Raw genomic sequence first — 288,358 nt, 5'->3', positions numbered from 1 at the left:
TAGAATGTAGGTTTAACTCTTCCAGCAAAGAAGAAACATGTGATCATAGTATACAACCCACAAAAGAGATAGCTGGCAATACAGTGGTCGTAATCCTTAATGACACAGAGAGTGAGCAGTGCCCTCCCCTCTTGTCTAGTGGCTAGCGCGTGCGACTTTGGTGTCTGGTGTCCCGGGTTCGATTCCCGGCGGGAGAGCATCTATGATTTTTAACTGTTCCTTATGTTTCTGTGTTCGTGTCTCTGTCGTTATAAGTTATTAGAAAAAGCAAGTTAAACGAGTGAAGCAAGTAAAATTAGCGATAAGTAAGTTACTGAAACACGTTCGGTGAGTCAGTTAAAAAAAAAAGTGGACAAAGCACTGACTTTTCACGCCGTCCATGCGAGTTCGAATCTATCTCGGCTTGGATTTTTATCCATTTGAGAGAAAGTATTGTTTCTTTTTGCTACAGCTAATCACTCTTTTCGTATTTTTCGCTGTCGTTCACAGTTAAAGTAACTGACTACTCTTATTCTTTCTACGAATGATGGATTTTCTCTTTGGCTTCATGTCAAACATGCACACGTAATGAAAAGACGCTGTCGATAATAATAATAATAATAATAATAATAATGATAATATGAAATATTACTAGCTAACTCGTGTGTGTATTTCGACAATATAATTTTATATTATTATGTGGAAATAAGTAAGGCTGGCTGGCGCCCCCCCCCCACTAATTTCGATGCGCCTTATGGGTCCACAGTGTCCAACGCTGCCATATTGTAACAAAATTCTGTAACTTTGGCGGAGCAGTTTTGCGAAAAAGAGGCGTAAAGTTTTCATCTGAAAATGTGATCTGTATCGTGTAGAACCAGTGTATCTTGACTTTGGAAACACGTGATTACATGTAATGTTACGTAAATGCATGTTGTGTGATTAAATTTGGTGAAAATTGATTGCTTGACCATTATTGACCAGTTACTCTTCTTCTACACGATACAGATCACATTTTCGGATGAAAACTTTACGGCTCATTTTCGCAAAACTGCTCCGCCAAAGTTACAGCGTTTTGTCATGACACGGCAGAACGTTGGTCCATCTCACTATCACCTCCTGTTCTCTCGATATAAGTTATCGACATTTTGCCTAAAGAGGGCTTTGCCGTGGCTCCATGACTACCCATGACAATGACTGTTCGTTTATTTTGCATTGAAATCGCTTATTTTTCTGATTACTATGAGTGCATACTGTCCAACGTTGCTCCCATCACTCTACAATTTCCCGTTCTCTCGATATAAATTGCTAATATTTTGTTTGTAAGGGAGATATGGCGTTACAATTATTACGTTTGAAGAAGAATTGAGGAAGATATTGCCTTGCCACAAACAACACCTATTATTATTATTATTATTGTTAATAATAATAATAATAATAATAATAATAATAATAATAATAATAATAATAATAATTCTATTTTACTTACCACTAATGTTGCCTACCTTTATTTGCAATGCAATGTGTTACTAAAAAGCAAATCAACTAACACTCCTCGCCATTCACGCTCCCGAACTCGAAATGCATGATTTACAGTCCTCTGTGTTAGGGGAAAGCATATTTATTATATTATTCTTTCAAATAACACGTTTCACAAGTTACTTCACTTTCAATGTGTAATTTCATATCATCACTAACAATCATCTTGTTCCGATACGAAAATAACTCCCTCCTGAAAAAAAAGCCTGACCGTAGCGAAAGAGCGTGAACCTTCTTTATGCGATTAATCGGGTCCAATATTTCAGTAAGTCCCTGCACACAAATATCTCAGTAAAAGAGGAAAAGTTATTCAAACTTTCTGAATACCTATTTATGGGCGAAATTTGGTTCCCTTGGAAGTTTTTAAGAGTTTGAAGGGCCGCCATTTTGAACATTTTCATCTGATTATTCTGGTTAACGAACTCATCAAGATATTTCAACAATTAATGTTTGTGCCAAGTTTCGTCTCAATCCGCTGAAAATTACGGTGGTTATGGCATTCACAAATAGCGTTATATATATATACAGATAGATAGATAAATAGACACACAGAGGGAGAGAGAAAAGGTGTTTTGCTCCCTGCTCGCACCTGTGGTGCGTCAGAGCTAAACCGGGCCCCTTTGCGAAACGTATTGACCAGCCTAATCTAAACACAAACCTCTTAATTGCTAACGTAGAAACGTGGTCGGGAGGTGTAAAGCATGTAGAAATTGTATTTTTAATAACCATGAGTATGGATTCGAACACTCCACTTCCATGTTTTTCTTTTTACTTTTTGCAGTTACATCGGAACGTTCAATTTTTATTCTTTACTAATTGCAAATGGCGTTTACATTCAAAATATGAGGAATTTTGGTAGCATTTGTTCGGATATTCTTCTCTTTCAAAATTAAGAAGAGAATATAAGCAATACGCAAAGACAAAAAGTATTATCAGTATTAAACATTACCAATAATAATTGCTACGAAAGACTAAATACGACCTCTTTTACCATCTCTCATGAGCTGTATGTATTATTAACAAAATTTTTAAAAAACGTCCTTGATGGGGATTCGAACTGGCGTCCTTGGCATTTGTAAGCCAGCACCTTAACCACTACACCAAGATCATGACGTGGAGAACGTTTAGTTGTCGGCGTATTTGTTGTATTTGAGTTTTATGTTCCCACTTCGACAATTTTTACTCTTTTTTCTAAGTTTAACAGCTGTTTCTGGCTTTCTCTTTCGGTGTCATCCTTTATTTACACTATGCACTATTCGTATTCACAGCTTGTGCTCCTCTACAATGTCTTATTCAGATTAAACTTTTCTTTTTGCCCCTCAGTAAACATTTGATTGATTTAATTCTCATACTCTCCACGGATGGAGCGCAGGAATGCCAGATTCGAAAAATAGGTGTACATTTTCTTTCCTGACAGATAATACAACAAAATATTGTTTTCAAACTATTTTGCTTAATTTCGGCGTTAAGGGAATATGGTTGTTTGGTTGATTAATTTGGAGTATAGGGATCAATTCAGTAGCGAGGCTATGTGACACGTGTACCTACTGCTTAACGTGGAATACGAACCTCATTAGCCTTCACTGAGTGTCCCTCGCTGAAGGCTTGTACGCTAACAATACAATATAAACACGAGTTAGTTCGTTTCTCATATGAATTCAGCGTCTCAAGAACACATTCCTTCTCCGAACTTATATCTCTATTGCAAACAGAAATCATAGAATCCAGCACTTTCGGTTTCAGTATTGATCCCTATAGTTTGAAGGTCTGTTGTACTTTCACATTGTGAAGGGAAACTTATGTATTTTAATTCACACACGTTGCCTATACATATCCATAGTAAATTTTATTTTCAGATTAACGTCCCACAACTATGCATCGAGGCTAAGGAAGACGGTAATAATTAGATGGGTTGTAATGGTGCAATTAAGAAAGTGAGAGAAGCCCGAGAAAACCTACACGGTTTGTCCACCAAAATATCCCACATGGCGGAGTTGGGATCGAACCAGGGACCTCACGCGCCGGCGGTAAGTGCTATACATTAGAGCCTCTGTGGCCTCTTAAATTTCATTTTAACTTATAATATTGTTCTTACTTTTAGTTTGAAAACATTGTCCTGAGACATACTTGTTTTAGAAGTAAATTTAACTTGAATGTAGATACCTTTTTAATATCACATTTATAATACCATGATGTTTTACGAATCAACCTAGTACCCTTTCTGAAAATTTGGCCTTCATTTAATCAAATAGCCGAAGTTATGTACTGATTCACTAAAAGCACACCATTTATGCTTCTTACCTTACTGTTTCCTTTAGAAGGCAGGTTGTTTCCGGTAGTTTCAACATAGTCACTTAACATTTTCTGCTGAGCCACGTAACTATATATTCTCTTTTCTACATCTATAAGGGCTTGTTTCTTTATCTCATTTGCTACATCATTTACAAAATTCCTCACCAGCACAGCTTCCCTTAAATTAGTACAACGTCGCTGGTCTCTTTGTTTAATGACGGAAGTTTTCCATAGTATATCAAGGGGAGACATCATCTTGAAGATGAAATACTACAAACAGATTCCTGTTAAGTAAATAAATTTTTCTTCTATTATGTTGAGTTTTACGTAACAAAAATTAAATAACATACTTTGATTAGTAGTATTAAAATTATTTGTGAACACAAATACATGGTCACTTTTTAATAATATCATACAGCAATGACGTACAGTCTATTCAAGTAAATGAAATATGCTTTTGCACTACGTGATTAAAATAAATTAAGCAATTTTCACTTCACAACTCTATGCTTATAAGAATCACATTATATAAACCCACAATTAAACTTTCTTTTTACTTAGTCATGAAATTCTGAAATATTTCTAAGTCTGCTTTGCATCACACGATCGACGACCACGTATCTCTCTCTGCTGTGGCAAGCCGGCTGCAGTCCACCAAAGTTTTATGCAGTGCTGAAAGGATGTTGACAAGACAACTAACTTCAACATGGCTTCTAACAAATTAGAGAAACCTCGAAAACTTAGTCTCTGTATTAACCAAGTAATCAGTTGCCTGATGGGCTGCCTCTGCCGTGTGGTGTGTGCTATAGTTGTACTGTTTCTGTTTCTCTCGTGTAAGTACAACAAACGGTTTTGAACGTGTCTTATGATATTATAGCAGATTTGGTAGAAATGCAGTTTTCCAGAAGAGCATTCAAAGAAAAGAGAAAATTGAGTTCTAGAGGAAGACCAATGTCTGCATTGGTAAACTTAATCCAGCGAGAAAAGAATATTTCTCGCGACTATCAGAATACGAATTACAAAATATGCGATTTGCCAAAGTGTTAAGTAAAACGGACTGTTTGATTGTTTTCTGTTTAGCTGTGACAGAAACTCTACTGTGACAGGATACAGAAACGAAATAATTTAATTAAAGCAACACGGGATCATGATGTTTCTTTTGAACATATTCGTACTTCAATCGCACTCGCGACTTTTGTAACTGTGTGTATTGAAACTCAGCTAAGTGAGCAAATATTCAAAGTATTATTCTACATAATAAAAAGGTAAGCACAATAGAGACATTTTGAAAAACTTTATGAAAGCCGTTTGTTTACTTGTAACACTGTAACTTCTATTTAGAGGAGACGATGAAATAAAAATGTGCAACAATCGCCGTGATTATTTAGAACGTCTGAATTACACTGTCCAGTGTGACAGTCTTCTAAAATTAGTTTAGAGACTTTCACAATATTCATAGATATATCAATTCGTTGCTATTGGATTGATGAAAATTATATCAGAAAGAGTTCTTGATGTAAAGGAAGAGTTGTGCTTGTGCTTCATCGACTGGCGAAAAGCTTTCGACCGGGTCAATTGGAAGAAACTTCTGAAAATACTTAAAGAAATCGGAGTCAACTGGATGAGATCGAAGACTCATTGAAAATCTGTACATAGGGCAACGAGTGAAGATGCGCTTGAGTGAAGGATAAATCAATAGTGTGGAGATTGTAAGAGGAGTGAGACAAGGATGTAGTATGTCGCCCTAACATCCACAGTGAATGTTTAATGTAGGAAGTATTAATGGGAATTGAAGATTTCAAATTTGGAGGACAGATCACTAACAAGATCAGGTACGGCTATATTAGGTAAAACCGAAGGAGGACTACAGGGGATGATTGACAAAATAGTTGATACTGGAAAACTATATGGAATGGAGATCAATATCGAAAAGTCGAAAGTCATGAGAATATCCCATGGAAACACACCCTTACGGATCAGAGTAGAACAAAGAGAATTTGAAGAAGTCCATAATTTCAAGTATCTGGGAAGTATTTTAACGAGAAATGTTTACTGAATCAAAGAGATCAGGTCAAAAATTGCCATAGCTAAACAAGCATTCAACAAGAAAAGATCACTCTTAATTAGCAGGCTCAATATCGGACTTAAGAGGAAATTGGTCAAGTTGGACTGTATGGTTCATTGGAGCATTGGACTGTATGGATCAGAGACTTGGACATTACGGAAGTTAGAGAAGAAATATTTGGAGAGCTTCGAAAGTGGTGTTGGAGGAAAATGGAGAGGATAAAATTGACAGAAAGAGTAACAAAGGAAGATGTTTTACAACGGATAGGAAAGACGAGGACACTTCTATCCAGGATCCTTCGTAGAAAGGCCAATTGGATTGGACACATCTTGCGAAGAAATTGTCTTCTTCGCACTGACATAGAAGGAAAGATGAAAGGGAAGCAAGTAATAGGAAGAAGGAAAACACAGGTGATCGATAATTTGAGAGATAGAAGAAAATATTGGGAGTTCAAAGAGGAAGCTAAAGATCGCGAAACGTGGAAGAAACATTTCCAGGCCCAAATTTAAAATTGAAAAAAAAATCCTGTTTAATCCCAGGACCTGCGGAAAGGATGAATACTTAATAATAATAATAACGATAATAATAATAATAATAATAATAATAATAATAATAATAATAATAATAATAATAATAATAATAATAATAATAATAATAATAATAATAATAATATCAAATTGTATTCAAAAGGATTTAATTGAATCCATTGCCGGTGCACTTCTAACCCCTTTAATGGAGCTTGTCTCTCCTGCTTTGAACAATGTCTCTCCTGCTTGTCTCTCCTTGCAGAGGTAAAAGCAATTCCTACACGGAAGAACTATTCCAGGCATAAACCCAGAAGACTGCATCTCTAGACAGACTTCCCGAGGACGGAGTAATATTTTCTTACTTAGTGCGTCTGTAAACGTTCTCTCCAATTCATCGTCGTCTTCTATCCCATCTAAAGACGGGCTAAACGTTAACTCGGTTAATAAGGTAACTCGAAAAATCTGATCATTTTCTATATATATTAATTTATGAGACAAATGACGTTCCGAACAAATCACAATTTACTCTTCTTTATTGATGTATGATTGAAAGAATGGTTGCAGGAAGATATGTGTATTTGCAAGATGTAAATCAGAACAAGACAGTGGCAGAAGTTTCTAACATTGTTTTTAGGCATATCAAGATTTCAAATTGGAGTGAAAAACTCGTCCCATGGCTTACAGAGTGATGACCTCTTCATTACATAACGTAGAAGATAATATTGAGGTGGCTTTTCAACAAGCTCTCTTTGTTCTCTGCTATTAAATACTATTTAAATTTAAGACTATCCCAACGTGTTCCTGAAAGTTATGTATTTTTTGCTACTCTTATTGCACATGCATCATTTCACTTCAAGTAGCTAAAGCACATAGAATTTCTAGGTTACCGATTACCACATGTGTACCCAACAAGATGAAATTAGTAGTTACGACTTATCGATACTACTTACTAAAAACGCTCAGCTTCACCTAGTTTTTTTTTTTTTTTTTTTTTTTTACCATTTTGGGAAATCCGTCAAAAGTGAAACGTTCATACAAGGACATTTATCAAACTTACAAAACTGAATTCCACAGTATATATTTTCTTTTACTGGTGTTTTGTTCAGTGTTCTTCAAAAAAAAAAAAAAAATCTTCATTACGCATTCCTTACCTGAAAAGAAGGACAATAAAGACGCGAAATACTGTGAAGTTTGTTAGAAACTGTTTTTAAGAGATATAGGCCTATGAGGAAACAGTTTATGATGCTTGACTGAAAGGAAAACGAAACAGTTTTTTTTATAGGCATTATAAATAAATACAGAAAATTATATTTTGAAATTTTTGATAATAACGAATAACAAACCAATGTAAGATTTTAGGATTATTGAAAGCTTACATTTTTGTGCTTACTAGATTCTTCTAAGTATAGTTATCCCATTCTCACTTTTCCAACTAATGGTTTTCCATAGATGTTCTGACCAGCTGGTAGCAGTTCTGATGCATGATACCGCGAGCAGTCTACTAAACACACAGGAGGAGTTCTTCTGGTGCAGTGCTGGTTTCGGCTGTTTTGCAACCGGTTTCTGGGATGGTAACCAATGATGACGGCGATGCTGAGCTTCGTGCAGGACTCACTTCTCATCACATGTCAACACCCTGTTCAGAAATGGCTCCTTCTTCAGACGAGACAGCAAAGAAACACAAGTGTCTGCTCGCGTTGCCTTGTGGCCCAGAGTCAAATCATGAGGGACCCATCGACTCAACTTGTAGTGCTTCCCAAGTTGATGGAGGTGCTACCGAATGATTTCTCCATTCACACTGAATTGTAGTCCCAGTTACTCACATATCTGGCTACTGTTCGCCTCAATTGCTGCCTGAAGATCTTCATTTTGTACATATGTTGTTCTTCCAGCACGTGGTGCGTCTTCGAGTGTTACCTTCCTTAAACTTGCACTGTCCGCGTAGTTACGACACCCTCACCAAGGGCCTGGCATATCTTCCGCTCTGCTACAACAGCGTTTGACCCCAGTTTGAACTCATACAGTATACACGCCCTTATGACCGTTCTGTGGAGGTCCCATGTTCACTCTCTCCATACGCAAGTTTACGGTGTAACTGAACTGCCACAATCAGGTACTATGTTGGATAAACCCACACCAGCTACTGACCTGAACACAGACCTCCACAAAAAGCGACAGAATTTTCTTGGTTACCTTACGTTATATGAGTCCCATGTACTTGTGATAAGACTAAACTTATGGTAATAAGACTATTTAGTAATATTTACAGTAATATTTTAGGGAGTAGTTCCAGTAATTTTATAGATTTTTGTTAAATATTCGTACTAATATTCTTCTATAATTAGTAATGTTATGTGTTATCAGAAATAAGGAGCAAGAAGGGAAAAAAATGATTACACGTGTACTTGGGTAATCTGTTGGATCACTGGAAGTTCCTGGCAACCAGTAATACGCGAGAAATATTCAAAGGAGAAGATATGGGAATTTATTATTTCCAAATCTTTTGATTTTCATGATCTGTCATTCTTGTTATATTTTGAGTAAAATCCAGTCAAAATTTCCCTTGCCATAGTGAGGTAGTATACTGTTCTTTATCACTTCCAAAAATGAATGCGTTCCTAAAATAAATTAAAAAATTATTATATTTTCAGGAAATAATTTTACGCCCTAAGATAATTTTACATCCAAATGATGAAATATTTTGTTCATAGTTCATCGTGAATTACGATTTTGTATTAAAGTACACTTTTAAATGATTTTTATTTACAAAATAGTGACGCCATTGCATTGTCACTATATCGGTAATGGCTGCCGAATTGATCAAGTTGTTGAAACATTTAATTATGTTTAGCTTAACAAAAATTATCTTCGTATTGCGTATGATTGCTGAGTTACAGAGATTTTAACTTATCCGTTACCGTTTTGTACCCACAAAGTGATTACAAAGTCTTGTTACCCCCTATGTATTACTTAGGTGTTAATGAATTGTTGTTTCTTATTTTTTCAGGTGCTAAGATACATCTAAGTCATGGCCGATGAGTTCACTTACACCATGGAAGAACGTATCATGATGAGCACATGGGATCATGAACGCCTCATACAGGAAAATCAATGAAAGACATTCAGCATAATTTCATTATAATGTTTCAGAAACCTTCCCCTCCAAAACCAACAGTTTTGCGATGGTAGAAAAAGCTCTTTGCAACTGGCTGTATAAAAGATAAGCCCCATCAGGACGACCAAGTGGAAACATGTGTGGAGAATGATTTACAGTTAAAGGCATTTAAACCTTCGTTTGTAAATGACCTGAGTGATAGTGACATGCGAAAACGTCAGCACGCTTGTAGGCGAATGCTCAATGTCTTTACAACTTTTCCTTCAAGGAGGAAAATGTTTTTCTTGGACGTGTGTGCAAGATATCGCAGTGCAAAAGCTAGAAACCTTGATTTCTGGAATAAAGAAAACCCACATTTTCATGAAGAACTTGAACACAATCCACCACATGTCATGATCTGGGCTGCAATATCTGCAACCCACTTGGTAGATCCACATTTCTTTGACATTGCCGTGAATTACAATGAGTGTCTCACCATGGTTCATGATTGGTTTATTCAATATCTGCAAGATAGGGGACTGTTCGGTCGTGTATGGTTAATAAGGTATTTCTTGATAAATGGATTGGACGTGGTTCTGTCCATTTGCCTGTACCTTTGGAGAGCCCACCCCGAAGTCCTGATCTGTCATTTTACGACAATGACTGGTGCACCATTGGTGTACACAAACGACGGTGTACACACAAGCACTCTGGAATAAATAGGAAAGAATAGCCACACTACCTTAAACTTGTCCTCTGCCATGATCCAACATTAATACAATGTTGCCATCTAAGATTATCTGACAAGCGAAAGGGGGTAACGGGACTATGTGATCACTCTGTAGATTAGAAAGGTGAAATAATGATGTCATACATGATTTCACACTGAAAATTGTCCTAAAAAAATAAAGATGGCATCACTCGGAATCTGAAAGAGAACATTCCATTTTATAATAAAAAGTAAGGAAAAGATTGTTATACCTTACGTTACGATATAGTGAATTTTACCATTGCTTTCTTCTGGACTAATAAGCATAAACAAAATATTAAGTATTTGGTTTTGTTTAGTTTGTTAATTGTTTCTAGAATGCTCTAAGACTGCAATAGAAATCTCTTTCACCTGTTGTTTTCGTCGTCCCTCGCATTATATATTATTTTACGTAACTCGGGAGCCTCATTTCCTATTCGTTTTCGCAAAAGGGCATAACCGGATAACGGGGTGAAAAGTACCCTTACACAGATGGTTATGATATCTATACCAAAGGTACCTCATATTCACAGATAACTTTGATCAGAGAACCAACTTGAAATTCCTTCGAATTTCGAAGTTATTGTTGAAAATTCGAACATCAAAAATTGTTCATATCTGGGAAATGGCTTGAGTTACGAGATTGAAAGAAAATATGAATATACTTTGCTTGAAGGCGTGGGGTAGTGACGCCCACACTTCTCTGTATTATATGTATTAAGTGCATTATACTGTAGTTAGAAGAGATATTTGGTAAACCATGGAACAGCGCTTTCCATACTTCATTTTTCTGTCCTTTTTTCACGTGTTCCTTTTTTTCTTTCTTTGCTCGTCGATCATCGGTATATATGTATGTGTATATTTGGTTACTTTTTTGAATTGTGAGATCTGGTGCCATAAGCTATTGGTAAGAAATCCCGTGATCGCAGTTCTGCATTCTGATTGGTTAATAACTCTTCTCGCAGCGATGTATAGGGAACAAGTGAAAGAGCCCATCACTTGTCCTGTTCAGCGGTATGTAAAACATGTAACTTTTACTTGTGTAAAAAAAAAAAAAGTGTATTTTTTGTTAGTGATGTTAACACTCGTTGTATTACTGTATGCGAGTATATTTAATGTAGAATAGTTAATCATTCAATATGTTGGAAAATTTCCGAGTGAGACTTGTTTAAAAAATAGTATTTTTTGAACATTATCCTAAGTTGTTTCTCCGATTTATAATTAAGGCAGTAGCCATATTGATACAATTTCGAGTTAGAACATGTGGTGTACTATAATGGCATGGGAAAATCATGTATATACATGAAACCGATAATCAAAGATAATTTAAGATTCGTATATGTTTTATTCTACGTACCAATTGTAGACGTATATTCTTGTTTTTGAAAGTCTTTTTTAATTTTTTTTTTGTTTTGTTAATAAAATTCTGTTATGTTAATTTCAAGGTGTTGTTTGTTAAGTCAAATATTTACTCAATCCTGAAACCAATGAAGGCTGGATATTTAAGTGTGCTTAATAATTTTCATTTCCAGCTATATTCTCTCTTTTACGTGCGCTAAGCGACGTTGTAAAATACATAACTGCTGGGCATACTTGTCTCAGGAAGGCTAACTTTCGATTTTACGAAAGAGGAAAATATCGTGTTGATACTGGCGAATCCTTCTTTTTTTATTTAGTCTTTGCGAAAGTTGGACTTTTTGTGAGGAGGCTGTTAATGGATACATTGCCCACCCACAACAACGGTACAAAGGGCCTTACAGAAAACACGAAACAATGTACTTCGCCTTTCAATTTTCTAGCAAAAAGCACGTCGAAAATATTCGAATTCAAATATTTTTGCCTTATGTTTAAGTAACCACCTTCTATTTTCCACCATAGGAGCAGCACTAACCCACCTATAATATATTTTGACCATGGTTTGATATCTTTGGTACAACTTCGTGTAAAATGAGGAAAAACAAAGTCGGGAAATTGAATTGTCGCCTACAAAATAGGCTACCCACGTTACGCCATAAACGTTTTGGCCAGCACGAATACTGTCAGACGTCAAAGATGGAGATGGTCGATTTTAAGTTTCCAACTCTTCATGAATGGTTCCACATGTTTCTACATGCCAAATAGCTCTTATAATAGTACCTCTTCCAGAAACCGTGTGAGAGCGCTAGTGCCGCTAATTTTCAGTCTGGGTTAGTAGGATACCATACCAATAGTTTAAATTGTGATTTACATAAAACAACGTCCTTGGTTATCCCTATATATAATGTATACCCATATATCATGTACTGCATGTCATAATAGGTGAAGGTAATAAAAAATATGTAAAATGTGTTTATAGCATAGTCTTTCCTGAATTAGAATGCATTACATTTAACATGAAGGACACGGTATGCGACACATCCGCAGCCTGAATCGACTGTGGGACTTATGGTCTAGGTCTAATTTGCAATTTCACCCACCAGCCTCTGAAAGTGTGTACAGGGAATAATCCTGGTCGGGAAGGCTACTCAAATTGACAGGGAACAATGGTGCCCTGACCACATGGCCCCCGGAAAAGCCACGTAACAGGCTGCAGATTCAGATGCTACATTTCTACTTTTCCGCCTCAGAGTTATTTTGTTACGAGTAGTGTAATTTATTTTGGCCTTTGGGCACCTAATGCTCACGCCAGGATAGCGGAGGAGCAAGGACGTGGAAAGACAGCAGTCCCGGCCTTACAGAGGGTATTATCCCCGCATTCTCCTGGTAGGACTGAAATTTGTTGTAATAAACATTGTCGCCCATGTAAATTATTAGTATCACCAACATAAACATTAAAATAAATGTTTGTAAGAGAATCATATATTGAAATCATCTTTTTTGCAAAAATGTTAGTAACGAAATAAATATTTGATATGAATACTTACAACGCTAAATATGAAGCCAGATTTTTAACCAGGATAGTCACTCTTGCAGGCGGGTGTGTCAAATGTCGTGTCCTTCATCTTTCTTGTAATGTTCACTAATTCAGAAAGACATTGCAATAACATATTTTTCATATCTTTGCATTATCATCATCTTGTGAATGCATTATAACATGTAGTGCATTATACAGGGTGTCACAAAAAGATCGGGACTGTGGAATATTTAGAGAAATACACGTCGTATCATGAAATACAAAACACGTGGCAAATATCTTTTTTAATTCTTTTTCAGGGTGGAACAATGAATTCATCCGGGTGTCCCCTAAAGGGGGCAGAGGGGGTAACTTGAAAAGTTTAAATGGGGCCCCCAAGTTTTTAGTGCAGATTAAAATGCTACATACAAAAATACGTAACTTTTACTAGAAACATTTTTGTATGTTCTTGACAGATGGCACTGTAATCGTGTAAAATCTGTTTTATTGAGTCACACAGCAGAAACATCGGGACAGGAAAATATACCTGAGAAATACACTTCCGAGCATGAAAAAGCAAAATACGTGTCAAATATTTGTTCGGTTTCTATTTAACTATGTGCAAATCAATACTCCTTGGCGCCCTCTAAAGGGGGCAGAGGGGGCAACTTGAAAAGTTTAAATGGGGCCCCCCAGTTGTTAGTGCAGATTCAGATGCTACATACAAAAATACGTAATTTTAATCTGCAACATATTTGTTTGTTTACTCGATAGATGGCACTGTAATCGTAAAATCTCAGTTTTATCGAGCAACGCAACAGAAATGTCGGGACAGTGGAATATCTCGAGAAATACGGATCTGGGCATGAAATTAAACACAAATATATATGGGCCTAATATTTTTGATCCCTCACGTGTGTGTACAAATGAATGAACTTGATCAACATCTAGAGCGGGTGGGCGGAGGGGGCACTTGGAAATGTGACATGGGAACCTCCAATTGTTACTGTAGTTTCAGATGCTGTACACAAAATCGACGTAACTTTTACAAAATCGACGAAAAGTTGTTTTGGTTGTTTTGTGTTCTTGACAGATAACAATGTAAGATCAAAAAGCTGTTTTATCGAGTAACGCATGAAATATACTTTCGAGCAAGAGATACAAATACTGTATTCATGCCTGTCGTTTATTTGAATTGTTTTATTGTAGTTACCAATACTGCAAGCTGTAATCGTGTAATCATGAGCGTTGACAAATTGGGAATTATGGGGCATTTGCTCCTTCTGGAATTTAAATTGCCCCTGATTTTGTTAAATTATTCCTACATGTGAAGGGTAAGGGGAAAAAAGAAGGAATGTCACAAAACTACATTTTCGAGAAAACGGCACTTTAATATTGAAAAGCTGTATAAAATGAATAGGGATAGTCAAATCTTTTCTCCGTTTTACATGTACATTTCTACATCTACGCATGCATGCATATACAGTCAAATAGTACCAACAGTCACCAACAGATAGGACAAAGCACCCGTTAAAGCGCAGGCATGGACATTCCTTGTTTTTTCCCCTTACCCTTCATGTGAGGACTCATTGTGCGCAATTACCTTTTTAATGGTAGTTTCGCCCCCTCTGCCCCCGTCTTCTGAAACAGCGTGATTCCCTCTCCTTGGAAAAAGCCTGCGGGAGCTCATATCTGTAATCGCAAAAACTAAAATATTTATTTCAAAGTGCACAGCAATGTTGAAGTTTAAAAAGCTCGCAATATTTCAAATTGAACGTTGTGCTTCCAAGATAGAGGACAGCATTAGGCTAAAATAGTTCTCCGCGAAACGGAGGCATTAAAATCAAATCAAACAAACATGAAACTACCCTAATTACCAAAAGAGTTGCTTTTGCATCGAAGCAACGTTGGTCATCGACGTGTATGTCAAATAAGTCATCGAAATAGAGCTCGTAATTGTGTTTGTTTCTAGTTGCTTTTTAGTTCCTTGCGGAGTATCCTCGGCATGCCTGCTTCGAGTTACTTTTGCATGGAAGACACTGCACAACAGTTTTCATCAGTGCAAAATTAGTGATTTACTCCGTAGTGGCCTGTTACGGCTGAGAAACAGTAGCGAGTAGTGTGGAATGAATGAGAATCGAAATCTTGCCAGAGACTTCCTTATCACGATTTCTTATTGTGAATACAATCCAAAGTATTCATTGTGAGTGAATGTCTTGTAAATTAAGTGTACATTAGGGGCGAAGGTAAAGTCAAATTATGGTGATCTCGAAGTGCTGGACAGATATTAACTACTTGACGACATGGCCACACTTTCTGAGCACAATTAATAATTAATTTGATGGTGCGCGGATGGGGTGATCGCCAAAGATCGTATGCTGAAGTTAGGGCGTTATTTAACCAAACGTTTCGCTGTCCAAACAATCTCATTTCAAAGTCGACTGTCGAGCACACCGTGCGGCGCTTCCATGGAACGGAAAGTGTAAAGAATCGTCGAATTCCTGGGTGACCAAAGTAATCGACTATGGACGAAGAACAGCTTGACGTTGCATTATCCATCGTTGAAAATCATTACCTGAACACCTGTAAAGATGCTCAACAACATGATATCAGTCGCATGGATGTCCACAGAACTTTGAAGGAATTTAGTTCCACCCGTACAAAATGCATCTGATACATGAGTTAAATGAAAATGACTGCGACCGTCGTATGGAATTTTGTGAACAGATGATGAGGCACATTGATGACGATCCTAACTTTCTCACTAGAATTGTTTTTTCAGACGAAGCCACTTTCGAATTAACCGTCACGTTAACAGACATAACTGTAGATTTTGGGCTGGCAGCGATTCTCATTGGTCGGTTGAAGCACATACCCAATACCCTCAAAAATTGAACGTCTGGGAGGCAGTGATGAACACCTCCATAGTTGGACCATTTTTCATTGACGGGAATTTGAATGCTGGGAAGTATGAAGATATGCTGCGGATAACGTACTTCCAGCAATTAGAGACATTGTAGCGAACAACTTAGCCGAAACGTGGTTCCAGCCCGCACTATGGTGTAAATGATTTCTGAATGAGCAATTCTTCCAAAGGTGGATTGGCAGAAGAGGTGAAATTGAGTGGCTAGCTCGTTCTCATGACTTGTCGCCACTGGACTATTTTCTCTGGGGACATTTGAAGAATCGTGTGTATGAAAGGAAGCCTACCAACTTATATAACCTTCGGCAAAGCATTATTGACGAAATTGCACTCATTGAACCCAATGTCATTAGGGCTGGTGTAGATGGATTCTATCATCGAATAGAACATTGTCAAATCGACCAAGGTACGCAATTTGAGCACTTACTATAACACACTGGTTATTGGCGAATATCGTAGGCACCAACAAGCACCCGACGGTGTGAGGCGATGTGATGCACCGGCAGAATAGACCCAGGAGGGAATATACAGCTACTCAAGTACGTTCACGTAGCTGTTCGTATGTAGCACTACAAGTAGCTAATTTATCATCTGTTGCTATATCTTATTTACACATTAGGCCTTTCCACTTCAACATGAATGTTTAATTTTAAACGTTAGTTATTTCTCTGATTATTTCCTGCTAAGGTGACTAGAATAAAATATTTTCGATAACAATTCGGCATGTCTTTTTGTATCTTTTGATCGGAAGCGCATTTCGTGCATTACAGCGATAAAACATAGTTTTGCCACTACCGTGTCATCCCTCAAGAACACAAAAGAACTTTTCAGATAAAAGTTGTATATTTGTTTGCTTTCCATCTGAATCTGCAATCACAACTGCGGGGTCCTATTTCAAATTTCCAAATTGCCCCCTCTGTCTCATTAAGGTGTATCCAGGTGTTTTCATTTGCACACACACAATTTAGGGATCAAACATATTAGACCCATATGTTTTTGTATAATTTCATGCCCAGATGCGTATTTCTCAAGATATTCCACTGTCCCGACAGTTCTGTTGCGTTGTTCAATAAAACAGAGATTTTGCGATAACAGTGCCATCTATCGAGCAAACAAACAAATATGTTGCAGATAAAAGATACGTATTTTTGTATGTAGCATGTGAATCTGCACCAACAACTGGGGGATCCCATTTAAACTTTTCAATTTTCCTCCCTCTGGCCCGCTTAGGGGGCGCCAAGGAGTATTGATTTGCACATAGTTAAATAGAAATCGAACAAATATTTGACACGTATTTTGCTTTTTCATGGTCGAAAATGTATTTCTCGAGATATTTTCCTGTCCCGATCTTTCTGCTGCGTTACCCAATAAAACAGATTTTTCGCGATTACAGTGCCATGTGTCAATAATACACAAAAATGTTTCCAGTAAAAGTTACGTATTTTTGTGTGTAGCATTTTCATCTACACTAAAAACTGGGGGTTCCATTTAAACTTTTCAAGTTGCCCCCTGTGCCCCCTTAGGGGGCACCCGTGTGAATTCTTTGTTCCACCCTGAAAAATAATTTTAAAATATATTTGCCATGTGTTTTTGTATTTCATGATACGACGTGTATTTCTCGATATATTCCACCATCCCGATCTTTTTGTGACACCCTGAATATGGGTATACATTATATATAGAGAGAGTTAAAAACATTGTTTTCTGTAATTCACGATTTCAACTATTGATATGGTATCCTACTAACGCAGATTGGAAATTAGTGGCATTGGCGCTCCCACGTAGTTTCTGGAAGAGGTACAATTATGAGAGTTATTTGCCACGTAGAACCATTCATGACGAGTCAGAAACTCAAAGTCCATCATTTTCGACTTCTGACAGTACTCGTGCCAGCCAAAAAGGTTTATGGTGTAACGTGGGTTGCATATCTTGTAGGCGACAATTCAATTTCCCGGCTTTGGTTTTTCTCATCTTACACCAAGTTGCACCGAAGGTATCAAACCATGGTCAAAATATATTGTACTTGGGTTTTTACTGCTTCTATAGTGAAGACGAGAAGGTGGTTACTCAAACGTAAAGCAAAAATATTTGAATTCGCATATTTTTGACTTGCTTTTCACTAAAAAATTGGAAGACGAAAGACATTTTTTAGTGTTTCATGGAAGGCTCTTTGGGCAAAGTATATTCATATTTTCTTCCAACCTTATAATTCAAGTCCTTTCAGTGATATCAAAAATTTTTGATTTTCAAATTTTCAACGATAACTTTGAAACTCAAAGGAATTTGAAGTTGATTTTCTGGTCAAATTTATATTTGAATAGGAGGTACCTTTGGAAGAAAAATCAAATCAATACGTGTAAGGCCAATTTTCACCGCCTTATCCGGCTATACCCTTTGTGAATTGCAATGCGAATCAACGATAAAAATGGAAAAGGAGTTACAGCCGTTCAGGCGACTTTCGCAAAATAAAACGAAAATTTTGAATTTTGTTTACGCAAACAGCTACGAAATGAGGTCTCTGATGAGTGATTGCATTTATTATACCTTAACTTCCAAAAAGTAACGCTGCAGTTGCACACGTTTCATTTTTGCTTCTTTTTTTAACATTCTAGCCCAGACTGACATTATATATGGCTGCCGTATTATCTACAATTTTACTCTGAATTTAATACAGAGGGTTTCAATATGTCGCCTCCGATGTATACTTCTCAACCTGTTTCATTTCTATTTAGTGCTCTGTTACGCTGCTGTACTGAAATTACATTATCAATGAAATGTGTCTTGACTCCTATGTTTCTTTCGAGCATCTCAATAGTAATTTTGCTCTTATCATGTTTCAACTCCTCTTCTCCCACTCTACATACATCAGCCGCTATAACTTAGCTCAGATTCATTTCTTTAAATATTATATCAAACGCACGATCTCTCATTTCGCAATTCGATTACTTCACTCGGAGCCTTTACTTGTAGGATAATTTCCGAAAGAACGACTACCGGAACTAGATCTGTTAACTAATGAAAAACTGTGTTCAATTTTGCAAACCCATATTAATTTTATGGAACCCCCTTAGAAACGAAAGTTTTAATCTAGCTCCTTCTAAGTTATTGTGCATAGAATTTAACATACGGTCTTACATAATTAAAATCAAACAACATTGAAACTGTGGTATATAAAAGGGCATTGCTTTGTTTTTTTTATAACAACTTTTGTAGATTCGACTAGAACTTCTGAAAAAAAAAACGATAACGAAACAATGACACATAGTGAAGCATTAAATTCCAGTCATACCAAGTACGAAAAGGTTTAGCATTCCAATGATATCTAATGACTGACATTCTTATTGTCAACAACAATAGACAATAGGGACTGATTCATCCGAGGACATAAATAAAATAAGAATTCATCACGGTTGACTAACGTAGACAACATCGGGATATACTTAAAAAAAGTAACACTGAAGTATTTCCGTATATGGTTAGGATGAAAATAGTATTGTCCATATCAAGGTATGCTGTAAAAACTCAATTAAACCAACCACAATTATTAAACTTTCTTAGAAAAATAATGACTTCAACAAAAAGTACGATAAAATAAAATTTTAGGCCTATAAACCTTCTATAGTGGTCCCCATTTCTTAGGGTTGTATTCGATGACCGTTATGGAAAAATATACAATTTTCCTAAATGAGGAATAATAATAATAATAATAATAATAATAATAATAATAATAATAATAATAATAATAATAATAATAATAATAATGTCAATGCATTTACTAACCTACAGACAATTTGGAGATCTAAAACTATTGTGACGATTAAATTGTAACTTAAAAATTGTATTGTGCCAATTTAATTATTTCAAGATAGCACAAGAGCCGTAGCCATAATTAGATTTGAACATGAATATTTGTGGAACTCATGTTGGTTAGTGGGCATTTTTTTTTTTAAAAAAAAAAGTTAAATGTAAAGAATTAAAGTTTTTAATTAAACATGATTTTAACCAGTAGTGTACAGCGGGCCGAAGGCTCTTGCAGAAAATAAAATAATAATAATAATCTTCACGTTCCATGGATGAAAACATAATACAAAAGCACTTTTTATTTGAGACAGTTATTACAAACTCAATGGGGAGGTAATTGGTTTTAAGAAAACTTCTAAACATGTGAAAATAGTTTTCATGAAATTGGATTTGATGATTTCAACACATCTTGACTAAGTCTTAATTTTGCAGACGTTTGATGATTCCTTCATTCTCTCATTTTTCTTCTTTCTTGAGAGTTTTTTCCCGTATATAATTCTACACTTACTGTCATTTCTTCCATCAAATTAACAAATCTTCCTTGTTGATACTTGTAACTAACAAGTTGAATCATAGCTAATGCCAGAAGTGCACACTTTCTTTCCTTCTTCTCTTTTGCACACAACGCAAAGAGATGAATGAGAGTATGTGTATGTGGGAATGTTTTTCTTCTTTCTGTTTTGATGACAGTCTCCTTACAAGTATTTTGTAACACTACTACGGATCCTCATCTACTGGAAATGTTTCAGCCGCAGTCCCTATAGGTGTATCAGAAATTGAATGAAATTTTTAGTTTAACGTCCCACGGTTATGCATCAAGGCTGAGGGAGACAATGATAATGATTTAATGAATAAAATTGTGGAATGAAGAAAGTAGGAGGAAACGAGAGAACCTCGAGCAAACCAGTATTTGTCTACCACAAGCAAAGTTCACTCGGCGCAAGCTGGAATTGAACCAGGAATCCCACGTAGGAGAATTTAGCGCTCTACTACTGAGATACTGCAGTAATTGTATTAAATAATTATGAAAAACTGTTTTACATACGTTAAAACAGAAGGATATCGTCTTTCAGAAAATGAAAATATGGTATCAGGAGGGCCTCGATGGCTAAGTGGTTGTAATGGGTGTAGTCGCTCGGTCTGAAGCGTTAGGCTGATAATCGTGAGGCGAAACCCAATGGGGGTTTGAGTCCCTCTGTAGTAGCAAGAGTGGAATTTTAACCGTCCTCAATGTTTCTGTATTCGCGTCCCTGTCGTGTCTAGTAGTCCTGAAAAGTAGTTGAAGTAGAAAATAAGACAGGAAGTTAAAAACAAGGCTGTAGAGCGTTCACTTCTGGTGCATGAGGTCCTTGGTCCGATCTCATCTCGCGTCGAGTAAGTATTGTGGTGGACAAACGTCGTTTTCGTGGGATTTCTTAGTGTTCTTCTGTTTCCTTCCACTTTCTTTCTTTTCTCATTCCACCATTTCAGTCATTTCTCATCTTCACCGTCTCCTTTAGCCTAGCCAGCAATACCGTAGGACGTAAAACTTAAACTAGGAACAAGGTTTTTCGTTCACAAACGAATATTACCAACAATTAAACTGGTTGAATTTATTACGGACAGACTTTCTTTTATTACCCTTAAGGGACGGTGGTGTGATATTATTGTTCTAAATGTACATGTTCCAACTAAAGATAAGCATGACGGTATAAAAGACAGTTTTTAAGAAGAAATGGAAAGGATATTTGATCAAATCCCGCGATACCATATGAAAACTTTATTAGGGGGTTTCAATACGAAGGTAGGACGAGAGGATATTTTCAAACCGATTATAGGGAACGAAAGTCTGCATAAGGAAAGTAATGACAACGGTGTTATACTAGTGAACTTTGTAACGTCCAAAAACCTAATCGTGAAGAGTACAAAATTCCCACATCGCGACGTTCATAAATACACTTGGACATCACCACCACTTCATGTGGAAAGACACATAATCAAATTGATTACGTTTTAGTAGGTAGAAGAAGGCAATCTAGTATAATTGATGTCCGGTCGTTTAGAGGGGCTGATTGTGACACTGATCACTACCTGGTAGCAGTGATAATTTATTTATTTATCAACACAACAGGCATTACTGCCCAATTACAGTGTCTACATATGAACTTAAATACATAATGTTACAGTATAACATAAAACTTGAATACCAATATATATATATAAATAATGAACCTGATGCTTGAACACATAATACTAAATTAAAACAATACATTTTACCTTTTTCTTTACAAAACACTCAATACTAGTTTTTTGAACGATTTTTCTGAACAATGAAATATGTCTACATCTTCGTAATCTTTAATGATTTTATTGTACGTTGGCAAACACAGTGCGCGTGGGTTTTCTCGGGGTTCTCCCGTTTCCTCCCACTTTCTTCATTCCACCATTTCATTCATTACTCATCATCACCGTCTCCTTTAGCCTAACCGGCATAACCGTGGGACGTAAAACTCAAAGATTTCATTTCATTTCATTTTATTGTACGTTGCACAAATTCTCCATGTAGGTGACATATTCAGTGCATTTGTACGTGCCTTTCTGCAGTAGAATAGGCCACTATTTCCCTTGCGTGTTTTGATGGATGGAACCTGTATCATTATTTTTGTACTTATGTCTATACAGTCTATTTTGTTGTGCAAAAGTCTGTGTAAGAAAAGGAGATCGTTCAACGTCCGTCTTTGTTCAAGTGTCTGAAGTGTAAAGTTATCAAGTAAATTATCATACGGTTCGTATTTTGGGTAAAGTCCTGTCCTCTTGTACGTGAGAAAACGTATGAATTTGCTTTGTATTTGCTCTACTTTTTGGCTACGTGTTTTCACAGAAGTGTTCCAAATAAGTGAAGCATATTCAATTTTTGATCTTACGTAAGAAAAATAAAGCAATTTTAAAGTGTTACCATTTATAAATTCTTTGGTCGTTCTGATAAGAAACCCAAGATTTCTATATTTATCTTTGGTAATATTTGCCACATGATGCGCAAAGGTTAATTTTTTGTCAAATATCACACCTAAATCTTTAATTGTATCTAATTTTTCTAAATTTATTCCATTTATCGAATAAGTAAAGTCATACGTTTTTTCACGTCTACTGTATGTCATGGTTTTTCACTTATTAATATTTACTTCAAGTCTATTGGTAGTACACCAGTTTAGTATATTAGTCAGGTCCTGTTGCAGAAGTAGACAGTCATCTATAGATTTCACATTTGCAAATATTTTTAAATCATCTGCAAAGAGTAATTTGTGAGAGTTATGGATATAAAATGGCAGATCATTAATAAATAATAAAAACAAAAGAGGCCCAAGATTAGATCCTTGGGGGACTCCGAAATTTACACAAAAGCTTTTAGTTTTAAATTCTTTATATAGAACGGATTGTCTCCGTTCACTCAAGTACGAATTGAAAAAAGTTATCATAGAGGGACTAAAATTGAAAGTGGCAAGTTTCTGAATTAGTATGTCATGATCCACAGTGTCAAATGCTTTATGAAAATCGGTATATATTACATCTACCTGTCCATTATTATCGAAGGATGAAGTTATGAAATCTGAAATGATGGTGAGATTAGTTATCGTGGATCTCTTCTGTAGGAAGCCATGCTGATATATTCAGATTGAAGATTTAACAAGATGCATGACCTGATCATAAATGACACTTTCAAATACCTTTGCAATTGTTGGTAATATAGCTACTGGACGATAGTTTTCTATGCTATTTTTATTACCGGGTTTTGGGACTGGGCATATTATTGACTCTTTCCATATGTCCAAAAAAACATTTGTTCTTATTGAGAGGTTAAATAAAGTATATAGCGGATATTTCAAAATATTACTACAACCCTTCACAATATAAGGTGGTATATTATCAGACCCAATTGCCTTATTCGGTTTCAGTTTCTTTATTGCATTCTCAATATCTCTTAAACTAATCTCCATTATATGAAATAAGTTCTGATATTCCCCATGTAGGTACTTTTTCTCATGTGAGTCGATACTATTTTTAGTTGAGAAGGAGGATTTATTGTAAATGGACTGGAAGTGTTGAGCGAAAGCTTCCGCAATTTCATCATTTTTAGTCAAATTCCGTCCGTCATAGGTCATAGACTCAGAAGAAAGATGTCGGGATTACTTTTAATGTAGGTCCAGAAGTGTTGTGGGTCTTCGGTTATATTATTTTCAGCATGAGAGATAAAATCATTATGTGCTCTTGCTATTTCACGCTTCACTTCTCTACATAGTCTGCAGTACTCGTTATAATGATATTGGTGATTAGTCGTTCCCCTCCCCTTAAGCCATTTTATGCGATGTTGCCATTTAAGTTTTATTTTTTGTATTATACTGTTACTAAACCAGCAAGGGTACCTTTTTTGCGTCGGCCTTTTCATGGGAATGCACTTCTGAAATATGTCATAAATTACTTTATAGAATTCTTCTACTGCTTTATTTGGATCCGTATATTCGTTTAGATATTGCCAATCTATTCTCGCTAACTCATTATAGAGATTATCATAATTTCCTTTCTTAAAATTGAAACCAAATATGTTTCTTTTGTTTTTTATTCTAGATGATTTAACATGCGGAAAGCTTATACAAATAGATGGGTGGTAATTATCTTCTTTAATTAATGGGTGTGGTTCTCTTATTACTGTTACATTGGAAAGATTACTTATTACTAAATCTAGTGTTCTCCCTAAGCTATTTTTAACATTATTGAGTGATTCCATGTCATGATATAACATTAAAATGATAGAGACTTTGGGATTTACTCGTTGACGGTAGAAAATCAAAGTTTGTTCCAGTTATTTCAGGCAAATTCATATCACCTACAAGGAGAATAGTGCTACCTATTGTACAGTTACTTTCGATAAAATGAAAAAAATATTCGTATAATGATAGATCTGAGTTTGGTTCAAAATACACAACACAGATATAAAGCGGTTTGTAATTAACCATAGTTTTCACTAGAATGCCTTCTGGGCTCTGGTCAGTAACAGCCACTTGACTCACGAGAGAGATTATCTTTGAATAAAGGAAATATTCAATGTCCGAAAACGGAGAGATTTAATTTAAAGAAATTAGAAGAGAGCCAGGTAAGATAAGAATACCAGATTGAAGTTTCGAATATATTCTCGGTTTTAGAAGATTCGGAGTGCACTAGCGTTGAGGATACTTGGATTGAAATTAGAGATAGCATTAAAAGTTGAGCAAAAGAAAAATTGGGACACGCGGAAATACGTAGGAACAAACCATGGTTCGACCGGAATACATTAAACTAGCAGAGAAGAGAAAACAGGCAATGGCTACAAAATCCGAATGAAATAACTGCACAAAATTTCGCAGATATCAGTCGGGAAACTTTCAAAACTTTAAAACAAAGAAACGCGATTTTTTTGAAAACTAAAATTAAGGAACTTGAAGATAATAGTAAAAATAAAAACATCCGGGACATGTATAAGAGGATCAGCGAATTTAAGAAAGGCTATCAACCTCGTGCTTATATATTAAAGAAAGCTGACGGAACAATTCTCACTGATACGGATAGTATCTTAAATAGATGGAAAGATTTTTTTGACTATTTGTTGTACACGCAGCCAAAAACTAATGTGCAAGGAGAAAAGGAGATACACACCGCAGAACCGTATATTCCAGAACCCAACCGAATAGAAGTAGAAACCGCTATAATGAAATGAAAGAAACACAAATCTCCGGGTGTAGATGAAATTCCGTCTGAGGTAATTTTAGCTGGAGGCGAAAAATCGTGGAACAATGTACACAAACTCATTCTCCTTATCTGGAACAAGGAAGAATTGCCACAAGAATGGAAAGAATCATCCACTGTTCCAATTCACAAGAAAGGCGACAAAACTGACTGTAATAATTATCGAGGCATTTCTCTTCTGTCAACATCCTATAAAATCCTTTCAAATATTCTATTAGCAAGATTGACCCAATACGCAGATGAAATTATTGGAGATTATCAGTGTGGATTTAGACTAAATCGATCAACTATCGACCAAATATTTACCGCTCGCCAAATACTCGAAAAAAGTGGAAATACAATACCCCGGTACATCAACTATTTATTGATTTTAGAAAGGCGTACGACTCGGTTTGGAGAGAAACATTATACAACGTTCTTACAGAACTTCGAATACCGAAACGGCTAATTAGATTATTTAAGATATGTTTAAATAAATCCCAAAGTAAAGTCCGGGTAAGAAAATTTTTGTCCACCAGCTCTCACCTCGAAAATGGCCTGAAACAAGGAGATGCGTTGTCGCCATTATTATTTAACTTTTTGCTGGAATACGCTATAAGGAAAATCAAAGATAGCAACCAGGGCCTAAAGTTGAACGGTATTCACCAGGTTATTATATGGCATATGCTGATGATGTAAATTTAATAGGGGATAATGGGAGAACAATGCAAAGATCTTATTAAACGCTTGCAGGGACATGGGTTTAGAAGTAAATGCAGAGAAAACTAAATACATGAAAGTGAGTCGGGACCGTAATACGGCAAATTATGGATGCGTTAAAATATTAAATAATATTTTTGATAAAGTGGATGCGTTCAAGTATTTAGAATCAATATTAACAGACGAAAATCATATTCACGAACAAATTAAATGTCGACTAAAATCAGGGAATTCGTGTAACCATTCGTTTCAAAATCTATTGTCGTCGCGAATTCTGTCGAGGAATTCGAAGCTTAAAATATATAAAACGATAATCATGCCTGTTATTCTGTATGGTTGCGAAACATGGTCGCTTACTCTGAGGGATGAACATAGTCTGAAAGTATTTGAGAACAAGATCCTGAGACGAATATTCGGAACCAAGAGGAACGGGAATGGAGAATGGCTTAAACTTCATAACGAGGAACTACATAAGTTATACGGTTTACCCAACATTGTTAGGGTCGTCAAGTCTAGGTGGCTTAGGTGGGCAGGTCATGTAGCTAGAATGGAAGAAAGTAGAAACGCTTTCAAAGTCTTGACTGGAAGACCAATCGGAAAACGACCATTAGGAAGACCTAGGCGCAGATGGGAGGACAATATTAAGATGGATCTCGCAGAGATAGGAATACAAAGTAGAAACTGAATCCAATTCTCTAAGGATAGAAGTCAGTGGAGAGTTTTTGTAAACGCAGCATTAAACCTCCGGGTTTCATAGGCCATAGAGTTAGTTAGTTATTTCATTTCGTGGAATCAGGAACCAAGCAAATATTATAAAACTACGAAGGTATCAGTTTATCAGCAGTAGCCTTGTCACCAACTTGATTTCTCCCTTTCAAACAAAACTAAGAAACAAGTGTTATGGTAATCGAGTTTCGTAAATTCAGGAGGCTCTGAAAGTTCGCCTCTCTTCCCACAAAGTAGATTCCGGGTAGCCGATATCGCCGCCACTGTTTAGTACTAAAAAGATTATCAACTTATTGATAAAACAAATAATATAATTTAATTTCTTAAATGTAAAGTTAGGTCTCCTGAGTAGTCAAGTTGTGAACGTGCTCTTCTTTTGATTCCAGGTCTGATTCACTATATAGAGTCAGTTTGATTGATCGATTGAACGTAGTGCACCCTCGTGTTAGAACTTTGTGAAGGATCCGTCCACCAAATACGCTCAAAGTAATATCTTATCTTGTAACAATCGAAGGTAGTCGTTGACATTCAAGGTTATCTCAATGAAAAACGGACATCGTAATTTGTATCACATATGCCATACCACCCAACCCCTTTCCTTCCCCAACCATGTTTACTAGATTTCCCCAACCAACAACTTACGAATCACTTTTCACAAAATAAAGGAATGTTTGATTCACCACTTTGTTTCTCGTAATATTCTAGCTCAAAATAGTGTATCAAATGCCCTCTACTCTTTCAAAGAAGTGGAACTGAATCCAATATGGTCGCCGACAAGGTCACTCAATAGGAATGTTCCTCCTTGCTACAACATGTTTCTTCATCGATACATTCTGGCTATCTGTATCCCACAAGTCTCTAGCACGGTTAGTATTGGACCTTTGGGACACCCTGAATTTGTAAATGTTGTATGGCCGACTGCTATGGAATAACTGACTTCTGGCACATTTCTCTTACATGTTCTTGTGCCGTTTCTACTGTGATACTTTTCCATATTAACGCATCTGCTGTAAACAGTCTTTCCAGTTGAATGTTATTTATTTTGTCAAATATATAGTAAGTAAGCCCAGTGGTACCTGCAAAATGTTTAACAAACTAAAATCTGTTTCCAAATCTTTGCTTATAGGCCAGAAATTTGAGTGCGCGATTTTTAAAATCATAATTGTTGGCCCTCCAAATTTATGCATTATACAATAGATCATTAAAATAATTGTAGTGGCATTTTTACATTCTATTTGGTGCGCTTTGTAAATTTTTGATGTTATTCATTGTTTTTAAGGCATTCTCTAAAATTCGAAAATCGTGGCGAGCTTAGTGAAATGTCTTAAAAATACTAATTTCAATGTGTTTACACTCAGAGCAGATATAATAGATATAAATACGTAGACCAACGTTTTCATATGTCTCACAATTCAAAGAAACAAATAACTTGTTTACTCAACACCGAGGCCTGTTGTATTTTTGCAACGGAACAATGGAATTAAATTTTCGGGCATGCGAGAATACAAGAATACAACTGGACGTAAAAGAAGTGGTAATGAGGAAGAAATTCAAGTACTAGGGATCAATTTTGCAAGAAAATGCAGGAATAGAAGAAGATGTAAACAGCAGAATTAGCAGCGATTGAACGAAACGGATTGAAGCTGCAAGAGTATTGTCTGGCTGTACAGTGCCACTACGCCTTAAGGGAAAAGTTTACAAAACAGTAGTGAGACCTGCCTTATTATGTAGGCAGAATGTTGGACGATGAAGAAGAGAAAGGAACAGAAGTTGCATGTTGCACAGATGAAGAGGCTACGAGGGATGCGTGGAGTGACGTGCAAGGACAAAGTAAGAATGAAGTGATTCGTAGAATAGTAAAAGTGAGACCAGTAGTAGAAAAAGTGCAAGAAAGCAGACTGCGATAGCTTGGGCATATAAGAAGAAGACTTTTGGAATACGTAGCCCAACGAGTAGATGCTATAGAAGTGAGTGGGAAACGAGCCCGAGGCCGGCCAAAGAAGAAGTGAGTAGATTGTGTTAAGAACGATATGGTGCAGTATGCCTTGCAACAGATACGACACAAGATAGAAGCAGGTGGAGGACTGCGATACGAAAAGCGGATCCCAGCTAACTGGGAGAAAGGCTTAGAAGAAGAAGAAGCTTTAGATCAAATAAATAGCATTCAGCTGATAAGACTCTTTGTTTCCTTGTTACTATGGAAACGTATCAAAGTAGAAACGGCACGAGAACATATAAGGGAAATGCGCCAGAAGTCAGTCATTCCACAGTAGTCGCCCATATAATACTTACAAGTGCAGGGTTTCCCAAAAGTCCAATTCTAACCGTGCTAGAGACTTGGAGGATAGAGATAGCCAGATTGTATCGATGAAGAGACATGTTTTGGCAAGGAGAAACATTACTGGTGCAGGTGACCTTGAGGGCGACCATATTGAACTCAGTTCCATTTCTTTGAAAGAGTAGAGAGCATTTGATACACTATTTTGAGCTAGAATATTACGAGAAACAAAGTGGTGAATCAGTTTCCACATTCCTTTATTCGATGAAAAGTGATTCGTAAGTTGTTGGTTGGGTAAATCTAGTAAACATGGTTAGGAAAGGAAAGGGGTTCGGTGGTATGGCATATGTAATATAAATAACAATGTCAATTTTCCATTGTGAGAACATTGAATGCCAACGACCACCTTCAGCTGTCACAAGAGAAGATATCACCTTCGGCGTGTATGGCGTACGGATCCTTTCCAAGTTCTAACACGAGGGTGCACCAGCTCATTATGGTAACATTATTAGACAGTTCTTTGATGTTAAATTTGCTGGTATTTGGATCAGTAGACGAGGAAAAATCGAATGGCGAGCCAGGTCACCAGACTTCACGCGTCTTAATTTTAATGTTTTTGAGTTGAGTTGATTTTTAGTTTAACGTCCCTTTTCAGCAGCGAAGCTATATGAGAGTGGACCTACTGATTAACGTGGAATCCGAACCACATGCGCTCCCGCAGGGAATCGAACCTTGGTCTCCCATGCCAAAGGCACGTACGCTATCTGCTTAACCACGGAGAAGCTCTTTTAGTGTTTACTTTTTTCTTTTTCAATTTTATATACCTAGATGTTCTGCCGAACCACTTTAGAGCCAAGGGGCCGCGGTGGCTCAGTGGTAGAGCGTTCACCTCTGGTGCTAGGAGTCCCGGGTTCGATCCCAGCCCCCGCCAAGTGAACTTTGTGGTGGACAAACACCGTGTGCGTGGGTTTTCTCGGGGTTCTCCCGTTTCCTCCCACTTTCTTCATTCCACCATTTCATTCATTACTCATCTTCACCGTCTCCTTTAGCCTAACCGGCATAAGCGTGGGACGTAAAACTCAAAGATTTCATTTCATTTTCACTTTAGAGCCATGGTTTAAGCAGTTCAGATACGTCACATGCTATATCTTCACCATGGAATCACTTAAGCCTATCATACTGCCATCCCAGAAACTTTGTTAAATGTTCTGCGTTCATGAAAGGATCGCTTATGTCCGTGTTAGAGAGAGCATAGCGAGAACATTCAACATATTTAGTGAATCAATAACCTTTTACTGGACAAAGGTATGTGACAACTAATTTCACCATTGTATTTCTCGTAAAATTCTACCTCAAAATGATGTGTAACGTGGCCTGTTCCAATTTTTAAAAAAAAGTCATCCAAGTTCAAGATGGCCACGATCAAGGTCGCCAATACCTTCAACATTCTTCTCCATAACTAGTTCCTAGAATGTTACATTATGGCTCTCTCTCATAAATCTCTAGCACAGTTGTTAAGGGGCTTTCGGGAAATCCTGTGCATTAAATAAGCAAATTGTTGCTTCTCAGCAAACGAATTGAAAACAAAAATCTAAAACAGCATTCCTATAGTCAGTCTCGGAAGTTCTGCTGTGATATACCACCTGGTGGAAAAAATATTTTTCAGAAATAAGGTCTGCCGTACATGTGTGTAAAAAGTGTTTTGCTATAATAATAATAATAATAATAATAATAATAATAATAATAATAATAATAATAATAATAATAATAATAATAATAATAATAATAATAATAATAACCCCTTGCATGCTGTAGGGGAACCTAGCTCAGTGCAAGTGGGGGTCCACAGGTCGTGAATATTGGGAAAGCCTCCAGACATGGAGGTTGATGTGAATAACCAATAAACAGTCCCCGACCAGAGCGACAGCGAGACCAAGGTGTGTGCAGGCTAGAGTGGTGCCGAAACGTTACCTAAAAACTAAAACTCGAATCCTCGCTGTGACATGGTGATTATGTGTCATAATCAAATAAGCAAAGCCTCCTCAACGTCTTCAAGGGTCAAAAACCCATGTGCAACGGTACCCATTGTGGGCGGCACCCTGTTCGGCGTCTGTATTCCCATATTAGGGGCGGCCGTAAAAAAATCCTGGCAGTAGGTATAAAATGCACCCACCCGTCAATGATGAAGACGACTTCAAGGAAGATTAGGATTAAAATGCCGCTACGTGAGGAGCGGCAGGGCACTTTTGGAGCCACCCCTGGAAATGTCAGCAAGCGAGGTGCTGGTGGTCGAGCGCTGATCAGGCGGGCCTCGGCCTGGTAAGACCCCGAACATGTAACTTCCAAAGATCCAAGAAGCATCAACCAGCAACAAGCTTTACCCACTGCGAGTGTTTTAACGGTTAATAGAACAATAACCACCAAAGTAGACAATGGAAAACAACGTATCAAATGGTCCACAGATATGAATAAAGATGTCATACGTTGGTTTCTAAGAAGTACAGAGCTAGAAACCAACATGATTGGCTACAGGAAAAGCATGCACCAGTTATTCCTTGAACCCTACAAAGAACTGTCCACAAAATTAGCAAGGAAAATCTAGTAGATAGAAAGAAAGCAATCACAACAAACAACCTGCTCACAGAAATAGAAATAAACCAAATTTGAAAAGAAATCAATAGCGATAATGATGAAGAAAATGGTCTAGAAAGTGTAAGATTAATAATAATAATAATAATAATAATAATAATAATAATAATAATAATAATAATAATAATAATAATAATAATAATACATAGGATATTGGAAATGTTATTGTTAAAAGTACAGAACATAATATTGCAGCGCAACAAAGGAAGCTGAATTTTTACACGGAACGACCAAAAAATCTTCATGGGTAAGCTGTCAATTCAATCTCGGAGTTAAAAAACGTTACATAAAGTGCCTTCGATCATCATTCCTTCTATTTACGCACTATGAAGACATTACACGTAGGCTAATTAGAAATTGTATATGTAATAATTTTACAAAATATAATACTGTATCACCTTAAGCGACTGACTATTAACAGATTTACCTATAAATTTTAATTATATAGAGACCTGTTACTTATTACTAGAGTCAAAATTATAATTAATAATCTATAATAATCCACAAGAAGAGCATCTTCTGTGAGATATGAGAGTTTTTTTCATGTACTTTAATTATTTCAGAGTATTCAAGAAATTTGCATATACATTTTTATGAAGAGTAACATTTGCTTCCGTTTTTTTTCTTCAACATATGAGTGGCGGACTTGATTGGTCAATTTGAATTGGTTTTGAGTTATCTCTTTCAGCAGCTAGGCTATATGAGACGCGGATCTAGATCTTAAAGTGGAATCCGAACCACGCGAGTTCCTGCTGGGAATCGAACCCGGCTCTCCCACACCAAAGGCCCGTACGCTGGTGGCGTGTTGTTTGTCACGGTATTGTTTGCCATGACTCGATTTTTGTGTTGCTTGCCACAATTTTGCCACAATCTTTGCATACCGATCTTATCAGATCTGATTATCGTGAAGATACGCACACACTTGGAGTGAAAGAAAGGGTTGCAAGGCACTTTCGTTTTTGATTCCCTAGGATAAGTGGTAAGTGTTCTCGCGTCTGGAACAAGAGAGGTCTCATTAGGCTGAAAGAGAATATTAAGCTCCAATCAAATGAACACAAAACATCATTAATATCACAATAGCTTAGCAAATTGATTGCCCTATAATTGAAGACTTTGGAGCAAAAACAGGTTAAGTCCAAAAAATGGAAATGTAAAGGAGGTAGCTTCACAATGGTTTCCACTCATCCGATTCTCTTCAAATTTGGCACATATATAGTAAACCGAAAACAATCGACACTTATTATTTTTTTTTTGTTTCTTTCGGAAAATAGGTTAAGGGTACAAACGCCCCTTTTCAAAAATGGGCCCTCTTGATTAAAAGGGTCACATTAAAGAAACGAAACTCTGCCGATGCAAAGATGACTTCAAAGTAGGAAATACGAGTTTTGTGGTTTTTTTTGCGAGAAAAGGGTTGCACAGACTATGGTCCCCTTCGAAATGGCAAAGGACCCCGCACAATCCTTATGGAAATTGGATTTCGGTGGAATTGCTCAAAACCATGTTATGTTGTAGATATGGTGATCCTGAGAAAAAGTCTCAATGAGCACAGCCACAATTTACTGACCGTTTGGCCACTACAGAGACACTTTTTTTGAAAACAGCCGAAGATAATGATGTTCTCGATTTTTGTAACAATGAATAAAACTGGTATATGTTGTAGATATTGTGATGATGAGAAAAAGTCTTAATGGGAATAACCACCTATCACTGACCGTTTGGCTACTAGGAGGCAACTTTTATGAAAGTAACAGAAGATAGTAATGTTCTGGATTTCGGTGAAAATGACTGAAACCGTGATACGTTGTAGATATTATCATCCTGAGAAAAAGACTCAATGGACATAACCACAAATCACTAATCGTTTGGTCACTACAGGGCTACTTTCTTGATAACAGCCGAGTATAACAATGTTCTGGATTTCGGTAAGATTGAGTAAAACTAATATATGTTGAAGATCTCATCATGAGAAAAAGTCTTAATAAACACAACCATCGAATTATTATTGTTTGGTCACTACAGGTCCAGGTTTTTAATAACAGCCAAGTGTAACGATTTTTTTATGTCAGTGTAAATTAATGAAACTGTGATATGTTGTAGATGTCGTGACCCTGAGAAAAATTGTCTAACGCTTTCCAAAATTTTCCTTTGTCCTGCAAGATGAACATCTGAATGTTGTCTGTGTTTAAATGCTGTTGGCCGCTACTCTTCCCATCCATTTTTCCGGTTGTGGGATCGGACTTTTCAGGGTTTCATACAATTTTACCAAACTTCCGGAATATCCTCACCTTCTGCTGTTTTAAAAAATACGGCCCCGTAGTTGCCAAATGGTCACTGATTGGTGGTTGTGTCCATTGGGATTTTTTCTCAGGATTACATCATGTACAACATATCACAGTTTCAAGCAATTGCACCGATGTCCAGAGAAACGTTACCTCTTGTTCGGTTTAAAAGAGTGGCCAAACGCTCAGTGATGGATGGTTGTGATTCTTCAGACTTTTTCTCAGGATCAGAATATCTACAACATATAACGGCTTTAAGCAATTCCACCAAAATCCAGAATACCCTGCCTTTACCGGATTACCAGATTACCTTCTGCCGTTTTTAAAACTGTGGCCCTGTAGTGGCCAAATGGTCAGTGATTGGTGGGTGTGCCTGTTGAGACTTTTTCTCAGGATCAGAACATCTATAACATATCACAGTTTCAGTCATTTTAATCGAAATCCAGAATATCACTATCTTCGGGTGCTTTCAGAAAATTGGCCCTGTAGTGGCCAAACGACCAGTGATTGGTGGTTATCCCCATTAAGACTTTTTCTCACCATCACAATATGTACAACATATCACAGTCTCAGTCACTTTTACCGAAATCCAGAATATCGTTATCTTCGGCTGCTTTCAAAAAAGTAGCTCTGTAGTGGCGAAACGGTCAGTGATTTGTGGTTGTGCTCATTGAGACTTTTTCTCAAGAATACCATATCTACAACATAACATGGTTTTGAGCAATTCCACCGAAATCCAATTTCCATAAGGATTGTGCAGGGTCCTTTGTCATTTCGAAGGGGACCATAGCCTGTGCAACCCTTTTCTCGCAAAAAAACACAAAACCCGTATTTCCTACTTTGAAGTCATCTTTGCATCGGCAGAATTTCGTTTCTTTAATGTTTCCCTTTTAATCAAGAGGGCCCTTTTTTGAAAATGGGGCCTTTGCCCCTTAATCTCTTTTCTGAAAGGAACAAAAGAATACGTGTCGATTTATTTTCGGTTTAGTATGTATGTGAGAAGTTTGGAGAAAATCGGATGAGTGGAAACCATTGTGAAGCTACCTCCTTTACATTTTCATTTTTTGGACAACCTGTTTTTGCCCCAAAGTCTTCAATTGCATTTTCTCTTTTAACAGATTTCTTAATATCATCTCCTGTTACATAATGTTCTGTTTTTCGTTATGCTAAGCAACTAAAGAACTGGATGTAATATCCTTAAGAAAAATGAAATGAAACATTTCCGTTTTACGTCCCACGATAATGCCGTGTAAGCTAAAGGATATGATGATGATGATGATGATGAAAATGAATAAAAAATAGTGTATTGAAGAAAGTGGGAGGAAACAGAAGAACCGCGAGAAAACTCACGCACACGGTGTTTGCCCATCACAAAGCCAACTTCGCGCGAGCTGAAATCTGACCAGAGATCCTGATAGTATGTAAAAACAACAAGCAAATATATGTAGAAAACCTCAATAAAAACAAATGTAAACGAAAGATCACACTTCAAACTGATAAAACTCATATAGCCTCGCTGCTGAACGGGACGTAAAACTCAAACTGATGAAATGGAGATATTTCCTGGCATGATTATCCCTTAAGAGATCCGGGGTTTTCGGGCTATTTTTTAGACTTTCAGTCAAGCAGCTAGTGCATCGTCACTATTTATCCTAAAATCATGGTTCATACCTCATTCTCTTTAGAATAAAGCTGGCTTTCAAATGATACTACTTGCATGCTCATATAATATACCAGGAGCGGGAAAAATGATGTCAAAGAAAAATTTTGGAGGGAAATTTTTTTCTCGCATTTTGCGCCCCCCTGGAGCGACCCTGTGTGAACGTAGCCATCTAAAAAAACTCTGATAAATAGTACTTGGTATACTGAATGTGTGTGCCAAATTTCAAGTTTCTATCTTGAATACCAAGGGCGGGAAATCCCACCATGCCCCAAATTACCGTAAAACACCATGATCTCAGGTAAAAAATTTCCTGAGACATCCCTAATTACCCTAGGGTCATGTTTCGCCCATCATTCTCTTGAGAATAGAACTGCCTTTCAGGCGGTATGACTCACGTGTCTCCATCATGTATCTAAGGCGGGAAAATGAGGAAAAACGGGATTTTTGGGTCTAAATATCCTTTTTTCAACTTTTAGTACCCCTGGACTCCCCTGTTTTAACGCAGAGATCTGAAAAAAAATCTGGTAAATACTACTCGATCGGCTGAATGTTTATGCACAATTCCAATTTTCCAGGTGCTAAAGTAAGCCCGCCAAAAAAAAAAATATACCGACAATGTCCCATATTCCCGTATACAGAGGGAAATTTTTAAACATTCCCTGAGACATCCCTAATTACTCTAGGGTCATGTTTCGCCCATCATTATCTTCAGAATAGAACTGCCTTTCAGGCGGTATCATTCAATTGTCCCCATTATGTATCTAAGGCGGGAAAATCCCGTGAAAGGGATTTTTTAGTAAAAATTTCCCTTTTTCAACGTTTAGCCCCTTTGTACCCCCCTGTTTTAACGCAGAAATCTGAAAAAAATCTGGTAAATACTACTTGGTGGACTGAATGTTTGTGCACAATTTCAATCTTCTACGTGCAAAAGTAAGCCAGCACAAAAGTAGTACCGAAAATGTCCAAAATTCCCCTATACAAAAGTATATTTTGATAAAAATTCCCTGACACTTCCCTAATTACCCTAGGGCCATGTGTCGCACATCATTCTCTTCAGAATAGAACTGCCTTTCAGGCGGTACCATTCACTTGTCTCCATCCTGTATCTAAGGCGGGAAAATGAGGAAAAACGAGATTTTTGGGTAAAAATATCCCTTTTTTCAACTCTTTGACCCTCTGGATCCCCCACTGTTTTAACGCAGAAATCTGGGAAAAAATCTGGTAAATACTACTCGGTGGACTGCATGTTTGTGCAAAATTTCAATCTTCTACGTACAAAAATAAGCCCGCCAAAAATACTTTACCTAACCCCCCAAAAAAAAGTATTACACGAAAATATAGATTTTAGACTTATGACGTCATCACCTCCTATGTCTCGACAGAGGAAGGTGTGAAACCATCCGTAATGTCTTTTGCAATGCCTCTGGACTTGGAAAAAAAACGGACGAAAAAGCTCAAATAGGAGAGTTATAACGCAATGTACCATGAAACACCCCGTATGGTACAAATTGTACCATGTGATCCCCAAATTGTTATAAACGCGTAACAGTATCCTTCTGATTTTTTTCAAACTATGCTTAAATATAAATGTATCTCAATAGAATTAGCCTATACAAACTCATTAAAACATAAATTGATAAGCATTCGAGTGCTGTCTAATGTCAAACGACCAAAAATAGAAATCCACTAAAATGGCTTACAGTCGAAGTCAGAAATGGAAAATTCCGATATAATTTAAATTTTGAGAATAAACTAAAACACTCCTAAAATCCCTATGGAAAGAAATGTTTAATGAATAATCAAAACTAGGGTTAGCAATAAACGCAGTAACCCAATAACGTGTTTGGGACCGTTTCTATTGTATGTATTCTGTTTATAAATATAATAGATTTGATTGTGGGGAGCGCAAAAATTAAATTTCACATTAATTCACATTCATTAATCATCCGTCTACTTTAGCATGAAGAGCATAACAATGAGACGTTAAAAACTAAAAACGATAATTTCACTTTTCAATAAATAAAACAAATTCCACATGTGCTCCAGACTCCAGACTCTATCTGTGAAGGAACTTCGTATAAAGTGGTTTAAGTATATAATAAAACGTAAACACAGATTGAATTTGTTGACGACTTCTGCGAAATATGTTTTGTATATACAAAAGTGATTATGAAAATCTGGATTTACAAACACATCGCACTCACCAATAAAAAGAATCCTAAAAAAAGACTTTATCATAGTATTCAAAGATTAATTTTTATGGTTAAAATGTTAACATTACTCGGTATATAACTTTGTTAACTGTGAATACAAAAATGAAATCAAAACGAATCATAAAATCAAATACTTACTTGTGAATCACTCGCTTGCTTCAGGTTCTAACTTCCTCGGCATTAGTTATTCAATTGAATTCATTTGATCCATAATAGTTAGCAGTGGACTTCGAATATTCTCAGGAAATGCAATTATTGTTGTCCTCTAAGCATTCCTCCCTTCATAAATTCCCCCTTCATAATCATGCCTCTCTCTCTCTCTCTCTCTCTCTCTCTCTCTCTCTCTCTCTCTTAACAAACAAATACCCTATTTTTATAAGCAAAAACATGTCAATAGATTATATTCAGTTACGTAAACATTGCACTAGAGATTTTATGGATTCATTGTATGGACCTCATTTTTGATGTTACAACTGGCTTCCTCAGAACACATTATAGAAGATAAATGTTGTGTTCCGCATACCTTCATAGCTGGAACACAAGGATAATGCAACATAAACATCACTCAAATCATATCATTGTTTTGTAAATATTATCGCTTAGCTATGTATATTTTTCCAAGCACTAGACATAACAAATGTAATTTTACGGAAACTATTTGTCATCATTCATCTCAAATTTTATGGCTCGAATAATAACTTCCTTTGATTCTAGGTTACAGTAAACATTTCCTATGAAATGTTCAATCAACTTGTTGATGTGTTGGATTTCATTATTTTTATCAACAAGGGAGATCCATGTCTAAATAGTTAGCTTTGAGGCCTTCAGTATGAAAAATCAGGTTCAATTCCCAGTAGACTGAACTAAATCAAATTTGCTCGACTGAACTCTATTAGTATTCGAATTTTCAAACATCTTGCAGCTTCAACTATAATCATAAATTTTCTCAATCCCTAAAAGAAAAAAAAAAAGAAAAGTGAGTTCAACATTTGCAAATAAAAATGCATTATAATAATAACAATTAATAAGAATAATATTATAATAACAAGCGGAGGTGAGCCGAACAGAAAAGGTCCCAGCATGCAAAGCTGTGGAATACAGTCTTTGTTGTCGAGACGAGCCAGGCCACATGACAAACATCTTTGCATTTGAAGGCGGCGTTCCAAGTTACCTTTAAATGCTGATAGCGAATGAGAGGGTTGCGGTATTGCCACGTTTATTTTGTACACATTCACTTCAGTTCACGCATCGGGGCGACCTACCATTCACTGCGTGTTTCACTTCTTAGTATTATTTGATTACAAGTTAAAGAAATAATCAAAGACTGTCAATAATTTTCCTGAATCGGCAATGTCTTCCATGTCATTCGGAAGACCGGGTTCAAAACCCCGGAAAAGCTACCGTGGCTGAGGTACTTCAATGACTTTTCCTTATTAAATTAAATGACCAGACAATGCCTTTATTGCTGGATCATTTCTCATCTTTGTCTTGAGCCAGTTGAGGAACTTTATACTCTAATAGGAATGTTATTCTTTATAGCCAGTGCTTTTATGCGTAGTCCTTATATTCATTTCAGTTTGAGAAAAGAAAATAGTGTGCCACATGATCCTGTTTCTTCTGAATACGCCTGGCATTTCTAACCTTCTTTCTTTCTTTATTTATTTTGTTTATCCTATAAATCGCAGTCTGTGGTTGCTCGTGTTAAACTGATCTGGGGAATCAGATACGTCTAACCAAAACATATGCTTAAATTGCTCCAAATTATTTTCCCCTCCTTTCTTTCTTGCTGCACGTTCTTTATGAGGACCCTTTCTGCCCATTCGTGGTGTCCGTGTCGAAGTGCATCCAAACAGTTCACTTTGTGATATCAGTGAATGAGGAGACTTCCATTTGGGCCAACCCCTCGTTTTAGTCGAACGTGTGTGGATGTGTGCCTGGGTTTTTGTATTGTGAGTGCGTATTTCGTATGTGGTAAAAGTTATTGTTAATGTTTTGCGTTGAATATTTTATTATTTTATTTATTATTTATTATTATAACAATGTCACTTAATACTGACCAGGGATAATTTCAGGGGGTTGCCTGTAGGTGAAAATCCTTCCCGCTGGCGTAAATAACGGGCCCGCGATGCGGGAAGGCCCATGCCAAAAATGGATTCATTTAAGTTTCGAAGATTAACTTCATAACGTTAGGATATTAAAATTAACTTTTCAGGTTTCATGTTATTTCAAACTCTTTCCTCATGATTGTTCTGTAAACTTAAAATGTGCTGTTTAACTTACGTCAATGACTATGTGTTGAGACTGGAATAATATACAGAAAGGATTCGTCAATTAGAGATGTAAGAACTCGGAAAAAAACCAGCTTTTTTCTGAAAAAAAAAACTCGTTTTTATCTGCTTCGCTTTTTTATTTGGGAAATTTTGGGCTTTTATCAAAATTCCGCTTTAAATTGATAAAACAGTCTTTGTTTCGCTTCTCTAAATACAAAAACTCATTTAGTTAGTTGTTGATGCAGATAATAATATCATCAGCATCATCGTCATAGGTATTCTGCTCTTATTGGCAGGTCACTTGCCGCAGCTGAGAAGCTTCATGCTCCACGGTCCTCCGCTAACCTCTTCGTCTTTACGTATGATCTTTCTGGTTTTATATCATCCATTAATAGAAGTCTCCTTCGCCCCTCCCCCTCTTTCCCGCCACCATACCCCCTAGGGCGTCCCTCATGATACAATTTCTTCTTAGGCAATGTCCCAACCAGTCTCTTTTCCTCTTGTTAATACTATCGAAAAGTGTTCTTTTCTCCCCCACCATTTCCAACACTCTCTCATTCATTTTCCGCTCGACCCAACTATTTCTTTCCATTCTTCCCCACACCCACATTTCGAAGGATTCCAGTCGATTTTCATCACTTTTCCGTAATGTCCACGTTTCCTCACCATACAGCACAACACTCCACACGTAGCATTTTATGTCTTTTTCTCGACTCTTTATTCAAGGTCCCACAAAACATTTTCTTCCTCCTAAAGGCTTCTTCCGCCATTCCTATCCTTTTTATTTCACGTTTGCACTTAATGACATTACTAAGAATACTACCCAGATATCGAAAACTATTCACTTGTTCTATTTTTTCTACTCCCACTTTTATATTTGACACAGACTCCTTCGTTCCAATTATCATGGCTTTTGTCTTTCTAACATTTATTTTCATCCTATATTCTTCAAAACCCTTCCTCATTTTTTCTAACATTTTAATGATTTTCTTTTCAGATTCTGCAACAAGCGCCTTATCGTCTGCAAATCTTATGCATCTAATCATTCTACCTCCTACCGAAATGCCGTCATTATCATATAGGGTTTTTTTTTTTTTTACTATCTCCTCTAGATATACATTAAATAGTGTTGGCGAGAGGCAGCATCCTTGTCGAACTTCCCTTCCAATTGTACTCTCTTCCGTCAGTTCTTCCCCTATCCTAATACTTAATCATTGGTTCATGTATAAGTTTCTTATGAGTCTTCTATCTTTCCATTCCAACTCTATCTTCGTTAGAGCTCCCAACAACAATTCCCAATTCACGCGGTCGAAAGACTTCGCCCTTAATAATCCAATTGCATCTCTTGTGTTCTTGCCTCTTCTGAACCCGAACTGATCTTTCTCAACTTCTTCATTTGTTCTTCCATATAACCTTCTGTTCAGTATTCGGAGCAGAATTTTAGCTACATGAGATATGAGACTAATAGTTCTATAATCCTCACATCTCTTTGGGTTCGATTTCTTAGCCAACGCTATCATGATCGTCTTCAGAAAGTCTTTTGGCCACTCCCCTGTTTCATATATTTCATTGCATAGTCGGAACAATTCTTTCTTTACCTTGTCTTCCATATTTTTAATAAACTTTATGCTGGACAAACACCGTGTGCGTGGGTTTTCTCTGGGTTCTCCCGTTTCCTCCCACTTTCTTCATTCCACCATTTCATTCATTAATCATCATCACCGTCTCCTTTAGCCTAACCGGCATAACCATGGGACGTAAAACTCACAGATTTCATTAAATTTTTTTCCATATTTTTAATAAATTCGATTTGTATGTTATCTATTCCAGTTGCCTTGCCATTCCTAATCTCGGACAGAGCCTTTTCAAACTCATCCCGAAGAATACTAAATCCTTTATCATCCTCGCCTACTTCATTTTCTACTTCAACCTTTAGGCTACACGGTCTATCTCTACTCTCATATAAATCTTCAAGTATTCTTTCCACCTTTCTATGACCTCATTTCTCTCGCTGATTACCTTCTCATTTTTATTTTCTACTGCCATAGTAATACCCAGTGGCGTATTTACGGGGGGCTTCCGGGCTTAAGCTCCCCGAAATCTTACTTACTATAGTAAAGTATATGAAATATCTTGCAGAATTTTCACATTTTCAGGCAAAGCCCTCCCCGAAATTAGCAAAGCCCCCCTCGAAAGAAAATCGTAAATACGCCACTGGTAATACCCCTTGTTTCTTCCGAAGTTCCATAGATTTCACCTCCTTGTATAGTCTGTCAGGAAAGTAAATGTACACCTATTTTTCGAGTCTGGCATTCCTACGCTCCATTCATGGAGAGTATGAGAATTAAATCAATCAAATGTTTACTGACGAGCAAGAAGAAATGTCTAATCTCAATAAGACACTGGGGAAAGGGCACAGGCTGTGAATACGAATAGTTCATAGTATAAATAAAGGACGACACCGAAAGAGAAACCCAGAAACAGATGATAAACGGAAAAAAAGAGTAAAATTTGTCGAAGTGGGAACATAAAACACAAATAGAACAAATACACACCGACAACTAAACGTTCATCAAGCCATGATCTTGGTGTAGTGGTTAAGGTGCTGACTTACAAATGCCAAGGACGCCAGTTTGAATCCCCGGCAAGGACATTTTTTTTTTAAATTTTTGTTAATAATACATACAGCTCATGAGAAATGGTAAAAGAGGTCGTATTTAGTCTTTCGTAGCAATTATTATTGGTAATGTTTAGTACTGATAATACGTTTTGTCTTTGCGTATTGCTTTTATTCTTTTCTTCATTTCGAAAGAGAAGAATATCCGAACAAATGCCACCAAAATTCCTCTTATTTTGAATGTAAACGCCATTTGCAATTAGTAAAGAATAAAAGTTGAACGTTCCGACGTAGCTGCAAAAAGTAAAAAAACAACATGGAAGTGGAGGGGTTCGAACCCATGCTCATGGTTCTTAAAAATACAATCACTACATGCCTGAAGCCTCCCGACCACGTTTCTACATTAGCTACTAGAGGCTTGTGTTTAGGTTAGGCTGGTCAATACGTTTTGCAAAGAGGTCCGGTTTAGCTCTGACGCAGCACAGGCGCGAGAAGGCTGCAAGACACTTTTTCTCTTTCCCTTTGTGTGTCTATCTATTTATCAGTCTGTATATATATAACGCTATTTGTGAATGCCATAACCACCGTAATTTTCAGCGGATTGAGACGAAACTTGGCACAAACATTAATTGTTGAAATATCTTGAGTGAGTTCGTTAACCAGAATAATCAGACGAAAATGTTCAAAATGTTAGCCCTTCAAACTCTTAAAAAGTTCCAAGAGAACCAAATTTAGCCCATAAATAGGTATTCACAAAGTTTGAGTAACTTTTCCTATTTTACTGAAATATTTGTGTGCAGGGACTTATCCTCTTTCATTGAAATATTGGACCCGATTAATCACCTAAAGAAGGTTCACGCCCTTTTGCTACGGTCAGGCATTTTCTTTTGCACGGGGGGATATTTCTCTATCGGAACAAGATGATTGTTAGTGAGGATATGAAGTTACACATTGAAAGTGAAGTAACTTGTGAAACGTGTTATTTGAAAGAAGAATATAATAAATGTGCTTTCCCCTAACACAGAGAATTGTAAATCATGTATTTCAAATTCGTGAGCGTGAATGGCGAGGAGTGTTATTTGATTTGCTTTTTAGTAACACATTGCATTGCAAATAGTGGTAGGCAACATTAGTGGTAAGTAAAACAACAATAATAATAATAATAATAATAATAATAATAATAATAATAATAATAATAATAATAATAATGATGATAATAATAATAATAATAGGTGTTGTTTGTGGCAAGGCAATATCTTCCTCAATTCTTTTTCAAAGGTAATGATTGTAACGCTATATCTCCCTTACCAACAAAATATTAGCAATTTATATCGAGAGAACGGGAAATTGTAGAGTGATAGGAGCAACGTTGGACAGTATGCACTCATAGTACTCACAAAAATAAGCGATTTCAATGCAAAAAGAACGAAGAGTCATTGTCATGGGGAGTCATGGGGCCACGGCAGAGCCCTCATTAGGCAAAATGTCAATAACTTATACCGAGAAAACAGGAGGTGATAGTGGGATGGAACCAACGTTGAACACCGTAGACCCATAAGGCGCATCGAAAAAATTAGGGGGGGGCGCCAGTCAGCCTTACTTATTTCCACATGATAATATAAAATTATACTGTGCGAAATACACACACGAGTTAGCTACTAATATTTAATATTATTATTATTATTATTATTAAATGAAGAAAAACACCAGAGGTGCAAAAAGTGCAGCCAAGTTCGTCAGCCTCAAAAAGTGTTGAGATGAGGATGGATGAGCCAAGTTCCTTGGCCACTGCATCTGAAACGAACACTGGAACTTGGCGTGAGGTGTCTAACATATTCGAATACATTAAGATGTCTGTTCCTAGTTTCACGGCCTGGACATTTCAGCCCTAAGGCTAGTGGTGACCCCGAAATCCACAACGCTCACAAACACCATCCCTAATTCTCGTTAACATCATTTTCTTTGACACTTCGTGGAGGAATATAAGTTTCGAACCACCAAACTTACTGCAGTATACTGTATATGTGCCTTAGCGCCTTAGCAAAGTTGATATTCCTAAGGTTGATGGTGGTCCCATACCCACCACCACTATCCCTAAGGTTCGTTAAGATCATTTTCCTTGACACCTCGCGCCAAATTCCAGTGTTCGTTTCAGATGCAGTGGCCAAGGAACTTGGCTCATCCATCCTCATCTCAACACTTTTTGAGGCTGACGAACTTGGCTGCACTTTTTGCACCTCTGGTGTTTTTGTTCATATTTCACTTCTTTTTGTAGTTTACAATGTCAATATCGTATATTGGGATTCTCAATTGTGGCATATTGCTGGATTTAAACTTAAAATTGTACATTTTTAAAGGAGTCATAATGTGTCACATGCAACATTAGTTCCCAAGGACTCTCCCACCGGGAATCGAAACCAAGACCCTGTACAAGAAAGGCGCACATGGTAGCCACTAGAACTGCGGTTAGGATTTATTCTGTTAAATATCTGTCAGTACAAAATCACGATCGCTAACATCTCATTTTTCATTACGTAAATACGATGTGTATCAACAGGGCCCAAAACCCTTGATGCTGAATCCTCGCTGCTACATCACTAGACATAGCTGGTGTTTCAATATACTTAGTTGTTCTCTACCTTTCTACATTGCGAAATTACGGAGTTCATTATATAACGCGCATGTTACGCAGTTTCATACTGCCTCGGGTTTTCCTTCCAATGATATACACCTTTCAAATAGCTGGTAAACTTAATAATATTTGCCACCAACATTTCCTAACTGTATATAAAACTACATGAACTGACATAAATTAAAGGGGTGCTTCCGGTTGACGTGAAAAGTTGAAATGATGAAGGGGGATGAAGAATTTTCCCATGTTATTTAAATGTTTTTATTATTTTCTTTTTTTTACATATAATCTCATGTTTTAGGAACTTGGAATTGGAATAAAAAAATGAAATTCGGTGTGCTTGTACGTTTTCATTAGTATTACCTAAGTAAATCAGTAAAAATAAACAATTCCAAATTTAGAGTGGTTTTATGGGGAACTGAAAAATCTTTCCCATGGTACGTATTTATATGGGACACCTTTTACACTCCAAAATTGTAGGGCACTTCCTGTAGGGTTACAATTATTACATTTGACATGATTGTAGTTTTTCGGAACTAACCGACAGAAAAATTGCCAAAAGTGAATATTTTTAATTTTTAGGAAGTCTAAAGGGGAGATGAAGAAATTCCCAATGCTATTTAAATAGGCCTTTTTTGGACTTATAATCTCATATTTTAGGTACTTGACATTGGAATACAAACGTGAAATTCGGTATGCTTCAACGTTATCGTTAGTGTTACCTAAGTAAGTCAGTAAAAATGAAAATTTCCAACTTTAGAGTGGTTTTATGGGGAACAGAAAAACCTTTTCCATGTTATTTATATTAGACGTCTTCTACACCCCAAAATGTTTAGGCACTTCCGGCAGGATTAGAATGATGAATTTGGCACGATTGTAGCCTCCCGGGACTAACCTACAGGAATATTGCTAAAATTGAATATTTTTAATTTTTAAGGAGTCTAAAGGGAGATGAAGAAATCACCATGCTATTTAAATATGCGTTTTCCTGGAACACAAAATCTTATCTTTTAGATAGTTGAAATAGGAAAAGAAACTTGAAATTCGGGAATTGTAAGCTTAAGAGGTGTGAGGAAGTAGGCCGAGCAAAGGCGAGGGTATGGGGGCGAAACCTCAGGAGCGCAAATTCAGGAAATATGAAGAGCAAAGGCACGAAATTCACTGTTGATCAAAAGGCTGATACGTAAGAGATTCTCACACTTTTCACAGATAGAGACACGAAGCATCAGGAACATTTTTACATAACGACTGTGATAACTATAATATAACTCGTGGTACCAATATATTTACGAAATAGGTTACATTTTGTTGCTAGTCTCACAAAAATTCGAACAATTGGATTTTTCATTTCTTCGAAAACTTCATTAACTTTAAATATTCTCACCTCTACATTATCTTACTTACCAAATTAATTTCAATATCTATTTAATACCAATGACTACAATAAAGAAAAAATATTCACTGAAAAAAAAAATATTGGCTTTTTCTTGTCTGGGTTTGCAACAACGAAATTTACGGCAGTATGGACGTGTCTTAGCCCTCGTTTTTAAAAGTTAATTAATTCTCAGAACGTGCCTCATTAACTTGCTTAACTACTTATTTCACTCGCACACAGAAAAAACGTATGTGGCGTACGTAAAAACGTTGGTTACATGTGTAAATCCTGTAGTTTTTGGACTTAACGTACACTAAATGTATAACTGAAAAAGTACATTTTAAACATACTTTCCGTATAAGTGTTCCGAATAAATGTATTATCTGTCAGAAAAGTAAATGTACACCTATTTTTCGAGTCTGGCATTCCTGCGCTCCATCCGTGGAGAGTATGAGAATTAAATCAATCAAATGTTTACTGAGGGGCAAGAAGAAAAGTCTAATCTGAATAAGACATTCCAGAGGGGCACAAGCTGTGAATACGAATTGTGCATAGTGTAAATAAAGGACGACACCGAAAGAGAAAGCCAGAAACAGCTGCCAAACGCAGAAAAAAGAGTAAAAATTGTCGAAGTGGGAACATAAAACACAAATACAACAAATACACCGACAACTAAACGTTTACCACGCAATGATCTTAGTGTAGTGGTTATGGTGCTGGCTTACAAATCCAAAGGACGTCAGTTCGAATCCCCGATAAGGCCGTTTTTAAAAATTTTTCATAATAATACATACAGCTCATGGGAGATGCTAAAAGAGGTCGTATACAATTTCTGCATGTCTTACACCTCTCGACCACGTTTCTACGTTAGCAAGTAAGAGGCTTGTGTTTAGGTTAGGCTGGTCAATACATTTTGCAAAGAGGCCCGGTTTAGTTCTGACGCAGCACAGGTGCGAGAAGGGAGAAAACACTTTTTCTCTCTCCCTCTGTGTGTCTATCTATCTATCATATATACACAGGGTGGTCGTGCATGAATGTCGGAAAATTCGGGAGATGAATCTACAGGTAAAAACAACCAAAAAATGTCATATGAACATTGGGTGAATGCGGCTTCGTTTGGACGCTAGAGGCGTCTGAAATGTCATCTTCCGAGGCGGCAATTTGCAATATCTCAAGAACGGAGAGAAATACGAATGTCGGGTCAAAACATATCAAAGGAAACCCCATCCGAAGAATCCAATTATGCATAAGTAATGGCGAAACAGTGGCGGCGCTTGAGGGGGGCACAAAGAAAGTGAATGAAACATGGAGAAAAGTGAACAATTTACACTAAAAATTTGTAGGAGGGGATGTTACTTGGAACATGCAACAACAAATGTTAATGAACAAAGGCAACAACGGCTAGTCTGTAGGGACATTATAGGAGGCGGATTGTAGGAATACAGTACCTTTGTAATGGTGAGAAATAGGAATGTCGGGTCAAAAGATATCAAAGGAAATCCCATCCGAAGAATCCAATTATGTATAAGTGATGGCGAAACAGTGGCGGCGCCAGGGGGAGCACAAAGAAAGTAAATGAAACGCGGAGAAAAGTTGAAATTGGTGAAAACACAACTATTTGAAAGCAATCATGAAACAAGGAATACAAGTCTAGGTGTACTGTATAATACATGTCCGATGACAGAGGGCGAATAGCTACAGTAGGTGGAACAAGGGGGTGTGCAGAGCGTCGCGTAGTAGAGTTAGTTAGAGGAGTAGTGAAAGCGTGGGTAACGAGAGCGTTCGCATCGAAGGTGCAGAGGACAGCGCACAGTTCATTCGTACTGAATGGGGCAATGACAGTAACAGCACAAGCGTTTTAGTCCTACACTCTACAGGCAGGGCAGTGATCCATGTGTATGTGAATGTGGTTTACTTTGTGTCGTGTGAAACAGTGTTGATGTTGACAAGCGCGGGACGGACAAGTGCTTTGTGTAATGCACCACAATGAATAGGGTAGTATACACTAACGCCGAAATGGCAGATATGCATTTGATGTACGGCTTAGCGGAAGGTAATGCAGAAGAAGCACGTAGGTTATATGCGGAACGCTACCCAGATCGGAAAATTCCAGAACCGGGGATATTTATTCGTATTCATCAGCGATTGCGGGACACTGGGTCATTCCTTCCCAGCACAGACATTCCGAGACGATGACGCGTTCGAACACCCCCACTGGAAGAGAGGGTACTCCGACATGTGACCCGGAACCCGAGTATTAGTACCCGACGAATAGCAAGGCAGGAACACGTTTCGCATCAAGTCGTGCTAAGCATCTGTCATAGTAATAATCTCAGACCATACCACGTACAACGAACGCATTCGTTATACGATGGTGACTATGAAACCCGACGACGTTTCTGTCGTTGTTTATACCTCCGCTGCCGTGTATCAGCAGCCTTTCTAACACAGGTATTGTTCTCGGATGAGGCATTATTCACACGGGATGGCATCACAAATTTCCACAATGACCATCGATGGGCACTCAACAAAACGCATGCAATTGTAGAGACGAAGCATCAACAGCGTTTCCAATTGCATGTGTGGGCTGATATTATTGGCGACAACGTTGTGGGACTGCACTTCTTACCACAGTGATTGAACGCAATATCGTATCTCCAGTTTCTGACTCAGAACCTACCTATTCTGCTTGAAGATGTGCCACTGAGGACACGACAGTGTATGTGGTTTATGCATGATGGCGCCCCTGCCCTCTCATGTCACAACATTCGTGCATATCTGAACAAAACATTTCCAAGCAGGTGGATAGGTCGTGGTGGAAGACAAGCATGGCCCCCACGTTCACCCGACCTGAATCCCCTAGATTTTTTCCTGTGGGGTTACGTGACGAGTCTCGTGTATACACGGCCCCTGCATGATGTTGAAGATCTTCGCCAGCGTGTATGTGCTGCATTTGCCACATTACGGCAAACGCCAGCGATATTGGCACCAGTCAGAGAATCCTTACGCTATCGTGTAACTGTCTGTCTCGAAGAACAAGGAGGACATATTGAACAGCTGCTATAGAATGGCATTATGTTGACCATGGTAAGTACAATACCTCTTGTTTTTACAGTACACTGGGTCTCATCTTCCATAGTGTTTTTTACGATCTGCACGTTTCATCAGTAAGAGTGTTTAACAGTTTCTTTGCAGCTCCCATGCGCCGCCACTGTTCCGCAGTACGTGTGCATAATTGAATTCTTCGAATGGGATTTCCTTTGATATCTTTTCACCCGACATTTTTATTTCTCTCCGTTAAAATTATACTGTATTTCAACATTCAACCTCTCACAGTATCCCTACAGCGTAGCCATTGTTGCCTTTGTTTATTAACATTTGTTGCTGCATGTTCCATATAACATCCCCTCCTACAGTTTGTCAGTGTAAATTCTTCACCTTTCTCCGCATTTCATTCACTTTCTTTAGGCTTCCCCTGGCGCCGCCACTGTTTCGCCATTACTTATACATAATTGGATTCTTCGGATGGGATTTCCTTTGATATCTTTTGCCCCGACATTCCTATTTCTCATCATTACAAAGATACTGTATACCTACAATCCGCCTCCCATAATGTCCCTACAGACTAGCCGTTGTTACCTTTGTTCATTAACATTTGTTGTTGCATGTTCCAAGTAACATCCCCGCCTACAATTTTTCAGTGTAAATTGTTCACTTATCTACATGTTTCATTCACTTTCTTTGTGCCCCCTTCTAGCGCCGCCACTATTTCGCCATTACTTATGCATAATTGGATTCTTCGGATGGGGTTTCCTTTGATATGTTTTGACCCGACACTCGTATTTCTCTCCGTTCTTGAGATATTGCAAATTGCCGCCTCGGAAGATGACATTTCAGACGCCTCTAGCGTCCAAACGAAGCCGCATTCACCCAATGTTCATATGACATTTTTTGCTTGTTTTTACCTGTAGATTCATCTCCCGAATTTTCCGACATTCATGCACGACCACCCTGTATATATATATATACATACATACATACATACATATATATATATATATATATATATATATATATATAACGCTATTTGTGAATGCCATAACCACCCTAATTTTCAGCGGTTTGAGACGAAACTTGGCACAAACATTAATTGTTGAAGTATCTTGATGAGTTCGTTAACCAGAATAATCAGATGAAAATGTTAAAAATGGCGGCCCTTCAAACTCTTAAAAAGTTCCAAGGGAACCAAATTTCGCCCATAAATAGGTATTCAGAAAGTTTGAATAACTTTTCCTCTTTTACTGAAATATTTGTGTGCAGGGACTAATCCTCTTTTATTGAAATATTGGAAGCGATTAATCGCCTAAAGAAGGTTCACGCCCTTTCGCTACGGTCAGGCTTTTTTTATTTTTTATTTTATTTTATATTTTTTTTTCAGAATGGGGGTTATTTTCCTATCGGAACAAGATGATAATTAGTGATGATATGGAATTACACATTGAAAGTGAAGTAACTTGTGAAACGTGTTATTTGAAGAAATAATATAATAAATGTGCTTTCCCTTAACACAGAGATCTGTAAATCATGTATTTCGAGTTCGGGAGCGTGAATGGCGAGGAGTGTTAGTTGATTTGCTTTTTACTAACACATTGCATTGCGAATAAAGGTAGGCAACATTAGTGTTAAGTAAAATAATAATAATAATAATAATAATAATAATAGTAATAATAATAATAATAATAATAATAATAATAATAATAATAATAGTAATAGTAATAATAATAATAATAACAGGCGCTGTTTGTGACAAGGCGATATCTTCCTCAATTCTTTTTCAAACGTAATGATTGTAAAGCCATATCTCGCTTAGAAACAAAATATTAGCAATTTATATCGAGAGAACAGGAAATTGTAGAGTGATGGGAGCAACGTTGGACAGTATGCACTCATAGTACTCAGAAAAATAAGCGATTTCAATGCAAAAAGAACGAAGGGTCATTGTCATGGGGAGTCATGGGGCACGGCAGAGCCCTCTTTAGGCAAAATGTCGTTAACTTATATCAAGAGAACAGGAGGTGATAGTGGGATGGGATCAACGTTGGACACCGTGGACCCATAAGGCGCATCGAAAAAGGTAGGGGGCGCCAGCCAGCCTTACTTATTTTTACATATTAATATAAAATTATATTGTCAAATACACACACGAGTTAGCTAGTAATATTTCATATTATTATTATTATTATTATTATTATTATTATTATTATTATTATTATCAACAGCGTCTGTTTATTATGTGGGCATGTTTGACATGAAACCAAAGAGAAGATCCATCATTCGTAGAAAGAATAAGAATAGCCAGTTACTTTAACTGTGAAGGACGGTAAAAAATACGAAAAGAGTGAATACCTGTAGCGAAAAGAAGCAATACTTTCTTTCAAATGGATAAAAAATCAAGCCGAGATAGATTTGAACTCGCATGGACGGCGCGAAAAGCCAGTGCTTTGCCCACTTTTTTAACTGACTCACCGAACGTGTTTCAGCAACTTACTTATTGCTAATTATACTTGCTTCACTCGTTTATCTTGCTTTTTCTAATAACTTATAACGACAGGTACACGAAAACAGAAACATCGAGGACATTTAAAAATCATAGATGCTCTCCCGCCGGGAATCGGACCCGGGACACCATACACCAAAGGCGCACGTGCTAGCCGCTAGACCATCGGGGAGGGCACCGCTCACTCTTTGTGTCGTTAGGGATTACGACCACTGTATTGCCAGCTATCACTTCTGTGGGTTGTATACTATGATCACATGTTTCTTCTTTGCTGGAAGAGTTAAACCTACATTCTATGTAATACATGAGGTATTTTGACCTACATGCTCTTCATATAATGTAATAAAAGGGTCATGCTGGGAATAAGAAAAAGAACATTCCTTGGACAAAACGGAAACTATTGAGATCAGAAATATTTATCTATGAGGCATGCGCAGTAGTATATTTCAGAATAGTTACTGTTTAGTTCAGTAAACGAAGTAAGGGGTATAAAAAGCAAATATGTCGTGTCAACGAGATCGACCAGAGTTGACAGAGGCGGAAGCAGATGTGTAGTAATACAACAACTTGGTTAAATTGATAATTGGTTCTTTATTCTGTAGTAGATCGTATCACAACTTTACGGGAGAGCGGGGAAAGACTCACTAACGCTATCATATAGTAAGCTTTAGTAACACGATCATATAGACACAAATGGATGTAACTGTGAGTACTACAAATTGGATTTAACGAAAGCTGTTTAGATATTCAGTGGTTTGCAGGGTTGTATAAGACACAAAAAGATAAGACACAATACAATTCTTCATACCTCAGCTTCCAGTAACTAGATACATGCAATTTCTGGTTAGATACTGAAACTACTGTCGGATTTTAATACATGACGTATTGCAGGATACAAAATGCTTTGCATTACTTGTTTGTTTGTAGACAGTTACTAGCTTAGGTTCTGATAGGTTGTGTATAAACTAGGGATAGTCAATTCCGGAATTATTACTTTCCGAACTCCCGAAAGTAAAACCGGACAAATTCCGGAATTCGGAAAATTCCGATTTTGAAATAATTCCCGAATTCGGAAAAATCCGGAATTTAGATATTTCTGATTTCGTTAACATTCCGGAATTCGGAACAATGCGGATTTTTTCGAAATCTGGAGTTTTTCTCACTTCCAGAATTTTCAAAATTCTGGATTCTTCCTGAGTTCCGGAATTCTTCTGAATTAGGGAGTTTAACTGAATTCCATAATTTTCCGAAATCCGGAAAGTGAAAATTCCGCTTCCGAAAAATGAATTTATTTTGGTTAATATGAATCGTGGCGGAAATAAGTCTTTGACCAGGTAATGGCGACAGCTTTGAAAGAAATAGAGAATATGAGAATTCAATCTGTTATATTTGTAGTTTCGTCTGGAGAAAAAACAAACTTGTGAACCAACGGTTTAAGAACAACTCAAGTTATTAATGTAAACTTTGCCCACATCATAAAAGAAATACAAAAGACACTGAAAGTTACATTGAAAATAAGAGGAATTTTGGTGGCATTTGTTCGGATATTCTTCTCTTTCGAAATGAAGAAAGGAATAAAAGCAATACGCAAAGACAAAAAGTATTATTATTACTAAACATTACCAAAAATAATTGCTACGAAAGACTAAATAGACCTCTTTTAGCATCTCTCATGAGCTGTATGTATTATTAACAATTTTTTTAAAAAACGGTCTTGCTGGGGATTCGAACTGGCGGCCTTTACATTTGGAAGTCAGCACTTTAACCACTACACCAACAATATGGCGTGGTGAAGGTTTAGTTGTCGGCGTATTTGTAGTATTTGTGTTTTATGTTCCCACTTCGACAATTTTTACTCTTTTTTCTCGTTTGGCAGCTGTTTCTGGCTTTCTCTTTCGGTGTCGTCCTTTATTTACACTATGCACTATTCGTGTTCACAGCTTGTGCCCCTCTGGAATGTCTTATTCAGATTAGACTTTTCTTCTTGCCCCTCAGTAAACATTTGATTGATTTAATTCTCATACTCTCCGCGGATGGAGCGCAGGAATGCCAGACTCGAAAAATAGGTGTACATTTACTTTCCTGACAGATAACACTTTCCGCACGAACGGAAAGAGTGTATGTAGGAGGTCAGGATCTCACATACAGATGGCCGTATGTAACTTACAGGTGACGTACGTAATGTACGGAAGACTGTTAGATGTCAGACATCTTGCAACGACATTCTAAGCGGGAAAGAGGTCAGTACGTATGTAGCATATGGATAACGGATGTTAAGTATTGATTTCTGTAGTAAACATAAGGATCCCGCATATTTGTACACTATACCGCCGTCCGGATAACGAATTTTTCTCAGTGACCTTAGCTCATTTTTCTATTAACCTAGAACAACAGGGACACGAACACAGAAACATCGAGGAGAGTTAAGATTCCAAAGGCTCTTCCACCGGGAATCGAACCCAGGACTCCATACACTAAAGGCGTACGTGGTAGCCAATAGACGAGCGAGGAGGGTACCAACTCGACCACTCAGACGATTGACATTATCACTATGCACATGATGTGTTCAATAACGGAATCGTTCCCGAATTCTGATTGTAAGGACAGTTTTTTTTTTTTTTGCTAATGAAAAATTTTCCATAGCAAATTCCTCAAATTTCATTTTCAAGCCGTTATAGGTACCTTTATGGAGAGTTTCGCATCTTTATCTCATTAAGAAGTACCTAATGGCTGTGGACAGTTTTTCGCCCATAAAAATTCGCATAATACATTCCTTAAATTTGGAACCTTTACTTACACAAGTCATTATATAAGGTAGGTACCATTATGCAGAGTTAAAGTTCTCTATCTCATTTGGAAGCATCTAATCAATGATAAGTGAGTAAATGAACCAATCTCTGTTTGAGTAAGGACAGTCTTTCGCCCATAGAAAATTCCATAGGATATTTCTTAAATTTCGGATATTTTTCATATTCAAGCCATTATAAGCTACCTTCGTGTAGACATTCACATATTCATCTCATTGGGAAGTACCTAATGGCTACGGACAACTTTTCGTCTATAAAAAATTTTCCATAGCACACTCGTCACATTTCGGACTTTTTCTATACTCAGGTCATTATAAGATACCTTTATTCAGAGTTTCACGACTTGTCTCATTAGGAAGTAAAAATCAATGTGATGAGCGAGTGAGTGAACCGATTTCTGCTTAACTAAGGACAGGTTTCAAAAATAAAATTTTTCCATAGCTCTTCCTTAAATTTCGGACATTTTCCATACTCAAATCATTATAAGGTACCTTTATGCAGAGATTCATCTTTCTATCTCATTGGGAAGTACCTAATTAATGCTATGATTGAGTCGGTCAGTGAGTGAACCGATTTCTGCTTTGCTAAGGACAGTTTTCAACCATAAAAATATTTCCTTTAGTATATTACTTAAATTTCACACCTTTTCCATACTCAAATCATTATAAGGTACTTTTACGTCAATATTTCATAAACAAGTACTTAAACAATGTGATGAGTGAATGAATGAACCGATATCTGCTTGGCTAAAAATAGTTTTTCACTCATAAAAAAAATCCCATTGCACATTCCTCACATTTAAGACTTTTTCCACACTCAGGTCATTATAAGGTACCTTTATGCAGAGTTTCACGTTTCTATCTCATTGGAAACTAGCAAATCAATGTGATGAGTGAATGAATGAACCGATTTCTACTTTGCTCCGGACAGTTTACATCCATGAAAGTGCTAAGGACAGTTTTTCGCCCATAGAAAATTCCATAGCACATTCCTTAAATTTAGGATATTTTTCATATTCAAGCCATTATAAGCTACCTTCGTGAAGACATTCACATCTTCATCTCATTGGGAAGTACCTAATGGCTACGGACAATTTTTCGTCTATAAAAAATTTCCCGTAGCACATTCTTCACATTACGATCCTTTTTCACACTCAAGTCATTATAAGGTTCCTTTATGCACAGCTTCACGTCTTTATCTGATTGGGAACTGGCAAATCAATGTGATGAGTGACTGAATGAACCGTTTTCTGCTTTGCTAAGGACAATTTTTCGCCCATGAAAAATTTCCCATAGCATATTCCTCACATTTCGGAATTTTTTTACACTTAAGCCATTATAAGGTACCTTTATGAAGAGTTTCACGTTTATATCTCATTGGGAAGTACCTAATTAATTTAATGAGTGAGAGGACGAACCTATTTATGTTTGGCTAAGGACAGTTTCTCCCCCATCAAAAATTCCCATAGCACATTAATCACATTTCGGACTTTTTTGTACTCGAGTCATTATAGGGTGCTTCTATGCAAAGTTTCACGTCTATATCTCATTGGAAAGTACCTAATCAATTTGCCGATTGAGAGAATGAACCGATTTGTGTTTGACTAAGCACAGTTTTTCGCCCATAAGTAACTCTCATAGCACATTCCTCACATTTCGGACTTTTTCCATATTCAAGTCATTATAATGTACCTTTATGCAAAGTTTCACGTCTCTATCCCATTGGGAAGTATTATCTGTCAGAAAAGTAAATCTACACCTATATTTCGAGTCTGGCATTCCTGCGCTCCATCCGTGGAGAGTATGAGAATTAAATCAATCAAATGTTTACTGAGGGGCAAAAAGAAAAGTTTAATTTGAATAAGACATTGCAGAGGGGCACAAGCTGTGAATACGACTAGTGCATAGTGTAAATAAAGGACGACACCGAAAGAGAAAGCCAGAAACAGCTGTTAAACTTAGAAAAAAGAGTAAAAATTGTCGAAGTGGGAACATAAAACACAAATACAACAAATACGCCGACAACTAAACATTCACCACGCCATGATCTTGGTGTAGTAGTTAAGGAGCTGGCTTACAAATGCACCGGACGCCAGTTCGAATCACAATCAAGGACGTTTTTAAATTTTTTTGTTAATAATACATACAGCTCATGAGAGATGGTAAAAGAGGTCGTATTTAGTTTATCGTAGCAATTATTATTGGTAATGTTTAGTATTGATAATACTTTTTGTCTTTGCGTATTGCTTTTATTCTTTTCTTCATTTCGAAAAAGAAGAATGTCCGAACAAATGCCACCAAAATTCCTCATATTTTGAATGTAAACGCCATTTGCAATTAATAAAGAATACAAAATTGAACGTTCCGATGTAGCTGCAAAAAGCAAAAAGAAAAACATGGAAGTGGACCATACTCATGGTTATTAAAAATACAATTTCTACATGCCTTACACCTCCTGACCATGTTTCTACGTTAGCAAGCAAGAGGTTTGTGTTTAGGTTAGGCTGGTCAATACGTTTTGCAAAGGGGCCCGGTTTAGCTCTATCGCACCACAGGTGCGAGAAGGGAGCAAAACACCTTCTCTCTCCCTCTGTGTGTCTATTTATCTATCTATCTGTATATATATATATCGCTATTTTGAATGCCATAACCACCCTAATTTTCAGCGGATTGAGACGAAACTTGGCACAAACATTAATTGCTGAAATATTTTGATGAGTTCGTTAACCAGAATAATCAGATGAAAATGTTCAAAATGACGGCCCTTCAAACTCTTAAAAACTTCCAAGGGAACCAAATTTCCCCATAAATAGGTATTCAGAAAGTTTGATACATGCAATTTCTGGTTAGATACTGAAACTGCTGTCGATTTCAATACATGACGTATTGCAGGATACAAAATGCTTTGCATTACTTGTTTGTTTGTAGACAGCTACTAGCTTAGTGTTCTGAAAGGTTGTGTATAAACCTAACGTAACCAGACTAAAAACGAATCGTTTACCGCGTAGCGATCGCGGTTCAGTGGTCAAGTTGCTTGTGCGAATGCACGTTGTAATTTTTTTACTTTAGGATTTTTGATGGCGACTGATCGTCGATAACATACGTTTTATTATATTCAGATATTTGAATACTCGGATGTTTCAATACTTGAACTATCAAATCTTCAGAATAATAATAGTAATAATAATTATTATTATCTCGTAGAAGATTAAAAGCTAGGAGCTAATTATCGCTCAGGTCATACCATTACAAGCAGAAATGTGACATGTGGAAAGAATATTTCGGTTTGGTTTAATGTTCCTCACCAGAAGAGGAGTTTCTCATCTCGTTTCTAAAACAAATAAAATAACATGAGAATTAACATTTTACATTCGAGACGGGTCAAGGCTAACTCAAAATTTTCGTCTCTCTTTGCAGATGAGAATCGAGACGAGACGAAAAGTATCGTAAACATTTCCCGTCTTGTCTCGATTCTCCAAATAGTGTATGTCCATTCTTTAAGTAACAATTGCTCTGTAGACTGAATCTCATACGCTATTTCATTACATTATATTTCAGAGCTCATTGAATTATGGTCTGTGTAGGCATTTTTGTAGCAAAGATTTTATATTTACCTCTACATATACTACAAATTAGTTTATTATATGCCTTACTGTTGCGTGATATTCAGTTATATTTATTACAGTTATTTTCCTTAAAACATACAGTAGAATACTTTCTACATGAAACTTCAATGGAACGTTCTAGTTTAAAATGTTGGTAGTTTCAGAGGTGTGTCTTGAAGGTACGGAACCCTTTCCCCGAAATCTCTACTTTAAGTAAGTTTTGGCAAATTTCAGGTCAAGTTTTAAAATATTATTATTATTATTATTATTATTATTATTATTATTATTATTATTATTATTATTATTATTATTATTATTATTATTATTATATCAACACCGTGTATAATCTTTGAGAGATATACGGTTTGTATCTGAATAGTAAAAGCTAATTGACTGTCGATCTCGGTCGTCGAGAAGTCTTCAGGAGGGAAGGACATCGGTCACGTTCTGGGTTTGAGTTCCGAAGAGGCAAGTATTCGGGCTCGAGCCAAAATTTGTTGAAAGTTATAGGCTTCAGCCAAACATGTTCAAAATAGCTGGGACCGGGTTTAGGTTTGTCAACGGCTCGAGCGGCTCGGCTTACAGCTCATTCAGTATCGAACCGAACCGAGAAGTGAGCCTAGCCAACAGCTCACCCAACCGAGCCGATTTGAGCCATCGGCTTAATTGAGCTGAGTCAAAACCTGCCGATGGACTAGTTTCAACTTAACGGCTCAAACCGGTTCACATGAGCCGAGTAGGTGACCCATCCCAACCGAGAAAGCTCGAACCATCGGCTCAATTGAGCTGAGTCGATGGCTCGTTCCAACTGAGCCGACTCGAGCTGTTCGCTCAGTTGATACGAGCCGAGCCGGTTGATATCACTACCCGAGTTGGTCTTCTGCTTGGGCTCAAGAATTCGACCGTGCAGGTCTCAGCCTTGATTTTAAGAACTACAGTATATACTTATATTGGTGATTACGATATTTGAAACTGTCTCGTAATAATAATAAAAAAACTATTGTCTTCTCATTACTTAGACGAGACGAGATACACTAAAATTGCACCGCGAGATGCACTAAAATTACGAGACGAGACGCACCCCTGTCGTGAGCAACACTAAAAGTATTCCACATTACTGCTTACATTTCTCATGGCTTTCGCTTTCCAGTCTAATCAGGCCATTATTTCAAAACGAGTTAAAACGAGCTGAACGAGCGAGCGAGCCATTATCAAACTCTACTCAACTCGAAACTCGACCTCGAAAACAGCAACTTGGCTCGGAACTCAACTCCAGAAAATTACTCGAATTAAACTCGAGTCGAGTCGAATTTTGGCTCGACTCCTGCTCACCCCTATTCGTATTTGTATTTTATGTTTCCACTTTAACAATTACTACTCTTTTTTCTCAGTTTACCTGCTGTTTCTGGATTTCTCTTTCGGTGTCGTCCTTTATTTACACCATGCACTATTCTTATTCCAAGCTTGTGACCTGCTTGAATGTCTTATTCAGTTTAGGCTTTTCTCCTTACCTTGACTACACATGTGATTGATTTAATTCTCACTTTCCGCGCAGGGCGGATGAAGGAATTTTATTATTATTATTATTATTATTATTATTATTATTATTATTATTATTATTATTATTATTATTATTATTATTATTATATTGAACTTGCACGGCGAAATTACTGTATAATACGATATCATTTCTGTAATTTTACTCCATTGTATGTTATTTAGTTTTTAATTGGCACTAAATTGTCTCCAGATCAACGAATAAATTAACTACGGCATGCACTTTGGTGGAAATATCATTACATGAACATCTTTGGAACGAACCAATTGAGCCGATGACCTGAGCCAGCTCAGTTGGAACGAACCATCGACTCAGCTCAATTGAGCCGATGGCTCGAGCTTTCTCGGTTGGGATGGGTCACCTACTCGGATCATGTGAACCGGTTCGAGTCAGCTAAGTTGAAACTAGTCCATCGGCAGGTTTGGACTCAGCTCAACTAAGCCGATGGCTCAAATCGGCTCGGTTGGGTGAGCTGTTGGCTAGGCTCACTTCTCGGTTCGGTTCGATAGTGAATGAGCAGTATGGCGAGCCGCTTGAGCCGTTGAGAAGCCTAAACCCGGTCCCAGCTGTTTTGAACATGTTTGGCTGAAGCCTATAACTTTTAACAATTTTTGGCTCGAGCCCGAATACTTGCCCCTTCGGAACTCAAACCCAGAACGTGACCGATGTCCTTTCCTCCTCAAGACTTCTCGACGACCGAGAACGACAGTCAATTAGCTTTTACTATTCAGATACAAACCGTATATCTTTTAAAGATTATACACGGTTTTGATATAATAATAATAATAATAATAATAATAATAATAATAATAATAATAATAATAATAATAATAATAATAATAATAATAATAATAATAATAATAAAATTCCTTCATCCGCCCTGCGCGGAAAGTGAGAATTAAATCAATCACATGTGTAGTCAAGGTAAGGAGAAATGCCTAAACTGAATAAGACATTGAAGCGGGTCACAAGCTTGGAATAAGAATAGTGCATGGTGTAAATAAAGGACGACACCGAAAAAGAAATCCAGAAACAGCAGGTAAACGGAGAAAAAAAGAGTAGAAATTGTTGAAGTGGAAACATAATATACAAATACGAATAGGGATGAGCAGGAGTCGAGCCAAAATTCGACTCGTCTCGAGTTTAATTCGAGTCGAGTCAAAGGTAATTTTCTGGAGTTGAGTTCCAAGCCAAGTCGCTGTTTTCGAGGTCGAGTTTCGAGTTGAGTCGAGTTTGATAATGGCTTGCTCGCTCGTTCAGCTCGTTTTACTCGTCTTGAAATAATGGCCTGATTAGACTGGAAAGCGAAAGCCATGAGAAATGTAAGCAGTAATGTGGAATACTTTTAGTGTTGCTCACGACAGGGGTGCGTCTCGTCTCGTAATTTTAGTGCATCTCGTGGGGCAATTTTAGTGTATCTCGTCTCGTCTAGGTAACGAGAAGACAAGAGTTTTTTTATTATTACGAAACAGCCTCAAATGTCGTAATCACCAATATAAGTATATACTGTAGTTCTTAAAATCAAGGCTGAGACCTGCACAGTCGAATTCTTGAGCCCAAGCAAAAAACCAACTCGGGTAGTGATATCAACAGGCTCGGCTCGTATCAACTGAGCGAACAGCTCGAGTTAGCTCGGTTGGGATGAGCCGTCGGCTCGGCCCAATTGAGCCGATGACCTGAGCCGGCTCAGTTGGAACGAGCCATCGACTCAGCTCAATTGAGCCGATGGTTCGAGCTTTCTCGGTTGGGATGGGTCACCTACTCGGCTCATGTCAACCGGTTCGAGCCAGCTCAGTTGAAACTAGTCCATCGGCACGTTTGGACTCAGCTCAACTAAGCCGATGGCTGAAATCGGCTCGGTTGGGTGAGCTGTTGTCTATTCTCACTTCTCGGTTCGGTTCGATACTGAATGAGCTGTAAGCCGAGACGCTCGAGCCGTTCAGGAGCCTATACCCGGTCCCAGCTGTTTTGAACATGTTTGGCTGAAACCTATAACTTTTAGCAATTTTTGGCTCGAGCCCGAATACTTGCCCCTTCCGAACTCAAACCCAGAACGTGACCGATGTCCTTCCCTCCTGAAGACTTCTCGAGGACCGAGATCGACAGTCAATTAGCTTTTACTATACAAACCGCATATCTTTTACCGCACACGATGTTGATATAATAATAATAATAAGAAGAAGAAGAATAATAATTATTATTATTATTATTATTATTATTATTATCATAATAATAATAAAAATTTTAAACTTGCCCTGAAATTTGGCAAAACTTACTTAAAATAGAGATTTTGGGGGAAAGGGTTCCGTACCATCAAGACACACCTCTGAAACTACTAACATTTTAAACTAGGGCGTTCCATTGAAGTTTCATGTAGAAAGTATTCTACAGTATGTTTTAAGAAAAATAACTGTAATAAATATAACTGAATATCACGCAACAGTAAGGCATATAATAAACTAATTTTTAGGATATGCAGAGGTAAATATGAATATCTTTGCTACAAAAATACCTACACAGAGAATAATTCAATGAGCTCTGAAATACAAAGTAACGAAATAGCCTATGAGATTCAGTCTACAGAGCAATTGTTACTTAAAGAATTGACATACACTACTTGGAGAATCCTGACAAGACGGGAAATGTTTACGATACTTTTCGTTTCATCTCTAAATAGAGACCAAACTTTTGAGTTAGCCTTGACCTGTCTCGAATGTAAAATATTAATTCTCATGTTATTTTGTTTGTTTTAGAAACAAGATGAGAAATTCCTCTTCTCGTGAGCAACATTAAACCGAACTGAAATATTCTTTCCAAATGTCACGTTTCTGATTCTAATGGTATGACCTGAGCGTTAATTATCTTCTAGCTTTTAATCTTTTACGAGATAATAATAATTATTATTAGTTTATTATTATTCCTGAAGATTTGATAGTTCAAGTATTGAAACATTCGAGTATTCAAATATCTCAATATAATAAAACGAATGTTATCGCTGAGCAATCGCCATTAAAAATCCTAAAGTAAAAAAAATAAATTACAACGTGCATTCGCACAAGCACCTTGACCACTGAACCGCGATCGCTACGTGGTAAACGATTTGTCTTTAGTCTGGTTACATTAGGTTTCTTTGTCTCTGCTTGCAAACTTGTATGTTATAGTTCTTCGAATCAAAATGTCTATCGTATTTCTTTTATGAAGTCGGCAAAGTTTACATTAGTAACTTGAGTTGTTCTTAAACCGTTGGTTCACAAGTTTGTTTTTTCTCCAGACGAAACTACAAATATGACAGATTGAATTCTCATATTCTCTATTTCTTTCAAAGCTGTCGCCATTACCTGGTCAAAGACTTATTTCCGCCACGATTCATATTAACCAAAATAAATTCATTTTTCGGAAGCGGAACTTTCACTTTCCGGATTTCGGAAAATTATGGAATTCAGTTAAACTCCCTAATTCAGAAGAATTCCGGAACTCAGGAAGAATCCAGAATTTTGAAAATTCCGGAAGTGAGAAAAACTCCAGATTTCGAAAAAATCCGCATTATTCCGAATTCCGGAATGTTAACGAAATCAGAAATTTCTAAATTCCGGATTTTTCCGAATTCGGGAATTATTTCAAAATCGGAATTTTCCGAATTCCGGAATTTGTCCGGTTTTACTTTCGGGAGTTCGGAAAGTAATAATTCCGGAATTGACTATCCCTAGTTTATACACAACCTATCAGAACCTAAGCTAGTAACTGTCTACAAACAAACAAGTAATGCAAAGCATTTTGTATCCTGCAATACGTCATGTATTAAAATCCGACAGTAGTTTCAGTATCTAACCAGAAATTGCATGTAGCTAGCTACTGGAAGCTGAGGTATGAAGGATTGTATTATGTCTTATCTTTTTGTGTCTTATACAACCCTGCAAACCACTGAATATCTAAACAGCTTTCGTTAAATCCAATTTGTAGTACTCACAGTTACATCCATTTGTGTCTATATGATCGTGTTACTAAAGCTTACTATATGATAGCGTTAGTGAGTCTTTCTCTGCTCTCCCGTAAAGTTGTGATACGATCTACTACAGAATAAAGAACCAATTATCAATTTAACGAAGTTGTTGTATTACTACACATCTGCTTCCGCCTCTGTCAACTCTGGTCGATCTCGTTGACACGACATATTTGCTTTTTATACCCCTTACTTCGTTTACTGAACTAAACAGTAACTATTCTGAAATATACTACTGCGCATGCCTCATAGATAAATATTTCTGATTCCAATAGTTTCCGTTTTGTCCAAGGAATGTTCTTTTTCTTATTCCCAGCATGACCCTTTTATTACATTATATGATGAGCATGTAGGTCAAAATACCTCATGTATTACATAGAATGTAGGTTTAACTCTTCCAGCAAAGAAGAAACATGTGATCATAGTATACAACCCACAGAAGTGATAGCTGGCAATACAGTGGTCGTAATCCCTAACGACACAAAGAGTGAGCGGTGCCCTTCCCACTGGTCTAGTGGCTAGCACGTGCGGCTTTGGTGTATGGTGTCCCGGGTTCGATTCCCGGCGGGAGAGCATCTATGATTTTTAAATGTCCTCGATGTTTCTGTTTTCGTGTCCCTGTCATTATAAGTTATTAGAAAAAGCAAGTTAAACGAGTGAAGCAAGTAAAATTAGCAATAAGTAAGTTACTGAAACACGTTTGGTGAGTCAGTTAAAAAAAAGTGGACAAAGCACTGGCCTTTCGCGCCGTCCATGCGAGTTCGAACCTATCTCGGCTTGATGTTTTATCCATTTGAAAGAAAGTGTTGTGTCTTCTCGCTACAGATATTCACTCTTTTCGTATTTTTCGCCACAGTTAAAGTAACTGACTATTCTTATTGTTTCTACGAATGATGGATCTTCTCTTTGGTTTCATGTCAAACACGTTCACGTAATGAAAAGACGCTGTCGATAATAATAATAATAATAATAATATGAAATATTACTAGCTAACTCGTGTGTGTATTTCGACAATATAATTTTATATTATTATGTGGAAATAAGTAAGGCTGGCTGGCGCATGCCTCCCTAATTTTTTCGATGCGCCTTATGGGTCCAAGCTGTCCAACGTTGGTCCCATCCCACTATCACCTCATATTCTCTCGATATAAGTTATCGACATTTTGCCTTAAGAGGGCTCTGGCGTGGCTCCATGACTACCCATGACAACGACTCTTCGTTCATTTTGCATTGAAATCGCTTATTTTTCTGAGTACTATGAGTGCATACTGTCCAACGTTGCTCCCATCACACTATAATTTCCCGTTATCTCGTTATAAATTGCTAATATTTTGTTTGTAATGGAGATATGGCGTTACAATCATTACGGTTGAAGAAGAATTGAGGAAGATATTGCTTTGCCACAAACAACACCTATTATTATTATTATTATTATTATTATTATTATTATTATTATTATTATTATTATTATTATTATTGTTTTTCTTAGGCCTACTACTAATGTTGCCTACCTTTATTTGCAATACAATGTGTTACTAAAAAGCAAATCGAATAACATTCCTCGCCATTCAGGCTCCGGAACTCGAAATACATGATTTACAGTCCTCTGTGTTAGGGGAAAGCACAGTTATTATATTCTTCTTTCAAATAACACGTTTCACAAGTTACTTCACTTTCAATGTGTAATTCCATATCATCACTAATAATCATCTTGTTCCGATAGGAAAATAACCCCTATTCTGAAAAAAAAATATAAAATAAAATAAAAAATAAAAAAAGCCTGACCGTAGCGAAAGGGCGTGAACCTTCTTTAGGCGATTAATCGCTTCCAATATTTCAATAAAAGAGGATTAGTCCCTGCACACAAATATTTCAGTAAAAGAGGAAAAGTTATTCAAACTTTCTGAATACCTATTTATGGGCGAAATTTGGTTCCCTTGGAACTTTTTAAGAGTTTGAAGGGCCGCCATTTTGAACATTTTCATCTGATTATTCTGGTTAACGAACTCATCAAGATATTTCAACAATTAATGTTTGTGCCAAGTTTCGTCTCAAACCGCTGAAAATTAGGGTGGTTATGGCATTCATAAATAGCAAATAGACACACAGAGGGAGAGAGAAAAAGTGTTTTGCTCCCTTCTCCCTTCTCGCACCTGTGGTGCGTCAGAGCTAAACCGGGCCCCTTTGTAGAACGCCTAACCTAAACACAAGAATCTTACTTGCTAACGTAGAAACGTAGTCGGGAGGTGTAAGGCATGTAGAAATTGTATTTTTAATAACCATGAGTATGGTCCACTTCCATGTTTTTCTTTTTACTTTTTGCAGATACATCGGAACGTTCAATTTTTATTCTTTACTAACTGCAAATGGCCTTTACATTCAAAATATGAGGAATTTTGGTGGCATTTGTTTGGATATTCTTCTCTTTTGAAATGAAGAAAAGAATAAAAGCAATACGCAAAGACAAAAAGTATTATCAATACTAAACATTACCAATAATAATTGCTACGATAAACTAAATACGACCTCTTTTACCATATCTCATGAGCTGAATGTATTGTTAACAAAAAATTTTAAAAACGTCCTTGATGGGGATTCGAACTGGCGTCCGGTGCATTTGTAAGCCAGCTCCTTAACTACTACACCAAGATCATGGCGTGGTGAATGTTTAGTTGTCGGCGTATTTGTTGTATTTGTGTTTTATGTTCCCACTTCGACAATTTTTACTCTTTTTTCTAAGTTTAACAGCTGTTTCTGGCTTTCTCTTTCGGTGTCGTCCTTTATTTACACTATGCACTATTCGTATTCACAGCTTGTTCCCCTTTGCAATGCCTTATTCAAATTAAACTTTTCTTTTTGCCCCTCAGTAAACATTTGACTGATTTAATTATCATACTCTCCACGGATGGAGCGCAGGAATGCCAGACTCGAAAAATAGGTGTACATTTACTTTCCTGACAGATAATACCTAATTAACTTGATGAGTGAGTAAGTAAAAACGATTTCTTACTTAGCTAAGGACAGTTTTTTGCACATAAAAAATCAGATAGCACATTCCTTAGATTTCTGACTTATTCCATACTCAAGTCATTATAGGGTACCTTTATGCAAAGTTTCACCTCTCTATCTCATTGGGAAGTACCTAATTAATTTGATGAGTTAGTGAGTGAAACGATTTCTTGCTGACTAAGGACAGATTTTTCCCTATAAAACTTTCCTATTGTACATTCCTTAAAGTTCGTACTTTTTCTATATTTAAGTCATTATAAGGTACCATTGTGCAAAGTTTCACGTCTCTGTCTCATTGGGAAGTACCTAATCAATTTGATGAGTGAGTGAGTGAAACGATTTCTTGCTTGGCTAAGGACAGTTTTTTGCCTATAAAAAATTTCCCATAGCACATTCCTCTGATTTCGAACTTTTTCCATTCTCAAGTCGTTAGAGGGTACCTTTATGCAAAGTTTCACGTCTCTATCCCATTCGTAAGTACCTAATTATTTTGATGAGCGAGTGAGTGAATCGATTTCTTTCTTGAGTAGTAGAAAATGGATCGATCTGGGCCATATGAGGCCATATTAGACCATACTTCTCAACTCAGGAGCCCCTGGGAAATTGAGCACCCTACACCGTGAAACCACGCTCTTTTACGACCTCCATTTTAGGGGTGAATTTGTTCCCTTTTATGAGCACTTTTTAAGGGGTGTACTCGTTCCCTTTTATGAGCATATTTTTAGGGGTGAACTCGTTCCCTTTTATGAGCATATTTTTCATCCCCTATTTTAACATAGCAGAACATCAGACTACGTAACACACAGCAGAACGGATCACCCATATTTGAACATAGCGCATCAGAAAGAGACTACAAAACATAGTGAAGATTAAAGGGTGAACTCGTTTCCATCCTCTATTTTAACATAATTAACTAACATAGCAAGGGTGTACTCGTTCCCTTTTATGAGCATATTTTTCAACCCCTATTTGAACATAGCAGATAACACATAAGATTACGAATATATAGAAGAGCAGATAACACATAGCAGAGACTACGTAACATAGCAAGGGTGAACTCGTTCCCTTTCATGATCACTTTTTTCAACCCCTACTTTAACATAGCAGAAATGACATAAGACTACGAACACATAGAAGAGCATAAGACTATGTAACATAGCAGAGCTAATACAAGAGTATGGCTTATTTTTCAACCCTTATTTTAACATAGCAGGGAATATATAATATTCATTCCCTTTTATGATCACTTTTTCAACCCTATTCAAACATAGCAGATAATACATAAGACTATGTAACATAGCAGGGGTGAACTCGTTCCCTTTTATGAGCACTTTTTTCAACCCTTATTTTAACATAGTAGATAACACATAAGACTACGTAACATAGCAGGGGTGTACTCGTTCTCTTTTATGAGCATGTTTTCCAACCCCTATTTTAACATAACAGAAATGACATAAGAATAGGTAACATAACAGAGCTAATAGAAGACTATGGCTTATTTTCAACCCTTATAAGACTATGTAACATACCAGGGGTGTACTCATAACAACCCTTATTTTAACATAACAGAAATAGCAGACAATGAGCAAAGATTACAATCGAATATCCACGGTCTATAGATAGTCATTTTAGAGGGTGTATTCATTCATTCTCTTTGATGACCATTTTTCCACCCCTAATTGAAATTAAATAGCAGAGCAGATAATACATAAGATTCGTTTCCTTTTATGAGCACTTTTAGGGGTGTATTCGTTCTCTTTTATGATTACTTTTTCAACCCCTATTTGAACATTTTAACAAAGCAGAAATTTATGAACACATTCTCCACCCCTATTTTAACGTAGCACTGATTTCGTTCCCAACCCCTAATTTAACATAACAAAAATGACATAAGCATGTCCCCAAACTACTGACCATCGTGAACAAAGGTCAAACTCAAAAACGAAACAACATATCGAGGTGCTGTTTCCTCATTTAGTAATTGGTCATCCACTACTGACCATTGAGGTCAAAGGTCAAAATACTTAAAACCTAATAACTCGAAAACGAACCACACATTGAGATGGTGTTTCCACATTTAGTAATTGGTCATCAACTACTACAAGTTCCAAAAATAATGACCATCGACGTCAAAGGTCAAAGTACTTAAAACCTAATAACTCGAAAATGGATCCACATATTGAGGTGCTCTTTCCACATTTAGTTTTTGGTCAACTACTACAAGTTCCAAAAATAGTGACCATCGAGGTCAAAGGTCAAAATACTTAAAACCAAATAACTAGAAAATGGATCGACATACTGAGGTGCTGTTTCCACATTTAGCAAGAGGTCATCAACTAGTACATGTTAAAAAGTACTGACCATCGAGGTCAAAGGTCAAAAACTCGGAAACGAAGCAACGTGTTGAGGTGCTGTTTCCAAATCTAGTAATAGGTCATCAACTAGTACATGTTAAAAAGTACTGACCATCGAGGTCAAAGGTCAAATATTTAAACCCGAATAACTCTTAAACGGAGCAACGTATTGAAGTGCTGTTTCCAAATCTATATAGTAAGAGGTCATCAACTACTACAAGTTTTAAAAATAATGGTCATCGAGGTCAAAGGTCAATCTCGTAAACGAAACCACATATTGAGATAACGTTTCCTCATTTAGTAAATTTGTGTGATCTATTCAATTTTGTACAAAGCAGAAAAAAAGTGAAGAAGGAATAAATTTCAGTGGCTTATTTACTTTTGTATTAATGAGAAAGAAATCAAAGGAACACAATTTTAACTAGCGCAGAATTTCTGCACCTCTTTGGGCTATTCAAATAAACGCAAAAATTAATTTGGATGGACTAACAAGAAAGAAAGCAAAGATATGCCATATTAACTAGCTGAGAATTATATGTCATCTTGTATTATTTAAACAAAACAAAGGGCTAAATTTGAGAAAGCGAACATGGACCATTTTCCTCAAATTTGGATGGAGTATTTATCTTTGTATGAACCAGAAAAAAATGAAGAAGGTCCATTTTAACTAGTTCAATATTTCTGTACAATTTTGTACTACCCGAATAAACGAAATTTTATTTTTGTACCAATCACAAGAAAATCAAAGGAGGGTCATTTCAACTAGCTCAGCATTTTATACCTTTTGTGCTATTCAAATAATAGAGGGAACAAATTTCAGTGGTCTATTTTATTTTTGTACCAATCAGAAGAAAAGCAAAGATATGCCATTTTAACTATTTAAACAAACGAAAAGATAAATTTGAATGACCTTTTCAATTTTGTACTAACGAGAAATGCCAGTTTATCTAGCTAAGAATTTTATATCATTTTGTACTAATCAAATAAACAAAAAACCGAAGAAGGATCATTTTAACTAACTCAGACTTTCAAACATTTTTGTACTACTCCAATAAACGAAGGAATACCAACCAGAAAAAAAGAAGTGAAGATTAGGTGGATTATTTTCTTTTGTACCAACTAGAAAAGAGAAGAAGAGCTACTTTAACTAGCTCAAAATTTATGTAACTTTTGAACTACTGAAATGTTCTATTTTTGTATCAATCAGAAAAAGCGAAAAAAGACCATTTTAACAAGCTCAGAATTTATATACATTTTGTACTAATCAAATATACGAAAGAATAAATTTAAGTGACCTATTCAAAACAACGCCATTTTTACTTAGCTCAGAGTTTCTGTACCTTTTAGGGCTACTCAAATAAATGCAAAAAATTAATTTGGATGGACTAACGAAAAAGAAAGCAAAGATATGCCATTTTAACTAGCTGAGAATTTAAAGAAACAAAGGGAACCTACTCAATTTTCTACCAACGAGAAATGCCATTTCAACTAGTTCAGATTTTATGTGCCTTTTTGCGTTAAGGTCTGTTTTAACTAGCTGAGAATTATATGTCTTCTTCTACTAATTAAATAAACGAAGGAATATTGTACCGATGAGAAATGCCATTTTTCTAAACCATGTTCTAATATTTAAACAAACGAATGGGTGAATTTGAGTGACCTATTCATTTTTGAACCAACGAGATTTCATCTTGTACTATTTAAATAAACAATCGGATAAATTTAACCGGCTCAGAATTTCAATACTATCTAAACAAACAAAGGTCTCTTGAGTGAGCTTTCCAATTTTGTAGCAAGAAGGACTATTTTCTAACTAACTCAGAATTTAATTTCATTTTGTAATACTCAAATGGACGAAAGATTAAATTTGTGTGACCTATTTGGTTTTGTACCAAGCAAAATAAGAATAAAATTTGGATGGACTATTTTCTTATGTACCAACAAAAAATGGAGCAAATTTGAGTGGCATACATACTTTTGTATTAAAGACAAAAAAGAAACCAAAGGAGGAATAAATTTGGGTGACCTATTCAGTTTTGTACTACTCAAATAAACGGAGGAATAAATTTGGATGTTCTACAGAAGAAAACGGAGAAGGGCCATTTTATTTAATTTTGTAGTACTCAAAATATACAAAGGTATAAATTTGTGGGACCCATTCAGTTTTGTACTAAGCAGAAAATTTGCTGGCTTTTTTAGAAAGACCATTTTATCTTTTGTATTACTCCGGCTACTTTTTGTGCTCTACAAATAAACGGAGGAAAAGCAAAGAGAGACCATTTTATGTGCCTTTTGTAACGAAGGAACAAATTTGAAGGAGGTTCATTTTAACTAATCCTGCTGCGAGTAGATCAATTAGTACATAGATTAAAAAATAAAACAATATGGCATTATAGCGACTTTCATTTTCGAATACATACGGATTAAAAAGCACTATGGCAAAAATACTACTCTCTCCTTATGCTTATTTGGAGCAGACTTAAGAGGACCAAGCATTATTTTAAACTCGTATTCTAACCCGCTAGTAGGGCGTCGATTCAGTAAACCCGTTATGCTTTAGAAAACAAAATCCATATTGGAGTATACCTTTTATACAGCAAAGAAGCTTCTTAGCCCCACTCCAGAAATTAGAAAACAAATTTCGGCATGCATATCTAGCATTTTAGACCAAAAGCAGCAAGATTAATATTTGTATTTCCCTGCTTTAAATAGCACTTCTGCTGGATAGAAATTCGGTTCTCTCGACCTTCTGTTTTATCCGGCAACTTTACTTGGAAATTATCCACATCTTAGAATTTATCAGGTTACATCTAGTAAAAGAAAACGAATAGATAATTTTGAGACAGTTCCATATGGGTAAATACAGTATTAGTAGAAACGATAGTTTTTAATTAAGTAGAGATAAAGAGAGAGTGTGTGAAAAAACGGATAATTAAATTTTAAATCATTATTATTATTAATTTAGAGGACAAAAGGAAGAATAAATGAATTTGAGTGGCATATGTACGAACAAAATATGCAATTTTAATAAACTCTTTATTATTATATTATCGTGTGCTGTTTAAACAAATGTAGAGAAAAGCACTACTCAAATAAACGAAGGAATTTAGTTTTGTACCGGTAAAAAAAAAAGAAGTGAAGAATTAATAAAATTTGAATGGAATATTTTCTTTTGTACCAGCTGGGAAAAGTGAAGGAATTTAGTTTTGTACCATTGTAACAAACTGAGTATTTTGTACTATTTAGTACCACCGAGAAAAAAAAACATTCAAATAAATGAAGGTATAGAATATTTAGTTTTGTACCAAGGCTTCTTTACTTTTGTATTAACGACTAAAAACTTTAACACATACTTGGATGTGTGCATTACTGTTTTGAATTTTAGAGTATAAGTACAAATTGTTTGGTATTATTTTACAATGGACGAAGTTTTTCATTTCCCTGTGGTACAACGTAATGGTCGCGCCGCTTATTCTAGGTCTACAGTTAGATATTTGCGGTTGGATGATGGTATACAGCCATGTTTTGTTGAACACAATGCCCACTATAACGATGTGGTAGACAATTATTTGATGGATAGATATTTGTTTACCAGTCGCTATAACAAATGGTATATGGTAGAATTTGATAAACATATATCGTAGGTAGATATTAAGATTTTTTTATCGTTGGTTACTAGTTTAACTGCGCACAGTTCTCTTTTCCAATCAGCTACCTTTTTTGCCATGAAAACTAAGGGTAATAGTTATACTGTGACAGCTTTCTTTCGCTATGGGGGAACACAGGACACTTTGGATGAACTACTACAGTTTTGGAATCATGAGTGCGAGTTCAGGCCAAGTATCCAGATTGCAGATTTACTTGGTTGCTTTACACGATGTGGTAAAACAGGCCTTTTTGCGGTATCTCCTGATACCTATCTGTTGGACTTCGCAGTATTTGGATACTTGGTGAAAAAGAATAACAAATGGCTTTTTTCACAATAAAGTTATACATACAGAATAATCCATTATGGCAAGAAAGTGACATAAAAGGGCTATATTAAGCATCAGTAAATACTATTTTCTCCTTATGCTTAGTTGGAGTAGACTTAAGAGAATTTAGGTGTTATTACATTATACTTCGATAACAAGGACGATAAATTGTGTAAGAATTTCCAGTTTATAGCGGTTTTAAAGGTGTATTGTAGTGTACATTTTCTAGTCTATCAGCAATAATGCCATAATGTTTTATTTTTTAATCTATGTACTAATTGATCTACTCGCAGCAGGATTAGTTAAAATGAACCTCCTTCAAATTTGCTCCTTCGTTACAAAAGGCACATAAAATGGTCTCTCTTTGCTTTTCCTCCGTTTATTTGTAGAGCACAAAAAGTAGCCGGAGTAATACAAAAGATAAAATGGTCTTTCTAAAAAAGCCAGCAAATTTTCTGCTTAGTACAAAACTGAATGGGTCCCACAAATTTATACCTTTGTATATTTTGAGTACTACAAAATTAAATAAAATGGCCCTTCTCCGTTTTCTTCTGTAGAACAGCCAAATTTATTCCTCCGTTTATTTGAGTAGTACAAAACTAAATAGGTCACCCAAATTTATTCCTCCTTCGGTTTCTTTTTTGTCTTTAATACAAAAGTATGTATGCCACTCAAATTTGCTCCATTTTTGTTGGTACATAAGAAAATAGTCCATCCAAATTTTATTCTTATTTTGAGTTGAGTTGATTTTGAGTTTAACGTCCCGTTCAGCAGCGAGGCTATATGAGAAATGGACCTACTTATTAACGTGGAATCCGAACCACATGAGCTCCCGCCGGGAATCGAACCCGGGTCTCCCACGCTATTCTTATTTTGCTTGGTACAAAACTGAATAGGTCACACAAATTTATTCCTTCGTCCATTTGAGTATTACGAAATGAAATGAAATTCTGAGTTAGTTAGAAAATAGTCCTTCTTGCTACAAAATTGGAAAGCTCACTCAAGAGACCTTTGTTTGTTTAGATAGTATTGAATTTCTGAACCGTTTAAATTTATCCGATTGTTTATTTAAATAGTACAAAATGAAATCTCGTTGGTGCAAAAATGAATAGATCACTCAAATTCACCCCTTCGTTTGTTTAAATATTAGAACATGGTTTAGAAAAATGGCATTTCTCATCGGTACAATATTCCTTCGTTTATTTAATTAGTAGAAGAAGACATATAATTCTCAGCTAGTGAAAACAGACCTTAGCGCAAAAAGGCACATAAAATCTGAGCTAGTTGAAATGGCATTTCTCGTTGGTAGAAAATTGAGTAGGTTCCCTTTGTTTCTTTAAATTCTCAGCTAGTTAAAATGGCATATCTTTGCTTTCTTTTTCGTTAGTCCATCCAAATTAATTTTTTGCGTTTATTCGAATAGCCCAAAAAGGTACAGAAATTCTGAGCTAGTTAAAAATGGCGTTGTTTTGATTTCTTTCTCATTAATACAAAAGTATGTATGCCACTCAAATTTGCTCCATTTTTTGTTGGTACATGAGATAATAGTCCATCCAAATTTTATTCTTATTTTGCTTGGTACAAAACTAAATATTCTACCAAAATTTATTCCTTCATTTATTTGATTAGTACAAAATGTTAGTTCTTTCCTTTTTTCTTCTTCCTACAAAACTAAATAGGCCAATCTCTACGTTTGTTTAAATAGTACAACATGGCCTAGAAATTCTGAGTTAGTTAAAAATGGTATTTCTTCGCTTTTTTCTGTTTGGTATAAATATTACAAAAAGGTATAAAATTCTAAGCCAGTTAAAAATGGTCTCGTTGGTACAAAAGGAAATAGGACACCCCCAATAAATTTATTATTTTTTAAAATGTCTTCACTTTTCTGGTCAGTACAAATTTATACCTTTGTTTCCTTTTTCTGCTTGGTACAAAACTAAATAATCCATCCAAATTTGAGTATTACAAAATGATATAAAATTCTGAGTCCATGTTCGCTTTCTCAAATTTATCTCTTCGTTTGTTTTAAATAGTAAAACATGGAATGGAAATGAGATTTCACGTTGGTACAAAATTCAATAGGCCACTCAAATGGTTTCTTCGCTTTTTGTGGTTATTACAAATTTGTGTAGCTTTTTCTGTTTGGTACAAATATTACAAAAAGACATAAAAATCTAAGCCTGTTATAAATGGTTAGAACATTAGGTATGAAAAAGCTGAGCTAGTTAAAATGTATCATCTTTACTTTTCTTCGAATGAGTACAAAAACTTAAGACTACTCAAGTTATCCTCAGTTTTTTAATGGTACAAAAAAGTATAAAATGGCCCTTCTTTCGGTTATTTGGGTAGTACAAAATTGTACAGAAATATTGAAGTAGTTAAAATGGGAATTCTTCGGTTTTTTCTCTGGTCTCACTCATATTTATGCCTTCGTTTATTAGACTAGTTTAAAATGGTCCTTTTTGCTTTTTCCTTTTGTTTGTTGAAGTAATACAGAATGGCCCTTTTTAGAGTTGGCACAAATAATAAGTCCTTTGTTTATTTGAATACTCTAAAACGGTACAATTTCTTTGTTTTTCTCGGTGGTATAAAACTAAATACTCCATTGCTTATTTGAGTAGTAAAATTCTGACCCAGTTAAAATGACATTTCTCATTGGTACAAAATTGAATAGGTCACTTAAATTTATTCTTTCGTATATTTGATTAGTACAAAATGTATATAAATTCTGAGCTTGTTAAAATGGTCTTTTTTCGCTTTTCTCTGATTGATACAAAAATAGAACATTTCAGTAGTTCAAAAGTTACATAAATTCTGAGCTAGTTAAAGTAGCTCTTCTTCTCTTTTCTAGTTGGTACAAAAGAAAATAATCCACCTAATCTTCACTTCTTTTTTTCTGGTTGGTATTCCTTCGTTTATTGGAGTAGTACAAAATGGTAGAAAATTCTGAGTTAGTTAAAAAGATCCTTCTTCGGTTTTTTGTTTATTTGATTAGTACAAAATGATATAAAATTCTTAGCTAGATAAACTGGCATTTCTCGTTAGTACAAAATTGAAAAGGTCATTCAAATTTATCTTTTCGTTTGTTTAAATAGTTAAAATGGCATATCTTTGCTTTTCTTCTGATTGGTACAAAAATAAAATAGATCACTGAAATTTATTCCCTCTATTATTTGAATAGCACAAAAGGTATAAAATGCTGAGCTAGTTAAAATGACCCTTCTTTGATTTTCTTGTGATTGGTACAAAAATAAAATTTCGTTTATTTGGGTAGTACAAAATTGTACAGAAATATTGTACTAGTTAAAATGGACCTTCTTCATTTTTTTCTGGTTCATACAAAGACCACCCAAATGTGAGTAAAATGGTCCATGATCGCTTTCTTAAATTTAGTCCTTCGTTTTGTTTAAATAATACAAGATGACATATAATTCTCAGCTAGTTAATATGGCATATCTTTGCTTTCTTTCTTGTTAGTCCATCCAAATTATATTTTTGCGTTTATTTGAATAGCCCAAAGAGGTAGAGAAATTCTGGGCTAGTTAAAATTGTGTTCCTTTGATTTCTTTCTCATTAATACAAAAGTAAATAAGCCACTGAAATTTATTCCTTCTTCACTTTTTTTCTGCTTTGTACAAAATTGAATAGATCACACAAATTTACTAAATGAGGAAACGTTATCTCAATATGTGGTTTCTTTTACGAGATTGACCTTTGACCTCGATGACCATTATTTTTAAAACTTGTAGTAGTTGATGACCTCTTACTAGATTTGGAAACAGCACTTCAATACGTTGCTCCGTTTAAGAGTTATTCGGGTTTAAATATTTGACCTTTGACCTCGATGGTCAGTACTTTTTAACATGTACTAGTTGATGACCTATTACTAGATTTGGAAACAGCACCTCAATACGTTGCTTCGTTTCCGAGTTTTTGACCTTTGACCTCGATGGTCAGTACTTTTTTAACATGTACTAGTTGATAACCTCTTGCTAAATGTGGAAACAGCACCTCAGTATGTCGATCCATTTTCTAGTTATTTGGTTTTAAGTACTATGACCTTTGACCTCGATGGTCATTATTTTGGAACCTGTAGTAGATGATGACCAATTACTAAATGTGGAAACAGCACCTCGATATGTTGTTTCGTTTTTGAGTTTGACCTTTGTTCACGATGGTCAGTAGTTTGGGGACATGCTTATGTCATTTTTGTTATGTTAAATTAGGGGTTGGGAACGAAATCAGTGCTACGTTAAAATAGGGGTGGAGAATGTGTTCATAAATTTCTGCTTTGTTAAAATGTTCAAATAGGGGTTGAAAAAGTAATCATAAAAGAGAACGAATACACCTCTAAAAGTGCTCATAAAAGGAAACGAATCTTATGTATTATCTGCTCTGCTATGTAATTTCAATTAGGGGTGGAAAAAATGGTCATCAAAGAGAATGAATGAATACACCCTCTAAAATGACTATCTATAGACCGTGGATATTCGATTGTAATCTTTGCTCATTGTGTGCTATTTCTGTTATGTTAAAATAAGGGTTGTAATGAGTACACCCTTTCTATGTTACATAGTCTTATAAGGGTTGAAAATAAGCCGTAGTCTTCTATTAGCTCTGCTATGTTACGTATTCTTATGTCATTTCTGTTATGTTAAAATAGGGGTTGGAAAACATGCTCATAAAAGAGAACGAGTACACCCCTGCTATGTTACGTAGTCTTATGTGTTATCTACTATGTTAAAATAAGGGTTGAAAAAAGTGCTCATAAAAGGGAACGAGTTCACCCCTGCTATGTTACGTAGTCTTATGTATTATCTGCTATGTTTCAATAGGGGTTGAAAAAGTGATCATAAAAGGGAATGAATATTATGTTTTCTCTGCTATGTTAAAATAAGGGTTGGAAAATAAGCCATACTATTGTATTAACTCTGCTATGTTACATAGTCTTATGCTCTTCTATGTGTTCGTAGTCTTGTGTCATTTCTGGTATGTTAAAATAGGGGTTGAAAAAAAGTGATCATAAAAGGGAACGAGTCCACCCTTGCTATGTTTCGTAGTCTCTGCTATGTGTTATCTGCTCTTCTATATATTCGTAATCTTATGTGTTATCTGCTATGTTCAAATAGGGGTTGAAAAATATGCTCATAAAAGGGAACGAGTACACCCTTGCTATGTTAGTTCGTTATGTTAAAATAGGGGATGGAAACGAGTTCACCCTTTAATCTTCACTATGTTTTGCAGTCTCTTTCTGATGCGCTATGTTCAAATATGGGTGATCCGCTCTGCTGTGTGTTACGTAGTCTGATGTTCTGCTATGTTAAAATAGGGGATGAAAAATATGCTCATAAAAGGGAACGAGTTCACCCCTAAAAGTATGCTCATAAAAGGGAACGAGTACACCCCTTAAAAAGTGCTCATAAAAGGGAACAAATCCACCCCTAAAATGGAGGTCGTAAAAGAGCGTGGTTCACGGTGTAGGGTGCTCAATTTCCCAGGGGCTTTTGAGTTGAGCAAGTATGGTCTACTATGGCCTCATATGGCCCAGATCGATCCATTTTCTACTACTTTCTTGGCTAAGGACAGTCTTTTTCCTATAAAAACCTTCCCGTAGAACATTCCTCAAATTTCGGAATTTTTCCATACTCAAGTCGTTATAAGGAACCTTTGTGCAGAGTTTCACGTCTCTGTCTCATTGAGAGGTATCTAATCAATTTAATGAGTGAGTGAGTGAAACGGTTTTCTTCTGGCTAAGGATAGTTTTTTGCACATAAAAAATTTCCCATAACACATTCCTCAGATTTCTGACTTTTTCCATACTCAAGTCATTATAGGGTACCTTTATGCAAAGTTTCAAGTTTCTGTCTCATTGAGAAGTACCTAATCAATTTGATGAGTGAATCAGTGAAACGATTTTGTCCTTGTTAAGGACAGTTTTTTGCCCATAAAAAATTCCCCATAACACATTCCTCAGATTTCGGACTTTTTCCACACTCACGTCCTTACAGTGTACCTTTATGCAAAATTTCGCATTTCTATCTCATTACAAAGTACCTAATCAATTTGTTGAGTGAGTGAGTGAATCGACTTCTTGCTTGGCTAAGGACAGTTTTTTGCTTATAAAAACTTTCCCATAGGACATCCCTCAAATTTCGGAAATTTTCCATACTCAAGTCATTATAGGGTACTTTATGCAAAGTTTCAACTTTCTGTCTCATTGAGATGTACCTAATCAATTTCCATGAGTGATTGAGTAAAACGTTTTTTTCCCTGACTAAGGACAGTATTTTACCCATAAAAATTTCCCATAGCACATTCCTCAGATTTCGAACTTTTTCCATACTCAAGTCGTTATAGGGTACCTTTATTCAAAGTTTCACGTTTCTATCTCATTGGGAAGTACCTAATCAATTTGATGAGTGAGTCAGTGAATCAGTGAACCTGAAAACTGCAAATTTTGGGGGTCCAGTTCTCAAACATGGTTGAAGATAGGAATGCGAGATTTGGCATATGAGTACATCTGCGGAATATCTTACATTGTAAATTTCTTGTTTCTACCCTTAATAGAATCGTTTCTACAAATCCTCGGAATCTGCGATTTTACCCAAAACTCTCGTTCGTGTATAATATGCTTACGGCAGTGCAGGCCAGTTTTCATTTCCTTTGTGGAACTTGGCTGCCATGCACTACCGTGCATGTTGATTATTATTATTATTATTATTATTATTATTATTATTATTATTATTATTATTATTATTATCAACAGCGTCTTTTCATTACGTGTGCATGTTTGATATGAAACCAAAGAGAAGATCCATCATTCGTAGAAAGAATAAGAATAGACAGTTACTTTAACTGTGAAAGACGGCGAAAAATATGAAAAGAATGACTACCTGTAGCGAAAAGAAACAATACTTTCTCTCAAATGGATAAAAAATCAAGCCAAGATAGATTCGAACTGCATGGAAGGCGCGAAAATCCAGTGCTTTGTCCACTTTTTGTTTTTTAGCTGACTCACCGAACGTGTTAGAGTAACTTACTTATTGCTAATTTTACTTGCTTCACTCGTTTATCTTGCTTTTTCTAGTAACTTATAACGACAGGGACACGAACGCACAAACATCGAAGACAGTTAAAAATCATAAAGGCTCTCCCGCCAGGAATCGAACTCGGGACTCCGTACACCAAAGGTGCATGTGGTAGCCACTTTTTTCCTTACTAGCATGTTGTGCTAGCTCACTTTTTTAAAAATATATTTATTGAAGTGTAATAACTAATACATTGCAAACACTGATGTTACATTACATTAGACCAGTATACTGTGGAAGCTTACAAGATCACTTTGAGGAAATTAGCAAACCAGATGGTTCATGCAGATGCATCATAGGAAAAGTCTTATGAGCATATTTTAAGTATAAATAATATTCCTCCACTGTACACTTCGGCGTAGAGGACATAGTATAATAGATAGTATGCTCAATAAGTCAATTAACGGTATTGAGTTTTGTATTGGGATACCACACATAATCCGGAAAGGCAAGTATACGGCGGTCAAAATAGTTAGCTGGTTTAGACAGATCACTGCAAGTAATCCACATAAAGAGGTCCAGATGCGAATCGTATCAGTGCACTCAGACACACGATGCAAAAGAGTATCCAGTCGACCGCAGTGCACACAATTAGGAGATTCAGAACGACGAATAGTATGAAGTCGTTCATCGGCAGGGTGTAAGTCGTGAATAAAGTACAACCAAACACTACGAATGTCCGAAGATAAAATTTTGTTGTGCACATTTCGTCAGATCACATGCCAGTCATAGGTGGGAAACTTATGACAAATTTGGGGTACAGAATGACACATAACACTTTTGATTAAAGCGCCATACAACATTTTAGTGGACATGGTGCAAGCCTCGGGTAACGGTGGCACATATGCCCATGTGGAAATGAGTTGTCGCACATATGTAGGGCAATGAGGAAAAAAGAGAATGTATGGCGGATTATTTTCAGTTAATGAAACAGTCCAGCACGATATCCATTGCGATACGTGTGAGTCAGAATCAAGAAATAACTTCAATCCATTACGCATATAAAGAACTTTGAATTTTTGTCTCACATTAGTAACTTGTAATCCGCCTGTAAAATATGAGCAATAGGTAACATTTCGTGGGAGTCGAAAATAATATCCAATCCACAGAAACCAGCCTATAAGAGAGTCAATCTTCCTTGCATAACACTCAGGCAGAGGAAAGATCTGAGCTGCATACCACACTTTAGAGAGGATGTAAGTATTAACAAACCAGGTGCGTTGGATCAAATTCAAGCTCCCACTTTTATTGTCTGCACTAAGTAGGCGTAAGTTCTAAAGAATAGGGTCCCAAATTATATCTGTCAGCACGTCAGTTCGAACTGTAAAGGTAATACCAAGTATTTTGACGTGGTCATTTACCAGATACTGGTGGTCAATAGAAAAGGGTGACGTGACCATGGAAGCATTATATAACAATAACGACGATTTATTCACATTGATTTTTTCACCACTCACCTGCACGAAAGTCTGTAGACACTGTTCAATATGCACAAACTGTTCATTCGTAGTGAAAAAGAGTGTCACATCATCAGCGAAAGCTTGAACGTTGATATTTTGAAAATCATGATTCACTGATGAGGGGAGCGACATTAGATGGTAGAACAGAGGTTCAAGCGCCAAACTAAATAAATATACAGATAAAGCACATCCTTGTCTTACTCCACGACTTATGGAAAAGGGAGCTGTAAGGTGGCCATTTATTTGCACACGGGAAGTGGCTGAAGAGTACAGCGCACGAATCAAGTCAATAAATGAATCAGGAAACCTGCAGGCTCGTAGAACAGTGTAGAGATAGTCGTGGGATAAAAAGTCAACAGCATTTTGGAAGTCCACTGATAATAGACATGCAGGTATGCGCTTAAATTTAAAATATTCAGTGATGTCACGGATCTTGCTAAGATCAGAAAACACATTCTTGGTGGGATGAATTGCTGCCTGGAAATCACTAATAATTTCGTGACAAACAAGTTTCAAGCGTCGTGCTAAAACTTTAGAGAAACGTTTCACGTCAGCATTGAGTAATGTTATAGGTCGGTAGTTCTGTATGGTCACCGGACAGGTCGTTTTAGGTATGAGAACAATGACGCCTTGATTATCAATGAAATTGCGATGCCTTAAGAGCTCGTTAAAAAGGTGGCATAACTCCGCTCCAACAATATCCCAATAGGAGACATAGAATTCATAAATTAGTCCATTTGGACCGGGACTCTTGCGGTCTTTACATGTACACAATGCTTCTCGGACTTCCGTCGGAGTAATGTCCGCCATTAATTGTTGGTGTACGTCGGTAGACAGTTGGGGCATTGTCTCCGGAAAATATGTCTCTAGTGCAGTAGCATTGATTAAACCAGTACGATATAAGGAAGAAAAATGTTCATACACATGAGTCTTAAGATCCTTAACTTCGCCAGCACCATCAACCGTAATAGCTTCAATGAAGTTCTGTTGACGTCGCTTCTGCGATTGAATATAGTGGTAAAAGGAGATGCGTAGAGGCAGATGTGGAAGCCGTCTGATATCGTTCAAGAGCCCGAAGTTGTATGCGTGTAATCTGCGCTTTAACCCTTGAATATGACTGAGATTTTGAGGGCTGCTGGGTTGAGACCAGAGATCGTTTAATACAGCGTAGTAATATTCTAATGTCTGATGAGTCTCGCGCTTAATTTCTTTTCCGTACCATTGAAAAAAAAAACGTTTTATGTTGGGTTTAACGTCCACCATTCCGAAATAGTTGAAAAGTAACGTCGTTGACGTACCCAAAATCGACAACGTTGACGAAAATCATTCCTAATGGTAGCTGCATAGAGAAGTTGAGCATTTAATTTCCAGTAACTTCTACCATGCGTATGCGAGACACCTGTCGGAATTTTAAGAACACAACAAACCGCTGCATGGTCGCTAAATGAAACTGGACATATGTCCGTTTCAATTATATTTGAACACTGAGAAGACGTTATATACCACCTATCTAACCTGGACATGATATGACTGTTCTTAAAAGTAAATTTAGGCACCGTCCAATGATTCCACCACACATCCAGGAGCCGCAACTGTTGGATAAGGTGGGTAAAAGTGACATTAGGGTGGAAGATGCCAGTGGTATCGATTTGTCGTTCCAGCACATTAAAGTCACCAGCCATAATAATAGGATCACAATTATCTGGTAAAATCTGCACAACTTCGTCGTTATAAAAATGATCACGAGAACGTCTGTTAACAGTTCCAGAAATAACATAAACGTTCACAATATTAAATCCATCAAAATAAACTGATACCACGGCCAGAGGGAAGTCGCTTGATACGTTCTACGACAATACCCTTCTTGATTAAGATAAAAGTACCCCGATTGTTGGGTCCGATATTCACAATTGCATTGTACATTGGCAGAAATACAAAACATTCAAAGCGGACCTCTTGCAAAAGAATGATGTCGTAACCACTTTGCATATCAAAAGTTTTTAAACTATTTTGTTTCGCTGGATGGTGAATGCCAGCGATATTGATTGTATACACGACTCCAAAAGTGCATTACCATCTGCAATTGTCCTTTTCCTGCAATAGCAGGCAACTCAAAAAGCTCGGCGGTCGGGTTGGTTGCCAATTCGAAAGGCGTTGGACTAAACCTCAATTTTGTCACAATTATTTCAGTGTGGAAAAATTGCAAATAAGAGAATAAAACAAATTGTTAAGAATGACAATTTTATTATTGTGACGGAGTTGGATGATATCGAAAGTTACAAAATGACTCACTTAAGCAGTTCAAACAAGATGAATGGTAAGAAACAGATATAAGAAGAAAGCGTTTCTCTCTTTCACCCCTCCCCAACCAAAAAAAGAAACTCATAAAAAGAAAAAGTTATATAATATAAAGGTTTCATATAAAAGCCTAACAGCACAAAAGCAAATAGCTAAACGAAACGAAAAAGAGACAAACACAGAATAGGGGATACCAGTGGCGTAGCAGACTTGCGGCCCTCCGATGCAAGGTAAAGAAATGGGACCTTAGTTATAAACCCCACTGTTATAATAATAATAATAATAATAATAATAATTATTATTATTATTATTATTATTATTATTATTATTATTATTATTATTATTATTATTAAAAAGTAATTTCCTTTTCAAAATCTCTGACTGCCTAAGAGCATGAATGCATATAGCGATCGTGTGTGCACGTTTTGTCAACAAGTGGTCCCAAAGGCCAAAGGGGGTGGAAATGTCCAAGAGAGAGAAATAAAAAACTTGCATTCATGGCGCATGACGGATAACAGATAATATCCGGTAAATTCTAGTTCAAAATTCGAAGCAATTGCTTTTGCACGTGATTTTTTGTTTCTTTTTTTTTTGGGAACAGAACAGTTCTGGCGCCTAAGAAATTATACCATATAATATTGCGAATTTGCAAGTGAATGTATTTACATTGCAATTTGTGGTAATAAAAATGATATGATTAGAAAACAATATTGTAAAAAGTAAGTTTAATTTCTTCATCCATCGAAGTCTTAGGAGCCCCTTATACCTCGCCGCCCCCCGAATATCGATATCAAAAATTTAGAATGATATATTCATGTCCATGTATTCGCGATATCGAATGTTGATATATGATGATATAGATATCGAAAATAGCGACGTATCGACATATCACAGGCCCAGGTCCGAGAAGCGATGCTTGAAATATACTGGAATCAACAATCAAATTTTAAATAAGTTCTCCATTTCCGTACTCAATGTTGAGGGGGAAGGGTGTGAACCCGAATAGAAATTTTAAGAAAAACAATGTTAAGATAAAAGTTGGTTTTCCGTCTCCTTTGAATAAAAAAATTAACAGAAAACTATTACTGCAATTTACCTTTTACTTCTGTTTCTGATTGTTATCACAAATCAGCGACAGTACACATACTTTACATAGTATACCAATACACTCTATAACTTTTCACAACCAAGCAAGCCGGAAGATGAATTTCCTGTGATATTAAAGTGGAATGTTCTACAAAATAGACATAATTCATTGGCCATATTTCTATCAGTACTTTGGTACGGACTAAGAGCTACAAGACTAACAGAACTAAAAATTAGAGATTTCATTCCTTTTTTCTCTCAGACTAAAAGACTTCTGAATTTTCTTGATAATTTCATTTTCTTAATATAAGTCCCCAATCCTGGGCTAATTCTGGCTACCGCGGTTTTGAGGTAATCAATTGATTGATTGATTGATTTTGAGTTTTACGTCCCGTTCAGCAGCGAGGTTATATGAGACGTGGACCTACTGATTAACGTGGAATCCGAACCACATGAGCTCCCGCCGGGAATTCGAGGTAATCGATAAACGAAAGAGTAAAGTTTGTCAACTCTCGACAGTTTGTGAGAAGATATTTCACAGTTCTTGTTGTTGTTTCTTCGTTACAACAACACTTCTAGTTGACTCTGCTCATGGTGAATTACTGAACTTATAAACATTTACAATTATTGAAAAATGAATAATTATTTTTAAACAAAAAGTCGTTACAGTTCAGTAGAATGCAGTAGTAGATGTAAGTGAATGAAAATGTTTTATTTGTTGAGATGTGCAAACTGAATGTGAATAATAAGTGTTTCCCACTTTCTTGTCCAGAGGCGGATCTACGACGGACTTCTGGGAGCTCGGTGGTGGATAATACTCCTACTTAGAGCTACTTTTAAGAGCTCCAAACTCAGGAATGGGTTTTATTTATATATAAAATAAGAAAGATTCCCTTTCTGGGGGTAATCGCTATGATCGCCCCCTGGATCCGCCCCTCCTCTTGTGTAGCAGACTTTGAAGACATTTAGTTAGTGTATGTTCCTGACGATGCTGATTAGGGATGGCCACATCTGGATAATTTTTTATTCTGATATCGGATAGAAACTTATCCGGATTTGCAATATCCGGTTGAAGGATAACAAAACGGATGACGGATAACCGCTGATTGATAATATAAGGATAACGAATGACGGATAATATCCGGATAAAGGATACTATCCGCATGACGGATAACAGATAATATCCGGATAACAGTCCCGGCGGGAGCTCATGTGGTTCGGATTCCACGTTATTCAGTAGCTCCACGTCTCATATAGCCTCGCTGCTGAACGGAACGTTAAATTCAAAATCAACTCAACTCAATATCCGGATAACGGTTGATATCCGGATGACGGATAATATCTGTATATCAGATAATATCCGGATAATGGATTTATCCGGATAATTTAGAAAATTAAGATAACGGATAATATCTGGAAAATAGAACATTCGTATAACTAATTACATCTAGATGACGAAGAAAGGATAATATCCGGATACCGTATATGGTTTTAAAAAGACAATATAGGAAAGGGACGTATTAGTTTTCTCTGCTCATGGAGTTATTGAAAGACGATTATTGGGCAGTGGTCTTTACCGTTGAAAGATATTGCTTTTCAAAATGTTTCCAAGTAACTTCCAATTTTCTTGTTCTTGTTGTCGGGCGCGGTGGTTCAATGGTAGACCGCTTACTCTGGTGCGTGGGGTCCTTATTGTTTCGAACCCCGGCCAAGTAAGTTTGTGGTGGACAAGATCGTATCCATTAGTTTTCTCAGGATACTCCCGCTTCTTCCCACATTTCATTCCATCAATTCCTGTATTATCATTGACTTGCTTTAATCATTGGGCGCGGCGGGTCAGTGTTAGAGCACTTCCTCTGGTGCATGGGGTCCTTAATGTTTCGATCCCCAAACAAGTAAATTTGTAGTGGACAAGATCGTGTCAGTGGTTTTTCTCAGGGTTCTCCCACTTCTTCCCACTATTCATTCCAACAATTCCTCTGTTATCATTGACTAGCTTTAATCATTGAGCGCGGTGCCTCAGGGGTAAAGTGCTTCCATTGGTGCGTGAGGTCCTAATTGTTTCCATCCCCGGCCAAGTAAGTTTGTGGTGGACAAGATCGTATCCGTGGGTTTTCTCAGCGTAGTCTCCCTTTTCCCACTTTTAATTCCACCAATTCTTCTATTACCATTGAATTGGTTTAATCATTGCGCGCAGTGGCTCAGTGGTAGAGCGTTTCCTGTGGTGGACTAAGTAAGATTGTGGTGGACAAGATCGTATCCATGGTTTTTTTCTCAGGGTACTCCCGCTTCTTCCTACTTTTATTCCACCGATTCCTTTATTTTCATTGACTTGCTTCAATCATTGGACTCGGTCGCTCAGTGGTAGAACGCTTCTTCTGGTGCGTGAGGTCCTTACTTGTATCGATCCCCTGATTGATAATTTTGTGGTGGACAAGATTCTTTCCCTGGGGTATTTCAAGGTACTCCCGCTTCCTCCCAAATTTCATTCCACCTATTCTTGTATTATCATTGACTTTTCTTAATCATTGAGCGCGTTGGCTCAGTGGTAAAGCGCTTCCTCTGGTGGGGCAAGTAAGTTTGTAGTGGACAAGATCGTATCTGTGGGTTTTCTCAGGGTACTCCCGCTTCTTCCCACTTTTCATTCCATCAATTCTTCTATTATCATTGACTCTCTTCAATCATTGGCCGCAATGGCTCAATGGTACAGCGTTTCCTCTGGTGGGCCAAGTAAATTTGTAGTGGACAAGATCGTATCCGTGGGTTTTGTCAGAGTACTCCGGCTTCCTCCCACATTTCATTCCACCAATTCTTCTATTATCATTGACCCTCTTCAATCATTGGGCGCAGTGGCTAAGTGTTACAGCGCTTTCTCTGGTGGGCCAAGTAAGTTTGTAGTGGACAAGATCGTATCCGTGGGTTTTGTCATAGTACTCCGGCTTCCTCCCAGTTTTCATTCTATCAATTCCTCTTTTATCATTTACTTGCTTAAATCATTGGGAGAGGTGGCTCAGTGGTAGAACGCTGCCGGTTGTGCTTGGGGTCCTTATTTAGATCCCCGGTCAAGTAAGTTTTTGGGGGACAAGATCGAATCCGTGTTTTTTTTCAGGGTACTCCCGCTTCTTCCCACTTTTATTCCACCAATTTCTCTATTATCATTGACGATTTAATAATTGGGCGCGGTAGCTCAGTGGTAGAGCCCTTCCTCTGGAGCATGGGTTCGTATTGTTTCGATTCCCGCCCTAGTAAGTTTGTGGTGGACAAGGTCGTAACCGTGGGTTTTGTCAGGGTACTGCCGCTTGCTCCCATATTTCATTCAACCAATTCTTCTATCATCATTGTCTTGCTTTAATCATTGGAGAGGTCTTGGTCCCTTGAACATTGCGGTGATGTCAGCGATCAGATTGGGTTCCGAGCTTTTGGGTTGTGATGTAAATCTTTGCGATGGTTCAATCTCAGTATTTTATTATGCGAGAAAAAACCATCCATAGAGCTATAAATGTTGTTCTATCTTGCGCAACCAGGTATTGAGATTGAGCCAATTCGGAAACTCATTTCTTTTGCTTTGAGGCCAGGAACTGATTTCGGACATTACGCTGTCGTCAAACGACAAGGATCTTTCCAATGTTACCATCCGCGTCCAAGAACCTCATGTTTAAAAGGGGAATAGAAAGGACCCGCGTCTAAAACTTCGGGACCCAGTTTCTTGAGGTTCGAGGCTAGGGATTGATTTCTGACATCACAATTGTGCTCAACGGATCATAATCTTTCCGTCCAACTTCACGTTTAATAGGTGAATAGAAGGGACCTGATCTCATAACGTCAGGAACCCCATTCCTTGAGCTTCGTGGCCTGGGCCTGATTTCTGACATTACTACTGCACTCAGGGGTCGCGGACCTTTCTAACGCTACCACTTGCGTCCACCAACTCCATGTGTAACATGTTCTCTCTGACGTAGGAGAATCGACTCCATGCCTTTTCCATAATTATTCTCCAAATGTATTTTTATACAAGGTAGTTTTGTCATGTTGAGCAGCAGGTCTAAACCAAGCCTCCTGAGAGCGGCTCTTATTCGTTAAAGAATACATAACGTTTTTTTGGTTGTTGCAATGGTCTCTGCAAGCAGCTTGGTAAAAAAATCAGCGTAGCATAACAACGAGAAGGTGTTTCTCTTATCTGTTAAAAATAAAAGCACAGAAAGGAAAAGTCAAAGGTTGGTAAGGTGAGTGTCGGGGGACGCCGAATTCTACTACGCCACGGGCAGCGAAACTTCTAGCTACGGCTCTGATCTCCAACACTTATCGGTCTTTCAGAGTCTCATCCCTTACCTACAACAACGTAGTTTGATTAACCTGTTATACAAAACATTTGGAAAGAACCTGCGAGTGTGACTTATTGATTGCTTTGCAATACATTGACAGAGTGCTAGTCTTCAGTTTAGCATCGAAATTGCCCTTAGGCGAAATATCACGTTGCTCTCTACTTTTGTCTGTGTCTTGTAAATCGTAACATTCTGTTCAAAGGCAAACAGAAACAAGGTCAGTTGTTTAGCTCACGTTTGTGTCTTTTACACAAATACTTTTTGCCAGATTGCTGTTTGAAGCCTTTTTGCACTATACACAATAAAACCTCATATCAAGATTCAGAAAAGCCCACAAAAATTTTAAAGAAGGGTGAAAAATATATATGTTATTATTATTATTATTATTATTATTATTATTATTATTATTATTATTATCTACAATTTCTCATTGTTGACAAAAATCGTAATTTAGCATTTATTAAGTGTAATATGACGGGTTCTTGAGACAGAAGAGAGGTGATCTTATTCCCAGATATAAAAATCAGAACTTTGTTCAACAGTGGCTACGTATTAAATAAACAAACGTATTAGTTGTACCTTTTAGAAAGAAAAATTAGTATAATTAATAAAAAGGCATTCATTGAAAAACTCTGGGGTATCAAAGGGTCACGTGCTTCCCACTGGACCAGCGGGGAGGACACCCACTCGCCCACATAGTTAAATTAATGATTTGTGACATTACCGTTGCCCCTGAGTGCAGTAGTAACGTCAGAAATCAGGCCCAGGCCACGAAGCTCAAGGAATAGGGTTCTGATGTTATGGGCTCAGGACCTTCGTATTCACCTATTAAACATGAAGTTGTTGGACGGCGTGGCGGCATTGGACAGGTTTTGATCCGTTGAGCACAATTGTGATGTCAGAACTCAATCCCTAGCCTTGAACCTCAAGAAACCTGGTCCCGAAGTTTTAGACGCGGGTCCTTTCTATTCCCCTTTTAAACATGGGGTTGCTGGACGCATATGGCAACATTGGAAAGATCCTAGTCGCTTGAGGACAGCGTAATGTCCGAAATCAGTTCCTGGCCTCAAAGCAAAAGAAATAAGTTCCGAATTGGCTTAATCTCAATACCTGGTTGAGTAAGATAGAACAACATTTATAGCTGTATGGATGGTTTTATCTCGCGTAATAAAATACTGAGATTGAACCACAGCAAAGATTTACATCACAACCCAAATACTTAGGACCGAATCTGATTGCTGACATCACCGCAATGTTCAAAAGACAAAGACCTCTCGAGGGACCAATGATTAAAGCAAGTCAATGATGATAGAAGAATTGGTTGAATGAAATGTGGGAGGAAACGGGAGTACCCTAAAAAACCCACGGATACGACATTGTCCAACATAAAGCTTCTAGGCCGGGAATCGAAACAACAAGGACCCCATGCTCCAGAGAAAGGGCTCTACCACTGAGCTACCGCGCCCAATGATTAAACGTCAATGATAATAGAGAAATTGGTTGAATGAAATGTGGGAGGAAACGGGAGTACCCTAAAAACCCACGGATACGACATTGTCCAACATAAAGCTTCTAGGCCGGGAATCGAAACAACAAGGACCCCATGCTCCAGAGAAAGGGCTCTACCACTGAGCCACCGTGCCCAATGATTACAGTAATTCAGTGATAATAGAGGGATTGGTAGAATGAAAAGTGGGAAGAAGCAGGAAAACCCACAGATACGATCATGTCCACCACAAAATTACTTGGTCCACAAGAGAAAGCCCTAAAAAACTGAGCCACCGCGCCCAATGATTAAAGCAAGTCAATGATAATGGAGGAATTGGTGGAATGAAAACTGGAAAGAAGCTGGAGTACCCTGAGAAAACCCACAGATACGATCTTGTCCACAACAAACTTACTTGGTCCAACAGAGGAAACGCTTTACCACTGAGCAACTGCGCCCAAGGATTGAAGAGAGTCAATAATAGACGAATTGGTGGAATGAAATGTAGGATGAAGCCGGAATACTCTGACAAAACCCACGGATACGATCTTGTCCACTACAAACTTACTTGGCCCACCAGAGGAAGCGCTGTACAACTGACGCACTGCGTCCAGTGATTGAAGAGAGTCAATGATAATAGAAGAATTGATGGAACGAAATGTCGGAGGAAGCCGGAGTACTCTGACAAAACCCACGGATACGATCTTGTCCACTACAAACTTACCTGGCCCACCAGAGGAATCGCTGCACCACCGAGCCACTGCGCCCAATGATTTAAGAGAGTCAATGATAATAGAAGAATTGGTGGAATGAAATGTGGAGGGGGAGCCGAAGTACTCTGACAAAACCCACGGATACTATCTTGTCCACTAAAAATTTACTTGGCCCACCAGAGGAAACTCTGTACCACTGAGCCACTGCGCCAAATGATTGAATAGAGTAAATGATAATAGAAGAATTGGTGGAATGAAATGTGGGAGGAAGTGAGAGTACTCTGACAAAACCCACAGATACAATCTTGTAAACCACAAACTTACTTGGCCCACCAGATGAAGCACTCTACCACTGAGCCACCGCGCCCGATGATTAAACGAAGTCAATGATAATAGAGAAATTGGTGGAATGAAATTGTGGAGAAGTGGGAGTACCCTGAGAAAACCCACGGATACGATCTTGTCCACCACAAACTTACTTGGTTCACCAGAGAAAGCGCTTTACCACTGAGCCACCGCAATCCATGATTAAAGTAAGTCAATGATATTACAAGGATTCGGTGGAATGAAATGTAGGAAGAAGCGAAAGTACCCTGAAAAAACCTACGGATACAAACTTGTAAACCACAAACTTACTTGGCCCACCAGAGAAAGCGCACTACCACTGAGCCACCGCGTCCAATGATTAAAGTGTGTCAATGATAATAGGCGGATTGGTGGAATGAAAAGTGGGAAGAAACGGCAGCACCGAGAGTAAACCTAGGGATACGATCTTGTCCACCACAAACTTAATTAGCCCACCAGAGGAAGCGCTCTAGCATCGAGACACTGCGCGCAATGATTGAAGCAAGTCAATGATAATAGAGGAATTGGTGAAATAAAAAGTGGGAAGAAACGGGAGCACCCTGAGTAAACCCACGGATACGACCTTGTCCACCACAAACTTAATTAGGCGACCAGAGGAAGCGCTCTACAAGTGAGCCACCGCGCCCAATGATTAATGTAAATCAATGATAATAGAGGAATTGGTGGAATGAAAAGTGGGAAGAAGCAGGAGTACCCCCAGAAAACCCACGGATACCATCTTGTCCACCACAAACTTAATTAGCCCACCAGAGGAAGCGCCCTAGCACCGAACCACTGGGCCCAATGATTAAACCAAGTCAATGATAATAGTGGAATTGGTGGAATGAAAAGTGGGATGAAGCGGAAAAAACCTACAGTTACGATCTTGTCCACCACAAACTTACTTGGCCGGCGCTCGAAACAATAAGGACCCCACGCACAAGAGGAAGCGCTCTACCACCATGCCCAATGAATAAAGTAAGTCAGTGATAATAGAGAGATTGGTGGAATGAAAAGCCGGAAGAAGCGGGAGTACCCTGAGAAAACCCACGGATATGATCCTGTCCACCACACAAATTACTTGGCTGGGGTTCGAAAAAATAAGGACCCCACGCACGAGAGGAAGCCCTCTACCAGTCAGCCACCGCGCCCAATGATTAAAGCATGTCAATGATAATAGAGGAATTGCTGGAATGAAAAGTGGGAGGAAGCAGGAGTACCCTGAGAAAACCCACGGATACGATCTTGTCCACTACAAACTTACTTGGCCAGAGATCGAAACAATAATTACCCCACGCACCAGAGGAACGCTTACACTGAACCACCGCGCCCAATGATTACAGCAAATGAATGATAATAGAAAAATTGATGGAATGAAAAGTGGCAAGAAGCGGGAGTACCGTGAGAGAACCTACGGATACGATCTTGTCCACCGCAAACTTACTTGGCCGGGGTTCGAAACAATAAGGAATCCACGCACCAGAGTAAACGGTCTGGCATTGATCCACCGTTCCCCACAGCAAGAACAAGAAAATTGGAAGTTACTAGGAAACATTTTAAGAAGCAACTCCATGAGCAGAAAAAACTAATACGTCCGTTTCTTATATTGTCTTTTTAAAACCATATACGGTATCCAGATATTATCCTTTATTCGTCATCTGGATGTTATAAGTTATCCGAATGTTCTATTATCAGATATTATCCGTTATCTTAATTTTATATATTATCCGGATAAATCCATTATCCTGATATTATCCGATATCCGGATATTATCCGTCATCCGGATATCATCCGATATTCGGATCTTATCCGTCATCCGTATATAATCTGTTATCCGTCATGCGGATAGTATGGGTTATCTGGATATTGTCCGTCATTCGTTATCCGGATATTATCCGTCAGCCGTTATCCTGATATTATCCGTTATTCGTTTTGTTATCCGTTAACCGAATATTGCAAATCCGGATAAGTTTCTATTCGATATCAAATAAAAAATTATCCAGATGTGACCATCCCTAATCAGCATCGTCTGGAGCATACACGAACTAAATGTCTTCAAAGTCTGCTACACAAGAGCAGGTGCGGATCCAGGGGGCGATTATAGCGATTGCCCCCAGAAAGGGAATCTTCCTTATTTTATATTTAAATAAAACCCATTCCAGAGTTTGGAGCTCTTAAAAGTAGCTCTAAGTAGGAATATTATCAACCACCGAGCCCCCAGAAGTCCATCGTAGATCCGCCTCTGAACAAGAAAATGGGAAACACTTATTATTCACATTCAGTTTGCACATCTCAACAAATAAACAATATTTTCATTCACTTACATCTACTACTGCATTCTACTGAACTGTAACGACTTTTTATGTTTAAAAATAATTATTCATTTTTCAATAATTGTAAATGTTTATAAGTTCAGTAATTCATTATGAGTAGAGTCAACTAGAAGTATTTTGTAACGAAGAAATAACAATATGAACTGTGAAATATCTTCTCACAAACTGTCGAGAGTTGAGAGTCGACAAACTTTGCTCTTTCGTTTATCGATTACCTCGAAACTGCGGTAGCCAGAATTGGCCCAGGATAGGAGACTTATATTAAGAAAATGAAAATCTCAGGAAAATGCAGAAGTCTTTTAGTCTGAGAGAAAATAGGAATGAAATCTCTAATTTTAGTTCTGTTAGTCTTGTAGCTCTTAGTCAGTACCAAAATACTGATAGAAATATGGCCAATGAATTATGACTATTTTGTAGAACATTCCACTTTAATATCACAGGAAATTCATCTTCCGGCTTGCTTGAATGTGAAAAATTATAGAGTGTATTGGTATACTATGTAAAGTATGTGTACTGTCCAGTGGCGGCTAATGTTAGTGTTGCAGCGTTGCGCAAGTATTTCTAGAAAAAAATATTATTAGCAATAGTAATAAAGAACAGAAAAAAATACCTTCTGATACTCCCATATATACTTTAAATAACATATTTTTTTAATTCTGTAACTGTCCGTTTCGTTAATCCGTTTTAAAAAGCGAAAAATAATCCGTCACAGAGTCTCTAATTTATATTGTGTTGCAACTAGCATGCAACGACCAGATTCCTTCAGCGCGGGAATTGGAGCAAATGTTAAGTCTCCTTTCCCCTATCTCAGAAGTTAAAGGGTCTGGTCGTTGCAGTGCTTCTGCAACACAGCACGGCTTTCAGTGAATGAGAAGGCTTTTCGCGCTAAATAAGCTTTCTGAATTTTATTTCACTAGCAATTAACAAATGGAATTTGTTTTTATGCATTCATATTTTTAAATTACGGTACTTATACTGAAACAAATCAATATAATGACAATTAAAAAAAAGTGATAGCAGAATTACAAAATATGAAAGAAAATATTTAGTAGAGCAGAAATCAAATGAAAGTAGATCCGCATTTACAAGTTAATTCTTAGCTTATATAGATAACGAAGATTTCTTCTACAGTAATTTGTGAACCAAATATTAATAAGTCAATATGCAGAATCCCCCCCTCTGTGGATAGTATTTTAGTATATACATATTTCTTTTATAAAATAAGTATATTTTATACTGTTGATAAAACTTTATGGTGGGGAACGCCACATTGAATTTGGGACTAGTTAGCAATGCTCAGAGGCGTAGCCACGAGGGGGATCCACCGGGTCCGGACCTCCCAAAAATTTCGAAACTTGACTAACATTTATAGACTTTCCTAACGAACTCTACTTGTTTAACAAAGAAATGATTGATGTACGCTAAATATTTTATTTTACGCCTCATCATGTACTCTTTCTTTTCTTATAGAAATAATCGTTCTATCATTTTTTCTAAAAATATAGGTGACAGTAATTAAGAATTACTTATCTTTTCGGGTACAGTATAAGACAGGTTCGTACAGACGTATTGGACCTTCCTCAAATACTTTGAACCCCTCCCAGCTAACACGTTGTTCCTATATCTGGCGGGTTTCAAGGTTGCTTTCCAGAACGTTGATAAACATTGTTTCGCCTCATGTGGAAGTATATTGTGTTCATCGTGCATTGCATAACAACCAAGACGGATGATTTGGAATGTAGTTTTTTTTTTTACGCACACGCGCGCGCGCGCGCGTGTGTGTGTGTGTGTTGACATATGAATAGGGTTGCCAACTCTGTAAAATAACCTCAAAATTCTCTATGATATAGGTCTCAGCGTTAAGTATCTCTGTTCAGACCTATCCATGGAAAGGAAATGTAGTATCGTGAACAAAAGTGCATTAACACATATATTCTGTATGTCCTTAGAACATTCACTAATAAGCTTAATAGATACATTGTGCTATAAATGAGAAACTAAAATTGATCAATTGGCATTGTTCAATTTATTGTATTTACCAGTAACTACCATTTCTTTAATTATCGAAACAGATGAACAAAAATATAATAATCTTTACGTGACAATTTTGGATTTGGAAAATGAAATTCACTCTTTAAACATAGTCTCTACTTCAACAATGGGAAATTGCTTTAAGAAGTCCTTTTCTACTCTTAATAAATGTATAAAATTCCTTGAAAGTAAATTTCAAATTTTCCCTGATACAGTCCCTGTCATCTCTCTAAAATTTTCTAAACAGGTGAACAAAATATATTAATCGTTGATAGATAGTGAAAGGTAACAGTTTTGAGTTTACAGAATGACAGCTACTTTTCAATATCTATACTTCGAACTAGATACAATTTGAAAAAAAAACGGTTATAAAGGGGCTGGTGAGAAGTTTGTACCAGCTTTAATCAAAATAACAGCAATTTTTCCGGCCAGACCAATGAAAAGCCGGCCAGTTGACAGCCCTATGTATGAATATGTAACATTCGCAATTCATATACTAGTAACTCTTTTTGTATCAGCTGTTTTGGTTATTAGTTATTAGATTTAATTTTATTGTGTGTGCTTTAATTCTGTACATAACCTACAAATTCTGAATGAATTGCATACCATGACTTCTGTAAATAACTTGCAAAAAAATTACCCAGCTTTCAACTGAGAAAATTCTACAATTAAGGCTTAGACAAAACAAGCAAAGTGCAATTCAGGAGAGTGTTCGAAAAAAACGGTTTAAATTTACAGGACATCTTATGGCAGTAACGTTGTATGCACTAGATACATTTCCACAATTTATTTTAAATTTCCCTAGATGAATTGTGAATAAAGCGTGTTCAATGTACATTTTGTATAACATTAACCTCTACTACGAACTCTCTTCAGTCTACACTGAAGAGGAATTCGGATCACTGTCAGGGACTGAGTTTGCTAGAATGAATTGTTCACAATAATCTAGAAAAAATATTTAGTGAATCTACAAAGCTTCTAAAATTAATATTAACTGTACCTATGGCATCAGTAAAAGAAGAAAAGTTTTTTTTACATCAAAAATAATTGACACTTTCAAGAAATTGAATGTCCCAAGAAAGGTTATCACCATTGGTTATGCTTTCCATCGAAAAAGACCTGACAATAAGAATACTCGAGTTCAACCAGCATGTATTAGGCAGATTTGCTGCAATCAAAGAGAGAAGAATGAACTTACTAATTAAAAGGTGATTAATCGGATTAAATGTTCTGCATTTTTTTATTTTTAAAAAAACAGAATTTTATTTAATTTAACATGTTACATAGCATTTGCATCTAAAGTTATGCTGATTAATCAATGAGACCATTTTATATCTTCTGTCTCCGATCGTTCGTACTGCAACACCCGAAACCACAACCCACCGGCCGCCACTGGTACTGTCGCTTATTTGTGATAACAATCAGAAACAGAAGTAAAAGGTAAATTACAGTAATAGTTTTCTGTTAATTTTTGTATTCAAGGGGAAACGGAAAACCTACTTTTATCTTAATTTTTTTTCTTAAAATTTCTATTCGGGTACACACTCTTCCCCCTCAACATTGAATAGGGAAATGGAGAACTTATTTAGAATTTAATTGTTGATTCCAGTATATTTCAAGCATCACTTCTCGGGCCTGTGATATGTCGATACGTCGCTATCGTCGATATCTATATTATTATATATATCAACATTCGATATCGCGAATATATGGACATGAATATATCATTCTAAATTTTCGATATCGATATTCGGGGGAGCGGCGAGATATAAGGGGCCCCTAAGACTTGCGATGGATGAAGAAATTAAACTTACTTTTTACAATAGTGTTTTCTAATCTTAATATCTTTATTACCACAAATTGAAATGTAAATACATCCACTTGCAAATTTGCAATATTATATGGTATAATTTCTTAGGCGCCAGAACTTTTCTGTTCCCTGTAAAAAAAGAAACAGAAAATCACGTTCGAAAGCAAGTGCTTCCAACTTTGAACTAGAATTTACCATAAGAAAGTTTTTTTTTTATTTCTCTCTCTTGGAGATTTCCACCCCTTTTGGCCTTTGGGATCGCTCATTGTTAAAACGTGTACACACGATCGCTATATGCATTCATGCTCTTAGGCAGAGTCAGAGATTTTAAGAAGGAAACGACTTTTTAATAATAATAATAATCATTATTATTATTATTATTGTAACAATGGGGTTTACAACTAGGGTCCCATTTCTTTATCTTACATGGGAGGGCCGCAAGTCTGCTACGCCACTGGTGTCCTCTATTCTGTGTTTGTCTCTTTTTCGTTTCGTTTAGCTATTTGTTTTTGTGCTGTTAGGCTTTTATATGAAACCTTTATATTATATAACTTTTTCTTCTTATGAATTTCTTTTTTGGGGTGGGGTGGGGTGAAAGAGAGAAATGCTTTCTTCTTATATCTGTTTCTTACCATTCATCTTGTTTGAACTGCTTAAGTAAGTCCTTTTGTTAGTTTTGATGTTATCTAACTCGTCACAATAATAAAATTGTCATTCTTAACAATTTGTTTTATTCTCTTATTTGCAGTTTGCCACACTGATATAATTGTGACAAAATTGAGGTTTAGTCCAACGCCTTTCGAATTTGCAAACAACCCAACCGCCGAGATTTTTGGGTTGCCTGCTATTGCAGGAAATGAATTGCAGGTGGTAATGCACTTTTGGAGTTGTGTATACAAAAGCTTTTGCGTGAAGTTATTCGAGAAGGTAGAGTTTTGCCCAGCAAAATTGTTATCAAACATCAGACACTAGAAGGATTGGACTCACCACAATAAAAATTATTTTACAAATTCCAAATCCTAGTGTTTATCGAACGTCAACAAAACCATAGGCGCCGACTTTGGGGGGGCAGGGCACTTTTGGCCCCCCCAATATTTAAAGGTGGGGTCCTCGCCCCCTCAATATAATCCAGTTGAGGAAGAATTACCAAAGAGGAGCAAGAATTTCTGTCGTAAATTACGTTGTGCCTTTAATTCAATATTAGGAACAGCCTTCTTATTCGATAAAAAGCACCGTTTTCAAATCGGCGTTTAACCCTTTTAGGATTTCCACTTTTGAGGTAAATTTTAGACTTTCACTCAAACAGCTACTGCTTCCTTACTATTTATTGTAGAATCGTGGTTCATACCTCGTTTTTCTCAGAATAGCTCATATTTTCCAACGGTAACACTCTCTTGTCTGTATTATACACCAGAAATAAGAAAATTGAAAAAAAACATGAGATTTTTCGAAAAAAAATCGAAATTTTCGTGCTCCTCTGGCCCGGGCCTGGGTTCACGTAGGGATCTGAATTTTTAAAAAGAAATCTTGTTATATACATAATACGTGCGCAAAATTTCGTTCTTGTATCTTAAAAACTGAGGTCGGGAGAAATTTTTGAAAGTCTGAAGGTGATCCATCTTTTCATATATGTATATAAATAGAGGAAGTTCGGGTATTATGGAATAGTCGGATAATATGGAATACCTCATTAGCTCGCCTGTGATGTGTTGCTTTCAAGCGGAGAGGAAAGAAACTACTACCTCACATCCCCATGATGCTCTACAGTCAATCTCCATGTGATTGTGACATTCGTTGTTTTGGTAGACGTGAAAATCTGATTTCTTATTCAGGAATACTTTTACAGGTAAGTGGTTTACAACCTGTATTTTCCTATTGAAATGTAATAGAACAACAATTCTTTATTTACTATGACGTTGGATATACAGAGTGGTAGTTTGATAAGCGCCATTATCTTATACACCTTCGAATGCGTTTAACAGCTCTTTCGTTTCCAAGCTGGCGTGGAGGGCAATATGGAATACACGCGAGAAAAGCATGGTATTCTGTATTCCGTATGGTATTCCGATTACAAAAATATCTATCGGTATTGGGCAATTAAACATACATTTATGATGACAACAAGTGTATTTTTTATTACAGCAAATTGTTTGATGATACAAGGGGTGAGCTCGGGTCCAGCGTTCATCATGTTTAATGTGAGCACACAATGACTGTGCCGATCCTGAAGCAGATTATTATATTTGTGACTTTTGCAAGTAATCACAATCAGTTATGGCTTGGCATTCAGAATTTACATATATTGTCACTGTATTCATTGTATGTTCAACAGAAAACTCATTTCTTTTCTGTATAGCATTTGTATTCCATGCTCGACTATTTCATATTACCCTCCAAAGTGGTTTCTTTACAAATTATAAATTTTACCCAACCCTGTAACGAAACTTCTTTATCAAGATACGCATAAATAAAGCCAAATATGTAAGGCGTATACTTGTTTCCCCTTTTGTTTCAATATGCAATTATTAACTGAGTTACAAGCGAAACAAAAATGGTATTTCATAATACCCGAACTTCCTCTCTATATACCTAGGTATAAAATATTTTTAAAATGTATAACGTCATTCCTATTTAGCCTAGAGTCATGGTTCAAACGCCATTTTCTTCAATACAATAAGCCCTTTCCAACGGTATCACTCACATGTCCGTATCATACACCTAAACCAGATAATTAGGGAAAAACTCGGAAGTATTTTTGCAAATTCAACCAAAACATTTTGCCCCTCTGGCCTAGGCCTGGGTTGACGTAGAAAGCTGATTTTTTTTTCTAAGAATACATTGTTATGTACATAATACGTTGCAAAATTCCAATCTTGTATCTTAAAAACAAAGGGCAGAAAAATTGTTGAAAGTCTGAATTTAGGCTCTCTCTTTATACACACACATATGTATATATTTATTATAAAAATTTACTGCGTCATTACTATTTAGCCTAGAGTCATGGCTTAAACGTTATTTTCTTTAGTATAACAAGCTCTTTCCAAAGGTGCCAAACACATGTACGTATCGTATTCCTGAACCGAAAAAATCGGGAAAACTGATTTTTTTCTGAAAAAATCTCCCCTCGGAACATTCGCGCCCTTCGTGCCCGGACTCGGCTTCACGTAGAGATCTCAGAAAAAAATTAGAAATATCCAAAGGTACATACAATTCCAATCTGATATCGTGAAAACTACAGGCGACAAAATTTTTGAAATTTGCCTTAAGAAAAAGTAAAAAGTCACGCCCTTCCGCCCCACTTGGCGCAGCCAAGTTGACCATCCGGTTCCAAAACGCATCTGGGGTGTTCTTTGGTCTATCCTTGACTTGACTAATCTTGACTAATAAAAAACGACTCAAGTACCTGTTATAGAACCTAAATAAGAGGTCAAAGACCATAGTACGCCATGGTAACAAAAGTTACCAAAAATCCTAAAAGAGTTAATAGAGCACTGAAGCTTCAACCAACACTACGGTAACACTGATAGAGAAGTGAAGATCAATGTGGTGCAGTGAAGTTCCCAGAATTTGAACTTGAATTTGTTTTAATGCGTTTACACAAATTGATTTAGGTCATGAATTTAGCAGTGGAGCGGATGCAGCAGACCGAGATCTGGAGGGAAGGGGGCCTTTATCCAGCAGTTGGTAGAAAACGGCTGAATATGATTATATATTTATTCATTGTTTTGGTCCCCCCAATATTTTCTTCAAGTCGGCGCCTATGAACAAAACGACACGTGAACAGAAAGATTATATTATTTTACTCATGATTTGCTGCGACGTACGGTTTATGAGTGCTATAAGAGAGGAGTGCCATCTATTACAAGAACGCTGTCTCCAATTGTGAGAGAAAACATCCGGAACTATGAATTTCCTTATTCCATCGGAACATTAGGTTTAGGAGTTAGATTTATGGGCTTTCGGCATCTTTGGCCATGTTAGCCCGTCACATGTGAGGGATGACGTCCCTCGGCGAGCACACTATCCGATGAAAGGGAAGGAAGGAAAACCTCATTCAAGATGACTGGCAGAAACCTTTTTACACTTTTTCGACCGAGTGCCCCCACCGGGAATCGAACCAAAGGCGAGAGCGTTAGCGACTACGCTACGCAGGACCACCATCAGAACATCACGTCGTCTATTACATAGTATGGGGTTTTCGTATAAATCAGTGTCCAAAAAAAAAGCGTGAAATGTGATTCCAATGAAGTTACTCCTTGGAGATACCACTATCTGGAAGAAATTAAAGCTTACTGTTTCGCAGGATATTGTGACGTGTACTTAGAAGAAACCTGATACGATAGCAACACATGCCAAATGAAAAATTGGTCCGACGACTCTGACAATTGCAATTTCAGACAAAAAAGGGGAAAGGAACTTTATGCACTGTGGTGGCCGATTTGATTTGTAGTGTGTTTCATTTATCTCACAAAAAAAAAAAAAAAAGTCATCCTCCTGCCGATTATGAGACAATAAACGCAGAAATATTCGAGCATTGTTTTGAAAACTTCTTACTAAAACGTTTAGAGAAGCTATAAGTTGTAGTTTTGGATGCCCCTTACCAAAGCCGTATAATTAATCCGAAGCCTAATTTTTCATAGAGACAAACTATTCTTAATTACATGCGAATCCACAATATCGCCGTACCTAGTCCGGTCCCGATAAAACCTGTTCTCCAACTTATTGATGAAAAACTACCTGTGAATGAAAGGTAGTGGTAACTAATAGACGAACTGACGGCATCATATGGGCATGTTGTTTTAAGATTACCCCCATATCATTGCGACCTTAACCCAATTGAAATGGTGTGGTCAGAATTAAAGCGGACGGTAGGATCCCAAAATTTGAAAGGGGAAACCCTACCAAAACTGGTGTCTCTACTAAATAGTGCAGTTAGCAAAATTAGTGTTGAAAATTGGAGAAATTACATAAGACACATGGAGGATGTTGAAGACAGTTACAGAGATCTTCAGTCTGTTTTCAATAATTCAAGCAGAGTTTTACTGGAAATAATAGACGGTTCTAACTTACATCAGAAATAGTGCTTTCCAAAGTAAGACAGTACTCCATACTTTTCTATATTCTCTTATTTTCGTAGATCATGTATCTTATAAAATTTGTGGATGGTTATTGTTCAATTAAGATTTTTTTTCTTGTTCAAAATGTTTGTATACCGGAACGGGCGAACAGATAATCGCACGTTTTTACACAATTCCCTATTTAAAAATAGTTTGCCCGATTTATATTTGCATGAATTAATATATTAATTGCTTTTTTTGTGTGTGTGATATGTTTGATAACGCCCGCTCATATACAGCTAAAGTAATACGTGACAGTTGTTCTTTTTTTTTTTATTACCACTGGCAATTTCTTTTATCCTTTAGGATTAATTACACGAAGGCCGAAAATAATACAGAAGCAAAGTTACTTGACATATACAGGGCGCGGAGAAGTCCTGGAACGGTCCAATATCTCGTGAAGTATACAGACCAGAATTGAAAAATCTATCCAATGATGCCAAACGCAACCCTTTATCCCCACCCTCTTCGGAGGTAACTTTAAAAATTTAAATGGGAATATCCATTTCTTGTTGCACATTTAGATTCTCCAGAAAAAGGGACAGTGATTCCACCCATAATTGAAAACGCCTTTACGGATGGCGCTTGAATCAACACATATAAAAAGGGGGGGGAGGGTACCAAAACGTTATGAAAATATGAATTTTCGGTCCCGTGGCAATACGGTTAGGGTACTGGACTGCGAAGTCAGAAATCCTGAGTTCGATCCCGCTCAAGGCAAACCCTTTTCATTTCCCCAAATAATATGTCCATACGTTTTAACTTCAATCAGTACTTTATTCAAGTTACATACAATAAAAATTTCGATAATTGTTTTGCAAACTAGCTTTACGAAGTGGTTCTTAGTAATAAGGTTATTATGGTTAGAGTTCTTAGGGTTATTTACAACAAAAGCAAATTATTTTTGTCGCAATTTGTATTTTTTTGCAAGTTAATAGATAATGGACAAATACATTATCTTTATCAAAGTTAAAATGTATGAATTCACGGGCGTCTCTGGCGAGAGAGGGGACGCCCACCAATATTTTGAAGCACAAAATATTCAATATTTTATTCTAATTTAATTTATTTACCAACGACAGAATAACATATAAATAATAATAATAATTATATTTATTTTCAATATAATATTCAGACTATGAAACGATTATAACAGAGTTCTTGATATACCTTAGGGGGTTCGTGAAGGTAAGCAAAAAGGTATCGAAGATAATAAACAGGTTGGGCTAGATAGTACCATTTAAATCACCTTCTTTGATGTCCCCCCAAATTCTACATACCAGAGACGCCAGTGTGTGAATTCATTGTTTGGGTACAAAAAGATACACACAAAAATATCACTCTGCGGGGGAATCGTACTGAGGACCACTGACTCCGCAGTCTGGTACGCTAACAGTATGACCACAAAGTATGGGACTGAAAATTCACATTTTCATAACGTTTTGGTACCCTCCCCCCTTTTGTGTGTGTCGATTCAAGTGCCATCCGTGAAGTTGATTCAACTGCCAATTTTAAGTCAAATCACTGTCCCTTTTCCTGGAGAATCCAAATGTGCAATAAAAAATGGGGGTTCCCATTTAAAATTTTAAATTTGTCCCTCGTACCCCCGGAGTTTGTGTTTGGTATCATTGGATAGCTTTTTCAAAATTATTTAACACGTATATTTTTTGTTTGCTTTATTGATCTGTATATTTCGAGATATATTGAACTGTTCCGGCACTTTTTCCGCACCCTGTATATACACTAACAAAGGAGGGTTGTAGGTTGGTGGTGGTCGAAAAGGAGCTCAACCCCATGACCACTAGCTACAGACCTGGTTTTGATATGAAAATTGGTTAAGAAACCTGGACGGTATGTATTTTAATTAATGCTAATTATTCAACACCTATCTGTATAAAGCATTTAAATTTCTTGTTGCTAAGTGCATAAACTTACCAAGATTACTTTCAAAAGTCAAGAATATAAATTTACTGAACAAGACGAGACGAGAAAAAAAAAAAACTGAAAATCAAGACGTTCTTCTCGTGGGTAACACTAGTCACGACTGAGTTAAATTGTCTTCGCGCCTTCCAAACCAGTAGCCTTATTTAATTGAAAGGAAACCACATATCGCAATAATATAGAATGGGCCTTATGCAGTCGTTCTGACGCAGAGTTCGACTAACCCATGTTTCCTGCAGTAATCAGGCCGTTAGTATGACGCTAATCAAACGTCAAAACGACTCTGCATAAGGCGGAATAAGTTTAAGAAACATTTTTTTAATATCATCAATTTATTGGCTTCAATAAGAACCATAAACCCAAGTCACTAACTTGAGGATACGTTCTCACGTAAGACATCTGCATGCAACTGAATTATATTGGTTTCAATTAAAAATAAATTAATAAAATAATAATTATTTACATACATCATTTTCACAACAGCCTGTCTTCAGTTTTAAGTTTAGTTTACTGACAGCTTTATCATCCAAGTGCTAATCAAATTTGCAATTTTATGATATTTTGCATTAATGTTTGTTTTCAATGAAATGTATTATTTCTTTAACGGAAGTAAAATTAAAATATAGAAAACTAGCAGCGTTCACCCCGCTTCGCTGCGGTCACCCCGGAACGCAATAAACGTTGTTACTTAGATAATTTTTACTTTTTCGCTTTCAAGTGATATGATAAAAACCATAGAAGATTGCATTAAATGTTAACATTATATCGCCTGTCATTTATGTTAACCCGCCCCGCTTCGCTGCGGTCACCCCGGAACGCAATAAACTTTGTTACTTAGATAATTTTTACTTTTTCGCTTTCAAGTGATTGCAGTAAATGTTAACATTATAGCGCCTGTCATTTATGTTAACCCGCCGAGTGACACGGTCATGCGGGTTGCATATAAATACGTTTATTTTTACCTATGATGATCTAACAAAGGATTTGTACGTTATGGACACTTGAATGGTCAATTATCTCAAGACACTGGTAATTAAAAATTAAAGTGATATGATAAAAACCATCTAGGGTCCAAATCCTAATAACCCCCCAAAAATAAAAGAAATTGGTTCAGCCGTATTAGCGTGATGAGGGAACAAAGGATTTGTACGTTCTCTTTTATATATATAGATAGATGACTCCATTTCCCATTCTCAGCAACGGAATTTAAAAATAACTCCAAGAATTCGTGAGATACTCTGTTCTTAGCATAAACTATTCGAACCCTCTTTCACTTCACTTCACTATAAGACATAAAAAAATAAAAATCCTTAGCCTTTGATTTCGCGACAAATCAACATTCTGTACAAATTAATGTTTCTACCTATAATAGTTTGACTTAGATATTGATGAGTAAGTCATTTCAATCTTTTTTTATAATTGAGTGTAGATATGTCTAAAATATTTAGAATGATTCGTACTGTTGACATTTTCGTTCTATTTGAATTATGTTGTAGGCAATTGATCAAATAACATTCTTTTAATCATTTTTTCATCGCACAATTCACGCGTCGAGTTTTCTCTATAGCTTTCTGCAGAAGCGAAATACCATATGGTGTCCACACATTTTCAAGGAAAAATGTGACAACCTTGTCCCCCAGCACGTGTAGAAAACTTTTGTGGTCACTCGAGGTTGTGCTTGCGGAAGGGGCTGATTTATCGGTGGCCGCGAGTTTACCTGAATTTCGAAGACAATGATATTCATATCCGTTGCAAATGCTTTTTTTTTTTTTTTTTCATTCTACTACGGATGCGAGAACTATGTTCGGTCTTTCTTTTCTCTGGAAATGTTCATTTACGTATGGAAACGTAGCTTACAAAATCACTATGTGCTCACATGTATACATAGTTTGGAAATAATATCATTATGTATTTCAATGAACGTTATTTTTCTGCACTTATTATTTCAACACATTTTACTACACTTAAAAGCAGAGAAACACATCTGCACATTTTTTTTTTCGATTGCAACGGTTGGTTTGGAGGCTCGAACCTAGCATATTTTGTTTACTGTTTCCGAAGATATCTGAAGTTGGCCTCAGGAAGTTTTCAGCTCAAAACAGCAATAATCAATACGGTCCTTTTTGCAATAGGGTATACATAAAAACAATTTTGAGAGTTAAGACTCCGCATCAGAAATTGTCAACAAAGAGACATTTTCAAATATAATTACGGATTTCTAATAATAATGTTTTTGTAATCCTGAACAAGTTTTCGTATGTACAATCGTAAGCATAATTTGTGCCTCTACAGAGGAAGGAGAAAAAGTGTTTGATGAGATACTTTTATCTATGGACCGAGGTAATAGAACTCTTCATAAGAAGATGCATGTTTACAGATTTCCAACATGATTTCATGATCTTACAGCAGAAAATCATCATCTATGAACTAGACACGTAACCATGGAAATGGTGTTTGAATGGCAGAGTACAAGAATAAATGAAAATACTAATTATTTTTGGTATCAAAGTTTACTGGATTAAACATACCTTCTTATCATACAGAAGAAATTTATAATAGGTCACAGTTTGATACAAAATGTACAAAATAGCAACGAGTAAGAAACAAGTTCTGTGCTTTTTTTTTTAGCACCTGTACACTGAACACTCACCATTGATTTCACCACAGAACAGGACATACTAAAATATGTATAAACTAAAATAAAATAAAATAGACTCCGTAATGTGAAGAACTTAGAAAGTATACATATATATATATTTATTTATTTATTCATTTATAAAAAGAACAGTCAATTTAAAAAGGAACATGATTATAACTTTGACATGCCGATACTTTCAGCAGTGAGTTATAATATGAGCACTGCATTCACCCTGCTGACTTTCACTTTCTTGATACTATTAGGGATGACACTTCAAGCACATCAAACAGATTGAATGAAGAGTAATTATTTGTAACCTCCTACTGTTGCAACACCTGAAGGAGTGAACTATTAATACTGTCACCACACTGCATTATTTATCAAGCTCTTAATATAATGCAGATGTAATGTTAAGTTGTGCCATAAATATCTGCTTACATTCAACATTGATCTTCATATATATAAAAAAAATAAAAAGTCCAATTACACCTGTAAATTTCTATTACATACCACTATGTAGTACAGTGTGGAATAACATTTTTTTTTTTTACACATAATCTTTGGATTTTTAATAAGTTCTATTGTAGTAAAAGCATATTAGTTACTGTTTATTACATACAAAGTAATCCTAATGTTACAAAACCATATTATGAGAGTTGTTTTCGAGCCGAGATGCAAGATTTATAGTACTGCTGACAAAATGCATCAATGAAAGACTGAAAAAGCATGGTGAACCACACTAGGCATATTTGTACTAAAGTGCAGCTTATTCCTTTGCGTAGTACCTCAGATGAAGTTGACAATATGAGCTTTTAAAATTCTGACTAGACATAAACTGAGGTAACACCAAAACTAGTTCTTAATTGTATACTTCTCATAATACGTTGTTTTGGAGTATACACAATTTAACTGTACTACACTTTCAAAGAGCATTTTTTTTTTTTTTTAACTTTTTTATTTTTTAAAGGGGATATGCTGGTGAAAATATATCTTTTCTTACTTTTTTATCACAGCTTACATTAAACGAATAAAATTTGCTATGCCATACATCAGATGTTACTTTACAAGATAGTGTAGCTTTAATAGTTACGATGAACTTCCATGGAAACATGAACCAATTATGCAATACATAACTTGAAGCTACTTTCATTATTTCATATTGTGTAATTGGTTTAGAAGAGGATACAAGAACTACAAGCATGCCAGTTTAATTTCTTCTTCATGCAAAAGAAATTTTCAAATACATTGTTCTAAAATAAGACACACACACAACCAAAGATAATGAATTTACTTTAGCTTCAGTTCGTAAGTGAAAACAATGTGATGGAATTCTTCTCTTCGCAGTTTTCCCTTTATTTTTCTTCTTTCTTTTTTAGAATACTGCACAAATGAGTTACAATAATGCAAGAGGTTGATCTTCCCCTTTCACCACCATTTATATGCTTTACTTTTTACTACTACTACTCTACGTTTTACAATACTTTGGTGTAAGTGATGGTAAATCAAATTATTCAGTTTGATAATGAGAATTGAATGTCTGACCAATTATAACGAAATAAAATATCAATACAACCAACGGAACTTCTACATTGTAGCAATGTTTCATGGTCAATGAATAAAATCTAGCATATCAGAAATTCTGGCAATGAAAAGAGGTATCTCTACATTCTTGATTTCTCTACAAAATTACAAGTCTCTATTGTGGATAATGATAAGTTAGTGGTAGAGAAATCACATTTTCGGATTCCAGGTTCTTCCATATGAATTTTGTTGTAGACAATCGCCATATGGTCCCTGTCGGGTTACTGGGTAGTCGTTTTCTCCACTGTGCCTTCAACAACAGCTTACTTAATCATTCCTTTTATTTAACAGAAGTCCGCATTCAAAGTTGCAAAACTGAACCGAGCGAGTTTGTTCAAGCTAGCCCTTGGAGCTGAGAAAATTTCACTAAGGAGCTAATTAAGATCGTCACGAAAGTTATTTTTTATTTATTTATTTTTTTTCTAAATGTTGCTTACTGGTGCACGTATACAAATAAAATCTTGCATGAAGTTGAAATGTCCATAGTCAAGATTATACTAACATTATATTAATATATTTAAACATTGCAAACTTAATTACAGTTTCTAACAAAACATATATTTTACTTTGTTTCGTTAAACTACTCAAAGGACGAACGCATTCGATATCAAATTCGTAATGCTGTTGCACATTACGAACGTTTATTTTTAACCACCAGTCTTTTCTGAACGATGGTCTAATAATCAAGTCACTTAACTCGTAAATCATGTACGTTTTATTATGCCCGAAAACACGTGTTTTAATGATTCTAGGTAACTATTGTCTTTCAAAATTCTTCCGATATTTTAACAAACAATATCACTTGTTCAGTACCGGAAGTTCATTTAACTTATATATATATAAAGTATACTGGAAACCAGACAAACAGATGGCGTGCGAAGCATTTGAAATGTTTCGAAAAATAGCAGAAATTAAAATACTTTTAGTTATTTTTGCAGTTACCTGGTGATGTTTGTCAACATTCGCACAAGCAGAACTTTTAACGCAAATTTCGATATTAAGGAGATGTTTTAGGTCAGTGAATTCCCAAGAACACAATTAATTTGTACAATATTTTATCGTTACCATTCTTGATTTAATAATGATATTTTTATCGATAAACGACAGACATGGAACAAACGCATTACATATTACCTCGTTCAATTCAATGATCTTTAAACCATACAACATAATGCGGGATTTGAACTCAGAAAACGTCCTCAACAATGATGATAGAAGATAAAGTAATCTAACTTTCTTGAAAGTGAGACACTCTCGAGAACAACAACCTATGGTGTGAGGGATGATTTTGCACGATGGCCTGTGCATCCACCAATGCACGGGATTCAAATCTTGATCGTGGTTTGGTACCCACGTTAATAGCACGAACCGTCTTTCATAACCTTGGTGCTGCGTAAGGATGTAAAATACAAATTCGAAAATCAAGAAAGAAAAAAAATCTTCACATAATGAAGGGTCCGTATAGAAAAGTTTTCAACTAAATTTAAAAAAAAGAAGAAGTTATGGCTAAATGTGGAAATACAGAAAACTAATATTGAAATAGAAGTGAAAAGCTGCGTCAAGCTAGCTTCTTGCACTTTGAAACTCTTATCGTATGAATTATTTGTTTAGATATTGTTTAGATTTTTATTTATTTATTTTTTAAGAATTATCTATTGTTACAGGAAGGTTAAAGTCTGGTTCATTTTGTCAAGATTCTATTCACCCTCATCCTAAGAATGTAGTGTGAAGCAAAACTACGATTACACGCCATTTCCAAGCCACAACTTCCAGGCAGAAAAAGGAAGCACTTCATTTGACGAACTATGATATATTCGCAAGATTGCGTATAAATACGTATATAAATGCTTGGTCACAACTTGCAAATGAAATATTTCGTATGCATTCTAAACTTACCCATTTTCCGGACTAGATGTGAACGAAGTTCGAATGACACTATTATAACGACCATTACGGTATAGAATGAGTCTCATTATGTTAAATTTAATGTACAATATGACGAAAAAATACACCCATAAGTAACAAAAAAGTATTTACCCATATGCAAATCCTTCCAATTATTCACTGCGGAGAAGTTCCGTAGATCAGTAAATAGATGAAATATTAGAGCTTTCTTCGCGTCTATCAAACGGACTTTTTATTACAATTTCGATTCCACAAATAGAGAAGTGAAAACCAGCTATTAATCACATATCTTAAATTCAAAAGCATGTTTAAAACGAAATACGGCAACATATCCTTAAGCTCTATTCTGACAGTACATTTTACAATTAAAAAAAAAAAAAAAAAAAAAAAAAAAAAGTAACTTAAATATCGTAAACAAAAGACTACCATCATTAAACGACAAAAAAATACAAAATTAGCTACCTGTGATATAAATTTTCCTTAGTGAGAATATGACATAAATGCGCATGCAACGAGAATCCCTGATCTAACATCAGAAGCTACATAACACTAAAGAGAAAAACTGGTTTGGTATTTCAATTCTAAGAAAATAGGTTCATTTATAATTAAGATTTACATAACAAAAAATATAAAATAAAAAAGTGAAGTTTACAATTAACTTAAAACAAAAAAAAAAAAAAAAAAAAAAAAAGAACAACATAAATATGATCAGTTTAATGCTACAATCATATCTACAGGAAAATTGTAGCAAGAAGCCGGTGCCTTAGAAGGCAATGGCCATTTAAAATAATAACAAAGTAACAAAAATTCCAGAAATATATATATATAATAAATATTTCTACTAATATATTATGCATTAGTTATTATTGGACATAAATATTTTACATACACTTCATAAATATATCTAGCACTTTCTTATACGTTTTAACATATACACAATTATAACTCAAAAAAATTCTGAGGACAGTAAAAATGAACCATACAAATGAATTCATGCATACCATCATTATAAATACAAATGATCATATTGTTAAGAAGCACATTCTGGCAGTACGACAGCTTAGGAACACACATCAGCCTAAGATAATTTGGCACACGGATTTGTGCAGACTTCGCATACAGTTACATGTTGCATTCAAACCTTAAAGACTAACTGACATATTTGGCAGCTAATCTCGAGTATTCAGTCAGTGAGATGTTTTAATTTATCGAGTCACTGACTGGACGGTCCACCACGCTTCTTATGCAATGAGTAACAGTAAGTTAATATATAGCGCTCCTTCCCAGGGCAGAGATCAACAAATGTGGTGTCAATCCACTGGTGCATTCATGCGAACATTTATTCTGTATGGTGCTACGCGATTTAATATCACCCGCTTGCGTAACAAGAAACACTTCACAAAATCAGAGTTATCATTCCGTTGGGAAAAGTAAGAAAAAAGAAATAGTTATTTCATATTAGTATAGCTTCACAAGACTACGAATAGCTAAAAAAACAGTGCGGTTAAGAGGGACAATGACTATCGAACACTAAAATTATTATGTCATAATTGCACGTACTATAAAAATATGCATGCAGTGAATAAAAGAAAATACGTATAGAGGACAAACTGTATTTCATGAGTTTCAGTTGTACTTTGTAAATAGGAAATGGTAGGAATTATATCTACCTACAAATACACACACTTAGTTACGGCGATTATTTCACCTCTGCCCTATAGACGATTAAGAGAATTATACACTCAATAATTAAGTTGAAATATTCATGAAATAAGACCTATTTCTCTTCACGTATTTCCTAAAATTTCATAAATTCAAGGTAGTACTGAAATTCTGGATGCGCAAATAACAGTAACGAGTTCACTTGTAAGATTAGGAATACATATAAATTAAATTCAATACCGTGACAATTTAGCACGAAAATCATATCAGTATGAACAAGATGTTAAGGGCTGCAAACTAGATCTTGCAAATATCAAACTCATGAAAATAGCTAGTGCAGTTATATGAATGAGATATAAACTACTATTATTAATATATAAGTACAAGAAGTTCATGTACCTGACAGCCGTAATAGCTCATCCACAATGAAAATACTACTACAGTACCATCGTAAAGCTGTACAATTATTTATTGTCTAGTACCGATTAAAAAAATATTACTCCTTGTCACGACACACTACATACTGATTAGATAATACATAATTATTATTTAATTTCAACAACAAGCGTTTCTATCACTCAGTGCCCATCAAAAAACACTGAAAAATTCTTAATACTTTGGTTTCATTACAATTCATACCAAGGTAAAATCAGAATAACCCTAGCAACTGCTGATAATTGCGTATTTCTCAGTTACGAAATTACCATCTCATTCCCTCCACAAATAAAAATGCTTTGTACTTGGTAGTTACTATTTTCAATTAATTCTATGGCACTATTAGGGAGTATCTATTCAATCCTATTAGAATTACATAGAGACTTCTCTTTCCACTCATTATACTATTTACAGCGAGCATAGTACTTCCGTTACACAGCTGCTCGTTGTTTAAAATAAATCCGTCGATGGAAATAAAGATCTTATAACATGTAAGTCGATGACACTGGTCTCATAGTAACTGAAAATAACCTAACCTGTAAAACATCACCTTCAGTAATTACCACTGGTTTCAATCTTTCTGATCATACAGTGCATATTGAGAAATGCAAACTTCACCTACAGTAATATAGTAAATCATACGTATCTGTCGTAATTTCTGCCCACTCACTCCTAGTTGGACATGATCGTAATTATTTACTGGAATACATATCAACTTAAAACTATCATGCATCATACGCTGAAATCGTACTCACCGGTATATACAAAAGGCAGTAACACCCTAATGTTTACAAATAACAGCAAATGCGTTTCTTTAGATAATAATTCATAGCCAACCTTATCAGCAGTTGATTGAGAAGAAAATCCCTGGCTATAACAAAATCCCTAGTTTGAACTATTTTACTTTATATTCTAAAAGCAGAAAGTATACGGTATTCATGATTTATTTTGACTACTTGGTGCTGGATTACAGAAGTGTTGAACGGAAAACAATATGCAAATGTACCAATTATATAGTTTGATATTTACTTGTACTTCCAATAAACTGTATAAAATGGACTGATATTAACATTAATAAAATGTATACTTAAACTGAGAGTTAAAGAAAGAAAGAAAAAAAATCACCAATTTGTCTTTCAACATACATTAAAGGTTGATACAAAGTACTCGAAAAACCATCACTGACTATATATCTTCTAAGGTTAATAAGTTAATAGCTAGTTTCCACCCTCATTTACAAAATGAGTTAATAACGTAAGAAATCACTCGCATACAATTTAAACAAGAAAATAACCAGAAAACACCCACCAGTGTTACTGAGATGATCACGAGTTAGAAAAATGAAATGAAATTTTTTAGTTTTACGTTCCACGATTATGCCGGCTAGGCTAAATGAGACGGAGGATGAGAAATGAATGAAAAATAGTGGACTGAAGAAAGTGGGAGGAAACGGGAGAACCCCGAGGAAACCCACTCACACGATGTTTGTCCACCACAAAGTTCACTTGGCGGGAGCAAAGTTTGAACCCGGGACCCCATACACCAGAGGTGTACGCTCTACCACTGAGCCGTCGCGGCCCTATCACGAGTTAGAAGTTTATAATAGTGTGATACCCGAATGAAGTTTTGGTATTGATCGATATAAATGATACCAAAGAATAAAAAGAACTGAAAACACCAACAGCTGCTGAAATTCAATCTAGTGACAAGTAGGTAAAAGATCTCTTTAATAAAAATTTTTTGTAGTACCTTCTGGATGATATGAATGAAATAAAGAAGACTGACGCTTTCTTTAAGTTGCAAAAAAGAATTTAAATCGGCCCATGTATCTAAACGTTTTGGATGCATATGCAGTCAGAGAACCGCTTTTTAAGGTGGTGTGCAATGAAATAGGTGCTACATTACTATTATTAGAAATGATAGGAGTTAAATGTTTTTGAGGTTAATACGACATTTTGAGGCGTACTGCTGAACATGAAAGAAAAGCTATGCACATTACGTTGAATCAACGACTTCCCTGTAATCGAATTACGATACTACTATAAATAATCCTGAGGAGACATTAGGTTTATTCAATCGATTAATGACTGTTCACTTCTTTATTAACCACTTCTTGATCACACCTAGAAGATATGAGAGACATTCAGTAAAATGAATACGCTAATCCATCTCAATGTAACCACAGAACTGCTCCTGTAACTACACTGTGAACACAGACGCATGTTCATACGTATATGCCTGTAATTAGAAGTAACACTTGATTGTAATGGCAGAGTCTCATTCATGATATATTCATCAATGGCAATGACGAACATTAAAACCAATGATATTCTGTGTATATGTACTTGAAAACTATCAAGCAATTCTTTACAATGGATGGCTATGTAATGTTTTTGTATGATTAAACATGACTGCTATAAAGAAAAGAAGTTTACGTCTATAACCCAGCACCTTAAAAATAACGAAAAATTCGGAATGAAATTAGCACATACATGCAATATATGTTAGCTTGTCCAAATAATTGTTTGTAAGTTAATAATGTATTCCAAATAGAACAATTTCTGAGGTACGATGTAAAGAAACGCATCGAAACAAGACAGGTAGTACTTGGTAATGAAGAATCATGAGACCAAAAAAGTAGCTAAGCTCAGTATATATATATATATATAACGATTATATTAACTCCCAATTTAAACGCTTATATTGACTTCCAATTCTACAATCAGTAAAGAAAAACGACCAAATGAAGGTTAATTGCTATACTCAAATAGATGTCTAGGAATTAATACTAGCAAAGCCTATTTTCATCTACATTCATTCTATTGGAAATGGATCGCATTCACCTGTTTATATTTACGCTCTTACTGGGAACCTGAAACTTTTACAAAACAATGCAATCTAACAAATTCAGGATGAATTGATGTCTTAATAATATTGTGATCTATTTACTTTTTTCTGATGCAATTTCACGATTTACATTTTTGAAAAAAATGAAGAATGATGTGAGTATATGTAGTTGTAAATCTTGCCTAATGCCCTTATTAAACGGTGAAATTATGAAGGACAGAATCTACTACTAAAGTAGAATCTGAATAGGTACTCGAGTTTTTATCCGAGGCATTTAATTCGGAACAAGATTTGAAATCTTGAACTACGTGCACCCAAACCAAGCGCGATAGTCACGAGGCTGCGGAAGACCCCGAATGTGAGTACATGGTAGTCAATACAAAGCTTGAAATATGTACGCAGTATTATGCATAGATTCTCTTGGTACGTTGAGTGTTGTTAAAGAACTACCAGTTGAAAACGAGGATGAGCATGAGATAAATTCCTGAGAACAGAACACGAGACCTTAAAAGAAAACATGTTTAACAGACGATTCTTTGTGAAAGAAGGCAATAAGTATTGCCTAGTTTCCTTTCACTTTTCTATAATTTCTACTTATGGACTTTAATATTGTAATGTGAGTTTTCATTTTTATTAAATTTATAATTAAGAAAAATAAAGTTATGTTTTATCAAACTTGTCACAATGTTTTAATTATGGACATGCTCAGGTTTTTGATTTTCCTGCTTCAAATAGAGACAACACCCGTCGTTACAATCAAATATCCATTAATCAAAATGAAGAAGTATCGAACTTACACCACGTGACAAAACTATTTTTTTCATAATTCCCTGTTGTAGTAACATTGCAACAGCCACAGAGGTGTCGAACCATTAACAGGGAATAAAAAGTCCTGGATTTCGGCCGTAATTTTTAAAATGAGAAAATAGAACCGTAGGCTGAAAGCTAAAAGTTCTATGCTTCCATAGGTCAGTTTGTTTTTCTTATTTAGCACCGAATACAGAATATGACGCTTGCACTACGAACATATCATACAGTTGTTAAAAAAAAAAAAAAAAAAAAAAAAATTGCATACTTGCCAAAAGGAATGAAAGAAGCGAAAGCCAAAGTAAAATATGTGTGTGTATGGAACATTCCCACGTAAAAACTAGTTAACGTACATCGTTAACCGATCTTTTGTAATTCTAACTTTACACTACTTACAATTCACTCCCTTAACAAATGTATACCTTACAGTTTTATATTCAACATATTAGTTGTCAACACTTCTTATTAGGGATGTACTTCTAGTATATCAACTCACATTGATGTTCCCTGACAAATTTCTAGAATACCTATCAGCACATTCACATTTAAGAAAGAAAATTTACGGAACAAATAAATTAACTCAAAGTGGGAATTAAAAATAATTTTGAAAATCATGACAAAAAAAAAAAAAAAGGAAGAAAGTAAGGAAGAAAACGATGAGGAATAAAATACGGACACTGCTTTCACGGATGCCATTGTAGCTTATGAAAGAAATGAGAAGTCTGTTCTTGTGTCATTGGCAGTCATACTGAATGTTGTAATATGTCTGACAGTGACAAACGACCGGATTTTTATTTCTAGCATTCTAACTATTATATATTCTTTTTTTCATTTCTTTTTGCACTCCAATGACAAGACATTCAGCCTCGAAAGTCAAGTGACTATATGTACGGTTGGAACAAAAGAATTCCGAGACAAACACTACAAACAAATTACTTACCAGCACAGACAGAAACATAATCACATTAACACAAACAAAACTATATCAGTACGTTCTTTCACTGATGTTTCAATAGAGTGAACACTCATATATTAAAAAAAAAAAAAAAAAAAGCAATAACTGAGTATTCCTCCTTCATGAAACCTGACGACAGCGCTTTCTCGTATTTTAGTTTTCTTTCGTAAATGTGATAGTGTTTCTAATACCTGAATGGTATATAATGTATATTCTCTCTAAAATTATTCGAGCTGCTACTTCTAGAATTGCATATAAAGAGACTACCACTGGACCTATCTTGAATGGGAAGTGCCATAATCCTAGTTTAAAAAAAAAAAAAAAAAAAGTCATGTGTAATCCAGGAGTAAGACTTGTCCAGGTATTCAGGTATCTCAAACCTCGTGTGATAGGGAAAATTGGAAGTTTGTTAACTGTTGTGACTTACAACTAACAGAATATTAATGATTAGGAATAGCTCTGATATTTTAAAGAATATATATACTTAAAAGCGAGCGATTACATTACAAAAAGGCACCAATATGTTTATGTATCAAACCTATTTTATACAACTTACAATTGAGTTTAACCAAATTAGTGCAGTTCATAACATTAGATGACTGTTTAGAAAAATGTCCTGTTTCTTGTGCGTACCTTCCTACCCTCATTTAAGCTCATACTTAAAAACAAGAAAGCAATGTTGGGCAGAAGATGAAAGCTAGATTACCCTTCAGCATGTAAAATACTTAACGTATCCAACACTTACTATAAAAATCATCGTTAATATTTGTCTTGCTCTGCCCTCCCCACTGGTCTAGTGGGTAGCGCGTGCGTTTTTGGTGCACATGGTCCAGGTTCCATTTCAGGTGGGAGAGCTGTCAAAAATTTGAACGCATTATGGTAGTTCGTATTCCACCTTAAATTGAAGGTCCGAGTCTCATATAGCCTCGGTCCTCAAAAGGAATGCTAAACTTCAACAAACAAGCTGTCCTGCTCTGATATATGATACATTATTTTCATCACGTACTCCTTTGCTGTAAATGTAGTTTAGGAATGTGCACCATCTGAATTTTAAATATCTTCCCCAAATAATGCACGAAATTAAAAATTTAAGTTACTAACTTAATACTAATAATTTCACTTAATGCCATGTAGTAATATCAAATACAGCTTGAATGAAAGACATATAGAAAGCAAAAACTGATATCGTATGGCACACTTTTGAGTCTTTGATTATTTACTTTGTACTGCCAGAAAGAACGTAAGTTATGAGAGCACATTATATATATAGTAGTAATACATACAAAATTAACCTGACACAAGTGTCCAATGCAAACGACTGCAATTTTAAGAGCTACAACTCAAATCACAAACGGACCTTGAAATCTCATACTAAGAAAACAAATTCACATGAACGGGAATAAATTTGACACTACATGAACAAAATATTAATAATAAAAACACTCGCTTATTTTTCTAATATTGAATTTCATTGAGAATATGCATCATTACAACCAAAATATTATGCCGAAATATTTACAATTTGTTGTTTAAGACAGGAAATAGTTTACAAAACTAGGAAGATGTTTTGGTTTCAACTTATTCACATCCAATATAATCATACGATATCAAAGACCACTTTTTTTTTATTTTCTTAAACAGGCAAAATTATGAAAGTAGAATTCCTCGTAAGAGAAAGCATTATCTCTTGTTATCCATATACATTCCAAAGAAAACTTGCTACAAATGTTACACATTATTCAAAAATAAAATAAATAGAAAACAACGATTATAAATACTGAGAGAGAAAGATCAACAAAAAGAGAACACTGGAAACAAATTATCCGACTAACGATGACCGTTTGAATGCAAAATGAGTACTGTAGAATAGTTGTTTTCAATATTAGGGCTCTTATTTTAATTCATTGGATATGAACATTGTGCCTCTTACAAATTCTGCTGAATCATAGGATCAAATACTGAAATTTTAACGTAATTTAAATTATAAATATGAAATGGGTATATGATCTTGAACTATTATTATTACGATTATGATTTTCTCCACTTACTTTCCTTATTAGTAATGATCGAAGTATTCTTCTATCCGATGACCCTGAAAGTTTCTGTGGGAAGACTGTGAAATACCAAATTATATATATTTTTTGTCAGATAAGCATTACTATGCTTATAGAAAACACAAAACAGACCAAACTATTAAAAAAGATACCAACAATAGCATCATTCGCATGATTTGCTTCTAAGTGAAGATTCCCTTAATGTAGAAGTTGGGATCAAATACACTGCATTAACTACAGATGTCTCATTCTTTAACGCTAGGATAAATTCAGTCTTGTATCTATTGTTTTATATAATTAAATTATGCGTGAATATTACTAAATCATATTTTCATTACATAAATAACACTTCATTTCATACGCACTGCAAGCTATGCACATAAAATAATATATATATATCTCTCTCAAAAAGTACTTTTTTTCTTTGTATAAACATATGAACATAAATACATAAGTATTATATATATATAATTTTTGTGTATATAAATACAGAGGAATCTAAACTGAAACGTAAATTTTAAAGTCATAGTTTCGTTAAAACAAAAAAACAAACATATTTTCACCATTATTCCCCCTTTTACCATGGCAGTATCTAGCAGCCTATGCTGCTATGGTGTATAACAGTTAATTTTTACTTCTTTTCTTTTTAATTTACACATATGGAACAATCACAGAAGCATTGGGTTTTAGGTAACTGCATAGTCAATTTCAACTGTACCCAATGCTACTGCATGCGTCCTTACACATAACAAGAATACCACTAACTACCTTTTTTTCACAGGGTGTCCTTTTGAACTTTGTTTAGCACTCTGACTTTTTTTTGATGGCTTCTCCACTTTACCACTTCTGCTCTTCTTTGGCTCTGGAGATACGCTACAACATGGACAACCTTTTTTCACATGGCCTCGGAGGGATGACCTTCGTGAAAGCCTTGAACTATTTGACTGAGTCTGGCATGTTCCTTGCACAATCGTACAAACACTTTGTGAAGTACCTAACTGTGATCCGGATTCCACACACAAATCCTCACTTTTGACACTTACTTTTAAAGTGTTTTCATCTGGAGAGTGGCAAGATTCTGACGTAAGACGTTCTTCGCCACCTGATATTTCCATCGCTTTGTCTACACTATCACTCTCATTTTTTACACTAGTTACCTGACTCGAATGAAAAGTATCTGACACTTTCTTTTCACTTTTTAACCTAGTTTCCGCGTCATTTTCCACGGAACTTAATTCAATACTAGCACTTGCGCACTGTTGCACTCTCTTACTTCTAGATATAAGCTTTCTACTCGCTTTGACATTGCATTCTTCATTTTCAGATTTTGTTGGCACAAGATCTTTCAATACAGTTGAATTTTTCTTCTTCCACTTTCTTGTATATTGTGGTTCACCTAATTCCGCACTGCTACAGGCTTCTTTCATTACACTGTCTTCTGGATCTTCGCCACTAAGTTCATCTTCAAGCATCTGAGATTTGAAAGTTTTTTTTCCTGTGCTGTAAGTCTGCCTTGTATTAGTTACTAAAGTACTATCAAATACATCTACACCATTTGTACTACACAATGTGGTAGGTGCATCTTTACTCTGTAAGGTGAGGGGTAATCCAGGTATGGTAACTTTTGCTACAGCAGGTGCAACAAAGCTTGTTCCCAAGGATGAATGAACTTCCTTCGGAAGATTTAACATTTCCTCGTCTTGCTGAGAAGATGCACAGCTTAATTTTGGTTCACTGACAGCAGACTCTTCCATATGATTATCTATTCGGTCACTTTCACAATTTGCTTCCGGAAAATTAGATTGGGAGTCCCATATATCCTCAGATTTCAGACTGTCACCTTCTTCCTTTATATGGACACCAACTTTACTCATTCGAGGTCTTTTGCTGGCAGTTCCCATATCCTTACTAAGTGAACAAGTCTTCTTGCCATACGTGTTGGTGAACTTTTGAGCAGCAGTAGGCATTGGTAAAGACTGAAGAGGGCGAGAGGTTTCAGATGAAAATTCTCCATCGGATGCAACATCTAATGCTGGAACAGGAGAAGCTATTGTCACATCAGAGGTTAAAGCTACTGTTGTCATCGTACATGCATTTGTCGACGTGATAGTTTCACTGATAGGGGGACTAGGCGTAGTATCTGTTTCTGAGCTGTTACCCTGTATACTGTTTCTTGAACCATTCGCTGACAGCCCTAAGCAACCTGGATTTTTTTTAGAACATTCAGGTTTACCCTGTCTTGCAAGTAGTAATCCCTTAGCTGCCATTTTATGCTCCATCTGGCTCTCACCCACTTTACGATATCCCAATGCACCATGATGGTTTCTCACTGATACCCACTTCTTGTTGTCTCCTCTTTTACGAAAAGGAAATTTGTTTTGTTTATCTGTAGACGGACTAGCACGATGATGAGATAATAATGTACCATTACCAGAACTTCCAGAACTTTCCTGTGAGCCTTCTAAACTGCTGGATGACGAATCGATAGATTTAAATTCTGAAAATGGCTCTGAACTGTCAATGCCTTGGCTACAGGAAGTATCTGACACTGGTGGTGAAGATCCTTGAATAGTTTGATCAAATGACAGGGAAGGGTTTGGATCTAACAATAAATCAGCTTCAGGAAACAGATCGCTTGTACTTGGCTCATCGACGCCTAGGTCTTCACATTCTTCTGACAAGCTTTTCTGCAAACGAAGTTCCTTTTCCAAAGTTTCTGAATTCCTATTGGTCCGTTCGACAGAATTTCTATTTCTTTCACGTCTTCTAATTGACTCCCGCGCCTGATAAGAGACAGGAGGCTCTTTTGAAAAAGTACTTGTCTTCTTTTTAATATTGTTAGAAATATTTTGTGATGTAGTAGTTTCCCGAACTTCCGAACACTCCATTCTTGTTCTGTCTAATTTGGTTCCATCAGCTAATTGTACAGGTGAAGAGTGATCAGGGCTATCTAATTCAATCTGAGGTCTAATCAAAGATGATGAAACCGGCACCGGCTTTCCCTGGCCAACATTAATTCTCTTCACTACAGGAACATAACGCCATGGTGTTTCTGCAGTGTCGGATTGCACTTGCGTAATTTTAATTGGCCCTCGGTAAGTCAGTTCCTTTTCTCTTTCTGACCTACTGTGTTCTTCCAAATTCTTCAATTCCAAGATGCTTCGCAATTCTGGTGCTTTAACTGGTTTGGTATGTCCTACATCCTTAATTAACATAGATGACGATGTACTGGCCTCTCCTTGAATTAGTTTTGTGGTTATGCACACATCCTTGTCAACTATATTGCCAGATGAACTTCTATTCAGAACATCACATTCCTGAAGAAGATTTTTCTGTTGAGTGTCTTGATCAGTTACGCATCTATCTCCTTCCAGACACTGTCCCTCATCACATTCAGTTTTCACTTCAACCTTTTGCACTTTGTTACACTCCATTGGGCAAGATCCTGTAGCACTTTGTTCCTTAAAATGCATGTCTGTAGATTCCTTTGACAGCAATGTGCAAGTAGAAGATCCTGTGAAACCAAAGTACAATTAGAATACATTTTTATAAACAGAAAGATAAGCAAGAAAAATAATTTTATTATATGTATAAAATAATCCAAAATAATGTTTCCTGACTAATACTTCCAACTTCCCGCCGACACATTCCGTATTCGCTACTGTCAAGTCGTATGTTTTTCCTACGTTGAACTCACCTTTGAAGTCACATCACATCGGACAGTTCTGCTAAGAACATGTCTGGAATTATGCTCTTTGGAGAATCAATTACGCACTCGCTGTACATTGATGAAATATGCATTTTTTTGATGTTGTATGAGTAGCTTCCTTTACATTGATACGGACAGTTATTCAACGGTTTCTCATCTTCCAAATAACGCGCGTTGAACATATTCTCCATATATTTGGATATTTTTAGCTCTGAAACTATACACCTTTCCCAACAGGTTCACATTAACTTTTTCTTATTTTGATGTGAGGAATCACCCCTTACAGTCTGTCGGTATAGTTCACTACCATCATATATATATATAAAGGTTAATCAAGAATGGTGCAGAACTAAAGCGTATTTATTTGGTGCTGAAAGACAAAGAAAAACAAAAGTAGTCAGAAAGGATACAGGAATGTTGTAAGTTTTATAGTTTGTTTGTAATTTACATCAAATCCACTAAAGGTGCTGACTGTATAAACAGTAAACAATGCAAATGACTATTACCAAAGTAGAACGTGAGCACTGTGTGAAGGAATTTGAACGAACTGTCTAGTCATAATGTACAGAAATTTTCGTACAAAATTCAAGATAGAAGCATCGCCTTGGAACTGTATTTCAAGCTGGATGTAGAAGTTGGAATCTACTGGATGTTTGAGCTCCATGAAGTCCTAGTTGACCAGAACATCGAGGAAGACAATGGATAGCCGTGGTATCCAGGCTGCTCATATCCAAAACCTGTCCACAAAAACTTAAAAGCTTCCTTTGTTTTTTCCGAACAATTTTGCTTTCATAGGTCGCTTCAGTACAAAATAAACACGCTCTAGTTTTGCAACATTATTTTTGAATAATCTTGTATATAGAGGGTGGACTATTTATCTTGAAACGCCCTTGTAAGATTTAAACTAAAAGATTAAAAATGCTGAAATTTTATTTAATACGAATATAGACTGGGGTCATGGTTTAACATACTCTGCAATATCACCAGATTAAAAGTACTGCCAACCCAACAAAAGTTATAATTTTTTACAAAGAGAGCGGAAACTTACAATACCATTTTTGTTATTCAGTGTTACAAACTAAGAACGCTGTATCACAAATATCCAAATTTAGGAAGCTTCCTCAACAGTAATAATATAAGTGAGACGAACGGCATACTCAATGTTACCTCCTAACACATTGTGTGTGTTGCACAATGCAGGTGTTTCCATTATTTTTATGATCATGTGTATAAACTGGAAATACGTCAGATGTCTGGGTTCGCAACAGTCTAGCTGCAACCGCAGCGCCAGGCTGTTGGTGGTGGTGCGTTCGGGCAAATTCCGTACTACGTCACAAGCAGCAGAACAGCAGTGAACTGAGTAGACGGTTATAGTGTAAAATGTGTAGCCTCTCTGATTGCAAAACAGGGCAAAATGTTGGCGCCGGTTATGTGGTACGAGCGTGACGAAAGTGGCAAGTGTGTTGGGTGTGTCGCGAGGGACAGTGTCCAACGTGATAACGGCCTACAAAACTCTTGAAAAAAACATATCAACGATAAGGAACAATGGTCGGCTGAAAACTCTCCATGACAGGCATATCTGAATATTAAAGTAGATTCTCGCTTATAGCCATCGCGCGATTACGATGCAAATGATGGACGTACTCAAACAGCACCTCCCACAGCCTATGTCGACAATCACAGTACACCGCAAGTCACATAACATGGACATACGCGGTCGGCTGAAAACTGTCATAGGGGACCATCACGCTTTAGAAATACGACGCAAACATGCAACATGGACCGCTGATGACTGGAAGCGTGTGATATGTTCGGATTTCAAACCACGGGCCTGTTTACGAGTAACGGACGCTCAAAGAACTGTATGAATTGAAACGCACAACCGTAAAACATGGCAGCAGCTCTATCATGCTGTGGGTCGCAATGTCCTGATTTTTAGTAAGTCCTGCGCTGCCGCTCACCGGTCGCGTTAGTGCCCTTGGTTATGTCACTATTTACGAAACCATGTGGACTGTATGGTCCAGACGATGTTTCCGGGCAATGACGCCATACTCCAGGATGGTAATAGGCCCATTGACACAGCCTGAGATGTTGAGGCGTGGTTGAAGGAAAATTAGGATGAAGTTGAACACCTCTCATGGCCCCGTCGATGCTCGGAGCTGAACATCTGTGGTCCGTTTTGGAGACACGAATTTGGCCCAGTTTTCCGCCGCCATCCTCTCTCACAGAACTGAGTGATGCACTACGCGTGGAATGGTGTAAATGTTCCACTTGCTACCATTCACGACCTCTACGACTCCATTCCATGTCTCATCAGAGCTGTTCTGGGAATGAAAGGTGATCCAACGTCATATTACAAAGTAAGCTGCATTTTTCAGGTATTTCCATTATATATATATATATATATATATATATATATATATATATTAGGGGAGAGAGCCAGAAGGAAAACATAAATGGAACGGAAGATGTTTAATTCAAGAAATTTTGAGATATCTGTGAAACTTTCAAAAACTCAACTCTTTTCGAGCTAATGACAAATGTATGCGCACATATTAATTCGAATACCCACGCTAATTCTTCACACTCCAAATGTGACGTAAGTGAAACTACTTTAAAGTCATTAAATGGCAATATTCTTCGAAAATTCTCGATTTACTGTGTCTACATAGGTATACTCCTATATTCGCGATAGTGCAACATCTGGTAGTCAAATTCTGATTCGATAGGTTTAAAATTTGAATGGATGTGTCAACAGTGATTGAATAAAAACTGGAATAAAACACAATAAATTAAATTCCCAATTAATAGATGTGCACGTGGTTCGCGGAGGTAAATGTCTCTTTATTCTTTTCTTTGTGAAAGACGTTACTCATGGGAGTCATTTATACAGCGTTCATCCATTTTCTTCTTAACTAGAAATGTACATATTTGACCTCTTTCACCACGTTTCAACTCGTTCATTACTTCTGAAGTAATAACTTTCCACGTTTTCTGCTACAGTATGTCATGTTTTCCAAAATATTTTCATTAATTGTTCTTAGCTGTGTTTTGTGTAAAGAATTATTCTAAAATTAATCTCCGTTACATTCTCAAATTGATATGCATTGTACTTACCTAAACATTCACTAACAGTGCTTGTGGATGCCCCATCAACTGGACGTTTCTCTATTGTCTGCATGTGCTGCAAGGTAGAAGATTCCACATTCCGCGTATTTCCACTCAAAGTATCTTCACTTGTTCCTTGTTCTTGTTTTATACCAATTTTTCTATTAAGCGCTTCCTGAAGCACCGAAACTGCAGCTTTGCTGCCTAACGAAATATTTGGTTCTGACTTCAACTTGCTTGCGAGTATACTTTCAACTTTTTTAGATTCTATTTGTAAATTAGTCACCGGAACTGGCAAATGTAACGTACGCTCAGAAACTTCCATTCCCGAATCTTTCATACCACTTTGTACAGAGTCAGTATTAGAGGATTTTGCTTGTGAGGACCCCCAGTCTTGCTCCTCTTTCTTAATATCATCGGACTCCGTACCAGCTACTAACGAAACCCTATCTGACACAACAGTCATACTCAAACACTGGGTGTTTAATGACTGCTCAGGTCCAGCATCTGTTAGTTTCCTAGTCGGTTTGTGATCCTCCTGAAGTGAACACGCCACTGATACAGACGGCTGGACAACTGATAACACACGCTGACCATCACTACTTGAAGTCACCGTTAACTGTGACGATTTCACATCTTCATCTCTCAAACCACTAGTTCCAGCTTCGTCTTCTTGGGAAATTATATTGCCTGAAGACAATGATTCGGCTGTGTTCAAAGTAATGAGCTCACTCGTTACACCAGGTTTCAAAGATGCTGTGGAAATATGTGCTATTGCTGAACAAGGAATACGAACCATTGAGGCAGATGCTGCAATACTGTTTGTAGGTAACAGATTACTAATTGGTGTTGTCAGTTGTTCCTGTAAGGAACTAGTTTCTCCTGCTTGCATTATATTAATTGTTGAGGGATGAGCTGTATTAAGGACTAAAGTTTCATCTGAATGTACGTTAGATGCTGCTTTCATTACACTTTCTGTCAACACTGCTCCTTCAACTTGTTGATTCTCCTGAAATGTTATCGTCTGTGCAAGCCCTGCAGCGACAGTTCCAATTTGGCCTGCTAAAGGATGACTTCCTGGTGGAAGAACAACAGGTGGCTGTGCCGTTACTCCTGTCAATGCCTGAGAAGATATGCCACCAGCTACTGATTGCACCACAGGAAGTTTAACTTGTTTTACTGTTGGTTGTCCAATCACAGACACAGGTGCTCCACCTGCAGAAGCAGACTTGTTAACACACATCTGCCGCACAACAAGCGCTGCACTAGGACCACCACCGGTCGCCGGTGAAACTTGAAGAGGTTTGACTCCTGGAACTGTAGCAAGCATTGGTGAACCACTTGACACTGTCACCTGGCGCAAGTGAATTACTTTGGAGCCCTTGGTAACCACCACGGGACGTCCCTGCACTGTAGTTGTTAAACCTGAAGCAACAGGTAACAGAACTTGTCTAACTCCACCAACATACAGTGGCACTGCTGCCGTGTTACCAACCACAACCGGTTTTCCTGCAACCACTGTCGTACTCCCAGCAATTGACACACTTTGTAAAGTTTCAACCGTTCCAACTGCGGAAGAAGGCACACTTTCCTGAACAATCACGGTTCTACTTGGTGTACTGGTCTGGGTGTTGTTAAGTTCTGCTAGTAAGTGCCTATTTTGTTGATCCTGAGAATCTCCCGATTCAGTTGACAGTCCTCGGATATGACTACTTTCTGACGCCATATCTGATGATCGTGACAGCTGCAGTTGATCATCAGTGTTCTGCAATGCTGGTGAAGGTGAACTACCTACTTGTGGAAGTTGAATTGTTCCACTGGAGCTATCTTCGCTACCCGCTGTTCTCATGTCTTCTGTTCCTGGACTCAAATCTGTAACAACAGTAGATGAATGTTGCCCTAGAAGTTTTGCTTTCGTTGGAGCTGATTTTTTACGTTTTGAAGATTGACTGGGATTTGTTGGAGGATTCGAACGTCGTCTAGGTGCTGGTTTATTATTAAGATCTGGTGAGTTGCGCAACTGTTCTGCATATTCGTCTAATATGGCGTATATTCTCTGAACTGTTTGTTCATCTTCTTGAGGTTTTTGTTGTGGCTTTGGCACAGGTGATGTTTTTGAAGTGTTTGAAGTACTTGATTTCACAGTCTTAGACTTCGACGTTTTGGATGGTTTAGGAGTTGTCTTACCCACTGAAGCGTTAGGTGTTGGTGCTGGGGTAACACACGGACTAGATGAACTTTGGGATGTTACACTCAAAGCTGGTGAAGCAACTGGTTGTGAATAGCTTGTAACAACTACAACAGGTGTAGCAGAAGTAACCCTTTGAGCAGTTCCTGCTACTACTATGTTACTGGTTTGAACTACTGACGCTTGAGTTACAAAACTTACAGTGTTTCGTTGAGTTGCTGAACCAGAACCAGTAAATACCTCTTGGGTGAAGGATGAGGAAGAACTGTTTCCTGAAGTCCCAAATTCAACTCCCGAGTTCGACGTGCTAGCAGCTTGGGACAACAACAGCTGTTGTGTTAGGTCGCTTTGAGTTTGCACTTGTGGCTGAGGATGCGTTTGCGCTGTATTTCTTTCCTTCATCTGAGAGGTACTTGTAACTTGTTCGAGTACTGACTCAAATTCACGTAACTGTTCCAATGTTGTAGAGCTAACTGTCTCTTCAATACTTCCATGAGCTATTAAGCTTTCTGACCCACTAACATTTCGTGCTACTCTTGCATTAATTACTGAAGAGGTAGATGAAGCATTGGAGGCAAGAATAGCTTGAACAGCACTTGCAACTTGGTGCTGTCTTAACTGTCCAGAAATTGTTACAGTTTGTGTGTTGGGTTGAGCTATAAGTGCTCTTTGAACAGGGATTTCAACAGTTGTTCCAGACACTCCAGAAACTTGAAGAATTTGTCTCGTTCCATCCCTCTGAGTCATAGTATGAGTAGATCTTTGGCCAACATTTGCTGAAGCAAGAGGTTGGGTAACAGATTCTCCATCATCATCCCCTGAAGAACTGTCAACCTCACCAACGCGATGATCCTTAATTTGTGTTCCACTTTCTGTGGATCTGTTTAAAGAAACTGAATGATGTGAACTTGGGTTCTGCAATGCAGTATTTAATAAGCTAGGTAATTTTGTTCTCAGCGTTACTTCTTTGGCTATTGCATGTCCTGAGACAGGGACTGTTATACAATTCTGTCTTGGACTAGCGTTTTTTGCAGTACTCTGTTTCGATGAATCTGTTACTAAGGAAATTTGAGGAGTAAGTGTCAATACAGTTCTCTGTGGCGTTATTGCACTAGATACTGTAGGAGTTAAAGATATTGCAGTGGTGCTCGAAGTTACAGAAATCCCCGAAAGCTGTCTTGTAAACTTAACAGATGCAGTTGCTTTAACTGGGTGAACAGTTGCCACAGCAGCTCTTACAGCAGTTTCTGAGGGAATCCTCTGTACTTGTTGACTTGCACTATCCGACGTAGTAGACGCCTGCAAAATATTTCCAGCAGATGCTATTTCAACAGCCTGAGACATAATACTATCTACAGAAGTTTGAACTGTGCCCGAAGTAAGTGTGTTCACAGCTGATGTATGGACATTTTGAGTTATGCTTTCACTCGATGATGTCTGAACACCTTTAGAAAGCACAGTACATACAGGAGTTGTTTCAACTGACTGTGTAACGTTTTTTGAAGCGATCACAGCTGGCGTTACTACAGTTTCTGACTGCTCTGAACTTGGCGCACTAAGCTGTGACGACCTACTATTATTGCCATCGTCTAAACTACTGGTGTTCGCTTGATACATTGTCTTACCAAACGCCTGCTGAAATTTCGGTAAACTAGCTACTTGTGTACCTGTTCGCTTTTGTACTTTCGTTGGAGCAGGCTTTGACTTCACACCGCTACCAACAACAAATTTGGCAAATGTTTCTTCATACATGGAACGAGCTGTTATTACTTGGGGCTGGTTGCTAGAAGTCAATCGTATTGCACTAGTCACTACTGCCTGAGAAGAATCCCCTTCAGCTTTGGACTTTCTTATATGTTTTAACTTTGCTACTGTTTCACTAGCTTGTGGAAAACTCACTGAGGTTAGATAAGCTTTTCCATCCTTTTTACACACAAGTAGTTTCTGAGTGTCTGGAAACGCCGTCTGGAGATCTTGTATATTTGTTGTTACAGAACCATCTGACGAACTGGTATTGTTGCTAGTTGTCATAATTCTTCTATTACCAGTTACGATGTTAAGATTGACTCCTTTAACAACTGGCAGCGGAGTTCCAGCTTGCAAATGTGGAGCACACTGATGGACAAGATGAACAGTAGGATTTCGAAACATACTAGACTCATGACTCACGGGTGGCTGTCCAATTTTTTGTATATGAGCGCTAACCGGAGTACTAGTAGAAACAACACTAGTTACGGTGCTATGAGATTGAGAAACTGTACTAGACTCAACACTACCAGTCCCTAGATTTGATTCTCCACTTTGAGTACCAGTGGAAACATACGTTGAGGTTTCATGTGATGTGGACAAAGATATATTCGGTTGCTGACTACTCTCTTCTGAAGCTGAAAAACTCGTTTGTGGGTTCTGAGGTGGCCAGTTTTCATGAGGATTTGTTGTAGTAGTGGATGGACTGCTAACTGAATGCACATCTGATCTGGATGTCGATGTTTGCATTGACTGAGAAGACACTTTTGGGGAAGAACTCGAGTTCCCTGCGTTGCCGCTACTAGATGTTGGAGTGCGAGGTAACTGCACAATCTGAACCATTGGTTCTGCCGGAGGAGGAACCATCATATCCAAAGAATTTAAACCAGGAACAGTTCTTTCCAATAAATGACTTTCAATTACAGCTTGTGCAAGCATATCTAGGCCTTGTCTAGCATCCAGGCTCTCCTTGTCCAGAGAATGAGGACGAGATATTCCGAACTGATTCTTACTTTCAATGAATGACCCATTTTTATTGGAAAAACTTTGTTCTGCTCTTCTCAGAATATGTGGCTTGTATTGCTCATGTGAATATACCACCCTTGTTTTTGCTTCCCCTGACGGTGCGAAGTTTTTTGGATCCTTTAAATCATTATTTGCCATACTAGCTCTAGTCAAAACTATTCTTGGATTTATGTTTAAAGTACTTAACATTGGAGCAAATTTAGGTACACCAACATCATTTTCCTCTTTCATGTTTGAATGTATATTGCCATGAGTGACATAGTTATTCTGCAAAACCTGTGACATGCCATCTTTAGAGAATTTCTTAAGGTTCTGAGGACGAAACATACGTAATGTTTTCAAAACTTTAGGGTCACTTGATCTTCTGTCTAAACAATGATTAGCATTTACAGAGGGATAGGTTGTAGAACCATGAGTAAATTGTGATGTTGTTACTTGCTTCCCACCATCGTCTATTTGCGCAAAGATATTCATAACTTCCCTAGGAAATTCACCCATAGCATCCTCATTCATAACGACTCTTATATGTGACATATCCTTCAGTTTTTTCTGCGTCACTCGCTTCCCAGCTGATATATTTTCTGATCTGTGACTCTTTTGTCTCTTACTTGGTTTTTCTAATCTCATGCCATCACTGCCAACACTGTCAGCTCTACTATCTTGGGTAGTTGTATCAGAATCTGAAACAGACAGAGATGCGCCTCTGTAATTCTTTCGCCTCTCACGGGAATCATATTCAGATTCTGAAGAATCCAACCTGTGACCTCCTCTCTTAAACTTTCCCCTCCGCCGTCTCCTATTTGATGATGAATCTGAGTCAGTCTCATCTTGGCTTCTTCTTGAGCGGGCTCTCTTATATGAACGCGAATAACCGTATTCCTCATCAGAAGGATCACTACTGTCTGCCCACCGTTCGTAACCTTTTTCAATGCCATAATACTCATCTTTTTCCTCTTCCTCGCTGGGCCAATCTTTGAACTGACTGTAATCAATATTCAGGTACTTAAGCTCTTGTGTCACATTTCTCATGCCTTCAACGTTCTCCAAATACTTTTCACACAGCGAACTAAGTTCAGACCAATCCAAAACCCAGCTTAGCATTTGCCAACGAGGGCTACTAAGAACAACAGCCAAATCATCGCACAACTGTTTTGTTAGTCCAAGCTTTTCAGCATCAAGCACTTGATTTGGAGCCGAGAGAACATCATAATTTAAAGACTCAGTTACAGTTTTACCCTTTAAAAGAACCAAGGCATCTAACGTACGCTCCTTCTTCTCCACGACAGGGGCATTGTCTGTATTTATGCTTGAGATATGTTCTTCCTCTGTACGCTCGTTAGTCACACCACCCAACTGACTAATTAACCCATCTGTCATTTTGTAGAAGGATTCGAAAGAATCTTGTGCATTACACTTTGCATTACTTAAAAACCTGTCTTCACTCTCGAAAGATGGTATAACACTAGGAATGTGAGGATACGTCACCTCATTTCTACTTGAGTTCTGAATGTTATCATTAACAACAGTATAGAAGCCATCACGACCTTCCTCACAGACATCTTCTGCAGAAGCTTTAAACTGCGAGCCACAAACAACAGTCTTTTCTTCAGCATCGTTGATAATGCCATGTGCACTAGATAATCCTTTCTGTTCTGGCAAAGACAGTGACGAAAATGATATTTCGTTTGTTGCCATATCACACGATTTGGAATCAATGCATTCCTGTCCTACACTTTTATCAAGATTTATAGTACTTGCAACCGTACTTAAGGTTTCTAAATAGTTATTACTATTACCATTTTTACATTGTGTACAACTACTACACGATTCACGATGAACACAAACACCTGAAGTCACATCGTTACCACTTTCACTAACTACTCTATCTTCAACACTACGAGTAACATGTTTAGTACTGGCATTCGCTTCTGACATTATTTCTTCAGTTTCAGAAGTGTTAGTACCCGCTTCCGTGCTTTTTATCTGTTCAGCAACTGTTCTATCAGTATTTTCTATTCTGTTTGTAACAGGTACTTCCCCTCGATCAACTTCGGACTTTAGTTCACTCTCTGCAGATACAACATCTGAATCTACATTTATTTTACCACTAATTACAGCCATCTCTTTTATCCGTTCATAGCAATACCGAGTAGGATTCAGAGAAAATGCTGTTAAAATACACTCTCGGCATACACCAATGTTGTCTTTCAATAATTCAGCCAATCTCAAAAATCCTCCTGACAGCCTCGCTTCTGCATCCTTTACTCCTTCCTTGTCATTCTTTACTTTCAATTCTTCCAACTCATTCATGTTCGCTGTCAAGCCTCTGATATACAATTCAATGCACAAGGACTTCAATACACTGCCAAACTGAAAGAAGGAAAGATTTATTACTAATATATCAAAACATTCTTTTTTAATTTCACGAGCTTTGTAACTTCTATATTATTAAACCTATGCTTAACTACATTATAAATTACATGAATGATAGACACAAGGCTTTCAATTTTTATTGTTCAGCAACGACAACGCAAATTATTACAGTTTTATTAATTAGAAATTGATGCTGCACAGTTTATCAATGATTTAATAATTGATGCAAAGAGGTCTGCTACAAGTGAGTATAGTATTACTCGTTAATGTTTGTGTAATTAATGGGTAACATGAAATAATAGCGTTTTGTTTGTTAAGCATTTCTTATTTCCTGCGTGATTTCTGTTATCAAATTACTATCACAAAACACAGAGATTCAAATTACAAACCGTCAACTACTCTTATACGTAGTTTCTTCAATCTATTATAAGTTTCGCACATGAAACATAAAAATAATTTCCTTTGTTGAAATTCTTGGCCCATCAAATCTTATCTAGGAAGTTAGACTTTTCATTATTTATTTGAAGTTATATCCCCTCTCAGCACCAAGACTATACAGAGTGCAGACCTGCAATCCATGTGATGCAATTCAGAATTATATACTTCACCTAGAAAAAGATTTTAGTTTTTCCCCACAGAAAATAAGAATGCTAACCATTTAGCTACGAGAGATTTTATACAGACGGTTGATCAGTTTACAACAGACTGGCTTGACAAAGCTGCTTTTACCTATGTAGTTGCGTCACCAACATGAAATTGGAGTCATTACCAGTGTGATGTCTCTGCTTGCAGGTGCCAGAGTATTGTGTCAGTGCTAGTGCAAAGTGACCGAAAATGAATCGTTATTGGGAAGGGTACCATGGCTTTCTCCCTTGATCATTTAGCTGATAAAAGTTTAAAATATACACGCACACAAAAATTAAGTTACTCTCAAAAGCTAAAATATATGTTGTTTAGAAATAATATTTTCTGATTTTTCCACTGATTCCTATTTCATTTTTCAGATTTGAGTTTTCACTACTTAGTCAATGTCTCTTGTCTTACACCATTTACTCCAATTACCCATAATTTCATGAGTTTACTACTTCTTGTAATCCCTAGCCGTCATTAAATCTTGTTTTGAAACAGGATATAATTCTAAGTAAACTTACAATTCTACAAATACTAAGCTAAAATCAGTTTTTAATAGCACCGTAAGTACATACATAATACTACAGGTATCTAGAAACAACTTGTTAGATTAAATGTATTTCAAAAACAAAGAATCATTTAAACATGAAACCGGCAAGCATAATTTTGTAAAAATAGAGTCCACAAAGTCTAGTTCCAAGAACTTTTCGTGTTATAACTCGGAAAGGAAACGGGTGACATGAATACGGATTGCACACAATGAAATTGTGATTCTTTGGCATATTTTTTTATGAGAAATGAAATACACTACATAAACAAGGACACGCGTGGAAATGGTACGAATGGTGTTAAGTGTAAAAACCAAAAATGGTAAGTCTTTTCTTTCTTTGCCCGGAAACGTTTCCACAATCCAATGCCACGAGAATTTCTGTAGTTTTAGGCATAACACATGCTAAAATATCAAAACAAGTCAATATGTTGTATTTACAATGTATGAATTGCCAGTTAAATAGTAATTTATGACGTCAACTTAAAAATCAAGTTTCAGGTCAGGACAGTACAAACTGGTGCTGGAGCAAGATGATAGCTGTTGGCATTGTTTTAACCAGGTATACTTATCGGTGTACTTTCCGCCCGATTTGATCATCTTCCCCAAACCGAAGCTAAGATTAATTAAATTGCGGTTACTTGTAACTTTTGTGAAAAGTACGTTCTTTAACAAACAGTCACAGTGCAGTCAATCACATTTTGATACCCCTTCCAAACAAAATTGCTGCTGCTCTCTTCTATGTGTTAGTTACTTACGTGCAGTCTTTTATAGTTTGTTATTGAAATGTGTTACATACTGGAAGAACATCTTTATTATTAGAGACTTTTTGAGAACGAAAGTTTTGAACAGATGCGGGAACAATTTGTACACTAAGGCTTTCAAGAAGATGCATATCACATAGAAAAACAATACTGCGACTTCATCAAAAGAAAGAAAGAAAAAAAAAAGTCAGAAGACTGGAACTGTAACAGACCCCAAAGAAATGACCAACTGTTGTGACACTTGACTTTTTGGAAAATCTTTGCGTACGTTCACCCACTGGTGTAACTAGAGGGAGACGAGAACGGGTCTAGAACACTGCTGCCCTCTATATTACCACTGCACAAAGGTAAGTATCAGAAGCAAGGGTCAATGCACTCCGCTAGCAGAATATCCTAGTTAGCGCCAATGCGTTCGCCTTGAAAATCTCTCAGTTATTTATCGAGAAAACAACATAAACCAAAATTTACATTACATAAAGAATTTCCTACGTTTATATCTCTTGCTGTGTTCGAGTCGTACAAAAACTGTGTGTGAAGAAAAGAGTACGATTTTGCTGGTGCTGTCGTGGGACGAACGCAATACAAAACAGACTTAACACGGCGTCTATTTTTGATAAAGCGTGGTTTGATTTATCTGGTTATGTCAACATCCATAACTACAGAATATGGACAACTGAAAACTCTCATATTCTGCACGAGTGTCGGTGAAAGCAGGTGTAAGGTCCCCAATGTCAAGGCGGGAGGCGTCGCAAGGACACTTTTTTTCCCATAAACTGTCACTAGTGCTGTTTGCATGAACATTGTGCACAGGCACACATCCAGAAATGTAAGGTCAACAGAATGGAGGGGTCTAGACCGTGAATGTCCCGTGAGTGCGTCCCTGGTGCAGACAAAACAGAAGTACGTTATTTAAAAAAAAAAAGGTATGAAGTTTCTAGAGGTATGGACCTGTTGGACCCCAACCGTGCGTGCGTCTCTGATTATTCAGGCCTTTGTGTCCATGTTGAAGGATGTCAAATGATATGTGTTTCTTTGGTGGAGTTAGTGTTCCTTATCAGCACTGAGGATCGTATGGGGTATCGACCTATAGTTCAAGGTGGAATCCGAGGCACCGTAATGCCTTCAACGTTCTCCTCACTAGGAATCGAACCCGGGACCCATGCGAGAGCTAGTCACTAGACCAGCGGTGAGAGCAAAGAGTTATTGTATCAACACGATGGCGCCTGGATCTCTAAATCCTTTGACCTTTTCCACTCGATTACTCCTTGTGGAGCTATTTGGAAGATGTTTTGAACCATAACAACACACAAATATTACAAGTTCTACAGGCAAGCGTTACGCATGTCAGTATAGTAGATAGCTTCATAAAAGAAGGAATCAAGCACCCAAACTTATATTATTTCAGGACATGCGTCATTCAGTTTCCATAGAAATCTTTCCTTTGCACACTCCATTAACAGCATGTAGCCCGTGCTTTGCTTTAGAGGTTAATATTTCGTAATTTATGGGTCATATGATAAGCTGCATGGAAGTGACGGACGAACAATCGCAGCAGCTGCTGAAAAAATTAGACAAGTGTTGCCAATCACGTTAGTCCGTAACTAAGTTTCACTAATTTTCCGAGTAAAATTATATTCCACAATCTTCGTTGTTTTCAGCTACCGTCACGCATCATCTACTGCGGTTTGGTGCTTTCAGTATTGCTAGAAGTCACAAAATTTTCAAAAACTAGGTTTTTAAGCTGACGTCACGAATTGATACTTCATTGTGTTTTAATATTTTAGCATGTTTCATGCTTAAAAATACAACAACAGTTCTCATGGCAGTGGATTTGGAAAACGCTTCCGGGCAAAGAAACTCTTGTCATTTTAGTTTTTACACTTAACACCATTCTTGTGTGTGTCCTTACTTGTGTGGCGTATTTTACTTCCTCACAAAAATATGCCAAAGAATCACGCTTTTTGTGTGTGTAATCTGCATTCATGTCACACGTTTCATTCCCGAGGTATAACACTTCGAAATTCATGGAACAAGACTTTGTGGACACACTTGTATATAAAGTTAATGTTACTATGAAAAACTAGTCTTACACACTCATATAAGCGTACGTTTATTAGAAATGTTTCTTCTATTAGACAGTTTCTTACAATCCTAAATATTACAATATTTTACCTGTCTTAGAAGACCCTTGAAAATGAGCTGGATGGCAGAGTTCTTATGTATATAAGTGACACGTTGGTTACCAAGCTCCTTTTCTGAATTCTTTCAGTAGACACCACCCATATACTTTTCTACATTTTTTTTCTGATTGAAGTTTATTATTATTATTATTATTATTATTATTATTATTATTATTATTATTATTATTATTATTATAAGACATGTATCATATGAGACTAGATAGTTTTTAATGAAATTATCACCATCGAGTTCCATGGTAGGCAATGTGCCAAAACTACTATAATGGTAGAGATACTTCAAAAAATAATGAGGAATAACATATAGGGCGAGTTTCATAACTTGAAACTGGAAATTATCTGCAGAAATAAGCACCGGACGAAATAAATGTAGTTAACATTTTGGAGGGTCACCTGTGACAAAATTAGCTCCCCATTGCTTTCCTCTGATGGTGGGGTGGAGAGCAACTTCGAAAAATTATATGGAAACTTTTTTTTTTTTTAAATTAATCACAGATTCAGATTCTACAGGAAGAAACTAAATAAATTTTATTCGAAACCTTTTCAATTTTTGATAGATGGCGCTGTAGTCAGTAAAAATTAGTTTCACTAAGATTTCCTCAATTAAGAGTTGCCACTTTCATCTGAGAATAAATTTACGATAAGGAGTACCGGCCATTTGCCTTAAACTTTTCTCAACTCGTGATGGGTGGCGTGGAAAATTGCTCTACATTCAGCGTAAATTCAGATAATTCAAATGTGACAGTGCAATTAGGTGCAGCGTATAATGGTAATCACAGCTAGCTACCAAGGATTTTACCAGCTGTATCTCTCCGTAGTCATAAAATTAGGCAAAACTAGTTCAAAAACAAAAAAACTCATCGAATGTAGTAAAAAATATCCAATTAGATGTGGTGTCAGTAGTACACAAAATGTGAAATAAAATATACTTCAAAAGTCATACAAAATAGGCGAATCAAGTGACTGATAAACATTTTGAACAATTAAATTAACATCTTTCTCAATTAAAGAAGTAAGTGTCAAATAAATCGGATAGCTTCTAAGGACCGTACGGGGTGGACCACATAGTGATATAATCGATAAAATGCTTGGTAGCTAACTACGATTACCACTGCAAGTTGCACGTAACTGCACTGCCACATCTGAATTAATTGAATTCATGTCAAATGCAGAATAATCTGCCACGCCACTTCTCATGAATCAAGTATTCTTAAACAACACCTATCACGAGTCGACAAAACGTGGCGGCTCTCAACTGAAAAATCTTAGTGAGACTAGTTTTCATTGATCACAGCTACATATATATCTCGAATCAAAAAAAAAAAAAAAAAAAAAAAAAAAAAAAAAGTTTCGAATAAAAAACAACTAAGTAAAAACCTCAGTACTGTACTGTGGCCACAGCGCTTTGCCAAAGCAGCGCCAATTTTTTCGCCACACTCCATAAATAATTAGACAATTAACGACAATTATCTTTGCTAATTACGTATACAATCTTATTTTTCTTAAAATCTTAAAACAGAGAAAAGAAAAGAACAGATAGATGTTTCCTCGCGCTGATTCAGTTCCTTCCAGCTGCTTTATTTTCTTTCTCGGATGAAATATTGTGTCTATTCCATCCTCCCTCAGCCAGCTAACTTTGTCTGCTTTGAAGGCAGTTAAACTATAACCCCTCTCGTCTGGGAAGATAACATTTTTCCTTTTAGGAGAAAAGTAACAGATTCTTACTTTATCACAGCTTTAAATAAATAGAAGAGACAGGAATACTCTGATTTTTTTTTTTTTTTTTTTTTTTTAACTCAAAGATGAAAAGGTTATTTTTATTAGCCTTCTGTAACACTGACACAAAGTCTCGTTTCCTCGCAACAGAACCACAAGTGTTCTATTATAATTCTATTTACTCACTCTGTTTTTGACATTTTTCGTAATACAAATTGTCATAGTTTTTAAGTTATTATTTTTACAGCGCACTTGTAAAGTTTGAACTTTTAAACTCTCTAAATTTTATTGGAATCATAATGTGTCTGGCGAGAAATGGAGTAATTAAAAATGTCATACTAAATTTTATTTTCTGTAACCAGACGTGACTTTTTGTAAACATGAGGTCGAATGTCAACCTCTTAAAGTTATCAGGGTTCTGTATAAAAAATTATCTCATGTAAAGGAAGCTTTTAGGAAATGCCTCTTTGCTTGCCTTGCGCAAACTCAGAACCTCAAATTCGTTTTCCAGATAATTGAAATCCAATCAGGTAACACCCAGGCTTACCCCTGTATTCACCCGTTACTGCATTAATGCCGAGTGCAACTGATAACTGCTGAACAAAACTCTAATGCACCCTCTCTTTTGTTGGGGAACTCCGCCGTCTACGAAGGGGGAAATACCAAGCAAACCTCGTGGCGCAGACTTCACATCTGTTGCCCCTTCGAGGGGGAACTCCTTCGAACCTCACGACGCGGACATGCTGTCCGACGTCACAGGGGGATTGCCCTCTGACCGCCAAGGCACGAGCCTTGTGCTCGCTTCCCCCTTCACGGGAACCTCTACTTGTGGACTTTGTCTCCCGTAGACGCTTCATCTTCCGTCACGCCTACTTCCGACTAGTGCTACTTTGTTGTGTCGGTACTGACTCTTAATTCCATCTTACGGCGTATGAAGCAAATACTCTACTAGCACGGTCGCTTCATTAAGAACTTTCATCTCTTTATCTTGTACGAACAGTGCGTGTGTTATCGTCAATTCATTCATTAGTGCTAACTTCAGCTGGACAGTGCTATTTGTCTAATTGTATGAAGTCAACCTAGAACTTATTTACTACTAAGATTGTCTATCAACTTCTGAGAACTGGCTCTTCACGGATCTCTTAACGATCCATCATTAACCCCATCTGCTTGTGTTCCTGAATGCTTCCTAGTGCAATAATAGTTTGCCTGTGCTAATACGGATTTACACAAATCTCGAGACCTCACGTAGGAAGTCACTTGTGTTCCGAGCCAACTAATAAAACTCTTTCTAACTCGAACTTGCGTCGTTTACGTCACTGCAAATTCTCAATACTTCCTTATTCGAATATCTCATCATTTTCTTGAGTCATCTATTAACGCCTCATTCATCGACGTGCGAATGTTGTTGTCTACTGGAGAAAGCAATTGACCTGTGGAGTGAAATCCCGTTGGATGTCATTCTGTCTGGTGCTGAGTTCTACCATTCGTCTCACCTCTATTCCAACCTATTTGATCCAGAAGAAGACCAGCCTGTGCGAAGTCCAATATCCCGAAGACTTCTAATCCTGTACGAAGCCCAGTGACATCATCCAGTACGAGTCCTGGCCATCGTCCGTCTATCCTGCTCTTGTGTTTCAGCCGCTCGAAATAAAAGTGAGAAATTATAACAATAGTGTTCTTGAGTGTTTTAAGTGAATGTGCTACCTGGTGTGTATGAAATGTCTACAGCAACGTCGAGGTAACCCAGAGTCATATTGGATATATTGTTTAGACGTTAATTTATAATACTCCTAATCATTTATTCTTTTGCGTACTAACTCCACTTGTCCTAATTCTAACGAGACCGCTTCACTCTAGTTATCTGTATTGCTTTGGGACCGAACTCTGTCCCCTTTGACGAGTGGTCATTCGATAGCCTCATTGCTTGAGATGGGCCCTGACTTGATTGTTATTGTAATTGTGTGCTAACAAATCATCTACCACCCGAGCTGCATAGCTCGCCTTAGATACGGACTAATTTTAAAGTCCCAATAAAAATAGCCTTTTTCAAGGCTACTCCTTATTCTTTAATATTGTTATTGTGTTGTATACCAACCCCTGCACCAACGAATTGGTGGCCGACAGTCTCCCCAAGACTACTCATTCTCATACTATTGTGCCCGATGGGCCCTGATATGATTTATGACTCTCCAGTGTGGTAGATTGTTGTGACCTGTGCTTATTATGTCATATTTATGATCTGGCGGTATATAAATACTTTGTTGTTTTGGCTATCATTCTCTGTCGGTGTCGTAACACCATGTAAGTACGCCCATAAATTAGTTAAGCGTTCGTGTATGTTTAAATAGATATTTTTGGATTCTACCAAAGCTTACTTGGGAGCGTGAACAAACTATTCGCTATTCTTTGAATGCAAGTAATAGAAGCGGTGTTCTTACAATTTCGAAACACTGAAAATCCTACCAGTCGGCCACGAAGGTCTAGTTCCCCTTGAGATCGGTTGTGGGCGCGACAGTACTCACCGCAGAACCAATGTTAATCTAAGAAGTATTTTCAGAGATTTCTATTTCCATCATCAGCAAAACACTTCATTTTTAAATTTTCTTTTTTCGAACTGCCAAGCTGATGATGGAAATAGGAATTTCCGAAAGTATATATTTCTTAGATTAAGATTTAGTTCTGTGGTGAGTACTAAGCTTTGTACTTATAGCTATTTTCTAAATATAATCATCACTCGCAATATATAGTAATGTTTCGAATAAAATTTACATATTTTTCTTGTACAATCCGAATCTGCAATAAAAAATACAGATCCCTACTTAGGTTTTCAGTTGATCCCACACTACCACCATGGGGGGAGGGTATTTTATCACAGATGAATTTCTACCAAGTTAAAAACACACCCTCTATACAGGGTTGATTGATTTAAATTAAACTAATTTATATCGAATGATTTATTTTTCAAAAAATCTGATTTAAATCAAATTTATTCTGCTTAAAATAGAAATAAAAGCAGTATTTCTGATCATTCTTGGACTCTAATCGAATGTCAATAAAAAAAAGAAAAAAAAAAGAGAAAAAAGAAAAAAGAAAAAAAAACTTGCATCTTAATATGTCAATATGAAACTGGACCGCATCGGGATGCTATGCCGGAGCTGCCAGGTTCAGGTCCCGGTCCACTCAGTCACTTTTTCACTCTCTGTGTTATAGAATTCGCACCTATATAAGATCTGGTATATAAGCTGTTTCCTCCTTTCATTAGTATATATGAAACCACAACCGTCATAAGGTGCTCGGTATATAGATATAGGATTGTCCAATCACACCAAGGGTCTGTGGTATGTGTTCTGGGAAGCCGACTGAGTGGCATAGTGTTTAACGCATCGGCACGGTACGCCGGCGTTTTCAGGTTCGTGTTCCGGTCCAGTCAATCACTTTTTTACTCTTTGTGTGTTATAGAATTCGCATTTATTGAGGATATGGTGTGTAAAAAAGAAAAAGGTTATTTCCTCCTATCATTAGATACAAGTAATTTTAACTTATGATTTTGATATTGAATGATTAGCTTTCAATATGCGACAAAACATTTTTGCTAGACTTATCTCTTGGAAAAAGACATTCAGGTATGATTTGGGGAAAATTAGTTTCCGGAAAAAAAAAAAGGGGGGAATGGAAAGAATCTATTAATTCTTCGTAACGATTTCTATGAAACAGGGTGAATCTACCGGTTTTCACTATGAGCGAAAATTTTAAGTATGACTCGACTGACAGTGGAAGAAATCATTTCGGATAACGTTTTTTGTTTGGCAGATTAATGATTGTGTTTAACGATTAAGACGGAATGACATGGATCTATCATTTTCGAGTGTAACAGACCGATTTATTAAGTTTCTAGTTTCTTGGGAAAAAATCATTTCAGGGAAAAGAAAAATGTCTAGGAATTTTGAAATTTAACGAAATGGGATGAATATTACATCTGCCGATGATACACAGCGATTTGACATGCCTCAAATGAAATCTAAGTTTTACGTCCTACGGTTATGTCGGATAGGCTAAAGGAGACGGTGATGATGAGAGATGAACAAAATGGTGGAATAAAGAAAGTGGGAGGACCCCGAGAAAACCCCCGCACACGGTGTTTATCCACGACAAAGTTCATATGGCGCGAGTTGAGATTGAACCAAGGACCCGATGCATCAGAGGTGAACGCTCTACCACTAAGCCACCACGGCCCTCTGACATGCCTCAACTTCGAAAATATACGTTTAGGGTTGACTATGAGAATAGTTATTTCGAGAGCGGGGCTTACGATGTTGTGAAACTTTTTTCATTAAATGACATGTATATACCATTTTTAGGTACAACAAAGTGATTTATCAACATCTTGGCTTCGACAACAGTCATTTACATGTGAATTCATAACTTTATTTTGAAAATAACCAAGGACTATCTCCATGGAATGTGATGAATGTGCAATTTTGAATACGAGAACTTCTGATTGACTGAGGTTTAATGGAGACGTCAGCAAAAAGTACGTCTATACGCTGTGAAAAATCGCAGAGCATGTTGGGATGAGAAGTTTACATTTGGCAGAAAATGTTTCATAAATTGGATGATAGCTGAGCAGAAGAAAAATACGAATCGATTTTTGTGAGAAACAGAACTGATGTTTGTTAGTGACGAGGTTACAGGAAGATCGACATTTATCTAGTGAATCATCACTGCGCAAATATTTCCATACTAATGATATGAGTTTTGAATATGAATTCTTGGTAGTAAATAGTATCCCTGGTGTTAGGTTCAATTTGCAAGGTAGAAGCACGGATCATATGAGTTTCGCAGTAGTCGCTATCTATGTATGTCATCTTGTATAGCAGTAAATCAAGTAGTGTTCCATGTATGATTGTTTGGTGTATAATGTTTGACCGTGTAACACATAGCCACCACTTAAGCTAGTAGTTGTGGACATCACTGCTTACCGGTACAAAGTACCCTAACATAAACATAGGTAACATTTAGTATATCAGAGATGACTGAAAAATTCATTTCTGCGGGAACGATTATTTTACGTAACTATTTCGTCAAACAACACGATCTTCCGTTCTTGAGTGCGAGAGATGGTTTAACAAGATTTCGAATTTGTGAAGAACCATTTACTGACGACTTCAGAATGATTAATTAAGTGAAGGATGGCGATTCAACCAAAAGATCTATTGTTTCCAACTAGAAAACACTGCATCTTGCTTTGATAAGGGATTTAGTATCGACTTCGGGAAAATAAATTTCAGATGGGCTAAGGATTTTCCTGAACGATTTGATTGAAATGGAGCAAATTTATAATTTTAGGGAGCAAGAAAACGATTTGGTTAAGTCTCTACGTTCTAAAAGAACATTTAGGGGTGTTTTTGTAAGAGATTTACGAAATTCTAGTGAATTCGAATTTGCTACAACGAATAAGAAAATTGTGTATAGGCAGCTTTCAAATAATTACCATTAATGTTATTTATTCCATATGGAAAACAGACATTTTCAGTGTTCTTATAGTACCTCACAAATAATGGAAATAAGTTTTAACTGTCACACACCTGAAAACATAAAATGTTTGGAATTATAAACATAAGAACTGCTAATACACAAAGACTGTTAACTGTAACTAGGTAAATAGTGGAACGAATTGTCCCGCACTTACACCCTCTACACTAAAAGAAAAGAATAAAGAATGCAAGTGAATGATGGTAACAGATTTGGTGGAATAAAAATAAAAAACCCCGGGACAACTCACAGGTACAATGATGTCCATCACAAGCTCACATGGCTTTGAATTTTATGAATGGCCACATACTAAATTATTCTCATTATATATATATATATATATATATATATATATATATATATATATATATATATATATATTTAATTATCAAATTCCTCGCACAAACATAATATTACCAAAACAAATCTTACCTCTTTCAGTAGAACATCACAAAACATGTATATATGGACAGCCGACTGTGCTGGTTGAATCAGTTTCCTGACCATATCTGCCAAAGCTTCTGGTAATACTTGGATTTTGATATGAACGATAGCCCATTCAGTCATAAGATCTCGTAAAAGTGTTTCCGTTTCACTCACAGGTCTAATCATTGCGGCCGCCAAGAAATATTGTGCAGCAACTTCAGCAACTTTTAAACTGTTTTTCCACACACGAGCTGCTGAACCAACAAATACACCGGGTTCTGATTTCGTTGAATATCTTCTAATTAATTCTAAACCTTCCTTGAAACTGAGACACTTCAGCTGTGAAAATAAAATAAATGTTACATCAAAACTATTATAAACATATTATGAGCTCATACATACATACATACATACATATTATTATATATACAGGGTGGGCCATTTTAATTAATCCACGGAAATATCTGAAAAATGATAAAACATAGAAGAAATGTTTCAAGTACACGTTATATATTGCTAAGGGGGAAGACCAATTCCGCCAAAAGTACCCCTCCCCGCCCCCCGTAAATGGGGTAACGGGGGGGTAACTTTGAAATGTCAAATGGGAACATGGGTCGAGTAATACCTCGTTCGAAAGGTCTTGGAAAACTAAGTAACGCTGTACCAAAAGATGTTTCATATTGTGCACCACTTTCAAAATGGCCGCCATGATATGGTTCGGAAAGTGCACTACCCGTAGTATGAAAACCATGGAAGGTAAATGAATGGAACAAAATTAAAATACGTAAATATCATAGGGCATATCGAATGATGTAATCCCTGTGATCCCAGTGGCCTCCCTGAAGGGGTCTTGTGGGCTAATTTCAAAATTTCAATGTCCGACCGGACAACGGTTCGGGCGTACGCTTGACCTATCCAATGCTGTTTGGAAGGCAGACTTCATGCATAGAGAATTGGTGCACTAAGTTAACGCGGATGGCCACAGTTACATTTTGATTAACTATTAGCATTCATGTCATATTGTGAGCTTGAGGGATGAAACGGTGTGTACGTATATCCCCGAAATGCTTTCTGAATAACCAGCACGCATTGCATAAAAGTTTCTCTTTTTTTAGTCACTACAGCGTCATCCTTACAAACAAATATTTCAACCACACCATACCTATTTGTAAGGTTAGCCTTAATTTACGAATTAAAGTAGTGTTCTCATTTGAACTTTCACTTTACTTTCCACCCCACTCACATACAGAGCGCAGGGAAAGATTATTTTGCAGGACTTGGATTTCTCTCTATACATTATGGCAATTTTACTCTAATATTTTTATCCGTGTTGTATTATTATCGAGCCTTGGAACGCCTCCGTGGTTTTCCTATTTAATTTTCGTCATTTTCATTTATGTCTAACCGTATTCATACTATGGGCACTAGACGTTTTCTTAGACACAGTCACCATGTCTTTGCGATCATTTTGAAAACGGTGTCTCATGTCGAAAATTTTCTTACAGAAGCTGTTTGATATTAATTTGTCTATGTAACGTGATGTTACTCGCTTCAAGCTGGTATTTGAAATTTTCAAGTTGGCCCCGGATACCTTTCAGTTGGCCTTTGGAGTCACCCCGACAACACCTCTCGATGCGCCTTACGTCAGTTAACTACTCCAGTTTTCCTTTTGTTGATTTATCTCCAATCGCTTTCATAGTACGGGTACTAAACCTTTTCTCTGACACGGATACTATGTTTCGGCGGCCTTTTGAGAACACTGCCATTTCACATCAATCGTTTTCTCCTGCAATATGTTAGATTTTGCAAGATTTATCGAACGAGGTACCACTCGACTCATGTTACTATTTGAAATTTTGAAGTTAGCCCCCAAGACCCCTTTAGGGAGGCCACTGGGATCACAGGGACCACACCGTTCGATATGCCCTATGATATTTACGTATTTCAATTTTGTTTCATTCATTTACCTTCCATGGTTTTCACACTACGGGTACTGGAGTTTCCGAACCATATTATGGCGGCCATTTTGAAACCGGTGCACAATATGGAACATCTTTTGGTACAGCGTTACTTAGTTTTTCAAGACCTTTCGAACGAGGTATTACTCGACCCATGTTCCCATTTGACATTTCAAAGTTACCCCCCGTTACCCCCATTTACGGGGGGCGGGGAGGGGTACTTTTGGCAGAATTGGTTTTCCCCCTTAGCAATATATAACGTGTACTTGAAACATTTCTTCTATGTTTTATCATTTTTCAGATATTTCCGTGGATTAATTAAAATGGCCCACCCTGTATATATATATATATATATATATATATATATATATATCCAAACACAAAAGTAAAAACTTACTGAACTTAGTTTTCATAAACGGAAACAGCTGCAGTAAATTGGTTAGTGTTGTCGAAGCATCATCGCTCCCCTTCGTATGTATGATATTTGGACTTACCCAATATTGGCTGTTCCGAGTGAGATGTCATTAGATGAGGTGAAGAAGTGTAACCAAGCTGTGTCAGAAAGTGGCTAGTACGACAGTGGAACAAGGGATTAACATCAAGATCAAGAAACATTCCAAATGCTAACCATGGCATACAATACTTCAGGTTGCACATTAAACTGTAGGTTCACGTCTCATATAGCCTTGGTGCTGAAAGGGAGGCTAAACTCCAAGCTAACCAATACAAACTAGGCGGACTTATGAAGCAACAGTTGCATCAATTACTGGAAACAAGAATTTTAGGAATGATCCAAAAAATGGATCAAAAGAATACGATCTTGGCCAATAATCAGATGTTGGGTCAGAAGCCGCAAAATTTTTGAACGGCCTCTAAATCGAGTTTCCGTATGTTTTACGGAATAAGCACATCAAACTAAGTGATAGTTTTGGTTTGGATACACTATATGCAGTTCTTCAGACATAAGACATACAAGAAAACGTTTGGTTGAATAAAATATATTGGACTTTTTGGATCAGGGGTCACAAAAATTTTAAATGGCCCCTAAATCGAAATTTTGTATTTTTTACGGAATAAGGACATCATACTGAGTTAAGTAGTAGTTTTGGTTTGGCTACGGTATATGTAGTTCTCCAGATCTAAGGCCTACAAGAAAATTTATAAATGAATGAAAAACACTGGATTTTTTCATTCAGGGCCCACAAAATTTTTGAACTGCCCGTATATCGAGATTTCATATTTTTTTACAGAATAAGCACATCATACTGAGTTAAGTGGTAGTTTTGATTTGGCTGCACTATATGTAGTTTTCGAGGTATAAGGCGTACAAGAAGATTCGTAATTGAATGAAATACAGGGGGTACACAAAAAACCTAAAAACACTTCATACAGGAAACGTAAGTTTGGCCCTCCACTATACAACACGTGTTGCGGTTGCCGATCTTTTTTTTTTTTTTTTTTTTTTTTTTTTCAATGTGTCATGTGGACCTTCCTCTTCCGTCAGCAGTAACCCGTTCACCTGCGAGTGTCGTGTTGTGAAAGTGGTGCGGTAAAATGGGCGACCTGACAGACTTCCTAAGAGGCATGATCGTTGGTGCCCGTCTCGTTGGAGCTTCAGTGGCAACAGTGGCGAACATTGTGGAGGTATCGAAAGGCACTGTGTGCAATGTCACGAGGGCATACATAATTCATGGACAAACGACGTCTGAAAAGCACAACAGTGGTCGAAAGACTATCCTGTCAGATATGAACCGGAGGGCATTAAAACAGATTGTAGCAGCTAAAAAGAGAAGACCACTGCAATGAAAAGTACATTTGAACTCAATTCTGGCCTACAGAACCCGGTTTCATCGAAAACAGTGCGACGGAAACTTCATAAAATGAAAATTCATGGCAGGGCCGCTATCGCCAAAGCTCTGATCACAGCAGTAAATGCCAAGAGGCGTATCCAATGGTGCAAGGACCACAAGGTGTGGACTCATGAACAGTGGAAACACGTAATGTGGTCCGATGAATCGACCTTCACCTTGTTTCCAACAACCGGTAGTGTTTACGTATGGAGAACACCGTCGTAGGGCTATGATACAGACTGTCTGCTCCCAACTGTAAAGCATGCGGGTGGTTCTGTTACAGTACGGGCAGTGAAATCGTGGTTTTCTGTAGGTCCCATCACATACAGCCCTGCATGGAATGATGAATGCTACGGCGTATGAGGCCATTTTGGGGGACCAGGTTCTACCCATGGCCCAAATATTGTTCCCTGATGGTGATGGCATCTACCAAGATGATTTGGCACCCTGTCATGCTGCAAAAACGGTGAAATCATGGTTTGAGGAGCATGACCAGGAGCTTTCACACCTCCCCTGGGTCCCACAATCAACAAATCTGAACATCACTGAGCCATTGTGGTCTGAGTTAGAAAGGCGTGTTCGGTCTCATTACCCTCCACCAGCATCCCTTAAGGAACTGGAGCATGCTTTGGAGGAACAATGATACAAAATTCCACACACCACGATTCAGGACCTGTATACGTCCATTCCACGTCGGATTCAAGCTGTTTTGGACGCAAAAGGAGGCCCCACACCATACTAGGTATGATTTTCACACTTTTGCAAACGTTTTAGATTTTCAGTCCAACCCCAGTATATTGAATTTTTTGGATCAGGGACCACAAAAACTTTAAATGGCCCCTAAATCGAGATTTTGTATTTTTTACGGAATAAGAACATCATACTGAGTTAAGTGGTAGTTTTGCTTTGCACTATATGTAGTTCTCGAGATATAAGGCGTACAAGAAAATATTTGATTGAATGAAATATACTGGATTTTTTGGATGAGGGACCACAAACATTCTGAATAAACCCTAAATCGAGATTTCATATTTTTTACGAAATAAGCACATTATACTGAGTTAAGTGGTAGGCTTGGTTTGGCTACAGTATATGTAGTTCTCCAGATATAAGACCTACAAGAAAGTTTATAACTGAATGAAAAACATTAGATTTTTTGGATCAGGGCCCACAAAAATTTTTAATGGACCCTAAATCGAGTTTTCGTATTTTTTTATGGAATAGGCACATCATACTGAGTTAAGTGGTACTTTTGGTTTGGCTACACTATATGTAGTTCTCCAGATGTAAGGCCTACAAGAAAATTTGTGTCTGAAATATATTGGATCTTTTGATCCAAAAATGAATTGAAGTGTTTGTCAAAATTTCTGCAGGAGCCAGTATCACTGATACGAAGAAGTTCTTTCCTATCTCTGTAATTTAGTGAATAAGAACTTAATGGTTAATTGTTTACAAATGAAAGTGTATGAATTATTTTTATTTTTGTATCTTATAGCACAGTACGAACCGTATAAAAGAGCAAAAATGCCCTTCTCATTTACGAGATACGTAAAATTCAAGTAATTCATCTTCACCATAACATTTGAAATCACAACATGAAATATCGGAGTTGAGAAGTATAAAAACAGTTGACAAAATATAAAACAAACAAAAAACAGACTAAAAGAGATCAATTCCTGTAACGGATTGTCTGTTACAAGTAAAAGAACTACTTAAGCAGCACTACCCTTGATATTTCTGATACAGAAAAGGAATAGACAATGTATTTCTCTTCATGCTTTATAATAATAATAATAATAATAATAATAATAATAATAATAATAATAATAATAATAATAATAATAATAAAGACTACTGATGGAGCTGTGTAAATTAATAATCTTTCTTACTCAAACGAATATCTTAACACATGTCTATAAATAAATGATAAATTATCTCAACTTTCTCCCTTACCTGTTTGATTATTTCCTGAATCTTTTTAAATTTGTAGAGAAGAATAATATAGAGATCTATAAAGTAACATATTTCCTCTGGAGTACTGTCTTCTTGCAAGCGAGAACCAGGTATTCTTAAACAGTACACACATATTCTTGCAAGTTTCAGCGCAAGATCTTCACACTTTGACTCACACAGCATTTCCAGCCTCATTGACAAAAGAATTCCTTTCTCAGAATGACAGAATTCCAGCACTACAAGTTCAAGGAAGATGAAACATTTTAATATTTTGAAGTTTAATAACAGCAACTGCAAACTAAATTGATAAACTTAGTAGATAACGTAGATAAACAAGCAAGTAAATGACATTTTGTAATGGGAAAAATTTTGGATTCAGTTAGTCTCATGAACATTTGACAGAAATGAAATACAACCATCTATGAAACACTAACTTCAGCAGGGAAGTCCTATACGAATGGTTTCCTCTTTATGCAACACAACACAGTAATACACTAAAATGTGTTATAAATTACCAAACTGCGAGTAAATATTTAACTGGACAATTCAATGTCACACTGAAGCACCGTAGACATTTTCGCAATAAAATCCGTCAACCAGTGACACTGATAACAGCTTGTATGTAGTGAAGCGAGCACGCACTGAAGAAATGAAAGCAGATTCATCAGACAGTCCGTCGAGACAAAAACATCTTGTTGCATAAGACTTATTAGATACCGAATAAGTACCTTACATAGCATAACATCCCGAGCCCTTTAAAAAATTTACTCTTCTTTAGTGACTAATTGCAAGTCAATTTAGGTTACAGTCATGCGATGTCAAGAGCATTTAAGTGCCGTTCATGACCTATCGAACAATGCTCAAGAAAACAAAAACTTACAGCAGCTCAATATTCATACTTCAATCTGCCTACGCTTTCCGATTCGTACAAATAACACTGCATTCAGTGTTTATCACACGTACACAGTAATTTTGAAGAGATAATCTTAATAATGAACGGCAAACGTCTCAGTATGTGCGTCACAGGCACGCTATTAGATGTCGCTACCTGTACCTCTCCCTTTATACTTATAGTTTTGAATTTGTGAAAATTTGTACTAACTTTCTAATTTGTTTTAAAAGAAGTTTATATATATATATATATATATATATATATATATATATATATATATATATGAAAAAGTAAGTATGCTTTTAATTTCATTCGGGTGATAACTGTACTCGCAACTTGTCGATTAAGCAGGCCGAAGGTTCGGGCAGAAAAACTAATAAATACTAAATCAGCGAGATCATCATCCATCTGACAATCTATAAAGGTAACGAAGAAAGTTTTTGTGGAGGTTTGTGTTCAACTGGGCCGCACACTGTGAGTTGAATACGAATGGAGATAAGGCGAAGGTCAGTTGTTGGTGTGGGCATATCCAACGTACCACCTGGTTGTGACAGTTCAGTTACACCGTGAACTTGCGTAAGGACAGAATGAACATGGGACCTCCACAGAGCGACATAAGGGTTTATATGCTGTACGAGTTCAAACTGGAGTCAAAGGCCGCTGCAGCGGGGCGGAAGATATGACAGGCCTTTGGTGAGGGTATCGTGACTACTCGGACAGTGCAGTGGTGGTTTAACAAGTTTAAGGAGCGTGACGAAGCAGTCGAAGACGCACCACATGCCGGAAGACCAACACACGTACAAAACGGAGATCTTCAGGCAGCAATTGAGGCGAACAGTGGCCAGACATGTGAGGAACTGGGACTACAAATCAGTGTAAGTGGAGAAACCATTCGGCAGCACCTTTGTCAATTTCGTTAGCACTACAAGTTGGGTCGATGGGTCCACATGGTTTGACTCCGGGCCAGAAGACAACGCGAGTAGACACCTGTGTTTCTTTGCTGTCTCGTGTGAGGAAGAAGCCATTTCTAAACAGGGTGTTGACATGTTATGAGAAGTGGGTTCTGTACGAAGCGCCACTGTGCCATCATAATTGGTTAGCATCCCATGAACCGGTTCCAAAACAGCCGAAACTAGTACTGCACCAAAACAGTCCTCCTGTGTGTTTAGTGGACTGCTCGTGGCATCGTTCGTCGGAAACTGCTACCAGCTGTGTACTGTCAGCAGCTGAGCCGTGTTCAAGAAAGACTCAAAACTCTGGAGCCAGTAGTTATGAATCGCAAAGGGATCCTCCTATTACAGGACAACGCTAAGCCTTACATGGCTAGGATGACCCGGAACAGTATTCTACGACTTGGACGGGAAATACTGCTGCAACCACCATACTCTCCGAACATTGCACCGTCCGATTATCACCTGTTAAATTCCTTGGACAATCACCTCAGAGGACGCCAGTTCAAATCCCTAGTAGAGATGCAAAATGCACTTGATACCTTCTTCGCTTCACGGCCCACCAAGTTCTACCGCGATGGAATACGTGGTCTTCCAGAAGGTCATCGATGCTGATGGGGACTATTTTTGATCTTCCAGGCACGTCTTAGGTGACATATCGATGTTCGAAGGTGGTGGGTGACAAAGCGGCAGAACTTTCTTGGATACCTTTATATTATACAAGTATAGACGAACCTTTCGTAACACTTCGCCAAAAGGGTTATGTTTGACTTTGCCTATATTCCAGACTTTCATTAAACGTTTTGTTTAATCTTATAGAGGCCACGAGATTATTTAAAGAAAGCGCTACGATTTATTTTAAATACCTATAGCTCATGTTGTAAGTACCGCAGGGATACGATTTAGACCTCGTTCAATATGCAATTTTACTGGCTTTCAGGTAATTTAAAAAACGCATTCATTGCTACAAATGAGTGGAAGTAACAGACCTTTTCATTACATGGCAACCATAAATCCTACGAGTAAGATACGAATTACGTAGATACGGTATTACAATTCTCGATCCATCGATAGAACTAAGATAAGTAATATGCATTCATATAGTTTTTGCTGCGCTAAACGGAATCGGATATACAAATATATATATATATATATATATATATATATATATATATATATATATATATATATATATTATTACTATTATTTTGAAGGGTAAGGGGAAAAACAAGGAATGTCCATGTATGAGATTTTTCAGGTGCTTTGTCCTATCTGTTGGTGACTCTTGGTACTATTTGACTGTATATGCCATGCATGCGTAGATGTAGAAATGTCCGTGTAAACTGGGCAAAAGTTTTAACTAACTCTATTCTTCTTACGCGGTTTTCAATATTAAAACGCCGTTTTCTCAAACATGCAGTTTCGTGACATTCCTTCTTTTTTTCCCTTACCCTATATTTTATATATATATATATATATATATATATATAGAGAGAGAGAGAGAGAGAGAGAGAGAGAGAGAGAGAGAGAAATAAAAAGAAAAGACATTTTATTTAACTGTGTAGGAAACAAAGACATGATGAAAGTGGTTCGAGCAGTGATAACCAAACCAAAGTAATACAGTAAACCAAATCACTTCTGAATGTAAATGGTATAAAGGCCAACGAATTATGCATTTCAACTTGCTTTACACTTCATTCTTGAAGCGAACACTTTTTTTCTCCTCTGATGCACAGCATTTTCTAAAACTTTGGGTGTCTTAAAATGGCTTTCCTGGTGCCTCAAAAGAAGCCGGTTCTCATTTTCCACACAAGTATTTTCATACATATTTTGCTCCATTTAAGTAAGCAGAAAGCGTTGTTTCCGACTCCCTTTATACTGTTACTTGTAATTTTATATTCAGAATTAAGTACCTTATTCCTATGATGCAGTTAATGAAATACTATGTAAACATTTTCTGCACGAGTGCCTACAGCCCTCCCCTCAGGGAGGCGTGCGTATGTATCACAAATTTGGAAAAGATTAAAGATCCTAACACAGACGCACACCTTCTACAAAATGAAGAAGTGAAAAAACAGATGCAAAACATCAGCAATAACTGATTTATTTTTCGTATGGAGAACGTGTGTCACCTGGAATATGCGAGTTCACTTCAGCATATTTTTATTAGGTACAAAAACAATATATCTTTCTACAACTTCCGTTATGAATTAAGAATTACATTTTGCATATTTATCATCAATTGCCTTTTAAACCCGTCATGGAGGAGGAATGACGTTCTTCGGCAATCATACTACCCCGGAAGTCGAGAAGGAAGAAAAGAATGGAGAAGGAAGAAACGGCGTGTGACCTTTATGTTAGGTAGGATCCAAGCATTTGTCTGCTGAGAGAGGAAAACCTAGGAAAAACCTGACTCAGGTTGTCTGGCTTGAAAAGACTCTGACACCTTTCCGACAGTGTCCCCAACCAGGAATCGAACCCGAGACCACTCGCACCAAAGGCAAGAGAGTCAGGTTACAACTTCAAGTTACTTTTATCGTTTTGTGTTGAACGGTAGTCTTTTCTTTAAAGTCATATATATATTCATTAACTAAACATAATATACGGACTACAACAAAGGACTGAAAAACAAGAGAAACAATTATATATGTTTTATGCACGAGAAGAAAGTTTTTATTAGAAATAGACATTCGATTTGGTTAATAGGATCACGCTAGTGGTTTAAAACGTGCTACTTCCCTTTTCAGAAACATTCATGGCATCCATAACCAAAGATAGTTATAGAAAATACTATTTTGGGTATACTTTTCGGACACAGTAACTAAAAATACCCACAATTATTTGATAAAAACGAAAATAAATATTACTTAGCCGTTAACTTTTAAAACACAAAGAAAAGCATACAGGATGCTTATTCCGCTTCCAATTTATTAGACTTTTAAGTTAGTTTTTCATATATTGGTATTCATGTATTTTTTTCATATTAGGGCAAAGAAGTTAACTGAAAATACTCAAACTATCAAAGATCAGTAAGTTAGAAAAAACACTTTAATTAGAGATCCTTATTCATTATTTTTAAGTAATTATTTTTACTCGAACTTATTAGGTTAAAAAGTGTAATTACTTATTCTCTGTAGCAACTCAAGGACATATAAAATCAAATTAATGACAGAATTATAAACTATCACAGAAAACAAAATTCTGATAAAACACAAGCTTATAACATTGGTCCAATGCAAAGAATACATAAAACGACCTGGAATATCATTTGACTCTTAATAATTGTCTTTCTTCTGTAAATTAGCAGTCTACTCGAATTACGTTAATCGGTACGCCACATGCCATGATAAAACACTACCGTATTTTTTATGTCTACTATGAAACAAACAAAAAAAAAAAAAAAAAAAAAAACTTGTCATAGAAAATAATAGATAGTAGCTGTGGTAAACTAAGTTATGACTAAATTTAATGAGAACATTGAAATAAAAGTAACAATGCTTACCGTCAGAGTCTTCAAGTTCCTCTCCTCCAAAAATCCTAGACAGCGTTGGATGGCCCCATGGATCAGCAACCAATCCAATGAGGGAGCGTATTTTTGATGCTGCGTTATGGTCAATGAGAGTGCCTGCGCAACGTTGTAAGGTTACACTTAAGTGATTTCTCACAATTGGTTGTAATTTTGGCCAGTCCCCTTGCAGAACCAAGCTTAAAGTATCTCTATTAGCAAAAGATTTAAGCAATGTAAGATCGATGAACTATTGTCAGTCTCGTTAAATTATTATTATTATTATTATAAATGTGAAACCATTCCGTTATGGAAGGTCAATCCGAAGATAACAGAACTTACAATAGGAAATGTAAAAGTAAGGATCCGGTAACCCAGTAATAAAAGTGGTGCTGACGACGTTGAGAGGAAGGAAATATTAATTAAAAGTAATAAAAACATACGCACAAGAGGAGCCACTTTTCTTACGACTTTTGTTCGTTAAATCACGTAATTACTTTCGTTGTATATAACGGTTCTTACAAAATAATTTTTACCTTTCGCCTTGAATTTTCCCTTATTTCCAGGTGCCAGACCAGCATTCCAGAATTTTCTCTGACCCGCAGTATATAATAAGATAATGGCCTACTAATGAGAAATGCCTCTAAGCTCTAAGGGCTTGTTTAATAACAGTGGATGAGTAAACACAACGTTAACCAAAGAACTGCCATTTGAGCTACTGAATAAATTTTATAAGGCATCTTTAAGTTAATACATATCAATGGAATATATCATTTATATATATATATATATATATATATATATATATATCAAGGAATTGGCTACCCTTCTCTGAAACGACTTAACTTTAGTATTTTCAAAAAGTTAAGATCCTCTTTCAATCAATTTCAAAAAAAAGGAGATGGCTCCTAAAACAAACGTACAAAAAAAATACAATTACTTCAATGAGATATTTCAGTTTTTTAAATTTCCATAAAAATAGTACTGAAAGAATGTTTGTTTTTGATACCCAAGTATTTAAAGGTATGACGTAATGAAGATTTCGGGTAGGCAATATTAAAACTGCCCATTAGTATGTATCGAGAAAACGTTTTTTGTAGCAATTTTTGGCCAAATGTGTTTAATATAACATAGAAAAAATTTCAAATCGATACCTCAATTTTTTGAGGTGCCGCCATTGGCTTGAAATTCGAAAAAAGTGATGAAATCGTAAATTTTTAAAACAATAAATGAAAAATTTGTTACTTTACACAGTATTGCCTTTAGTAATAATTGTGTTCCAAATAGTCCAAATATAATAAAGACAGACATTTAAAATCGTTAGCTCTTGTTTATCAAGTATTGCCATCGCTTTGACTTTGGGAAAAAATCGATAAACTGCCTATAATAGAAAGTGTGCTGAAACAATGCATGTGGGGAAAGGAAAACAAATAAGAGGAATTCCGGTTCTGAAAAAGATCCGCCAGTCAAGGACATTGGTTACATAGTTGCTTCTAAAATAATCCAAGTTTGGAAGAAGTCAGATGATATGTGGTAAAGCTACTTTAAGTCAACAACTAATTGTTCCCTAAATTCTTCAATAAATAAATAAATAAATAAATAAAACTTTAGCTCCTAAAATCAATGGAAAAATCAGTATGAAAGAGCCTTAAAACGTGAAAATGAGCATTTAAAACAAGCTGAACAAACTTTAAACGATGACGCAAATCTCTTTAACAGTGACCACGATTAAGGATGTTCGGGTGTAGATAAAGAATTCCGTCCATCTCCAAGAACTGAAAGAAGATACGAGTGCACTGCCCAAGCAAATGAGGGTTAAACTACCAACGTTCGTTTCTGCGGTTTGCACGTCAAAAGTGTCTGTCCGTCACGCTGCACTCCTAGCTTCTTTACTTTTAGAAGATGTTGGTTGGTCACTTCTCAGCAAAAAGAGAATGTTATTGATCCCAACAAGACTGAAAGGGAGCAAAAACAATCGTGGAAACTGTCACTGAAGAATTCACTTCTTTTATAAAGACTTCTGAAATTAAAGGGTTGTATTTTGGTGGAAGACAAGACCAAACGCTCGTGCTGAACGAAATAGCATACCGCATACGATAGTGAAGAAAGAAGAAAATGTTTTACCGCATACGATAGTGAAGAAAGAAGAAAATGTTTTAGTTCAAGAGCCACAATCTAAGTATATCTGCCACATATGCCCATTGTCAAGTAGCGGAGACATCATAAAGTTAGCCATTACTCAATTTTCAATGACCAAAATCTTCACATGTCAAAACTTGTTGTTTTAGGCTGTGATGAAATGCCAGCTAATACTGGAAGAAAAATGGAGTAATGGCCAATATTGAAAATTATTTAGAAAAGCCCATTCTGAGTATAATTTGTCTGTTGCATACAAATGAACTTCAACTTAGATATTTAATCCATGAAATCGATGGTAAGACTACGGGGCCAAATTCATACAAAGGACAAATTGGAATGGCTTTACAAAACTATGAGCTCTTATCACTTGTTGATTTTGAACCTGTAGCTGTTCACTGGATTCAGAACTTCAGTGCTTGAATTTAAGCACCGATCAAAAATATCTTCTGAATATCTGTCAAGCTGTTTCGTTGTGCCATTGCTCCTAAAGTTTGGCCATTCAAAATCCTGGAAAGCTACATCAGGCGAGATGGGTAACAACTGCTAGTAGAATTTTACGCCTTTACATCGGAACGGAAAATCCGTCAACAGAGCTCAAGATTATAGTTTCCTACATAATGAATATTGATGCTCCTGTATGGTTCTATATTAAAAGCGAAACATCGTGCACACAAGGAGCTAAACATTTAAGAAAACTTATGTCGTTTTCTAGATCTATAAATCCAAACCCTAAATCAATCATAGATCCACTGATAATGCAAAATGTATGGTTTAGTCATCCCACGAATTTATTTCTGGCAATGATATCGGACACAGATACAAACATAAGAAGGCTCGGTTGGAGAAGAAATTTGAAAGCAAGAACATTATCCTTATCTAACAGTGTGAGAAAATTCAAAGTTCCTGAGGTCAAATTAGACGCAAAAGCCTACGTTTGACAGAGCCACCACTAACACAACAACTAAGCAACGATGAGCTTCAACGTAACATAAAATTTGCCGCAGTTGCAAGTGAAGAAATAACGTTTTCCTCGCCACACTCAAACAGTAGAACGCATGATAAAATTAGTGACACAAGCGGCTAGTTCTGTGTGTAGTGCAGACGCTCGCCATAGCGTCGTCTTATTTTGGCAACTTTAAAATCTCGGGAGCGGATATCACAGTTCACAAAGAAATCAGAATACTAATTAAAAATGAGTAACTGAACGTAGGGAAATACAAAATTAAAGATAAGTCCAGGAACTGAGGGAGGGCGGAACTTGAACTGCAACCACCTCCTCGTCGTGAGTTCTGGATTATTTCAAATGTAATAAATTTAATTGGAAATAAATTACGAGCTGCAGGAACTATAATGTATCTCAGCGAGTTTTCTGCAACTTTTAAAATCTTATACGGTTTCCAAATGTATAAAAACTTAAATACATTTCATTTTATTGATTTTTGATTTCACTGTCTCTGATACCTGACAGAAGAATCACTAACATGTTTAAATATTTTTTGGAGAATTTTTACAAATATACATTAATATACAAGATCATTATTTTTTCCCCCAACAGTACAGAGTACAGAGGGATGACGGCAACTCAAAAAATTGAAGTAGAGTCTTGAAATCTTTTTACATTATATTGGGACTACCTGGAGATCAATTATTACTACGTAAGTGGAACACAGTATAAAGTTATAACTATTTCACTTATTGTCTTAAAAATCTAAGATTTCATCATTTTATACAAAATTTCAAGCCGATGGCGGCACTACAAAAATTGAGGTATCAATTTGAATTTTTTTCTGTATTTTACGCTGGTCAGCATGGGTTCGGTTGTCTCGAAGGTAATAGCTGTTTCTTAATAATTTTGACATGCTAATTCCGAAAATGAAGACTGTTTGTTTCTATCACGTAAAGTTCTTGCACTACAGTATATTATTTTCCTTAATTTAAGAGAAGAAAGTGTTGTTTCAGATGTCAATAGATGGCGCCATGTAAACATTCGCATATCCTGTAACTTCCACATTTTCATTAATAACTCAGTTTTCTTAATATGTTATCACTTCTTTGTGCTTTCCTTAACAAAGCAGTGTAGTAATGAATAATTATTTATGATTTTTGAGAAAAAATAAAAACTTTGATTGTTATGAAACTTTAGTCTGTCAGATAATTACGCGAAGAATATCCCGAGGGAAATTACAGGGAAATTGACTCCACACAGTGCACAGGTTTCAGGAGCACTCACAAATATGTAAAATTGAAGGAACAGAAAATAATGTATTAAGATGAACATACAGATGGTGATCAGAAAAATGGAAACACCTGTAGTTGGCAACACGTCAGATGTATGGGTTGGCAGTGGTGAGGGCGCTCGCAGCGCCGGACCGCTGGTGGTGGTGTGTTAGGTCGGTCTCCATACTACGTCAGGCGCAGTGGAACAGCAGTGTCCAGTGGCTGCAGCAGACGGAGGTAGTGTAAAATGCAAGACCTCTCAGATTTTCAAAGAGGGCAAATTGTTGGTGCGCGGTTATGTGGAGTGAGTGTGACGGCAGTGGCTACTGTGTTAGGTGTGTCGCGTGGGACAGTGTCGAAGCTGATGACGGCCTACACAACACGGGAAAACCACATCGGGGAAGCGGAACAGTGGGCGGAAGAAAATCATGAGTGACAGGTCACGCCGGGTATTAAAGCGCATTGTCACGCAGAACCGTCGTGCCACTGCGGAGCAAGTGACGGAGGAACTCGATCAGCACCTCCCCCACCCTGTTTGGACAATCACAGTCCGCCGCGAATTACATGACATGAACTTACGGGGTCGTGTTGCACGGGCCAAACCGCTCATCAGGGACCATAACGCTTTCGCACGCCGCAAATGGTGCCGCGACCATGCAACTTGGACCGTTGAGGACTGGAAACTTGTGATATGGTCGGATGAGTCATCCTTCACCCTATTCCCAACCACGGGCCGTGTTTGTGTGTGGAGAACGCCCAAAGAAGCTTATGATCTGCAGTGTCTCCGCCCAACTGTGAAACATGGCGGAGGCTCGGTGATGCTGTGGGCCGCCATATCATGGTTTTCATTGGGTCCTGTGGTCACATTTAGCGGACGAATCACTGCCAACGATTATGTCGCAATTTTAGGAGACCTCTTGCATCCCATGGTCCGGATGTTGTTCCCGGACAATGACGCCATCTTCCAGGATAACAATGCACCCATTCACACAGCTGGCGTTGTTGCAGCGTGGTTTGAGGAACATCGGGATGAAGTTCAACACCTCCTCTGGCCCGCCCAATCCCCAGATATCAACATAAGTGAACATCTGTGTTCCGTCTTGGAAACACGACTCCGGCGACGATTTCCACCTCCATCCTCTCTCACAGAACTGGCCGATGCCATGCACGAGGAATGGTGTAAAATTCCATTTGCTACCATTCACGACCTCTATGCCTCCATCCCACGTCGCATCAAGGCTGTTCTGAAGGCGAAAGGTGGCCCGACACCATATTAATCTGGTAAGTTGCAATTTCGTCCAGGTGTTTCCATTTTTCTGATCACCATCTGTACAATTCACACTTCACGCGAAGTTCCAATATGGGAAATCAATCAATACCTTCAGTTGAAATTATTGAAAAAGACAGAAAATGGCTATTTAAAACTCCAAGTGTAAACCTGCACTTGGAGCAATTCTATTTCTAATATCACAACGCGTTATTGCGTAACACGCCTCCATGGCCAAGCGGGTTTAGCAGTGCTGTTGAAATTCTAGAACTGAAGGGTGGCAGTTCGAGGTGAAAATGGGGCAAGTTCCAAATAAGGCGGTCAATATATAAAAGTGACATCGTGATTGTCTGTCCGATCATTACGGAAAATCGAATCAACTGTTTGAAATATATATTGGAATACATTTAGTACTTGGAAGAAAATGGTTAGCTGACATCCACTGGAAACTTGACAAAACTTCGGTACAATTTAGAAAATAGTCAAATATGCCTAAATCTAACACTGCAGGTGGAAGTGAACACGACGAAAGAAGCAATTTAGCATTAGAACGTCATTGAAAAACAGAATGTGATGCGCGCAAACAAAAAAAAACAAAAAAAAAAAAAAAGGGAAAAAAGTAACATTGTCGACAACAACACACTGGATGGTGCTTATCAAAAGACCCATAAACGCTATTCATTAGCTCATTCTTCACGGTTTGGATTGTAAGAAATAAAACTATTTCTTCGTGCTAATACGCCTCTCAAAACGAAATGTTATATTTCTGCAAATTTTGCTTTTCTCACATGACTGGATAATTAAAGAAAACAAAACCATATGACAAGCTGGATTTGATCTGAAGATCCCATGATCTTTACTACATGTTGTTATTCATTACATTAGGGGGACATTGTTTGCAATGACACTGATACATTGGGTGGTTTGATCGAAAAAGTCAAAGCTCTTTACATCGAATCTTTTTGCTTGTTTTTTTCGTTTCTACTTTGTTTGCTCTTTAGGTTTTTCGTACGATACATGAAAAAGAAATACTTTTTTCGCTTAGGTATCCAGGAATACTGTTTTAACTTAGCAGAAAACAGCAATTTACTGGTGAAATGATATGGGGTAGTATGTAGCATTTTGTTTGCACGCCGTCGATCGCAGCAAGGGGCATAGGAATTGCATAAAAGAGATTGTGTTGTTATGAACTACTAATATCTTTTGCAAGAAAGATTTCCACGTGTTACTTCGTGGCTCAGGGGATAAGTGAGAGATTACAATACACAAGTTCGCACGATCGAATCTTGTCTACTGCTAATATGTTTTTCCATTTTCATTGTTTAACGTGAACATAGATACATTTTCATTGGCATTCAAAAAAGGAATATGTAGCTCTGAAAAGGCCTGTTTATATATAAGTGTTGTGGTATGCACAATATTATTTGTATTTTATATAATTTGCATACCGAATTTTTGCTTTATATACATAATTAATCCGTGATTTAATTAGTTTTATTTTATTTTAATTAGATATATTTGAAAGGATTATACGGAAGCTGAGCTAATTAGATTATGTTCGTATGTAAATATTGTTTTGTGTTGTATATTAATTTTATATTGTGACATCAATTCATCGTTTACACATAAAGATATCACTGTATAAATTAGTTAAAGCTAAAAGATATTGGGATATGGGGATTCGAAGTAGCAGAAAAGACGTTGAAAATTGAAGTTTCGCAGAGTCAGCGGAACAGAAAAAAAAAAAAAGGAGAAAGCGAACTTCGACTCTCTGCCATTGTGCGAGCAAGCTTGCATGATACTTTTAGCAGCGCACTGTTACTATCTCGTTTTCAGATATAGAACGAAGATGAATTAAAGAATAGAATGAAAGAGATAGGGTAACATCGCTAGTCCTTTGTATATGAATCGGACACTATGCGTACAGCAGACACGAAGTCGGGAAAAGACATTGTCTCCGAAGCTCAAGAAATTTTCACGTGTCCATATGAAGCGGCGAATACAATAGAGTGTGACTTTTTCTGACTCCTCTCCTTTTTAGCGCTCTACATCTCTTGAGCGTGGCGTCCCTCAACGAATTTCAGGTTGGCATAGCGAACCTATAGAATTCAAAATTTTAGCAGTCAGCCTGGTAGACGACGAATTCTGCAGGATAATCCCGATAGATGTCACCCTTGTATTTGTCATGATCAGCTTCTGCTATAATTCTATGATAATAGCATGTATAGTAAACTTTCTGGATGTTTCGGTATATATTTTAATATTAGAGCGTTGATATGTTGTAATAGAGTAGTAATGGCTTGTATCAATGCATGTCCGGAGTATGGTTGCGGTTCTGTAAACCTACATGATTGCAGAACACATACCAAAGTTTTTTTTTTTTTTTTTTTTTTTTAAATCCTCTGCAGACGCAAACCTGAGGAGCGAGAGGGATGCTCTACAGGTTATATATCCTTTTATAAGGTTTCTAAGGTATGACAGCCCTTGAGAGGCTGCATACAAGATCAGTAACATATGTCGTTTCTTTATCTCACTCATGTTAAACAGATAAACATTTTAAAAACTATAAACTTTTGGAAAATAAATGTGTGTACTCCACCAACCCCTTTGGTCATACAGGTGGAAGTTTGTAAACCTGCCGCCAGATGGCAGTAAAAGACAGGAACTGTCAAGCAAGTGTGGCTGGAAGCATAATTGAAATAATTTTTGTGTTTACACTGCAATTTCCAATATAAATCTAGTGTTTAATGTGAAGTGACATATATTAGTTTAAAGCTTATTTAATGCCCTGTACAACGAACATAAGCACTTACAGTAATTTGAAACTTGACAGTGTGAGCAGAGACAGACAGAAAAGTGAGTCAAAGTGCAAAACTAGGCCAAATCTAGGCCACCGAGCAATGTGCTCAAGAGAACAAATACCTTACACCCCTATTTTTCTAGTACTTTGAAAATGGGTGCGCCGGTTGCGAGTCTTTGAAAGACAATGAACTTGCGGTTGTTTTAAAAACATTGCGGGTCAAAGACTCGAGGTCAGTTGTCTTATAGCCGTGGACGAGCTCACATCGAGCTCGTACTTTTTCGACGCGCGAATTATTTTGATTAGTTGTCTCTTAGTCTCAGGCAAGCTCACATGGAGCTGGTGTTAGTTCGACGCTTGAGCAGTTTTGAGTCAGTGGAAAAGTTCGCGAATTTATTACGCGAGTGACACTACTTTCAGTTAGTGGAAGTGAACCATTATTTTGTATATATATTATGAATTTATCCGTGTGACAAACTGTGATGTCCGTTCTTTACGTTTCTTCGTATAGTGTAGCATAAACGGCGTATTCCTAAGCTATATTAGAATACACGGACCTTCTACATCGATGACTGCCTGGAGCCTTCTGGGCATGCTCTCGGTAAGTCCGCGGAGAAAGCGTTCACCAAGGGCGACTTTCTCCCAGCTGTTTTCAACGATTACCCATAATTGATTTTTTGTGGATGGAGGCGGATTAGGCCAGTTCTCCTTCATCAAACCTTTTGACCTCTGCCCATACTGTCTCAATTATATTCATATCGGCTCCATACGGTGGCCAATCTAGGACCCCTAAATCAGCCTGCTGCGAGAGCCAATTCTGAACTAATTGACACATATGAACTGGAGACCTGTCGTGCTGAAACTGGATTACTCCATCCGGGTAGAGAAACCACACAGACGGCAACATAACATCCCGAAGGATATGGACATATTGCTCACCTGTAAGACGCCCCTCTACCCTATGGAGTACTCCAAGACACTGTGATGTCATGAAACCGAAGCAGATACAGATACGCGTTCACAGTGACGTTTGTGGAAAACTTATCTGGGATCATGCCTGGAGCCCCTCGGACTATACGCAACTACTGGGCCGTTATTTGAGGAAGAAAATGTGCATTCGTCTGTGAAGATATTTCTCCAATCACGATTCACATTTTCTTCCGCAAATTTAAGCCGTCGTCTTATATGCTCTTCCGAGAGAAATTCTTTCACAGCAGCGCGACGGGCGTGAAGATTAGCTTCCCTAAGACGCCGTATAGCAAAGAGCCTGGAAAAGCTGATGAGTGCCGAAGTTGTCTGGCGGTCATGTTGGGATTAAGTCGCGCGGCAGCAACAAGCTTCGCGTCCTGCTCTGATAACATCACACGACGCCTACCACTACCTCGGCGCCGCATAGTTTCTTCAGTCTCTCGAAAATGCTTTATCCACTTCTGTGCTGTTCTTGGTAAAACTCCACACCTTTCAGCGGCTTGTGAAGCGCAATAACCTTCTTGCACTAAAGCGAGAACACGCTCTTTTCTATTCTCAGCCATTTCTGACTTCTACTCTTTTCACGAGGTACACGTTGAATGAGCACCCCTCTTAGTTGAAGCTATCAAACGGAATGCGCAGTTGGTTACTCCAAGAGCTAGTAAAATAGTAGTTTTTATTTGCTAAGAGCCAGAAAACACTTCTTATTTCGATATATATGTTGTTTGACTTCAAGCGAGTACTTCACAACTGTTTACTGAGTGATAGGATCTGTGGTATTCTGTTCATCTTTCCTTCAGGCAATTTTAGACGTAATAGACGATATTTGTCTTACCTTGTCAGTGCCTGAGGCAGAAGACAAAATCAATGAAAATGTTTTCAACATAACATTTTCGATTTATGTTTATCTCCTATTCATTTTTGTTACGCCTGCCTCCTTCAGAAATATCAGCTCTCTTTTTTGGCCCGTATAAGGAAATTCTATTACTGTTTTCCAACGTTCAATATTTTTGGCAAAATTAACACTTTCCAATAAAGCTAAACAAGCATAAGTTTCACAGACAAAACAATATGTAAAGTTCTACTTTCCAGTTTAAAATTTAACGTATTTTTCCAGTGCTTTATGTGCTATACAGCGCTTTATTTGTAGAGGGTAAGAGGAACTTACGTAATTACTGCTTTCCCAGGGTGGGAAGAGTAGTTTCCGCAAGTTTAGAAACCTAACAATTCTCATTGGCATTATCAGTTAGGCAACATTTCTTCTAAAAATATTGCAACTATTGTTTGCATCTCTATGACCTATGGAACCGGAGGTTAAATGCCGCGTTCACGAAAGCTCTCCACTGACTTCTATCCTTAGCTAACTGGATCAAGTTTCTACTTTGTATTCCTTTGGATTCTGCGAGATCCATCTTAATATTGTCCTCCCATCTGCGCCTAGGTCTTAATGGTCGTTCCTAATAGTCATCTCAAGTAATGTGTAACATAATAATAATAATAATAATAATAATAATAATAATAATAATAATACCTTAGTATCAGACTTTAAGCGATTTTTATATGATGCATATATTCATGAAAATAGTCACTACTTGTTATGTACTCATTTGGTGTTCCCCTAGGGTTACTAGGAATTGAAATCAGGATCTCTGACTCCGCAGTCCAGTATGCTAACCGTATGACCACAGAGCACGGGTCTGACAAACCACATTTTCATAACGGTTTGGTACCCCTCCTTTTCCCGTATCGATTAAAGTGCCATTCGTGAAGGAATTGTTTTCAATTCTGGGTGAAATCAATCACTTTTTTCTGGAGAATCAAAATGTGCAATAAGAAATGGGGGTCCCTCTTTAGAATTTTAAAGTCATCCCCTACCGCCGAAGGGGGTGGAGATAGGGAGTTGTATTTGGTATCATTGAACTATACATATAAACCAGAAACATATATTCTTATTTTGGGCGTGTGGTTTCAATTTGATATTAACTTAGAAATATATTTGAACTTTGGTAGTGCTAGCATTTCCATAGCGTCATCTTCGCATACAAACAGATGGTGAATAAAAGTGACAGAGGTTTGAAACCTGACAGTTTATCTGATTTTGTTTTTATAACCAGTTCAAATGTTCAAAATATAACGTTATATTTAGAAAAAATAAAATATCCTTATATTGAAAGAAAACCGGACTGGGAACCGAACCGTCAATCATCATTATTGTAATTTCAAGCGCCTCGCTAATCCTACTTATTTTCTTCTTAAGTTACGTCGCGAAAGGCGGCCCTAAAGTTCACTTACCGAAGTCTGCTTTCCCCTTATCAGTAATCTGTGTATATTTCCTACTCGGTTATACAGGTTTTACAGTAACCTTGAATGATAGGGACACAAACACAGACACATCGAGAACATTTAAAACTCCAAAAGTTCTCCCACCGTGAATCGAACCCGGGACCCTGTACACCACAGACACACATACTAGATACTAGACCACACAGCCAAGTTATAAAGCCAGCGCGTTTGAATAGTTCTACTGGAAATGCGCGATATATGCACTTGTAATACATTGAGTGATTTATTCGAGAGAGGCAAAGCACTTCACTTTGAATCCTTTTCCTTGTTTCGTTTTTACTGTGTTTATTCTTTGTATTTTTCGTACAGTGCTTATAAAAGCAAAAACATTTTTCGCTGCAGTGTCCAGAAACACTATTTTAACTGATCATAAAACAGAAATCTGTCGGTGAAGTAATATGGGGTAATGTGTGGTATTTTAGTTTTATACCGAGAGTTCTTTCGTAGCTAAGCGGTTAGCGTACGCACCTTTGACGTAGTTCGATTCCCGGTGTGAGTTCATGTGGTTCGGATTCCACGCTAATCAGTAGGTAAACATCTCATACAGCCTCGCTGCTGAAAGGGATGTTAAAATCAACTAAACATTATTTTTATACCATCAATAGAAGCAAAAGGTAGACGATACTATCCTGCTAAAAACATGCATTTATTTCTTTGGCACATATTACGAAGTATCGGACTATTTGTGACATAATTACAAAAACTTCAAGAAAAAGAAGCTTTGTGAACATTAAGTCGCTTGAAGCGTTCAAATCGCTTTATAAAAATCCAGATTATGAATTACAATAACTTTTTTACGTTGTAATTAAAAATGCAACCATATATTGTTTTGTCTCTCTCTCGCTCTCTCTATATATACATATGCACCTGTATATTGCAATAGGTATCTGGAACATGAATAATTTTCATTTTGGACATGTGATTTAAGGTTGGTATTCAAATCAGAAATCTATTTCCATTATAACAATGTTAACGTTCCTCATTTTAGCGTCTTCGTGTATAAATGATGACAGGGTGAATAAATGTAACTGGGCTTTCAAACGTGATAGTTCATCTGATTTTTTTTTTTTCAGGCACTTCAAAAAACAATTTTTATATTTAGAGAAATGGTTCCATATATTGAAAAAAAAATAAACTTCCCGGAGGCAGATTCGAACTGCCGCCCTTCGATGCCAGAATTTCAGGAGCACTACTAAACACGCTTGACTACCGAGACAACTTATGGAAGAGCACGTTGTAATAATGCTAATATATCGCTCCAAGCGCAAGTTCACACTTGAAGTTTTAGATAGTCATTTTCTCCCTATATCAGTAATTTCAACTGAAGATATTGACCGATTTTGCATATTGGAACTGTGTATGAAGTGTAAATTGCATATTCAACGCAGAAATACGTAGTTGACTCTTCAGTTCATGTTTCTATTCAATAGCTTCACATGTTACTGATTGTTCCTAATACCTTGCACTGTGTCGAGTCATTTTCCCTGTAATTTCCCGCGGGATATTCTTCGCGTAATTATTTGACAGACTAAGGTTTCATAAGAATAAAGGTCTTTTGCTTTATTTTTTCTCCAAAATAATAAATAATTATTCATTATTACACTGCTTTGTTAAGAAAAGCACAAAGAAGCGATAATATAGTAAGAAAACTGAGTTATTAATAAAAATGTGGAAGTTACAGTATATGCGAACTTTTTTTGCGGATGACGAAACAAAATACATGTACCTTTACATTACAAATCTTTCATTTTGTAACTGAATGTGAATAAAAATAAAAACACTTATTTTGTATTGTGTTGACATGCTGTTGTTAAACTACTTTGACTTTGGGACACATTTTCAATATCCATAGTAGTATTGAAAATGTGTTGTTTTATATGAGTGATCGCGGTGCGTGTAGTTATTTTGCGAGTGCTATGTTGTTCTGAGTGCTGTGTTGTTCTTTGATGGGCTGAAAAAATAAAAAGTACTTATTTGAGCAGTGTTTGGTGTTTCTGGTTGACGGGCATTGACTAAAGCTAGTTAATTTGAAAAGAATTTCCTATTGTGCTTATTTTGCCAGTGTTATGTAGTTCTAGTTAATGTGTAGTGACTTAAACTAATTAACAAATGTTTTAACGTACTTATTTCAGCAATGCTGTGTCTTCTTGGATAACTTGCGGTCACTCAAGTTAGCTATTTAAAAATATTTTAATGTGCTGGTACTTATTTTGGTAGTATTATGTCTTCGTGGTTGGTGCAGTGACTCAATTGTTAGAAAATGACATCGCGTAAATGTTTGAATGACCCTGAGATTTTCTGTTATGTATATGACAGTTACACTGTGCTCAAACAGAGACTCCATATTACAAGTTTCATAAAGAAAGTGTATTTGGCTTATTTTGGTATCAAATTACGCGATCAAGACAAATCGTGGGCACCTCACAGTGTGTGCAGAATATGTGTAGAGATACTGAAATCCTGGGCAAACGGTAAAAAGAAAGGAATGCATTTCAGAATACCTATGTTGTGGAGGGAGCCTCGAAACCATCATGATGACTGTTATTTCTATGCAATAAATGTTAAAGAATACAATGCAGAAGTAGTGAAGCAGATGTTGCATGCGAGGATGATAGCAACTATCCTAGCACGATTCCGCAACCGTTTACACAATCAGAATTTAATGATCTTGTTCGAGATTTAAATCTACCAAAGGAGAGTGCAGAAGTTCTTGGGTATAGGCTTCTTTCGAAAAACCTTTTGGCCAGTGGGACAAACATGGTACATGTTACTCATGGTATAGACACCGGGAGAGAGAATTTCTTCCTTATTTTTCTGAAGACGGGTTAGGGTTCTGCAACAACATTTCAACTGTTGTGGATGCATTGGGTGCTTCTTATAATGCATCCGACTGGATACTCTTTATCACCCATTCATCCAGCCTAAAAGGAGTTCTTGTGCATAATGGAAACAAACTTCAATCAATTCCTTTAGCATACTCTGTTACATGGAAAGAAAAGTACAATACCTTGAAATGAATACTTTCTAAGTTAAAATACGAAGAACATGGTAGGTCTCTTTGCGGGGACTTGAAAGTCATAGGTCTTCTAATAGGAATGCAGCCAGGATATACAAAATACCCATGCTTTTTATCTGAATGGGATAGCAGGACGAGAGACAAGCACTGGAATGTGAGAGAGTGGCCTCAGCGCTGTGATTTGTCTGCAGCTAAGAAATGTGTAATGCACACTCCACTAATTGATCGCAATAAAGTGCTACTTCCACCACTTCATCTGAAACTGGGACTTACGAAGCAATTTGTGAAAGCTGTGGACAAGAATAGACAGTGCTTTCAATATATAGCTAAAACTTTTCCATCACTTGAGTGCAGCAAAACTTTCGGAAGGTATTTTTACAGGGCCACAAATTAGAAAGCTGTTAGTAGATTACCCATTTCAAAATTCAATCACCGAGTTGGAAAAGAACACTTGGTTAAGTTTCAAAAATGTTGTAGGTAACTTTCTCGGAACAAGAAACACCCTGACTATGTAACAATTGTAGAACATATGTTGACCCATTTTCGCGTACTTGGGTGTAACATGAACCTCAAGATACATTTTCTACATTCTATCTCGACTTTTTTCCTGCCAATCTTGGTGAGGTCCGCGAAGAGCAAGGGGAAAGATTTTACAAAGATATTTCTGAAATGGAGAGCAGATATCAAAGCAGATGGAATATCACATTGTTGGCAGACTATTGTTGGATGATGAAGAGGGATCGTGACAGTTACGACAGAAGCTGTAGGAAAACAAAGAGGCGTGCATTTAAAAAGGAATAAGTGGCTTCTCAATGAACTTGAGAGCCAGCGCAAGTAAGTGTATTCAACATTATACCGTACAAAATAAGGTTTATGATAGTATTATGTGTGTATAGCATTGTTTAGTGTAACGAAAACTATCTAGTTTATTTGTTTAAATTGTATTGTTGAATTGTCCTGCAGTATTATTCGTGCCTTCCGAAATTATGTAATACTATATACGTATATTGAAATGATTGTAGTGTTCGAAATAAAGATTGTAAATTGTAAGAAAACTTGACGTGATAGATGGATGTCATTTCTGTAATCAGCGCCCAAAAATCATTTAGGATCACCTATTTGTTAACAACCTAAACTTTTTCAAAATCTGACCTAAACCTTTTTCAAGTGATATTAACCACATTTGTCCAAAAATGGCCCTTAAGGGTAACAAGATTTCTAATAATAATAATAATAATAATAATAATAATAATAATAATAATAATAATAATAATAATAATAATAATAATTTTTAAAAATGTTTTTTCGATACACCATACTGTCCATGACAATTCTCTAACTTCTTTCTTTAATTAATTTATTTATTTATTTACATTTTAAGAATTATTATTTGTTTTAATGCACAAAAATTATATTGTGCAAAATGTTAAAATGTAAAAAGCAAAAATCAAATGGTCCAGAAGTACTTCATGAACGCTACTAACAGTAATAACTAAGTTCATCGTTTACCTACTTATTGTTTCAAAATTATTACAATAATAATTTTCTTACAAATCCATTAAATGCTATAAAAAGATGGTTATACCGTACGAAACATTAAAATGTAAAAGAAGCGTTACTAAGTAACACAACTACTTAGATCGACTGCTTCAGGTTTCCTTCATTCGCCTTCCGTGTTCAAATTATCGGCATAACTTAGTAATTAATTTCCAGTTTAAGTACCATTTTCCCTAACATTTCTAGAATTTTTCATATCGTTTTCCCTGACCTTTCTAGGATTTCCCTGATTCCAAGATCTGTACGAACGCCGATACAGTTACTCTATAACAATTACCATTTTTATGAGTCATTACCTGAAGTTTGCTCTTATACGGGTGATGTTTTGTACTACTGATAAAGTTACTAGTGCTCTTCAAATTCTAGTATGTGCAATTTTATCGAATTTAATGAGATGAAAACTTTATTCAGAGAACGTGCATTAAAAAAATCAGCACACGTCGATATTCCAGTCCTGCCTACCCGTCCATACACAGTATACTAGAGTAAGGGTGCGACAAAAATCTCTCTCGTATTTGGAAAGTGAATAAATTCAAATCAAACAAGCTATGGCAACTGCTTTTCTATTTCTGGAAAGTTCATGGAATGTCCTTTTAAATCAACGTGTTTTGAATAAAACATCACTCAAGTGGCAGCCTTCATTATCGATACAAATAGCGAACTGGATGCGAAATGCAAGCTGCGTTACCACAGGCGACTCGTCATATTGTTTAAATTTCTAAACAAAAAAAAAGGCATGATGTTCTCTTAACCAAACCATGGTGTACACTGAAAAGGGTACGTACACTGCTGTTCGATACCATGTTGGCCTCGCTATATATATATATATATATATATATATATATACACTATCACCCAAAGCTATCTCTCCAAAATCGAGGGATCGGCTGTTCTACCGTACCAACGAACTCCCGTATTTGGGGGGGACAGCTTCGGGTGAGTAGCATATTGTCGAACGGTAGTGTACGTACCCGTTTCAATGTACACCATGGTCTGTCAAGAGAACATCATGCCTTTTTGTTGTTGTTGTTGTTGTTGTTGTTGTTGTTGCTGAGAAATTTTAAAAGATGACGGGTCGCCGGTGGCAACAAAGCGTGAATTTCGCATCCGTTTCGTGTTTTATATCGATAATAAAAACTTGAGACATGTTCTGTTTAAAACACGTTTATTTACAAAGGGCATTCTGTGTACTTTCCAGAAACAAAGAACCAACTGCCATATTTTATTTGATTTTGAATTTATTAGCTTTCCGAACAGGGGAGATCTTTCTACCACACCCTTTTTATTATTAACAACAGAACATTCTAGTTTCAGGTATGATTTAAAATGAGACACTAAATGACAAGTGCAAAAATGCAACGTGTTTTAGAATTTTGTAACATAGTATAGGAAAGAAAAGATTAATAGGTTGTGTACAATAAATATATTCCATACATTACCTGCAGAATAAAAGTATACTTAATACAGGACTACATGAAACATTTACCTATGAAGTAGATCTGTTAGCTTAACTACAAGCTCTGCTGATGATGATGTTAATGATGCTAATCTTTCCCAGGCTGCAAGAAGTGAGCATACTTTATCTTCATATTTCTTCTCTGGATCTCGCAATGATGCTTCCAAACCCTAGAAAGGAAAAGGTCACTTGAAAACACACTGCTTGTAAACAACACTTAAAAGACAACTATCGTACGCAAATAATTTTACAAAAAAGGATATAGTAGCAACAACCCAACTTCATGCTCTCTCACACCTGTTCAATACGTTTACTGGCGACATAATCGATTTCAAGCTTTCCCATTCCTGTTTAGTTTGTTTGTTTATTTTAATTATCATATCAATTCTGTCATTTACAAACCCGAAACATATCTTTTGTACTTCTCCATTTCACATTTATAGAAGTTGAGAACGTTAACTAGCGATGTTAGAACTACTGAAATTTGTGTAAGAATTAAATAACTTTCCCTGCATATATACAAATTTCAAATGCTACTCGGGATTCAAAAAAGAACTTTGATAACTTACTTTTAAGTATCATAATGAAATTGCTACATACAGCATTGATCAAAATATAAAACCTGGTCACCCATTTTTCTCTAAAAAGGTGGCACTTTTATCCGTAGGTAAGATTGCATTTGACGAAGGTGTTGCTTCTCAGTTTCTTTCAAAAATTAAAAATAAATCTTATGAATCAAAATATCCTATCGACGGATTTTAGTATAAAGCTTTCAAGAGAAAGGAGGATTGCCAGGCTTTCTCTAAACAATACTGTATTTACTAATTTAAAAACAAACGCGGAATATTTTTAATCTTCAAACATCCTGATAAAGAATAGTAATTAAGACGAATTAAGAAAGTAATTTTACTTAGAATGTGATTCCAATATTTTTGAACACTAACCGGTAAATCCATGGAACTAAAATAAAAGATGCCCGGGTGTCTTAACGATCCAACAATATCCAATTACGACGGGAGAAGCTACCACTAAGTTACTTCGCAGGAAATAACTTTTTCGTAAATCCACTCGCATCTGCTCCGAGCGACAGTTGCAGCTTATGATCCTGTAGATAAAATTCGTAAGTAAAATAAATGGAACTAGACAAACTACTCACCTGTAAGTCATTTTTGTGGAAACAAGCAGAAGCTACACTTAACCCAATATAGTATTAAAATACTGTTCAAGTAGAACTAACTTATAATCATGTTACGTAATATTGTTCTACATAATGTCATAAATTTTCTAATTTGAAAGTTGGAATAAACCGATATTACACCACTCACGTGCAATAATAAACTAAATCTGATATATCACTTCTAAATGCTCATAAACTGGTCTCCTGTGCCTCACAGAACCTAGATTATCATAATTCGACACTATAAATACGGTTATGATGCACCAACCACTTTAAAGTTGAAGAAAAGAGTAAACATTAGAGCCAAGATACAATCTAGTACTGACGATAGACCGCAATCCAATAGACCATATCAAATAATACCATAGCCATAGAAGAAAAAAAATTATACAAGGACTGACAAAGGTATACTATTATGATTACAAAGACGAAACTATCATCCGAACCTGTTTCAAATCTTATTCGAATAAGAATTGACAAACCATTTCCCGAGAAAAAGATAATCTTAAATGTAGACTTTTATATTAGACCCACATAGTGCAAGAAGAACACTGCCACAAAACTCATCGAGTACACGACACGCTCTACGATCTTTCTACATATTCTTCACATTAAATTGAAAAATGAGTTTACATTTCAGTTTGCTATTTAGTCATGGTGTAAGCTAGTACAAATACAAAACTGAACCACTACTACTCTGTTTACATCTTTATCTTGGAAAATAATACATTTGTATAGAAACAAGTTACAAGAAAGAAATGGTATGTAATTGAATAAGTAAAGTCATACAGAACACATATATCACTTATGTACAGAGCTTCCTTTTGTTCCGAGATACAGATAGCACATGGAATCTATTACTTGGCTTTAGCGAAGAAAGAAAGAGAAAATGGAATTCGCAAATTAAAGTATTTCCTTCCATCAAAACTTGAATCATACGTAGTACGTAATTTTGATGCAAGTTTTGAACCAGAGTTTGCTGATGAGTTTCAAGTAATGCTGACTAGCTGTAATTTCGTATTATTTTTTCAGCGTAGAGGCATAAAACACCCCAATACAATTATAGGCTTTTAAAAAATGCATAGACAATTTTGAAACTACACTATCCACTACGAATGCAAATTATAGTTGTAGTTTTCAGCATTTTATCTGTATTTTGTTTTATTTATTATTTTTTTCTTAAAAACTTTAATGACTGATCCAAAGCCCATATGTGAGCGGAGAAGTGTGGGAACTTATGCACCCGTTTGTAAAGAATATCTAAATTCCCCCACAAGCATGGCAGCAGCAAGAAGGCAATCCCTTCTCCATGCTACAAACCTGAGAGAAAATCCATGCTCTTCTGAAATAAATTTGATTAAAAGAAGACACGGGAGATCCACTCCCAAGGATTCATTGAACTGCCTGTATCCAACTACTGGAAACTGGGATGTACGAGCCTTAATGGAAAGGAAGCACAACTGGTAAAGAAATGAAAACTACAAAAACAGCTAAGAAATCTTTTATGTCGGCCAGGCTAAAGGAGACGATGAAGATGAGAAATGAATGAAACGGTGGAATGAAGAACGTGGGAGGAAACGGAAGAACTTCGAGAAAACATACGCACATGGTGTTTGTCCACCACAAAGTTCATTTGGCGCAAGCTGGGTTCGAACCCAGGATCCCATGCACAAGAAGTGAACGCTCTACCACTGAGCCACCGTAGCCCCAAAAATCAGCTAAGAAAATTGAGTTGTTGACTTAGACGATGGATAGATCCTAATACATAATGGTATATTAAAATCAGAGACAGCGCGAACAGGAGCACAATAAATAAGGCATATAAAGAAGAAAGAATCTGGCAGGTTGGGAATTCAATGAAAGAATAATGGCAGTAAACATTAAAGAATACCGGGAATAAAATTGATATATGGACCAAAAGAGGATGATACAGCAGAAAATAATAAATACGAGATACAGACCAAAAGTACTTGTCGTTTCGTTTTAATTTCCAAGAACAAGGAAATACAGGGACTAACCTTCGTCTATTTCTCAATAAACTCTATCTCTTTATTGACACTGTTGCCATCGCTTCGGTTATTATTATTAAGCATTTGGAAGAGTCATCTTTGGAGGTACAGCTCATGCATTTAGACGTGAACAGTGTATACAATATGCGTAGTAGAATTGGAAGAGTCCATCACGGAGTGATAAGAAAGAAAGGGGTGTGTTGGTCAGTCGGTTATAAGTATTGAAACGGTGCGTATCGTGCGGTGTCGCGTGTAGATCGTTTATGCCGGGTGTTGCCAAAGGTACAGTGATGGCACCAATACAAAGTAAACTCAAGGGTAAAGTGCTGCACAGCCAAACGCGGGAGGTTGTTGAGAACGTGTATAAGTTCATGAAAACGGAAGCTGAGCGGGGAGCTCTTACTATTAAATTAAGTTCTGTTTTAGAGAGAGTTTCCACGTAACTGGCGTGTCCCTAAGTTCAGTACGTCGGATAAAAGATGACCTGGCAAGTATCGAGTCGGGTGCATCTGCGTCATTCACAACACGGCATAAAGAAAGCCCAGAAGATCAAGGAAGGCGGAACTAGATGACTTCAATGAAACTGTTGTGAGTCGAACAGTAAATGATTTTTATATAACAGAAAAGCAAAGGTCAACCCTTAGAAAAGTCCACTCTAAATTAACCCAGTCCATAAATTTCGATGGCAGCCTCAACACACTTAGGAAGATACTCCTTACTCTTGGATTTAAATGAAAATGAAAAAAAAAAAAATAGAAACAATAGACAAGTTTTAATCGAACAAAGCAATATCCGGACACACACAATTTCCTTTTTGCGAAGCATAAGAAAATACAGAAATGATTCTCGCCCTATTATATACATGGATGAGACTTACGTACATGCGTCGTACACGTCACCTTATGGCTAGAGCGATGAATCATTACATGGATTATTCTCCCTGATTTCGAAGGTGAAGAGAATAATAATCATTCACGCCGGCAGCGAAGAAGGTTTTGTGCCAAACGCATATGTAAGATTTAAATCTGGCCAGAAAACTGGGGATTACCATTATGATATGGATTATCAAAATTATGAAAAGTGGTTGAAAGAAAAATTAATTCCCAATTTATCCCCTCGAAGTGTGGTCGTCATTGATAACGCTCCATACCATAATAAACAAATCAATCCTCCTCACAATTCCAATTCAATTCGAAAGACGATGGTATCCTAGCTTACTAAAAAGGCATTCCTTTCAGTGAAGACATATTGAAACCACAGTTGTACCCAATAATCGAAGCAAATAAACCATCGCAACTACAAAATAGATACTATTCTACCTGGACATGGCCACAGTTCTCCGTTTGCCGCCTTATCATCCAGAATTAAACCCAATAGAATTGATCTGGGCAGATGCAAAAAACTACACTGCAGACAAGAACACAACCTTTAAATTAGATGATGTGATGAAGCTGGCAGATGAGAAATTTGCGTCAAATTCAAAGGAAGAGTGGAAACGAAAATGTGACCATATTAAGGCTATTGAGGAAGCATATTTTAAAAGAGAGGGTTTGTTGGATCAAGGGATGAAAAGAATAATCTTTAATGTTGGAGAAGACACTGATTCGGATATGAGTGACAGCGATAGTTTTACTGAAAGTGGTGATGAGGGTGATGATGGGGGGGAAACTTCCGGTGTGACAATGTCGGGTATGTTATCCAATAAAACCACAGAGAGTTGTGAGAAGAGAAAAATGTATGGAGGAAACAGCACTTTCTTAACAAAGTAGGTTTAATTGATTTTAACCCTTATCTTTGTCATACGATAATTTGCTGAAGTGTGGTTTTATTCAATTGAGATCAATTTATTTATGCTATTGAGGCAACTTTGGCTGAAGCCGGTGTTGTTGAATAGCATTTGCATAACTCAACCTTACTGCAGTTTCATAACTTCTTTGAAGGTCGACACATTTTGGACACCCTCTATTGAAGTATGTCAATACTTCTGGGAGTCTACCTAGCCGCGGTAGTCCAAGTGATACTGTCACAGACTTCGGAGCGGCAATGAGGAGGTGCGTGGATTCCAATCCCACTGCCGACCATCCTGAATGAAGGTTTTCCCCAGTCCCGCTAGGCAAATGCCGAGATTGTATCTTCATAATAGGACCTGACCCACAACCTTCCCAAGCTCTGTCCCGGCCTGAGCCATAATTGTCTAAAAGGCAATAAAATAAATTTAAATTCTTGGAGCCGTAAGGGAAATGCATGCTGTAACTTACTTTTTTATTTGGTTACTTCCTGCAAATAAAATAGAAGAGGACAAAAGTACTCTTCTACAGCACATTTTTAACTTCGTCTTTTTAAATTCACAACATAGCATCTGTTCTTCACCTACTCCTGAACAAAGAAGACCATTTCTAACAGTCTTTTTTCTTTCTTCTGTGTCCAAGCATTAGTTACGGAAGTTATACTGTTGTTACGAAGGAATGAAAACCACTTAGTGTTGTTGTATGGTGGAATGATCGGGGTGGATGGAGAGGGAGATAGCCAAAATAGCCTCACGCAGTGTTGTTCCTGTCACAGCTTATCAACCAGGAAAAAAATATGACATAGTTGTCAGAATAAATAGCACCTTTGTATTTATGAAACACGTGTTCACGGATCAATTCCTTGAGTCATTTTTTTCCTCTTCCGTCTTCCTATACAAGTAAACATTTCAAGTCGATTTCAATAATAATAATAATAATAATAATAATAATAATAATAATAATAATAATAATAATAATAATAATAATAATAATAAAAAAAATTGTCGTTCATAATTTTATTTTCGTCTGTTGTTTCAGTCAACAATTTTTGGACAAATTCTGCCCTAATAGAGTTGGTACCACTGCAGTCTTCCTTCTTGAAACAATCTTATCGCTTTCGCTACTTGGTCTTTCCCTTCAAACGTAACCCACACCACTATGCTGTTCGCTCCTCCTATGTTCCCTTCTCGCGCAGCTTACTGTTCACGTCTATTTGCATGAGCTATATATTTAGATACTGGGATGATCTACTGGCAAAATGAAATTCACGAAGAGAATCCCTGAGGTAGAACCAGAAGTCATTCGGGGCTAAATTTGGTAAGTACGGTGACTGTGGCGACGTTCAATATCATGCTCAGCCAAGAATGAGGTTGCAACATTAACATGGTGTGGCGGTGCATTGTCCATGTGGAGGATGAAATTGCCATTTGTCATTTGTGGTCGTTCCTCAAGTCAATTTTGGCAAAAAATTCTGTATTCAAAAGTGTACGAAAATATTTGCCCGTAATTTTATGTCCTTCTGGAACAGGACGGGACAATATCACTCCCTGGAAATACCAGAAAAAAGTGTAAAATACCTTCTTACTGGATGCCACCTAACGGAATTGTGGGGTGAATCTGTTATTCATCCATTGTTACAAGAGTTTCCAAGAAATTGCATCCTTCTCTTCGGAAACGTGTCAAATTTGCAACACTTGATCGAATCATTGCCTCTTTCTGATTGTCATTAAGCATTCATAGAACCAAGCGAGAAGAAACTTTCTTTAGTACCAGTTCGTTTGTAATTATTCGTTCTACTCTTCCCATTGTTAGTGTATCATAAAGCTCCTGCATAGTAAGATGCTTATCTTCCATAAAGAAATTTTCAACACGGGAAATGTTAGTGTCAGTTGATGCTGTTTCTTGGACGTCCAGACTGCTCTTTTTCCACATTTGTTTGTCCTGCTTTCAACTCACGCACCCACTTCCTAACAGCGTATTCTGCAAGAGCACTATCACCACACACACCCTCCAACTGGCTATGAATATCGGCTACACAATGTCCAGCTGCAGTTAGGAAGTTCACGATTAATCGTTGCTCTTCAACCGAAAATTCCATGTGCCCGGACAGTATCAGAAAGACGTCTTACTTGTTCAGCCACTGCGACTCAACTGCTATCACCTAATAAATAAAACCTGCACTGCTTAGAGACAAAGGATAGAGGTCACCGATGTCGCAGTTGCTTTCTTGAAATGACAATATGGACTACACAACAAAACCGCACGTACTTTTTGTGTGTACCTCGCATATTTCTTTGATTTGCTACACAGGATTAGATTTAAAAAAAAAAAAAAAAAAAAAGAACTAACAGTTGGAGCTTCAAATAGATGAGTGGGAAATAGCAATGAGGACTGAGGCAGTTAACAGGACAATAAGGAAAAGAAACCATAAGCGAATCCTAGAATTCTGTTTAGCAAGTAAGGCGGATAGTGCTAAATATTAAATTCTCACATATCGAAATATACAAGAAAAAGCCTAAGAAATAAATAAAAATTAGAAATAATTCTTTATGGTGGGACGGTAAGCATTGACGATAAAAAGAAATATCCCAGTTAAGAGGAACCAGAAATACTGTATGAAGTGGCAATTAGTTGTAGCTAGTGTTGTAAAGGCCCGGAAAAAAACGGAAATTTTGGGTAAAAATCCAGTTTTTTACCGTTTTTTCCCGAGCTCGGAAAAAAAACGGAAATAGTGGGAAAAATTGAAATTTTCGACTATTTTACTACATTATGCTTTTAAAATGGAAACTATTTTATATTTACTAGTTTACAGTATACAGTATACGGTTTATTAACTAGATCATTGAATAGTTATGCTTCTTCTATTAAAATAGGCAAATTTTGTGGCAACAAATATATTTGTACCACTCTTTTAAAGTTAGCACCGTGATAGTATGGAGTTATGACTACAAAATATCCTAAAATATAATCCTAGTTAGATTAATTAATATAGACGTATTTAAATTATCTTAAGTAATCTTATAAAGTTACCGTTTTATGGCAGGGAAGTGTTAAATAACAGGGCAGGAATCATTTCAGTTAATACCAGTATGTTAAAATCAAATATAGTATATATTTTATGGAGATACGTATTGTCCTTGTGCTGTGTAAAATTTCCGGAAATTTTGAACCCATTAGAAAAAATCTTTTGTTCGGAAATATTGGCAAAACCCATACACACATACACCGCAGAAGTGCGTAAGTTTGAGCAGCGACAAATATATTAAAGAATTTAACATGTGAATCTTCCGTTCGTTATTATTAAAGACTAACAGAATACCCGTTCTTCGCACAGGGGAGAATACGTTTCATTTTGGGTATAAAGGGCATAAACTGTCACCAATGAACTTACGGACCCCAAAAACTATGAATTCGACACTAGTATCAGTCATTTTTATTTACTTTTACGTCACTTTCCCCCTTTAGGAGTAAATAATGGGGGCTGAATTTTGATTTAAACGGCATCGGAAATGCCACTGTTCATCTCAGCCACCCCGAAAACAATGGATTCGAGATTAATATCGGCCATTTTCGATCATTCTTATATATCTACCATTCCTCTTTCCCCAACTTGCGGCACTGAATTTGGATTTAAACAGCATCGGAAATGTTAAATGTTCATCTCAGGACCCCAAAAACCATGGATTGGACACTAATATCGGTCACTGTCGATCATTTTTTTAAAATATATTTCCCCTCTCCCCCGCCCCCAAGTTACGAGGATGAATTTGGATTTAAACCGAATAGGAAATGTCACTGTTCATCTCAGCGACCTCGAAAACTATGGATTTGACACTAATATCGGCCATTTTCAGTCATTTTTATATATCTCTTCCTATACAAGTTGCGGACTTGCATTTGGATTTAAGCAGCATCGGAAGTGTTACTGTTCATCACAGCAACCCCAAAAACTGAATTCGACACTACTATTGGTAATTTTCGATCGTTTGTATATCTTCCCTCTCCCTTGCCCCTAGGTCACGACTGATTTTGGATTTAAACGGCATTAGAAGTGTCACTGTTCATCTCAGCGACCCCGAAAACTATGGATTCGACATTGATATCGGCTATTTTCAATCATTTTTATATATCTGTTCTTTCCCCTCCCCTAAGTTGCGGACCTGAATTTTTGTTTAAACAGCATCGGAAATGTCACTGTTCATCTCAACAACTCCGAAAACCATGAATTCGACACTAAGATCGGTAATTTTCAATATATATCCACACTTCCTTCCTCCAAGTTGCACTTTTAAAGTGAAATGGTAAAATCCATCCCAGGCCCGAACCTCATCTATGTTGAAATTTTTTATCGAGATCAATCTGGTGGCTCAAGAGTTAAGTTACACATACGAGGGTCACTATGAAAGTTTTGAGATACGCATTGTTGTGGCACAGTATTTGAATTCCAGCAATTGCGTTCGGTAGTGGTATCCAGAGCGAAGAACCGAAGCAAGTTTCAACTCGCCTCGCTTATCGGCGTGGCCGCATCGCGTTCACTTGTTTGTTGATGTGAGCAGTACTCGGCTGTCTAGGATGGAGCTCGAAAGGGAACATTTTCGGGCAATGACCCTTTACGATTTCAAAAGTGGTTTGAACGAGACCCAAAGCCTTGACCGTTTGCAGGGACCGTTTGGGGACCTTGCTCTTTCCCGTGCTACAATTTTTCGGTAGTTTGGTGAATTCAGAAGATGCCGGACAACGGTTAAAGATGAAGAGAGAGCTAGACGTCCGGCAACAGCTGTGTCAGATGAAAACATTGCCGCTGTAGAACAAATGATTTGGGGAAAATCCTCGAACAACTTTCAAGGACATTGAATCCACAGTGAACATTGGATCGCCAGCAGTAACAAAAATTCTTCATGATCATCTTTGGCTCAGGGGGGTTTCATCTCGTTGGGTGCCTCACACTTTGACTGAACAGCAGAAGCGCATGCGTGTGGAATGGTGTGAAGAAATGCTCGCAGAATTTGATGGAAGCAATTCTCAACGCGTCTCTGACATTGTTACTGGTGATGAGACTTGGATCTATCAATTTGACCCTCAAAATAAACGCCAGTCTACAGTTTGGATCTTTCCAGACGAAAATCCACCCACGAAAGAGAAGCGACCGCGAAGTGTGGGTAGGAAGATGGTCGCAACTTTCTTCTCCAAATCTGGCCATGTTGCAGCTGTTCCACTTGAAGAACAGAGGACTGTTACTGCTCAGTGGTACACCACTGTTTGACTAACAAAAGTGTTCCAGAAGCTTCGGGAACGGCGTCCAAGAACTGGATTGCGTGGGATCTTGCTTCATCATGACAACACGTCCGCACACACAGCCAACATCACAATTCAGTTTTTAGAATCTATGGAGGTCAAACTTATGACTCATCCGCCGTATAGCCCTGACCTGGCCCCGTGTGATTTTTTTTCTGTTCCCCAGGATCAAAGATCGCATGCGTGGGAAGAGATTTTGCAGCCCTGAAGAAGCTGCTGTGGCTTACGAGAATGAACTTTCAACACTTAAAGAAAAAGACTGGCAACACTGCTTTCAAAAGTGGTTTTCGAGGATGCAAAAGTGTGTACAATATAATGGTGAATACTTTTGAGAAAATGTAAGTGTTAAATTGATTTTAAGTATGTAAGTTATTTCACATCTCAAAACTTTCGTAGTGACCCTCCTACAGTCACTTTCATTTTATATATTTAGAATAATTTTCGCATTAGAAAACAGGTATTTGTTTACATACAAAATTTTGTACATAAACTTTATATTAAAGTCTGTATCTGAATATTGATTAATAGTAATTATATGTCTTAGTGCATGAGTATTAGTGAAATTTACCTACTGCTCCTTCTTTTAAGAAGTAATTTGGTTAAGATTAACAAAATTTTACCAGATCAAAGAGCACATTAAGAACTGTTTAATTCAAGAGCCCTATTTGTTGCAACAGAAACGCTTCATGATGGTAGATGTATATGCAGTTGTAAAATTTCTTTAATTAATACACAACCAGGAGTAAACGACTAGAAGGCACATAAAGGAAATGAGCGCAGACTATTAATTTTCAAGAATAATTGCAACTGTTTTATTTTCGAATGCTTCTTTTTTAAATATTCACAATATCGAAATTTCTCAATTTACATTTTTCACGCCTTCAAAAAAAAAAAAAAAAAAAAAAGTTCCATTAGTAGTAAAACTAACCTAATAAATATATTTTTGTTTTTTTTTTCAATTTTTCCGGAAAGAAACCGGAAAAAAATGTTTTTTACCAGCCGTTTCAAAATTTCCGGAAATTTTACAACACTAGTAGTGGCTATGAAAAGAATGATACACGCAAAGAAAACAAGACGAAAAAGAAAACTAAAAATGAATTAGGGCACATAAATGAAAGGACACCAAAATTTGAGGAAAGTACCAACAAATAACTAATAAAAAAGTAAAAGAAAGAGGATACACTGTTGGAAGAGAAATATTACTGAAAGGAGCCGCGTAATGAAAATTTTCCAACCTGGAATGTGCGACAACAAATAAACTAGGAGCATTTGAAGAGTAAGGATAGCAAAGGGACATACGTAAAAGAAAAGACCTAGAGCCCAAAAATAAATCCCGAATAGAATTTCCAGAAAATGAGGAGCAAAATAGCAAAAATAAAAAAAGAAATATTTTATAAAGTATTCTACGAGACTGCTACGAGAAAAAACAAATCATGTCCATTAAAATTTACAAATTGAAAACACGTAACATTAAGAACAAAACAAATTGAAATCATGAAGAGATAAAAGAAATATGAAAATCTGAAAGAAGAATATTAAGGAGAAAGTAGTGTAGAAAAAACGAGAGAAAGACTCTGAGGTAGATAAAACAAATATAGAATACACATAAAATAGAAGAAACGGAAAAATTAAAACAAGCATTACAGAAAATAAACAGGTAAGAGAGTAAAGAAGAGATCTTATATTTATGAATGAATCTAGTCTCGTAGTTGAAGCGGTCAGTATTATGTACTCCCTCATGTAAGGTTTCAACTTTTTTTTTGGAGGTTTGGCAAAAAAAAATCTGTTAACCTGAAGAAAAAACTGTAAAAAATTAAGCTCAGCACATACAGTGTTAACGGATTGATTATATAAGCGAAATCGGTTAAGATAATATGTCTATTGTAAAAAACAAAATTCAAAAATTCGTTTAAGAGTTATCGTGTGGATCAACGGACGGACGTACTAATATTATAATCTTACAAGGCCTACTAGCGTGATTATAAAATTGGGCAAGCTAGCAGACATAATGGCATAACACCCGAAATGATTCGATTCATTAGTAACACGGCAAACAAAAAATTATTCTCCAAGCTCTTGAATAAATATGGACTTGAAAAATCCTAAAAGAAAAGAAAATATCAATGATAACGATACTTAAACAAGATAACCGACAATGTAAGAATCACACCGACCTATGATTATGAAGTTCCAGGAAAGGTGTATTCCAGGATTTTAGAAAACAGACTTAGGAAAACTGTAGAAGTGCAGCTGGAAGTAAATCAACCAGGTTTTAGGACAACGAGAAAGTACAAGATCATTCATATCTTTGCTCTTTCACAATTTATTAATAAAAACAATTGAAGATAATAAGACGATGCATTTATTCTTTGATGATCTACAAAAGACTGTCTCATGGATAGAACTGTGGACAGTATTAGAGAAAATAATGTAGAACAGAATCTAACAGAAGCCATACAGAATGCTTTAAAAAGTTCTGTAAGAACTGACAATTAAAAGTCAGAATAATTTGAAATCAAAGCATTGGAATAAAACAAGGAGATATATTAGCCCCTTATCTTATCTTAACTATATATAAAACTACATGAGCTGACATAAATTATTGAGCACTTCCTGTAGGGCTAAAATGATTACATTTGGCATTAGTGTAGCTTTCCGGAACTAATCCACAGGAAAATTGCAAAAAGTGAATATTTTTTTTATTTTTTAGGGGGGTGTAAACAGGGGATGAAGAATTTCCTTATGTTATTTAAATGGCTTTTTTTTTTTTTTTTTTTTTTTAACCTACAATCTCATGTTTTAGCTACTGAAATTCGGTATGCTTGTACGATTTCGTTAGCACTACCTAAGTAAACCAAATTCCAACTTTAGAGTGGTTTTATAGGGAACTGAAATATCTTTCTCACGTTATTTATGTGGAACACCTTTTACATCCCCAAATTATTGACTACTTCCTGTAGGACTACAATGATTAAATTTGGCATGATTGTAGCTTTCCGGGACAAACCCACAGGAAAATTGCCAAAAGTGAATATTTTTTATTTTAGGGGGTCTAAAGAGGGAATGAAGAATTTCCCCATGTTATTTAAATGGGTCTTTTCTTGGACTTATAATCTCATGTTTTAGGTACTTAAAATTGGAATAAAAACTTGGGATTCGGTATGCTTGTACGCTTTTGCTAGCGTTACCTCAATGAATCATCAGAAATAAAAATTTCCAACCGTAGAATGGTTTTATGATGAACTGAAAAATCTTTTCCATGTTATTTATACTGGAAGTCTTCTACACCCCAAAATGTTTAGGCACTTTCGGCAGGATTAGAATGATGAAATTTGGCATGATGGGGAATGTAGGCTTCCAGGACCAACCGACAGGAAAATTACCAAAAGTGAATATTTTTAATCTTTTAGGGGTCTAAAGGGGATGAAGAAATTCCCATACTATTTAAACGGGTGTTTTCTTGGGATACAAAATCTTATCTTTTAGATAGTTGAAATAGGAAAAGAAACGATAGAATTGTGAGTTCAAGAGGTGCGAGGCCGTAGGCCGAGCAAAGACAGTGTGTGGGGGCGAAGCCCCCGGATGGGCAGATTTAGGAAATATGAAGAGCAAGTTCACGAAATTCACTGTTAATGCAAAGGCTGATAGATAAGAAATGCGAGGCCGTAGGCCGAGCAGACTCGGGGGTCTGGGGGCGGAGCCCCCAGCTAGCCAAAGGCTGGTTAGTTTATAATTTTACTAGATGAGGTTATGAAAAAAAATATCATGAAAAAGTGAATCGGAAAATCCTAGGAAAAACTATGACAGCAAAAACCAAACCATGAGGAAATCACATCAAGCTATAAAGACAGTAAGACTGCCGAAAAGAATCAGAAACAAACCAACTTAGATGGTTTGGGAATTTGCGTAGAATGAAAGATGTAAGACTACCGAAGGAAGCATGGGAGGTACGTTCACAAGGAATAATACACACACACACACACACAAAAAAAAAAAAAAAAAAAAAAAAGGAATATGAGTGTGAGAGATACTGCAGAGAGGAGAGCAGCTGAAAACAAAGTGTAGAGAGCTCTCTGTAATACTTCGACTCAACAAGGCAGGAGACGTATATATATTCAAGCTCCCACTCAACAATATCAAGTTAAAACAGTTCCCAACTGTGGTCGGGAAAGTAATACAAAAACTTGTAGTATCCATCCATTTCTTATCCTCCTAATGCCTGAATCGTAGTGTAATAGCCTCTTCGGCTTTAATTCCTAGCTGAAGCCCACTTTGCATTAGCCTAAGGACCAAAGACACAACACAAACCAATCTCACAGACACAGTTCAGAAGCGAAACGTATCTTTCATGTGAAATTGCAAAGAATAAAGCTGAGATCAGATGAACGAGTACAGTACCCCAAAGTGCAATATTGATTCATAACCATGTTTTATGTATAATAAAACATGTTATTGTGATGAATGAAATAACAGGTATTCTCAGAAGTGATTATATTACTCTTTTATACTGGATATCTGAGACTTCAATACAGAATTCAACTTTTACATTGTCACGCTCGAAGGCATAATAATGTCAACGCTAAGACACATTTCTTATTTCAGAAGTGTGTGTTTACTATGTAGTTAACATCTGTTTTACGTTAGTCTAACAGAGAATTTAATTTCAAAGTGAATTATTTCTGAGACCACATTCAAATGTAAGAACCCTGACTACAAGAGACGGTCTAAGGGTTTTTAACAATATTTACCCAATCAAATTCATCTTCCAAGTCCTTAGCACTGAAGTGGAACACTTCTACGCCTATTCCAAATCTCTTGCAAATATTTTTAAATGCATATTCGTGATTACTTTGAAAAGCTAAAGGCTTTTTCCACACCAATTTTAAACTAAGTGAACTACAACTTCCCGAAACTTAGCTGTCTATTGCTGTTGAACAGCATATCTAACAAGCGCACCTTATTGCTGAACTTCTATTGTGATCTTAGTGGAAACCTAAATGTGAATACTCTCAGAAAAAGTATTAGGATACAAAGGGTGGCTATAAGATTACAAGAAAGAATTCCCTGACTTTTCCAGGTTTTCCAGAACATATTTTGAAAATTTCCCTGATATGTAATTAACCTTACAGGTTAGTCCATGTTAATGGGTAAACAAGACTAAGAATACCTGACTACGATGATAGATAAGTAGTCAACTTTTCTCTAATCAACTACAATAATGAATAATACAAAACAAATAAAACTTATCAACGAACTTAAAAAGTTCGTTGCTGAATTCTGTGTGTGTCTAAGTTATTTGAGATTTTTTTTTTTTTTTCCAGTTTTGAACCCTGCATTCAACAGAACCTCAAAAACTATCTGGGAAAATGATTAAATCTTTCGCGTCACACTTACAGTTTCGATATTGGCCAAAAAATGACCCATTTCCAGAGATTTAAGGAGCCATATCTTGGAAATCGTAAGTCATAGAGATCATATTGGTGTTGATCAATACCTAACGAAATGGTGAACATTTTGGTACCAAATAGTAGCCGATGGCCACTGTCCAACTGGCCAGTGGTAAGTTGGCCATTGGCCACCAATTAATATCGGTACCAAAATGTTTACCATCCCCTTACGTGTAGGTATTGATTAACACCAATATCATTTCTCTATGGCTTACCGTTCCCGTGATATTGGCCAAAAAGTAGTTCCGATTTCGGAAGATTTAAGGAGCCATATTTTAGGTACTGTAAGTCGCAGAGAGATCATATTAGTTTTGATCAACATCTAAGAGGATGGTGAAGATTTTGGTACCAATAGTAACCGGTGGCCACTGATCAACTTGCTACTGACCACCATTCCCCATATATTGGCCAAACAATTTCGAATTTTGGAAGATTTAAGGAGCCATATCTCGGGAACCGTAAGTCATAGGGAGATGATACTTTGCGAATTTTTGTAAGAAACAGAAGGATGTGATTTACATGTAGGAACAATCACTGTTATCCTTCCCGCTCCATCTCTCCATTCTTTACTTAATTCTACGCTCCTGTCTCTCTTTATAGGGTTGCCCATGAAAATCTGATGTTACTGGACTCTTCAGATATTGAATTGATTGGGGGTAACAATCCTGAGTAGTCATGAGAGTCGGTCACCGTCTGGTTTCTGCAATGTGTGCCGATGTGGTCCTGCCAATTTTCTATCCACTTCAGAGGTCCATTGCAGCAGTTCCTACGGAGATTCACCATCAACTTTCAGAGGTCATCGCTGAAGTGTCCACGTAGAGTCGCCTTCCACTACAAGGATCCATTACAGAAATTTTCCCAAGCAGGGTCTCCGTTCACTAAGTGTCTAGAGAAGCAAGTTCTACGAAGATTTTCCTACCACATCAACAGTCCATTATAGCATTTTCCATGCAGAGTTGCCATCCACTTTAGGCGTATATCGTAGCGGCTACAACACGCAGACATCGGCTGAACCACCAGTTCCACGCAGTGTCATCACCTCTCACCTCGGTACTTCAGATCATCATGATGCCTGTCCATCGGCTGACAGATCATCTAATGGAAAAAAGTATGTAAAAAGTAAAATCGATCTGTCAAGTAATTTGTTTTCTACTAGCTGAATATACTCGTTCTTCGCATGGGGGCTGTATTTGGAAGTGAACGCCTGTGGGAGTATCACCATTCATTTCAGTGACCGCAAAAATTATGTATTTGAAACTAATATCGGTCATTTTGGGCTATTTTTAAATGTCTTGGTATCCCCACGCCTACCCCCGGCCAGCATACAATGGCAAGTCATCGCTAATGGAAGTGTCACCATTGATCTCAGCGACCGCGAAAACTATGGATTTGACACTAATATCGATTATTTTGGATTATTTTTACATGTCTCGGTATCCCCCCCAGTGACCCTCGGCCCGCAACCGAATAGGGAGAATTTGGAAGTTAATGCGACTGGAGTTTCACCATTGATCTCAGCGACCACGAAAACTATGAATTCGACACTAACATCAGTCATTTTCTACTACAGTGAAACCTGTCAACTTGGCCACCTCTCTAAGTTGGCCACCTGCTTATCTTGGCCTAGTTCGTCTTGAACCTGCATTTTTCCATAAGACATTCATTACTTACTACTCTATAAGTTGGCCACCTGTCTATGTTGGAAGTTGGCCACACTGAAGCAGTGTTTACCCTATGATGATAATGATAAATTTACCTGTGTATCTTGGCCACGAAAAATACAGTTTTCTTATTTTTCTTAACTCTTTCGAATTCCCATGAGAGGCAGGTGTTCTGTACAGTTTGTTTCAAAAGTCCGGGAACACTTTAAAAAAATTATTGTAGCCAAACTAGTACCCTTGTAAACTAACGAAGTAAATAATTTGAAACATTGAAGTTATAATTTTTTTTCATTGCAGGTGTAACGTGTAGTTCCATGTATCGCCACTAGGTGGTACCAAAATCTAGATGGCGCTTTCTGGAAGTGAGAAGGCTTTCTGCGTCCTACAATTTGACAAAACAAAGAGTGCAACAGATGTCCAACGAAAATTTACGTTGAAGTACGGTAAATCAGCATTAACAAGAAAGGCAATTTACAACTGGCATGAGAAGTTCGTTGAAACAGGATGTCTGTGTGCCAAGAAAAGAAGTGGTAAGCCAAGTGTGAGTGCAAATGACGTTGAACGAGTGAGAGAAGCTTTCACAAGGAGCCCGAGAAAATCGTTACGCAGTGCTTCACTTGAGTTGCAAATGTCAACAACGTATGTGTGGCGTGTTTTGCGTAAAAAATTAAACATGAAACCATACAGACTACAGTTAGTGCAAAAGTTATATCCAAAAGACAAAGATAAGCGATTCCAGTTTTGTTGTGCATTGCAGGACAAAGAGGATGCTTTTGTGAATTCAATCATTTTTTCAGACGAAGCAACATTTCATACAAGTGGAAAAGTGAACAGGCACAATTGTAGAATTTGGGGAACACAAAACCCTCATGCAATTTTGGAACACGGGCAAGATTCTCCAAAGGTAAATGTTTTTTGTGCCATGTCCCACAAGAAACTGTATAGGCCTTTTTTCTTTGCAGAACAAACTATTAATGGAGAGTCATTCCTTCACATGTTGCAGGACTGGTTATTGCCATTGTTGCAAACTGAATCAGAGAACTTTGTCCTTCAGTTGGATGGTGCACCCCCCATTTTCACCGTGATGTTAGGTCATATCTGAACTCAAGAGCTACCAAATCGTTGGATTGGTCGTGGTGGATCAAAAGACCAATGTGTGCTCAAATGGCCTCCTAGGTCTCCAGATATCACCCCTTGTGATTTCTTTTTTGGGGGTATGTGAAGGACCTTTTATACGTCCCTCCTTTGACAGGTGATGTTAGGGAATTGAAAAGAAATTTGAGCAAGCAACAGCAAGTCTCGGAAGACATGTTGGGTCGTGTGTGGCCAGAGTTGGATTATCGCGTAGACATTTGTAGGGTCACACGTGGTTCCCATATAGAATGTCTGTGAAATAAGCATTGCTCAAAACAAACTTTACAGTTTACCCTTTACAATTATACAATTCGTTACTTTCCAATGTTACTAGTTTGCCTACAATAAAATATTAAAAGTGTTCCCGGACTTTTGAAACACGCTGTATTTGTGACTGGACACAAAGAAGCATAGTTTTGCACGATTTGTTCTTGGAGGTCAATGGCCAGAACACTACCCTCATAAAAGGGTGGTGAAGGAAGATGTGAATAAGAAAAAGCACGTACAGGAATTCAGGAAATGGTTGTACGTATTTGTTTACCCTGTCTGTTTTGGTAAAACCATTAGCTATATCGGCTCCTTTCATCAGTGGGAAGCTTTAGTAATTCCGGAAATTCTCAAGGTTAAAGTTCAATTGTCATTTATTGGCACCTGACTGCATGTCAAAAGGTAGTGGAGGTTTTGAGATACAAATTACCTCGAAGATTTTCTCAAAACATCTTTTGCTCCAAGGGAAACACTTCCAGCTCATTAACAAGAGGTAGTTAACTACAACATTAGAATGTGCATATCTGCTAAAAAGAATAAAGCAAATATGTCTAGAATGAACCACCATTCAGTAACAACTGAAAAGAAGTCATATAAATTGCATATGAATTTCTCACTTTATAACTTAGCTTTTCTTGTTTTCAATCTGAACAACTCAGTGTGCTATAATATCAATTTCAATAAACTGCGTACATACACTTCTATTTCATGGTTGTTTGTGTTATTGTGTTTTCAATCCGAATAATCTAATGTACCAGACTAGTTTTCAGGAAGAGAAAGGTATGCATATATATTAAACATACTATCAAGAGCGCTGATCCTGGGGGACCGTGGGGGCTGTGCCCCCCAAAGCTCATGTGGCCCCTATTTTATTTATGAGTATACAATATTTGGTATAATTTGAGTGCAATTTGTCTTAAAATCTTTATATATATACCTTCTGCATCTGAATGGGCACCCCCAAATTTACAGACAAATCGGCGCTCTTGCATACTATAGTAATATTTTCTAGTACTGTATATTTTTATGATTACTCTATATACATTATTTATAAGTAGCTGTCGTGCCATTGCTTATTAAAATTTTACAATCAAGTAACACTGGAAATCCTATTCTAAAAAATGCACAAATCACACTTATTTTCTGTAAGTTGGCCACCTGTCTAAGTTGGCCACTTTTCGATGGAACCGATGGTGGCCAACATAGACAGGTTTCACTGTACTTTTACTTGTCCCGGTGAACGCCCCCCTGAGACTCTCCCTGGTTCGAATTTTGACGAAAACCCTTCGCCTTGGTCTGGGGCCTAGACCAAGGTACCCCTGACCAAAATTTGGTAACTCTCGGTCAACTCGTCTGGTCCCCAGGCCGCACACAGACAAACACAAACAAACTCTTTTATTTTATTTATATTGCATTGAAGATAAAAAATGTTGAAAATCTGCTTCTAGGTACCCTGATGTGACTAACTGGGGACAACCAAAGGCTTATGAAACTCAAATGAGCAATAATACATCTTTTTTCTTCCCTAAGCACAAACTGAATACCTTCACTGAAGACTTAGCTGAAAAAATGAGTTGTCGAGGGCTCTTTTCGTGTCACCTTGCTTTTCAGTGATGAATACTAACAAGTAAAAGCGTCTGGTTGTCGATTATCCGCATATAAATAAAAAGGTGTTAGTCCTTGGGTATCCTATGCCCAACATAGAGTCTACGATTGCCAATAAAGTTCTTCTCTCGGGTTCATTTCAACATATTGTATTTCCAGCTTACGCTTACTGAAAATTCGAGAAAATATGCAACATTTGGAACGCCTACTAGGCTACTTCGTTTTACCGAAGTTTCGATGGGGTATTGTTAGGCTGAATTTGCGCATACTAGTATATTAAATACGTTATTAAAAGGATCTCATATTGAGTAAGTTAATAAGAATTTCATTGGGGAACATATAAATTTATTTTCTGATTATAGATACAGACAGTGATCACAAAAATGGAAACACCTGAACGAAATTGCAACTTACCAGATTAATATGGTGTCGGGCCACCTTTCGCCTTCGTGAAAACGATAATTATTATAATTTTTCTTTTTTACAAAATCTGTTAAGAGTGACATAAAACTTTTCCATTGATCACGCAGTCCAAAACGTGGTAACGCCGTGAAGACGAGCATTTGATAACTGCAGGTAGTTGGAGGAAGATTTCCCTCGTTATAAGGATTGCTAGATGTAACGGCAAAGTTGTGGGTAGACAATACCGATCTCGAGTTCGAATCACTAGAAACATAACGGTTAATGGCCACTGCAGTTGGATTCTTTTGTTCTCGCCTGCGTAGTTGTGTTTGCACGAATTCCTTGTGAGACAATGTTAAATGGCAGTCAATAAAGGAAGAATTTCGGTAATTGAAAGAAAAATTGATATCAGCTACTTGTGTTTTCTCCATTGTATTTTACACCAGGAAAATCTTTGAACCAAAACGTTGAAATTTGCCCATGTTGTGAATGCAGTGGTTTATTGGGACCTAAAAGTCGAAAGGCCTCAATCCCCGACAACTTAAAACCTTTCTAGACGAACTGGAAACGGAGTATAAAGATTTGACCTACTATTATCTACTGATCTATCTGATCTAATACGTTGGTTGAACAAGGAAAAGACGAAGCAGCGGTTTTATAATCTGATAAAACAGGTGGCACTTTTCTTGAACATGAAATGAAAACCTATGTCCAAGTTAAGCGATGAAATGTAGTTGTGTGACCTTGCATTCCGTGTGGATATTACCTGTTACTTGGCTCATGAACTTCACGGGCATGTTAAATCCTTTCAAACGAAGCTAAAACTGTGCGAAAATCAAATAAGAAATGAAAGTACTTCTCACTTTCCAACCCTGTTGCAGCATGATAAATCATTCTGTAACATCCCTTTCTATGCAAACTCATTGGGAGATTTGTTTGAAGAATTTAATGTCCGATTTAGAGACTTCGGTAAGGAGGAAGTATTCAGTATTTTCTCATCACCATTAAGCGTTAATAGTACTCCTAACAATTTGTAGGTGGAACTCATTGAATTTCAGGATGTTGCTTTGAAAAGGATATTTCAGGATGATTTTTATGAGAAATACTTTCCATACCCAACTAGGCTCTTTTCATCATGAAGACCATGGCACCGTTTGGTAGCACATATCTATGTGAGCAACTCCTCTCACACATGAAGCAGGTCAAATCCAAGGAGAGGTCAAGGATAACAGTTACCCTCTTTGAAAACTGCCTCCACGTTGGAACATCTAGTGTACCCCTAAATGCTGAGAGACTGTTTTTGGGCATGAGGAGTCAAGATTCCCACTAAAATTGTTGAAAGTAAACACACTATTCAGCTCCTCTTTTGTGAGTAAATATTTTGGTTACAATTTTAACAGTTGTTTTGCGTTATTGTGATGCAAATTACGATAAACATGTTCTATCATTCAATGCAATACTATTAAATTGTCGTAAAAATGATATACCAACAGCGTGGCCCGCGACGCCAATAATGCTCTGTGATTGGCCCACCCACTGCTCCAAGTTGCACACCCCTGTCGTAAACTGATCTAAGTTCGGTAAGATTTTTCTATCTTATGGTTATTGCAATAAGATCGTGCATGAACAAGATTCTTATTTTATAAGTGATATCTCCAAGAATTAAATATTCAATAAAGACAGTCAAAATGTAACAACCTCGAACTACTCGCCAAGTTCGAACCTTGTAGGAAGCCAAAATAAAAATATCCGTTTGATTCTAAGAGCTTATATTAATGAAAACCAAACAACACGGCTGAACTTTAAATATTAGGTCCACTAACATCAGTGTGAATTCTGAAACGAAAAAAACGTCTAGTGATATTATTTTTAGAGCGAAAGGTGTTCAGTCCACTAGATGTAATTTGGTTGTTAGATCTGACAATTACGGATATCATCCAGGACAATACTATTTGTAAAATCGTCAAGAACACAGAAAAAAAAGAGAAAAGAAAGGAAAAGACACATAATCAAAAAGTTCCTACTGAACTCCCGGTCGGGAAAAATTCTAGTAAAGAGAATCATGATAGCCTCACTTGACAAGATATTAAATTCTAAATTTGCATTTCAATATTCACGATCTTTTAGGATCCTTAGCTATCCCATGAAGAACACCGTGTGATTGGAGTCTATTAAGAAACCAACGGTAAGGTTGAAAGGTCATGTTGAAAGAAATACGTACCACCAAGGAATTCGGGTGATGAGGGTTTCCTCTGATAATATATGATAAAGTTCCTTATACATAATTATTCTCTCGTAAACAACTTAAAAGAATTAAAATAATTCCATATATTGGTAGATAAATCTTCAAGTGTATTTATATTTACGTATTACATGTCTGTATTATATATATGTATACTGTTCAAATTATTTATGTTCCCTCTGGAATCTTTTGTTTGTAAAATATGTGTATCTACTCGTCATATACCATTAGAAAATAACACAGGAAACAACTGGAGAAACTGTTGAACCTATAGAAGAAAAGCTAGAAAAGTGTTCACTTGTAATAGGAAAGCGTGTTTTGTTGCACTAAAAATGTCATATGGTTCGTTTGTGGCCAGAACAAATCAAATAACATTATTCCTTATTTCCATTTGCAAAGTGAAATAAGAATTTGAAATGAAAAGAAATATTAGTAAATAAATAAATTTGTTCCTTCTTGAAAGAATTTATAAGAAAAAAGGAGGGTAGAAAGCATTTGTAAGAAAAAAAAAAGTTAGAAAGTATTTGTTTGGTACTGTATAATTTAGTAATAAACTCCTTCACTGAAGTAACGTTATTCTTTATCAGGATGTCTACTAAAATTCGAAACTGAAATTTCGTGACCTTTTCTTTAAAAACCCTAAGATTTCGTAACATTTAAAAACTAAAAGCAGTACCTATATTCTTCAGATTTATCGTTATCTTATCTCTACTTTCAAAGGTTGTTCCCTGGAGCAATAAAAACTTGGTGTCTTCTCACAGAAGAATAAACTGGTTAGAAGCGTAGGTGGTTTTGGAGATGCGATGCGATTTGCATCGCCACTGCTCAATGATGCTAGCTGAAGAACAGTCTCAAGAGCGAATCTGTGTGCGAGTTAGGCCGAATTTTCATGCGTGCAATAGAAGCGTGGTTTGCTTGCAATTCGGTAGCGTCTAAAGCCGACCATAGACATTTTTGGCAGTGAATTTTCACGTTAAATACATAAGTTTCCAGTCTCTACTTACATTTGTACAGATAAAAAAATCGTGACCCAGAAGCTAAATTTCTTGACTTTCATGATCGTTTTCTGATTTCGTGACTTTTCGCAACTCTCGTGACCGACAGACAATCTTTTTATTTAAAAGTAAGATAGGGTAATTAATTATGTGTCGTGAAGTACTTTTATGTATTTAAAAAAGAGAAAGAAACGCAACTAAGCTTGTTTGGTTAATTTTCAACTTCTCAGTTGCTGTCATGTCGTCATTCGGGCTCGCTTGAGATAGGTCTTCACGGATGAGAGGGAGTTCGTGGAAAGAAAGCTGCAAGAGGTAAGAAGAACATATTATAGTTCTGTACTATGTTTGTGCTTATACTTAATAGTAAAGTAAGAACATGTTTTTGTGTGTTTGATTGTCCACAGTACTAAATGTGATAATGAAACAGTTGTTCAATGCTTGAAGCAAACTGATTTTCCATTTCAACTCTCAATGGGAAATTAGCATAAATTCGAAGTATTTTCCTTGGCTGCAAGAGAATCGGTAAATATTCGGCTTTTTTGTTTATTATTCGGTAAAGAATCAGTTAATGAATTTAAATAAATGAGTGCATTTTTACATACTTATTTCCCTTTGTGGAAATTAAAGGATCTGAGCATGTATTTGACGCTCAACTGATCAACGTTAGAGGTTCGACCCCGTTTCAATAGGAACAGATGTTGTGAATAAATATTAAGTTATTTTGTTTATACTGGTGGTATATTTCATAAATAACAAAGGAAAAATATAAAAGAAAAAAATAATGAAATTAGCACTAAAAAATACGATTTCTTTTATTCTGCCAAAAAAATCCGTCGTGCCAGAACCATAAATCCCGGGAGCTTTCTTACATCACAAAATAACAATACAGCACGGAGTGCTAGAATATCCTTGAATAAGTTACACAAAGCTCCTATAAATTCAACAAGTCTCCAGTCCGTTACCTGAATTAAGTAGTTTGATGCAGTTGGAGAAAAACGATGTTGAAACTTTAAGCAATGTTTAATCTTACTTAAAACAATGTAATTTGCAGCATTTTGTTCCAATATTGAATTGAAATGTTACCAGGTGGCTAAACAAGCATGGCAAAAGCCACAACTGCATTTGATGCAAAAAGGGCGAAAACTCGCTTACGCCCTTATTATATCAAACTCCTTAAATGCTCCATGTAAAGAAGTGATCGACAACTTCCTATGTCAAGCATTACGGGTCATTTGGCAACGTCTTGATGTCGGACTTAAAGATATACAGAAATGTAAAGTTTACAGTGAGGTCACCCATTGAAATTGGAATGATTTTAAATTCAAGGGTGAAAGCGCCTCTCTGAAAACGACTGAAAGATCAGAAGCTGTAGAATTCCCTAAAAGCGCCTATGTCAAGTAACGCGTGAACACTTGCCCTTTCACAGTACTTCAGAACCGTACATTCATCTCTATCTGCTTTTTTAAGAACTTCATTAAGATATTCATTGGAAGTCACAACAGCATAATAATACTCTTACAACTGAATTGTTAACTTGTAAAACAACCTTAACTTGGTAACAACCGATAAACTGAAGTGTGTGTGCTATTTTGTGACGTTTAAGCTGCATTTTACCGGCAATCTTACTGTCTGGAAACATAAGTTTGAACACTCTTGACATCTTTAGCAGCAGTGCGCATTAATGTATGTCATTACACCTTAAATACATCACAATAATTCTGCTTTCGTAATGCTGTATTTGATTAATTTTATTACTTTGAATTGAGTATTACAGGGTGGCCACTCTTTTGGGATTTTGAAATTCCCTGACACTTCCCGGTTTCCCAGACCTTTTCAGAAAATTTCCAGAAAAGATCCAAACTGGATATATTCGCATATTTTTAAGCAAAATTCGACACAATGCTGCAAGTGAACTATAGTGTAGAATTGCTAAAACTAAAAAGAACACTACAGAAAGTAAGTGTAGTCTAATTTTGATCTAGTTTTCTAAGATCTAATTTTAATCACTTACCTGCCAATATTTCTCTGCCACTGATCCATATCACTTTGGTAACTTTCAGTCTGAAGATCAACACTACTTACAAAAGACACAGATTACACAAAAGACACTACTTACAACACTACTACACACTGTAACTATTTCTAAAATCCAACACGACATTCACTGAACTGTTTTTAATATCTCACATTACACTAGCTGTTCACCAAAAACCAAACTACTAAGATAAATACAACATTCGTTGAAATGTCAAAGACCTCAAATGACTGATTTCCTCATCAATTGCAGACAGCTTCTCCTTCACCTCAGCCAACAATCTTCATTTTCTTTGCCTCGAGTTCAACGATCTTACCCTTAATGGCATTTCTCTTCTGCTGTTCCTTCTTTTCCTCTTTCTGGTTCTTCTGGGATTCATCATAATAAACTACATGAGCATTGAGGGCAGCATGGACAACTTTCTTTGAATTTTGAACTTTTCTATACCACCAACAGCCGAAATTATATCGTACACCCTCCTTAGTGCAATTAGACTGCTCTTGATTTTCAAATATTCTTTGTTAATTGAAAATCCCTTCTCTACACTGTCATTCCCATGAGGAAGAATTAGAAGAAATTTCACAAGATCAGCCATCTGCATTGATTATGCGCATAAATTTAGCATTTCCATCCAATGGTCATCTAATCTCTTATATTTTCTGTCATAAGTCTTCATTGCTTCCAATACCAGAGGATTCTGAGAAAAACTTTTAAATTTGCCTTTGATTTGATCAGCTAATGCTCCTGAAAGCCAATTTCTGGATACCACGATTACCAGACAATTGGACACACTACAGCTGTCTTGTCATCCACAAATACGCTTCGATCCAAAAACGAAATTGCTCTTGTCAGCTTGGATTTCAAAGGTGACCTCTTCATTATTTTAACTACAAATTTCTGACATCCTGTACGACAATCTGCGAAATTCAAGAATCTCTCTTTGAGACATAGAACTGACTTTTCGTAAAGCACCACTTGATGTATAGCCAATGTTTACAAATGTAGCTTCTTTCAGGTTTTAATTGTTCTGAAAAGCAATGTTCACTAACGGCTTGCCTACCAAAGCACTATTTCACACAACGACCAGCTACAAACAACACAATGGCATAGACGGAATTGTAAAAGAAAGGAGCTAAGGGATCCTCTCTGTCAAATTCGCGTAAAAATGGTTCAACAGTCTTTGCTAATGTTGTGAACAAACCTAGTTTTGCACCAAGGAACTAATCATTTATGGAATTTCTTACAGTATCAAAGCTGCTACACCCTGATACTTTCTTCTCGTCAGCAGTCCGCTGCACATATTTCATCACCTGTGGTAATATTTCCATGGCTCGGGATGCAACCTCTGTTTTTTTTTTTTTATTATTATTATTATTATTATTATATAAGGAAACGTGGAACATTTTATGAATCTTATATAATCTGCTCGACGAGCTCGAATGTCTTTGAATAAATTATAAGAAGACCTCAGATATTCTAATTTCCAGCTTGTTGCTTGCATGGCAGCTTTGAAAGCACAATTCATAGTATGCAGCCCACAACTTTCAATATCGAGGAGGACTGGATCTGAAGGTGAACATGCAAGATCTTTCTACAACTAAGAAACCTGAAATTAACATGAGAGCCATCCGTGGAAATTTGAACCAGTTTTTAGGTATTAACCTAAGACGCCACTCTTAGAACTTGATTCAATGTCTGTACACGTTGAATGTAAGTGAAAAACTGAGTTCAAATATCTTGACAAAACTTGGTTTTCATTCATGTCCCAAAAGCGAATCGTGAGGTCCATGTGCTGCAATTGTGAGACTTTGTTAAGGCTTTCATCAAATCTAATAACGTAACGTCTGCAGTTTTGTAGTTCATTGAGGTAACTTTTAAACAGTAGTTCAAGCCCATGAACAATGGTATAAGCTACATCTGAAGCCACTTACGGCCACATCTTCACTGATACACGAAAATCCTAGATTTTCAACAGCGGTACTAACCACTTCGATCTTCTGACAAAAACTTGAAAGCAGCTGATTGGCCAACGAGTTCTTAACAGCTGCACTGTGTTTCTTACCTTGTATGTGGCTAGTGACAGCCTGCTTGCCCATATTGCTGAGCCTAAAAGTAGTTCTGCAAATTTTTGCAAAATGTTGCATACTTATTGTGCTTCACACGAGAAAGCCAAAATGAAAATTTTGAGTTCAACAGCCAGTTGTTTGAAAACGCTGACTTCTTAGACATGAGTGCCACGTACCATGCAATTTCAGTAAACTAACTAAACTACTAAGAAACTCGACAACTACATTTCGACACAACAAGGTTAGGTTAGGGTAGACAACAAACTACCGCCGCACATATAAGAGGAATAATTTCCTATTGGCTACTCAACCTTCACTTATACTTCAAGAATTACTAATAAGAAATTCCGGTAAGGCCTGCAAGAGGTAGGTTGATTTCGAAGTAGGTATTGCATATCTTACGCTATATTGCGTTTTTACACTAGTTCTCTTTGGCAGTACTCTTTTGCAACGCAACGCAAGAAATGCAAAATCCCATTATAATTGCTATGCCGTGTACAGAAAATTAATACGTAAACTTTGTGCTGTGTTGACGCAAACTGGATGGAATGTGCTCCACGAAACACATATTGACTTGCGTGATAGCAACGCAAAATGTGCAACTTCTTTGTCTCCCAAGCCCCATCTAGTTACGCCTATGCGATATTACCACCAGTAATACGCAAGTCTCGAATTGGATAAAATAATTTATTAACGCCGAAGACGGAATTCTCCCTTCTACACTTTGCCTCCGTCCCAGCAGTGGCGGGCTTTGAAGGAAATCATATCGATAAAAATTAAAATTTTATCGATACAAGTTAAAGGAAGAAAGCTTACCTGATGTGCTAATTCCTTTACACAGCTTTATGATGCTGTATGAAGCTTACTATCCTTAGCTCGTAATGATAAAATTTAAACTTTTAAAAAGTCGCCACTGCGCCCAAGGCCCCGCAAATTGACGATATGAAATGGTAATACATCACTCACATATTTCTCTGTGACTGTATGCATGCATTTACAGTGCCATTTCAGACACAAACAACTTAAAATGTAAATATAATTTAATATAATTATGTAATACGCACGATAGAACATTACCAACGCTCTTGCTTTAATCACGTGACAGTCGACTTGCTTTGGCACAGCAGAAGACAGACCATGTTTGCAACCATGGTGTTGACCAGGGTGGAAAAAAATCATGATTTTTTTAATAAAAATCATTTTTGTTGATTTTTTTTATTTAAATCGATTTTTTTGATTTAAATCAAATCTTTCTCCTCGTAAATTACAAATCGCGAACTGAAGAAAAAGCATTAGGAATTAGTATTAAATGCTAAATATGCCATTTAAGTGAAAGTACTGGGGTTGAATTTTGAATTAATCCCCAATTGTTAATCTATATCAATCACAAACAATGTTTCTTATCTCTTTTAAATTATGGCGTTTTTTTAAAAGGTAAATTATAAACTTTCAGTCAAGCAGCTTCATCATCATCCCTATTTATCCTAGGATCATGATTCATACCTCATTCTCTTTAGAATAGAATAGCCTTTGAAACGGTAACATTCACCTATCACGTCCTTGAAGCGGGGAATTTTGAAAGAAAATGGGATTTTTCTGATTTTTTTCCAAATTTTGATCACCTCTGGACTCCCTTGTGTTAACGCACATATCTCAAAATCAACTGGGAAATACTAAGGGGTGTACTAAATGTGTGTGTAAGATTTCAAGCTATCTTGAATAGACAGGGCGGGGAAAATATTTAACAATGAGCTAAGAACATCCCCACAATGCCCCAGATAACCCGCATGTAATATAAAAATTTCCTCAGACATAAAACTTTGTACATTATTTTTTTCAGAATAAAAAAGATTTTCAATCGTACCATTCAAATGTCTCCATCGTGTATCTGGGGCGGAAAAATCACGAAAAAAGGGATTTTCTGTTAAAGATATCCTTTTTTTACTTTTTACCCTTCTGGACCAACCCGCTGTTTTACGGTAGAGATCTGAAACACTGAAAAATGCTAAGGGGTGCATTGAATAAATGTGCAAAATTTCAATATTCTAGGTGCAAAAGTAAGCCCGCGAAAAATAATATCCCCCAAATACCCTAGATTCATGTATAAAACAAAATCTCAGTTAACAGTTTCCTGAAACATCCCTATTTATCCTCGGATCATGGTTCGTTCATCATTTTCTTCAGAATAGAACAGCCTTTCAAACGGTACAATTCATATGTCTCTATCTGAATCGCAAAAAAAGTTATTTTATTATTATTATTATTATTTTTTACATTTTTCTCTCTGGATCCTCTCCCCCCTGTTTTCACGCAGAGATCTGAAAACATCTGAAAAATACTAAGGAGTGCACTGAACGAGTGTGCAAAATTTCAGTCTCTTGAATGCAAAATGTAAGATCGCCAAAAAATAAGAATAATAGGCATAACAAAAAATATCTTTTTAAATTTATGATGTCATCACACACTATGTCTCGACGCAGAAAGGTATGAAAGCATATGTAGCATATGTAGCATATGTAGCATGTCTTTGAAAAAAAAGGAAGAAGGAAAAAGGTTTATTTGTACTTTTTTAATCGAATAATGAAGATTCGATTTTTAATAGAATAAAAATAGGTAATATAATTTAAAAGGTTAAACATTAAGGAAAAAGTACAGCAACGTTTATCAAAATGACACTTTTTCACAGAAGTTACTGATATTTGGTAGGAGCATATTTTAAAAAAATTGGAACTAGCTTGCACGGAATACATAAATTTCGCCTAAAGTTATAAATCTTAAAAAAAAATCGGAGAGGGGGATAGGACCCCTCTAAATACGCCCTATTATCTGGGAACAAACAAGCAGACGCGCACACGAAAGAATTTTCGTCTTAAATGTCGATGGTGATGTCCCCGTTGGAATAGTTAACGATTTAAAAACCCAAACCCATTGTTACGAAGAGAAGAAAGCAGGATTGCTCCATTACCCGTTCAAAACGGGATTTTCCCTAATCATCCTGTGCATGACACTTGTTTTCATACTATGCTGTACATACTGTACATTTGTCTCTCATTGTATTATGATTATTAACTTCCGTAACCGAAATAACAACAGAAACGGGATTTTACTTATTTTCACTTTAAATTATTTTATTTCGGAATTTGATTTAAATCAACGATTTTTATTTAAAAAATCAAGTGATTTAAATCTTGATTTAAATCGTGATTTAAATCAGACTGATTTAAATCAATCCACCCTGGTGTTGACTAGCTGAAGGTCACGCGAACAGCATCGGTTCCGATCTCTCCGCTAGCACCGAAGTACTGATTGATTCATTATTGTTGCAAGTGGGAGTCTGAGGGCAAAGGCCCCAGAAACCGAAAGGATTTTGAATGAAAACAGAGAGGCTAAATGGCTAGAAAGACAGTAAATACTTATATTTTCATCGAAGCAGAAATTCCCGTTTTTTTTTTTAAATTCCCTGACTTTTCCCTGACATTTCCCGCTGTTTGTAAATTCCCTGACTTTTCCATGTTTTCCCGGTTTTCCAGGTGGGTGGCCAACCTGTATTAGGTTTGCACATTTGAGTGTTTACAGAATTCTACTTTCCAGCAACAAATACTATGGCGAAAGTAAACTAATTCCCACTCCAAACGCAAGCAGAGATCCGCTTATTCCCGAAAATAAATAAATAAATATATAAATATTTAAAATCGTGCCTCGAAACAATATTCATAAGTGTGAAAAGAGTCAACCACTGGAAATTCGTAGTTTCACGATTCCCGCAGACGCCTTACGGTTTTTGACAATAAAGCTTGTTGCTTAACATTTATACTTCACAATAAATCATTAGCTTAACATCCCACAAACGAGGTGGTAATTACTGACTCAAATGACAAAAGAATGGAATGAATGTAACACGGGAGAAAACAGGAGAATACTGACAACGAACGAACATGAACATGTCATCTGGACATCCGAATCAAATCTAGTCCATTCGATAAACATAACACAGATATGTTCACACAAAAAAAAAAAAAAAAAAAAAAATTAGGTGCCATGGACAACGGAGTAAGTCCCTGGGGCCCATTATCTCTCTTAGTATAAAGAAAATCGTATATTTGCAGTGGAAATAATTATTGCATCAACACTGTCCATTGGAAAGACATGGTTTATAGTTTACTTTCTTCAGCATGAAATAAGATTTCCAGGTGCTATGTATTAGGGCCCATAATGTACTTGAACAGGGAAAATTGGGAGAATATCGGGAAAATTCCCTCCAGAAATCCCTCCCATCAAGTTTGGACTCCTCTGGAGTGGCCCCGGGTTAAAGCACACAATCCGAATGTATCTCGAATATATACTTATCACTTAAGTGTCTGCAGACATTCCATATTAAGGATCAAGGGTCCAATGAAATTAGCCCGACTATCCAATGCATATGCTGATGTGCAACTTGATCAGCAATTTTCGTAAACTCATAAGCAATAGTGAAATAAACCTCTTTGCGAATTAAAATACATTACAATGAAGACACACAAGATCAAATATGAGTAACCGTATTCCAAATTTTTTTCCCTTGTGTGATAAGCCACCTCCATTTAATGCAGACAATGAAACTCCTAATAAAATCGAAACTGGTGGAACGAAGAAGAAAAACAGTTGAAAATATGCGTGCGTCAAGAATAAGTTTACCATTGAATCGTTGATCCAACTGCATTTTATGGATGATTCATCAATATGATATCCTATTGTACAAACGAAAAGTAAAAGATGTGAGGAGCTCCAAAATATAAGTTTGTTACACGTCATTGGTGGAAAATACAGGTAAGTTTCTAAGTTTGAAGTTGCCACATAAAATACAAGCACTCAACCACATCTGAAATCATCTTAAAGTTTATTTCTAAAAGTTTTTAAAATCTTGATCTTAGCAACTTGAAATTCCCTGACTTTTCTTGATTTCAAAATTCCCTGACATTTCACAGCTTTCCGGTTTGTTATTACCCTGCAACAAACACAATTTTAACTCACACGGTCAATTAGTAAAATAAGATATAGTATCGCAGAAAATCAAGCAATAAGGAGAAAAGCTGAAGTATGTCTGTTTCACCTCTAAGTTAGTTATTAAGAAATAAGTAAACCTATTTCTGTACAACGTAATTATCCGACAGGAAAGTCAAATTTCGAATGATTTATCACTCGAAACGACCAAAGAAGCACTTACTGCTAACCAGTTCTGAACAAACAACCGAAAATTGTCATTGTCACAACACTAGGAACACACAAATTATTGTCTATTGATTTTGAGAAGTAAGAACTACATCTCTAGTTTAAAAATTGAGAAAAAAAAAATAAAAAATAAAGAAATAAAAAACACATTTCAAAAGGTACACATCCTGAAACATAACAACTTCTTCTACATCAGCACAAACTCGCCAACAACTTCAAAGATCTACTGGTGAAGGCAACCCAAACAGAAATAAAGAGAGTGAAAGTGTGCTATTCCAAAAAGTAACTGTTCTACGCAGAATTACTAACAGAAGCCCTTCATGCAGAATCAATACACATATACAACATATCATCCCTACATAATATACCAACATATCATGTGAAAATCTATACTACAATGTTTCAATTACATTAACTTAGCACTTTAGTTCCCTAGCTACAAAATATATGGTCGTGATACACAAAAACAAACTTTAATAAAAGAGTACCTACCATACGTATACACATGCTGGTTCTATTACAGTTAATCTGGACACAAACACCATTATTTTATCCATTGTAACATGCAAGTTTTCAATTACAATGAATTATGTCCCAAAACACATTACGTCATTCTGCTGTTCTAGTCATATTATACCAATAATAGAGCGCTATATCAAATTCTTTGCATAACATTGACAGGGAATTGCCTTTCAACCTAGCTCTATTCTAATATATCTGGTCTGCAACGAATAGTTTCGTAAAATATCACGTCAAAAATACTCAAACCAAAATAACGTAAAGCAACGATTTCAAATTTTTACCGCTTTCGAAACGTAGAAAGATAATTAAATTGTTACGAGACTGGATAATCTATTTCCTGTTAGTGCTAAAAGTGCTAGCGGGATTTCATTCGACTACAGTAGAAAAAAGCTAACCCCAGAAAAAAATCATAAGCTGAAATTTTGGACTAAAGGTGTAATTTATTTCATCGGCCTATTACATACACAAGATGCCGTGTCTTCATGAAATCAAGAAATTAAAATTCTAGTTTTACGTCCCCTAGTTATGCCCTTCAGCTAAGAGAGACTGATAGTTAATGAAAGTGAACGGTTATAAAGGAATAATGGAACCGGGAAAATCCATAGAAAACCCACGAACGATGTTGTCCAGCCAAAAGTCGGGGGTCAGAGATCAAACCACAAATGTGATTTCGTATCTCTGTCCCCTATGCACTATCCCAGAAGACGACTGCCACCACAGATGAAAAATCAGAAACTATAAACTATTCTTTAAATCAGAAGAAGCAGGCTTACAGGAATAGGTATGCATATGTTTTCTCAACATGTCTTTAAGAACGAGTCATCCTCAACATGTCTTTAGGATTCTTATGTTGGTGCTGTCAAGTGCCCACAGCTGGGAACATGTGTTTAGCCTCAAGTCAAAATTAGCACGTAATGTTACTGTTGGCACAGTAACTCCCACGTCTTCTCAGAGATATTCTGGTATTCATATAGGGCACCTGTTAAGTTTGTGGTGATAGCTTCGTAGAATAGTGTGTATATGTTAAAGTATATCTCAAAAGAAATCCATAGGGCGGTTATTATTCAGCTTCAGTATGCTTCAAAGAATTAGAGACAAATAACCGGAAAGTTTGTGTATTATTAGGATCAGTGAATAAAAACGTGTAACTCCGTAGGAAACTAAGTTGATTTTACCGGGAATACGCAAATTTGGTATTTAAAAAAATCCAGAAGAGAAAATACCCTCTTAATAAACAGTATAAATCGTACAACAAAGGCAGAAACGACTTACAAAAAGAACTTAATTTTTCTGATCTCAACAGTGCGACTGTTTCAAAAATTGAATTAAAACAACGAAATCCTAATTATAAATAAAACTACATGAGCTGACATAAATTATTGAGCACTTCCTGTAGGGCTACAATGATTAAATTTGACGTGATTGTAGCTTTTCGGGACAAACCCACACGAAAACTGCCAAAAGTGAATATTTTTAATTTTTAGGGGGACAGCGTTACCAACTTCTATAGCGCAAAATTCTCAGCTTTTACAAAATTCCGAATATCTCGGTAAGTACTTGACTCATCGACTTCAAATAAACGTGAGAATGCTTCTTATGACATACCAAATTGTCCTATAAATTTTAAACCGTAATGTACTTATGGCCTTTTTCGAGTTATTGCACCATATTCAAACTCGACTTTTGTCTTTTCTGTTATGTCAACACTTTTTAACGGACCCATCTAAACTTGGTATCAATTTAAACCGTTCTGGCCAATATTTAAATTACTGTGCAAAACTAGTGTGTACCTCACTCCTTGTGTGTGCAAAAGGCGTTTGAATGTGACACACATTTAACGTTATTTCTCGAGAAGTTTGCAACACTGACCTGCGGGTGGCATACCTTTCGTCTTCCTTTTTAGTGTTGAATTCAATTATGAAATACAATTTAGGTCGTTCCACTTCAAAAAATCATAACTTTATATTGGGTTTGCAACACTGTTCATCCGGTGATGTCAAATAATACGTCTACTACCAATGTGCCCCTTTGTATAGTTGCTTCGTGCAGAGTTTCGCTTCTCTCTCTCTTTTGGTTTCTTCGTCATCAAGGTTTGACATTATAAATGACGCACCCGGTATATATATATATATATATATATATATATATATATACAGATGGTGATCAGAAAAATGGAAACACCTTAACGAAATTGCAACTTACCAGATTAATAGGGTGTCGGGCCACCTTTCGCCTTCAGAACAGCCTTGATGCGACGTGGGATGGAGGCATAGAGGTCGTAAATGGTAGCAAGTGGAATTTTACACCATTCCTCGTGCAGGGCATCGGCCAGTTCTGTGAGAGAGGATGGAGGTGGAAATCGTCGCCGGAGTCGTGTTTCCAAGACGGACCACAGATGTTCAATTATGTTGAGATCTGGGGAATGGGCGGGCCAGGGCAGGTGTTGAACTTCATCCCGATGTTCCTCAAACCACGCTGCAACAACGCCAGCTGTGTGAATGGGTGCGTTATCCTCCTGGAAGATGGCGTCATTGTCCGGGAACAACATCCGGATCATAGGATGCAAGTGGTCTCCTAAAATTGCGACATAATCGTTGGCAGTGATTCGTCCGCTAAGTGTGACCACAGGACCCAATGAAAACCATGATATGGCGGCCACAGCATCACCGAGCCGCCGCCATGTTTCACAGTTGGGCGGAGACACTGCAGATCATAAGCTTCTTTGGGCGTTCTCCACACATAAACACGGCCCGTGGTTGGGAATAGGGTGAAGGATGACTCATCCGACCATATCACACGTTTCCAGTCTTCAACGGTCCAAGTTGCATGGTCGCGGCACCATTTGCGGCGTGCGAAAGCGTTATGGTCCCTGATGAGCGGTTTGGCCCGTGCAACACGACCCCGTAAGTTCATGTCATGTAATTCGCGGCGGACTGTGATTGTCCAAACAGGGTGGGGGAGGTGCTGATTGAGTTCCTCCGTCACTTTCTCCGCAGTGGCACACGACGGTTCTGCGTGACAATGAGCTTTAATACCCGGCGTGACCTGTCACTCACGATTTTCTTCCGCCCACTGTTCCGCTTCCCCGATGTGGTTTTCCCGTGTGTTGTGTAGGCCGTCATCACCTTCGACACTGTCCCACGCGACACACCTAACACAGTAGCCACTGCCGTCACACTCACTCCACATAACCGCGCACCAACAATTTGTCCTCTTTGAAAATCTGAGAGGTCTCCCATTTTACACTATCTTCGTCTGCTGCAGCCACTGGACACTGCTGTTCCACTGCGCCTGACGTAGTATGGAGACCGACCTAACACACCACCACGACACCATCGCCAACCCATACATCTGACGTGTTGCCAACTACACGTGTTTCCATTTTTCTGATCACCATCTGTATATATATATATATATATATATATATATATATATATATATATATATGAACGAAAATGACCAATATTGGTGTCGAATCCATGGTTTTCGGGGTCGCGGAAATGATCAATGATCTTTCCGATGCTGCTTAAATCGATGGCATTAAAAACGAAAGCAGCATATTTCACGGGTACTGAACACATGAGATGCGGAGTTGTGCACTTAAATTTTCATTTCAACCCGGCGAAGCGGGTAATATATGCTAGTTATATAAAGGCAAGAGTAGAAGTGGATGACTCATTACCCAGCCCATACTACTAGAGGTGTTAACGTGAAATTTGAAGCGAAGGTAAACGATAAGGAAATATTTTTCGACCGTGTGTTGCATGTAAAAATAACTGAACACGACCGATATTGTTGTCAAATCCATAATTTTTCGGGTTGCTGAAATGATTAGTGACACTCTATTGCCATTTAAGTCCAAGTTTAGCCCCATCTAAATTGAAAAAAGGATGAAAAGTAAAATGTCCAAAATGATTAGTGTCGAAGTTGAAATAACCTATGGAAAACAGAACAAATCTCAAGACTATCTCAAGCTTTTTTTAATGTCATTTTGATTAAAGAGCTTATTCTTAATAGGCTGGATGTTTCAAAATTTATGACGAAAGTAGAGTATCTTACAGTTTTTTTTTCATTATACTTTCATTGAAATAGGTATCTCAAAGGAGAAAGAAATTAATATAATATTTTCCATAAACCTATTCTTTCCATGCAAAGAACGGACACTTTAGCTGGTTATATATATACCAATTATTAAACCTTGAAAAAATTCCGGAGAGAGAAAAGAGAAAGGTAGCTGTGAAGCGTCCAGACGGAAGCTATCTTGGAATGCATTTACACAATTGGATTCAGAAGTACGATCGTAGGAATGAATTTGATAGAGCGTGCCAAGATCCAAAACTTACAGAGTAACTACCAATATGTATCATTAGAAGATACAAGTTCCACAAAAATTGGGGCCAAAATTAGCAACTGACCTAGTTCGCAAATATCAGTTTCATCGTATAAAAATATTTCCTTACGTGCATAACAATGATTTTGAGAAGTACTGTTATTTGTCAGATTAATTTTAATAGGGTGTATAATTCACTTGTAGTTCTGTTAAGTGAGTTTAGTTTTTGACAAATGTGTTTTGGGACCAAATTAGATTAAATTAAGATCGTACACATGTCTTAAGTAGCGCAAAAAAGAAAAATTACATTCTAACTTTTAAAATTTAATATTCGCAGCGAAGAAATAAATTACAGCAGGATGACAAAAATCAATTTATCAACTTTCGTTTATAAACTGAACAACTGATAAACCCAAACTTTCCTTTTTAGTCTAAAAATTCGTCAAAATTGTGTGCATATAAATCTACTAGATGGAGAAAAACAACTTTTCACCTCGCGCTCTAAAGTGATGCAAAAGGCATGAGAAACAGCGCTTGGAGATGGGAAGCGAGATTGTGGTATAGATGTACACTCATGTCCAAAATTATTGTCGCATATCTATAAATATATTGTTGTAGGAATATAATTTGATACCGAATTCGCCCTGTATTTCTTATAATGTTAATATGTGTATAATCGACAAAGACATGTATATGGCAAATTTCATGTCAAAAGAGCACTAAATAAGAACAATAAAACGATAAAAACTTTCTTGTCCATTTAGCAACATTTTGTTTTACTCATTCTAATTTTCGTATTTATAATTCTTTTCATATGAAATTTACCACAATTATACCTTTCCCGATTATACACATAGTGTCAGTATTAAAAGTACCCTGCAAAATCATTATCAAATTATATTCTTACAAGAAGACAGTTATAGACATGCAACAATCATTTTGGACATGAGTGTACATTTCTATTTGTGCCATTTACACACAAAAATATTCTGGACTGACACACAGCATATAACAGTAATAGTTAAAAAGTGACTGACGAACGATGGCGTGGGCACTAAACTTTTTTATTTAATTCTTACTTCTTAATTCTTTATAATGGATTAAAAATTCATATTTCCAACTTTTTTTTCAGTTGCTATGTTTTGTTACAACTTTCTTCATTCTCCAAATAAAAAGGAAATGTCAATAGAAAATCAGTACCAGAAATCTACAATATGTTTATACGTGGATGGTTAGTTTTAAAATCGCCAGCCAAAGTGCATATAAACACCGAAACGTAGTAAGCAACTTAATTACAAGTTTAAAATAGGGACAACATAATACTTTGCATGTCGTCAACAGCGGTACTCCAATTGGCTTATTCATTAAATGACAGTGTGTATAGGGGGTATGAAATTTTATTGTCGACTGTGCAGTTAGTTCAACAAGTGCAATCTAAAATTGTTTTCTAATATTCAACCTAAGAGTATCGATTAAAGAACATGGCTGTGCTCAAAAGCTAACATAAAATTGTCCTCAGCTCGATCCCACCGTATTTCAAAGATGACAAAACATACTGGGCATGCACTTTCTGCAGTGGCCGTACTTAAAAAACAAGAAAAAGATAACGTAAATATAGCTCACCACTATGAGCGACTGGAACATTGTAGACTGAAGACAAATCTATTGGCACATCAAGAACAGAGAAAAGCTGAACCCACTATTCGGTGACGCGTTCTTTTCCTCTTGGCTTCCAATGCTGAACACGTTGAACTGACTAGCAATCTCTATCAAAGAATTCAGAAAATAATATAATCAGTGAAACAGCATCTTTCATGCAAACAAGTGACAAACTTTATTTCAAACATAAACTCATTTAATCTGTCAAATATCAATGATTTGGGTGCATCTGCAAGAATAAAAATGTCGCTGTACTTCGGAATATTACTGAGCTGAAACGAATTTTCACAAGTAAAACTACACCATACGTTATAACGAAATAAAATGAAGCTCATTTACCTTATAATACACCGTTATTTTGTTTATTCCGATATTTAAACCTATACTGACAGTCCTGAAGTTGGCTTCTGGGAATTAGCATTCCTTTTACGAGGGTAAAGTCCGAAAAATGCTAATTTAACCTGAATATATATAGAAAATAAAGCATTTTGATAAATAAACTGATAAATTAACACAAACCACAGTATTAACTTTGTGCTGCACATTCTCCACAAATGTTAATTCTGTTATGTGCATGAATTTATCAGTTTATTTATTTATTTCTATATATTCAAGTTAAATTAGCATTCTTCTGGCCTACCAATTACAAGAAAAAATAAGATACGTGCTCATCAGCTTTCCTCCAATAATAATAATAATAATAATAATAATAATAATAATAATAATAATAATAATAATAATAATAATAATAAATAATGAGAAGAAGGATTCCAGAGGAAGACTTCAGAGACAGAGTGAAATACCGGAATCAACAAAATAACGCACGGTAAGATAAACAACCCTTATTTTATTGTTGTAACATATTCTATACGTAAAATAATGAGAATTAACATATACATAATATATATTTGAAGACAATCCAAACATGTGTGAGTTTCATTTTATGTTTACGCCACACACAGCAGATTTACAAGTTCATCTATCAAGCTAGCACTTTTTGTCCTCGTACAATCATCAGGAAAACTGTACGTACAGTCATGGCCAAAATGATTGTCGCATATCTCTTGTTGTGGGAATATAATTTGATAATGATTTTGCTGGGTACTTTTAATACTGTTACTATGTGTATAATCGGGGAATGTATATTTGTGGTAAATTTCATAAGAAAAGAATTATAAATACGAAAATTAGAATGAGTAAATCAAAATTTTGCTAAATGGACCATAAAATATTTTTTTTCGTTATGTTGTTCTTATTTGCCCATTATAAACATAGTAACATTATAAAAAATACCTTGCGAAATAGTTATCAAATTATATTCCTACAACAAACTTTTTATAGGCATGCGACAATTATTTTGGACATGAGTGTACTATTCACATACCAGATTATAACAAACGATTTCAGAGGGCTTTCTGATTTTTTCGAAATGAATATTAGAATCAAAATGTAACACGGAGGTTCTTCTCCGCAAAAGATAAAGTTTCTATTACTTACATAATTACACAAACTCACAGCGATGCTTACCGTATTTTACGCACCATAAGACGCACTTTTTTCTTCGAAAAATTTCCTTCAAAATTCAGGTGCGTCTTATACTCGAAATTAATATAAAAAAGTCCAATGTTTGATTTAAAATTCCCGCCAGTCTTAAAAATATATATTCGATGCCGCTGGAAACCTAACTCTATCTGGCAACACTGGATTCAACTGGCAGCAGCAGTGCACAGATGCGACAAACATGACTTGCGAGGATCACAAGTCTGCTAACACTTGCTAATAAAAATGGTAATAATGTTACTTTTTTTTTTTTTTTTTTTTTAATGCTTAAAAATTAAGGTGCGTCTTATAGTTCGTAAAATAAGGTATATTTTATCCTCCGTGAACAAGGCTTCAGAGGAGAGCCGAAAAGCTTGAGAGAGCAAGAATTATATAGTACTGAGAATTTGAAGCAAGTTGGAATTTTAAACTTCCAGTTAATATGAGGAGGCCTTAACTGAGTATGAATATTATTTTATCCATCAGTAAACACAATCTGGGATTTATAAAGTAAAATGTGAATGTAACACAAAAACTAAAATTAAAGAACACAGGGATTGTAAATAAGAAAACGCAGGCATTTCAGATAAAGGCACGAAAACAAAAGTGAAAAGAGAGCAAAGTTGTTGAAAGCAGATTGTTTTCCGTCTAGAATAGTGAAGTTTTTCCAAATCGCGTCAGCCGTTTGGGCTCTATATTGGTATGGCGGGTGTCCTAAGTTAAATGAAACAGTAACGTTTTCAGTTCAGCAGGCTGTTCGAACGGAACGTGCAAGTAGTTGTGTGAGGAAGCCTAGAACATCTCGAATCCCCTTTGCAGGAATGCTATATTTTCGGTACAGTAAGGGTCCAAAACAAGGGCCTGCTGAGCTGGCAACCTTGCTTTTTAAGATAGGGCGCCTTACCAGTGCGGAGCTCAAACTATTGGTGCGACTGGAAAAATTCCACCATTTTAGACTGAACCCGTCTATTGCCAACAACTTTCCTCTCTTTCAATTTTTACGTATTTTTACTCATAACAGAGTTGACCTATGGTCCCGAACTTTTGATACACGCGGCATATAACATAAATTAGTATCGCAGACTGAAAGGAACACATTTAAATCAATCTCTATGTGTATTAAAAGATACAAATCTCATTATAGTCAGATGAAATTTTGCACAGAGATTGCGATACACATTTATCAGCTTTCCTAGGTAACAAAAACGAAAGTTAATTTTAAAATTAATTTCAAAAATTATAGCCTTACAGCTGTCATTTTTTTAACACTAAAAAGACACGTATACAATTTGATGTCTATGTCATATTATTTAGTTTCATGATATGCTGACACAAAATGTAGAGCTAGCACGAATAATCTCTCGGATTTCATTCGTACGTTGTGTTGAAAGTATAAGATGCAGAAGAATAAAACATACTGCATGAAAAGAAAATCTCACGAAGTTTCTGCTACAGGTGTTCGATATGCCCTTCTTTCGTCACGTGGCATACTGTAATTTCAACTACAGCCACGCTCTTCGGAGCATATCCTGGTCAACTCTACCCACAGCACTTCGATCTGATTCTTCAAGTCATCATGATTAGCTAGCAAGGGTGGTTTCCACAACACTTTCCACACTGTCCGCTGTATTATACCAGGCTTTCTGTCAGCCATTACAGTCGATTTGCTGAGAGATCGCACATAAGCTTCTTTTACGCGCTCAAAGGTTTCGTTGAAAGCAAATGGGCGTCCCGTGAATTTTTTCATACAGACATCTAGTTGTTGTGAATATGAGATACCAATTACATATTGTCATTCCATTTGGTACTTCCTTATGAAGTCGTGTACGGAAGTGTCTTTGGATAGTGATTTGATTATTGATCTTGTATGGAAGACGCAATATGAACACCTTCTTGTTGGCGCCATTTCTCACAAGCACCAACCTGCTGTTCTAACGTCAATAAGAATATCTGAAACGAAACTTGGAGAGTTTTCCATTTCATGCTATGGTTTAGTAATAAAGTATATATAGAGAGATAAAGTATATATAGAGAGAGATAAAGTATATATAGAGAGATACGGCATCCCAAACAAAACCCAGATTTGTGGGGGGGAGGGGGTTGATTGAAAATGATACAAGACCAGTTGTTCTTCGACAAGATTGCAGATCGCAAAAGTTTTCAAAACTTTCTTCAACTACGAAGGACCATTGGTAGTTAACTACGTGCCAGGTCAGACCATGAACTGGATGACATTCAGAGAGAGAAATCTCGAGGATAATGCTTTTGCATGTCAAGGCATTTGCTCACAAACATGTTCAATTATGCAGGAATTGAATGATGAAACAATTCTGACTCTTGAACATCCATCTTATAGTTTTGACCTTCAAGCTGTTTCCTCAATGAAATATGTCATTGCTAGGAAGCTGTTCCTGAGGTTGCAAACTTAGGGTTACTATATGACAGAACTTAAAAAAGAAAACGTTTTCTGATTTCATAAAAAAAAAAGATTTATATTACTCGATTTTTTAGTTACTTTGGATTGGACTATAAAGTCCCTTTCAGGAGCGATGCTATGTAAGATGTGGACCTACAGCTTATTTTGGAGTCCGAGCAACATGAGCTCCCATCGGAAATCGAACCCTGGTTATATTCGACGATCTCTTAATGGCATAGCGAAAACTATAATTTACACACCTAAGCTTTAATAGAGATAACAAAAGTATTAAGTTTCTATCCTTCGTGTTTCCAGTTGGATATATTGTATTTCCTTTGAAATTGAAGCATTTGTTGGTACACTCATGTCCAAAATTATTATCACATGTCTATAAATATCTTGTAGGAATATAATTTGATAAAGAATTCGTACGGTATTTCTTGTAATGTGAGTATGTGTATAATCGGCAAAGTCATGTATGTGGCAAATTTCATGTCAAAAGAGCAGTAAATAAGAATAAAACGAAAATAAAACTTTCTTGTTTATTTAGCAACATTTTGTTATACTCATTCTAATTTTCGTATTTATAATTCTTTTCTTATGAAATTTACCACAAATATACATTTCCTGATTATACCCATAGTATCAGTATTAAAAGTACCCTGCAAAATTATCAAATTATATTCTTACAAGAAGACAGTTACAGATATGCGACAATCATTTTGGACATGAGTGTACCTCAGAAAAGATGACATTTCCCCATTTTCCTTACAATATCCCAGCCAGAAACAAGCGGTGCCTTTGATAAGTAGTTACAGCACGTCTAAAGGTATGTGGAGTATGATCAAAAGTACTTTGAGGGATTGTGAAGTTAAATACTCGAGTAGTTATTATGGGGATTTTGAAAGTCAACTTGGAAAACTTTCAGAATGTCTCTTGTAAACCATTTACTTATCTTTTGTCTGCATCAAATTTAATCACTAACATCTCAATTGTGTGCAGTCAAATGGTCAGCGTGGCTTTCTTTGGTACATGTAATTCCGCTAACAGTAGAATTTTTCTATGATGACCTAGCATCGAGAGCAAATTAAGGATTTACTCGCATTACAAGATAGTGAATTACAGTCTAGAATAACGACGTGATCACAAATCTCCCCCCAACAAGCAAATATAACCAACCTTACTCATGTTGGTTGTAACACCAGTAAGATTTTTCTATATTAAACTAACTGTGAAGAGTTTAAACGCAATATTTGAGTTCATTTATATTAAGACGGTAATTTGTGTTAAAATAATAATACATAACTGACCATAATGTATTTCCATTAAACACCCAATCTAATAAATTTAGATGATTTTGCTCCATGCGCAAGTTTCCCATAGGGAAGCTTATTGATGACCAATGTCGAATACTGCTATTTTCTAGAAAACTGCTCAAACGATTTCGTTCATATTTCGTAACATATTACTGTTATTTCTCTCGACATGTCCAGAAACGTTTACGAATGAGTTTCTGAATTGGATTGAATTAGAGCTTAGTGTCCCGTTCAACAGTAAAGTTATATAAGATGTGGACCTAAAGCTTACTGTGTGATGCGAACCACATGAGATCCCACCGGGAATCGAACTCGAGTCTCCCACGCCAAAGGCACGTACGCTATCCACATAGCCACGAGGGAACTCTACGGATGAGTTTGCAGTTTTCTCAATAATGGTTTTAACGATTTACTTTATATTTAATACTTCAACATACCTTTCAAAATGCTACAATATGTTGTTATTCATCTTCAAAAAAAAAAAAAAAAAAAATCCAAAACGACAGAGTATTTTTTAAACATTTTAACCCCTTTGAACCCGTTGTTCCAAAACTGGAACATTTTTAAATTTATTTTTATTCTTCATATTTCGTGAATAAAGGTAATTTTTGTATGGACCTTTTCATTTGGTACCAATGGTTTAGCAGATTATGTGTTTTTGTCTTGAATTGGCGCGAACGATGTGCTGTCTATGGGTCGTATGCATAGTTATTCTGCGGGCTACTTAGGGACTACGTAAGGGACACGTGATATTTTGCGTTGCAAAGTTCTCCCGCAGGGTCAAACAAGCCCGCAACCTCCCCGTAAGTCAAAGGGATGGCTAGAGGTGCTTCAACGCACCCTTTGCTAGCCCGTAGCAGTTTCTGTTGTTGTATAAAATGCATATGCTCCGTGCTGACAAAATATTTGAGTATGTTAATTAGTTTACCGAATTCGTTGAGCTGATTAAGCGATAATGAATGACATATTTTGATGGCAACCAATTTAAAAAAATACCAATTCCTGAAAGAGTATTGCAGAATATTTTGCTTCCGCTAGTACAAATATTGAATACAAAATCAAACAGCGGACTAACAACTTCTACCTGAAATAAAATAAGCGAGTGATACTTGGTGTTACAATATTAGTACTAAATTTTAGATTAGATTGTGGATAAGCTTAAGAATTGATTTCAGGGGACCAATGATGATTTCTGGGATCAGCCGAGGGAGATTTTTCTCCCCGATAATCGTAACATTCCCTCGGGACCACATAACCTATTGTGCTTAATGTGGATTCCCAGTATTTTCGTAAGTAATACATGTCATCCCCAGTATATTGAAATTCGCCACCACCAGAAAAAAAAAAAAAAAAAAAAAAAAAACCTTCTGGAATCAACACTGATGGGGAAAATTGATTCAACAGTTATACATATTTCAACATGAAAATGTTATTCTAATGTCTTTTACATCCTTTTCCATGTTTGTGTTTGCCTACATTTTCCAGTTAGGATAAGTTAAGTTGATGAGCGCTACCATCCATTTTTTCCACTTATGATCTAATGTCTTCTGTATTCTTGGTTTCTTACCTGTCCACCAGCTGCGTACACATTTATAATATGCTTGCAAACTTATATGTTGTTAATAAATAAATGCGAAAACCATGCACGAATGTATGCTAAGTGCCCAACACAAGCTAAGTTTGCATTTTTCCGATTCCAAGTTGGGCTCAATTTGATTTTGTCCGCGGAAGCAGGCACTTAGCGATGGTGGTGTGTGCATAAGGAAAGACAAGTGTGGAAAATATCAACCTGCTGTTTTGCGCTGTAGTTGCTCAAAGTACGCATCGGTTCACATGTACATGTGATTATGGAAATAGTGTTAAGAAGTATGGTTCATAATTATGCAATTATAATGCAAAACTAGGTTCTAGTGACCACCTACTACAGAGTGGTGCATATTTTTTGTACTAATTTGAGTATTATTCGAGCAGACAGTTCTACCAAATTTTGACACATTTCTTACATTTTCAGGTTAGGTTAGAGCTTTGTATTATTTCTTTTAGCAGAGCATGCACTAAATGAAGAGCTTCATTACTACTTGCAGATTGACCTCAGAGGGCTCAGTATAAATAGTGTGGATGTATGGTATAAAAACTACAGTACTTAAGACACGAATCAACTTGTGCTATGTGGTCAAAAGCACGAACGCTGTCTAACTGAGTTAGGGTAAGAGCGCATCAAGGGGGTCCGAGTGATAACGAGCGGGTGCGTCCATAGGGAGCAGGCGCGTCAGCGATGGGGGTATACGAGGACAGTGGAAGAGCACACTTACACATACAATACTTTCATTATTAGTTAAAATTCATTTCAATATGCTGTCATTGATGGTAATTACTTACATTCCCACTCTCATTCCTTCACGAAAAATGCAGGGCTTCACATCGTATTTCACCTATAAATTTTCTATTTCGTAGAACCGTCTGCTCGAGTGAACTCCTAATTCGCTTACATGTATAACCACCATCGCAAATTCGCCAGTTCCCTACGGACGCACCTCGACTATAACCCTCCAGCTTCATCTTGGCATACCCCGTAATAGATGCAAAATAATATTAATAATAATAAAAATGATTGTAATGTGAAGTTTGCAAAGTTTGGTGCGTGGTTTTGAGACGTGTGGCTTTCACTATACTAGCTAAGTATGAATGTGTCTTATACAATTGTACGCAGTTGGTTAATAACACTCTAGGAATAAGTAGATAAAAAGTTTTACGTCATTTGCATGGAATTTTCCACCAAAATACTGTATTTATATTCAAAACTTTTATGCCCTCCTAAGGTTAACCTTTACTGGAAAATTGTTTAGAAAATACATTATCGAAAATACTATGGGCTGATTTGTGAAAAAAAGCACAATGTATATGTAATTTATTTCTAGTGAGATCTCTATTGTAAAGCTACAGTCTCACACGTTTTCTAGCTACATATCCTCCTTATTTCTTTTTGCGAGTTAATAGACTTTATCTGAAAATTAAAAAAAGAACTGTATTCCTGATCTACACCGTTATTTTTCCACTTTTCTATATCCTCCTCATATCTTTTTGCGAGTTAACACTTTATCTGAAAATTAAAAAGGAACTGTACGCTATTCCTAATCTACACCGTTACTTTTCCGCCTTTGCAAGAACAAAATTCTGAACATTTATTTCATTTTTTTGATATAGCATACATTGTATCTATGCAGTTGCTGCTTCCATGTTAATGCCTTATTATAGTAGAATTGAGCTTCAGCCCTCAGTGTTAACCGTACCTGAGGAATCACTTTGGAAGCTTTATGCATTGCACAGTCAAGGGGAAGGTTGAGGTATCCCACAGGTACGGTTCGTCTAGGGGACCCCTACGCAGTCGACTATGGCCCTATATTACTTCCGCTTAATAAGAACAAATTATGGCGTCTCAAAGGAGGTAAGTAAATCTTATGTTCATTTATGTATTTTCTACCTATATAATACTATTTGGGTAGGAGAAGTATTAAGTTTTCAGTGCATGTGAAATGCAACAGTTGATTGTGATTGTTGTTAATATAAACGGGTTATAATTTTGAATATTCCAATATTGGAACAGCGGGCTCGAACGGGTACGTGAAGTTTGCATTTTGTTTGTTCCATTATTGGAACAACGGGCGTAAATGTAGCCATAAAGCTATAGAATATGGTAATTTTATTTGATGAATTATTGTTTCGTACATTTTATGAGCGTATTTTATTTGATGCTACTTGCGCCGCTTTTGAGGGCATTTTCCGCTTGCATTCGGAATTTATTGCTCTCATGAAGGAGGGGGAATTTATACAAAAAATGATCTAATTGTTACGGTACGCTTTTCAGTTGAGTTGATTGTGAATTTAACGTTCCTTTCAGCAGCGAGGCTATATGAGACGGGACCTACTGATTAACGTGGAATCCGAAGCACATGAACTCCCGCCGGGATCGAACCCGGTTCCCATGCCAAGGGCGTGTACGCTAAGCTCTTTTTGAGTTGAAAGATGACAGCTAAATAGTGTTACAGCTGTCTTGATCACTCATTCATTGCATCGTAGATTTATTTACGTATATATATATATAGGAGTAGTTAGGTATGCCTGATTACATTTTGTAATATTTATTATTGATTTCACATTACTGCAGTGAGATGCAAACAGTAAATTTTCGAACATAGATAAAGGCATATTATATAGTTAATTCGTTTTATATGTACTGTAGGGGAATCATTAGCAGTCTACACAATTTTACAGGCCCTGACCGCCTTCCTTCCACTTCCTTCCCCAATGTTACCATTACGTTGATCGCTCCAGTGTAAAATGGCCTCTGAGCTGTATCTGGTAACTTGTAAATGACTAAATATTTTGTGTTGTTTTATATTTTAAATGTGTATTTCAGAACTTCATATGGATTTTATTTATTTCTAGAAAAAATTAAATGAAATCTTTAAGTTTTACGTCCCACGGTTATGCAGGTTAGGCTAAAGGAGACGGTGATGATGATTGATGAGTGAAATGAAGAAAGTGGGAGGAAACGGGAGAACCCCAAGAAAACCCACGAGCACGGTGTTTGTCCACCACAAAGTCCACACGGCGCCAGCTGGGATCGAACCAGGGATCCCAAGCACCGGAGGTGAACGCTCTATATTTATTTCTAGAGTACTGATTTATTTCAGATTGAGTACGAGCTGTCCCGGATTCAATTCCCGGTGCGGGCTCCCGGTCGAAAAAGTGTAAGAAGCTTTTTCAGCCAGCCATCCTGAATGAAATTTCCTCGTTCACAATAGGCAAATGCCGGGGTGGTACCTAACATATGTGTCCCAGGCCGCTTCCTTCCTTCCCCAACACTTGCTTCCTTCCTTTTCCCCGGAGTGTTCTCACCGAGGGACGTCATCCGTCAAACGTGACTGGCTAACATGGCGACAGATGCCGAAAGCCCATAAATCTAAATCCTTCCTCCCTATTTCAGATTGACTGTTGACGAAATTATCGATAAACTTGCAACCGGAGAAGATATTCTTGCTGCAGATATTGTCATTACACCACCAGAAAATGAAGAGTTCTCGGAAGAAGATAGTGCGGAAGAAGATGAAGCAGATATAAGAGGCTATCTAGAAATCAGTTGCTTGAGAGAAGCTTCTTTTATGGTAATGCAAAGCGGCCAACTGAGAAAAGAATTTATAGGTAAGGGTTTGTTGGATGATGAAGCTCCGAAACCTAGTAAATCTAATGAAAGTCAGCCTTCTGCAAAGTTACGTAAGAAATGTAATCCCAACAACGTGCAATTGCTGGGAGACCTATTACGAACCAAGTGCGACCAGTGAACAACCGAGCAATAAATGAAGTGGGATATGACAAAGAAAGACATTTCATTGTAAAATCAGAAAGACAATCAAGATGTAGACAGTGAAAGTAACAACACGGAAGTGCTTCTTTACCTTCCATCAGTAGTAAGAATGATGTATTGGAAAATAAGTATGATATAAAAAATCTATTACTATGTGGACATGGATAATATTAACATGTTTCAATATTTGTATACTTTGTACTTATTGTAAAATCTGTATCCTGAAATTTTAACGAAATCGCACTTTAGCCTGGCTAAATTGAAATATTTTCTTTCAGAAACCTGTACCCTCTCAGGCCCGTTGTTCCAAAAATGGAACATTACCAAATTAGGGTCCATGACATTTTTGTGAACCATAATGTATTTAAATATGTTATTTACCTTTATGTCTACCAATCTGGCAGGAACCAAGATTAAATTCGACGAAAAATAATTTGGGTTTAAATGGGTTAAGATACACGAAGTTATTACTGATCCTCTATACTTATGTGTACTTGATCTAAACACATTCTAGCCCATTTGTCTAGCAATTAGGAACAACAATATGTCAGTACAACACAGCAGGGCAGTGATTCCCAACTAGTTTTTTATTGACTGACCACATACTTTATCGCGTCACACTTATGTTAAATACTGAACTATTGATAAATGTATCTGTATCTATCTACCTATAACATATAACACTTTAACACGAAGCCTTTAACTGATATTTAATATATTTATTAATATGTTTTTATTGGGTCCAATGAATTGACTTAAGATATGCAACCGTGCGTAGTCCATGAACCCAACGCATACAAAACATAATATTCCAAACGTTTACAAAGTAGGTCAAGTTCTACCATAATGTCAATTTTGATTCCGATCGGATGAGTATGGTTTATGGGTTTTTGCTTTCGAAAATAAGATGCAAAATTTGATCACCCACAATTTAGAAAGCGTAAGCCCGCACAATATTCCACACCCTTATATATCAGGTCAAGGTCTACAACTACGCCAACTTTGATCCTGATCGGATGAGTTTGGCTGAACTCGTACGACATATGATGTCCTTGACTCTTCAGGTAAATATCAAATGAGGGACGAAGATGATAATTATGCCTGTTATGCTGTATTGATTACGAAGACGGTCGTTTACTTTGAGAAAAGAATACAGACTGAAAATATTTTAAAATAAAATCCTGAAACGAATATTGGGACAAGAGAAACGGGATAAGAATGGTGGAAACTTCATAACAATTTATACGATTTGCCAAGCATTGTTAGGGTCATCAAATCTAGGAGGCTCAGGTAGGCAGGTCATGTAGCCAGGATGGAAGAAAGTAGGAACGCTTTCAAAGTTTTAACCGGAAATCCAATCGGAAAACGACCATTAGAAAGACCTAGATGCAGATGGGAGGACAATATTAAGATGGATTTCGCAGAAATAGGAATACAAAGAATAAATTCGCTAAGGACATAAGTCAATGGAGATCTTTAGTGAATTAGGCATTGTCCCTTTGGGTTCCATAGGCTATCGAGTTAGTTATTAAAGGCATCATGGTAAAAAATATGTCCTATACAGGAGTGGAAACTTATAGGCCTCCTGTACGACATAAAATTTATTTTTTAACTCTAAAATTTCGCGACTCGTCTGTTGAGAAGCACTGCCGTAGGATGCAAATTCCTTTCCCTATGACTTAATAATCAAAAAACTGGAAATCAGTGAGGTGGAATAGGATTATAACCAATGACCCACGAAAAACCGGCCCGCCGGCATCTTTGCAATGAAACTCTTTACTGTTGTTGGGACGGTCGGCAACAGTAATTGTTCCTATTTTGATTTATGTTGCTGCAGTTAGGCAGGAAAGGGCCTCATTGTTGTTGCATATCCACGACAGTATAAAGCTGTGAAGATTAGGTGCAGACGAGTGTGTGACAGTTGTTTACAAGATATATTCCCTTCAGCAAAGAATAGCAATAGCTGAGGCGATTCTGTTCACCAGTTCCTTCAAGGAGACGCAGGAAATTTTTGCAGACAAGTTTCGTGGTGTAGAAAAAAAATGAAATTTTTAAGTTTAACGTCCCATGGTTATGCCGGTTAGGCTAAAGGAGACGGTGATAATGAGAGATGAGTGAAATGGTGGAATGAATAGTGGGAGGAAACGGGAGAACCCCGAGAAAACCCACGAGCACGGTGTTTGTCCACCACAAAGTTCACACGGCGCGAGCTGGGATCGAACCAGGGACCCCAAGCACCGGAGGTGAACGCTCTACCACTGAGTCAGCGCACCCCCGTTTCGTGGTGTAGATGTTCCTATAAAGAGTATTCAAGGTTTGATGAAAAATTGCGAACAACAGGATCAGTTGGAAATGATATCGAAGTATGGATGTCAAGAAGCCCTCTGAAGTCAACACGTGAGTTCTCACAAGAAGTGGGTACGTCTCAACGTGTTTTACACTATGTACAAATTAAGCCGTGCAAAATGACATGCGTCCAAAACGCATATTTTTTGAGTCAACAGTAAACATTGAGGTGTATGCTGGAACATTTTAGGAATTTTATGAACAGCTGATACCCTTGGACCGAAATTATGCCTTATTTCAACAGGATGGGACAACCTCTCACACTTCCCGTGCGTCGCTTTAATTCACGAGAAATTCACAGAGGAAAGGACAGCCAGTAAAGAAGGTGTCGCTACAAACACAAGATGTGTATTTGTGATTTTTATCTTTGGGCAGTTTGAAGTGGAAGATGTATTCAAATAGACCTAGGACTTGAAGGCCAATATCCGTAGTGAAATTCAAAAAGTCGACGTAGCAGAATTGCATCTAGTGTACAACATGTTAAGGTATGCACAAAAGTGAATTGATGCACGAGGAGAATATTTTCAGGACCTCCAGTAATTTTGGTAATCTTCACATTAATGACATGTGTGTGTATTCTTTCCGTACCATCGAATAGTATTTATTTATTTTTCAAAAACCATAGAATGTTGTTTGTTTCTTTTGGGGAAAAAGCATTTCATTTAGTTCCAGATATTTATTTCTGGAACTGAGTCTCAATTAACATCCTTTGCATCTAATAACCAATAACAGTAGTGGGAAAATGTTACTGTGGTGGATTCTTATGATGGTGGATTATTTTTCAAATATCACATTTTGTAATTGATGTATTTTGTGTAACACGAGTATTATACTACAATGATTTTGATCTTAGGACTTTCAATCTGAAAATGACCACCATATTTAAGCATCTGAATTTTAATATGATTTACATAATGAAGTACATTTCAATTTTACACATTCATAGAGAGATGAAACTGGCGTTATATTCAGCGTAAATTGTGCCGAGAATATTTGGGAAGAACGGTGAGTCAGAAGAGAGTTCATCTCTGGCGCGAACGGTCCCTTGCTCGACTCAAGTCCATTCGAGGTTGTAGTAGTAAACTCTGTAAGAGTTACCTTGGGTTTTTCTTGTTTGCTACCAATTATTGTGCATCTCCTTGAGGGCGTAACTGCCTTGTAAGTAAAGGTTCTGTCCACATCAAAATCGTTGTGTTCAAATAAATAACTTTCCACGGATGTTAATGAATGCATACAAAAAAAAATGAATAAAAATCTGAATAACAATAACAGAATACATTAAATTATTTATTTATTAACGAAGATTCAGATACAGCTTACATTAAAATCATTTTAGAGGGGAAAAATTACATTCAAGGATTATTCCTGTAGGCTAACAAAAACAAATGAACCCAGAATCAACAACAGAATTCCAATGACTGTAACACAATAAATGATGGAATAATTCATACAACTGTTAAGTGGGGGAAAAGTGAAGTTCATTTCTTCTTCTCCAGACTATCCGCAAACATCGCTTGCCTACTACAAAGCTCACACTGAAACACTTAAAATCGAAAGTGCTCCTCTGAGCCTTTAAAACTGAGAATACTGGACTATGGTTCTGTATACAATGTTGTCTTCAAGCGATAGTGTAAAGAAGGAAATATACAAAATAGTGCTGATAACAGCAGAATGACTATGAAAAAGAAACCACAGCATACGAGTTACTCTCACTAAAACTGCTGCAGTTAGCGTGTCTTTCCAGAACAAAGGCAACACTAGAATTGTCTTCGAATACGAAACTCATATATTGCGACCTAGTAATAAATCCGAAAGGAAAAGGTTTTCCACTGTCATGCTGCTTTCATGTCCTAGAACTCGTACCTTTAGCATGAAACCAAAAAAGGCATATGTAAGTTAAATGCAAGCCTTGACTGACATATGAATATCTGAATATCATACAGTTACGCTTAGTTACAGAAGGCTATAGTAGTAGTGAGGAATTTTCTGGTGCTTTTCTTTCTATTATATCATGAATATATATATTTAATTACGTTATTGTGATTCAGAAGAGACTGATTGAATTCTTTATGATTCATGTGCCTATACTTACTATTCGATTTGCTCTAAAATATTAAATGGCATTACGTAAAATGTCCTATTATTACACATCAAAATACTGTATGACCAACATTTGTAGCAAATTACTTCCAGAACTTACGTATGAAGAGTGATTTTTTTCTTTTTTAATACAGTATAAGCAGACTTTGTCACTTCAATTATGACTCAAGCTTCCTGCGTTTGGCATAAAACATAATACCAAACAATAATTATACACCAACGAAATCTTTAATATCTTGGCATTCTGAAAACAGCTTCATAACATAAATAAGTAAACTTATGTCACGCTTTGGCCTTTCTCTATGATTATCTGCAATCAACAAATCTAACCTACTTTTTCATCTGCATCTGAATTATTGATTTAATTTTTTGTTGTTCTTTCAAAGACTGAAATTTTACCACTTTTCAGCATTCATCAAGCTTCTTTTTTCTGCCTTCTTATCGTTTTTCTTGAGTATGCCTTGGTTCTTTTATATATTCTTCATATCGTCTGTAGGCAGCTAAATAAATAAAATAAAATAAAATAAATTTTCAAAAATGTATCGGATTCTTCTTATGAAATATAGCAGATTTCCCTGATTTTCAGTCTGGGTAAGCTCTATTAACATCTGTTTCCAGCAGACTCTACATAAACGTAGACTAACAGTGACTCCACAAGTATCGAATTATTGACTTAATTACGTTGAATCATAAATAACTAGGGGCACCGAACGAGTAAGATAGCCTATTGATTTGAGTATTTGACGTGTAACGTCCCGTTTCAGCATCGAGGTCACATGAGACGGGACTTACTGCTAAAATTAGGATCCGAATCATTACTTAGTTTTACATTCGAGGTAAATATCCTCACTGGGAACTGAATCAGAGGCCCAACCGCGTTAGTCATTTGGCCACGAAGGGGCACGCAGTAGTACATGCATATGTAGTAATTTAGTGCATACGAAGGACCAAAACAGATGTAAAATAAATAATTCTTGATTTGAAACTAAAGTAACTGAGAAACGAAAAATCAAATGTGTTAATTTCTGTTCAAACAACTGTTCAAGTAAAACATTTGCGACAAATTATGCCTAGTATTGTATGTCGAGTCTTAATACATGATGGGTTCTTCCTCTTGGTGATTTCCTGTAATCTCGTGAAACTGATTTGATGATTCTGATTGTCGGGTAATATTCCTAACTATAAGTGAACAAGTTTGTAAACAGAACGCTGCAGCCTAGCTGTTCCGCACCTAATCCTACATTTCCCCACTCCCTTCTCCGCGACAATGATGTTTTGCAGTGTTGCAATCTGCAGGGAGCGGAATGGTCTGAGGATTTTCTACGACATTTGAGTGTAAATGCTGTATATTGACTGTTTTAAATTGTTAATGCATTTTAATATTTTCTCTTTGAATATTAAAGGAATTAAGTACGATTAGGGGAAATAATTAAGTATTTCTTACCAACGTAATATATGAATTAAAACCGTTGGAAAAGTTCGAAATTAATTTTAATGAAAAATAAATAAACGATAGAACAGAACTCACCTTCTAAATGTTTTCCATTTCTCCTTCAGTTTCACTCTCCCACTCATCTGAGTCTGTATCGGCCGATGAATCTGAGTCTGAATCGGTTTCACCAAGTCTAATTATCAGTTCATCTACACGCTCATCCATAAGTCCGTCTCTTTCAAAGTAAGAATCTTCAATTTTTTTCACATGTTCACAACATTTTACCCATTTCTGTGGTGAATATTCATTAAATAACTTTCCCAGTAATTCTTTCTTTGCATCCAGTGAATCGGAAATGCATTGCCTCGCTTTGGTCTTGATTTCCCCCCACACAAGTTCAATAGGATTTAAGTCTGCGTGGTAAGGTGGAAGTCTTATTATAGTGTGCCCCGCGTTTATAAATATCTTGTCAATCGCGTATTGTTTCACATAAGGTACACTTTGAATTCTTAAGAACAGTTGTCTTTTGTTCATTCTCCACAATGTTTTTACTCTATTCTCCGCTTCAATTTCGGTTTCGTTTATAGGTTTGTCTGTCGTTGATAGCCACTGTATCATGTCGCTTTTAAGTGAAGACATAGTTGGTCTTTTATTGAACATTGTGATAACTGGCATTATCAACGACAACAACGCTGTTTTCGGGAAGATTAGGAAGTAGTTTTTCATCGATCCATTTTGAAAAATTTCTACTGTTCATGTCATCATGATAATCTCCACTTTTTTACTTAGATTTGAACATTAATAAAGCATTATCAACAAACCCAAATTCCCCTCCTGCATGGACAATAATAAGACGTGGCCCTTTTCCAACAGTTTCTGTTACACCTATTTCACTCTCACTTTGCCAACACGCCGGTACTGAATGTGATGCGTGAATGTAGGTTTCATCAACATATACAATTGGCCTACCTTGTTTTCTGTATTCACGCAGGTCCCTTAAATATCGTGCACGCCACTCAGCAATGTTCGGATTTTCAATCAAAATCTTTCTCCTTGACTGACATTTTCTCCACCTAAACCCTATAGACCTTAAATGACACCTTAAATACTCACTGCTACAATCTAATATGCCGTCCCCTCTTATAGCTTTAGTTAGTTTTCGTAATGTTGGAACTACTTTCTTTACTGTGTAAAATTCATGAATTTTTCGCCTAATTGCACCTTTAGCAAAATCATCTGTTTGTATTCGCTTTTTCCTTGGATTCTTTTTACCTGTCGGTGTAGAGAAATTCAGCTCACCTTTAGCCAGCGACTGTTTTCCTTCTTTTAAAACTTGAGAAACCATCCATTTAGATGCTCCCGTGGCGGCGCTTGTGGATTCGACAACATTATACTTAAGTCTATATAACTCTTTTTGATTTTGCAAATACGTTGCAACATTGAAAACAATTTCTCTGGCTTGCCCTCTAAGAGGTTTTCCAGAGCACATTGTGGATTTGGACGGACCCGACATGATTTGATTTTCACAGTCAATAATCACGTAATGCGCCTCACACACTCACTACTGCTCAGAAACGCAAACACATGAAAGAAAGACGCTACTTCAAAAACAGAGAAACACCTCCGAGAACAACAACTTCTTCGACACGAATCAATCGGGTAGATGGGTGCCACACAAATGTCAGCAGTTTTAACAGATCACTGATTCCTCGCCTGAACTTCGATAATGTGCTTTTCTTTACGCTGACCTTTCTCAACCCTTAAGTGTGGTCATTGAACCGAAGCACACATTTTGTCTTTGACAGGGCGGAGCACCCTTGATCTATTTAGGAGCTGGATTTTTTTTTTCTGTGACAATGCCGCCCAATGTATTACCAACTGGTCCATTTCTGTTTCAAAGATATAGACTATTCGGCAATGACATCCTGAAGGCAGGTCGCGGAAGGATTGTTGGGGGAGAAATGAAGAGTTCGTTACTTTTGTATTTTGTGTATATGGTGAGATTATGGAAAGAATGCCGCCGTCTTCAGTCTCATTGCCGCACCGTATTGTAGCAAATTATTGGTTTAATAAATTGGAAAAATTCTCTTGCCGGTTCGTACCAATGAAAAAATAATAACAAAAAGAGAAATTTTCCCTTCAGAAGGCGTGAAGGGATCGCCTCGTTGGAAAGCGTCACTGCTTACAGTGTATCCATGAGGTAGTCTGCACGGGCCCGGCCCGTGAATTAATAATATGAGGCTCGACCAGAGAGAGATATGTTTTAGCATTTGGGCCCGATCCCATGTGATAATCAAATGAGCCCGAAATAAGCCCGAATTACAAAAACTTAACAATTAGGGCAAAATTGTATTTTTTATTTGCAACAATTACATGTTTAATTTTGCAGTTTAAAAGCTTTCATGATTCAGAGACAACAAGGAAATAAAGGTTATCCTTGACATTTATATGAATTCTATTTTTAAAAAAGTCATTATATAAATTCTCATATAATAGGCCCTATAAACTGACATTGTCTTGAAGAAAAAAACGAGACAGGTTGTTCCCAACGCTCTGGTTCCTTTACAGGTAATTCAGTGTAAGAAGCAGTATTTTCCCTCAGACCAGGTAAGCATATTTATTTCTGTTACTTTTAGTTTCTTTTTTTTTTTCTCTCTCTCTCTATTACACAACTTTTCTCACAATTGCACAGTGATTTTTAAGTGTGGGCGTCTCAAGTTACAAATTTAGGTGTGCGTTAAAAGTTCTCCAGAAAATATCGTTGTATTATGCCCGAAAAGGTCCCGAGAAATATGATTGTTTATTTACAAATTTACGGGCCAAGCCCGGCCCTAGGTCTGAGCTCGTGCAGACCTCTACCATGAGGTTGCTTACCTACTAAAAAAAAGTAAGATTCGGACTTTAAACATTCCCAATTATGACAGAGCTACAAGGGGCCGTGATGGCTCAGTGGTAGAGCGTTCACCTTTGGTGCGTGGGGTCCCTGGTTCGATCCCAGTTCGCGCCAAGTGGGCTTTGTGGTGGACAAACACCGTGTGCGTGGGTTTTCTCGGGGTTCTCCTGTTTACTCTCACTTTCTTCATTTCACTCATTCCTCATCACACCGTCCCCCTTAGCCTCGATGCATAATCGTGGGATGTTAAACTGAATATTTCACTCCATTTTATTATTACAGAGCTATGGTTAGAAGGAAACATCTTTATATAGGCCTATACAGAATGATGATTATGATGACGTGTTCTGCCTGAAGGCAGGTCTTTGACCTGCAGCAGCTCCCTGTGAAAGGTTAACCCATGGTGGTTTGCTATTGCCTTCCATGAGATGAAAATGACGTCCTAAAGACGAGGTCTACAGTTTAAAGTGAGATCCGAACCACTCGTATCCCCATCGAACCTGGGATGCCTTGATTACAAGACGACGAGCTTACACATTTATCCACCGTGAACACCCTGCTTTATAGAATAATAAACTTAAATTTATATTTTTACTGAATTGATTAGTGATGCGCACGACACAAATTTTGAAGTTGTCTAGACTCGAAACTATTTTGTAAAAGTGATATCTCGTCTCGAAAAATGTATGTTTCTATTGGAAGAATTTTGTATCGTCTCGAATCGTTTCGTAAAAATTATGTCTCGTCTCGTCTCGTCTCGATCGTATACCTAGGGTGATGATTAAATCAAATATTTTAATTGTAACTGCCAAATATTTTGATAAGCACTTCTGGAAGAGGAACTAGCTGAAATAAAAGAAATCGTTGAACAAAGTTTTCTCTACTAGTTATCACTGTTATAGTTTTTTTTTTTTTCACAAGTATCTTCAGCCTTGGAAGGAGAATAATTATTCATTCTTACTGAGAAGGATGGGGGCGCAAAATGTTAAATATTATAACACTTGAGACATAGTTTGTACTAACAATAGACTGAAAGCAGCTTATTTGTTGTCTTATATTGACAAAAATACTTTTGTCAACTCGTCTCATTGAAGTAAGACAGAAATATTTCCCTTTCAGAAAGATGCGCCCCCGTTCTGTATTCGCCCCTGGTTCAGTATCGTAATGTTCTAGTAGGCTCGGCTGTCAGGTCAGTCTTTAATGTGGCATCTAGAAAATTAAGTCATTCGCCTTTTGGTTTCTCTTCGTTATAAAGCTTAATAACGAACATACGTGAATATACTACCGTAGAATACGAAGAGCTACCACCGCAACGCATTTTCAAAAGCGGGATTAAATGAAATGGACCACTGATATGAGAATTACGAGTCGGTACTCTAACGCTACATGGTAATATTTATTTTAGCAGGTGATATTTGTTGTAACATAAGTTTGCTGAGTTAGTATCACTGGAACTTTCAAAGCCAGACCAGTGGATGGAAGAGTAGTGGGGAGGATGGCGGAATACGAAGTGCTCCGTAGCGATCTGCGCATCTTGGTTTGAAACTTGTCGAGTTATAACTAATTCTATGGCCTATGGGACCCGAACTTCAATGCCGCGTTCACAGAAGCTCTCCACTGACTTCTGTCCTTAGTTAACTGGATCCAGTTTCTACTTTGTATTCCTATTTCCGCGAGATCCATCTTAATATTGTCCTCCCATCTACGTCTAGATATACCTAATGGTAGTTTTCCGATTGGACTTCCAGTTAAGACTTTGAAAGCGTTCCTACTTTCTTCCATTCTAGCTACATGACCTGCCCACCTAAGCCTCCTAGATTTGATGACCCTAAAAACGTTTGGTAAACCGTATAAATTATATAGTTCCTCGTTACAAAGTTTCCGCCATTTCCCTTTCCCATTCTTCTTAGGTCCTAATATTCGTCTCAGGATCTTTTTCTCAAATACTTTCAGTCTATGTTCTTCCCTCAGAACAAGCGATCATGTTTCGCAACCATACAGAACAGGCATGATTATCGTTTTATATATTTTCGGTTTTATATATCAGGTAATATGCCTACATTCGGCTAACAATACGTGTTTGATATCATTTTTGTTTTCGAATTCTTTCTTTTATGGTATGTCGTATTTATTTATAGAATTTATGCCAGGCACTTGTAGCAGGTATCTGTGTCCAGCATGACGTGTTGTACAGTCACTGACGCAAGTAAAAGCTTATTTCATATGCAATTTTTGTACATAACATATGAAAAATTTCTTTTGTCAATGAATGTACATCCGCAGCTTTGTACTGAGATTAAGTATGTCTTGGGTGAGGATATCACCAGTAAACTCCAGACATTTCGAACCGATGGATAATAGCCACTTACAAATATTGATGTAACGTCCATGACCTGTGGTAATATCAATAAAACAAAATACCATCATTGGTATTCATACAGTCTCAACCCACTGAGCCCCGCCCCTGTAGTATCTATTACAACCAATTACATGTTTTTGCAGCACATAATTACGTCAATCTGTTCTAAACGGACTGAATTTGCTTCTATTTGTGAAGACTACCCTACGTCAAAATTCATGACTACAGCTTTTTATCTTCTTTCGAGTGAGTCAGTCAGTCTTTTAAATTCATCAGCAGGACGAGTACCCACTTTCTCTTGTTTGTTTTTTCAGTGTTTTAGTATTTTAACTATATCTTTAAGTGGTCTGCCCTCATGGTAACCGTTGACTGTTCTTCTTCGGTTATTTCCTTACATTCTTGCCCCATTGATAAGCAATTCAGTTAGGAACCGTAAATGATTAAAGAACTGATTTATCATAGTGCATTCACTACAGGAAAAGCTGTTTTACTGTGACTGAACTGTTTCGCAGTTGCATATTTGTCTAATGCAAATTAACACGCCCCGTTCGTGCCCTGCTTATAAACAACAAAACCTAGTAGTGTATGTTTACTTTTTTTTTTTTTTAAGTACAATGACTCAAAGTTTTCTTAAGAAAAAATATTCCATGCCTTTTTTCTAAACTTCCTCAAAACTCTGGGCTTTAAAAAAAATCAGTTTAATGATGAAATAACAATCCGTTCATCTCTTTCCTAATTATAAAACGAATAAAACACATTTAATTACTGTATTATGAAACCGAAGGAAATTGGTCATTCGATAACAAAGAAAAGAAACAAATCGGTGAAAGCAGTGGGTTCATCAGTTCCAATGAATTGTTTGAATAACTATTACTGTTCAACGACAAAAATGTTTTATTGCTGGCAATAACTGTACTAAAAATAACAATTTTGTTCAATGGAATTTTAACCTACAATTTTAAATATACCGCGTTTCATTACCTTCAAAATTTCGAAGTGTGTAGCTCAGGTACAAGCTCATTCATAATATGAAATATTGGATATTTACTCTTCTCACGTAATTGGTAAGTTTATAAATATCCAAGATGTCTTAGTATGTCACACTGAATGCAGTTAGCAGTTTTTCTATAGGAGACAGTAGTGAATTATTTGAGCAGAAGTGGAATAGCATGGGATTTTCAGGTGAACAAAAGCTTTGTGTGTTGTAATTGGCTAAAACCAAGCTAACACTGAAGTGTGGTTTTCGAACTAGGTATCGAACAGACCACCAATGGACAAGACAGAGAGGGTAAGAAAAGAAATATAAATAAATAAATAAGGAAATCTGCTGTTTGCGTTAAAGAAGACAAACAGTATAAGACATTGTCTGAGATTCTGGATTGCAAATGAGAATTCATCTCTCACGTGACTGGTAAATTCTACACAAAACTTTCTGTAAACCATGCAGATAAAATTGTGTTAACCGTTCAATGAATGCTTCTACTTTCCTGGCTAGGGCAATTGTTCTAACGTTAGTTTTGGGGCACGAAACAAATCGTAGAACGCTAAGAACAAATCCACGATTCCCGTAAGTTTAAATGTTTTGGCAATATCTTCTCGGTAAATGTATGGCCTTTTCTTTCAAGGAAACTGCTATTGGCAGTGTTTACGCAGATATGTCCATATGTTTACGCAGATATGTTGAGGCCAGGTTTTCTTTGTTTAAATAATTTGCTCTGTGTATTAATATCACATATGGACAGAAACAAGTTTGTTTCGCCTTGGTGTTATTATGCAACAACCGGGTTATGCTGGAAGGGGTCACATAAGCTTAAAGCGGAATCTAAACCGCTTCTCAGCTTACATCCGAGAGAAATTGTCCTCCATTTGAACTCGAAACCGGGACTAATTGGCCACAAATGCGATACGTATGCCGACCTACTCACGAAGGACTCCTGATAAAAATACGTTGTACTAATCTTTACATACTTTAAAATGTCAAGAGTCATTTCAGAAGGATAAAAAGAAACAGTTGCACAAGTGAAACCATTATACAGAATTACATATGGACAATTTCAAAATGCTGCAGAATACAGAAGAACTAATTTAGTCCAAGTTAATCCACTACGACTTTTATTAGTCCAAGTTAAGGAAATACGACGATTTAATTTGCATATCAGTAAGAAAAGTGAATAAAGATACAAATTATTTGAGTCCACTATGCCCTGACCCATTTATACAAAAACAGATACAAAAGATAATTCTGATTTCAATAAATGCCTCTCGTGGGATTTGTATGATCCCCCTCCAAAAAGAAAAGTACGGCATTTCGATGTATTTTATCAATAGTAAACATTATTAAAACGAAACAATATTTAGAATTTCTTTGATTGCAATTGCATAGCAAAACAAACTATTAAAAAAAAATCAAAAGATTCATAAACTTATATAAAAAAGTTTCTTTTGTAATATGAATGGTGTAATGAATGGTGAATTTAGGTCTGAATATAAAACGAATAATATACGGTAGTGAAACGTGATAACCTACAAATGTGTTTTCATCAAGATTTTAAGAACACTTACACTTTTACGAACATTTTTCGTTTTTTTTTCTTCTTCTTTTTCTTTTTTTTTTCTTTAAAGCATTTTTTTTTAAACAGCTGGTTTTAACCAGCCAACCCTGGTTGAGTCAATGCCTAATGCTTCAGTTGAACGAAGACAGTGACAGCTTTATACTCCACCAGGTTGGAGCTTTCTCATATTATCAGTTATAGATAGGTAGTTGTTCAATGCCACTCAAACCTCTTCACGAACTTCCGACCTCCCAAGTCATCCGACTTCACTCAATGTAATATTTTCCTCTGGAGCTACGTTAAAACAATGTTTACGTGCCCCTATTACCAAGAAACTTAATGAAATGAAATGAAATCTTTCTGTTTTACGTCCCACGGTTATGCCGATTAGGCTAAAGGAGACGGACCAAGAAACTTAATAGGGCTGCAGACAAAGAATAGTGGCTGTTGCTAGTATCATGGACGCAACGTCTGTCGCAAGAGGTAGGTTACAAAAGTGACGTTTGAAGTTACCGAAAGAGAATATATCGAACATTTGTGAGACATGAATGTAACTGTTCTCGGGCTAACAACTAGGTGAACTCTACACTGTCCGACGCTTCGAGAACTAATAACTGACAATTTGTTAGTTCTAGAAACGTCGGATAGTGTGAAATTCACGTAGCTTTAAGCCTGAGAACAGCTATATTTATCACGTCACTAACAAAGAGCTTATGTTCTTATTTAGGAGGTATGTTAAAAATTTGATTATTTACTGTTTCCAGTAACTTGTTTCCGTCTCCTACTGAGTTGCAGATCTCCGAAACCAAAATAGAATTACGAAACGCTAATATATACTACTACTTCACTAATTGGCATGTTTCAGGAGCTAAAGTCGCATTTTGTATGGGAGTATACGCCAAACAAACCATCTGAAAATGTCTTTAAAATTCGAGAAGGAAGCTATTCGTTCTTCATTTGATTTTTCCCTGAAAAATCGAGTACATTATACATCGTACGAGTTCAGATGAACTCTTGCAATTGGGATCGAAGTTGATATGGTGGTAGACTTGATCTGCTATGTAAGCGTATGAAATATTATGTTGTGCAGGTTTACGGTTCCCAGGTTATCGGTGGTCAAATTCTGTGCCATATATTCAAAAACAAAAATTCACAAACCAATCTCATCCGACTGGGATCAAACTTGGGAGTGATAGAACTTCACCTACTATGAAATCATGTGAAATATGTTGTGGTTTATAATTCCTGAGTTATGGGCGGTCAAATTTTGCATCATATTTTCCAAAAAACATATTTTATATCATGTGTATGTGTAAATGATCTGATCGGGATCAAATATTCCATGATAATAGACCTTGACCTACTATATAAACGTACGAAATATTATGGAGTACAGGTTTATAGTTCCCGAGTTATGGGCGATTGAATTCTGCATAATATTTTCGAAAGAAAAGCCCATCCGACTGAGACTCGATTTGGTATGGTTTTATACGTTGGTCTGCTACATAAGCGTGTGAAATATTATGTTGTGCAGGTTTGTGGTCCCTAAGTTATGACCGGTCAAATTCTGAGTCATGTATTCCGAAACAAAAACTTATAACACAAAACTCATTCGATCGGGATAAAACTTGGCATGATGGTGGTCTCTGATATGTTCATTAGCGTAGAATTTCTTAGGGCATCACCACATCAAGAATACAGCATTGTTAGGAAACTGATTTGAGATGTTCTGCATTCTCTCACACAACCATGTGCACCTTCCCCGTGTCACTTTTGCGTGCCCTTAAGTTCAGTACGAACAATTTACTTAATGGAAGTGGTTGCTTTTTCATTTAACTTACTAGTGTGGAACACAAACGGCTGGTGCAATTGGAAAAATTCCATCATTTTAGACTGAAAACAACCTATTTCCAATTACTTTCTTCTTTTTCCATTTTCTTAGTATCTGTACTTATAACGAAGTTGCCCTATATCCCTTGACTTTAGATATACCTGGTATATATATATATATATATATATATATATAACATACATTACATATGAGATATTTATGTCATCGACGTTGAAAATTTCATGTAAATGTCCACCACGATGCAGTTCGCACGCGTAAGCTCTTACATTAACATTCATCATTACACTTCTCAAAGTTGCTTGAGTTATCACTTGGATTTCGCCCAGATGCTCTACTTTACCTGTTGTATTGTTTGAGTTTTACTGGCATATACCCGGCCTGGTGCCGGCAAATCTGGCCAAAGTCAAAATGCACACTTGACAGAAAGTCCGAAGTACCCATTGTTCTTGCTGTTTGCTACATCAATAATATTCAATCCTATTTATTCTTGTTTTAACTGTCAACTCATGCAGGCGACTGTTGTCCTTTCGTTTGATCTAGTAAACACTGACTGCAGAATGAAAATCAAACGAAAGTACAAGAGTCGCCTGCATGAGTTGACAGTTAAAACAAGAATAAATAAGATTGAATATCACTGATATAGCAAACAGCAAGAACAATAAATACTTACTAACTTTTTGTCAAGTGTGCATTTTGACTTTCCTTGCCTTCTGCTGATAGCGGCATTCTTCACCAGTGCTACTGTGGGTGTGATAAGACAGTGTTACAACTAGAGGATAGAAACGAGCTTGAGAGCCTTGACTGAACTAACCATTCATCCTACTTTATTTTACTTCACAACAATGAATTTCCAGTTGAATTTATGAACAAAACACCTCCTAGAGTATTACGTCATTACTTAATACTTTGACCCCTTTCTGCTCAAAAATACAAAACGCGCTTTGTTGTGTGTTATCGTATACTAAAGGACTAACTATTCACAAAATTTCAGATTTTTTTTTTTTTTTTTTTTTTTATCCAGGCCCATTGGCGATATTGGACAACTTTACGATTTTTTTCCCCCAGGCATTTGAGAGCAGCTACAGGTCTGTAAATTTTTGTGTATTAACTTATGATCCCGGACTACATGCACACACAAATTCAGACCTCTACGTCAGTTGTTTCCTTTCCCAAAACATGTCTGCAATGTCCAAAAATGTTGCTACTGTAGGCCCAAATTTCACCCCCTTCAAGTGGTTTTAGACAAAAATGTTGAAAGATCAAAGTTTTAGTTCTGCACGAGTTGGAGACGTCCAGCAAATTTTCAATTTGGTAGGACAAATACATGCTGAGATATTTAAAACAACGTCAACGCCTAAAATTGAAAAAGATACAAAACGGCGGCAGTCGCTGCGTCGCCATGAGATGTTGTAAAAAAAAAAAAATAATAATAATAATAATAATAATTAATTGTGGTTTTGAAGTACCCTGATATAGGATAAACATTCATGAAAAAAATATATTTTTTTGAAAAGATCGAGCGGCAATGTTTCTTCTTTCTCGATCACTTAGCATGGATTGTCCCTGTAGTCAGTCAAACATGAGGGGCAATACTTTGAATGTTAACCTTCTTTCACTGTTGTGTAATAAATACAAGAATGTTGTGTACCAGAAAACTGTAAGACTTATGATTCACTCTTCTTTTTCTTTTAAAAAAAAAACGAAAGGAAAAAAGAAAGAAAGAAAGAGAGAGAGAGAGAGAGAGAGAGAGAAAGAAAGAAACCTCTTACATTAGTTGGTAGTAAAGATCTAACGACAAATGACGAGTAATAACAACACAATGCTAACTAAATAACAATATATTCAAAACATATATTGTATTCTTCAGACATATACAAAACATGTATTGTATTCTTGAAAACGAAATCACACAAATAATTTCCCAACCATAAAACACAATAGTCATGGAAAATAAGAAATCGCTTTCATACTGTACCATGGGAGAAATGACTACTAATTAGACTGTATTGGAGAACATGGAAACGATAACCTGTTAATGATAATTTCACTTACAGTAACTCGTCTTTCTCCCCCCGCCTTTTTTCCACAACATACATACATGGAAAACGATAAAGGAAAGCCACTCTTCCTATACATGGTTTTCCAATGGGCTTCCTCATTCATCCTTTCCTCTGGGTGGCTTTCCGGTCATTTGTCTTATACGGCATTAATGTAGCATATCATGGGATGGATGTTTTTCATTTTCCATCAAGAAATATAGTCCTGCCTTGCATACAGCAAAAGTGAAAATTATCGTTCCAAAATATATAGCATTCACACACAGTTTCTCACACATTTGAATTACTAAAAAATCAGAAATTAACAAAAAATAAACTGATGGCAGAGAGATAGATGAACTCAAAATGTTATCTTCCTTTCTTTCCAGATCACAAGTAAGTCCATAGATGGCGCTAACAGAGAAAATTTACACTAACTGAAGAAAATGGCGACTCCACAAAACAATGTTCAAGCTGTGTGCTAGTTTCTGGAAACCAAATCGATGACTCAAACACAGAGGAACTTCTGAAAGATTCTCCTCCTAGAAACAATATTCTTCACTGGAAAAATGTTTTTAGAAACGGGAAGCGTCTGAGATCAGAAGCGTTCGAGACCAACAAGCACAAGCAATGAAAATGTTGAACACATCCGAGAAGCTGCATATGCCGGAAATTGCATATGCCTGTTTCGCTAGATCAAAATTCTACGGAAAGAACTATGATTCTATCCATATAAGGTTCAGCTTGTGCAAGGCACTCAATCAGATGATAAGGTAAAAAAAACAGAGTTTATAACTGACACAATACAAAGAATAGAAGAAAACGAGACATTTATTAAACGCATAATGTTCTCTAATGAAGCTTATTTCCGTATTTCAAGTACAGTGAGTTGCCAAAATGTGCGCATCTGGGCATCCGAAAACCCACATGTCTATTGTAAAGTGGAGAGAGACTCTAAGAAAGTCAATGTGTCGTGTGGTGAGGTGTTACGCGCGATCGAGTTGATCCTTCCTTTTTCCAGTCGCCAGTTAATTACTCAGACATGTTGGAAAATTTTGTATCCTCACAAATCGAAGAACTTCAGTCCGATATCGTTCTCCAATAGGATAGACCACTATCTCACTGGAGTATCATTGTCCCTAGTTCTAACAAACGTTTTCCAGGAAGATGGATAGGACGTGATGATCAGATTCCGTAGCATCCAAGGTCACTCCAACATAACTTCACTGGATATTTTTTCTCTGAGGATATGTGAAAGACATTATTTATGACAAAAGTGGTGAGTACTGATAAACTGAAAGCCTGAGTAACTGATGTGATAACCATTGTGGATGTCAACATGTTGAACCGCACGTGAAAAGAACTCGATTATCGTCTTGACATTCTCCGTGCGACGAAAGAAGCACACATGTAAATGTAACTAATACAGGATACAAAACTGTTTGAGTTCATCTTTCTATCGCTGCTTATAGCTTATTCGTCCCCTCATTAGTTTGATTTATTAAAAATTAAAACGTGTCCGACTTTGTGTACATCCTGAATATATGTAAGAACAATATGTTAATTTATATTGCCACACAGGCGATTGTAATACTTGAAATATGGGAATAAACGTGTTATAGCCAGTTCCAAGGTACGCAGGTGACTAACTTACAGTGCACTAATAGTCAATTTGCTGTCTCGGGTAACATGTCTATTGAAAATCAAAGGTCGTACATAAAGATTGAAACTTTAAGTGGCAGAAATCCCACAGAAATTCACAGTGCCTTACTTAAAGTTTGTGATGAGACAACAGTGAACCGTACTAGTTTGTCGTCGTGTTACACGTTTCCGTAATGGTTGTTTGAGTATATAAGGTCATGCAAGACCAAGAAGGCCGAAATCACCAACCGATGAAAGAAGTGTGCAACTTGTAGCAGATGCACTTGAACAAGTCCACCGTGTGACATGTAAGGAACTTTCTGACATCAAATTTTGACAAATGATTTACAGAAGATAAAAATTTCTGCCCGATGAATCCCCCATTTCTTGACTGCTGAACAGGAGCAGACACGTCTGAACAATGCAACGGTGCTGAAACAAAGATTCAACGTTGAAGGTGAGGACTTTCTGCGTTGCATTATTGTTATTGATGAAACGTGATCACAGAGTTTGAGCCAGAGTTGAAATCACAATCCAACAAGTAGAGAGCTCCGTCTTCTCCAAGACCAAAAAAGTGTAGCTGATCTCAACCAAAGATTAAGCAAATTACGATTTTTGCTTATGATCACCAAGGCATTATCATAACGGACGGAGTTCCATGTGGAAGAACAGCATCGTATTATTGTGAATTTCTGCTGGAACTGAGCAGAAAAATGTACAGGAACCGATCGCAGTTGCTCACAACGGAAGTTCGGGAGAAAACATTTGCCTGCAGAAAAATTAAGCATGCCATTTGAAAGACCAATTGATGCTGATCACAACAAGCTAATAAAATTCCTGTATGATTGAAACTTTTCAAGAGATTCAACGATAAATGAAAGACTGCGCCTCCTAGCGACCTACTGTTATTATGCAGTTTTGATGGTTTGAACTTCTGTTTGATCACTGGGGTCCATTCACAAACAAATTGTCCATTGCAAGTTGGATGACGGATGGCTAAGACGTAATGGTTGAGAATATACGAAAGAACTACATACAGTTTGTACAATCATTTGATGTGTATGGATTCCGACCAATCAAAGATTATGGCAGGAGATTTGTACATAATATGAAACTTCTTCATCCGGACGTTGTTATGTACAACGAAACAATCAAATAAAGTTTGTGTCCATGCTAATGAATCACTTCCGATCACCATTGATGCATTGAATTGTTTCAGTTTGCGTTCCACAAGGCAGGTTATTGAACAAATTATATACCTTTTGAATCACCTATAGTATTTGCTTTCCGTGGTTATGTGAACTGTTCCCTTGACGGATGCAACGCAATTACACATATAAAATGTTCATAGTGCAAGGAAGTCTTTTGATTGCGTCATTTCTTCATAGAACAGAAGAACAACTGTGATCGCTTTTCATCTCTAACCTATCAGTATTGTGACTAATTTTAACTAACAAACTTGCTAGTTATTGCAAAACATTCTTTTCTGTTACCTCCGACAGATTTCAAATCGTGTGTTAATATTAGTTGCTAATAATGTTGTACTTAACGCGTTCAAATGCGCATATACTCATTTTTTCATATAAACTTCGAAGTTGAATCTCTCGTCCACGAATTTTATTAGCTTGTAATTACCACGAATTGGTCCTTCAAACGGCATGCTTTGTTTCCGTCCGGACATGAGTCCACCAGATTACGAAGTTCCCGAAGTTGAAGCAACGTATGCGTGGACGTCGGTTTCCATGTCTGGAAGAGCTTTCTGCAGACGTTACTCGAACCATTAGACAGCTTCAAAGGATGGCGTCCTTGATGGAATACAGAAGCGACCCAGACATCGGGATACCCTCATTGCCAAGCAGGGAGATTATTTTGAAGGCCTGTAAAGAGATTCTCCCCAAACAATAAACGCATAAGTGATAAAAAATTAGTGTGCACTATTTATGAAATGACCCTCGTATATTATCAAGCCTGTATCTAGAAAAAAATATTGGCGAGTTATTTTTTTAATTTTAAAGATGACAATCTATGTTATTCAAACTTTAACTTTCAGCACTTTCTAAATGTATTTGTAATGTAGTAAGCTTAAATGTGCACTAGACGTAAAATTCCACATTTAATTAATTATCTGTGATATGGTTTTTGCTTGAAAAATCTTAAAATACAATGGAGTTACAATGTTTACTGCAGATATTTGTAAAGTGCAAAATAAGCTTACGCGCCTATACAAAATGCTCGCTCCAAAATATGAACATCTGAAAAACTGAATGAATGATTGTTTTACAACTCACTGAATATAATACAACTTTCTGTATAAAAATTAATAGCAAATTTTGTCAGCAACCAATTAATAAGAAATTGTGTGATTTCAAATGGACTGACCCCCACTGGTGGAAACCTTCTACACTTTTGTCTATTGTACCAGACTAAGACCCTTGGACAAAAAATCTACTTCAAATGGAGTATATATAATAGTTGCGCTTTCCATCACTGGGGAAAGGACAATGCATTCACAATAGGAAAGACAGATTCGCTGGTCATTATTACAGTAGAGTCCCTAAAATTCGGCATTCGATAACCTAGCAGTCCGGGTAACTCGCCCACACCCTGGCAGGGCGAAAAACTCCGCGCGCAGACCTGTTGAAAAGTCGGCTAGTTAATTTTCATTAGACAGCTTTATGCCTTCATAAAGTATTTTTCTGAGATCTGTCTTATCAGGTAAATTACTGTACAGTGTGTATTCATTAATTTTCATTTTCATGCATAGTAAAGGTTCCATGCCTTCATAAAGTACTGGGGAGTTTATTCTCTGTTGTATTCTCAAGCAACCAATACATATAAGTACAGTAATGTATTTTCTGAGGAAACACACGTACTTATTGCTTTTTAAAACCCATTCCCGATAACCCGGCATTTTCACAACCTCGAATACCCTTCAGTCCACATTTCGCCGAGTTTTCGGGACTCTACTGTATTTACTTATTCAGGAATTTCAGGAAATATAGCTTCGATGCTTTTAAACAGAGAAGGAGTGACAGAGAAAGTATCAAGATACTAGATAGTGCCATGGATATGTGATGTCTTCATCTGACACTAAAATTTATTATGAAATAAGATTGTAAAGTGTCTCTGAAATTATCAGAGAGTAATTAGTGTAATAAATATTTATTATTATTATTAACGTACACCTAGATCTGGCGTTAGCATTATTCTCTTTGTCACTAATTAATTGTTTAAAGTTGAAGCAGCATGAATGGCTTCAAATAGAAAATAAGCAGCAAGTTTGCTCTGATTTTAAAGTCTGCAAGCCGAATATGAGGAAATATATGGAATAAAACTGGCACTCAACTGGTACTGGTGCTATAGTGAAGTAACATTATTTCTATCCAATTACGTTTAATTATTTCTATCCAAGTAACATTATTTCTATCCAATTACCTTTCTATGGTGGATCATGAAGTCCCAAACTGAACATTCGACTTCATGACTTGATCTTTTCATTTCTTAGGTGAACTTTTACTGTTTTTAAGTTTCCGAAGGTCTATAAAATTTAAGGGAAAAGGGGAGAAAGCTGTATGCTGTAACTTATTCAAAATGCAGCAGGACACTGTATTGTTTATTGATCTTTATGCCTATTGTTAGCAAGTATGTAACAGATGGACATCACTAACATTCGTATTCTTTAGTTTTAAATCATTTGGTAGCCTAGTCCAGGATAGATTTCTTGATCTATGGATGCCCTTTGTCGTCTTCGCGTATTCGAAGCATTAGCAGGAAGTTACTAATAAATAACGTTTAGATTCAAGTTTCAAAAAGGGAAAACAAGGAAACACGGTGTAACTTGTCTTGTCCCGCTGCATGCAAAACAACTCCCATTAGCAGGAATATGTAGCATGTTCATAAATTCATAAATAAGAGGCACCTTTGCTGTTCTTTAGAAGGGTGAAGCAGCACAGATTTACAGAATGTTCCCTGAAACTGAAACTGTATCGTCATAGGCAAAAAGGTAAAAGTATGAATACTGTATACTGCAGAGTGTTATATACACTGAGAATGTTCAAATTACAGTATTTAAATCACATTGTACAAACGGACAACTAACATTGATATTTATAACACACACTGTTTTTATACTACCGAAATAATATTTACGATATGCTATTTACAAAATACGAACTAATATGCAGATAGGAGTTTTTAAATTAGAAATACATATAGTTACAATTTTAAATTTTGCTTCAAAACGCCCTTACTTCCTATAATTTAGCTACTTTTCAATGAGATTGATGGAACTACCAAGTCAACACTTTATCGGAATTTCGAGAAAATACGGGAAGGAAAGACCCTCAGGAGGAAGAAACGAGCAGCTCGACCACCTGTCCCGGACACCAACAATTGCAGACATCTAACACCTGCTCCAAAGAACATTTTGGAGAATGTCAAATGGACTGCATATAAGAGCACCTAATACTGCTTCGAGAACATAATCGCGTTATCCCACTACAGCAAATCTGAATTCAATGACTTATTCCGAAGGGCTCCTATTGTGATTTGACTGTCGCAGCTATTCGAGTCGCTCAGTATCAAACAACATATCTGAACCCGACGAAACCAACCGGTTTTCTCGGACGAGAGATGTTTCTAAATCAGAAACACATTCGGTTGATGGGTCAAGAAATGACACCGTATTGGACATCCAAAATTCATCACCTCAATTATACCTATTGGAGTTTTCACCACAGGGGCATCGAAGAACAACAAACAGCTAATAATACCGGGTGTACTGAGTCAACTCTGAGGACATGTTTCCCAGAGGAATCACCCATCAGCAGAATGGAACGTCCTACCACATCTTAGAACACAACAAAATGGTTTACAAAAGGAAGTGGAGGGTCACCGACTTATCAGCCCTAGATCTATATGTTCAATTATTTATTTGTAAGTTTTACATCGCACGTTTTACTGTTTAGACTAAAGAGAACGACGAAAAATATATGATGGTAATGAAATGAACAGAGAAAGCAAAGTAAAGAACATACATACACAGAGCGGGATTCGAAATATAGCCAGTCCAATGCCTTAGACAGCTCGATCATGCCAGCTACATAGGTCTCAATCCCTTTTACAATCTTAGGGGCGAAAACAAGGTCAACACACAAAATACTGCGAAACTGGAACATCAATTAAGAGAATGTTAGGTAGATATGAGATTGTCCTCCTCTCTAGCACATCCCAAATTTGACCTTCCTCGTGGCTAAGCAGTTAGTGTACGCAGGTTTGGCATGGGAGATCTGGGTTCGACTCCTAGCGGGACCTCATGTGGTTTGGTTTCCACGTTAAGGTGTAGGTCCACGTCTCATATACCCTCGATACTGAAAGGAACACACATCAAAATCAAATGATATATCCAAAATTTGTCTTGCCGGGTTAAGATTTGATTTTTATACCTTGACACATATGAAAAAATGGCGTGGGGCTCCAAAACACACTAAAAAGGGTTGTAAGAATATTACAATATACTGCAGTAACGGTAATATCACTAGTAGCCCCATTAAAAGAACCGTCTACCTTACTTCTATAAAGCAAGATGGGACCGCGGGTGCTCTGTAGTGTGATACCTGGTTCGATCCCAGCCCCCATCAAGTAAGCTCTGAGGTGGACAATCATCGTGTGCGTGGGTTTCCTCTAACTTTCTTCATTCCACCAATATCATTAACAATCTCATTACCACAGTCTCCCGTAGCCTCAGTGCATAACCCTGAAACGTTAAACAAAAGAAAACGAATACAGCAGCTTCCTTCTTTCATTTCATATCTTGAAATATTTGCTAATTCTCATTTTAAAAGAAATGTCCCTTAACTCACCTACGTGAACCATTATACACGAAAGAAAAAAATAAGCACAGCAAGCATCCCATGCTCTTACAGTCCTTGCCACATCTTAGATGCTAATTGTAACAGCTCTGGAAGGATTCGATTGGCAGTAGCAAAATATAATCCGATAAAAACACTCAAATGAAAAATAAAAAATACCTTAAAGTTATCCTACACAAACTATATTCGTTCAAGTGAAACCGGAATTTTAAACCTGTCCTAAGAATTTAACCATATCGCATTCTGTGATGAGTTTTGTTATACAAATTTCTTCACTAAAGGTTAAATTCAACCAAATGATCAGCAGTGGTAAAACAGTACGTCGTCTTTTGCTCTCAGCAATAGTCACTTCAAACAAGAGGACAGCTTACTATTTTACCATTGACGACCGACCCCAAACGTATGGTTAAGTTTAGGCTTAAGAAGATAGCTGGATAGATATCAAATTTTACCTATTTTAAAGCAAATATTTAACTAATCTAGGTAGTACACAATCAAAATAATTATAACCTTGTACAAAAAAAAAAAAAAAAAAAAACATTTAATGCTGGAAATCAAAGATTCCTTAACGCTATTGGCGACTGTACTTCAAAGAGAACGGAACCTGAACTATGCAGATCAAATTGCTCAAAGTGAACCGTATGATTACTTCTTATTCTACAGATCTTCTAAAGATATCTAAGTAATTTCACTTATTACGACCAGTGCTTACAACTGAAGTAAGGAGTAGAATTAAATTTCTAAATTCTGTTTTGAGAGCGATCTAGTGAGTGACGAAGCATGAACTAATGTATTTAACTATGTACGGTTGAACTATCATTAGTTTTTTTTCTTCTCTTTTTTTTAAAACCATCGGCATTGTAAAAGTACCAGCTTCTGTATCCTATTTATAAAGCCTATTATATAATTGAGTTTTTGTATTGCAGTATTATTAAACAGTATTTATTCCAAATTTCTTCGTATTTTTTTCATACGTTTGCGACAAATCTTAGATTATGGTAAAAATTGGACTTATGATCGATCTATTTACGTAAATTGAGGACAGTCTATACACATAAATATAACAATTTTGTTAGTTCTGCACGATAGCTTCCATGAAAACAGTTCCAACCTTGATAAATAAATAACTGCACTAAGCATTAATGAATTTTGCTTCGCTATACGAAAAAGATAACCATTTGAATCTGAACAAAACCAGGCACATTCAGAAAAACAATTTCTGGAAAGTGGGACCCTCTCCTCTTTTCTTTCTCTCCCCCTCGATGAGTCAAATTTTTAAGCAATGACTAAATCCAAAAGAGTGCAAGGTATATGAAAATTTACAGGATACAAAGTCGCACGGCATAGTGCACTACGTCACTGAACAAAGTACTTCACTTCATGATATAAATACTAGAACAACGTAGAAACTGCTGTCCAGTCACATTTTCAATTGGTGATAGTTCTGAATAAATTCACGAATCAAACAATACACTGTCGACTAAGTCTCTGTCCCACTTATGTTTTCCAAACGATTTCTCTGCGTTTTACTACGTAGTGCTGTGTATTTTGACAAAACAGTCATGCCTGCGAGATGCTGTTCATTTATTAGAACTCAATACCTACAGAGTAAGTATTGGAAAATTAGGCAGAGAAACGATAAGATTAAGATTATTTTTGGACTTTTGCAGTTTTTCGTGTAAAATGCGCTGAAATACGGAAAAATTTAATGATAGACTAACACACTTAAGGTAAATAACAATCCTTTTTTAAAAAGAAGGAAAAAGGAAGGAAGGAAAAAAAATGTAGGTCAATTCACTCGGAAGATAATGGAAAATAAAATATCTAAAGGAAATACATTTATTTTGAAAGGAGTTCGGACAACGCTTGACCACCACGTTGGACAACAAGTCTCTAGATTGACACCAAACTGGAGTTTTAAAAGTAACTAGACCTGACTATGGTCTCTCTTAATTTCAGAACATATTCCTTTGTTTAAAAAAAAAAAAAAAAAAAAAAAAAAAAAAAATCTATAAATAACAGAAAGTCATTCACAAGTTGACTATGTATGAATTCCATAGAATCAATCGATTTATATGTTTATTTTGTAAGTTTTAACTCTATAGGTATTGATTCGATCTATCTGCAAGCAAGAGTGTTCGAAACTATAATAAAGGACAAAAGGAAACAACTTGGTGTATATTGAAGTGACATTTTTTGTAACAGCTCATGATTGTGTTTTAAAACTTCAAGGGACTGAAGAGAAATAAAAGTTAATAGTAATGAAATAATTCGTCGAATTGTAACTAAGAGAAACGAAAGGAGTGAAGATGAGTCACGTGCAAAAATGCTTACCCAACGAACATGTTTTTATTTATTTCAGTATAACGTAATGGGGACAACTGAATTCCGGAAGAATATTCCGTACAAGAACAGTCAGTAACTGCAATAATGATGGTATCCAGAGCCACTGTTGCCGGTTTGAAAGTAGAGAGTTTAATGAACCAAGACAAAACTTACGGGACAAGTTGGTAACGAGATAACAGCGGAGAAGGGAATTCTACAAGTGCAATTTATAAATAGTTTAGATGTAATTACAGGAGCGGACCCATACCTCTAATTACAGGAGCGGACCCATACCTCTAATTACAGGAGCGCAACTTTTAGTTTAAGTATTTTTTCCTTGTCCTACTAGATAACACAGAAATCGCAAAAATAATAATATCGTTGTACCTGAGGTTGATAAATGAAAAGCTGGTTCAAGAACTGGACATGCTGTGTGATGGTGCTAAGACTTGCAAACAAATAAAGTTAGAACACAAGTTTGTGGTAATAATATTCTTCAAGAACTGATATTTTTTTCTGTGAGATTGTGGACACTATAAAAGTTCATTTACTCTAGCTCTCCGTTGGGACATGAAGTTTCAATTAATAATCGGACATATTGTCAAAAGAGAATTAAGTTATTCATTTTTGCCATGTTTATGTAGATATGTTTAATGGCGATTTGATTTGAATATAGACCATGTGATCTTACCTGAGAGGTAAAATTGAAAGTAAGCACGTAAGGTTGATCGGTGGATCTATTAAAGTTTAAAAGGACATCATTTTGAAAAAAGAAATGAAATCTTTAAGTTTTACGTCCCACGGTTATGCCGGTTAGGCTAAAGGAGACGGTGATAATGAGAAATCAATGAAATGGTGGAATGAAGAAAGTGGGAGGAAACGGAAGAACCCCGAGAAAATCCACGAGCACGGTGTTTGTCCACCACAAAGTTCACACGGCACGAGCTGGGATCGAACCAGGGACCCCAAGCACCGGAGGTGAACGCTCTACCAATGAGTCACCGACATCATCATTTTGTTGTTATGGTTATGTAGATGTGCATAATTACGATCTGATTTGAAACTGCATATAATTCCATTTGAGGAGTGAAAGTAAATATGAACATGTAAAGTTAATCGGTAGATCTAAGAGAGCAAATGTGCTTTTATAAATTTAGTGGAACAAACAACATTTGGCCAGAAGACACATATGTGTCATCCCTATGTCATGTTCTGTAAATACTTATGGTTGATTGTAAATTACGGTCTAGCAACGTAGAAGCCATTAGATATTGGTGGCAAGAGGTATTATTACAGAGAACCTCTGAACACTCAAGCTGTATTTCAACCGGTTTATATTAGAGATCTCAAAGTTCTAACGCTCTCGATGATACGAGGATGGGCAATAACCGAAGGTCATGTGCTGAAGGAAGAATAATATTTAACGAAAAAATTCGCGTTCCACACAATCCCATTTCGAGATCTACTGTCGAGTGCATCGTAAAGACGCGTCGAGAAAACGATAACTATAAAGGATTGTAACATTCCTGGTGGACCGAAATCGAGGACAAACAGCTTGCTGTTGCAGTCGTTAGCTGAAAATACTCAACTTAGCATTCATAAAGCTGCGGAACAATATGACATTAGTCACATGTCTGGGAGAAGAATGTTGAAGAAAATGAAGTTTCACCCATACAAAATTCATCTGATACACCAGCTGAATGAAGATGTCTTTGATCGCCGTGTAGAATTTTGTGAAGATATGAAACAAATCAATGATGATCCTACGTTTCTTACCACCATTGTGTTCTCTGATGAAGGCACGTTCCACCTAACCTGTTACATTAACAGATGTAAGTGCAGGTTTTGATTTGACAGCAATCCCATTGGTCCTTTCAAACACACTCTACATCCTGAGAAGTTGAATAACTGAGCTCCAGTACTAAATATACAATAACTGGGCCCTTTTTTTATTAATAACAATTTGATTTGTGAACTGTATGAGGAGATGCTTCGAAATCAAATGGTTCCAGCAATGAGATATACTGCAGAAGACAATTTTGCCCATAGATGGTTTCAGCAAGATGTACAAGACCGCACAAAGGTGTAAATATGCCGCAATTTCTTAACACGGAATTTCCTAAAATAACGGATTGGCAAAAGAGGTGAGATTGGGTGGCCCGCTCGTTCTCCGTTCCCCTGATTTATCGCCACTATACTACTTTTTCTGGGTTTACCTAAAACGCTGAGTATTTTTTCCTATATCAAACAATACCAACCACTTTGGATAATCGTCGTCAAAGGGTTGTTGATGGAATTGCACTTATTGAACTGGACATCACCAGGAATGCAGTATTTGTGTTTTACCATCGAATTGCTCACTGAAAGACCAAGACAGATGTGCAGTTTGAGCGTATGTTGTGAAACATCAGTTACACTTTCTTCATCTGCCAATTTTAGACAACCAAGTCGAGAGAGGCAAGGGGAGTCATGATAATCAAGTTCTTCGAAAAAAAAACGGAAAGAGACTACGTGGCTGGTAAAGCTGACGTGTAGTTACGCATTCCGTAACTAGGGTAACAGTAAATTTAGATAGCAGGAAACGAAGACAGGGCAACTATTTTTTTATTCCCTACTTTCATGTGAAACGGAATTTTCAACGAAGTTAGGGTTATGTTAAATCCATGTGTATCAGTCACCCTCCCTAACAATTTAACTGAAGTTTAAGAACGTATTTAAGAAGCAGATGGATTTCCTGACTCTGGAATGTAAAAAGAGTGTGTGCCAAGACTTACCAAGAATTAGACTATCAAAGTGATGTATGTTGAATTACAAACTGCACTCATCTTGAGCAACTTTAACAAGGAACATAACACGCATTAGTTTATAAACAAAAACTAATTTTGAGTTTTCTCTAATTTTAACATAAGCTGCATGTCATTGTGACTAAACAAACATGAGTTACTAACCTTTGAAATCGTGAAGATCATTTACAATAGCCCTGTATATCAATTAAATTTCTTTGCGCTTTATCCAGGTTTTGTAAATTTGTTCTCCTGTGAAATCTCCTTTGTCATTTGTGCTTTTACGTACTAGTGTGAAATAATGATTTAATTTGTGCATGTCACGTCATATTTAACAAACATACTGGTCTACTTGACCTTTACAATTCTAGCGAAGATGTTTCTTGTTGCAAAACACAAAAACTTTCCTTTCCATATCGTAATTGTCTACCATGGTCGCATTGAAATGTAAATGAAAGCAATTTTGTTTTCTGTTAAGTCTTTTTAAAATATTGGTGATATATTTCGTGCTTTTTAATTGCATGTGTATTTCTCGAGATATTAATTATCAATCCCAGGTAGTGTACGATGATATTTCTTTTTTCTTTTTTTTTTCTTGTGATTACAGCGCCATCTAGGCGGGTAACGAAAAGTACTTCAAGTAAAAATTGCGTATTTTCGATCCCAAATTCGAATCTGCAACAAAAACAGGGAGTTTCCATCTAAAGCTTTCAAGTTGACCCCTGGAGCCTTATGATGGGACACCTGGGGGCACTTGTTGTTTACAGAATTTTATAGGTCTCTGACATGTGTACATTATTACCTAAAGAGAATTTTGATGTCAATTTTTTTGTCATTTCGGAAATATTTGAGGTCACAAAGTTAGGAGACGTACGTACGATGATATTTTTTTTGCGATTACAGCGCCATCTATTAGAATAAGAAAAAGCGATTCAAGTAAAAGTTGCTTAGTTTCGATCGTAGAATCAGAATCTGTAATAAAAGTGGGGGGTTTCCATTTGGAATTTTCAAGTTGGACCCTGGGGCCCTGTGATAGGACCCCTGGGGGCACTTGTTATTTACAGAACTTTTTGGCCCCTGGCATGGGTACATTCCTGCGTAACTAGATTTGTCACATTTTTTGTCATTTCGCAAATATTTGAGGTCGCAAAGTTAGGTGAGACACCCTGTATATCTATATATCGGATGTTCTAAAAATGCGCCCACGGACCACATAGCACTATTCTATAGGTCAAAATAAAGCGAAAATGTTATATGATGGTATACACTCCGGGGCCTCCTTCAGACGCTATGGGTCATGAAAAATTCACAATGTGGCAACGTCGCAGATTAACTTGGAGTCATTAGCAATATTCTACGAATGGAACAAACAATTGAATCGATTGCTAAACTAATAAGTGATGCTAGTGTCAATCAATATCGACTTAAATGTAATCTGGAAAGAATCGATATAACTATTTGATAGATAGGTAGATCTAATCTATGGTTCTTTGTTTGCGACGTTGTCATATAGTGCAATTTGTGTCTCCAGATGAAGTCACGAAAGGAATACAAATATATATATTTTTTTTGCTTTATTTTGACTTGCAGAATATTGCTCTGTGGTCCGTGGGCGCCAATTTTAGAACACCCAATATATATATATATATATGATAGATAGATAAATAGATAGATACAGATATATATCTTAGTACCAGTACTTAGTACCTACATTTTGATCAATACAATACGCTGTACTATTACTGAGCTTCTTTGGCTTATACTGTGTTTGTAGACTTACTAAAATATGATTAAATACATATCAAAATTCCACTATCAGAGGGACTGCGTAACTTTAAAAAAATGAAGAAAAATAAGTTACGTAATTAGACATGACAAAATTCATTTTCTCTTAGGTTCATATTTCTTTCCTAACAGTTTTCACCTGGATCAAACTTCAGAGCGAGTCTAACTGTAGCTGACAAATATCTGCCAGAAAAACCAGTATAATGAACTTCGGAACAGACTTATGTTCTCTCTATACATATTCTTTCTTATTTCTTTTCATTGTTTTTATCGCATGTTGTTTCTATTCTCTCTTCTTCTTTTAAAATTATTATATATTGCCCATATTTTTCTATTAATCTCCCAACACCACCATCAGATTGGGGGGGGGGGAGACAGTGTCGTTGATCCTTACCCTTCCATTTGATATCGAAAGTAAACTTTTTCAAGACTTTTCGACGAAGCAAAGCAAATTTTTGGTATTTTGCTCCAGGACGTTAGACATCTTAAAACAATTATATTGAAAATTATCCAATATAATATCTTAAAAGCAATTTTAAAAGACGCACTACTGTAACCAACTGAGCTGCTCATTAGTAAGAGCTGATATTTGTCTAATTTCTGGAAATAACATAACCAATTAATAAAAGTTTGACACAGTTTTCTTTCTTATTCCGTTTAACACCGCTTCTAGATTGCAGACTTACACGGAAAGCTGTTTGGCACCAATATTCCTAAATCAACAATCATATCAATAGGTACAAAGAATAAAGTAAATAATGCATTTAGAGAAAAAAAAGAACTTGAAATTATTAATTCCATCCTCCCAGGAAGTTTACAGACCAATCAAAATATCAGGAAATATACAATATCAAAGTTATTCTACTCTAGAGACTGAAAAACTTAAGGAAGGAAGAAAAATGTACTTTGGGCGTGTTAAAACTGAAAGACTGCCATGGTACTGTCTTGTTATGAATAATATCTGTGTGTGTACCAACATATATTTCGGTCTCATATAAATAAATTGCATAGATAAATTTTCAAGTTACTCAACAGAAATTAGAACACAAAAGCTCTATCTACACTTACTATCGAATGAATAGTGTGTTAGCGTAGCTGAACGATTAGCGACCTCGCTTCCTAGCAGTGAAGTTCCGGGTCCCAATTCTGCAACTGACAATCCAGCTTGGTATTTTAATAAGTTTCAACATACAAACATCAGGATGGTACTTTTAAGTTTTCCGGACATGGTCAATTTCCTTCCACTCCCATGCTGACGCTTCCGGTATAGAATGGGTGTTTTGACAGAATCAGAAATATTGTTGATGAATAGATACCGTAGATATATGAAATTACTTAACTGTTCTTTATGGATGCAAAATGCACGTTTGAACCAACGGTCCATTACAATCAGTGCAAACCAACAGAGCTACATATCTAACTCATATGAAATTCCGGTAATGTGGTAGTTTTTCAGAACAAGAAATTCTCAATTCCAGAAAACTCTCGGAACACCCGTAGTGGTCTATCTTCTTTGTACACTATAAAAATGTTGGAAAACAAGAGGGAATTCTCCGTTAACAAAGAGGAAGATAGTCAAAAAGTCTTAAATATCATATAAACTGTCCTTTAATTAAACTGCGAACCTAGCAACATCCAACCATTACTTTTCTACAGGAAGGTCTGTTTACCCTTTCGGTAATGGTTTGAGACGCGGATTTTACACCGACAAGAATAATGACATGAACTTAGGTACTTGGACATGGGGTACTGTACCTACATTTCAGTAACATGACTGTATATTCTGATGTCTCTCTTTATAGTGTTACTTTCCGTAAGTGTATGTTTCTTGGACAGAAAGAGAACTTCTGATATACAATAGCTAGACTAAATGATTTGCTTTAAATTATTTAGAATGTGAATTCTTACAGTAACTTTGTAAAACACTAACAAATATTAACCAATACGAAGTTTACCTAGACGCACAAGTTATGGAAAATATTCTCCCTAACTGTGTAATAAATTAATTAACATAATTCTAGCATTTGGAGAAGTATTAATCTCACGTTGATATGTAATGATTTATTTCTACGTGTATTAATGACGTCATGACAGAATATATTCCACTATGACGAGAGTCATCTTTTTAACCAAGGCAGTTTCATACGTATTCAATTAATTTCATGATGTTGGAATACAAACGCTTTCATTGAGTATTTCAAGTGATTTAGTTCGTTGAAGGATCGAAAGGGAAAACGGAAGTAGCTACGCAAGCCGTACTTGGTTACCGAAAGTGACATGCTTCATGGAACAAATCTGTATACACAAAAAGTTGCAATCGCCATACCAAAGTGGTTATTAACAACGATCAGTATTTTTTACTCAACAGATGACAATTTAAAACTAGATTATGCAAGTGTACAGTTACCCGATCATTTACATTTATATACAGTTCACCTTTGATTATTTTTTTTTAAATTTAGAAACATATAGCACTGCCGTGTACTGTTCAATTTTATTGTTTTCTTAAGATAATGATTAGATAACATAAAAAACGCGCTCCTTGGTTTAGTACGCCTGCGATGGCTCGTCATGACACTACCACTTTATAATGGTAAACAGTTCCCCATATTCGCACACTATAATTATAATAATAATAATAATAATAATAATAATAATAATAATTATTCACGGAAATTATATCAGTTAACTTCATGTAAATCACGTAGCATTTCCGAACAAGCCAATTCATCTTCTCTTCTGTTGGTATACTGTTCTACACCATACCAAGAACCTTTTAACACTTCAAAATGCCTGGAGAAGTAATTTTTATTCCTGCCGACGTTTCCTCTTTGCGTCATTTTCTATTTGATAACCTGTTCCAGACTTAAATTAATTATTTCTGTTGAGAGACAAATTAACCCATTGTAAGAAATTATTCGAGAACTGTTTCGTAAAATGACTCCCACGGGTATACTCGTACTAGGAGGGTAAATTCTTAGTAGGAATCCTAAGCTTCAATTTTGTGAAGCTTCCACGAGCTAAACAGAACCTGTGTTCAACATTCCAAAGCTTCCGTACTTGGTGTCAGACATTTAGCAAGAGGAGTTGCAATCAATATTCAACAAAAGCATTTTTCATCTGATGGTTCAAGGCCCATGCTTTCTAAATCAGAGAGTTACAAAAAAAAAAAAAAAAAAAAAAAAAAAAAAAAATACTAATACATAATTCTCAGCAAATAATAACGATCACAACAAAGTGGGAGGAGAACTTGCAGCAGCAGTGTGTAACAAGAACTTCAATATCAAAATGCTTACTAGTCTCATTCATTAAGGAATCTCGTGGTAACTACGGAGGTGTGTGTGCTCAACACTTTTATTACACATCACCCCATAACTCTCTACGTTGTGGTTTTAATTGTTACGTGTTCTCATCACCTGTTCGACCCGACCCAAACTAGAAGATCGGATCAACACAGTTAAATATTACTACCTGTTACCACGGTTGACAATGAAACGAAAAATGAATAATTACACGCTAACAATTTTCTTATCCTTTCTTCTTATTATAAATACTGTATTTTCAAGAACCTAAACGCGAGAAAAGACGAAAGAGAACGGAGGCCGCATCCCAACGGGTAAACCAAACATCGATATCAGGATAGTAAATTAAATTAGCATTCATTTCGATTTTTTTATATCATTCTTCCTCAAAACTTGGGACTGAAAAATTGAAACTAAGCTTTTTAAAATCCAAAATTAACATACTATATAAAAATCAATTTCTCACTTAAATAATACCATTTCATCTTCGGAAGCTGGTATATTTATCACAGTTTCAAGTTTGCTTCTTTTCACTGACTATATGAATAAATAATGAGATGCAATGAATTTCACATTCTAACAATATAAGCAGATATCAAATAGATTTTGTACTTTAATAAATGTACACTTGTCTATACCCAATCCATACTTGTCAATAAATAATGAAATGAATCCCACATAACTACAAAAACTTTATAGGGTAATATGCACTTATACTTCAATTAACAACTAGGAAAGTAAGTTTGGCCTTCCATATTACCAGTATTTCTGCTAAAGCAGAGGTCAACTATGTGAAAAGAACTGTGTACATTTTCAAATAAATGCCAGAAACTGTTCAATAAATTTCAAAATATTGGTTTAATCATCCAAATCTGTTTTGTCGCCTTCAAACCTAGCTCCCGCTTGATGTGACAATTATACCACGAACAGTCCAGCTGGTGAAACATTTATAGTCGGAATCCGGTATAACCTTCACCTCCTTCTGCTACAGTAAAACCTGTGAACTTGGCTACCTGCTTATCTTGGCCTGGTTCGTCTTGAACCTGCATTTTCCCATAAGACATTCGTTACTTATTACTTTGTAAGTTGGCCACCTGTCTATCCTGGAAGTTGACCACATTGAAGCAATGTTTACCCTATGATGATAATGATAAATTTACCTGCGTATCTTGGCCACGGAAAATACCGTTTTATTTTTCTTAACTTTTTCGTATTCCTATATGAGAAGCAGATGTTCTGGATTTGTGACTGGACATAAAGAAGCATAGATTCGCACGATTTGTCCTTGGAGGTCAATGACCAGAACACTACCCTCATAAAGGGGTGGTGAAGGAAGATGTGAATATGAAAGAGCACGTACAGGAATTCAGCAATGGTTGTACGTATTTGTATACCCTATATGTTTTGGTAAAACCATTAGCTATATCAGCTCCTTTCATCAGTGGGAAGCTTTAGTCATTCTGGAAAATTTTCAAGGTTAAAGCTAACCATGTCAATTGCCAACTATTGGCACCTGATGGCTTGTCGAAAGGTGTCGATATGAATTCCCTCAAAACATACTTTGCTCCGAGGAAAACGCTTGTAGCTCATTAACAAGAGGTAGCTAACTACAAAATTAGAATGTGCATATGTGCCAAAAGGAATAAAAGAAGTACGTTTAGAATGAACTACCATGAATAAATTTGTATAATAACTGATTTGCTATTTTTTTTCGAAAGGTATCTACAGAAAATATTTGTTACTGTCGGAAAAAGTCATATAAACTTCACATAAATTGTTCAATTTATAATTTTGCCTTTCTGTTTTCAATCTGAATACCTCAGTGTGCTACAAATATCAATTGCCTACAAAACTGCCTACATATTTTTCTATTTTTATGGTTGTTTGTGTTCTTGTGTTTTCAATCTGAATAACTAAGTGTACCAGACTAGTTTTCAGGGAGGTAAAAGTACATATATCAAACATAGGTAGTAATTTTTTCTAGTATTGTATATTGTTATGATTACTGTATATACATTATTTAAAACTAGCTGTCGTGCCATTGCTTGTTAAAATTTTACACTCAAGTAATACTAGAAATTATATTCTAAAAATACACCAATCACACTTATTTTCTGTAAGTTGGACACCTGTCTAAGTTGGCCATTTTTCAATGGAACCGATGGTGGCCAACATAGACAGGTTTCACTGTATTTTGTTTTATGCCTTCAGTGAACTGATATAACTTCCAAAAAAGTCATACGAAACATGCCTGGTGAATACAGTGCTTGGTTGAAGACACTCGTTGAGATTTTGGTCAGGAATTCACGTACAAGGATTATCGTGGCGCAAAATATAATAACTATTATTCCACAAATCTGACTATTTTCAGCAAACTTTCTCTCTCAAACGCTTCATAACGCCCAGATAATATTCCATCCGGAAGGAACTCAAGAGTTGATAGAACAATAATAATAATAATAATAATAATAATAATAATAATAATAATAATAATAATAATAAAAGGTCTTTTGGCTTCAGCATATTATCCAAGTGTCATTCAGAGGCTTTTGGCTGGTTTCCATGTAGATCTCAAAAACCCACGTTTCATCATCCGTTACGATTTATTTCATGAATGTATGGTCAAGACTGGTTCGTACAATCCAGCAACCTGCTTTCGATGGTATTGATGCTATTTTTGGAGAAAATTCTGCTCCTTCGAAACACCGTACCGCAATGATTCTCCTGTCCAAACTCTCAAATAAAGTGGTGCGAATGGATCGTAGAGACATGTTCGGATCCTATCAATGTTTTCATTAAAAGAAATTGAATGCCGACTAGAACGAGGGAAGACCTCAAACCACTTCTCGGCCTTCTTTGAATGCTCTGTACCACTCATATGATCAGGTTTTCGATAAAGTTAACCACCGTAACACTTTCAACGATTCAGCAAAAGCACTTTCGTTGGCAACGTAAAATTTTAGGCAAACTCTTTATTCGATATTGTTATCTGTTTTAGAAATTACAGAGCATATTTGAGGTTGACTAACCCAACCAAAAGTTGTCAACTCTTCAACAGACCGCGAACAAACGTAAGTAAAAATTAGATACATTGGTGCCAACTTACAGCATTCTTTCATACCTCTTATGCGACCTTTATAACAAACAGTTCTCGGTATTTATTTGATGGACTATATTCACTACATCGGGGCTGGAGCCAGAAGACTGTTTTCTTTCACGCTTCTATCCAACTGTACCAGTTACTACTTCGCGTACACTATGAGAAAATGCCCTACGAAAGAACATATTCAGAAGAAAAACGTCATTGTTTCGCACTTGGTACGTCTACAAATAGTTTACGTAGCATACAAACACCACCTATTTGTATTTCGTTAATACTGAGTAATAGAATCCGTAAATTGATTTAAATCGACTCATAACCGAAAAAAAAAAATGAACATTAACTTACATTTTTAGAAGAGTCATGACTGATGATTTCCTTTTAAATATTAATCTAACTTATACAATACACTTACATGAAAAAATAAATTACAAAAGCTGTAGCTACTCCCAATTTAGTTTAAATATCCATACTGGTATCTCACCTGCATTCAGCTCGTGTACTATATTCATGCTGTCATACATTATGCTTTGGTTTACGTCATTTTTTCAGTAAAGAGATTTCTCATCTGTTGACCATTATTTGTTACCTAAAATTAAAAGAAAATTATCAAAAAGCCTCTTTTCTTCTACGAACATTTACTTGTACGTTCATCGAACTGTAAAATGTTTAAGTACAGAATGTGCACGTAAAGCGTTAAGAAGTTTAAGTAATGACTAGATAAATAAACTACAGAGAACACACGAATAATGTTCTGCTAGTAAAACTACCGTTATTTCCAGTATTGTAACAACTACATTTGTATACGAAAGAAATTGTTATATACAATAAGGAAAGAATGACTGCATTTAATTCACTTCTCAAAGAGTTATAACCTTCTATTACCGTACTTCAATGTTTTATTTAAGAACAAACAATAAGAACCTTTCAAAGCTATCTCCCAGCTGGTCTACTATCGATTTCATAAAGATAGGTCCCTGACTTCGCGGTGCTGCCGTGACGTTCACTCAAAACTTGCATTGATTGCATTGTCGTACCTCGTTAGAACTGTTGGAATGTTCTCTTTTCAATACTTACGACATAAAAATTTTCTTTGTAGTGTGTAGTAAGAAAAAAAAAATAGAAATTAATGAAAAAGTGTGTATTTTATCGTTCTTTATTGAGATTAATGTTTATAGGATTATATCTCGGAAACGAGATCACGTGAAATAATTTCCCGTGCACGATATGTAGGTGCATCTATTACCTGTAAGTTCTGAAAATTTCATTACTCAACACTTAGTAATTTTCTTGTTATTCAGCCAAAAGTGAGACACCATTATCTCTGAATTGCTGCAATCTATTATCAATCTAAAAAAACTTTTAGAAAAATCTTAAAATAACTTTTTCAACCAAACTGTTTCGATTTGTTTTGAGAGATAAACAATGACAAATATGGCATTATGATTTTCTCTGCTATGCGCCCTTCGCTGTCGCAGTTTATACGGAGTGCTACGATGCCACATTTTCCTGGCGTGTAACTCTCAGGTCGACGGGTATTTAAACTTGTCAATTACACTGTCCGGCATTTTTTAGAGGTATTTTTAAAATTGCCTATCTCCACAGATTTGTAACCAATTTCTTAGAAATTAACAATGTACAGTAAACGAACCAATTGTTTAAAATTAAGAAAACAAACTGTTTATCTTGTTTGGATTTGCATGTGATGGTCCTCAAAGATTCGTTGTTTTTTGTCAGTTTTTTCACTTACTGCACGCAGTACAAAATACACTTGCACAGAAACAGATACACTCACAAAGTTTATGATATGATACAATCTTAGTTGATATATAATATTGAGTTTACACTTCACAGGAAATCTGTGTTCAGATCTAGAAGTCAAAGTGCTTCTCTTTAGTGTTGTACATTTCGAAGCACTTTCCCACGCAAAGTCCCACTTCATATATGAGACAATAAACGCTAATATTTTATTAAAACCTTTTTTTCACCTTGCGGATGCTACGCACTTTGCATCTCCTTTGTCCTACTCTACTAGGATTTGAGGATATTGGGGGAGCACTGGATGGGTAATGGCCCCTTGCTACCAGCCATGCTGAACCGACTGAAGACTGGGATAGTACCTGTACTTCAATGCCTCCTACTTTTTTTTTTTTTTTTTTTTTTTTTTTTTTGCTACTTTCGCATAAAAAGTTTGAAGTGCGATATGTTTTCCTGCTTTCTTTCTGTACAGTATGTGAGCATTGAAATGCGATAAGTCAAACAGCAGAAAAAAAAAAAAAAAACAGCTTCTTCCACAATTTGACAGACATACTGATAGCTCTTGCATAGTTGATTCGTAAAAATCGCGTAAAGCTGGCTTCCGTACAAAGCACAAGTGTAAAAATTTTATTGTTTTCAATTGAAGTAACATGTCTTCACTTAGAAAACAAAGATTTTTGTTTTAGTAATTTTTCTCTTTTTCAATCTGCTGTTTTGCATATTGATTCATTTCTTTTTCTACTATTCCCAGTGGGAGCTCATGTGGTTTGGATTCCACGTTAATCAGTAGGTCCACGTTTCATATAGCTTCGCTGCTGAATGGGACGTTAATATCAACTCAACTTTTCTTTACTATACAACTTCATCGGTAAAATAAGCTGAAACACTTTATGTTGGGAATACTCTGTAGATAGCCCAGTATTTTGATTAATTCCCAGGACACCAATAAACAAGGGTTTTCCATTTTTGGAGGGAATTTTATCGCTTCAAGCTACATCAAAATCTGCCTTCAAATAGGAACGACGCGGTTTTTTTTTTTTTTCTTTTCCGGCGCAACCTCAGGTTCACTTGAAACAGAGTTACTATCTTGTTCACTTCCGGATACGCCACAATGTCATTACTATTCATTACTATCTAACACATAACCATCTGATTCGGAGTAATTAATCAGTTCTGCAATTTCATTATCGCTCAAATTTTGCCACTTCCTTCTGTAATACTGCCGCTCGTAGAAGGAATATCCATTTTTTTCAATAAACAAACATGAGAAACACTCAGGAAAAATGTACATTCGCTTGTCCCACTCAAAAGAACACATACGACGTGAGTACGTAAGTTTTTGACGCCTACGAACCGAAGGGAAGTGTTGAAAACGTAATCAGTGCGACGCGATTAGACGCAAAAATAGCCCTCGTAACCTACACATTGCATAGTTTTCTTTCGTTGGAAGAAAACAAAGGACCCAGGATTTTTTATTACATTCAGCAGGAGAATTCATCACAGAACAACTTGGGTGAACGCGTGATTGCCAAGGTTACATTTCTTTTTTCCGTTTAACATGTTCGTAAGCTGGAAAGTGTGTATACTGATAGATTTTGAGGTAGAAATGGAGCCATTGTTAATAAGTGTCCAGGAAGATAGCAGGAGCTGTGGTGAGTCAACAAGTGACGAAAGTGAATGAGTTAAATAAATTAAGAGATGAGTTTTTGGATGTGTTACTTTAAAGTTTTATTTCGATTACATTGAGATACGTACATGCATTGTTATTATTATTAAGATGTTGTGAAAGGTTATGAGATTTTAAATACTTTTTCCTGTTACATTCTTATGAAGTAGGCTTCGCGGTGCAAGCTTTCTGAACGCGACAACACAGGACAACGCCGTTGCCACACTTCCAGTTACTGTATGCTGTTTCCTCAAATAAGCGCGGGGAATTTAAAGGCTGGACTGCAACATGGCTATCCGCTTAACGCACAGAATATGTTCTAATAAACATTTTTATTAAAAAAATAAATACTCTACCAACTAAACCCTTTTTGTTAGAAGTTTCAAATATTTGGAACACTAGAGTTCCAAATTTTCGAACTGTCTTTTGTACGTTTTCCTACCTACCACGGTAAAGGAGATCAGAGCGTTATACATTTATTTTTATTACACAAAAAGTATCAAGTGATGAAAATTGAACTTTTCACAACTTAAAGTTAATTGATGCACCTACTTATCGTACACAGGAAATTATTTCACGTGATCTCGTTTCCGAGATATAGTACTATAAACATTGATTTACCAAAAAAGTACTATAAAATACGCACTTTTTCATTAATTTCTATTTTTTTTTTCCTCACTACACCGTACAAAGAAAATTTTTATGTCTTAAGTATTGCAAAGACAACATTCCAGCAATTCCAACGAGGTACGACAATGCAATATAAGTTTTGAGTGAACGACACGGCAGCACCGCGAAGTCAGGGGCCTATCTTTATGAAATGGATAATAGTGGCTACTACCCGCATTTGGTGCACGCGATGCCGGGTTCGATTCCCAGTGGAGGAGCCTTGAAATTTGTACGCATTATGATGGTTTCAATTCCACCTTAAACTTTCGGCATCAGAGCTGAAACGGGACGCCAAACTCCAACAACTTTCAGAGTGGGAATTATACAGTTCTACCTTTGCAGTAGAAACAGCATACTACCTTTCGGCAATAAACTCATTTTTCCACTCTAAATGCATTTCCTCAATATATAACAAACAAGAAAACCATTTATTTTGTCCGTAAGAATACATAGCTACATTTCTCGAGATTAAGGAATATTCAACCCACATTTAGACTGATATAGAAACAAAATTTTTCTCAGGCGGTTACATATTATGCTTTTCAGCAAATGAATCATACCGTAAGTAAAGTCGCCATATTTCATTTATAAAATGGGTTCAAACAGCAGACATTATAATGAAGTCTAACACCTTATCCTTCATATTCAACTCCTTAACCCTTTTTCTGTTGTCCTCCCCATTAATCTATTCCCATTGGAGTAACTAAGAAAATGATTATCACCATAGTAGCAGTCACTTAGAATCTCATCCCCGGCTGACGGCGAATGCTCTACTAATTAAGGTAGCAGTGACACGACCATTTTCTGAGTATCGATGCTTGATTCTTCACACTCCGACTAGCATAGGAAAGCTTGTGCTATAATTACTGAAGCAATTTATGTCTAATTTTCACCAGATATATTTTTCTGCAAACAGCTCAATGATTACATTCAGAACTTCCTTGATGAATTTATCTCAAATTTCTAATTAAAAAGAACAAATGTAACTGAAACTGCAATAATTTTACATAGACTGCTGCTTCACTTAAGCCTCAAATTATAAACCCGTTATAGTTTATCACTTCTTATGCAGGTGGGAGTACGAAAAAAGAAAAAAATGAATAATTATTATTTTTACATGTCAGTTATTGTCCTTTAATGCAATTTTTTATTAATGGGCATACTGTACAAATATTTACTTGAAAATACACGGGAGCTGTGAATTACTCACATTGAACAGGGAATCAATTACATGTATGACTTAAGTCACTTATAAACGAAATTAATCAACAGGAAGTCACGTCTTGACTTTCCAACTTTTGGCCGAACAAAGCATTACTTCTATCAGAACCTGCCAGGTTACTCAACTCTTTCCATAAAGATTCCTTCTGTAATTGGTTGTCTACGGATCTCGAGAGAAATAAGTACAGAGAAATACTGCAAAATAGTTGACTGTTATGTATTTTGAAACAGTATGTCTCTTACTTTAATAAAAAAAGACTATTTACATTTACATCATTAAGGAACTCAACTGCAGTTTAAATATGGAAATACTTGCGCCCATTGTTATATATATAATCGAGACACAAGAATTCACAAAATGACTCGTCACTTTAAAGTTACGACAATCCTTTAGTTAAACGGTACTCTCCCGAAACTCGTTCACATATTTGATCACTATTGACAAAACAACAGTATTCGACTTCGCAGCTTCTGGGATGGCAGTAATGTACCAAAAGAATAAGGAAGGCTAACAGAAATTATTTTACACATGATTGAAACTGCTTAGCTTATCCAATAAGTGCCAGTTTCATGAATGAGATTAGTTCAATGGTAATGATATGCCCGTTACGAATTTCCCATTACGTAAGCTGACTATAGTCATGTTTCAAAACACATTCATTCTTAGATTTGCTCAATAAATAATTTGTAAATGAATTAATAAAGGATACACTTTATCACGTTTTAATTTGATCTCTCTAATTTACACAAATTGTATTAATGATTCGGATATTCCTCAGAATTGTTCCTTTAGAACAAACTTTTAGTCATGAATGTATAACTTAAAAAGTGTCTGAAATAATATTATTATTTGTTTCAGATACACCTAGATTTTCAGATTCCACAAAAAGGAAAGAATGAATAACGAATACAAATGTCAACTAACGGTGATGATGTGAGTTGCTCCTTCTCCAGTAAAAACATTTTAGTCATCTTCCCGATACATTTATGCACTTCCTTACTTCGTTCAAACAACAGTACGAAAAGAAATCGTACCTGATCACCCTTATTTGTAAGAATTCAACCAAAGTTGTCAAATTTTCATCAGTCTCCTTACTCATTCTCAAACAACTTTTAAAAAGATGTAATTTCCGTTTGCAAGTATTAACTCTTTGCGGCATAGTAATGAATTTTTCGCATCACAGATTTATTAAACGATGTTGCATGGTGATGCACTTATTGCATCACTTTAGTGAGCGGTCAGCTGGTACTTGTACAGTGATGCAGATTTTGAATCACTGATTCGACGTAGTTACAATGATTATTACTATGTGGCTCGTCATGTTATTTTCAGTCAATTGTCATATTCCCACGTTTTGTGGTTCTGTTTGCACGCAGTGAATGCGGTGATAATTAAATTGGTGATGTTATTGGTAAGCGTACTAATTTATGTATTTTGCCTATGGGTTCTTGTATTTTAGAATCTTGGGATGTAGTGCAGGTGATGTAGAGGTAACCCGAGTTAAATTCGTTTTTTTTTTTTTTTTTTTTTTTTTTTGTAATGTTATTTGTTGTGATGCAAAAGTTGCATCACTGTGCAACAAGCCGCTAAAAACGATATTAATTATTTGAACGTGTGTTTCTCATACGTCGCAGGTTACGTGTAATATTTTCATTGATTAGCATATTTGTTCCAAAATAAACATCGGACAGCTTGACAACAATATCTTTCGGGTCTTTAACGATTTTGAGCAACAAAGTAAAATCTGTAGATAATGTTGCTACCACTCCCAAATTTACCGGCATTAGCCATGACTTCCTAGAATTTATATTTATCCAAACTGGATTCAAAACATTCTTCATGAACATAGTCAAAGTGGTTCTCAGCCTCCTAGGATGTCTCTACTTCCGTCTTATTGTGTGTTATAGAAGAAAAATCTCGTCCAGTTCTTTACCAGGAGGTAATGTGCCTAAGATCGATGACACATTCCCGCGCTGGATGGCGATGCTGATACGTTGGAAAAGGAATGCAGTAGCTCGGGGGTCACCAGTTTTGATTGCTATTCGATGACCAACCTCATTAATGAAATTAGATCCTTCGTGACCCCAAGACCCACTAGTTTCTATTGCTACTGTTACAAACCAATATTTGTCCAATAGGTTTGAGTATTTTAGTCTTTTGTCTGATTCTCTGTGAGCGGCGACGAGACCTGCCTGAATTGAAGAATGGGATACGTTGGAAGGAGCAAACGTATCGGAACATGTGAAATCCCAGACTAGTGCCTTTCCATTTTTCCACGGTACCAAAGTCATGCCATCAGGCCTTTTACCATCAGAGCGGCAACAACCATTTGGTTCTTTTATTGAAGGAACTCCCGCTGAAACGAGGGCTCTACAAATAATGTCGTTTACAATATGATGTCGAGATTGTCTTCCCGCACTTTTTTTACATGAAAGACCATGTAATCCTTTATTATCAACATATGCGTTGCAAGCAGGACAAAAGTGAGGCTCACAGATATTAGCACCTAAGCGCAGAGCTGTAGCAATACGAAAGCTCTCATTAGAAAGGTCTAGGCCGAGTGTGTGAGAAGGTAGGGCTTGAAGCCATGCTCCGTTTTTGGAGGAGGAGACAGCTAACAGCCTGGCTTTGTCATCTGGGTTATTGGTTGATGATAGGAGTGAAGATAAATGAAGCTTGACTATAGGTTCATTCCAAACAGACTGAACATGTCTTTTGTCGTTAGGTGGGGGATCCATTCCAACCAGACTAGTCCATTTATCGATGCATTCTTGTACATCTCGAATCGAGTCTAAGTCAACCTCCTGTTGAAGAAGAGATCCAATTAGTTCTCGTGAGCCATAGAATGATGCGAGGAAAGAAGGTATGGCGATATCCATGGCTCGACGAATCCCAAGGCCCCCATTCTCCACTGGTAAGGAAGCTTGTAACCATGAACTGTCTTTCAAAGAACAGTTTAGGATGGATTCCAGTCCTGTTCTAAGAGTGTGGTCGAAATTGTCAAGTAATTTATCATCCTGCCAAGAAGGGGAACAACGAAGGAAATACAGTAATCTTGGAAGTGAGAGTGAAGCTCGTAGTAAATAATAGGCGGAGTGTGCAGAAAGCTTTGATAATTGAGAAAAAAAGAATTCTAATTTTGATATCTTGTCCAATAAAATTTTGCTCCTTGATTCGGTAGAGATGGCAGCCCCTAAAAGTTCCGCATTGGTAGGAGATAAGAGTTTGATACCAGGTACTACTTCATTAAACCTTTCATAAAGGTCATGGATTTCATCAACTCTGGCGCTCAGAAAACTCACTTCACATTTGGCAGAGTTAAGAAACAATCCAATAGATGAAGCTTCTAGACGAATTTTACTAAAAGCGCATAGTACTACGTCGATATTTCCAGCTATGGTACCGTCGTCTAAGTACCAGATATTTAAATCTGTGTTAATATCCTTAACAATGTGATGGATGGTTAGGGCGAACAGTGCTGGTCCAAGTGGGTCACCTTGCTGTACTCCACGTTGTGAGTGAATTATGTTATCACTTATAAAAAGATTGCTTGGTTCGGAGTAGCATTGGTAGATGTATGGATAGTAAGTTGGAAAGTTAGTTTTAACAGATTGTAACATTGAGTCGCGGTTGAGTTCATTGAAGGCGTTGCGGAAGTCAATTTTCAAAAATGCTTTCACTTCAGTATGGGAAGATGAGTAGTACATTCTGGCAGCATGTACGGCAGATTCTGCTCCGAATGGTATACAGACCCCTAGTTGGTGTGGTGATAGAATCTTAATTAAAGAATCTCGTATCCGGAAGCAGATAATTTTTGCTGATAAGCGTCTCCAAACATTGCAAACAGCTATTGGGCGAATTCCACCGCTTTTCTTCTTCAGTGCTATAAGTGAAGCACCAAAAAAAATTGGTCGTAAAATGGTCGGCACTTTCCCAGATATAATTAAGTGCATAAATTCACAAATGGCTGTGGTTAAGCGTTCCCTTGAATCAAAGTCTTGATTTGTAAGTAGATCTTTTAAGATTGAGGGACGGAGATTATCCATTCCGCCTGCCGAACCAGAGGGGAAGGATCTTATCGCGTTTAATAATTCGATGGAAGAGACTTTAGTTATTGTAGTCGAGTCCTCGGGTGGTTCGGGATTGATGAATGAGTGAGCGTGGGCTGGATGCTTTTCTCTGAGAGCATGTAGTACTGACGTATCTGGCGTAACCACAGTGTCATCGGATATCAGTAGTCTGATACCGCCGCGTATATCACCATCTGCTAATTTTTGTTCGATGCTCTTGGTATTGATTGAGCCGGATTTTTGTGGTTTGCGAGGTTCGTTGGTCCCTCGATGCTGCTTCATTAATACTTCACGATGATGTTCCCTCCAGTTTCTGACTCTTAGCTTCATCCAAGTGGTGAGATTACTTACTCTCTCAGAACGCGGCGGGATGCAAAGCACTGCGTAAGGGAAAACTAGAAGGTCGATCCAAGAATCAACATTATTGGTGGTGTTGATATTACGAATAATGTCACATAAAGAATCAGCTACCGATGAACGAGCACCGCGCGGGACACGACGATGAACCGGAACATTAGCCTTCAGATGAGACATAAGATCATTCATTTTGGATAAAATTTCAGAAGAATTGTCATTGAAATCTAAGGTTAATAAATCCGAAATATAGTTGGTAGGCTGTTGAAGTTTCACGTTACTGCCCTTACTCTTGCGTATCACGTGATGACATTTGCCTGTGTGTATGGATAAGCCTCTTTGGCTAAGAAAATGTTTATTACAATGAACACATTGCACATCATTTGAAATGTTTGATGTATCCATATTAAGGTTATCCATATTAAGGTAAGGTTCATTGATTATATTAAGAAAATGATAGAATACAATAACACCAATGATGTAATCCTGGGGAAGCTCCGAGGGCGCAGTCCTATCTCAGGAAATTTCGTTTCTAACAAAAGTCTTAAGTTTTCACAGAAAATATTATAACATATACTTTATTCATAGGTACAGAGGTAAAATGAGGGGGATTGCGGAGAGATGTCGTCCTCCCACTTCGTAAAATTAACTTTAGCGTCCTCCCACTTCCAAAAAGTAATTGTAACTAACAAAGATAGCCCAGGGGGAACGGCGTGACGTCATATGCGTCCCCCCACCTTTTCAAAACCACTTCAACCCCTGCATAGGTATCTACGTGAACTCTACCATTAGCTCCGTATCATCCTTTCCACCGTATAATTATCTAAATACGTTTCATTGAATTTCCTTTCTTGCAAAGGATTCGGGCTGGATTGAAACAAGCTGTCACGTTCCGGTCCAAGCACTAGCTTTTCCATGAAAACCATACATGAAAATAGGTACTAGCTCTTTACTTATGCTTCTTATTTTTTTATTTAGCAATATCGAGATGCCAAAGAGACTAACAGAAGAGGAAATTGAAGAAATTGTTTTATATGAGGAGATTCCTTCCGAACCCGAATCAGATGTGGACGTAAGTGATGTAGAAGATGCTGTCTTACCAAATGAAACTGAAGATCTCAATGTGAATACACCGCAAAGCGATTCAAGTGGTCCACTTTCAGACGCCGAAGGTGACAACAATCCGCAGGCAAGAATACTACAGTCAATATGTTCTTCTATAAGGGATCCACGTGACTGGAAAGACGTCAAGATCCCATCACCTCCTAAACTTTCCAGCAATCACATAGAACCGACAAATATTATGCAAAATTTAAAAGATCCGTCTCCAATTAACTTGTTCAGACTGATGGTAGATGAGTCTATTGTAGACTCAATAGTATTTCAAACAAATCTGTACGCACAGCAGTCCAATAAGCGGTATATTCCCACTACGAAACGTGGGAATGTATGGGAATTATGTAACGTATATTTCATATAATATTTTTGTTCAAACCTTTGTATGGATTAATATATCTTACTTAACAGTATGTTCAATTTATTTCATAATACATAATATAACACATACTAATTCGTGTTATTTTAAAGAATTAGGTTTAGATAAAGTGCATCATATTTACGGAAAGGCATTTGTGTTGTTGCACAGTGATGCAATAAATGCATCACCCCATTTTGGCGCCAATAATTATAAACTGTGATAAAATATATTATCACTGTATTTTCTAGGGTCTAATATATTCAAAAATACATGTGGTTTATACTTACTAAAAAAGTATTTTTTGCGTGCAACATGGGGGTACAAAAAAATATTTCTCTGTGCCGCAAAGAGTTAATCAACAATAATACATAAGTTATCATTAATAACATGTACCTAAGTTTATTTTCCGATTTTATTGAAAACCTAGCAGAAGACAATTTTCACGTTTCTTGGCCTTTATTATTATTATTATTATTATTATTATTATTATTATTATTATTATTTTCATTATAAAAAGAAAAGCTTGCACAGCTTAAACCGTGTACACGTGAGACGTAAATCCTCACGTATTACTAAAATCTTCAGATTCTCCCAATTTGAGAGATTAAAATGAAGTAAACAAATTGAAACATAATTTAGTACTTTCTTTCACGATCTTCTGAGAGTCTGTCTTCTCCAAGAAAAAAGGGTATGGTTCGGAAAATTTAATTTCCACAATCAACATTTCATACTGTGTCATATTTGAATTAAGTTATAAAAAAAAAAAAAGAAAAAAAAACTAATCAAAACTCATATCTAATCTAATTAGTAAGTATTTACAATTCATAAGTAACGCATGAAAACTTCACTCAGATGAGGATCTGATCCTGATTATGATAACGTCGTAAAAGTTTATTCACATCCCCCCCCCCCCCAAGATTTCCGTATGCAATGTCAATACTGAAGTATTCGATTTTATTTTCCTTTTATTAGTGTACCACATTTTAAACCACTTTAAATTTCATAGTACGCCAAGCACAAATGTAAGCGCGTAGGGTATAAACATGTAACAGAATGGATGCAGTATTAGTAATAAGATCATTCAAACACAAATTTAACCTCGTTCACCCATAGGCGTAATCTTGAGCGCCTCTGAACAACCTTCGTTTTATACGCTACATTAAAAAACTGAAATTTCAGCTGTCAAACGAAGGACAGTCACTATCATTACCTATAAAATTGTAACCGTGTAGTGTTTAAGGCACAGGAACTACTAAAACATCAGCTGAATCGTCTACAGCAGACCGTGTTTATTAGTAGTATTCTAAAAACTCTTTAAGAGAGCATACCACGAAGTATTCGTATAATTTACCCAAAATTAAAGCAATTACGGAGATTCTCTGTAACATCACCGATCTCGAATCGTACCAAACTATAATTACAGTGATCAAGAGTGGTGAGTTTTGAGGACATGACCTTTACCAATAGTCGAGGAGGCTAAGGTTACATTCCCCTCATTTACGCACATAATAAAACATTGGTTTCTAAAAAGTAGATTACATATACTACATCAAACTAACAGATAAGTTGATCTACAAGTATTCGTTTACACCTTAATTTTTATTACCAATTCATAAATCATCCAGTGCGGATACAAAATATTCATATAGGCCTTCCCAAGTTTCATTGTTGCTTACCAGAAAACAATTCAGATACTAGAACAGATGTGAAAAAATTCAACTGAAAATATCATTAGCAGTTATATATCTGTGGCTTGGGTCTAAAAGGGCCAATATCACTTTTTGGCAAAAATGAGATACTGTTCAATTTTAACGTCTATACATGGATGTTTTCCTTTGCAAGAAGAGCAAATGTCAACATGAAATAGTATGGAATATACACCACTCACATTAACATTTGCTTTTCTTGCACAAGAAAATATCCATTCACAGGTGTTGAAATTTGACGAACATCTCATTTTTGCCCAAAAGTGACTTTGGCCCTTTTAGACCTAAGCCACAGATATACTTCAAAAAGCAAATCGAATGGAGCGTTCTGCTTTCCCTGCAGAGCCTTTTATCATATGGTCACCAGAAAATTTCAAATGGCAAATTTTCTTATCTCATACATCACTAAAAAGTTTGAAAACTAAGAGGGATTTTGTGTGTGTGTGATCATCGTTTACGAAGCCCGGAGAGATACAGAGCTTTAATTTGTTAACGTTTAGAATTTAATACATACATCCATTTAGTTTCGTGAATTAATATGAAAACGAACAAAAGACAGTAAGTAAAACAGTAATTTATTCAGAGAAGATTTGGAAATTTCGACACAGTTAAAAATCTTGTTTTCTACAAACACTTCCACGCAATGCAAATACGAAGTCTATACTCCCCCTTCCATTTGCAGACTTCAACAATGCCTGACTAGCTTTCTATTTCATTTTTTACAGGGGCAAATACGCCGCAGGAGTTAACACGAGCAATCCCGGTGGCAGCTTAAGTTATTGTCAAATTAATTTATTGTTAATTAGTTTTGCTACTGGTTACAATGCAAAAAAGCATGAGATCCAATGTAAAAATGGTTAGTGAAAACAATTGCCTACCACCACGTCAGTACAATCATTTTTGACCTCTGAACTCGTATTAAAATACCTTCCACGTTTCCGTATCCTACTGTAATGCGATGACAATTGTACTTTGCACTATTCCCGTTTACACTGAATACTTGTTGCATTGCTTCTCCCGGAAACGCAGTATGTCCAATTGCAACGATTGTCTGCATTTTGTTATTCTTTCTGCTTTCATATTACAGTAGTTCTATCTGCATAATATCGTTATTAACAACAGCAGTGCAAAAACACTCGGTTAAACAGTGCTTCACACAAACAACTTTTCCCTACGAAAATGTTAGTTTTTTCAGGATTTTTTCAATTAATATCATACGTTTCAGGTGACCTATTACGCTCTCTCCATTCGATGAGCCCTTAACAGTATCCTACCTCACTTTTTGTTTCACTCTTTTTCCTTCAGGAGTTTGGTTTATAAATACTGGACATTTTATCTGAAACAACTTTCTATATATGTCTTTTTCTCTCTCTCTCTCTCTCTCTCTCTTACATATATATATATATATATATATATATATATATATATATATATATATATATATATATATACTGTATATTAATTTTGCAATGCATGTAAACATCTAATTGTTATGCTTTGTAATACTCATTATCCAACTCTGTGCATGAGTTATGTGGATGCAAGCCAAATGTAAATAAACAAATACAATAGAGAAGAAAAAAGTTAAAATATAGCACGTACACGAACAGCACTGCTTACACAAAACAAGAGGCAAGTTGACTATACGCGCATTTTACTAGTAATTCATCTCGTCGGGTGCAATATCAAACAAACAGAAAGTTCAGTAGAATAACAGAATAACAGAGAAGCAAGAGCTATGGGGTAAAGATTCTATAATGATACCAATTCAAAACGAAAACTTTCTATACATACCTCTTGAACTCAAAAATTAGGCAATCTACTCTTCCTAAAAGTTTCTACAACAACAATTTTGGAATGTGTAATGTGATTCAGAAACAAAACACTTATGACTAATAGGAAACCAAAAAACTGAATGATTAACATTATACCAAATGAAACATCGCGAAAATAAATACTAACTTCCATAGTTAAGTCACGCTTAATGTAACTTGCAATCTCTCGCAAAATGTTCTTCAATGTACATAAACTTGGAAGTTTGCACCAACATTTAAATTCAAAATACGAACACTATTAATCTTTGGAAAGAGGGTGAGATGTGAACGTTGCATTTACATATCTGGTATCATTCGCCAGAACTTAACAATATTAGTATAACACAGGAAGATTCAATGAACCAGACAGGAACTTTGTAATCCCCAACACTCAAATTAAAAAATATTATTAGGTATTTATATTTTCAACATACTTCGAATCGATGGACCTATTTAAGCAGTAAGTTATAGTACATAAAAAAAAAAAAAAAAACCTTCACCCCCTTCTTTACTAAGCTGCAGAAAAAGACACCAAATAAAAAGAAATATAAATGAAACAATATTTCCGTGATTTCACAGAATTGCAAAAAGTCATATGTAATTAAACGGTACACGTACAAAACTGTATTCTGATTGGTGAAATCATTGACCATAGCATTACCAAAGACGGTACAAGTGCATTTTGTGCAGAACAAGTGATTTTGTCACAGGACGTGGCACTGGAGAAGGAACAGAATCAAGTTAGACTAAGTTCATAACAATTTCCTATGAATGTTCTGCTCGAACTGCACTTTTGCCTGCAAAAGAATTAACATTCAAAGCTGACTCTATTTCGCAATTTCCCTTGCAATAAATTTCTGTATACAGCTATCAATACGTAGTAATGTGCTTATTTAAACTCGACTAATATCAACACAAAATGCATGAAAATCGTGTGACAAAACACTAATGAAATCGTTATTCCAATGCCTCACGACACTTGTGAAAATGAATTGATTTTGCAATTATTTCTTTGGCATATTAAATATATAAACCAAGCAACGCAAGAGTGAAAAGACTACTTTCACAGAGTTGATATCTATATTACGATTCGATTACATTATAACGTGAATCTGTGAGTCCTAAAAGTCTTGAAGACATTTAGCTCTTGAAAAGTGTGTGTGGAACAGAAGTATTTTGTAAATGTACCGAAGCTAACCATGCCTGCATTAAATGTTTACTTGAAATACAAAAATTACATTTTTTTTTTTTTTTAAAGAAAAACTTAACATTACATACTGTATACATTCGTAATATATTATATCCATTCATAACGAGTAATACAAAATCACCTGTCAGATGAACGTTTTTTACACATTGGACGGGTGACGGGTCTTCGATAATTACACAACATGAAAATAACAGCGCAACAGGATACCTGGTTATCTAAGTACACTTTAATATAAACTAGCAAATCTTATTTTCTCTTTCTTTTAATATATTCTCTTTTCCTAGAAAACCATGTTTATACTCATCCGTAGAAAGGCATATCTTATCAGCACCTCACGTTTGAGGCAGTAGGATATGAGTTTGCTTTCCACAGATTATGAATATATAAAAGTCATATACGAAAAGAAGTTGAAAACCACTTTATGCGTTAAAAAAAACCCGTGCCGTCGTATACAGTGTCTAAGGATTAGTGTTAAATCGTAAGCTGATAGTCCTTTTGAAACATTTTCGGTTTATGTATAGATGAAGGTAAATACTAATTGCAAATACCAAACCTAACATTAATGTAAATTAGCGAAACTATCATATCTTTTCGATTCTGAAAAAAAGTTGCCCCCCCCCCCTTGAAACTTTGGCCGAAGTCTCCTCAACATTACTGCAATACGCATCTATTAGAATATGTATAAACATCGTATATTTCTCGTTAATCCTGTGTTGTACCAAGCAACCTCAATGTGTGTGTCTACTACTATAAATATGTTTATGAAATGCTTCATCAAAACTGTCAACACATATTTCACAAATATATTATCGTAGTTACATACAATTATGATTCTACGGTTTACTGCACTGAATAATTTTACATGATGCATAAAAATTACAAGCCACTACTAATTTAACAATCGAAAGAAATTTTATTGTTACAAATCATGAAAGTATATACTGGATAGTAGAAACGATCCCAAAACAATTTTGTTACCATAGTTATATAACGTACCTAAACATTTTACAGCTTTAATTACAAATACAGCATTAAGACTCTAGAGTGTATCTTATTTACGTACAATGTAATATATATATTTTTTAAAAAATGAGCGTATTACGTTATCTATCAACATAAACAATAAAGTAACTGTCACGAACTGCAGTCCTTTGAAGCTAACAGCAGACGCCACAACTCTTGTTTGTTTATTTGTTTATGTTTGTTGCATTCTAACCACGATTACCTTTACGTGGAAGAAGAACTATTAACCCCTAAATGATTAACGATTTTGAGTAACTGAAATCGTCAAGATTTAGTTGACACTTACCGGTACGTGAAAATGATCACGTAATCCCTTTGGTCATCGTACACAATTCGTTAGTCAGGGTATATCGAATGTGATTCCTTCTGTGCATAGTGAGTAACAGCAAATCTTGATAGCACCAACATATTTCTACATACTACTACATGATCATGATAAGTTTCATTTAAAATGCCCTTGACCTACCTAATAACATACTGTGTACTTCTACTATGCATCAAGCTTTTAAAGAATTTAGTTACGCCTACCAGACTCCGCAATATTAAGCATCTCCCACAGAACAACCACTGCAACATGGCATTCAAGGTAGAATTTAGACTCCACAGCTCCTCATATGTTGTGATTTAAACAATATAGCAACTTTTATCACTTCAATTCTTCAGGAAAAACAAGAACACTTAATGCACTCACAGGCCAAACAACAAACATGGCGGAAGGGTTTCTATGACATCTGTAAATTTTCCTCAATGTACGAAGTTAATCAACTATATACACTGCACTATGCTAAAGGATATACATATATTCCATAATTACCTGGTATAATGCTAGAAGGAGATTTCTCTTATCGCACACGTATTTGGAAGCTACTCTACATGACTGTAACTCAGACCCCTCATTCCCAGACGCCATCTTTTCTAAAGCTCCAAGCACGCAAGACCGCCATTTATGATTGGTCAACTAACATAACAAGAATCAAATTAAATATTATCTTCTTATGCGAAAGTTAGCAGAATTATCCTCCAGACTTTAAGGAATAACATAATTAATAAGTAAACGGAAGCCTCCTTACCTTAACAATTATAAATATACAAAAACAATATTCACACTTTCTACCATCTAAAAGATGCATATCCACTTCTCACTATCCTTTTTTCATCTTTTTTTCTCATTCGCACTGTTTTCAGACTATCACTTTTTACCCCTGCTTGACACACGGCCAGTTTTCGGGAAAATCCTCAACGACATACGTAAACATCAAGTGGCAGACAGCTAACTTGCTCACTAGCCCTAGTTTCTGCGTATATACGAACAAGTACCGAAAATTACAGCAGTAAAGAAAATGTATATATTCCACTAATTTCATGTTTCATTTATTTATATGTATCTATTAATTGCAATATTATTTTATCTGCTACATAAATCAAATTGATCTCTTGGAAGGTATAATTGCTCAAAAAATCGTAATTACTAAAGTAACTTGATTATTGTAATAAAATGTGGATTTTTAAAGTTTCTTTGTTTTTTCTTTTGTTATTTTTACATAGTAAGTTGATTCAGTGGAGTTTAACATTCTTTTAAGCACCGATGCTGTGTAAAACGAGACTTAGGTACTGTTTTAGTGGTACCGGTATACAAACTACTGTGCGGTTTAGAATAAGCAGGCATCGAACCTAGAACCTTCTGTAGAAAAGCACGCGTGTTAGCCACTTCGTAATGATATTTTTTCGTATTGCGCAGCAGACAATGAAAATAATAATAATAAAATAATTAGCTGTACTATAAATTGCCAAAAATTTGAATCTTTCGTGACGAGGACAAATAGCCCCACTGCTAACCCTCCCATTTAATTTTAACTAATAAATCAATCAATCAACATTGTTTAACTTCGGAATGAGCTAGCAACACAAAAAGCTGTTTCGTAGCCATGTGGTTAGCGTATGCGAGAGGCCCGGTACCATTCCCAGTGAGAGATCATGTAGTTCGATCCACTCGCAGGAATGAACTTTTTGGTGGTGGACCAAAAGTATACCCATCGTCTTACAGGGGTAAAAGTGAGGGGAACGCGGGGAGACGCCGCCCCACCTTCAAGAAATATATACGGCGTCCCCCCGGTTCCTAAAAAAATACAATGGGCAGAGATAGGCAGGGGGACGGCGTGACGTCATACCGCTACCTACCGTCCCCCTGCCTTTCCTGATCCACTTTTACTCCTGATTATATATATATATATATATATATATATATATATATATATATATATATATATATATATATATATATATGTATAAATGGTATTTCAAAACAACACCGACAACGTTTCGGAGGTGATTCCTGACCAGTAGCGGTTTCTGACGTAGGGCTACCGGGCTACAGCACGCTTCCTATGTTTGTGTATTTGTGTAAGACTAATTTTAGTTCAAAAAATTTTCATCCATTCATTTGTTTAAACTGTTCGTTAATTAACAAAATTCAGAATTTCCCATGACGATCTTGTTTTTCGAGCTTGGAGCGCGATTATCAGCGCCTTCCGCAGTGTGAAAGTTGTACTAACGAACCGAGCGGGCCCGCTTGAACTATACATCAAGCCTACCCAAGAAATATATCTCTAGCATGGAGCAAAGATCTCAATATAAATTGTCCACTGACTTTTTTTTTTTCACCCAGAATAGCTTCCACCGTGCTGAGTTAGGTTGAGCCCGATGCTCCCATGGGAAAGATGCTATATATGTATACCCTGTATGCTTCATTGTATAGCAATAAAACAATAAATAACAATAGCAACGAAGCGAGGACATCACTACATATGCAAGAAATAGTGTTATATGCACCTCTAGAGAAGCTGCTTGAAACGCCGCTCTTCGACGTCAATACAGGCATTGCAACAGTGACATAGTAGGTCCCCAACATGTGTTCACATATGTAGTGATGCTATGGCTAGCGGCTACAATTGTTGCAAGTAGCACTTCTTCAGATGGTACCATTTACAGGTGTTTCGTAGACCACGGCTTTCACATCACTCCACAGAAGAAATTCTAATGGGTTTAGATTCGGTGAACAAACAGACCATCTTACTGAACTCCCCTGCCCTATCATTTGCTCTTGATACACATGATTCAGGTACTCCCGCACATCATGGGAGAAATTGGATGGGTTTGCATCACATTTGAAGCAAATGAGGTGACGAAATTCTAGCGGAGTCTCTTCCAAGAGTTCTGGTAAAACATTTGCCAACAAATAACGATAAAACTGTCAATTTAATCAAGCTGATAAAAGATAGGGGAAACCATATAATTGTTGGCCACTTAAGCAAACTTTTTAGTTTAAACTTTTGTCGACAAGACAGTTCTCAGAATAACTAAATGAAATGTACCTTTTTAGAAACGTTGTTTATTTATTAATAAAATGGTATACAATTATTTTAAGATGCTATAAGACAAAGATACAAAAGACAGTTTTGAATGAAAACGTACAAAAAGTTACAGTTATTAGCCACTTTTTTTTTTTTTTACAGTAATTGGCCTTGATAAATTCAGTTATTAGTCATGTGGTCATTTGCACTTTTCCATGCAACATTTGGACAAGTTTAATTTTTATAGACCACAGTTACGAACATTATATTCCTATATGTCCTATTACGATAATACACGTTATTATAAGCATGCAAGTAACAAATTTGCAACTAATTACACCATAATATAACATATTTTCTCTCCACAGAAGGTTTATATCAAACTAAATTAACAAAAAGAGACAAATTTTGATTATTAATAGATTTATAGTAACATATAATGAAAATAAGCGTTAATTTTCGAAGAAGTGCCAATTGACAGCTGCTAACAAGACTAGCGTATGAAATTTTATAGTTACGACTGAAAAATACGTCAATGTATGGCTGACTTAAGGCGTAGATTTTTTTTTATTTGAAGTGGAAACAAGATCTGGAAGGTCTTCCACATCCACCTCCTCCTCCTCCATATCACCTGTACTGCTTCTCTTGTTTTTTTCTGGTAATAGGTCAGGCATAGAAACGCATCACCTTCTCTTGGATCAGAAACATGAATACGATGACCTTTTGGAAACCAGAATGCACCCTTAGACACTAATCACACTTTGTTATGTCGTCAGTGCCATTTACATCAAATTTACATGTATAACATTATGTTATAACTTTACGAACAGATTGTCTACTTAAAAATAAGCTTCTTTTAGCAGTCGTTTGCGCTTTTCCTTCACTTTCACTCTTTCTCAGCTAGACCCTTCCTTTCTCCTCTAATTCTTCTTTTCTTTTCAGTAAGTCGTTTCTTCTCAAGCAATTGAATCGGTCATTGCAGAAAGGGCACATGTTACAAAATCACGTTTTCAAAAAAAAATCAAAAGACCGTTTAATTTGTACGTGTGTGCTGTTACCGAAATGGCATGTCACGTGGTTTAATAGTGAAGGTACGCTATCATTTTGTGCGAAACAATAGTTCTCGTTCGTTGTTCATTTTTCTAATAGACAAGCTTGAAATTTTGCACATGTGCCCTTTGTGCACTGACTGAACTGAGAATGAAACCACAAACTATTATTAGTTAGTAACCTACGAATATTATATGATCTACGAAGAGTACGAACAATGTACTGTTGCGCGAATTGCTTTGAAAAATAAATAAAGACCAACTTAACATAATATCAGGCAATTTAGTTGAGGTTTGAAAGAAGGTATCCTAATAAATCTTTAATGTGGAAACGCTTTTAAATATCACCCTCTAATACAATGACCAATCTAAGTTATTGTAAGACCAATAATACTGTAGGTTATTATTAATAATAAACGCGGAGGTTTTTGTTTTGCATAGGTTCATTACTCATGTAATTTCCAGTAGAAAACATTGCAAATCGACTTAGTAAACATACTAATAAAGCTACGTAAAGAAACTCAACAGAGCATACTCGAAATACACAACGAATAAAATAAACAAAACTCGTTTGGTTCATAATATGGAAATAATAACATTATTTTAAATATTAGTCTTTTTCTTCATTCCGCTTCATCCCCACTGTCGTCATTCATGCGTTGCTGTACATCTTCATGAGTTCTCGGCCACTGCTGCAATCGATAATAATACTTGGAAAATCTGACTTTGTAGATATCCTGGGAATCTTTGGTTTCTAATGAAAGGAAATATGCCAATATACTGCATCATTCACTTTCGGGAATTTTTGAGAAACATTTTAATCTACACCGGCAATCATCGTCTGTACTTACAGCTGGAATATATTTGCCAGAATATGATGTATGTGGCAGTCCTTTAATTTAGCTTGTTTCACGGCATTTCTCTGGTACTTCTCAGTATGCCGAATTCCTTTTCGATTTTTTTTTTTTATTATTATTTGTCTGCGGAGATTCATCGTCGCTACTTCCATACATGGCAAAGTCAGCACTACCAGTAAGTACGCCAGAAATTTTTACTTAGGGGGGTGTTCAAAATAAAAGGGGGGGTGTGCTCTCAGAATAGTGATATAATTTTTAAACAAATTCAAACAAGAAAACAGTATATTTTGTTACGCAACTATTGCATTATTATTATTATTATTATTATTATTATTACTAATAATAATAATAATAATAATAATAATAATAATAATAATAATAATAATAATAATAATAATAATAATATCAACTCTTTGCAGTGGTAGGTTCAATAAAGTAAGTTCACACATTTGAGCATTTAGTATTATTATTAAACTAAGTAATACAAAACGGACATCGGTGGAAGCGATTATTTGTCCGTAAATGAGAGGTGACCCTAAAAGGAAGGATTCTCTCTCATAACACCACATCACACATATTTATGGCATGGCAGAATAAGAAACTTTGTCCTCTTATGAAGATGTCCACTATTGAAAGAAGCCCGTTAAAAGTGGTTCCACTGTATTAGGAATTAACCTCCACTATTTTACCTAGTAATTACATGTGAATTGATTACATACGAAATATTGTAGTCTAATTATTTCGCAAAATTCTGCTATTATTTCAACTAATTCACCCCAGCAAGTTTTAGTGGGTGATTTTTTTTTTCAAAAAAAAAAATATTAATTGGGAAAAAAATCCCTCGTCCCACGCTGAAATCACATTCGTCTAGTAATTAATACTGTACATAGTTCCAATTTCATTTCATTTAATATTCTAACCCTGTTGTTAACGTTAATTGTAATATTATTTGATCTCTTAATCCCCGTTCCTGCCCCTTCCTGGCTACATTATTGGCTCTGAATATCTTTCATAAGAAAATTATTCATTGATTTAGTTGTTTTCCAGAAATCCAGTTTTTCAATTTACAAATATTTTGTATCTTTCTGTTTTGTCTTCTTTAATATACCCTAATTTTAATAATCCCAGGGCACATAGTGGTCTGGTCTGTTGTAAATAGTTGAAAAGTGACCAAAAATGACCAAAAGCACACAAAAAAGTGACCAAAATCTAATCATGCCCCTTTTTTCCTTTGTCAATTTCTCCATCACCTCTCTCTTTGTTTGTTCGTTTGTTTCTTCTTTATTTCTTTTTGAGCTTCCTCCTTTCTTAGGTTTTCAAAGCATGCTTTGTAGTTACGGTAAGCAGACTTAGCAGGTGTAAAAAGCTTCTGAGTAAGTGGAACCAGTTCTGGCCTATTTCCGAATTTCTTCATCCCAGATATTATATTTAACTTTGCATTAAGAGTGCTCAAAAACGTGAAATATTCAAATTCATCACCTACTCTTAAGAACATACAAGAAGCATAACACAAGACGAACATGATGAACCACGCAAACACACTCACACAACGTTGAACGGAGCGTTAACTATTACGAGAGAAAACTAAAAGATTATTATGATAGAAGAAAGAATAGACAGAAGAGTTCTCAACCCCACCTTGAGAGCTTAAGCATCCACCAACCGTCCAC

The 288,358-nt window shown here is 36.5% G+C and overlaps 1 protein-coding gene across 5 annotated transcripts; it reads right to left on the bottom strand.

Moving 5' to 3' along the window:
• Positions 1-108,873: 108,873 nt before the first annotated feature.
• On the bottom strand, positions 108,874-282,749 carry LOC145688271 (uncharacterized). Of its 5 annotated transcripts, XM_081762266.1 has the most exons (10): positions 282,247-282,401; positions 264,948-265,052; positions 215,416-215,558; positions 176,555-176,715; positions 175,641-175,780; positions 157,844-158,058; positions 152,500-152,735; positions 146,745-147,077; positions 127,599-134,919; positions 108,874-124,286 (listed from the first exon to the last, which is right to left on the bottom strand). In XM_081762266.1, the coding sequence occupies exons 4-10, from the start codon at positions 176,564-176,566 to the stop codon at positions 121,537-121,539; spliced, it is 11,007 nt and encodes a 3,668-aa protein (XP_081618392.1). In that variant the 5' UTR covers positions 176,567-176,715; positions 215,416-215,558; positions 264,948-265,052; positions 282,247-282,401; the 3' UTR covers positions 108,874-121,536. The 5 variants fall into 5 exon arrangements, with proteins under 5 accessions (XP_081618392.1, XP_081618389.1, XP_081618388.1 ...); XM_081762263.1 differs by lacking the exons at positions 176,555-176,715; positions 282,247-282,401 and adding an exon at positions 282,503-282,749; XM_081762262.1 differs by lacking the exon at positions 176,555-176,715 and having other exon boundaries at positions 282,247-282,400.
• Positions 282,750-288,358: the final 5,609 nt, after the last annotated feature.

This window comes from Thermobia domestica, chromosome 6, assembly GCF_964235325.1.
Source record: "Thermobia domestica chromosome 6, izTheDome1.hap1.1, whole genome shotgun sequence".
Lineage (NCBI taxonomy): Eukaryota > Metazoa > Arthropoda > Insecta > Zygentoma > Lepismatidae > Thermobia > Thermobia domestica.
Note: the sequence above shows the minus strand (reverse complement) of the source record. Positions and strands in the feature narration are given on the sequence as shown.

What these genes read in the sequence shown, in the direction of transcription:
- LOC145688271 (XM_081762263.1), bottom strand. Translation starts at nt 215,436, where the DNA reads ATGTTCCAGTCGCTCATAGTG. An exon ending in TGTTCCAGTCGCTCATAGTG is followed by an intron (nt 175,781 to 215,415) that starts GTGAGCTATATT and finishes TTTCCTTTCTAG; the next exon opens with GGTTTGGAAGCATCATTGCG. An exon ending in CTAACAGATCTACTTCATAG is followed by an intron (nt 158,059 to 175,640) that starts GTAAATGTTTCA and finishes TTTTGCTAATAG; the next exon opens with AGATACTTTAAGCTTGGTTC.